A 288,358-nucleotide genomic window follows, 5' to 3' on the forward strand; every position below is an offset into this window, starting at 1 on the left:
AATAGAGGGAAAGAAAGGAAGGGTGAACATTGTTTCAACCCTATTCTCCTTAGATTTGATTCAAAGAGGGAATGACATTTACTTTCATTGGAATAAAGAAACTTAACTCACTCTTTAGGGAAGCAAAAGGGGAAGGGAAATGCGGGAGGGGAGACTGATAGAAGGGAGGACAAAAGCAAGGGAGAAAAGGGTAATGAAAATAGAGGGGGGGTGAAAAAACGGGAGGGCAGATCGGGGGAGGCAGGGGTAAGAAGTAAAATGTTAGTGAGGAGGAATAGGGTGAAAGAAGGGGGGGAAAAGTACAAAGGGGGTAAATAGAATGGGGGGGAACAGACAGTCAGTAATTACAACTGTGAACGTGAATGGGATGAACTCTGCTATAAAACAGAAGCGAATTGCAGAGTGGATTAAAAACCAGAATCCTACAATATGCTGTTTACAAGAAACACATTTGAAGGCAGAGAGATACACACAGAGTAAAGGTAAAAGGCTAGAGCAGAATATATTTGCCTCAGCTAAAGTAAAAAAAGCAGGGGTAGCAATCCTTATCTCAGACAAAGTGCAGGCAAAAATAGATCTCATTAAAAGAGATAAGGAAGGAAATTACATCTTGCTTAAAGGGACTATAGATAAAGAAGTAATATCAATATTGAATATGTATGCGCCAAGTGGTATAGCATCCAAGTTCTTAGAGGAGAAGTTAAATGAGTTACAAGAGGAATTAGACAGTAATACTATACTAGTGGGGGATCTGAATCTCACCCTCTCAGAATTAGATAAATCTAGCCAAAAAATAAATAAGAAAGAAGTGAAAGAGGTGAATAGATTATTAGAAAAGTTAGACATGTTAGATATCTGGAGAAAATTGAATGGGGATAGAAAGGAATATACCTGTTTCTCAGCAGTACATGGCACATTTCAAAAATTGACCATGTATTAGGCACAAAAACATCATAGTCAAATGTAGAAAGGCAGAAATAGTAAATGCATCCTTCTCAGATCATGATGCAATAAAAATTACATGTAAGAAGAGCCAGGGAAAAGTAGAATGAAAATCAATTGGAACTAAATAATTTCATTCTAAAGAATGGGCCAAACAAGAAATCATAGAAACAATCAATAACTATATCCAAGAGAATAACATTATTGAGACAACATACCAAAAGCTATGGGATGCAGCCAAAGCAGTGCTTAGGGGAAAATTTATAACTCTAAATGCTTACATGAATAAAAAGAGAAGAAGAGGGTTAATGAATTGGGCATGCAACTTAAAAAGCTAGAAAAAAAACAAATTAGAAATCTCCAATTAGATACTAAACTAGAGATCCTGAAAATCAAAGGAGAAATAAATAAGATTAAAAGCAAAAGAACTATAGAATTAATCAATAAAACTAAGAGCTGGGGGGCAGCTAGATGGCGCAGTGGATAGAGCACTGGCCCTGGAGTCAGGAGTACCTGAGTCAAATCCAGCCTCAGACACTTAACACTTACTGGCTGTGTGACCCTGGGCAAGTCACTTATACCCCAATTGCCTCACCAAAAACAAAACAAAACAAAAAAACAAAACAAAAAAAACCTAAGAGCTGATTTAGAAAAAAACAATAAAATAGATAAAATATTGGTTAATTTGATTAAAAAAAAGAAAGAAGAAAACCAAATTACCAATATCAAAAATTGAAAAAGGGGATGGTTACCAGCAATGAAGTGGAAATTAATCAATAATTAGGAAGTTATTTCGCCCAACTGGGATGCCAATTAAAGTTGACAATATAAATTAAATGGATGAATATTTACAAAATACAAACTGCCCAGGGTAACTGAAGAGGAAATAAAATCCGTAAATAAACCCTTATTAAGAAAAAGAAATTGAACAAGTCATTAATGAACTCCCTAAGAAAAGATCCACAGGGCCAGATGGGTTTACAGGTTAAGTTTACCAATCAGTTAAAGACAATTATGTCAAGAGTAATCAAATTAGTTGGGAAATAATAGGGGAAGGAGGTTCTACCAAAGGCGTGTTATGACAAAAATATGGTGGTGATACCAAAAACAGACCAAAGCAAAAACAGAGAAAGAAAATTATTGACCTAGTGCCCTAATGATATTGATGCTACAATCTTAAATAAGATAGTAGCAAAGGGGGGGGGTTATCAGGCTAGTGATCACCAGGATAATTACTCTAGGACCAGGGGGTTTTATCCCTGGAATGCAGGGCTGGTTCAATATTAGGAAAACTATTAACATAATCAACCACATCAATAAGAAAACCAACCAAAATCATATTATTATCTCAATAGATACAGAGAAAGCTTTTGACAAGGTACAACACCCATTCCTAATAAAAACACTGGAGATTTTAGGAATGGGGGAGCTTTCCTTAAAATAATAAAAAGCATCTACCTAAAGCCATCAGCAAGTATTATATGCAATGGAGATAAATTAGAGGCCTTCCCAATAAGATCAGGGGTGAAACAGGGATGTCCATTATCACACCTCTTATTTAATATTGTACTAGAAATGTTAGCTTTAGCAATCAGAAAAGAGAAAGGAATTAAAGGAATTAGAATAGGCAAGGAGGAAACAAAACTATCACTCTTTGCAGATGATATGATGGTATACTTAAGGAATTCTCAAGAATCAAGTCAAAAATTACTTGAAACAATTAACAACTTTAGCAAAGTAGCAGGATATCAAATAAATCCACATAAATCATCAGCATTTCTATACATGACCAACAAAGTCCAGCAGCAAGAGATAGAAAGAGAAATTCCATTTAAAGTAACAGTAGATAATATAAAATACTTGGGAGTCTACTTGCCAAGACAAACTCAGGAACTCTATGAATACAACTACCACTCTTCACACAAATCAAATCAGAACTAAATAATTGGAAAGATATCAATTGCTCATGGATAGGCAGAGCTAATATAGTAAAAATGGACAATACTGTCTAAATTAATTTACTTATCAGTGCCATACCAATCAGAATACCTAAAGATTATTTTATAGAGCTAGAAAAAATAATAACAAAATTCATAGTGGAAAAACAAAAAATCAAGAATATCCAGGGAAATAATGAAAAAAAAATTCACAGGAAGGTGGGTTAGTGGTACCAAACCTGGAGCTTTACTATAAAGTGGCAGTCATCAAAACTATCTGTACTGGCTAAAAAAATAGGGTGGTAGATCAATGGAAGAGGCTAGGTTCAGGAAATGCAGTAGTAAATAAGACTAGTATTGTAGTGTTTGATAAACCCAAAGACTCCAGCTTCTGGGATAGGAACTCAGTATTTGACAAAAACTACTGGGAAAACTGGAAGATAGTAGGCAGAAATTAGGCATAGACCAAACATCTGACACCTTATACTAAAATAAGGTCAAAATGGATACATGATTTAGACATAAGAGGTGATACCATAGGTAAATTAGAGTGAGAAAGGATAGTCTACCTATCAGATCTTTGGAAAGGAAAACAGTTTTTTGACTAAACAAGAGAGAGAGTATATTATAATGGCAAAATGGATGATTTTGATTACCTTAAATTTAAAAATTCTGTACAAACAGAAGCAATGCATCCAAAATTAGAAGGGAAGCAGAAAGCTGGGAACAATTTTGTGGCCAGTACTTCTGATAAAGGGCCTCATTCTAAAATATTAGGGAACTAAATCAAATTATAAGAACCCAAGTCATTCCCCAATTGAGAAATGGTCAAAGGCTATGAACAGGCAGGTTTTCTGATGAAGAAACCAAAGCTATCTATTCCCATATGAAAAAATGCTCTAAATCTCTAATGATTAGAGAGATGCAAATTAAAACAACTCTGAGGTACCACCTGACACCTATCAGATTGGCTAAAATGACAAAAAAGGAAAATACTAAATGTTGGGAGAAGCTGTGGGAAATTTGGGAACACTAAGCATTGTTGGTGAAGATGTGAACTGATCCAACCATTCTGGAGAGCAATTTGGAATTATGCCCAAAGGGTGATAAAGCTGTGCATACCCTTTGACCCAGCAATACCACTTTTGGGTCCTTTTTCCCAAAGAAATCATGGAAAGGGGAAAGGGACCCACATTGTCCAAAAATATTTATAGCTGCGTCTTTACGGGGCGCAAGGAATGGAAGTTGAGGTGGTGCCCATCATTGGGGAATGGCTGGACAAGTTGTGGTATATGAATACAATGGAATACTATTGTGCTGTAAGAAATGACGAGCAGGAGGAGTTCAGAGAAACCTGGAGGGTCTTGTGTGAGCTGATGATGAGTGAGATGAGCAGAACCAGAAGAACATTGTACACAGTGTCATCAACATTGATTGTTGATTTACTGTGATGGACTATATTCTTCTCACCAATGCAGTGGCACAGAAGAATTCCAGGGAACTTGTGACGGAAGAGGATCTCCAAATCCAAGAAAAAAAAACAACAACTGCGGAGTATAGATGCTGAATGAACCATACTATTTCTTTTGTTTTTGATGGTGTTGTTTTTTTCTATATTGAGGTTTTTCGTCATTGCTCTGGTTTTTTCTCTTGTAACATGACTTATGCAGAAATATGTTTAATGTTATTTTGTGTGTATATACATATATATATACATATATGTGTGTGTGTGTATATATACATATATATACACATATATATACATATATACATATATATATATATATATATATATATATATATATATATATATATATATATATATATATATATATATATATATATATATAACCTATATCAGATTACCTGCTGTCTAAGGGAGAGGGAGGGAGGGAGGGGAGGAGGAAATCTGAAATTGTAAAGCTTGTATAAACAAAAGTTCAGAACTATAGTTTACATGTAACAGAAATACAAAATAAAATACTTTATTAATTAAAAAAAACAAAGAAATGATGAGCAGGAGGAGTTCAGAGAAACCTGGAAGGACTTGCCATGAAACTAATGATGAGTGAGATGAGCAGAACCAGAAGAACATTGTACACAGTTTCATCAACATTATGTTTTGATCAACTGTGATAGACTAGATTCTTTTCACCAATGCAACACAATGTACAAGAAAGTTCCAAAGGAATCTCCAAATCAAACCAAAAAATAAAAAAAAAAGGAATAAAAAAGAACTGTGAAATATGGATGCAGATTGAACCATACTAGTTCGTTTGTTTTTGGTGATGTTGTTTTCTTTTTGAAGTTTTTCCTTTTTGCTCTGATTCTTCTCTTATATATGACTAATACAGAATTATATTTAATGTTATTGTACATATACAACCTGTATCAGATTACTTGCTGGCTTGGGGGATGGGAGAGGAAGAGGAGGGAGGGAAAAATTGTGAAACTAGAAATCTTATAAAACAAATGTTGAAAACTATCTCTACATGTAACTACAAAAGAATTAAATTACTATAAAAAGATATAAGCTTCGTATTGTCAGGGATTCTCTCTCATTTAAAATATCTGTATCCCCCATAGATATACTGTTTGGCCTATAGCAAGCATTATTTTTCCCATTAATTCACATCTATATGCATTTTTAAGGTGCCTCCTCTGGTTGTTGCTAGTGATGGAAAAATTCGTAATTTAATGACAGAATTCCAGTAAAGTCCCTGAATTACTACTGTTATGATTTTATTTTCCATTAGGTTACATGAGCCACTCCCGAAGTCCCAACTTTGGGACCATGTTACTTGGAAACAAAGCCTGCTTGAGCCAGACCAGCTTCCAAAGTATCTTCTGATGTTCCTAATCCCTCCACTGGGATTCATGGCAAGGCAAAATAGCCAGAATGTAGTGGTTTTCCTTGCCTGCATTACTGAGGGCATCTGCTGTCTCATGACCAGGCTTCACTACCTAACATGGCTTCCTCACCCTTTTCTCTTAAAAGTATAAGAACATTTACTGTAAGTCACCTGGTGGGATATCCCCCAGGGGGGTAATTTTACTACCCTATTATCCTTCCACTTTATTTTCCACCATGGATTTCCAACCTGAAATGCTATCAATGCTGAGTAACTAGAAATTTTGAAATTATAATATCACAAAAATATATTGAGATTATGAGTTTTATTTATTTCAGGACTCAACACCAGGAACAGTGTATACTAAATCAAAAATTAAATAGTCCCTGCCTTCAAAAATCTTAACTCTGCTCAGGGAAATAAATGAATATAAAAGATATACATAATAAATAAAATATGGATATAAAGTTAATTGAAGAAAAGCAAAATTAAAAAATGGGAGAGGCAAAAAAATCCGCTTATAGGAAAGCACTCTTCACATGAGGCCTTGTAAAGAGCTTAGGGTATCTAGAGGGTGAAGGTCAGAAAGAAAAGTATTCATGGGACTTAAGCTGAGGGCAGTCACAGAGGTGAAAATAGTACCGAGGTAGTGGTTGTCTCTGGTAAAAGGTGTAGGTAGTTTAATGAAATGCTGTGTGCATAATTTCCTGATGGAGAAGTGGAAGGGAACAAGACATTTCTTTAAATAAATGACCTGGGAAGATAGGTGGCAGAGTGGAGAAATCAAACTGGAGTCAGGAGGACCTGGAGGGCAAATGCGAGCGTCAGACAGTTGCTAGCTAGATGACCACTGAGTAAGGTCAGTCAATCGGATTGTCTCAAAAAAAAAAAGTACTTGATTAAGGGATAGGCACTGCACTGTTTCTTAAATATTAGCTCTTTGATTCGTATATCAAGCAGGGAGATAGATGCTATCATTATTCCTATATTATAGTTAAAGAAACTGAGGCAAAGAGGGTTAGCTATATGTCTGGGATAACATGAGCTAGTGAGTGTCTGAATCCACATTTGAACTCAAGTCTTCTTGACTCCAGGCACAAAGCTCTCTTCACTGAGCCAGCTAGATGCCTGAGATGAAAGATTACATGCATCAAGAATGTGTAGTTTAATTTGAATGCAATGCAGAATGTGTCAAGTAAGTAATATATTCATAGAGGAGTGCTTTAGCACCTGGATACAGAGGATTAACTATCATTCCTTCGGAATTTCTGATTTACTATTATTAATTCTTGTGTCATTTCAAGTTATCTGCTCTAAGTTGTCTATTAACAAATACAAATATATTTATGGGGCATTGAAAATGGAAAAAAAAGTTGACAAAAATCATCTTCTCATGGAAAATGAAAGAAATTCACTTAAAATGAATAAACTGGTTTGTGAAGGGGGAGTAGACTAGCTACGACCTAGGTGTCACAAACGGCATAATGTGTTTGTATGTCCTAACTCATTATGACCTTGACCAAATTAGAAACTGTTTTCAGTAAATCTGTCCATGTACAAATTAGAGGAGAGCACCAGAGAAATGTGGGGTTTGAGACATAGAATGAGAAATGGTCAGAGCCAATGGGAAATAAGTAAAATACTGACATCATGTCTGAAATGAATTAGGAGTAATTCATTTACAATGTAATTTGGAGAAATGTAAAATAGGAGAATAATTATCTTTCCACCCTATTTGCCACCATGAAATTTCCAACCTGAAATGCTATCAATATTGAATAAGCAGAAATTTTGAAATTATAATATCACAGAAATATATTGAAATGATAAAGTTGAATGTAATGAAATGTAATTACCAACAGAAGGATGATGTCAAATCATGGAGCCTATTTAAAAAAAATAAAGTATTGGAGGGTAAAAACTCCTATCTTTTATTCCTTTACTCTTCTAGAAGAACTACTTCAAACCCTTCATTTGAGAGTGTGAGGAAATTTTAGAGGAGAGTAGAAAAATCCAGAATAGTCTTCAAAGGCAGAGACTTGAAAAATAAAGTGTTATGTATTTACAACCAGCAAATAGGGGTCAGTTTGGCTAGATTCTGGATCATGTAATATAAGAGAATATGAAAACCAATGTGGAAAGATGGACTGAACTTTGATTATAAAATGCAGTGAATGTGAGGAGATTATGTATTATATCCTAGAAGCAATATGGAACCAGGAAAATTCTTGAGCTGAGGAGAAAAGGTTAGATCTGTCCTTTAAGTATTTCACTTGATCAGCTATGTGGGCAATCGATTGGAAAGGGGAGAGACAGAGGCAAAAAAGCAAATTAGGAAATTACTGCAATAGAACACAGAAAGTGATGTTATAAACTAGATTGGCTGGCTGTGTGAGTAGCAAAACATGACTAGATGCAAACGAAGAGATACAGAATCAATAATAGTTGGAAACTGCCTGGATGTGAAAGATAAGTGAGAGCAAAACGTGAAGAATAACAACACCATTACACACTTGGTGACGTGAAAGAAAGAAAAGGAAAATGAGGTGTAGTACTGATTAAATGGGAAAAATAAGGAGTTCCAAAATCATCTGGATATTTTAAAGATTTGGGGAGATCCAGGTAGAGATGTCTAGGAGGAAGTAAGTGTCTAGAGACTGGTGTTCAGGAGAGACTTGAGGGCTTCTTAGTAATAGATGGTACACATATACAAAGGCATCAATCAAGAAGCTGAACAGATCATTAAGAAAGGCAATGGAGAAAAGAGGAAAAGAGGACCATGATAGTCCCCTGTAATATCTGTATAAGATAGGGTTGGGCCATGGATGATAATCATCTAAAAGATACAGGTAGAGGTTAAATAAGATAACTAAGTAGTAAAAATAAACACAAGATTAGCTTTGCCAAGATTTGGATCATCTAAGGGTTCAAGTAAAATAAGTGTGAATTTTTAGTTTCATGCTAAAAAACTGAGCTAGCAGTGATTGGAAGAAAGGAAATGAGGAGCTAGACAGGTTATAATAGAGCACACCTCTCATAAATTAACTAAAAAAAAGTAAAATAGAGGGAAAAAGTGCTACTTTGACCGCTCTTGTTTCAGGAGGACAAATGAGTATGAGTATTCATCTAAATCAACTAGAAGGGGAACAGGGTATTGTGAACCATTTCTTTCTATCCTTCATGAAGAATGAAAGAATAATGAATGAATGAATTGGTTAAATAAATGTAATTAATTAAGCACTAATATGTGCAAAATATGATGTCAAGCCCTGGGGATACAAAGAGAAAAAACAGACCCCACGCCAACTTTTGAGAAAACTCATATTTCACTAGGACTCTAGACTATACTATGTAATATAGGATCATTAGAATATTGTTCATATACTTAATTTCAATATGAGAGGTAATAGAGACAAACATGGTCCATCAAGGCATGTGAGACAATTAAAAACAATCATTGAATTAGATGTTACGTTAATGTTTGCAATTAAAAATACACTCTTATTTCCATATGAATTAATTTGATGTGTTAAGAAAACATAGCTTGCATAAAATCAAAATATTATTTGGACTATGTTTGTCTTAAGAATTATATAAAGGAACCATTGGGAATTTTGCTAACATTTGTCCCAATCTCCACAGAAGAGAGAGGAATGAGAGTTTCTTATTTTTGTAGTCAATATATTTAGAGATTAGATTTAGTACCTATTTAAATTTAATAAATTCTTCATAAATAATGCCCTATACTTATTTTCTTTTAATTGGTCCATCAGCATCAAACAGCATTGGCATAATTATGCTGACTGATGGTGAAGATAACCTAGGCTGAAGAAATAATACTTTGCTATTCAGAAATCACCCTCACCATGTACATCCCCAGAAAACAGCCTGACCTAGAACTTAATTGTTGTTTTAAATGCTTTGTGAAGTGTTTGAATAAGTGTAATTTATTTACTTGGAAATTACCAACACAGATGCTCTCACCCATCACAAACATCCTTTGTATTCAACTATGATTTAATGGTTTTCTGTATACAACCAGTCCAAGCCAATTAAAAAACAAATAAATAGTCACAGTGGAGGGTAAATTGCCTGCTCTGCCTTAGAGAAGCATGTGTGCAGTAGTAAGATAAGATGTTGTCAATCTGTTAAAAGCCCAGCATAATTCATCCTTGTCTGGTAGTAGAAAAAACCAAACAAAACAAAACTTCAACACTCTACTGAATCCATGAGGGGTCATTTCTCCAGATTTTATCAAAACCTGAAAAGTAGATTCTGATTTGTATTTCTTTTAATACATCATTCTTGTATCTAAAATGCTAGAAAATTTTCTAAATAGCTCACTACCAAATATATGTGAACATCATGGTGATGGTCATATTTCAACATGATCTTTTTATGTATATTTGTATGTGCATAGATATAAACAAGCAGGATATTCCAAAAGTCTCAGTCTAAGACTTGTAGATGGTATCCCCCAAAGTCTAGATTTATAGATATGTATGAAAGGTATTATAGAAAAGGAAAAAAAAACTGACCCTAGAAGCAAGAAGACAAATTCAAATTCACTCTTTAATACATGGTGGTATATTCCTAGGCAAGTCACGAACTCAGGGGTCTCAGACAAATCTTTAAGATTCTAAATTGCACAGGGAGTTGTAGATCTTTATTGTTAGAGAGATTTCCTCACTATAAGGTCACTATACAAAATGAGATTATTGTTCTGGATCAAATTATGTAATACCTACCTCTGTTTCTTAAATAGTGAAATTAGAATGGATATCAGGTAATGGTGAATATGGATAAAGTTGAGAGCAGAACAACTCAATTTATTCAGTGAAATCTGATCACATAGACATCCCATATTCGATAAATCTTATTTCTTATATTTTTACCTAGTTCTCTTCAATGGATCTCCTCTCCCAATGAACTTTCCTTCAATCCTGGTACCCCCTCAAGCAAAAATATTCATCTACTCTAATCTTCATTGTCAAAGCTTTAAGGTAGAATATTATACATCTGATACTTTTATGTCCTCATAATACATTCATTTCTCAACTTCTAATTATTTTCTGTCTCCATCACTGTAGTAAATCTTCTTTCTCAAGTCACTAATGATCAATGAATCATTACCTAATCCAGTGACCTTTAAACATTTTGTATTCTTCTTGACCTCTCTTTGACATGTGGCATGAATGATCACCCATTCTTCAGTGTTCCTTCTTTCCTTGGATTTTGGAACATTGTTCTCTCTTCATTTTCTTTCTATTTTTTTCTGAAATATTCTCATTTTTCACTGCCACATTTTTATACCCTTAACTAAAAGGTAGGAATTCATGAGTCTCTATTATCAGTACTTTTCCTTTCTTTTCAATTACTTGGTGATCTCATCCATTCTCATGGCTTTGCATTTTATTATGAAGTACTGTAGTATAAAGGATAGAGTGTTGGATATGTAATATGAGAAAACTATGCTCAATTTCTGTTCTTGATATGACTATCTCTCTGACCATGGACAAACAAGTTGGTTTCTCTCAGAGTACTGAGAAAGTCTAATAAGCATAGGTACCTTCCCCTAGAAAGAACAAGGAAGATATCTAGATAGTAGGAGTCAGAGAGTCTGACGAATCAAAAGAGTTAAGCACTGGACAACCAAATAATTATACCAATCCATATGCAAATATATTCTTGACTTAATTGCTGTATTCAAAAGTTCCTGGGATTTTCATATCTTTAATAAAATGCATTAAAAAGACTAGCTCCAGTTTATTACTGAGTATAAATGGAATCTTTAATGTTTAGGAATCACTAATTATTCTGCAGTAATGACAAACTATTTCATCCTCTAACTGGACCTAAAATATGCAGTGGAAATTACAAGAATCAAGGCATAAGGTCACACAATGGTACAATAGTGGTAATTTCTATGCATTTAAACAATTAAGAGAGTATGTTCCCCATAAGCATACATTTAATTGAATTACAAAACCACATATGATAAAGTGGCTAAAGGCATTTAATAAACCATAAAGCAATGCAGTGCCAGAAATTGTCGTGTATGCCAATGACTGCCTATTTATGTTTACCACCATTTCATCTACTTTCTACTTAATATCCATATTTCAAAATGATAAAATTCTCCCATTTATATTGCTTTTGTTTCCTCAAAGGAACCTCAACATACCCCATATTGATGGGATATTCTTTGCCATGAAACCTGTCTCTTTTCCTTATCTCACTGTTCTCCCTGTCTCTCATGCTTTAAATCTCAATCAAACTGGAGCTTTTGTTTACTCTAATTGCCTATATCTAGGCAGTCCCTACAGGAAGTATTTATTATTTGAAATTTAGGCATCCTTTTTAATTTTGTGAATGTGACCTTGAAAATCAGGACTGGATAGATTTGGAAAGATAGTAATAGTAATTAGGGAGTAAAGCCTTAGTTGTAGGATTGCATTTTTTTTATGTCTCCAGTTTTCTTTTCTGTAGCTAAATCATTATGTGTGTGAGAATAGGCCTACATTCAATTTGTTTATGGTAAACAGGGCTTAGAAAAAATCAGGGATGATTTGTCATTTTTAATGATAGAAAAGTACATGCCTAACAAGGAAAAAAAAATAAAGATCATTTATTTGTGTCTTAAAATCCTGGATTTGGCATGCAAAATGTATCTAAATGAAAATGTAACTCCCCTGAACTTCTTTCCAGGCTACAAATTAACAGTTATGCAATTATTCATCGTTTCAAGACAATTAGCATTTCGCCTGTGTCATGAATAGTTTGCCTAATTTTAAATACCATAACCTAAAGTAGGAAATATTGAATCTTAGTAAACACATAAATGTATTGTCAACATTGTGTTTTCTATATCCGTGCCACTATAGTCCCTATGTAGAGTATTATGCATAGGGTAGATAAGCAAAGAATCATTGCTTAGGCACCTAGGTAAAAATGGACATATAGTTATACATTCTATTAAGTTCATTCCTTTGGAACATTTTTCCCTTATTCAATTCAATTCATTAATATTAACTTTCTCCAATATGCAAGGTACAATATTACATGTTGTAGAAACACCACATTCCTTAAATTATTAGATTCTAGTGACAAGACCAACAAAGAGGAACCAATTTGTAAAGCATATATATTGATTGAAATGTTTCAGGAGATTGGTTCTTCCTTTAGATGCTAAATCCTTCAGAGCATGGTTACCTAGTTTAGGTTATATAACTGCCTATCCACTTCATTAACTGTTAACAATAACAATAGAACATATACAGACATTTAATTCTTGGAAAATATCTATATTCCTAGCATTTTTCATATGAACATGGAGGATTGAACTTTGCGAATGGGGAAATCCATTTCAAGTCATTGAATACGGAATTCATAACATCAAAGTCACTTACAAGTAATTGGTGTAACCTATGTCCTACTTAAACCCATTCTACTAAACCAAAGCTCAAAAACTGTTACAAATGATTGAAATTTATCCAAAACTAGAATGAGAAGACCAGAGTTCTGCCACAGGGTAACATATTCACAAACCCAGGTGCAATCATATTTACTGTTGTTCCTCTATGGCTGTCTTAAATACAGTCTTTGCTTATTTCTCAGAGGTTATTAAATACTATTCTGATTAACATTCAAAAGGCAGAACCTCTTCATTTTTGGGGGAAAAAATCTAAAATCAGAGCCCATCTGTTTAATCTAGCATTTTTTCCACTAACTGTTATTTGTAATTTTATTTTATATGTTTGATCTGGAATTTTAGCACTAACCATTAATTGTGATTTTATTTGATTATGCATCACTCCCTGTGCTGCTTGCCTACAAAGAGCTTGTAAATGCAGATTGTACTGTACTATATTGCAAAGGTCAGATATACTGATTGCTCGAAAATTGGCATCAACTGATTGGGAGTTATGGAACAGTAACCCAGCTGTGCAAGCATGTATAACTCTTACATAATGCATTGTCTGCATGAAACAGATTTTGGATCTTTTTCAAATTACTTGACAAGAAAATACATATTGGTATATTTTCAAAAAGAAGACAAATGTCATTAAAATTTGCTTCTTATTTTCATTCTTTTAAAAAGCAGAAAAATATAATTTCACCTCTATTTTTACCTCCTACTGAATTATGAACTACTATAGTAGTAAGAGTAATGGTCAAGAAAAAATTCATACTTTGTCCCAAAGACATAGGTATGATACTAAATTTTCTATTATATCTTGTGAAAGAATAAAAGATATAGATATAGATATATACACATGTGTGTATACAGGAGGTAAATTTTAAATGAAAACTAGGTAAGACAACTGATTACAAGAAAAGCACACACACATACTACACACTATATGTGGCTGTTACTTAACTTCAAGTTATTTTAAATTATTTTTTAAACCTGTGACTTCACATTATTGGAACTTCCTCTACCAGTATAAATAAACTATGTTATATTAATTGGTACTTTTATGGGAATTCTGTAAGACGTTGATGGGATACATAATTACCTAACATAACACAGCCAGTATGAGGCCCAGGTTAGTCTCTATTACGTTAATTATCTCTTAAACTGATTAATATTGTTAAAAATACAATGGTAAAATATTTATCACAGAATGATACCTTTAGAAGTAAAGTGACCGTCAAGTTATTTATTCCACACCCACAATTTTTGCAGAATAGTTACTGAGGCAGAGAGATGGTAAATGACTTTCACAAAATCACACAAAAATTGGGAAGGGGGCAAAATCTGACTGAGGTCTATCCTCTTTTCACTGTACCATGATAAAGAATACTTTATCTAATTCGATTTTAAGTTGATTATTTATTAAAAGGAAGGAGATAGGTTCCTTAGGTCTAGAAATCAACATGGAAATCATCTCTAATTCTTTCATTTCACAAATGAGGAGACTGTTGTCTAGGGAAGAAAAACAATTTGTCATGGTCATGCAAAAAAAATTTAGTGACCTATGTATCTAAATCCTTGGTCAGTCCTCTCTTTCAACTATACTGATGCTTTTATTTGGGAAATGTTTTGTTAGCTTGGATTGCTTAACAACACAGGCAGGTCATGTTATTTTGCTATATTTGAAAATCATATATCAAAAGGAGAGGCAGTATTTCATGGTATTTGAGAAATGTCCGCAAAGTCTCTAAGGAGGGGGTTGAAATCCTGCCTCTCATATCATGAATAGCCATGTGCCCTGGAAAATCATTGAACCTTTTGATGTCCCAGATAACTCTATAAGACCAGAATTCTTATAGAAAACAACCATCAGTAGCAAAGGAAGGTTCCTTACCTAGCACATCCTACAGATATGAAAAGCAAGAAGCCTGTTAGTTGATAGACAGATAGATACAGCATAATGATATTTGAAAGTAATATAATTTTATTTCTTTTAGAAATGTTACAAGCCAAACTAATTTATATAAACTCTTCTTTTTCCTAATTTTTTTGAATTAGTAAATTTCTATAAAGTACTAAGAATCAGAGATAGGCCACAAATCTACAAATGCGCAAAAATTAGAGAAATTATCACTAATCAAAAAGAGTGCATTATGTTTTAATAACCACTGCAAAAATATTCCTTTACATTAGAGGGATTGTTACTTTAAAGTATATTCATTATAAGTTCATATGGTCATTAATAATACAAAGTAAAGATATATTAAAATATATACCAAATTTTACATATCTATTACAATAATGATAATTTAACTTTAATTCATTTAATCATATCCCTTAGGCGCCAAATCTATAGCCTAATTATATTTCCTTATGGGAAATACAATAGTGCAAATATGATTTACATTATGTTACTCATAAATGAAGTAAAGAATCATTTAGCCCATATTATTTTCTTTACATTTGTTCACTAGTCATATTTTTCTTGCAAAGAAGTATCATATATTTCCAGTGTCTTTTAATTCTACTCTAGGCAGAATGGTCCTAATTATATGGGTACATTCCATATTCATTACCTTTATGGTTTAAAAATATTTTGTGAGGTACTGTCTTCTCTTTAAAATGAATCCCTTAATTCTATAATATAAAATTCTTTAAGTGTTTCTGAGCTCTAAATCTATGACTACATGAAATTCTATAGACCTCAGTTTCCCAATTTTATTAAAAAATAGGATAGGTCAAGATCAGTTGGCTATGGAGATCTCTAAGAGTACTATTCCCATTAGTACAAAGTTTCAAAAGAAAATTATAGCAATAATCATTCACATTTGAATATGATCATAAGCTTGTCAAAATGTTTCCTTGTAAAGGACTCTAAAAGATAGGATAATCCTCTTTTTATATTTTTAGGAAACTAAAGTTAGAGAATTAAGATGTCTTGTTCATGGCCACATAGCTTGAAAGAAAGAGAATGAGGATTTAATCCAAAAATTCATTCCCTAAATTCTGAATTCTTTTCTCTTTTTTTTCTGTTTTTTTTCTTTGAATAGAATTGTATTTTCCAAAATATATGTAAAAACAAATTTTAACATCAATTTTTTTTTAAACTTTCTGTTCCAATTTCTATTCCTCCCTCCATTCCCACCCCCCCACACACAATAACTCAAGGATTTCAAAATAAGTTATACATGAGTAGTCATGGAAAAATTCCCATATTAGCTTGTTGTGAGAGAAAACAGTCAACCACCCCCCTCCCCCCAAAAAAACCTTCAGATTAAGGAATTGTCACTGAGGAAAAGAAAAAAAAAATTAAAAATATGTTTCCATCTGTTTTCAGATACTATCAGTTCTTTCTCTGCAGATGGGCTGCAATCTTCATAAGTCGTTCAGGGTTATATTGGATCATTGCCTTGCTGAAAATAACCACATGCTTCCCAGCAGATCATCTTACACTAATTCTGTTATTTTCTATACTGTACATTTCATTTTGCTTCAGTTCATGTAGGTCTTTCCAGGTTTTTCTGATAGTATCCTGTTCATCATAACCTGTATATAGTACCTTACGTTTGACAGAGAATTTTCTTCATAAAAGCCCAGCAAAGTAGGTACCATATATTTTGCCATTATAATCTATCATCATAACTATTTCCCTCCATCCCACTCCATTCCCATGACATTTACTTTATCTTCTTTTTACCTATTCCTCCTCAAAAGTGTTTTACTTCTTACTATCAGCTCCCCGGCTCTGCACTCCCTTTTTTCACCCTTCCTTCCTCATCCTTTTACCCTCCTACTTTCCTGCAGGGTTAAATAGATCACACTTCCCAATTGGGTATGAATGTTATTCCCTCCATGAGCCCACTCTGATGAGATCAAGGTCCCTGAGCTAATTCTGTGTTCTAAACGTTTCTTCCCCCCTCCCTACTCAAACTTCCCTATGAGATCAAGCAATTCAATATGTCATACTTGTGTAGTAATGCAGAACATCTTCATCTTCCTTGAAAGTGTTTGGCTTTTTACTGCTCTCTTCCCCAATCTGCCCTTCCGTCCTTCCCTTCCCCACCCCATCTCCATCCCTTCATTATAACACACTGCTTTATAATCAACCTTTTCCCACTGAAATCTATATAATCTTTCTAGTCACTATGTCTAAAATTTAAATGCATGTTCAATTCTTCCATTTCTATTACCTCTTACAAGTTATCAACTGAAAAAATCTTCCCTGATTCTACCTCCACAATACATCATACATTGGTCATCTTTTTTTCAGCAACAAATAAAATTTTAAAAATGCTTCTTTCAGGAGACTAATAAAATTGGCTAATTTAGAAAACTCTCAGAATGTCTAATAGTGGTTTTATAGTATCCATCATCAGAAAAGAAAATATATCTATCTCTATGGGAACTATGAAGCGGGAAGTGGAAAGTGCTAATCCCCTGGTGCTGATAATCCATAGAACAATACTATCAAACTTTTAAAGAATATATACTACAAATGCTTCAAAAATATTATCAAAAACAGAGAAAGAAAACACTTTTTCAGAATATATTATGAAGCACATTTGTCTGTAATACCAAAACTATGGAAAGACAAAACAAACAAGGAAAACTATAGCCCAATGTCATTAATGAACATTGCCTCAAAACATTTAAATAGAATCCTGTCAAACAGAAAACATTTGTCTGTACAAGAAATATTTTAGTATGACCAAGTGGGATTTGTATCTGAGATACAAGGATGGTTCATTATCATGAAAACATCAATATAATTGATTCAAAACAAATGCATTGCAAATAAAATCATCATATCAAAAGTAGCACAGAAAAACTCTGACAATATACAGCAATCATTTATGCTAAAAACTGTTTAATGTATAGCCTTATGGTGACCTTTTTAATATAAAAATCTATCTAAAATCAAAAGGAAGCCTCATAACCAATGGAGATGTAGTAGAACTTTTGCCAATACATATGGAAGTGAAGCAAGGATCACCCCTTAGTACATTGTTATTTGTTATAGTTCTGTAAATACTAGGAACAGAAATAAGACAAGAGAAATAAATTATAATAATGAATTTAGTTAAAACAAGATAAAACTCTATTTTTCTGATGATAATATAGTATGCTTGAAAAGTCCTAGGAAATCAACAACTAATTGAAGGAAGGAAGGTCAAGGCTCTTTACCTACTCCCTTCATTCAGAATGCTTTCTCTTGGTGAATTCTCTTCATCTTAGGACAATGTAGGTACAAAAGCCTGAGACTATGAGAAGTTAGGGAGACACAAGGTCAATACATTAATGATATATAATATTAATTAATTATAAATGCCAAAACTGGTATAATAGCAATTAACATATAAATAGCAATCAATTAATTTATAAGGAACAGTAGTAGCAATAATTTTAGCCAACAGTTAAATAATGTTAAATAAATTTTGAGAGATAATTTCTAATTGGTTTTCAAAATGGCTAGATCCAATCATAACTCCATCACAAAATGTGACAATTTGCTGCCTTCCTGCTGATGCTCCATCATTTATTATTTTTTCCTCAGTTTTTCTAGTCTCAAGAATGTTAGGTCCTAACTCAGAATTACTTTGCTTTGTATTTCTCTAGCTGTTAGTAGTTTTGTGTATTTATATTCATTTATATATTTTTATATAGCCTGATTTCCTTCCTTTAAAAACATCTTGTTCATGTCCTTTGACAATTTATCAGCTGGTACCTATAAATTGGGAATGACTAAAGAAATTGGAGTATATGGATGTAATAAAATGCTATTATATTATAATCAGTGAATTTCAAAACAACCTGCAAAAGATTACATAAACTGATTCAGAGTTGAATGAACCAAACTGGAAGAACAATTAAAATCATAGAATCAATATTGTTAAAAAGACAATATTCATGAAAGTCTTAATATTAAACAATTAAGTGAGCAACCATGAATTAAGAAAATTGATTGGAAGACACTTTCCCATTCATAACAGTGATATAGTTTTTTTAATATTCAGAATAAGTAATGTATTTTTGGATGTAGTCAATGTGGAAATGTACACATGTATATTCTAGCCATGATTACATGCTACAAAAAGCCCTCCCTTATCCCTTAGTCTTGCCTTCTCTTCTTTCCTTGCTTCTTTTCTGTCTTCTTTTCTGGGTAGGGAGGGGGGCAGAAAGAAAAGATAAATGCTTGATAATTTTTTTTTTTTAGCAACAAACATTTCTTTTATTTTTTCTAGTTACATGTAAGGGTAGTTTTCAACATTCATTTTCATAAGATTCAGAGTTCCAAATTTTTCTCCTTCCCTCCCTTTCCTCCCCCCTCCACAAGATAGCAACCAGGTTATATATGTACAATCCACAAGTATTCGTTTTATCAGTTCTTCCTATGGGGGTGCATAGTAAGCTTCCTCATTAGTTCCTTGGGATTGTCATGGATCATTGAATTGCTGAGAGTAGTTAAGTCATTCACAATTGCTCATTGAACAATACTGCTGTCACTATTCACAATGTCCTCCCAGCTCTGCTCACTTCACTATACATCGATGTTCATTAGCCTTTCTAGGTTTTGGGGGGATCATCCTGTTTGTCATTTCCTGTAGCACAAGGCCATTCCACTAAAATCATATAGCATAACTTTTTCCATCATTCCTCAATTGATGGACATTCCCTTGATTCTCAATTCTTAGCCTCCACCAAGAGTTGCTATAAATACTTTTTTCTACAATTTTTCCCCCTTTTCTCTTTTTCATGATTACCATGATTAACTGTTTCCCTTCCATCCTATTCCCTTCTCCATGATATTTATTCTATTATCCATCTCCTTTCACCCTATCACTCTTCAAAAGGATTTGCTTCTGTCTGTCACCTCCACCATTCAGCCCTTCCTTCTTTTGCCCCTCTGTCTTTATCCCCTTCCCCTCCTATTTTCCTACAGGGTTAGAGAGATTACTCCACCCAATTGAGCCAATTCTCATGAGATTGAGGTCTTTGAACCTCAATCTTTGATATAGTTTAGGCTCATTTACTGCCTACATTAAAGAGATTACTCCATCTAGTTGGGAGTGTGTGTGTTAGTCCCTCTTTGAGGCAGCTTTGATGAGTTTAAGACCTTTGAGCCTTTTCATTTACTGCCCTGTTTCTCTCCCATCTTTCCCCCCACTCCATAAGCCTTTTCCTGTTTCTTTCATGTAGGATTTCACCTCTGCCCTTCCCCCTCCCCCAGTGCATTCCCTTCACCCCTCAATTTTTTTTTTAGTGAGGCAATTGGGGTTAAGTGACTTGCCCAGGATCACACAGCTAGTAAGTGTTAAGTGTCTGAGGCCAGATTTGAACTCAGGTACTCCTGACTCCAGGGTCAGTGCTCTATCCACTGTGCCACCTAGCTGGTCCCTTCACCCCTCAATGTAACCCTAAAGATGTCATGACCCAGCTAGGTGACACAGTGGACAAAGCATCCACTCTGGACTCAGGGGGATCCCATCCAATATCTGGCCTCAGAAACAAGACAGCCAACCACTGTATGACCCCAGGTATGTCCCCCAGCTACATTTTTTCATTGTTCTCTAGGGTCTTGTATTTGAAAGTCAAATTTGCCATGTTCAGGTCTTTTCAGCACAAACATCTGAAAGTCTTCTTTTTCATTAAAGTCCCATTTTTTCTGCTGAAAGATTATGCTGAGTTTTTCTGCGTCGGTGATTCTGGGTTGTAATCCCATTTCCTTTGCCCTGTGGAATATCATAGCCCATGCCCTCCAGTCCTTAAATGTAGAAGCTGCTAGTTCTTGTGCTATCCTGACTGTGGCTCCACATTACTTGAATTCTTTCTTTTTGGCAGCTTGCAATACTTTCTTTCTCCTTGACCTGAGAGCTCTGGAATTTGGCTATAATATTCTTAGGAGTTTTCCTTTTGGGATCTCTTTCTGGAGGTGATTGGTGGATTCTTTCAATTTCTATTTTAGTTTCTTCTTCTAGAATTTCAGGGCAATTTTCCCTGAGAATATCTTGGAAGATCCTTTATCATGGTTTTCAGGTAGACCAATAATTTTCAAATTATCTCTCCTGGACACATTTTCCAGGTCAGCAGGTTTTCCCAGAAGATATTTCACATTGCCCTCTATTTTTTTATTCATTTGGATTTGGTCTCATAAAGTCATTGACTTCCATTTGTTCAATCCTCATTCTTAGGCAATTGTTTTCGTCAGAAAGCTTTTGTACCTCCTTTTCCCTTTGGCAAATTTGGCTTTTCAAGCTGTTGACTTTTTTCTCATGTCTTTCCTGCATCACCCTCATTTCTCTTTCCATTTTTTCCTCTACCTCTCTAACTTTATCTTCAAAGTCCTTTTTGAGTCCCTTTATGGCCTCTCAGGCCATATTTTTCTTGGAAGCTTTTCATATAGGGGCCCTGATGTTGACATCTTCCTTTGAGGGTGCACCTCGGTCTTCCTTGTTACTGAAGAAATTTTCTATGGTCCTCACCTTTCTCTGTTTGTTCATCTTGCCTTTCTTTTACTTGACTTTTAGCTCCTTAAAGTGGGGCACTGTTTCCTGGCTTAAGTTTCCCATGCTTAAGAATTCCCAGGTGGTATGATTTAGGGAGGATCAGGTTCTAAACTCACCTGGCCTGTTCCCATAGATGACCCCAGACCAACTTGCTAATCAACCAGCTTTGTGTTGTGGTTGTTATCTCTGATGAGCCTGTGCCCTTCCCCCACCTGGGCCACTGCTACTCAAGCCTACCTCCCTATTCTAAGCAGGAGTGAAAAATCCAAGTTCTGCCTCAGCACCAGCATAGACCCCTGTAGTCTCCCCCCTGCCCAGGGCTCACCCCCTCGCCATACACTGAGTTTAGTTCCAGATGACACTGGCGCGTCACCTGATTTAGACGCTCTGGCGGTCTCCTTCTCTGGTGAGGCCTTCCTGGGACTGGATCTGTGTCAGAGTGACTGTGGGGTTGGGCTCCACTCCTGTATCAGCACAGCAGCTCCCTCCTTCTAACCTTCCAAGCCATTCTTGGTTAGAAGATGATTTCAGCACATTCTTCTGTGAGTTTTGCTGCCTTGATAATTTTTTTAAATGTCATTTGAGCTTATATTTTCCATTATATTGTGTCAAAAATTCAGTAAAAAATGTAAAAATAGGAATGTTTGCATATTTGGCATGGACCTATTATGCTTAGAAAGAGAATTTATTGCTTACTTATCCATTTTAATGCAACTAACTCTAATAATTAATAACAATTATTTTTAAAAGTCATCTTCTGAATTGTATCTCTATTTATAAAAAGTCTTTTTCAAATATATTGAGGTTCCTACAATTCAGGATACTTTTACCCAAGAGCACTTTCCATCTGTTCCTTTTGTCAGATGAATTTAAAATTAGACCTAACTAGGAGAAATGATTTGTGACTGCAGGTAATGAAGCAATAGATTTCTTTCAAGTATCTAATACAACAAACACTTGGATAGAAATTTAAATACATATCCAATATCAGTTTATAAATATAAGCATGTTTGTATTGTCAGAAAAAATATCTAGAGTTTTAATTATATATTTTCACTTCCATTGATGTATTTGATATCGTGCGGAATTTTTTCTTTTTCAAAATCAAAACATTTAAACATAAAAGAAATCAAAACTAAAAAAAATAACAGCCAATATAAGATCATTTTAAGCTTCAGTATGCCAAGCAACCAATTTTATTTTATTTTACATTTAAGTCAATGTGTGTGTGTGTGTGTGTTTGTTTCATCAGGGAGACAAATTCTGGTCATGAAGAACATGATAAACTTGGGTTTGGAGTTGTGGAGAAGCTAGCTTCTAAAAGAATCCATAACAATGCTTTCATTATATACAAACTTAATTTTCATTACCCTATGGGCACAGGATTTTCTAGTCCAACTGTGTCATTTTATATTTGAGGAAAGGGAGGATAGAAAAGGTTAAATGTTTTCCCAAGGTAATTCCAAGTCAGGTTATAATCAAGTCAGGATTTAGGTGTTCAAATATAGTTTTTTTTTTTAAATCATTATGCTGTGCCAAATTCCAAACCATTAGTAATTGCAAAACATATTTTGTCCACAATGACCTATAACAATAGATGATTATTTAAAATATTAAGCTATATATTCAGGGGTTAGACAGTTACATTTCAGGTGACTAGATAAGAGTAACAAAACTAAAGAAATGCTAGGTACTCTTCTTGTTATACTTGAAATCCAGGACTCTATTACCTCACTGTCCATGTTTTATGTAAAACAGTTGATACATACATGCACAATTTTTGTAGATGGAAAATGATGGTATAAAGGAAACAAGAAGAGTTTGATTAAACTAACGCATCATTATGAATATTTGAGAGAAGGTGTTTTTGATCCAAATAGCTCAAAAGTATTGGGAAGCTATATCCTTGATCAAAAACTCAACTGGAGATTTAAAAAGCAATCTTTTTTTCTTGACAGAGAAATCCTTAATAACATGAAGAATACATCTGTATGTTCGGATAGCAGGAAAGCAATCTAATTAATTCAAAGAGAGGCTTTGATATAGCTCAGGAGGAAAAGATATTTCTTTTAAAATAATTTTTCTTACACTGAGCAAACTTAAAAGAGATTGGGTAGAAAAAGTATATAATCATTTTTGCCTGTATTACTTATCTTTTTATTCAGGTACTGAGCCATTTTGGGGGGAAAAATCATAGGAAAGTTTTAATTCAATATTTATTTACCCAGTTAAAAAATCCCCAGAATATAGCTCAGTGACTTGTACTTAGTAGGTACTATATAAATATTTCTTGTTCTGAAATGGAATGAAATGAATTGAAGTTTAATAATGTGTAGTAAAATATGGATAAGCCAGAAAGGAATTTATTTGCATGAACAGTTCATGCAGTAAGGAAAATTATAAAGTATGGTCTCATGGAGGACAAAACTGTTCCAAAAGAAGCATGACCCTCCAAATGTATATGTGGACAAATTATAGGCCAGATATATAACTGTTAAATTTTGTTTATATATTTGTCATGAAGTTGAAAGAACATAGCCCTGCTTAAGAAAGCTTAGACAAGGGTTCAAATGATTTAAGATAGAAGACGGTATAAAATTAAATGATATTATTAATTAAAATAGTTACGATTGGGCTGGTAGAAGAGTAAAGTCAGGGTAACAGTGAAGACCTGGAAATATTTTGAAGGGTGAAAGGACTAGCTTGTATGATGACAGAAATAATAGATTTAGTATTTCGGAGACATAGAAAGATAAAATTGAAGATATTTATTTATGAAAAGGAATTTCAGGATTCTTAGTAATTCAAATGGAAGACTTGTGGGTAATGATAATGTCATTGTTATGACCATCCTTATATTTGGCTGAAGTGCAATGAAGGACTATGTCATGGGAGTTGTATACATTGTAGAACTGAGAACCCAGTTTCTTTGAAGGAACATGTCTTGATATGTATACGCACATGTTTTCTCATGTTTCCATATGTATGTATGAATGCATGCATATGAATACACATCTATATATACACACATAAATATGAGAGAGAGCGAAGACAGATAGACAGATAGCTGCAATCAGTAAATGACTACCAGAAAGATCTGTATTGAATAATATATCTACATAGAATGAGTCTCAAAAGAAGAAAGGCTGTGTAATTCTGATAGCAGAGATGGACACTTAAAGTGGCAATGGGGAAAAAATAAGTAAAGAGTCTCCTAGGACAAATGTGTTAGAGTTGAATGGGCATAAAAAAGTATTGAAGAAGATGATCAGGAATGCAGTGTATTATTCGGAGAACCTGGCCAACATTACTATCAAAAGAGGAAAAGAACAGAAGAGGAACAGGTTTAAATGACAGGTGATTTTTTTCATATAGATGGGATTTTATTATTTTAGTACATAAACCAAAATTTATACAACCAGAGCAGAAGCTGTGGATGATTCATTTTCCCAGTTGGGTGGGAGCACTCTCTTGGTCTTCTAGTAACAAGCCAGCCGGTAAATCCGGCTGTCATTGAGAATCAGGTGTAATTTAATATCCTTAACCTTTCTATTTCTATCAAGATGCTTTTGAACAGTAACAGCTATGTTTATCAAGTGATAAAGCTCTTCAGGAAGATCAGGGGCCAATCCCTTGGATTTGAAAATTCTCAAAATTTTGTTACCAGTAACAAAGTAAACTTGTGCCACACCATGAGAATCCCTCAGGATCACACCAATCTGGGAGGGTGTCAGGCCCTTCTTGGCCAGCTTGGAGATTTGTTCCTTCACATCATCCAAGGTTATCTTCAGCCATGTGGGCATGCTGCAGTGGTACAGTAAAGCCAATTGGGACAGGTCCTGAACATGCATGTGACCCATGATGGCAACCAACAGGTGATGTTTTAAGTATAGGATGTAGATTCCAGAGTGCATAATGGAAGGAATTAGCTTCAATAAGGCTGATGTGTAAGAGGATGAGAAAACTTAAAGTGATGACAGGGGAGGTCAGTGATTTTCTGTAACACAGAAATTCAATATCACCTCAATTGCCAAAGAAAGAGGTGTGAGTTTACTAGCAAAGGGTTAGCAATGTAATTTGCCAGAATTGGGAATTTGACAAGCAACAATCCAGTGGGTTTATTGTAGTTACCCTTTCCAGAGATATGGTCCTGGCAAGAACATATCTGGGATCTGAGCTTTTGGCTCTGGGATGACATTCATGAATTAAGAGTCTAGTGTTGGAAATTTGAGTAATGTGAAGATGATTGACATAATTGCCCATGTATGACTTATATTGAATTGCTTGAGTCCATAGGGAGGGTTGAGGAGGGAGGGAGGAAGAAAATTTAGAACACAAAGTTTAAAAAAAATTGTGAAGAAATGATGAGCAGGTCGATTTGAGAGAAACCTGGAAAGACTTATATGAATTGATGCTGAGTGAGATGAGCAGAACGAGGAAAACATTGTCCACAGTAATAGCAACACTGTGTTTTGATCAACTGTGACAGTCTTCACTCTTCTCAGCAACACAATGGTTCAAGATAGTTTCAAAGAACTCATGAGGGAAAATGGTCTCCAAATCCAGAAAAAAAAGATATATGGAATCTAGATACAGATTGCACTATACTATTTCTACTTTTTTATTTTCTTTTATGAAGTTTTTCCCTTTTGCTCTGATTCTTCTTTCACAACATGACTAATGCAGAAATAAGTTTAATGTGATTGTACATATATAACCTATATCAGATTGCTTGCTGTCTTGGGAAGGGGAGAGAGAGTGGAGGGAGGGAGAAAGATTTGAAACTAGAAATCTTATAGAAACAAATGTTGAAAACTATCTCTACATGTAACTAGAAAATTAAAAAAATATATTATGTTATATTTTTAAAAAAGAAGACTTCTGGGGTAGAGCCAAGATAGCAGAGGTAAGGCAGTGAGCTCTCCAGCTCATGACATGATCGATCCAAAATAAAATCCAAATAATGCCATAGGACAATACCTGGAGCAGCAAAACCCACAGAACAATGTGCTGAAATCATCTTCTAACCAAGAACTGCTTGGAAGGTCAGAAGGAGGGAGCTGCTGTGTAGATACAGGAGTAGAGCCCAACTTCACAGTCACCCTAACACAGATCCAGTCTCAGGAAGGCCTCACCAGAGAAAGAGACCGCCAGAGCCTCTGAATCAGCTGAAGCGCCAGTGTTGTCTGGAACTAAATGCACAGTCTGGTGAGAGGGGTGAGCCCTTGGGAGGGGGGAAAGTACAGGGGTCTATGCTGGTGCTGAGGCATAACTTGGATTTTTCACCCCTGCTGGGAACCAGGAGGTAGGCTTGAGTAGCAGTGGCCCAGGTGGGGAAGGGGCTTACAACCACAACACACAATGATGGTTGATTAACAAGTTGGTCTGGGGTCATCTATGGACCAGGGAACAGGTCAGGCGAGTGAAGAACCTGATCCTCCTTAAATCATACCACCTGGGACTTCTGAAGTTTTGAATACTGCAGCCTGGAAACAGGGCCACACTTTAAGGAGCTAAAAGCCAAGTAAAAGAAAGGAAAGATGAGCAGACAGAGAAAGGACCATAGAAAGCTTCTTTAGTGACAAGGAAGACTGAGGTGCACCCTCAGAGGAAGATGTCAACATCAGGCCCCTATATGTAAAGCTTCCAAAAAATGATAATTGGTCTCAGGACATAGAGGCACTCAAAAAGGACTTTGAGGATAACATTAGATAGGTAGAGGGAAAAATGGAAAGGGAAATGAGGGTGATGCAGGAAAGACATGAGAAAAATGTCAACAGCTTGAAAAGCCAAATGGAAAAGCTCTCTGATGAAAATAATTGCCTAAGAATTAGGATTGAACAAATGGAAGCCATTGAATTTATGAGAAACCAAGACACAATAAGGCAAATCCAAATGAATAAAAAAAGAGGGCAATTTGAAATATCTTCTGGGAAAATCTGCTGACCTGGAAAATGTGTCCAGGAGAGATAATTTGAAAATTATTGGTCTACCTGAAAACCATGATAAAGGAAAGAGCTTAGGCATCATCTTCCAAGATATTCTCAGGGAAAATTGCCCTGAAATTCTAGAAGAAGAAACTAAAATAGAAATTGAAAAAATCTACTGTTCACCCCCAGAAAGAGATCCCAAAAGGAAAACTCCTAAGAATATTATAACCAAATTCCAGAGCTCTCAGGTCAAGGAGAAAATATTGCAAGCTGCCAAAAAGAAAGAATTCAAGTACTGTGGAGCCCCAGTTAGGATAGCACAAGATCTAGCAGCTTCAACATTTAAGGACTGGAGGGCATGGGCAAAAGGAATTGTGATTACAAGCCATAATCACCTACCCAGCAAAACTCAGCATAATCTTTCAGCAGAAAAAATGGGACTTTAATGAAAAAGAGGACTTTCAGGTATTTGTGATGAAAAGACCTGAACTGAATGGCAAATTTTACTTCTAAATACAAGACCCTAGAGAACCATTAAAAATTGGAGTTGTAAGGCCATACCTGGGGTCATGCAGTGGGTGACTGTCTTGTGTCTGAGGACAGGTTTTGGTTGAGATCCCCCTGGGTCCAGGGTGGATGCTTTGTCCACTGTGTTACCTAGCTGTCCTATGTTGATATTTTAGGGTAAAATTGAGTGGTAAGGGGAATGCACTGGGGAAGGGGGAAGGACAGAGGTGAAATCCCACATGAAAGAAATAGGAAAAGGCTTATGGAATGGGGGAAGAGATGGGGGAGGAGCAGGGAAGTCAATGAATTTTACCCTCATCAGAATAGGTTGAAAGACCTTAAACTCATCAGCGTTGCCTCAAGGAGGAACTAACATACACAGCCAACTGGGTTGACTTATCTACTTAATCTTGGGAGTAAATGAGCCTAACGCTCATCAGAATTGGCTCAAGGAAGGAATAACATACACACTCAATTGGGTGGAGTAATCTCTCTAACCCTGCAGGAAAATAGGAGGGGAAGGGGATAAAGAGATAGGGGCAAAAGAAGGAAGGGCGGAACAGTGGTGATTATTTTTCTTTATATATACTCCATCACCAAGTTATTTTTTTTTTTACAAGATTTGACATACATCTTCTAGCTTGGCTTTTAACTGTTGGCATTGGCATCTGCTTGGCAAAGAAAAAAAATTCTGACTTCCAGGGAGAATAATTTGTGTTCTTTGTAGTAAGAGTCTATTTGGACATTATGTAAATATAAAAGAGTCATCTTGGTGCAAAAGTCATTGAAATAATAAAACTTTAATGTTCATAAATAGTACCAAGAAAGATAAGAATGTTGGTTCTTTTAACCTAAAGGAAAAATATGCAAGAGAATGGGAGAAGATTGTATGGCATTATATATGGAAAGCATCAGAAATAAACAGGAATCCAAAACATATGCAGCATGGTGATATTTTAGGTGTGTCTTTCCTATTTTTCCCTTCCATAATTTAAACATAACTGTAATTGTTTTTTTTAACATATATTAATTCAATGACATTTATTTAAAAAATAAAAACTACTGTCTGTCGGGAATTTTTAGGCTGAGATGTTTAATTTATAAGGCAGAAAAGTAGGGAAACCTAACCTATATCATTGCAATTATAAAATAAAAAATATCAGTATAAAGAAATATTATTTCTTCACATTAGAAAATGTATGCAATACCTAGGAATAAAAAGACACGCAAAATAACATCTAATGAAGGAAGAAAAATCATACTACTTATATTCTATTTTCTTTTATTTATTTGTTCTGAATCTGTGCTTTCATTGGTCCTTTTACTATGGAAACTCTTTCCACTGGTTCATTCATTCAACAAACATTTTTTGAATATTGAACATTTTCCAGGCTGTGTTAGGTACTAGGATTATAGGACCAAAATAAAAACAGTCCCTATTCTCAAGGACATCCCCTTTTATTAAAAAGAAAGGAAAACAAAATGCCAAAAAATAAAAAAAAACTTACATTGTTATTTTGAAAATCCACATTCTGTTATTCATGGACCTAGACCTGGGGCAGAAAAAAAGTTTTCATTTCTGGTCATAAGGACAGAATGTGTCAGAGATAGGATTTGATCCTAATTTTTCCCAAATCCAAGGCAGGTCTGCAATTAATCATATATACCATGCTATCTCTCACATGCATTGAGCCGTGACTATATTGATAATAATAAAAATAATAATGATAACAATTTTGTAGTTTACTGGGAATATAACAAAAAGGGGCAAGGAAAAAAGCATATTTCAAGATTAATTTGGATGGTTAATGTATACATTGCAAAAAGAAAATATAAATTACCTAAAGACATGTGAGCACTACAACTTGATCAAAGAGCTGTCAGAAGCTACCTCCTCCCCTAATCCATCACCTCTATATTTCTTTTGTAAGGTAACTAACTGGCAAAAAGCTGAACAGATATAAAACTGTGTAAATTTTGTCCCTATCAGTAGAGCATCAAAATTATCTAAAAGGCAGAATTCAGAATAATATACCAATCTGTCCTAGAGATATGTAGATTGAGTACTTTATAGTTCACCTTCATACTCCTCATTGAAGTCCTAATACCTTATTAATGGGTTTTAAGAATGTCTTGTTGATTAATGAAATGCTAATTAACCTGGAGGCCTTTAGTGTCATCCTTCAAGTATCTGTCCTTGGTATTATTTTGCTTAATATATGATTAATGAATTTATGTATCAAACATCATAGAATTTTGCAGATAATCTAAGTCTAATATTGATAGAGGATGCAACTTTGTATGACAGAATTGATGTTACAAATGAAAGTTATTCTAATTTTATAACATTTTGCATCGAGCATCAAACAATTGTATAAGTGCAGTGCAGTAATAAAGGAGACTACTTTGACATGTTCTGTTAAAAGCTTAGAGATTTTTGTTTACTACAACCTTAATATGTTTTGAAGGTAATTTTTAAAAGTATAAGAATCTTAGGCAAAAATGGATGAAATTATAATGTCCAAATCAACAAGCATTGAGTTCCCTTGTACTCTTCTTTGGTCAACTACTATTGAATATTCTCTTTAGTTTGGAGTACAATTTCATATAATCAATGAAACAGAGATGGAAGTTGTCTCAAACATCACTGAACACAACAGCCTCACATAACAAATGAGGGAAAAGAGGCCCAGAATATTTAAATGACTTAATGGAAGTCAAACAGGTAGTAATTTATATAATAAAGTTTTGAATCTAGGTCCTTGAACTACAATGTTTTCTTCCTACTCCACCACACTTCCTCTTAAGGAGAACAATGAATGATAATAATTTGTATAGTGTTTTGAGATTGCAAAGTACCATACATTATTATCTCATTTGGTCTTCACAATCCTGGGTGTAAAATGTTATTATTATGCCATTGTGAAATTAATGAAACTGAGGCAGATTTGGGTTAAACAACTTGCTTAGGGTAACAAAATCAAAAAGTGTCTGAATATAAATTTGAGCATGTATTCTTTACTCCACCTTCAGTTCTCTTTATACAGTGACAAATTATATTGTGTCTACAGGAATATAAGCTGGAAAGTGATAGCTCTAAAAATCATGCCATTTGAAGCAATGATAAAATTTTAGGGTTTTGTTTGCCTCTGCAAAAAGCAGGCTAAAAGTAATAGAAACAAGGAGGAAAGCATGATAGTCATCTTCAAAATATAAAAAAAATGAGTGTTGTTGCTCTAAGAATAGGAGAAGTAATGATGGGCAGAATATACAAAAAAAAGGGCATACTTTGATTCAATAAAAACAAAACAAAAACCATTTTTCAAATGTGAAGATGTGTCACAAGAATAAATATCAAAAAATACTTAAGACTTGTCTCCTATGTACAAACTATTATACTGGGTGATGGATGGTAATGCAAATATGAAAAGTTGTAGTAGCCTCTTCTCCCAGGGAGCTTACAGTCTAAAAGGTGAAAGTTTTAAGGATAAGGCTAAATGATCATTTAATATGTTGCAAAGGAGATTTCCATACTTGGTACTGTGATAACCTAGGTGAGATCTAATATCCTTTCAACTTTTAAGAATCTTTGATGGGGCAGCTAGGTGGTACAATGGATAAAGCCCTGGCCCTGGATTCAGGAGTACCTGAGTTCAAATCTGGCCTCAGACACTTGACACTCACTAGCTGTGTGACCCTGGGCAAATCACTTAACCCTCATTGCCCTGGAAAATAAAAAAATAAAAAACAAACAAAAAAATAAAAACAAGAATCTTTGATTCTGTGAAGCCCTCCCTTTAAAAATGGGAGGGCAAGGGGGACAGCTAGGTGGTGCAGTGGATAAGGCACTGGCCCTGGATTCAGGAAGACCTGAGTTCAAATCTGACCTCAGACATTTGACACAGATTAGTTGTGTGACCCTGGGCAAGTCACTTAACCCTCATTGCCCCTCCAAAAAGAAAAATGGGAAGGCAAAACAAAGCCATTAACATTAATATGGACAAATAGTGGTTCCTCATAATGTATCAGTTAAATTTTCAATAATCTTTTACATGAATAATAAGAAATATTTTAGAAGGAAAATAAACCATAATGCTTTTTTAAAAATTTCCCCTTTATAAAAGTCTTAACTGATATCAGTCATCTTTTAAACCTCATTTCTTTTTTTATTTAGTTATTTGTTGTTTATTCAGTATTTGCACTAGTGGGCCACTTGAGGAATTGGTTTCATTGTTTTACATAGATTTTTAAAAATATTATATGAAAAATCACAACTATATAGATATAGATATAGATATAGGTATAGGTATAGGTATAGGTATAGGTATAGGTATAGGTATAGGTATAGGTATAGGTATAGGTATAGGTATAGGTATAGGTATAGGTATAGGTATAGGTATAGATATATAATAGTTTACAACTATAGATGTATGTTTGTTTGGGGGGGGCGGGGCAATGAGGGTTAAGTGACTTGACCAGTGTCACACAGCTAGTAAGTATCAAGTGTCTGAGGCCAGATTTTAATTCAGGTCCTCCTGAATCCAGGGCCAGTGCTTTATCCACTTTACCACCTAGCTGCTCCCGGTATGTATGTTTACAGACCAAAAAAGTCAGGTCTTCTTGAAAGGTGATACATGGGGCCATGCAAGAAAGCCCTAATAGAGGGGAAGACAAAGGTAATCAATGCATCAAAAAAGTGTTACTACTGTGTGGTGTTTTATGCCCAGGAATGTTGTCTTCTGGATCCATGTGAAACTGTAGCACCTATAAGGCAGGCAGTTTTATACTTGGGGTATTGGCACTGCTTAACAGCAACTACTTCATGACTGTACAAGTCATATCCAGCACCACTAGGCAAACAACAAGGTTTAATAAATAGTAGTCACAATGTGCTATTCCCCCATTTCTAAGTTTAGGAAGAGACTAGATTTTGTTCATAGGGGTTTTTGTTTTTGTTTTTGCTTTTCTTTTTATTTCAGGTGTTCAATCACTAATCAGAGGAAAGTTTTGACCTACTTGAAAAGCACATCAAACATGGTCCCTTAACCACTGTCATGTTCAATAGACAGTAAACAGGCAGGACATTAATAGGCTTTAAACTAGCAGCTCCTTCTGTATTCCCCAAAGAGTATTTGTACTCTTCTTTAAATGGGCCTCCTCCTCTGTATTAAGGGTTACCTTCACCACATCTGAAATGCCATTCTGCACCAAGACACATGGTACACTAAGGAAGACATGTTAATTAATGCCATATAGGCCCTTAACCATGGTGAAAATTATATGCACTCTCCTAAGATTCTTTAAAATGCTTTCTTCTAGATCTGCCACAGACAAGTCAATGGCCCTGGAAATATAACCCTTCAGTTTAATCACCTCATAACCACTTTCAACCACCTGTTTCTGAACATCCTTCCAATTCTCTGAATCAGCATCAGTTCCCAAAGCAGGATAAAGATTCTTCAGAAAGTCACCAGCAACATTCATAATACTACCCACAGGAAAACTGGAGTCCCCATGTTCCCCAGGGACCCATCCATAACAACTTGAAGAATGGACATCAAGTGTCTCCCCCATTAAGTAATAGAAATGCAGAGAATCCAGATTCAACTACTTTTGATAACATAGTTTTGAGGAAAGATACTTAGCTTCCAGGACACATATGTCAAAATATCCACTGCACTGGGAAAAATAAGCAGCATGCAATCAGGGCTGTATTCAACAATATTGAGAATGATGAATTTAAAGATATTAACATTAAAATGGATCAAATTAAGATGGCTTTCTCCCTCTTTTTGACATGCCCAGCAGTAACAACAACCAGCTTCAAGTTTGTACTCACGCTGTGGTCTTTGCCAGCAACAATCTTTGGTCTTTTGAGGAAAAGGCTGCCGTGTTGGAAATGCATTATCTCTCCCTTTAGTTTATCTTCTATGACAATAACTATGGTAAGTTCTTCAGCCAAATCCTTCATTAAGATACTAATAGCATATGTCATACCAACTGTACCAAACCCAACTACATTGATCTTGTTATGGGGGAAACTGGTCTTCCATTAGAACATTAACAATCAGCTGATCCTTGACAGCAGCTGCTATTTGGGGGGAAATCTTGGTGGCTGGTCAGGCTGTGAGGAGTTCTGAGTTATCTGTGTGAGATTGCTGCTTTCAGACTCTCATGAAAAGTCATTTTTTTAGTCCATTTTCAAACATTCAAGTTCATAAAAAATGAAAAATAATTATGCAATATTAATATCCTTAAAAGCAGCAGAAAAACAGTATATTTATCTGCATTTACTGAAGCACTTGAAATGGACTATGTAGTCTAGTACTATACTAAGTCATACTGAAATTATCGAGTCTGAGTCTTGATTGGGTTTAGGAATTCCAGGGGTCCTTTATCTAATTAATGAAAATACATCCCTGAAATTCATGTGAACTGTTTTTAGTCAAGGAGGATCATAGGAAGGATTCTTTTTGTTTGTTTGTTTGTTTTTGTGGGGCAATGATAGTTAAGTGACTTGCCCTGGGTCACACAGCTAGTAAGTGTCAAGTGTCTGAGGTCAGATTTGAACTCAGGTCCTCCTGAATCCAGGGCCAGTGCTTTATCCACTGCACCACCTAGCTGCCCCAGGAAGTATTCTTAATAATCAAAAATCATTGCGTGGAAAAATTGACTATTGGGAATTAATGTTTACTATAGCTTTTTAGTTGAAATATTTCTATGGTGAACAGCTGTAAAACTAATGTATCAGGTAAATCTTTAAGTAGAATGTATGGTATTACTTACAGGTAAAACAGAGTTTGTTCACTGAATTTGTCGTTTTAGCATTTGGATGCTTCTCATATGCTGATGACAGGTTAAATTTTTCTCCTTGTAACTTTAGGAAAACAAAAGCCACAACAACAACCCAATATTCTCTGAAAAAACATCTATAAAAAGCCAGAAAATTGACTTAATCTACAGTATACCTCTGATTTCTAATATCTTTCTTCTATACCCACTTTCTAAAGGTACCCTACAAAACAATATGGGCATATATCAGTGATATTTCTATAAAATGTCTAATAAATGAATTGTTAGAATGCCCTTTGATCTATCTATACACACAGAGAGAACATTATTATGAAATCTTTAACTACTAATGAAATATCCATTATGATCCTGAGCTGTAAAACACTATAAAAGAGTGTTATTATAGTCCTCCTAATATGAAGGTAAATTTTACATAATATACATAACATTTACATATTCACATTATTTCATTTATTTTTCAATTAACCCATTCAGGTCTTCTAATGAACCAGACAGAAGTGATTGCTCCTTCCTCTGAATACTCTTCCAACTATTTTTAGGAAAACCATGATACATAATATAATTTTAAGTGTGTATCTTCCTCTGTATGCATTGTGTTTACTCCAGTAGTTTCTGAAAGAACAAGAGTTATTTCCTACAAATTTCTGCATCCTCAAACCTACTTAAAATAATGTTTTGTACATAGTGATTACATTATAGAGCAAAAGGAAGGAAGGAAAGAAAAAAGAAGGAAGGAGGGAAAGAAGGGAGGGAGGGAGGAAAGAAAAAAGCAAAGATGAAAAGGTAAATGAAAGAAGTAAGGAAGGAGGAAAGAAAAGAAGGGAGAGAAAAACAGTGAAATACAAAGAACAATACGCATAGGATCTCAGCTACGTTTTTTTGTAATGGATTGAGTGCTTCATTATATTCAGTAAAGCAAATCATCTATGAAGATATGGCTCTGCTAGATAGTTACCACTGAAGACTATCTATAGAGCAATTTCTAATCCAATGCCTAACATTTTAAGGGTCATCCATAGCACAGCCTCTGTACTGTATGCCTTCTATATAGTAACATTCCTAGAAGTGAGGGGGGCGGGCAGGATGAGAGGATTATATTGTAGGACTATGAATTATAAGGATAATTTTTCAGTAGTTCCTTCTCTAAGAGATATTTATTTAAATACATTAAATATATCCCTGTCATGATGACCAGAGATGGGAAGGTGTCATCCAACAAAAACTGTGAAAAATTAATACAAGACATTTTGAATGTGGTCATACTATTTAATTCTCTTGATCAGTGGAATGTAATTTTGCAAGGTGATTTTATTTCCCATGGTAAAAAGAGACAAACCACCTAACCTGAATTAATAAATCCTGAGGAATTAAATAGGTCACATTAGCTAAACTGTTACACAGCTAGCAACATTACAGTAGAATATATAGAAACTTGACAGCAGTTAGGCCTTATTTGACAAAGGTAATTTATCAATGAAAAACTACTTATATATGACATCATTAGTGAAATTCAGTATGGAGCCCAGATAGACCATAAGCAATGATTATATGCATACAAATAGACTGCCAGATTTTACATGCCCCTGGAATCACAAAGGATAAACATAACTTGCAGAGAAAAAAAATAAAACCATTTCCCTGTCAGGCCATATTTTATCAGTACTTTCTCTGACATTTCCCTATTACCCGAACCTTATCTATTGAAGCCTAAAGCAGATCTCTTTCAACAAAGTTGCTGTACTGACATGCATATGAGTGACTCTAACCAGAATCAAAGGACATAGAGACAGAGGACATAGAGTTGTACCCAAATTAATAGATTACCTGACTAACATATGTCATCTTCCCCCATCCAAATACTTCAAACTTTGAAAGGATTAGTGGATCTTCTGTAAAATTGTTTAGATATCAAGTGTATGTTGACAAAAGTTATTGAAATGAATAGATTACCATTATTTCCTGCCACAAAGTATTTATTACTATCATTTTGTGGGACATTTTGCTACAATGGAAAAGGCCCTGGCTTTGCAGTTACATGCATATACCACTTACTACCATTTACCTTGAGTAAGTTACTTCTGCTATTTATGACTCAATTACCTCATGCAAGATGAAAGAAATAGATAACTTAAAAAGTCATGTTAACTTCTAGATCTATTATTCTATAATTATGTCTAGAGGCAACTTGGTGGCAAAATAATAAAATGATATGCCTGGAGTCAAGTAAGAGCTGAATTCAAATCCAGGTGCAAACACCAACATATAACCTTGGACAAGTTAATTAACCTCATTCTGCCTCATTTTTTTGTGGGTCAGTGAGGGTTAAGTGAATTGCCCAGGGTCAACCAGTAGTAAGTGTCAAGTATCTGAGGTCAGATTTGAACTATGATCCTCCTGAATCCATGGTCGATACTTTATCCTCATTTTTGTCAATTGTAAAACAAGATAAAAATAGCACCTATCTCTCAAGGTTTTTATAAGTATCAAATTATACAATATTTATAAAATTCTTAGTGCAATGTCAGGCACATAGTAGGTGCTTAATAAATAAATATACATTTCCTTCTTTGCTTTCTTATTCCTCAGCAATTCCCTATTTCATTGCAACTCTGCTAATTATTTAAAGTAAATATTAATAGAAGAAAAGAAATTTAGACAAATTATAAAATTAAAGTGGTTTAAGTATTTGAATTAAATTTTTTATCATTGAAATTTAGACTGTAAAACTTGGGCATGGTATGACAGGGTCATACTTAGGCAAAAAGTTAAAGAAGGTGAAATTTGTTTTTAACATTCAACTTTCTCCTTTCCATGTTCCCTGCTCAATTCACTTGCTCTATACTGCTATTTAAAGTAGTAATTATAATTTAAAAGAAATAAATATTCAATATATACATGCATATGTGTATAGTATAATTTTCAAAGTACATGTGTATTTTTTTAAGTATTGTTTTTTTCAGGGAAAGCTGGATGGTTCATTGAATAGAGCACTGGGCCTGGAGTCAAGAAGACCTGAGTTCAAATCTGGCCTCAGACATCTGCTAGCTGTGTGACCTTGGGAAAGTCATTTAATGCTGTTTTCCTCCATTTTCTCATCTACAAAATGAGCTAGAGGAAAAAAAAAAGGCAAACCACTACTCTATCTTTGCTAAGAAAACTGCAAAGAGAATCACAAAGAGTTAGATTCAACTATTCCAAGAAAGGTTTCCAGTAAAAACTATGCAGTCTATTTCTCTGGTTTCAAATGTGAAAGTTGGTGATGGGGCAAAAGAGAGAATCAGAGGGGAGCCAAAAAAAAAAGGAAAAAAATTAATAATGGGGAAAGGATGACTATAGAATAGAGAGTTTTTATTATTTCTTATCCATTCATGCCAACTTGCCTTCCCATGGAACCTACCATATACCGAACCATGTATTTCTTGTAATTCTAGACTAAATCTCTCTATCCTTATCCTTTCAGAGGATTACTCATGTTCAAAGTCTTATGTATCACTCTGCCTGGTTGGGTATCTATAATATAGCCCCCATCCTTCTGAATTATCCCCCAAAGCATGAACTACACATTCTTTTTCATAAATTATCATGCTACAAGGCAAAAGCTAATAAATATAATAATTTCTTGAGAAAAATTCTGTTTTTACAAAAAAGCCATAATTTTTATTTCCCAGATTTCCTTTTAAACCCTTTACGAATTTAGGAGTGCTATTCTCTTTGCTAAGGCAAGTCCCATGATAATTTGTACAAGCCACTACAGGAATATCTTTATGTTGTGCTATTTCCATCCTTAGAGGATTATGTGACAGGGTGGTAGAAGTTATAAAGTAAAATCTAGCCATGCTACTTCAAGGTTAAAAATAAATTATGAAACATGCATACTATATGAAAATGAACCATTGAATCCAAAAGTATTTAAAGTTTTAGAAATACTGAGTTTACTCCAAGATCCAAATCATTTACCCAAAAGATATGATCTTAAATAATTTCTAAAAAGTATTTGTGATTATTTGAACATATATTTCTATTTAACAATTTTGTATTTGATGGTTAGTGTGTTGACTCTACAGTCCCTAGTTATAAGGCATGGCAAAATGTGTGCCTTCAATTTTACTGAACATCTAACTCAATGTGTTAAAGTTTGCCTTGTTGAATTCTGGCTGATACATAAAGCAGCCACTGACCATAATAATCTTTGGAAATAGAAATATTCATAATGTGATAAAATAATGGCATTTTGCATACACCCAGAGCCCCCACATGAAGTATGATTTAGAATTGATTGAACAGGCTGAGACTGAGAAACTGACTGAGAACCTACTTAAGAATGATTAAATCAAGACCACTCCTGGCTGGCCCTGAGTAGGGTGTTGTTCTCAGAGGCTGTGCATTACACCATCAACAGGAGACCACTCTCAACCAATTAACTTGAAGGATCTCCCCTTTTAGGGAGGGAGACAGGAAGTAGGAAGCAGAGGCTGTCTCGCTGGTCCTCTCTCTTTTCATTCAGGAAGCAGCATGTGGTGGGAGACAAAGAAAAGGAGGGTCCCTTTTGTCGTTCAGGACTTTGGCTTGGTGGGAGACAGAGAAAGAGAGGAAAGTAGATAGAAAGTAGATAGACTTTTCCAGTGTTCTGGGATCCCATGTGTTGTCTTTACTCTTTAATAAATGCTTAAAAGCCTAAACTCTTGCTGAATTTATCAGTAAATCTTAGCCAATTTCCCCCCAAAAGTGCTGGAGGGGGCAGGGTAGAACCCACATTTAGATTTTAAACATCACAATATCTGTCACACTATGCCTTAACAGGAACCTGATCCATAGAATATCTGTTTCTAATGTCACTAAGGATTCTTAGAATACTCATGGGTGAGAAAATGACTCACCCCAAGGAAGATATCCTATAATTTTCATTAAAAAATCAAATTTAAGGTTCAAAAGCTTGATGAAAAGAACATTTTATAGAATAAGATTATTGACTGATAGCAAATGTAGCCTAGTCTTTTTAGTACTTATATTTTTAGCTTCTCCCCTTCCATACTGAAAGGTATAGTTCACTTTAGTCACAGAACAGGAAAAAAAGTTGTCTTCCAGATATTCTAGCAAACAATGATTTTAGCCATATCCAGTTTCAGAATATTAGAATGTCAGTGTTAAACAATGGGGCCTATTAAAGGACTATGGAACTTACTGCCAACCTCCAAACATGACTGTACATCTTCATCATCATCATTACTGTGTCAAGTAAAAAAGCATCAATTAAGCATTTGCTATGTAGAAAGCCTTGTGTTAAGTGATAGGAATAGAAATACAAGCAAAAAGAAAGATTGTCTTTACCTTCAAAGAGCTTACATTATATTGAGGGAAGACAAGAGGTAAATGAAAGCTGAAGGTAGATGTAGAGAAGAAAATGGAAAAAAATCCAGAGTTAGGAATGAATGGCATAGTAGATTAGGCCCTGGTTCTAAAGTCAGGAAGACCTTAGTTTAAAGCTGGCTTATGAAAACTTACTAGTTGGGTGACTGTGGAAAATTCATTTGACTTTTCTTTGCCTCAAATTTCCCATATGTAAAATGGGGAAACAATAGTACATATCTTCCAGGCATTTCTTATCCATTGATGACACCTTGCCTTCCCTAGGAACCTACCATATGCCATTATGCATTTCTTATAATTCTGGACTGTCTCTCCCTAGCCTGATCCTTTCAGAGGATTCCTTATATCCAAAGCATAAAGTATCACTTGGCCTCGTTGGGGTCTACAAGTTAGCTCCTATCCTTTTTTTTTTTTGTGTGAGGCAATTGGGGTTAAGTGACTTGCCCAGGGTCACACAGCTAGTAAGTGTTAAGTGTCTGAGGCCGGATTTGAACTCAGGTACTCCTGACTCCAGGGCCGGTGCTTTATCCACTGCGCCACCTAGCTGCCCCAGCGCCTATCATTTTGAACTACCCCAAAGCATGCTCTATATATTCCTTTTCACAAATTATTACCAAGGTTATTCTGAGCATCAAATGAGATAATATAGTATAGTGCTTGAAACAAAGTAAGCACCATATAAATATTAGTTATCATTATTGTTATTATTGTTAATGAATACATGGGTGCCTTGGGCAATTTCCTTGAAATTGAAATTTAGGGAGTAACCAATCAATCAGAGAAAAGGCTTTAGGGGAAGAGTTAAATTCCAGGTTATTTATTAGGTTAACATGATATGGTGGAGAAAATTTGGAGAGTTATGGGTAGAGCCTTATTTTCACCTTTTTTTTTTTTTTAGTGAGGCAATGGGGGTTAAGTGATTTGTCCAGGGTCACACAGCTAGTAAGTATTAAGTGTCTGAGGCCCAATTTGAACTCAGGTATTCCTGACTCCAGGGCCAGTGCTCTATCTACTATGCCACCTAGCTGCCCCTATTTTCACCTTTTTCACAAGATAAGAGGAAGTACAAGAAAAAACATCCGGGAGGAGACTTTGAATGTATGTGTCCCATCTTTCCAGCACATAGTGGCTACCTAGCTGTGTGATTCTGGGCAAAGTCACAATTTCTGTCTCAATTTCTTCATTTGTAAAATGGGGCTGATAATAGTATTTCACAGAGTTTTGAACTGGTTCATATGAGATACTGTATGTTAAAGCACTTTGCAAAAATAAAAGTGCTATACGTATCTTAGCTTTCATTTTTTTTAGGATAATACAGCTGTTAGATTAACTTCTATAAAAACATGAGTATACTAGTAAAGAATATGGATGCCTTTTTCTTCCTTGACAGTCAACCTCTTTCAGGCAAATTAATATTGGAGAATACCTTATGACTCAGGTAAAGCTGAAAGTTTCCTGAAGCAGCAGAGGTACTCATATGACTGATCAATACCCTGAAAAGGTCTTCTTTTCAATTTTGAATTTACAACACCACACAGAAACACAGAGCAGTGGGCCAATATCCTACTAAATGTATTTGTATCAGTTATTAGGGTAAAAGACCTCAGAGGCCAATTATCCTCACTTTATAGATGAGGAAACTGAGGTACAGGAGGATTCTGTGGTTTGCTTATGGTCTTACATGTTGCCTGAGAGGGCATTGGAACCAGGATCTCTGAGTCTAAGCTACTGGTCTTTCTACTTCCTCTACTCTCCCTCCTCTACTCACCACTCTTTTCATTTCTCAATGAATACCCTGATCAAAAGTAGTTTGGAGAGTGGATTGTAAAACAAGAAAAACTACAAGAGAGTTTCCATGGCCTGAGAGTCTACAAGGAGTATTGAATAAAAGATAGGAAAGTTATTAAGAATGACATTCCTATGACATAAGTGCAAAGTATCTCAATAGTTAATAAAAGCGAGAATCTGTCAAAAGGGAGAGGGGAAAGGAAATAAGCATTTATATTGTGCCTATTATGTGCCAGGCATTTTTACTAAGTGCTTTTTACAAATATTATCTCACTTGCTCAAAATGAAGAAATATGGTTTCACAGAGAAATCAATAGACAAAACAACAACAACAACAAAACGTTAAAATGGCAATTGTATCACAGTAAAAAAGATCATTGTGCTTAGTTATTTTCATTATTTTATCTTAAGGCATTAGTTTCCTTATCAGTAAAAAAAAATGGCTAGATTAAATTATCATCAAATTTCCTTCCAATTCTATTTCGAAGAATTATTATGGATGCCAATCTGAATGGAAATCTCTCCTAAAATACTACAAGGCTTTGTTCTTGGCTTATTTTGTTCAATATTTTAATAAATTAGCTGGATGAAGGTATGTATTACAAGCTTAACATGTTTTTAGATGATATGTAGCTGGAAGAGATAATGAATATATTTCATGCAACATAGATAAATATATATAAAGATACATATATATGTTATATATATAAACAGTTTTTAATAGAAAACATTCTTGAAAATTCAAAGTACAAATCAGTTCTAATGAAATGAAAATTGATAATAAATGTAAAATTTTGCACTAAGGTTCAAAAAATCAATTTTATTCATACAAGATTGGGTAAACACCACTAGATAAGAGTTCTCATAAGGGAATATAAATTCAAATTGAGCCAAGTATTATAGAGAGAAAGTAATGAAGGTATTAATCTATGAGAAGTAAAACACAGAAAATAGGAAATAATTCTTAAATACAAACACATACTATCTCTCTATCTAGACTTTTACTCATGTTATTCCCTTTGCTTTGAATTTATTCTGCTTTTACCAATTGAAGTACTACTCATATTTAAAGACCTAATTAAGACTCCATCTCCTCCATGAAACATTCCTTTATCTCTGTACCCAGTACTCCCAACTGTGTTAACATCTTAATATTTTATAAGTATTTGCCATATTCTAGTCTGTATTAATTCCATAGATATCTATTTTACTATAACATAAACTCTTTGAGGACCAGGACTGCTTTTTATTCACTGCAGAAAACCTAGGTCATTGTCTTACTTGGAGTAGCCAAACCAATATAAAGGCAAAATATTCAGCTGTACTTCCATAAGGAGGTAATAACATTAACCATTACACCAAACAATATCATAAACTTCATACAATCTCTGTTGCAGCCAAACTAGTTTATTAGCTTTTTCTATAAATCAGAATTAAATCTGGCCTTCCTAACATTTGCAAATACTGTTTTCCATATTTGGAATATACTTCTGCCTAAACTTGTCCTCCTAAAATCACTTACTTCATTCAAGTTCTAGTTTAGGTTAATGGATTTGTAGCTGGAAGGGATCTTAGAAGTCAATGAATCTAATTTCCTCATTTTAGATAGAGTAGAAAAGACTGAGTCACAGAGAGGTTCAGAGATTTGTTCATCACATAGCTCAGAGGATTTGAACTAAGGTTTTTCTTAACTCCAAATCCTATTCCCAATCCATTATGCCTTGCTCTTCTGCTGGGAATGTTGTCTGATTGCCCTAGTTATTTTATTTCTATATACCCCCTAAGTAGAAAATAAAGTCAATGAGGGTAGTGTCTTTTTGTTTGTTTCATTTGTGTAACCCAGGATCTAGCATAATGTATTGCACTCAGAAAGAAGGAGAGAAAAAAGGCAACAGGCATTTATTAAATGCCTATGATGGTCACTGTGTGTATTTTTTAAATATTTCATTTGTTCTTCACAACAACCTTGGCAGATGGATGGAGTGTCTGAGGCTGGATTTGAACTTGTCTTACTTACTTCACACCCACTAAACCATCAAGTTACCACAGATTGGGTGGTTAGTTAATAAACATCTGTTGAAATTAGGATGATGTCACATATAGAAATGACATTTTTTACAGATATTGAGTTATCCACATAACTCTATTCCTAAATAATTCTAGCCCTTCCTATATTTCATGTTTCTTAGGAAGTTAAGAAGAGGACACTGCATGTGTTGTCCATCAAAAGAATATCACCTAAGGCAGAGGCTCTTAACTTTTTATGGGTCATGAACTCATTTGGCAACCATGTAAAGCCTATGTTCCCTTTCTCAGAATCAACTTTTTAAATATGCAAATTAAAATACTAAGAATTACAAAGGAAGCAGAGGTTACTGATAATAAAGACATATGGGTTTTTTCCCCCTAATTTCATAGGCCTCCTGAAATCCATACACAACCCCATATTAACAAACCCTGGTTTAAGAATTGGTGGGAATAAGCTAAGGACCTTGTCTGACACTGTTGTGTATGGTGTGCTGTAAAGAATATAAACCCAGGCATACCAAGGTTCATTTTAGGTTATGGTTTTGTCACTTATGAGCCATATGCCCTTGGGGAATCTCTCTGGGCCACACAGCTTCTTTTATCTTTAAAATGAGAAGTTTAGACAATATTTTCCCTGTGAGCTCTGACATTCTATGATTCTTAGATACATATGCCAGTTACCTCAGATATAGATGACTGTTGTCAAAATCAGATCCACTTGTGTATGTGAAAGAGCTTAAAAAACTGTATAACAAGTAATCTGCACTTGTGTCTAAGAATATAATCCTCCTTTGGCCTAAGGATAAACCTCTTTTGCCCCAGGCCAGCTGGTGATTGATTTACCAAGACCATGCATTTCAAATTGCTATTATAGTTCCACTAGGCTAGGCAGAACAAATAATAGTCCATATAATATTGACTTTTATGGCTCATACCACAGCAAATATTCTGCCCCGCCCCCCCTCCCCCCCAAAAAACAAACACACACACAAATGTTTTGTTGTTATTTTGTTTTTTGATATGCATCAGATGCTGGTCTATGCTTTTTTTCCCCTCCTATGACTGACCTAGGGTCAATACCTGATTGGTTATGACAGTTTTCCTTCCATGATTCACCCAAGATTTGAAGCAGGTTATTTTCAAAAGCTCAAAATACAGATGGGATGGGTATCCTCTAGGGTAAGCCAACTATCTAGAGATTTTTTTTTCTGACTACTATTTTCATCACTTTTACTGACTGCTTAAACTTTCAAATTCCTTCTCTTTCCACTGCAACTTGGTATCCTCCTGTGGTTTCTCATTTTCCCGCCAGATATTTTATCCTATTCTTTATGCTCTCTAGCTTCTCTAAAGCATATTCAGGTTGTCAGCAATCTAATCTCTTCAGAACTAAATTGCTAAAATTTGGGAGTCAAGAGTCTGTGTCACAGCAGCATTTATTTTTAGCTCTAAAGGACTCATCACTCCATCTGAAATTGTCTTTGCAAAGATTTCTTTTCTGACCTTTCTTTCTACCCTTTTGTCTGCTGCAATTTGTTGTTGTTTATTGTTTCTCTTCCTTCCTAGAGAAATAAAAGGATTTTATTTTTTAACCAATTTACTCATTGTTCCTTAAGCATATATGTAATGTGAAGGGTAATATGGTTTTAGGGGAAAGGGAAGAAAAAGGGATTTATTAAGTGCTTACTGTGTGCCATAAAATGTGCTAAGCACTTTTATAGATATTATCACATATGGTCCCAATGACAACCCAGTGATGGGGATGCTATTATTAGCTCCACTTTACATTTGATAAAACTGAAGAAGGCAGAGTTTATGGGAATTGCCCACAATCATACAACTTTTAAAGGTCTGAGGCCAAATTTGAACTCAGGTCTTCCTAATAAGGCCTACCTAGCAGGCCCAGGAGTGATGAAGATTCAAAATCAACTTCTACTTCTGACAATATACTCTCTCATGACTCTGGAAAAGTAATTTAATATCCTTATGTCCCAGATTACTCTCTAAGATTATAAACTGGAGAAGAGTCCAGGAGTCCTTATACTGTTACATATAGCCTTTCCATAAGAGAATTTTGAAGAAATTTCTTGACACATGCAGAAGAAAACACCTAAAAACATTCATCTTTTTCATGTAAAGTAAAGGAGAAAGTACACTTTGAATATAATGGTACAACTTTGATAAGACTGAAAATGTCAACTGAATCTTAGGTTTTTGTTTTTGTGGGTTTTCTGGTTTTTTGGTTTTTTGTTTGTTTTTATAGAAAAGGCCTCCAACACATAATGAATATGACACTGTCATTTTGAAAGAATCATTAACTATGTAGAACTCTATCACGTATTAGTTGTTTGTTTGTTTTTTGCCCGGCAATGAGGTTAAGTGACTGCCCAGGGTCCACACAGCTAGTAAGTGTCAAGTGTCTGAGGCCGGGATTTGAACTCAGGTCCCTCCTGAATCCAGGGCTGGTGCTTTATCCACTGTGCCACCTAGCTGCCCCCACTATTAGTTTTGATAGGTAATTCATTTGAAAATTATCAAGTCTCAATCTTTATGGAAACTTTAAAAAGGGAACAATTCCATAGCCATCATATACATTTCTGATTTATTAAAAGGGCTTTTTTGGTTTTGTTTTTAATTTTTATCTAAAGATATTATAGTTCTTCTCCATCAATTAAAAAAAAAAGAGTAATATATACTTTTCTTTCCAGAAATATATTTGTTAAGAGTCAGGGAAATATAAAAAAAAAACATAACTACATTTCAGAAATGGTATCCAATATATTTTCCTTCAGATATGTGGATATTAGAGAGTTCTTTTATTTTCTTTGGTTTATATTTTTTAAAGAAACATCTGAGAAACTGTACTGGCCCAGAACTCTATACTTAGATTGCTATAAATAAAACTATTGAACATGACTTGTTTTGCTTTTGTTTTGATTTGATAGCCATTTTGAAGTTCTGAATAAAACTACTCATTCCCTTAAGTAGAAGGGGCATCGAAATTTATGTTTATAACCGCCCACAATGCCATCCTCACTCTAAGAATATAAACATAATTCTTTACTAGGTTAAAATGTACCACTAAACCAGGACTTTTTTGCTCCTAGTGTATTTGGATAGATAGATACATAGATACATAGATAGATACATAGATAGACTTGTAGATATAGATACTTTATATATAATTATCTATTCATACACACATTCGTGTATATGCATACCTGTATAAAAGTACATTTATAAAATATTTTTCTAGTCATGCATATACACAGGTATGTGTGTGTGTGTGTTTCTGTGCATACAAACTCTTCATTTGTGTGGATGTGATTGCTGCCAGGAAGGTGGAGAACAATGTGCCAATGGTTATTTTTGTTCCATTGACTCTTGTTCTAAGATTAGTCATCATAATATCTCAGGCATTTTGGAAGAATTTCTGACTGTAAATCAGATAGTTTTTCTATGGATAAAAGACAGTTATCCCACTCTAAACAGTATTGTTAATAAAAGAAAAAATAGCCTAGGGTACTCTTCATGACTTTTATTAAATACATATGATCTTTAAAACTGAAATACTGTCAGTCTGTCCTGATCAGAGAAAGACTTGCTAGTAATTTCATTCTTGCAAGACTGAAGTTGTAATTCTGGGCAAGTGGTGCAGAATAGACAATAACAAGAGAAAGAAATATCTGGGGTCAGTAGAGCAACCCTGAATTGAAGCTATGCAGCCACCAATCACTGCAACTCCAGAGAAGCAATGTGATCATCAATTAGACAAAAATGAACAGAGCAACATGTTTGTTTTGTTTTGTTTTGTTTTGTTTTGTTTTGTTTTGTTTTTTCAAGGGAATACCCTAGTTAGAACAATGTCTACAACACTGGGAGTATAAATTGCTCTTCCATATACAAAACCTGGTTATATGTGTTTCCTGTAAATGTGCTTATCACGCATGATCCCTAAATGTACGTTATTCCTCCTACTAGTAGTGTATAGATATTTAACTCAGATGATATCCCAGGTGAATTATGCTGGTGGTGGTGGGAGGGGCGGAATGCTGCTTTCCTTATTTGGCTATTTTATTAAATGTCTCTACTTAGAACTAACTGTGTATGTACTCTGCAGTGACTAGAAAAAAAATTAAGTATAATATATAAAGAGCTCAATTATAATAGGTGGATTTGAATAGCAGTATATTTATAGATTATATTGAAATTTTAGTAGATATTTGGGGAATTAGGGTAAGTGACAAATATTAAAGAAGGGAGAGATAGATAGCTAGCTAGATGGAAGATAGATGATAGATGATAGTGCATAGGTGGAAAAATAGATATTTATGTATGTAAACCCATTTTGTATTTGTGTATGCTTATATATGTATCTCTTATAGTTACATGTTGCTTTTCTTTGAGAGAAGGCAAGCTCTTTTAGGGCCAGTGGTTATTTCAGATAGAGACAGAGAATAAAAATGCGTATGGAGATACAGATGGAAATGGAGATGGAGACAGAGATGAAGATATTGATATAGAAATATAGGGATAGAGATGATAAAGATATAGATAGATCACCTATATAACTGTAGATCACACACATATAGATCTATATATCATATATAAAAAATGTCACATATATTTCATATACATTATATATATATTCATTCACTTATTCATTTATTCTGTATTCTTAGCACCTAGTATTGTGCTTTATACTTGATACACCTAATTAGTACTTGAAAAATGCTTTTTACTTAAATGGTTAATTGATCATACTCTAAATTTGTCCTTTAACTTATATTTCTGATGATGGCTTCATCATATTTTCACTTAATTACACTCAGAACTTTAAATTCGTTTTCTCTCCTCTCCTTTTCCACATAAATTCAATCATCTAACATTTTTATCTACAAAATACTTCCCATGCATGAGTCCTCCTCTTAATTCCTACTGGACTCAATTTTGTTTATATTTTTTGGATCTCCTAAATGGTCTTCTGTCTTTTAATCCATTGATTCTCTTGCTGGATCTACCTTATTACTGCTTGAGAAAACTTTCTGACAAAACCATATGAATATGTCATGCCTCTTGTAAAAATACCTGTAGTTACTCACATTCCCTATTAAATGAAGAATAATCTCCTCAACCTAGCATTCAAGGCCCTTCACAATTTGTTCCCAGGATTCTCTCTACTTAAGAATCTATATTGAATTAGGTCATAGAGAAATACATACATACTAAAGGTGCAGTTTTTAAACTTTGTAAAACATCTAATGAAAGGGGGAAAATGAATGAGGGGGAAAGCTGATGAATAAAAGATAATCTCTCATGTGAAAATGATCTCTGTCTCCTACTAATTTTTAAAAATTGTCTCTGGACTGGTACTTTGCATTTATACCACATTTATGTGTTTTTTTAGATTTTTATTTACCTGTTCTTTCCCTGATTAAATTACAAAATTTCTTCTGAGATGGGTCTAAATCATGTTTCTTTTGTTTTCTTTAATTCCAAGCTTACTCTCATATAGAAACAGAGAATTAATACAGGTTTGTTGACCTGAAAATATTTTTTGCCTTTTATTCCAGATGGACATTGAAGTATTATTGAAATTTTACTATAAACTATGTCATAGCAAATGGAGGAATGTGGATGGGAGTTAAATGAAGGGTAGGTTTGATTGTCCTCTTCATAACCTCAGTTTGAAATGTAACAAACTCATTCAAACCAATGGGCAAAAGCTTCCTTTAAAACCTTAGGAAAGTCAATACAGATTAAGTTTTTGGCTTCTTGCTGATCTACTAAGTTTGTCAGCATGTACTGTCTGCTATATATGGGAAAGGAGAATGCAAACAGCAGTTTAATGTAATTTTGTGATAATGGAAAAGTTCTTTTCAACCTGCAAGAGCTATTTTTGTAACAAGGCAATGATGGTGCTATAAAATAATTGTAGGGACATTTTCCTAATAAGAATGACTCAATTTACAGACTAGCTAATTGAGTCAATTACTAAAGAACCCCACTGTTATGGGATGGGATTGTAATAGGTTTTAGATTACACACAAATATTCTCAAACTGAATGATATAGTATAAAAGAAATAAAAATGTAAAATGTAAAAAATGTAAAAATATAAAAAAAAATTATATGCCTAGGATGAAGAGGATCAAGGGAGCATAGCCATGAAAAAGGAAGAAAATGTGTATGGGTACAGATAGATATTGTTAACATTCAAACAAAAATATGGGACAGTGTGTGGTGAGTGAGATAAGAGGTTAACTGTTTGACATTCCTTGAGTGGCAATGAAACTATGTGGATGACAAAGGGAGAGAAAAAACAACTAATGTGTACAGAGCATGTTAAAATTTACAAAATAGAAAGCCAACAAGGTGCCCAAGACATGTAATGAAACCATCTTTCATAAACTTATAGGAGAACATGGACAAGAGCCCCACGATATGAATAGGCAAATGGGGGGCTAAAATTTTTACTATTGGAGGGAATCACCATATCACTGAGATATTTGTGTGTGGTGGCATATTAAAAAGCTCATCTTCTAATTCAAATAAAATTTTGAGAAATATTTTTTTTTTTCTGTTTTAAAGTACTTTCCCAGACTGTTCCCTTTAGGGAAATATAAAGAAAGCCAAGAACAAAAGTAGGGAATCAGGCTAAAGGGTACCAAACAAACAGAATAAAAATGATCTATTGTCTAGTCTAGATCATTGGCTTCTTAAACCCTTAAGGGCATTATCAATATATTAAGACCCTTTCAAGTATAGTGCCATCCACTGATTATTGGGGTTGGGGATAGTTCTTTCAATCCTTGATAGGAGATATCAAGGGAGGGATCCAATAATTTGATTATTTTTAGCAGATGATTAAGAGAAAATTCCTCAAGAATATTGATTTCCCAACAAGAAAACCTTTATTTTAGCATATTGTAACCTTTTCTTTGTTCAAAAATTCTATAGAATATTGCCTCAAATAGACTTCAGCAGAGAAAATGATGCCCAAAGTTAAGGTGGAAAGGAATATATGCCAGTTTGAGCAATTCTCTCCTTTTTCAAATGCTTTGATTCAGATAAATGAAAAAATATTAAAAATATTTCTAGCAGACTTGTGCCTAAAATCTTCAGAATTAATATTTTTCTTCTATCTTTGTGTGTATGTGTATATAACAATTTTTCCTTTTCAAAGGAAATAATAACTGTAACACAGATGGATGAACAAAAACAACATAAGAAATTAAAATGGCATTAAATCACATCAAAATGGAATATACAATTTAAAGAACTATGGTTCTTTTTAGTTCTAACACCAATTTAAGACTTGAAGAATTCAGTGTAATTGGTATCAAAAGGTCAGAGAAAGGGCCATCATTTTAAAAGCTTTCATATTAAAAGATTAGAAAATTATTATAGGAAAAATTAATATAAACAGAAAAATGGTTAACAACTAAGAAGTTTCAATTGTGTGCTCACTTCAGCAGCACATATACTAAAACTGGAACAATACAGAGAAGATTAGCGTGGCCCCTGTGCAAGGATGACACGCAAATTCATGAAGAAGTTTCAATTGCTAGAGTATATTGGAGGTCTCAGAGGTTTATATTGAAATATGGATCTATTTATATCAATGCATATTCATTAAACCTATTATATCTATTATATCATTTATATCTATTATATCAATAGGAATAAACTGGACCTAAGATTTGATCTATAAAGGGAATTTCTGGATGAAGCAACCCCCTTTACAAATGCTATCATATAGTCTTACAAAGTAGTTTAGAATAATGACAAGCTAAATAAATTGCCCTGGGTTACACAGCCAAAGGCAAAAAGGACTTTATCTCAGGTCTTTACAACTCCAAGGCTAGCTATCTATGCAATCTTCTACTGCTATCTATCTTCCTATTTCTCTCTGTCCTAATTTCTCTTTCTCTTTCTCTCTCTTTTGGTCTCCATGTCTGTCTCTGTTTCTCTCTCTCTGTTTTTTCTGTCTGGCTCTTCTCACACAAAAACACATTCACCTGGAACCTACCTGAGCTACTATGTCTGTATAAAATATTATATGTATGGATACAGATAGATATACATATATGTAGAAATATATGATTTGTTTTATATATGTATTTATTTTTATCGATTAATAGTATTTGAATTATATGTTGTATTAAACTTTACTATATACCTATTTATCAATATATATGGATTATGTTGCTATAGATATAGGTATACTTATTTCTCTAGATCTAGAGCTATTCACATAGATTAATTTTAATATAATTATAATATTATAGTTCTTCTTCCCTTATTTTTTAAACAGATGATAATGGAGTTCATGTAGTACAATCAAATGTTTTGCACATAAGGTCACAGAATATCTTTATTACTGAACCACTTTCAGAAAAAAAATCTGACTAGAAACCATCAAAATAGCTATGTATTAATTTCATGGAAACTTATATGACTATTAAGTAAGAGAATTGAGAAGACAAAAAAAATTGTGGAAATTCTATTACCATCTATATCATTCATTTTTAAGGCTATAGAAGGATCACATAATGCCCTATAATGGTGAAAGCCATGAATAATGGATTAGAAAGAAAAAGGAAATTCACCAAGTGAGGAGACATTACACCATGATTCCCCACACAAGTATTTTAAGAAGCACATCCCCCTCTTGTCATTTGAAACTTTCAACTATTTTGCTTCCTCAGGGCAACTCCTACAGATGATGAATAATTCAGTCATAATCCTAATTAAAAAGAGAGTAGGAGCTCCACAGCCAGTGAGAGTTACAGGGCAATGTTACTAATTAACTGTTACTTCAAATTGCCATCTGAAATAGTAAAAGGCAGAGTGCAGGAAATATGTAGAGGATTTTTATTCCAGATCAAGCCAGGAAAAGAAAAGAATGTTTGATGACTGAAAATTTAAAACCCAATAAACATCATATACTCTGTTGCTTCTAGTCTCTCCTATCTACTTTTTTTCAGTTAATATCAAATATACATATGTGTGTGATCAGTTTATTTTTAAATAAATTAAGATGGTTTACTGAGTAACTAAGACATATGCAGACACCTTGAAAGCAATCTGTAATAAATCAAACAGTACTTTTCTCCATGTCTAATTTTATACCTCAAAAATACTTCATTTCAGTTTAATTCTCATAAACTCACACATGTAGTAATTTCTTCATTAATTATGCTAACAAAACAGAACAGGAGAAAAACACATCATTCATAATACCATTAAGACTCTTTTATTTGGTTTTGATAATCCAAACACATTTGGGTTGATAGTCACAGACTTCCATGCTGTGTAGGGTTCCCAGGAATTAGGAACCAGACAATTTTTCAGGATTGCACTCATAAGAACATAATGAGGTAATTTAAAATAACTTCTCTGAATTGATTACATGGATTATCAGCCCACAAATTTATTCTTTGCATCATCAGTCAACTGACCACTTTTTTCAATCAATAAGAATTTACTGAATACCTACTAATCCACCAGGAACTGTGTTAGGCACTGAGGATACAAAGACAAAATCAAAATGACCTAATATTTGGCTGTTTCTTTTTTTTCCCCCAAGACTAAGCTTGGTATTCAATTTAATTTGATTTCATCTACATGTTGGATAGCATTTAACCAGTAATTTCTAAGCTGAGACCCAGAGATTGAATGCATTCACTGGTTGCAATTACCTGCCTTCATGTTACACCCTGAGTTTATTACAAAAGGATTGTCTGTTTTCTCAAGAAACTAGAGTTTCCAAAGCTTCAATTACACACTTAACTCAGATTTCTGAAGGATAATTTTCATTTTGTCCCCCAATCACAGGGATCTTCCCTAGTGGAGGGTGGGGGCAAGGACAGAAAAAATGATATATAGAATAAAAACATGTATCTGCTATGCAACTTGATGGAAATGACAATGGCACATATTCCATGATGAAGGAAAGTAAAGGGTTGGGGGGCGGCATTTATATAAACATATAGGAAGGAAAGAAAGAGCCAATCAATATAATTTGTCCTAGGTTCTATATTAACAAAAGATGGCACTGAACTCTTAATTTTTGAGTTGAAAGGGATTTAGTGGTCATCTACTCCAAGTCATACCTGAAAAAGTATCTCTTCTAAAATATATATAACATATAATCATCTAGGCTTTGGGATGAATCAATCCACTGTTGACAGAGATAAACTATTCCACATTTCGATAATTCTGATCGCTAATAATGACAACATGAATAACAAATAGAGTAATAGCAATAGCAACAACAACAACAATAATCTCTCTCTCTATCTCAGCTTCTGGTCTATGGAATACCTGTTTGTCAGGTGGTGGTGTAAAGATGTCTAACTCTAAGAACCATAACACCCACAACAAATCACAAAAATGGCATAGAAATGCCATTAAAAAAACTATATCAAAGAGATAGGAGTCTCTGAAAGGGTTGACCCCAAGTTTCTGAGAAACATACGATTTGCCAAGAAACCAAACAAGAAGGGGCTAAAGATGATGCAAACCCCAAACACCAGACAATAAGACCTGAGCAGAGTCTATCAAGGCCCTGAGCACCAAAAGCTCCAAGGCCAAGGTCTATATACTTTCAGGAAAATTTTTAAGTCTGACGGAAGAACAAAAACAACAAAGTTTCCAGGCTGAAGCAAATAAGTTTATTGAGAGAGGGTTAGTCCCCCAACAAAGCCAATAGGTTTATTGAGAGAGTTTTAGTTTCCCAATAAAGCCGGTCATACAGGCGTTGGACCTGAGAGACCCAGAGTTACAAAATCCATGGGTTTATATACCCTTCCAAAAGTTATACAACATTTTATTAATCTTTATTAGTTGCACTTCTAAAATTAAAACATATTCTTAGGAAATATGAGGAACTACCTAAATGACCATAAATGTCAGCATTATGATGACAATATGGTGGGTCATTGTCAGGCCACTGGTCAGCAGTGTGAACTCTTTAAGAAAAGTATGTCACTCGTGGTTACTAAAATATAGCATTGATGACTAGTATATCTTGTGATATTACTTAATGCTTGACATTGGAAAGTTAGACAGAAGAGAGACTTAGCCTTTTAACCTTATGTAACTGTAACAAAATAATATCTAAATATAATAAATCACAATTTTTCAGTTAATATATTGATTATTATCTTAATCAAATCACTTATACCTATGGTGAATCTCTTATAACTAAGGGATGGGGAAAATCTCACTCACAAGACCAAGGTCCTCAATGCCATTGCCTACCACACTGGCTTAGGGTTGACATAAAATGTCCAGGCCAAAGGCTCATGAAAGCCACCTCTAAAGACTGACAGAACTACTGACACGAAAGTTGTCAAACACACTGTTTCAAAAGCTGACAACTTATTGTCCCCCAAGGCTGTCAAGATCATTAATACAAAGGTCACCTAGTCTGACACTAGAGTCACTACATCTGACACCACGATTTACAAGGCCACAAAGTTTGACACCAAGGTCACCAAGTTTTGTCCCAATGCTGCCAAGTATGATTCTAAGATCATGAAGTTCAGTGATTCCAAGGCTACTGATCCAAACCGTGCTGAGACCAGCAACCCTAAGGCTAGAAAACCCAAAGATGTTGAGGCTAAAGCTACTAGTCCCAAGCCTTTAAAAAAGATGTGTCAGTACAGAAGGACATTTTTTTTTAAACACAAAACTGCTTTCCCCCCTTAGCCTAGGTATTAATAATCACTATTTTGGACAAAAAAGGAAATGAAGATTCATAAGAGTAAAAATAATCTTGTTTAAAATAATAGTATTTATATAGAGTTTCAATTATTTCAAAGTCCTCTACAAATATTTTCACATCAATCCTGATAGAAAGGTGTTATTATTATCCCCATTTTAAAGATGAGGAAACTGAGTTAGACTGATGTTAAGTGACTTATTCATGGTCACATATTTATTATCTGAGACTACATTGGAACTCAGGTCTTCCTAAATGTTAGGAGTTTATTTTTTTCTTCATCTAACACTGAGACTTTGAAATTTTCACAAAACCATCAGCTGATCATGTTGCATGAACTTGGGCCTGCATCATCCTTCTTGCTGTCCTTACGATGTTATACAGGTGAGTATTGTCTTTCCTAAAATGTACTGTCCAAAGCTGAGAACTCTATTTCAAATTTGGTCTGTCCATAGGAAACACAGTAATATGATATAACCTCCCTCATTCTAGAAACTGTTTATCTTAGAATCTAAGATTAGATTAGTCTTCTTGGATGTCATATCTACCCTGTTGACTTATGGAAATATTTTTAAAGGATCTTTTAGTCACATAATTCCCATCTTTAGCTTTTGAAAATTATTTTTTAAACTGAGTAAAAGAGATTATGTTTATAGTCATTATATATTATTATTAGAGTTAACACAACATTTCTGTGTTTCTTTTTAATCCAGACTCCTATTACAAAATATATAAACTATCCCTTTGGGCTCAGTGATCCCTACATAGTGCTCTACTCATTCTCAAATTGTTGATCACATGGAATCTAATTTAGGAAGCTAAGTGGCAGAGATAGTATCGAGCTTTGAGTCAGGAAGACCTAAATTCAAAATCCTGCCTAAGAAATGTATCAGTTCTGTGATGCTGAGTAACTTCTCTCTGACTCAGTTTTTTTTTTTTGGTAACATATGAGGCTTATACTGAATGACTGTTAAGGTCCCATAAAGCTTGGATTTCTCATAATCCACTAAAGAGATGCCCGACTTAAAGAAAACTAAAAATCTACACTCTCACAATCATAACTTTTTGATATTTTGGTAAAAATGGCTTGCTAATTCAAAAATCATATCATCCATGCCTTCCTCTGAGCCATTAATAAAACATTTTCTGATGGTATAAAACCAAATGCATAAACCTAGGACATTCTTCTGTAGTGTTTATTACAAATTAACATAAACCATTGATGACAACTTTTGGCCAAGACTTTGAGCCATATTTATCCATTGGTGTGCTAAACTCTTGTCCATATTATTTTATTTTCCCCCATAAGTATCACATGGATGATTTTACCAAAATTTTAGTTTAAATCAAGGTAAACAAAATCTAAAAAAGAAAGGCCCTTTTTATGCCCTCCAGTTGTTAATGATTATACTCATTTTGCTACTGGCATTCATTTTGTATATATTTTGAATTTATTTGTAAATGTATATATAATTAAACAAATCTCCTCTAACCTAAAACTTAAGCTGCTTCAAGAAGTGACTACTTTATTTCTAACTTTATGCCCCAAGCACCTTATCCAGTGTCTAAAGCAGAGAGGAAACTTTCAGGTAATAAAACTCCTTCCAATAATAGATTTGAACCCCCTTTACAAATTACTATCTTCCAGAGTTACCTATTTACTTTTATCAGTGCTTTCCTCATAAACTACCTTATATTTAGTTTGTATATTTTGTGTTTATGTACTTTATATTCATGAAATATTTGACATATAACATACATATACATAATACTCACACACCTATATATACACAAATACATACACATTCAAATATACACACATACAAATACACAGGCATATACATATATACGTACATATCCAGATCCATATAAATATACCTCTTGCTTCACCCCACTAGAATGTAAACTACATGCAAATACTGGGTATTTAATTTTTTGTACTTGTATCTCTAGCAATTTTGTGCTCAATAAATATTTCTTGATTTATCAATTAGATTAATGTTTATAACAGTAGTTTAAGTATTACACAATGAAAATGTTGTTACTCTCATTAAAATATTTAGAACAATGAGTATAAAATGTTTAGAAATGTAAATGAATGGGGCAGCTAGGTGGCCCAGTGGATAAAACACCGGCCTTGAAATCAGGAGGACCTGAATTCAAATCCGGCCTCAGACACTTGACACTTACTAGCTGTGTGATCCTGGGCAAGTCACTTAACCCCAATTTCCCAACAACAAAGAATTAAAGAAATATAAATGAAAATTATTCTTAAAATTATGCACATTATTTTTTTTTCTATTTAAGTTAAGAGCTATATAACTGGATGAAGGGCAAACAATATCTGTAAAATAAAATGGGAGATAGAGGAGGCTTGTCTTTGTTCTTTGTTTGTTGTTATTTTTTTTAATATACAATCTGTTAGAGGAAGCCATTACTTGTTTTATTAATATTGCTCTGTTGTGATCTTAAGAAAGGGCTACACCTTGGCTTGTCATCATAATCTAGAAAGGCTAGAAAGGCAGCAAGTACTGCTGAAAAGGCATGTGATAATGTTCCTAACCTTATGGAAATGTACTATAGAATCCTAGGGACATTCAGAAAGTTCACTGTCTTGTTGGCCTAAATAGTAAATGTAAAGGAGAGTGACTTCAGATAAATTAATTTTCCCAAGTATGAGCTATATATTGAAATATATCTTTTTTTTTTTTTTTAGTGAAGCAATTGGGGTTAAGTGACTTGCCTATGGTCACACAGCTAGCAAGTGTTAAGTTTCTGAGGCCGGATTTGAACTCAGGTACTCCTGACTCCAGGGCCAGTGCTCTATCCACTGTGCCACCTAGCTGCCCCCAAATATATCTTAAAATGATGATAGTACAAGTACCAAATCAGAGATGGTTTACTGTGAATTTGCTTAAAAGGTTTTTGAGTTTCCACTTGGAAAAACCACAAGTAAACAGGACTGTGTTTAAAATGGGAAACTAAATATGGTAAAGAAAAATTCCATGTGTTTAATTTTTATGAATTTCTATCATACCTGAAATTAGGACTGATACTTTGGAGAACTTATGGATATGGTGAATAGCTAAAATCCATCAAATTCAATTAATGCATTAATTCTAAGAATGGAATAACATGACCTGGATTTGAATCCTAGCTCTTCTGTTTTTTACTTAGGTAATTATAGACAAGTCACTGAATTTCTCAGAGTCCCATTTTTTACATCTATAAAATGGAATCAGACTACATGATTTTGAAGTTTGTTCCACTACTTAAATTTGTGATTTTGGGAGGTGGGGTGTTTTTGTTTTTTAATTAAATTTGAGTAGGGGTATATAGCACTGGATTTAAAAGGTATCAGTGTTGATATAAATGCATACTCTTCTGTCTTGGTAACCACATCTGAAGGACTACACTGAATTTTGGCTTCCATATTTTAAAAACGTAAATGAGAAAACATAGCCTATGCAGGAAAGGAGGAAACGAGTGTTGCAAGCTCTGGAAATGGCTATATGAAATCAGTTGCTGATTTCAAATATGTCAAGAGCCATTCAGGTTTAAATTAGAGTAGCCTTATTGTTGTTACCATGTAAAACAGAAGATGGCAAAAAAAGAAGAAATTAAAAGGAAGCAGATTTAACTAGTAAGAGGTAGAACATTAAAAATAATTAGATTTTCTCAATGAGAATGTCCATATCTGAGTGTTTGTATACATGCATTCATGTAGAGACATAGGTTGTTCTATAGCCATAGGTTGTCTGTGATTCCCTCAATTTGGAATTCTCACACATTAATCACAATCCTAGATATTTGTCTAGAGAACTGAAAGATAAAGACACATCAAAAGCTAATATATGATAGAAATAGTACTAGAAAGATTTTTTTGACTTCTAGACCTCTATCTGCTAGGCAGCTAGCTTGTACAGTGAACAGAGGCCTGGACTTGGACCAAAGTTGAAATTTGTCTTGAAAACTTTACTAGCTCTGTGATCCTGGGCAAGTCATTGACTATCCTCAGCCTCAGTTTCTTTATCTGTAAATGGGTAAAAATGGTATGTCTTAGAATTGTTGTAAACATAAAATGTGATAAATTGCTATGTGTGAGCTATTATTTTTATTATACTAGCACACTGTCTTCCTGTTCAATAACAGATATTTTCTTTTAAAAGGAATTCCTTTTACAGAAAGTATTTGAGAAAAAAAATACTATAATTTAATATATGGCTTGGGAATAGATAACCTCTCAGGTCCTATCCCAAATATAAGATTATATGTTTCTTTGTCCTGTGACTCCTACATATTTTATTTTGCTTCATTCTTTTAAAGATATCAAAACATAGCCTGTCTTCTGTCTTTTGGCTTATGTCTTATGAAAGAATTATTGTTACTAGATCTTCTCATGTCTGACTATAATAAAATCTTAATCAAATATGAATGAGACTAGGGAAACTTTACCTTCTACTCTATAAATCCAGGATCATCTCCAAAATATAAATCAGAACAATAGGGCATAAATTTAGTTGGAATGGATATTTTACCATACCCAGTGCTGTTTACTACTGCACACTAATATGTCTATATGTCTTCCTTGAGATTTGCTATTGATTTTACAATCATTAAAACATAATTAATATTTGGGAATACAACTTTATGTGACAATACATTCCAAACACAAAACAATTATTGGAGAAGAGATCTGAGAGGAATTGAGAGAGAGTGAGAGTGAGGCAGAAAGAAAGAGAGAAATAGATATTATAGGTTTCCTTTGATTTTTCATTATTTCTAGAATATTATAAGTCAATGTATACTTAATTGACAAATCCATCAATTTTCTATTATCTCCAAGATCAAATTTAAATCATCTGTCATTCAAAACCTGTCAAAAACTAATTCCAACCCTTACCTTATTTCCTGCCACATATCTTTTTTTTGGGGGGGGAGTGGGGGAATGATGATGGTTAAGTGATTTGTCCAGGGTCACACAGCTAGTAAAGGTCAAGTGTCTTAGGCCAGATTTTAACTCATGTACTCCTGAATCCAGGGCTTGTGCTCAAATTCTTTGATCTAGTGACACTGACCAACCTGCTGTCCCACAAGCAAGTCGCCGTATCTCTCAGCTTTGGGAATTTTCTCTGGAAGAATCCAATGACTAAAATGCTTGTCCTCCTCAGTGACACCTCCTAGCTTCCCTGGCTTCTTTTGAATCTCAGCTAAATCTTATCTTCTATAGGAAGCCTTTGCCAAATCCCTCTTAATTCCAGTTCCTCACTTCTTTTAGTTATTTCCTATTTATCCCTCATAGAGCTTGTTTGTATGTATTTCTTTGTTTGTTATCTCCTTCATTAGATTGTGATCTCCTTGAGGTTAGATATTATAGTTTACTTCCTTTTGTATCCCTAATGTGTATGGTGCTATCTGTTAATTAATAAATGCTTATTGACTGACTAGATGAACCACCTAAATTTTTAATGTATTTTATAATTGCCAATATTTCTCTATCATTGGATTTATCACTGCAGCAGTAATTTAATATGATATTGCTAATTGCTAAGTTGAGGAATTCATATACAGGAAGACAATAAAATTCAGGTATAAATCCATGTAGTTGACATTATTAAGGCTAAAATTCTAGCTAGTCTGTCTAAAATATATGAGTAGTCACCAATAAAATATAAGCTTTAGCAAGAGTTAGACTTTTAAGCATTTAAGGAGAATAAGAATTTGGTAAAGAGAGAAGGAAAGGCCTGATTCATCTACCTATTAAAGGGTGAGAGCATTCCCAGCTCCACTCTCCGCCAGCGTCCACATGAAAGAGCGAGTCAGAGCACCAAGCTCCCCCTTCCTCCTCCCACAAGCTATCATCACTTCCTGACGCCCAAGAAAAAACATGGTCAGCCCTCAGAGACCTTCACCTCATGGCGGAGCTTTTCTACAATAAGTCTCCAGCAGGTGGCATCATTCCAATCATTACAACATGATGAAGTCTTAATATTATGACTAATATAGAGGTGAAAATAACCAATTCCCAGGAAGAGTAACACAAATTTTATTTTATTTTATTGAAACAATAATCTATATGAGGTGGTGAGAGCTATTCCTATGTAACACCCAAAACCCACTGCAACTTAGTTCAGTTATAACAATTAAAAGGTACTTGAATATTTGAAATATACTTTCAAGTTCCTCTCTTTCCCTTTCTTGTGCTATAGTTTAACATAAAAATATGGTAGAATGATCTGTTAGGTGGAGGTTCTATAAGCAACTAGAAGTTAACTCAAAGGAGAGCTAGATAGAAGTCCCTAAGTGCCAGGCTTCAGACAACTCTATCACCATTCACTCAGTCACCACCTTCCTTGAGTTCTTGGTAGAGACAGCCACCAACCTTAAGCTACAAATCCCTGAAAATATTAGCAACCCCAAGAATAATAGTTTTGCTTCCAACATAACCTCAGTGGACATGGGAAAAATGTCTATACATGAAAGCTCAATGAAAGATATAGAAGTGACTAAAATTTGAGACAACATTATTATACTTCTAATTTAGCATATGACAACATGTTATAACTGAGTTAGTCAGGAAGACATCTTCAAATTCTACTTCTCACTTTTGAGCTTCAACTAACTCCCTAAGACTTGACTAAACTCCAAACACACACACACACACACACACACACACACACACACACACACACACACACCATACAACAAAATGCATCTAAAACAAAATGGATTTTGAAGCCTACTTCAAGATGGTATACATACTCTCAAGAATATAGAATGACTTTATAAAATTAATTGTTATTGGGTCAGAGTGAGTAGATATGGTATAGTGAAAATACTAAACTTGGGTTCTGACACCTACTAGTCATGCAAACTTGGGCAAATACTGTCATTTTGAATCTTGCTTTCTCTGTCTGTAAAGTAAGTAGGATAAATATTTAGTACTCCCCTCACATGGTTATTGTAAGGGTTAAATGAAGTAGTTGATATAAAATGCTATAAGAATACTAAGTCATAAAGTGAGAACTGGAACCAAGGTTTCTTCTTCCTATGTTCCTAGAATGATAAGATTTATAACTGAAATGACTCTAAGAACATCAAATCTGATCTATTACATTTTACAAAACAAACAAAAAACTCCTCATATCTAGAGAAGTCAAATTGAAAACTTAACATTGCATAATTCTTTAATGGCTTTGGTGAGATCCAGAGCAGGCCTTTTGTCTCTATGTCCACTAAAATTAATAAATCCATCATTTTAAGATCTTTGCAATGGTTACAGGCCAAGGCATTTTTTTGTTTCAACAACTTGAAAGAACAAAGAAAAAACTGAACTATTTGTTACCTATTTTCCCATTTCTTTAGTCAGTTATTTAAAGCATCAGAACCCAAAGGAAGGGATTAACAACCAACTGTGATAGTCAATGACAGTATAGAGAGAGAAGGTTCCTTTTTAAATATTAGTGCAAGCTAAATGTTAGGAAATTTGGAAAGAAGTATGAGTGAGAAACCAGGAAGAAAGTCCAATTCTTATTTCCCATCCTGCTTTTGTTTGTTTCTTTTTGTTTGTTTTGCTTTTCTTCTTGTCCTTAGCATATAGTCCACTTCCTTGCAAATAGCAGGTGCTTAATACATGTTTATTGAGTGAATGACCAATGGAATTTATCAATCCAGAAGTCACAAGAATAGAGCAAACAGGATTTTTCTGATCAATCCAACTGGAAATAATCTTATTTAACTCATATAGGAGTCTATTCTTTTGCCCTCATAACCACTGATCACATACTGTTTTGTATCATATTTGTATAAACATAAACAAACAAAAATGCAATGGCCTCAGCTACTTTGATTTAAATCTTCAAAGGAGAGTAATAGTTTTGTTGTTAGTGTTGTTTAGTCATTTTCAGTCATGTCTGCTTATTTGTGATCCTCTTTGGGGTTTCCTTGTTAGAGATCCTGAAGTGGTTTGTCATTTCCTTCTCCAGCAAGGATAGTAGTACCAGATCCAAAGGTGATGAAGTAGAAAGAATGTTTAATCTAGATTCAGAGGAAGGGGTTTCATTATGGTTTTATACATTACTTCCTCTATCACCTTGGGCAAGCTTTGGGAAATCACACTCTTGCTCTCTTCCTTCCTGATGATAAGCTAGTCAAGGATGGGTAGCATATCTCATTCAATTTTGCATTTCTTTTCATCCTAGTATAATTCTTGGCACATTACAGTCATTTGACTAATACCTATTTATTTTGTCTATTGCATCAGAAAAGATTGCAAAGTTTAGAAGAGATTGAGTTGTAGCTAATACCCATGGAGAGAATAACCACATTTCTGAGATTACAAATTCACTGAAATATCAAAGATTTATAGGAAGAATTCCAGTTTCCTGGAGCATAATGCAGAGATGCAACATTTAGATAACACAATTGCTCTGTCCTTCATGGAGTTTATGAAAAGCAATATCATATGATAAACTCATTATGCAGTTGCAAGATATGGTGCTATGTAGTTTATAAGGGGGGAGTGGACTTTCAGCTAGGCTTCAAAGGATAATAGGAATTCAATATGTAAAGAACATAACCATGTCAAATACTAATAACTACAATATTAATACTAAACAAATACTTACTAATACTAAGCAACATGTACCTCATATTTTCCAGGAACATGAGAATAATAGGTGCTTTCTCATTTTGGGCCAAGCTTGGTCATTATGCATATGTGTATGTGTACATCTACATCTTTATCTACTTCTACATCTACATATATGTCTTCATTTAATTGTAGCATTCTCTAGGATGGGGGAGAGGGAAGGAATGGAGAAAGATAAAGTAAAAAGTACACAACAGAGAACAAAAGAAAACCTGGAAGCAAGCAAAAAAAAACTGGGCAGCTTTGGAAATAATGTGCTGTGTTTATTATATAGGTTTTCTTGAAATGGAAATTTATTTTTACATTGAATTCTTATGTTTTTCTGTGTACATGGAAATGATCTTTTCATTTTCTAATTTTGTATTTAAGTTCATAATCAATAAAATATTTACACACACAATAAAGAAGAAAAACATATAAGACATGTATAAACTAACAGAATCAAGTAAGCAGAACTGGGAAGACACAATAATGGCAAAAATGTAAATGGAAAGAGAAAATAGCAACAAAATCAAAGTAAATTATATGAAATAATAATGAACAATGTTGGCCTCAAATTAGAAAGCACCTTTCTCTGTTCTTTGCAGAGGATTAGGTTATGTGTATAAAACAATTCATATAATAATGAGTTCAATTTAATTGTTTGCCAGTTCTGCTCAAGTCCCTCATTTTCTCCTTCTCCCTCCCTCATTCCTTCTCTTTTTTACCTCCTTTATTCCCTTTCTATTAAGGAATGGGGAGAAGGATGATATACTAACAGATAAAGCTGATAGAAACCTAAAAGGTTTCAAGTCTTTTTTTTTTTCTGATGGAATGTATATGGGTACAGAAAAGGAGTCAAAAATAACAAAGAAGACTAAAGTATATTTGGTCCAGACTATGGTTAGAAAATTAATTGAAATAGGAATCAACAAAGGGACTCGGTTTCAAATGTGCATGCAACTTGAAAATACGGTGGGATATCCAGGTGGCTATATCCAGCAGTCAATTGAGCCCCCATAGCCCTGCAAAAAAAGGCAGAAGCTCTCACTACTATGAAAAGGAAACTGGATTTGCTACAAAGGAGACCATTGGTCTTGTTTCAGGTAATAATTTCTATAGTTCTGAGTTTAGTAATGAGGTTGAAAGGGATTGAAAAGTGACAAAATGGATACAATGAGCACAGATTACTCAGAAGTAGCATAATGGTTAATTACTCAGAATAAATAGTTGAGGAAATTACAAGTTAGGGTCTTGGCAAGATGTATATATAGCAGACACGGGGTACCTATATTAAAAGATTCATTGATCCTGAGCCATGGTTTTATATGGAATATTTCTCTTCTAAGAGTTATTTTAAACATATATTTAAAAAAAATATTTTCTCAATTACATGTATTTTTTAAAAAAATTCATCTTTTAAAATTTTTCAATTCCAAATTATCTCCCTCCTTCCCCCATATATCCCTTTTTGTTTGTTTTTGTTTTTAATTTGTTTTTAGTGAGACAATTGGGGTTAAGTGACTTGCCCAGGGTCACATAGCTAGTAAGTGGTAAGTGTCTGAGTCCAGATTTGAACTCAGGTCCTCCTGACTCCAGGGCCGGTGCTCTATCCACTGCACCACCTAGATGCTCCCATATGTCCCTTTTAAAGGCAAAAAATATAATATCAGATATACATGGGAAGCCATGAAAAATATATTTCCATATTAGTACAAGGCATATTTCCTTATAAATTTGCAATGGGCCAAAACTGGAGTCAGTGTGCAAATAGATCTGAGCTCAGAGATGGAGATACATATGGACTGATAGGAATAAAGAAGTGAAGAAGGCAAGATACAAGGTAGTACTTGACTCTTGGAAAAAGTTTCCACACTATTTTTTTCCCTCAAGGTCTGATTCCACTGGCAAAATGCCTATATGCCAACTCTGATCTTCACATTAAACCTCTTGAAAAATGAAATTATGGAGAGGGATTTGAAATCTAATGACCGTATTTCAAATCCCAACTGGTATTTTCTACATATTTAACTTTATACTTACAAAGAACCTCTCTGGGAAACATTTTTCTCATCCATAAAACTAGGGGGTCTGACTAGAAGACCTCTCACATTCCTTCCAACTCTATTTCTATGATTCTCAAAAGTTTTCTGGAAACTTTTTTCTAAAACACCATGATACACTAGTATTCCTATTAATATTCTCCACAAAATACTTAGCTTTAATATTCTCAAAGCACTGCTTGCCTGGAAAATGCATCTTAGAGAAGGCCAATTTAGGTCCATGCACTATTTCAAATTTATACCAGATTGAAGCAAAAGTTTGATTTACAGATCTAAATAATCATGTCTCCTCTGCCTTCTTTTATTTTATTGATTTCTTTGACTCCCATAATAGTAGGAGCTTTTTATCAAATGAGCTTGATTTCAGCTCTGTCTCTTGATTCTAGCCTGGGCTTGAAAGCTATCAGAAATTTGAGCTACCTTATTAGCCGTCAATTCAATACACTACTAAACAAGCTCCTAGAAGTGATATCAAGAAAGCCAGCACAAATATTTGAAGCTTAGCAGGTAGAATATGACAACTGTGTGACATCAAGCCCTCAACCAACCTGACAAACTTATTATACAAGTGTCAGACTTGGACTTTATATAGACAGACTTCACATTCAACAGTGATCAGTCACGCTTAACATGAAATAGCCAGGACATTTCTTCGGCACTGAAATTATAGCATTATAGAGTATTAGATCTAGAAGAAGGTGTAAAGCTAACCTATTCTCAGACCCTTATTTTATACATATGGGAGATGCTGCCCAGAGAGGTTGCAACTTGATCAAGGTCATAGAGGTAGGAATTCATATATTTTGAAAACCTATGCTATTTAAATGAAGCATTATACTATCTGCTGCTAAAATGTCTAGTTTCTCCTTTTTTTTCTGATTCTACATCATTATCCTCACCTGTCCCATCAACACCCTATGAAAACTTTGCCCTGGGCTTTCATCTCCTCACTGTGGTTTCCTTCCTGTGGACCTACATTTTGGCCCCAGCCAAGACAATTACTCTGGCTAAGATTCTATCTCCTTTCTTTAATGTGATCTTGAGAACAAGGATAAAGATTTTCTCTGTCTTTATATATCTGGCATTTAAGACAGTTACTAACTTAAGTAAGTGCTTAAAAATTGTTTCTGTCTCTCTCTTTCTATCTCTCTGTCTCTGTGTTGCTATCTCTGCATCTCTGTTGCTCTCTCTTTGTCTCTCTGTCTCTGTTGCACTTTCTCTGTATGTCTCTCTGTGTCTGTCTGTCTCTATCTGTCTGTCTCTGTCTCTCCCCTCCAATTAGCACCTCAGTATCATTCCATACTCTTGAGCCTTGAGCCAATTTTAGTACTTCTCATTACAAAGAATTTAAGGCAACAAATACCTTATTGTGACATGCTTAAGTAGGAGAAGCCCTAGGAAAAATTGTTAAGTAGAAAAATGTTTTCTGATGTTGCTCCATCCTTAAAATTTCCAAAGACTTTACCTGGGAGCAATACAAAGCTCTGTCTTAGTCCCTCTTCTTAATCCTATTTCTCTTCTCTATATACTATTTTGCTAAATGATCTCATAAGCTCCTGTGGATTTAATTATCATCTCTAATGCACATGATATTCCAATTTATTTATTAAGCACTAACCTCTTTTCTGACCTCTATTCTCACACTTACAACTGTTTATTGAACATCTAAAGGTGGATTTCCATTTAAGACATTTTAATTTCAACTTGTTCAAAACCGAAATCATTCTCACTTTCCTTGAAATCTTATCCCTTTTTAATTTCTCTATTTCAGTTGAAGGTATGATTATCCTTAGGTTCTAGACCTAAATGGCATCCTCAACTCTTCACTTTCTCTCAACATTCATATACAATCTCTTTCCAAGACCTGAAAATTCTCCCTTAATAATAAGCTCTTTTCTTTCCTTTGACATCACCACCACTCTGGTGGTATAGGTTGTTATCACCTCTGTTATCGTGAAAATCTAACTGTTATGACTAACAATCTAATGTGTGGTCACCTTAAATGGAAGCTTATAGCACCAGTCTTGGACATTAAGCATTTATTAAAATGTATTCAAAGTCAGCAAAAGGGAGAGGAAGAACACAGGGAGTTCAAAAAGAAAAAGCCTAGCTGCCCTGGCCCTGCTGCCGCAACCAAGACCTCCAACTGGAAAAAAAAAAAAAAAACTGACCCTCAGTCTCCTCGAGCAAAAAGCCCCTTGTGGGACCACCAGAGGGGCAGTCCCCACACACAGCTCGAAGCTAATTGGATGGTAGCATTGATTGACATGACTTACAGGTTGTTCTATGAATAGATGAATACATGTAACTTCTGAATGCTAGTCACATTCTTTCTCCTCAGGAGGGCATTATCCTGATTCTCACAATGTCTTTATCAGCAGCAGGGTGGCATCCTGATTCTCTCAACTCACACCTGAATTATTTCATCTTCCTGTTGGTCTCTGTGCCTCAATCCTCTTCCCATTCTGGTCTATCTTCCACTGAATTGTAAAGTTTATCTTCCTAAAGAGAACATTTGATCATGTCAACTCCATCTATTCAATATACTCCAGTGGCTTCCTAGCACCTATAGGATGGACTATGGAATCCTCAGTTTCTCTTTTAAAGTACTTAATAAACTCCCCTCTTCCTAATTATTTACTCTTGTTACACCTTACTCCTTTCCACATACTTTAAGACCCCGTTTGTATTTCCTTCCTATTATGCTTTCTAGTTTCCTTTAAGTATCAGCTATAAACCTATCTTCTTAAACAGAGCTTTCCTGGTCTCCCTTAATGCTAGTGTTTTACCCAAGAAAGTATCTCTAATTTATTTTGCATAAATCTTATGTGTCCATAGTTGCTTGCATGTTGTTTCCACCATTAGATTGTAAGTGCCTTGAGAGAAGGAATTGTTTTTTTTTTTTCTTTTTATTTGTATCCTTAGTGATTAGCACCTAAAAAATTTAAATACTTAAATACAAAGCAGGAGACAAAAGGATTGTGTTGGCCCTGAGGGACTGATTCACAAATTATCTGGAGAGGGAAATCCCAAATGTATGGAAAATAATCTCAAAACGTATGAATATTATATAAAGCTGGGGCAGCTAGGTGGTGCAGTGCACTGTGCCACCTAGCTGCCCCATAAACTCTTTTCACCCAAGAAATTTTTATGCAATCCCTAGTATAAAGGTATACAAAATAGATATGCATAGCCTTTCCTGTTGTCAAAATTTTTACACCCTTCACATTCAGTTACATGACCACATATTTAGTTGTGACCCACATTTTAAGAAGCTAGGTTCTAGAGGCATGTTTTATCATTGCTTTTTTTTTTTTTTCAGGGCAATGAGGGTTAAGTGATTTGCCCAGGGTCACACAGCTAATAAGTGTCAAGTGTCTGAGGCCAGATTTGAACTCAGGTCATCCTGAATTCAGGGTCAATGCTTTATCCACTGTGCCACCTAGCTGCCTCCTTATCATTGCTTTAATTAGAGCTCTTAAATCTTTCTAAGTATTTCTCTTTTTTAACCCCCCCCCCCATATCCCTTTGCTTCCTTATATAAATTATTATGTTGGTTCTGGTCACTTTACTTTTTCATTCATACTATCTAGGATTTCTTATGATTCAGTAATAATCCATGGTATTCATGTACCTCAATTTATTTAATGATTCCCTGATTGTCTAAGTGACAGCCTAAAGCACTCTTTTTAAATGCAGTACTTTGTTTTCACATACATACATAAGAAGTTTGTCTTGATAATGACTATTCCCTCCCAGTATTATTCTTCTTAATTACCTTCCCCTTATCCTTGCTTGTTTTGCTGTTAACTGTGATGCATCTCCATACCCAATAATTTGTATGTTCATGTTTCAGCCTCCCTTGTCCATTTCCAATAATAGTGAGGTACAACTGATCATCATTCTCCTTCAACCCCTTTTTTTATGTTTTTAAATTGTTCTCCCACTCCAATTGTCAGAAATAATACATTCCTGCTCCTTTTTCCTTCTTTCTACATTATTGATTTTATCCTACCTTTTCTTTCTCCTTTTTTATACCTCAGGACAGAATGAATTCACCTTTAGGACCATTGTTTTTGTTTTGTTTTGTTTCTTCTCATTTAACTCTCTCAATTTTCTTTGTAAAAATTAAGATTCTGAGGGGACAATTGTTTCCTCTATCTTTTAAAAAGTTAATGCTGTATCATGTAGTTTCTTCCAATTGAACATATTAATTTATTTTTCTAAATTTTCTCTGGAGTCTTTTGTTTGTATTTCAAAATTCTTACCTGGCTCTATTTTTTCATTGGAAATTCTTGAAGCACTCTAACCATTAAAAAAATACTTTCTTTCCTTATTGAATTATACTCAGCTTTGCCAATTAAGTTATTCTTGGTTGTAGGTGTATCTATTATGCCTTTGGAAATATAATTCAGTTTGTTTATTTTAAGAATGATATTTACTTCAAATGATAATCATAAACATACAAATTTATTCTTTCCAACATGTGAGAGGCAGGAAATTTCTAAGAGGGAGAATATGGTATATGTTCATAAGTCAGCTAAGTTCTCATAATTTCTCTAGTTCCAAGTCCAGACTTTTCTGGAGCTCAAGTCACAAGCACCCTGGGTTCCCAGGTATTGCAAACTGAGATAGTTGACCATATTCTGCCAGCAAGTGCCTTCTCCCTCTCAGCTGTTCAATTCATTGCATCTATACTGGGGACAGTAGCTAGAAGCATATTCAAGCAGATGGAGGAAAGAATGTGAACATCTCTGTTTCATCACTTTTAAAGATGCATACAATGAAGGAGGCTCCTCCTTTGACAAACTAGACATACTCAAAAGCCATGTTACAGAAGTATTTTTCCAATGGTCTCTCTATGTTTATCCTTGAAACTGTCAGGTTTTGTGTAATCTTGACTGAAGTTCTTTGGCACTTGAATTACCTACTTCTGGGTGCTTCCTGTATTTTCTTTTTTCTTTTTTTTTTACTTTTATGTTTGGGATCTCTGAATTTTTACTTTGATTTTGTTGAGAATCTTTCTATTTCGAGCTTCCTTTCATGAGGTGATTTTTCTATCTTGACTTTTCCTTCTAGTTATATCTGCAGAATTCTAATTTTTTTTTAATTTGAAGTTTTTTGTTTTTGTTTTTGTTTTTTGTGGGGCAATGGGGGTTAAGTGACTTGCCCAGGGTCACACAGCTAGTAAGTGTCAAGTGTCTGAGGTCAGATTTGAACTCAGGTACTCCTGACAGGGCTGGTGCTTTATGCACTGTGCCACCTAGCTGCCCCTGAAGTTTTTTTTTTTTTAAATCTTGGCTTTTCAGGAGTCTAAAGATTCTTAAATTTTATTGCTATGATGTGGTTTCCAGGTCAATATTTTTTTAAAAAAAGCTTTCAACTTCTGCATTTTCAACCTTTTGATTTTGTTCTATTTTGTGTTGTATTATGGAATCATTAACTTCTGTTCCATCTATTCTTTTCAAGACATTAATTTCTTGGGTCAAGTTTAATAACTTCACATCTAAGGTACTGATTCTAATTCTAGTTCTTTCATATAGAGCTTTATTTCAATTTGTATTTCTTGTTTCATTTCTTCTAAATAGGTAAATCTTTTTGAAAGCCTCATTTTTTGTTTAAGTCTCTGCTTATAATTGTCATGGAGCTATATTTGAGGTAACTCTAAAATGTGTTATAGAAGAAATATCACATCTCTGAATTTATGTAACTCCTGCCAATTTTTTACCACAATGATGAAATTATAGATGTAAAAACTTAGGTTTTATTAATATACTCAAGCATAAGTTCAGGCCTCAGAGCAAAGAATAAACCTGAACAAACATTGATTGTAAGAAGTCCTCTTTTGAGCAAAATATATCAGTGACAGAGAAATAATTCTTTTAATATTATAATCTTTTCATTCTCTTTAGGTTATAACAGAAGGAAAATACAGTTCAATAATTCCATGTTGCTTTCAATTTCATAAAAGTTGACCAAATTAAATAGTCATAATCTCATATATAAACACATGTAGTTATATAGTTTTTATAGGGAATCTAAGTCAGGTTGCAGATTAAACTACATTTAGAGCTTTCATAAATAGGTTTATTGAAGAATAAGGTTTACATGTCATCAAAGAGTAAGGAACAGGTAAGATAATTCTTCTGGCTTCTTATCTAAGAAATATTTCAAGCTTTATGTAAAATTTCACATCCCATGAAACAGAGTTTGGTTAGGTGAGGTTCATATTAATAGAAGATAAGATTTCATTTAAACAAAAGTTTTAGGAGGAATAAGACGAAATAAAAAAATCCCCATTAAATATTCTATATAGATACATATATGTCATATTTATTATACTTACATATAACATAATATCTATCTATATATTTATCTGTATAGGAAAAGTGTAATAGATGATAAATTTATAGACAGATCAATAGATAGATCAATAGATTGATAGATAGATAGATAGATAGATAGATAGATAGATAGATAGATAGATAGATAGATAGATAGATAGATAGATAGAATGATAGACAGATGGATAGAGAGATAGAAAGGTAGATCACATACATCCTATGTTTTGGGGTAGTATAGGTCATTCTGCTTGTTTCCTCTGGAGCTCCACTGTTCCTGAACAGACTTCTACCTCTTATAGTTTGTTCCCTTCCCTGATCTTTGAGATTCAGAATACTGGGTCTTATGCGATCTCTCTCGCATTTCAGGAGAGTGTATAAAATTTCACAGAACCCTTGAGTCTGCCTTGTCCATGATAGTACCGTGGGTTCTCACTGTTGTGCTGCTACAGACATTCCCAGAAATGCTCCCTGGAGCTGTATGACCATTCTGGAGCTTCCTCAGAAGATCTTTATTACTCTAGATGCATTTAGTCATGGTAGGCTACATATTTGTGATCTTTTTGTCAGTACACGAACCTATGATGACTGGGCACTAATTTTGCTTGGTGTTCTGCCTTGCCTATTAAGCTCTAGCTTCTGTCTGACCTCTTAACCAGGTGGAAATAAATCCCCTACTGAAGTTTCTCAATTATTTTCTTGATCATTTTTTTGTCTAATAAAAATTTTCAGGATTTGATGGAATGGGTATAGTTGAGCTAGTCAATCTGCTTCCTGTTCAGGAAAGTATCTTGGCCCTATATCTGAATAAATGTGATTTCCAGCAAACAAATCAGTCTCTTATGAGTTTTATTGATATAAAATAATTTTTTCTGAAACTTGATCACCTCTAAGTAAATTATCAAAATTAAATTCATTATGATGTGAAACAGAGAACCATGCACTTGTTAAGGGCTAAAATTCTAGCTAAACTGTCTAAAATATCTAATGAATGGTTGCCAATAAATTATAAGCTTTAGCAAGAGTTAGGCTTTTAAGCATTTATTACGGAAAATAAGAATTTGGTAAAGAGAGAGAGAAAGGCCTTCATTCATCTATCTATTAAAGGGAGAGCACATTTCTAGCTCTGTTCTCCAACAGAGTCCAAAGAGGGCAAGACAGAGCGCTAGCCCCTTCCTTCTTCCTCCCACTAGGCAATGTCACTTCCTGATGCTAAAGAAAAGACTCCTGGTCTTGCCCTCAAAGACCTTCGCTTCATGGGCAGAACTCTTATACAGTAAGTCTCCAGCAGGTGGCATCATTCCAATTGTTACACACTAGAAGATGAGAGTCATACTTTCCTTAAATTCTCCAAAATTATTTTTACAAAAATATATTATTGATTATATTGGAGCAATTCTACTATTTCATTCAAATTAATTTTTACTTAAATGATATGGATGGAAAAACAAACAGAGCCTTAAAACCAAAAAGTCCATAAAAATTCCACCTTAAAATATATTATTAAAAATATTGACTACTCTAAACATATACTTTCTTAAATTCTTAATTTACAACTTTTTTGGTATAAAAATAACAAAGGCTTATAAAAAATTAAGTAAAAAATAAAAGAAACAGAAAATAATTAAATCAGAGTTTGTGATGTAGTTAGAAATTTTATATTAGTAAACTTAGCAATGATAATATTTTTGAAGGAACATAGGGCTATTTCTCTAACAGCATAGAATGGATAAAGTTAAACTGCCTTAAGTTTACAATAAGAAACATTGTACAGATTCCAATACATTTAAGAATAGATATACAATGGGGCAGCTAGGTTGTGCCTTGGATAAAGTACCAGCCTTGGATTCAGGAAGACCTGAGTTCAAATCTGGCCCTAGATACTTGACACTAGCTATGTGACCCTGGGCAAGTCACTTAACCCTCATTGCCCTGAAAAGAGGAAAAAAGAAAAAAAAAGAATAGATATATAACATTCCATTGTATCCATAGCCCATAGTTTATTTAGCCATTTATTTGTTCTATTACCAATTTTCTATTATTAAAAAGTTCTGCTGCTTTGAGGGATGGCAATGGTTAATTCCTAAGGGCATATTCACCACAGTGGGTTTCTTTTTTCCATTTATCTAAAAAATATTTATTTGAAAATAATGCTGGGTAATTCACTTAACCTTGTTTGCCTCCATTTCTTTATCTATAAAATGAGCTGGAGAAGGAAATGACAAAGTAGTCCAGTATCTTTAACAAGAAAACCCCAAATAGGGTCAAAAAGAGTTGGACAAGCCTGAGAAATATCATGTCATAGTACATAGAAAGCCAGCATTGGAATAAGGAAGATGTGGGTCTCTGTCTTGCCTAGGATATATACTAGTTGCATGACCATGCACAAATTTATTTATCCTCTCATAGCCAGATTTTTTTTCTAAAGTTAGAAATTTCAAATGGCTTTTTTATCCTCAATCATGGAGAATGTTTCCAAACTGGCAATTCCATAGGGATTAACTCATAAATTCTTGATGACCAATAATGGTGAGGATAATAATAACATTAATAGGAGATTAATGTACTATGTCTACAGAGAATGATGATATAATCAGTCAATTTTTTCTGTACATCATCTCAAATAAATTGATGGCCTATTGATGGAAATTTTATTCAATGAAAAATAAAAATTATGTAACTCTAAAGAAATGAAGAGACACAAGGTAGGCACAATAAAATAAAGATTGTTGTTGTGGAAATTATAAAAACAGAAAAGTAGGTGGCTAGTCTTGTGGAAATACTAAGGGAGACAAAAAATAAATTAATGTGGGCTCAAATTAAAGTAATTTTAAAAGACTTCTAACATGTCAACTAGATCCTTTATTGAGGATCAACAAGAAGTAGAGGAAGGGTTATGCCAAGCTAACAATGCTGAAATCAGTGAGATTACAGATGCCTTGACCTATTTATATATGAAACATTAATCAATGATATATGTTTTGTGGTCAGAGGAGTAATAAGGAATAACAATGCATGGTGCACAGATAGAGAACAGGAATTATTTTGGGGATGATTTATGCATTGGATCTTCAAATATGACAAGCATGAAAAGGCTTATGTTTAAGGCTAGCCCTTGAATACATCATTTCCCCCACTAAAATAAACAGTAAGACAATTCTACTTTGGAATGTTTACATTGATCAAGGTGGCGAAGTTAATGCTTCTCCAAATTTGAACAAGAAAATGAATACAGATGGACATAGTAGGCCATATTATATATATATTAAAAACAAAGTATTAACTATATAGGATTATAGGAATCAGACTTTTCATTCATATTTGAATAAAAATGATCACAGACTGCTTCATAGAAATATGTAGACAAAATAAAATACCTAGGAAGTTATTTACAAGTATCTTTTTTTTAATCTGAAGAACTAAGTATAAAATAATCAATAATATTTACTTATATTTTAAAAATAAAACTTTAAATAGCTTTAATAGGAAAATTAAATAACCTCTTGATAAAGGAAGAAAATGCAGTAAATTTAGAACTACATTAGTATTTGAAAACATGACCATCAGTATTTCCTGAAAGAGAGAAATAATATTAATTGGGTTTCCCCAAGGATCAATATTTAATATAATCTTGAGACAGAAGAATGAAAACAAAACAAGTTAGAAACCTGAAGTTTTCTGCAGTGATAAAAACTCATCTGGATTATTAAATGTCACAAAGAATTAGAGAACACAAATGACAGATGAAGTTCAATTTAGATAAATAGGAAAATTTCCAAAATAAAATATGGAAAGGATGGAAGTAGCCACTAAGCTCTAAGCTTCTTTATAATGCACAGCAGTCCTAATGGGGGATTTGTGTCACTTTGGAATAAAAAGAAGAGGTAAATGACTTAATAAATGGATTACTGATTCATGTTATCAAGGAAGATGTGATAACATATAGTGGAATTGAAGAAATCTATTGAATCATTAGTAGGCATTTTACCTACCAATTTACTAGGTAATGTAGAAACTCTAGTCTGTAGCATTTATTTCAAAATTTCTTAAATGTATAGTTTTTATTTTATAAATTAATATCACAGAATTCCCTAATAATTTCAAAATATATAGTTAGCTCCTTCAATAAAATGAAGTATTTCATTAATTTTTTCCTATATTATGGGATTTTGCTATATTTTTTACCTATAATGAAAAACTCAAGAGCACAAGTTCCAACATTAATAGCAGTAGTAATAGTAGTAGTAGTAGTAGTAGTAGTAGTAGTAGTAGTAGTAGTAGTAGTAGTAGTTGTAGAAGTAGTAATACTTGACATGTCTCATATTCTGCCTAAGACTAGACAAAAATCTTAGAATGTGTTTTCACATATTTTGTCCAATTTGATCATCACAACAATTCTAATAATACTAGAAAGGACCTTAAAGGTCATTCATATAAAACCTTCATTTCACTGATTAGGAAACAGAAGCCCAACATAGTTATTATATAACTTTTCCAAAGTCATGATGGTTGCAGAATCCAGGCTGATAGACCCAGGTTTTCTTGACAGCAAATCCAATACTCTTCACACTGTAACCACAGGTTTGCCCAAAGTTTCACTGTCACAGTGTTGAGTTATAACCTTCATAAGACTTTGGGAAAGAACATTAGAGTTCTCTCATTTTATAGATAAAGAAACAGAGAGGCCCAGATAGATATAGTTTTTTACTAACAATCACATAGATAGTATGCTGCATACCTAGGTATTAAACACAGGTGTAGAATCAGGTTCTTTGACTTCATACCCATTGTTTAATGCTACTCCATGTGGGCAAGAAGGCCTAGAGATATAGCAACTTGCCCAAGATAATATAAACAATATGTAACATAAGTTAAGAACCCAGGTCTTTTAATTTCTAATCTAATGCTCTGTCCCTCACATCATATTACTTTTTTTGTTCTTATTCCTTTCATGGTTACTTAACCTCTGTCTATCTCAGTAAAACGGGGACAAAGATAGCCCCTACTTTCATAAGTGGTTGTAAAGAGGGAGATATTATTTGTGAAGTGCTTTAAAAACCATAAAGCACAATATATATTCTAGTTATTAGTAAATGCTGGCTATTTCAGAGACAGGATTGTTTATGGTGAAAATCAGATTGTAATAATTTCATTTATAAACAGAAGGTTAAAAATATTTTGTGGTGAATACTGATATCAAAAGTTCAAATGACTTTACTATGTATCAGAATAAACAATGATGATGATGATGATAACAACCTGAACATGGTGCCTCAGGAAATACAAATTAAACTACATATACAGGCCATGGGATAACTCCAGGTTTGGGGGTTCCATTAAATTCCTTGCTGGGCTGTCTAAGTATGTTGTTAGAGTCCAAAGATACCATCCAGGAAATAAAGGCATAAGAATTCATTCTACTCTAAATGAATTATAATTATAATTTCACCTGTGTGAGGCTAGAGGACCTAGCCATATAAGCCAATATTTTTCCCCAGCCATAGGTTTATAAGCACTGAACACCCTTCACTCTCTACTAAAGGAGCCTCAATACTGTTGGGTTTGAGGTAAAAAGGAAATTACCAGTACTTTCAGAAGACAGTGTATAGATACAGCCAGGAACAAATACTTCCACTTGGTTCACAATAATACCAAAGAACTAGGTAGAATGCAGAGCCAGATAGGCTAATGTCATTTATTTTTTATTTTTATTTTTTGCCAGAGCACAACTTATCATGGGTAGTACGAATACAACTAAGCCCAGTGGAGCACAATTTCAAAAATACAAATGTCATCAAAGTCATCATCAGTGCAAATCACAATAGCTAAAGAAAGAAATGGTTTGCTATCATGATGGTATTTTTTTATTGAAAACTCCAATAGCCATATATGTATAAAGGAATTTTGTCTTTGTTTTCATCCCTTACACTGGTTTCTATAGCACTGAAACTGCTATTTTAGCAATATTGCTTGATCACCATCTTACAGTATTTTTCTCCAAACTGAAAAATTATAAAACCACATTTAATTTCCAAATTATAATATAATTTTTTTTAGATAAATGAGAATTAACTTTTACAAGAGCTGGGATGGGAAGGAAAAGCTTCATGAAGGAGATGACAGTTGAATAGTCCCTTGAAGACAGAAAAAAAAACCCCTTCAGTGGTTACAGATAGGTAGGAAAAATGTGGACAGATCAATTTATATGGGGAATAATTGGAAAAAAAGGCATAGGAAAAAAGATAAAAAGATTATTAGGAGAATTTTTCTAAAATAGAAAGTATATGAAGGGGAGTGAAATGAGATAATAGTGAATAGCTCATTAAAACTAAAATGTAGAAAACTTTGAAAGTCAAGATCACAAATTCTTATTTGATTATATAGGCAATGGGAAAATCATGCGATATTTTTGAATAGAGAAGCATCATTGAAGAGAATTGTATTTTAGAAAGATTCCTAAAATATGAATATGAAGGATAGATTGGGAAAGGGAAAGACTAACAGAAAGGAATAGTTAGAAAGCTATTATATTTGTCCAAATTAGTATAGATGTCAGAAGAGAAGAAGGGAGATTACATTTAGATAAAAACAGGGGAAGGCTTTGAGGCACACTGAAGAAATGGAAATAATGGGAATTGACAAATATTATAAGGGAGAGAAAAGAATCAAAGATGATGCCAAGGTCATAAAACTATTTGACTTGGATGATGGTGGTGATGTGAAACAAAATAGTTATGTTACTAAGATGAATATTTATTGGAAAATGATGATGAATTGAGATTCTAATACATTAACTTTGAGGTGACAGCACGGCAATCAGGATCCAACAGGCTTTTGGAAATATGGGACTGGAACTATGGGAAAAGTTGCCCTTATATTCGGTATTCTAAAAGCTATCTACATTCATGTCAAGAATTCTTTCATTCAGAGTATGAATACTTCATAAGTCCTAAAATCTTCCCCTAATCACACTTTACAAGATGACTATCTTTAAGCTAAAAGGAACATATTAAAACCTCATGCTTTAATTTTTAAATGTCACACAATTGCTTGGTATACTATAGTTCCAAAGGTTTGTCATGCCAGGGTGGGAGTAGGGATAAGCTCCCACTCTCTATAAAATGCTCCAATAGCGTGCTTCTTAAATAGCCTCTGACAACCGAAGCCCAGCTCCTGGCCTTCTCCTGGGGGAACTGTTTCCACTAAAAGGAGAAGGGGCGAAGGCGAGTCACTGGCGCCTTAAAAATCAGTCACTTTGGGCAGGTGGGGCTGGTTAGCCTTGGCAGGCAACCTGCCTATGAGAAGGAAACCCTGATTTTAAACCTCTGCTGCCTGAGGAAAAATCAGGAGTCGGAGTCCTTTAGGCAGTTGGATGTTGGACATCACATCCCTCTGGCAATTCCTGCAGTGGCAGTGGTCCCAAACTGTATTGGCTCTGCCTCTCCTTTGGATCCACCATTGTCGCAGAGAGGGAAAACCTGCTGCATGGGCAACAGCTTGTTTTCCAATTGTTCCGCCCAGGCCAGCGCCCTGGAGAGGACACTCCAACTACTCCTCATGGGGTAGATACAACATGGGATGCAGCAGTTACTGGTTACAAGTCACTCAGGAACTGCAACTCCCCTATCGGACTGCACAGCCACACTACTGTGGCCTGTGACTCTTCAAGGAGCTGATTTATGGTCGTCTGCGACTGATGGAGGCCTACACACCCTGGTATACTATATATTTCATTCATTTTCAGTAATGAATTTATTGTTACAAAAATGGAACTTATATAGCAATTAAAATTTTAAAAAGCACATTACATGCATTATTTCTTTTGAATCTAAATAGCTATGAAAGACAGCCTGGCATAGTGCATATTGAGTTAGCCTCAAATTCAAGAAAACAAGTCCTGGGGGCAGCTAGGTGGCACAGTGGATAAAGCACTGACCTTGGACTCAGTTCAAATCCAGCCTCAGACACTTGACACTAGCTGTGTGACCCTGGGCATGTCACTTAACCCTCATTGCCCTGCCCCCCCCCCCAAAAAAAAGAATACAAGTGCTCCTGGCATATTTTAGCACTGTGATGCTGTATAAGTCACAATCTCACAGTGCCCCCAGACAACTCTCTCAGATTATGTTAAAGAACAGCTGACTATCTTCATTGATGGAGGATATTTTCTTACCAGGAGTATCTTACACCAATAAAATAATTTAAAATTTTGTAGTTGATTAAATAATGAAAAAAACACCTATAAGGTTGGAACTATTGTATTGTCACTCTACAGATAAACAAGGTGAGATTTAGAGAAGATACATGATTTACCTATGGCCATATATCTGGGAAGTTCAGTTGAGAGGTAGGACTTGAACCTAGGCCTCTTCTAAAACTAAAATCAGAGAGAGAGAGAGAGAAAGAGAGAGAGAGAGAGACAGAGAGACAGAGAAACACACATACCTATAAATATATATGTATATATACATATACAAAAATGCATATAGATAAATATATATTTTACTACATCACATTGCCTCATGCTATATGTTTCCTATTATTCTTCAGTTCTTTTATTTCTTACATAGACTAAATTCCTGGAAAACCAAACTAATGCTAATTTACAAATTATTTGATAAATCTACTTATTTACACTTTAGGTATTCCTTACTGTATAATTCAAGTAGTACCCTTGTGGTCGTTTGTGTTTGTTTGCCTTCTGATGTATTCAAAATCTCCCTTAGAACTCCCAAGTTGTTTTTTTGAAAATCATAAATTCTTCAACTTAAAAAAACTCTTTAGCTTTGAAATTTATTTAAACTGTTTCTATCACATCTTCTGTAAAAGCCTTTCTTGTTCTTTTCACCTCAGGCTGCTAGTGTCTTCCCCACTGAGAGTATTTTTCATATATGCCATAAATATTTTATGTGCCTACCTATTTACAGATTGCCTCTGCCATCAAAATGTGAGTTTCTACAGGATAGGGCTTCTTTTTGCCCTTATTTGTAACCCTAATGCTTAGCACAATGTCTGGTACAAAGTAACTGCTTAATAAATAAATAAATATTTTATATATATTGTTTCACTAACTGGACTTGGAACTGAGGCTACCAAAGGAAAAAAAAAAAGAGGAATGAAATGATATGGTAAAGAGATAGGGAAAGAAGAATGGAACTAAAAGGATAAGTGTCAGAGAAAGGGGAAAATAGAAAAAAAAACCCTCTGCATTTGAGAAACTTACATTTTAGTGGGAAAATATTCTAAATAAATCAATATATTAATACACAATAATTTAAGGAGAGAGACAACATCAAGAACCAGGATAATTAGTTAAATTTGTTAGAAGGAATACTTTTTTTGAAGAGCTTTTGATAGCTCTTCAAATACTTCAGAATTTCATAGTAACAGTAGATTTAGAGTCCAAACCCATCATTTTCTTGATGAGGAAACAGAGACCCAGAGAGGTTAAATGAGTTGCCTAGAATCATACAGTTGATGATAGATCCAAGTTTCAAAGTAAGGTTCTGATTCCAAATCTAAGCCACTCTTTCTATAGTACAGGTTCTGCACTATTAAATGTGTATTTATTACACTGAATTTATGCTATGCCTTTTATTAAACCTCAAACAATTCAAGGTGTTAATTGTTGTAGGTCCTTTTGTAATGGTGGGAATATGTTACCTGTTTTCCCAATTATAAAAAGAAAAACAACCAAACAACAATAATAAGCACCACCACCACCACCTCCTCCATTCATTTGCTAGATAGATATTTAAGGAAACTTAATCAATATGTTTTCTTTAAAATTTTCCTTTCAGGTTCTTATTCAGTGAACTGATTAGAATGCTTTTCTGTACAATATTTAGGGAAATTTGAAATAATCAATACCTCTAAATAACCTACACTATGCTTTTAGGGTAACTGGTTCTGTGACTGCTGTTGTGCTCTCCTCTTTTCTGAGAGGAGAAGGTTCAGATCCTCCACTAGTATAGTTTTGCTGTCTATTTCCTCTTGTAGCTCATTTAACTTCTCCCTTAAGAATTTGGATGCTATGTCACTTGACTTTACTCTGTGTTTATCTCTTACCTTTTACTCTGTGTTTATCTCTCAGTTTCAAATGTGTTTCTTGTAAACAACAGATTGTAGGATTCTGATTTTTTTGGGGGGTGGGGCAGGAAAAAGTGGGTTAAGTGACTTGCCCAGAGTCACACAGCTAGTAAATGCCAATTGTCTGAGGTTGGATTTAAACTCAGATCCTCCTGAATCCAGGGCCAGTTCTTTACCCACTGTGCCACCTAGATGCCCCTAGGATTCTGATTTTTAATCCACTCTGATATTCACTAGAGTTTTATGAGAGAATTCATCCCATTCACATTCACAGTTAAGATTATCAACTGTTTATTTCCCTCCATCCTCTTCTCCCCTTTGTTTGTACTTTTTTCCCTTCTTTCACCCTATTCCTCCTGACCACTGTTTTGCTTCTGATCACTGCCTCCCTCAATCTGCCCTCCCTTCTATCAATATCACCCTTTCCCCCTTCCCCTTTTGTTTCCTTAAAGAGTAACCTAAGTTTCTTTATATAAATGGGAGTGTATTTTATTCCCTCCCTGAACCAAATCTGATGAGAATAAGGTTGAAACAATGCTCACCCATCCCTTCTTCTCTCTGTTCTAAAGGGTTCTTTTTCTGCCTCTTTATATGATTTAATTAATCCCATTCTACCTCCCCCTTCCTCTCCTACCCTAGTCTCCTTTTATTCTGCACCTTAAGTTTCTTTATATAATCACATCAAAATAAATTTAATAACAATACCTTAATAGAGATACAGATCCCAAGGGTGAAAAGTATTATCCTCCCTCATAGGGATGGAAGCAGTTTCTCATTGACCAACCTCACTCCCCTCCCCCCTTGTTTATCTCTTTATACTTCTCTTGAGTCTTGTATTTTGAGACCAAATTTTCTGTTCAGTTCTGGTCTTTTTCTCAGGAAACCTTGGAAGTCCCCTATTTTATTGAATGTCCATCTTTTTCCCTGAAAGAGAATGATTCGCTTTGCAGGGTAGGTAATTATGCATTGTAATCCAAGTTCCTTTGCCTTCCTGAATATCATATTCCAAGCCCTGCAGTCCTTTAATGTTGAAGCTGCCAGGTCCTGTGCAATCCTCCCTGTGGCTCCATGATATTTAAATTGTTTCTTTCAGGCTGCTTGGAGTATTTTCTCCTTCACCTAACAAATTTGGAGTTTGGCTACAATATTCCTTGAAGTTTTCCTTTTGGTGTCACTTTCAGGAGGTTATTGATGGATTCTTTCAATGATTTTATCGTCTGATTCTATAATTTCAGGACAGTTCTCCTTGATAGTTTGCCAGAATATGTTATCTAAACTCTCTTCTTGATCATGGCTTTCAGGTAGTCCAACAATTCTTAGGTTATCTCTCTTGGATGTATTTTTCAGGTCAGCTGTTTGTCCAATGATGTATTTCTCATTTTCTTCTATTTTTTCAGTCGTTTGATTGTGCTTGACAGATTCTTGCTGTTTCATGGAGTTATTAGCTTCCTTCTGCCCAATTTTAATTTTTAAGGCATTATTTTTCCTCAGTAAGCTTTTGCACCTCTTTTTTCCACTTGGCCATTCTTTTCTCCCATTTGGCCAATTTTTCTCTCATTTGGCCAATTGTATTTTTTTAAGGAATTGTTTTCCTCAATCGATTGTTGTACTTCTTTTCCCAGTATAGCTCTCATTTCTCTCATTTCTTTTTCCATTTTTTCTTCTACCTCTTTCTTTTTTTTTTTTTTTTTAGTGAGGCAATTGGGGTTAAGTGACTTGCCCAGGGTCACACAGCCAGTAAGTGTTAAGTGTCTGAGGCCAGATTTGAACTAAAGTACTCCTGACCTCAGGGCCGGTACTCTATCCACTGTGCCACCTAGCTGCCCCTCATTTGGTTTTTGAAAGCTCTTCAAAGAAGGCGATTTGGTCTTGAGACAAGATCTTCTTCCCACTTGAGTCTTCACTTGTAGCCATTTTGACAAATTCATCTGAGTTTGAGTTTTGGTCTTCCCTTTCACCATAGAAGCTATCAGGTAAGGGTCCTTTTTTTTTCTTATTCATGCTGTAGCCTATTTTTTTTTTGTTACATATAAGGTATTTTATTTTTTCTGTTACATGTAAAGATAGTTCTCAACTTTTGTTTATACAAGCTTTACAATTTCAGATTTTTCTCCCTTCCCTCCCTCCCCCCTTCCCTAGACAGCAGGTAATCTGATATATGTTATATCTATATATCTGTATATCTATATACATATACATATATATATGTATATATACACACATATATACACATAATAACATTAATCCTCTTTCTGCATTAATCCTGTTATAAGAGAAAAAATCAGAGCAGTAATGCAAAATCTCAAAATAGAAAAAAAAAAAAAACAATAGCACCCAAAACAAAAGAAATAGTATGGTTCAATCAGCATCTATACTCCATAGTTTTTTTTTTTCTTGGATTTGGAGATCCTCTTCTATCATGAGTTCCCTGGAACTCTTCTGTACCATTGCATTGGTGAGAAGAATATAGTCCATCACAGTAGGTCAACACTCAACGTTGATAATACTGTGTACAATGTTCTTCTGGTTCTGCTCATCTCACTTATCATCAGCTCACGTAAGACCCTCCAGGTTTCTCTGAACTCCTCCTGCTCATCATTTCTTACAGCAAAACAGTATTCCATTGTATTCATATACCACAACTTGTCCAGCCATTCCCCAATTGATGGGCACCCCCTCAACTTCCAATTCCTTGCTACCACGTAAAGAGCAGCTATAAATATTTTTGTACATGTGGGTCCCTCTGCCCTTTCCATGATCTCTTTGGGAAAAAGACCCAAAAGTGGTATTGCTGGGTCAAAGGGTATGCACAGCTTTATTGCCCTTTGGGCATAATTCCAAATTGCTCTCCAGAATGGTTGGATCAGTTCACAGCTCCACCAACAATGAATTAGTGTTCCAATTCTCCCACAGCTTCTCCAACATTTATTATCTTCTTTTTTGTCATTTTAGCCAATCTGATAGGTGTCAGGTGGTACCTTAGAGTTGTTTTAATTTGCATCTCTCTAATCATTAGAGATTTAGAGCATTTTTTCATATGGGAATAGATAGCTTTGGTTTCTTCATCATAAAACTGCCTGTTCATAGCCTTTGACCATTTCTCAATTGGGGAATGACTTGGGTTCTTATAAATTTGATTTAGTTACCTATATATTTTAGAGATGAGGCCTTTATCAGAAGTACTGGCCTCAAAAATTGTTTCCCAGCTTTCTGTCTCCCTTCTAATTTTGGATGCATTGCTTCTGTTTGTACAGAAATTTTTTAATTTAATATAATCAAAATCATCCATTTTGCATTTTATAATATACTCTATCTCTTGTTTGGTCATAAACTGTTTTCCTTTCCAAAGATCTGATAGGTAGACTATTCCTTTCTCTCCTAATTTACCTATGGTATCACCTCTTATGTCTAAATCACTTATCCATTTTGACCTTATTTTAGTATAAGGTGTCAGATGTTGGTCTATGCCTAATTTCTGCCATACTATCTTCCAGTTTTCCCAGCAGTTTTTGTCAAATACTGAGTTCCTATCCCAGAAGCTGGAGTCTTTGGGTTTATCAAACACTACATTACTAGTGTCATTTACTACTGCATTTCCTGAGCCTAGCCTATTCCATGAATTTACCACTCTATTTTTTAGCCAGTACCAGATAGTTTTGATGACTGCTGCTTTATAGTAAAGATCCAGGTTTGGTACCGCTAACCCACCTTCCTGTGAATTTTTTTTTCATTATTTCCCTGGATATTCTTGATTTTTTGTTTTTCCAGATGAATTTTGTTGTTATTTTTTCTAGCTGTATAAAATAATTTTTAGGTAGTCTGATTGGTATGGCACTGAATAAGTAAATTAATTTAGGTAGTAGTGTCATTTTTACTATATTAGCTCTGCCTATCCATGAGCAATTGATATCTTTCCAATTATTTACATCTGATTTGATTTGTGTGAAGAGTGTTTGGTAGTTGTATTCATAGAGTTCCTGGGTTTGTCTTGGCAAGTAGACTCCCAAGTATTTTATATTATCTACTGTTACTTTAAATGGAATTTCTCTATCTCTTGTTGCTGGACTTTGTTGGTCATGTATAGAAATGCTGATGATTTATGTGGATTTATTTTATATCCTGCTACTTTGCTAAAGTTGTTAATTGTTTCAAGTAATTTTTGAGTTGATTGTCTAGGATTCTTTAATTATACCATCATATTATCTGCAAAGAGCGATAGTTTTGTTTCCTCCTTGCCTATTCTAATTCCTTTAATTCCTTTCTCTTCTCTGATTGCTAAAGCTAACATTTCTAGGACAATATTAAATAATAGGGGTGATAATGGACATGCCTCTTTCACCCGTGATCTTATTGGGAAGGCCTCTAATTTATCTCCATTGCATATAATACTTACTGATGGCTTTAGGTAGATACTGTTTATTATTCTAAGGAAAGCTCCACCTATTCCTAAACTCTCTAGTGTTTTTATTAGGAATGGGTGCTGTACTTTGTCAAAAGCTTTCTCTGCATCCATTGAGATAATCATATGATTTTGGTTGGTTTTCTTATTGATGTGGTTGATTATGTTAATAGTTTTCCTAATGTTGAACCAGCCCTGCATTCCTGGTATAAATCCCACCTGGTCATAATGTATTATCCTGGTGATCACTTGCTGTAATCTCCTTGCTAATATCTTATTTAAGATTTTAGCATCAATATTCATTAGGGAAATTGGTCTATAATTTTCTTTCTCTGTTTTTGCTTTGCCTGGTTTTGCTATCACCACCATATTTGTGTCATAAAACGAATTTGGTAGAACTCCTTCTTCACCTATTTTTCCAAATAATTTGTATAATATTGGAATTAATTGTTCTTTAAATGTTTGGTAAAATTCACCAGTAAACCCATCTGGCCCTGGGGGTTTTTTCTTAGGGAGTTTATTAATGGCTTGTTCAATTTCTTTTTCTAATATGGGTTTATTTAGGGATTTTATTTCTTCTTCAGTTAACCTGGGCAGTTTGTATTTTTGTAAATATTCATCCATTTCATTTAGATTGTCAAACTTATTGGCATACAGTTGGGCAAAATAATTTCCACTTCATTGGTGGTAACATCATCCTTTTCATTTTTGATACTGGTAATTTGGTTTTCTTCTTTCTTTTTTTTTAATCAAATTAACCAATATTTTATCTATTTTATTGGTTTTTTTCATAAACCAGCTCTTAGTTTTATTGATTAATTCTATAGTTTGTTTGCTTTCAATCTTATTAATTTCTCCTTTAATTTTCAGGATCTCTAATTTAGTGTCTAATTGGGGATTTCTAATTTGTTCTTTTTCTAGCTTTTTAAGGTGCATGCCCAATTCATTAATCTCCTCTTTCTCTTTTTTATTCATGTAAGCATTTAGAGCTATAAATTTTTCCCTAAGCACTGCTTTGGCTGCATCCCATAGATTTTGGTATGTTGTCTCATTATTGTCATTCTCTTGGATATAGTTATTGATTGTTTCTATGATTTCTTGTTTGGCCCATTCATTCTTTAGAATGAAATTATTTAGTTTCCAATTGATTTTCATTCTACTTTTCCCTGGCTCTTTCTTACATGTAATTTTTATTGCATCATGATCTGAGAAGGGTGCATATACTATTTCTGCCTTTCTACATTTGACTATGATGTTTTTGTGCCCTAATACATGGTCAATTTTTGAAAATGTACTGCTGAGAAAAAGGTATATTCCTTTCTATCCCCATTCAATTTTCTCCAGACATCTATCATGTCTAACTTTTGTAGTAATCTATTCACCTCTTTCACTGCTTTCTTATTTATTTTTCAGCTAGATTTATCTAATTCTGAGAGGGCGAGATTCAGATCCCCCACTAGTATAGTATTACTGTCTAATTCCTCTTGTAACTCATTTAACTTCTCCTCTAAGAACTTGGATGCTATACCACTTGGTGCATACAAATTTAATATTGATATTACTTCATTATCTATAGTACCTTTAAGCAAGATGTAATTTCCTTCCTTATCTCTTTTAATGAGATCTATTTTTGCCTGCGCTTTGTCTGAGATAAGGATTGCTACCCATGCTTTTTTTACTTTAGCTGAGGCATAATATATTCTGCTCCAGGCTTTTACCTTTACTCTGTGTGTATCTCTGCTTCAAATGCATTTCTTGTAAACAGCATATTGTAGGGTTCTGGTTTTTAATCCACTCTGCAATTCCCTTCTGTTTTATAGCAGAGTTTATCCCATTCACATTCACAGTTATTATTACTGACTGTCTATTCCCCTCCATTCTATTTAACCCCTTTGTACTTTTCCCCCCTTCTTTCACCCTATTCATCCTCATCGATGTTTTACTTTTTACCCCTGCCTCCCCAGATCTGCCCTTCCTTTTTATCACCCCCCTCTCTTTTCTTTACCCTTTTCTCCCTTGCTTTTGTCCTCCCTTCTATAAGTCCCCCCCTTTCCCTTCCCCTTTTGTTTCCCTAAAGAATGAGTTAAGTTTCTTTATCCCAATGAACGTATATGTTATTCCCTCTTTGCGTCAAATCTAATGAGAATAGGGTTGAAACAATGTTCCCCCCTCCTTTCTTTCCCTCTATTGTAATAGGTGGTTTTTTTTCCACCTCTTCATATGATATAATTCATCCCATTCCTCCTCCCCTTTCCTCTCCTCCCCATAGACTCCCTTTTTAACCCCTTAATTCTTTTTTGTATCATCACATCAAAGACAATTTATATTTATACCCTCTATGTAAAGTCCTTCTCTCTGCCCAAATACATTTACAATTCTTAAGAGTTATGAGTATTCTCTTCCTGTGTAGGGATATAAACAGTTTAACCTAATAGGGTAACCTTTTTTATTCCCCCTCTGTTTACCTTTTTAAACTTCTCTTGAGTCTTGTATGTTGAGATCAAATTTTCTATTCAGTTCTGGTCTTTTCACCAGGAAGGATTGAAAGTCCCCAATGTCATTAAATGTCCATCTTTTCCCCTGAAAGAAAATGCACATTTTTGCTGGGTAATAGATTCTGGGCTGCAATCCAAGCTCCTTTGCCTTCCGGAATATCATATTCCAAGCCTTGCGGTCCTTTAATGTTGAAGCTGCCAGGTCCTGAGCAATCCTGACTGTGACTGCATAATATTTAAATTGCTTCTTTCTGGCTGCTTGGAGTATTTTCTCCTTCAACTGATAATTCTGGAATTGGGCTACAATATTCCTTGGAGTTTTCCTTTTGGGGTCTCTTTCAGGAGGTGATCGGTGGATTCTTTCAATGATGATTTTATCCTCTGATTCTATGATATCAGGGCAGTTCTCCTTAATAATTTCCTGGAATATGGTGTCTAGATTCTTTTTCTGGTCATGTCTTTCAGGCAGTTCAATGATTCCCAAATTGTCTCTCCTTGATCTGTTTTCCAGATCAGTTGTCTTTCCAATGAGGTATTTCACATTTTCTTCAATTTTTTCATTTTTTTGATTCTGCTTGACTGATTCCTGGTGTCTCATGGATTCCTTATCTTCCAACTGTCCCACTTTAATTTTTAAGGCATTGTTTTCTTCAGTGAGATTATGCACCCTTTTTTCCATTTGGCCAAATGAATTTTTTATGGCATTGTTTTCTTCAGTAAAAATTTGTGCTTCCTTTTCCAGGCTGCTGATTCTTTTTTCATAGTTTTCTTGTTTTGCTTTCATTTCTCTCCCCATTTTTTCTTCTACCTTTCGCAATTGATTTTTAAAATCCTTTTTGAGTTCTTCCATGAAGGCTTTTTGTTCTTGAGACCAATTCACCTTCCCTTGTGAGGCTTCACATGTAGGCAATTTGAGGCTATTGTCCCCATCTGTGTTTGTGTTGGCTTCTTCCCTATTGATACAGAAGCTCTCAATGAAGAGGGCTCTTTTTTGCTTCTTACTCATTATTGCAGCTTATTTATTTATTTTTTAAGTTGAGGTCTGCTCTGGGGGCATCAGGGTCCCTGTTTTGGGCTTCTTGTGCAGGGGTATAGGTGCTGGGTGACCGGGTTTTTACTCTGAGGCCTTTATGGTGTATGGAGATCCCCTGCCCTGCACTTCCTGTCTGATTGTGCTCGGCCAGCCAGGTGCCGGACCCCGGCGTCTGATCCCGCCTGACCCGTTCGTGGCCCTCTTGGCTGGTGCAGGTAGGTTTTTCCACTGTCCTTCTTGGCCACCAGATTTTTGAACCAGGTTCCAGGGGCCTCAGTTTTTTGGCTGTGGCCCGCAGCTCCTGCTGATTTGCCCCGACCCCCTCAGCACTGGGTTGCTGCCCTGCGCTGGGCCTCCCTTTTGCCCGAGTCAGACTGACCTTTTCCTGAAGTCTTCTAAATTATCTCTGGTTGGAGGTCTGTGTCTCTCTGTCTCTTTGCAGGTTCTGTAGTTTCAGAATCAGTCCAGAGGCTTGATTTAATGTTCTTTTTGAGGGAACAGAAGGAGAGCTCAGGCAGCTTGCTGCTTCTTCTCCGCCATCTTGGTCCTTACTGTAGCCTATTTTTAAACTTATAAAGTTGCAGTCTTCTGCTGGGGCACAGGGGTCAGTATTGCTAGCTTCTTACAGCTCTGAGCTTCTCCACTCTCAGCTTTGTTGAGCTTCCCACTGAGCTGAGCAGGCCTGAGCTGTGTTGAGCTGTGCTGGGCCACCCTCACCTTTCACCCAGGTGGGAAAGACCTTTCCTGAAGTCCTCTAAATTATCTCAATTAGGATGGTTGTGTCTCTCTGTCTTTATGTATGTTTTGTAGTTCCAGAATCTGTTTAAAGGCTTGATTTAATGTTATTTTTGAGGGAAACACAGGGAAGCTCAGGTAACTTCCTGGTTTATCTCCTCCATCTTGGCTCAACCCCCATAAACCCATGTTTTCTTCTTTTAGTGATCCATAAAGAGAGGGGTAAGTTTCGCTTCTTTTTATTGGCATCTTAAACTATCCTCACACTCTCTCTCTTTTTTCAGTTTAGAAAACTATTGTTTTACTTAAGTTAGCCAGTCAATTAGCATTTATTAAACACATATTATGATCCAAGGGTAGTTGGAAAACAAACCTTGCACTCAAGAAATTCATAATCTAATGAGAGTAACAACATGCAAACAACTATATATAAAAAAGATACATTCAGGGTAAAGGGGGTGAGGGATAATCTCAGAGGGACAGCATTTTGATTAAGTGGGACTAGCAAAGGCTACTTGAATAAAGTGGGCTGTAGCTGAGATTTGATGGAAGCTAGAGGCTGAAAGCATTCTGGGTGAGGAAAAAGTGAGCAAAACCACTAGCAGGTAGGAGACTGAGCAAGGAAGCCAGTGACACTTGGTAGCAGAGTAGGTGGAGGAAAGTAAGTTATATTAATATAATGATAGGAGGGAGTTAGGTAATGAAGATAGAGGATTTTATATTTGATATTAGATATAATAAGGAAACATTGAAGTTTATTGAATAGCAGGGGGTGATATGTTCAGGCCTTAATTTCAGTAAGATTAGTGAGTGACTTTAAATTCTCAAGGAAATATCCTTTTGTTTAGTATGTGATCAAGTATATTTTACTATATTCAAATTCTTTTAAGGATCAGTGCTTCAGTGTGTTGCATTCAACTAGTAGCCAGAATAATTGATTCATCAGAATAACCCCTTCCTTAATCTGTCCATTTAACAGGGTGTTGGAAGAATACAGGAATAGAAAATAATATCTCCTCTTCCCTCCCATTAATCCTCAGAAAGCTTCCTTTCTTAGAGAGAAAAAGAATAGGCACGAAAATAATTATATTGAGAGAAAAATTGTTTGTTCATTCTAAACCTATTTTTAAAATATCAAAATCTTAAGTAGCTGACTAAGGAGATTTCATGTGAATGCCATTGTTTTTGTTTTTATTTTTCTGTTTTAAAAGAGTTAGAACCTCATGACATTATAAAAAGATGATATAACTAATTTAGAATTATGTTTAACATGATTGTAAAGTATAATGTATATCAGATTGCTTTCTGACTTCAGAAGGGGAGAAGGAGAAAAATTTGGAACTCAAAATCTTACAAAAATGAATGTTGAATACTATCTTTACATGTAATTGAAAAATACCACAAAAAGAATATGATAAAGCAGTAAAGTTAATTAATGTAGGAATAGATTCATGTCAACTCTAGAATTTTTATTTTCCCTCTAACAGTAGATAAAAATAGTTCCACTCCAATCTTGTTCTAATGGCACCTACCATGAAGAAATCATTCCAAATGATCATTTGGAAACTGTGGAAAGGAGGCATGACTGATTCTGCAGCCATACTAACAGATATTTTTTTTTTGCTGTCATATGAATAATTTCTACTTTTCCTTTCTGTTTTCAGTTTTCTCTTTGAGGGTGAGAGGGCTTATTCAGTCTCCTGCTTTGTGCTGTTACATTTCATCACCACTTATATTTATGGATGTATTTTATACAATGTTGTCAGTTCGGTGAGCAGGATAAATGTTGCCTCCCAAACAATGGAGACAGTATAGGGAATGTCAAGAAAATTCAGCTACACAGGAAAAGTTTCAGTGTTAGGAAGTCAGGAATCATGACAAGAAACAAGTTCTCTATTCTTTAACATCTATTTCTGTTATGGAAAGGTCATTTTTTTCTTTGTAAACTTGTTAAAAATTAGTTTATTTAATTTTTTATCAGTTGAAAAGACACTTTTTTCTATCTCATTTTTGTTTCTGACATTTATAGAATAATGTCTTTACTACCACACTTTGGAAAAGAGATAGAGCAAATATCAATTCTTTCCTTTCTAGCTTGATCTAGGTTCTTTTTGGTAGAACACTAAATTGAGAGAAAACATACATATTCAACTCTTTGAAAGACAAGGGTATTTAATGAGTTGTTGGATTTGTGAGCATATGGACTTCTGCATAAATAACTAGCTTATTTAAAATGGTTAAATCTATTGAGAAAATAATACCTATACAATGAGAATATAACTTTTATCCTCATAACATGAAATAATCACACATGCCTTCACACAAGACAGGATTATAATAGATTTTTTCTTCTGTAAATCCCAATCCCAGATGCCAAACCAGTTCTAGAAATTGAATCATTAATTAGGGAAGGAAGGAGGTGGGGGAGGGAGAAAGACAGATAGAGATGGGAAGAGAGATGGAGAGACAAAACGATAGAAAGAGAGGGAGAGAGATGGAGAAACATAGTCCCAATTCTTATGCTCCCAACAAAAAAATAATCATTTATTAAATTACTATTATGAAGCAGTATGAAAAAGAGGGAAATATTTAATGAACTTTGCTTCATAAAATATGAATGGAGAACAATCATTCTGTAATAATGAGGGAATAAAAAATTTCAAAGAGACATACCCAAATTTATATTGAATTTACATATGTTCATTTGCAGAATGAAGCAAACAAAATCAAACATGAAAGTTTTAAAAAATATCATCAACACAATGACTATCTTTGGTTCCAAAGATTTTATGAGGAAATATGCCAACCCCCCACTGAAACAGATTTGGAATTCATTTAGACATATAATTTTGCATACAGATAGTAAAGGAATTTAATTTGCCTGACTGTGTATATGTTACAAGGAATTTGTGTTAAAATTTATTTTTTTTCTCCAATGTGGTGGTAGGGGGAGGAAGAGAAAATACATGTTTCATAACAGGATAAAACAAAACAAAAACATGAAAATAGAGATGTGCAAGTTCTATAGATATGGAATGTTCCATTAGTTTTACTTAATTGTCTTATTTTGATACAAGGAGACTTTTCATCAAATCTTTGATGTAAAAACAAAATATTTTTAAATGAATGGATAAATTTGATTTCCAGACCCTTACTAGATATATAACCATTAACAAGCTAATTAACCTCATTTTTACAGTATACTTAAAATTTAGGTAATTTGATGAATGGGTGAGCATTTATACGATGTGTATTATGAGGTAAGAACTATACTGGTAATTCATACATCACAAGGTAGCTGTAAACCATAAATCACTAAGGAAATGGAAATTATTCTTATTGTGTGTACATGTGATGGCTATTTGTGAAGCATTATACTAAAAGCTACAGATAAAAGATGAAAAATATATATTTTTTTAAATTCTGTGTCATTGTGGAATTTGCACACAGCCCAGAGATCAAAGGTCTATGTTTTGGGGCTTTCTCCCACAGACTCCATTGTGTTTTGATTTCTTCAATAACAGGTGACAAGTTTTTGCAAATTTTGGAAAGATCTCAGCATTAATAGCTTCTTTTACAAAAGTTTATATAAAACTCTTTCCAGGTAAAAGTCATTTTGCCTTATTGATTTTCAGATACAAATTTGGAATTCACTATTTATCTGTTTTATCTTAGACATATGTCATTTGAATAGATCAGCAGGAAATTTTTAAAATATTATCTTTGGGAGCATTTTCATTAAAAATATTTTGGAAGATTCTAACCCATGGATGCATGGCATCCACAGTGTTTGATGCAATATATGTAATGTATGCTCAAGCCCTGGAAGACTTCTTGCAAGTCATAGATACATAATAAGAGTGGAGATTTGGAACAATGAAGTTGTTTTTTTTTTTTTTAATTACCTCTATCCTCTAATTTGTTTCTGGAGAAGAACATATGATCTTGTAATGTTAAAAAAACATTTTAAGTATTTTCAAACACAGGTATCACTCAGTGATTCACTGGGGGAAAATATCCCCTAAATGTGATTTTGGATTTCTGAATAGTAGATGTATTGGATGAGGAAGATAAATTTATTTATGAATATATTTTTGTGATATTTTGTTTTTTCATCACCTACATTTCTCAATGAATACTATCCTCTTCTCAAAGATCCAGTTCTTACAAAAGGGAATGAAAAAGCAAAATTCAAAAAATGAACATAGCAAAAAACCTTACATTTTATTTGGTGTTCTGCATCTTTAGTTCTCCTACTCACCAAAGATGGCAGGGGAGGAATTAGGTTTTGTTATTCTCATATCCAAGCTCGATCATTGGGTCCAAGTTTAGTCCTTATAATTTTCTATCATTCAGTTTGTTTTGCTGTTGTTCTTTAAATATTGTGTATATTGTTTTCCTAGTTTTGCTCCTCACTTTGTTTCAGTTCATATAAATCTTCCCATTTTTCTACATTAATTTGTTGATCAAATATAGTATAGTAATATCCCATCAAATTCATGTGCCACAACTTACTTAGCCATTAACAAATTGGCAACAAGCATCTCTTTTTCCACCCAGTGTTTTGCTTCTATGAAACCAAACTAAACCAAAAGAATATCTAGTTAACATAGGACATTGCTTTCTATCTTGAACCTCTGAGGCATATAGATATAGAGAGATAGATGGAGATAGTTGAAATTATACTCCAATGATAAGACAATATGGATAATTTAGTCTATTTATTAGTATAATTCTAAATTCATTTCCAGAATGGACCATTTTAAAGGACTACAAACAGCATACTAATCAAATGATCATTCTGCCCTTTCAATTTTTTTTCTATGTTTTGCAATGTTCTCAGTTTCCCAAATGGGAGGTGAAATCTCAAAAAAATATTTCCTCTTATTTCTTTCATAATATTTTCCTTATTATTCAGAATATTATTTCAAAAGACTATGAATAATTTTAAGTTTTTCTTGAGAAAATGTTGTTAATATTCTCTCTGTAAACACATGCACATATATACATAGTCACACATGTGTGCATATATACAGATACACATGTGCATGTATGACTCTGGTTATGCACCTGGAATCCATGTGTGTATATATGTGTATATACATATATGTATATATAATCATACATTATATACATACATTAGTTGTCTAAATCCCATATTTTATTAGAGAATACTCTATTAATGTTGAATTTGATATAGTATATATCTATTGATGAAAACCTAATTTCTACCAGAGTGATTTTGAATTTTGCCTCTACAATCTTGTCAGATGAGTTCTTTGCTAGTTAATATTTTAGGGCATATAAAATTCTGAATTTTTCATTTTAATCATTTCTGCCTCTTATGTAGTACTTTTGTACCTTTCTAGTACTACTATACTTTTCAAATTTTTAATCAGTTCCAAATAAGGTAAATGTATATTCCTTTAAAGTATAATTTGAAATCAAGGTATGCTATGCCAGGAAGGGAATTCTAATCAAGACATGGAGCAAAGACATTGTTTCTGGGGTGTCTCAGGAAATTCATAGAGATATTAAGTATCTGAATGGTAAACTTACATAATTTACCAATCTATCTTCTAAAAGACCATGACCAATAATTTTGAAGATTGTTCTTCTACTGAAAAAGTCAAATACAGGGGGCGGCTAGGTGGCACAGTGGATAAAGCACCGGCCCTGGATTCACGAGTACCTGAGTTCAAATCCGGCCTCAGACACTTAACACTTACTAGCTGTGTGACCCTGGGCAAGTCACTTAACCCCAATTGCCTCACTAAAAAAAAAAAAAAAAAAAAAAAAAAAAAAAAAAGTCAAATACAGCTCAAGATCTCATAAGTGAAAGATAAGTCTCCTTAATAAGCCAAATAAGCTGAGAATATTTCCTTTGAATGAGAATTGAGTGAATGAAAGACTTTTATTCATTACAAAAGAATCTGAAATGTAAACCTATTGTCTCTAAATTGAAAGAATGATGTCAAAATATACCTCCATTACTTCAGTTGAATAGTTCAGCTAAAGCCCAGAAGCTGTAACCATAAGCTCATTGCAACATTACCCACCAGCAGCCATAAACACAATAAAGCACTTAAGAGTTTAAGACAATAACAGAGGATAACCTATCAAAAGACACACTATAGGGGGCAGCTAGTTGGTGCAGTGGATAAAGCACTGGCCCTGGATTCATGAGGACCTGAGTTCAAATCCGGCATCAAACACTTGACACTAGCTGTATGACCATAGGCAAGCCACTTAACCCTCATTGCCCCACAAAAACAAACAAACAAACAAACAAAACCAAAAAAAAAAAAAAAGAGACAATATGCCAAAAGGAACTATGATCCCAAAAGAATGGTATAATTCATTAATAGACCTGTAATATCACAGCTGTGAGTTTTCCTTCCATGGTTGTGCCCTGGACATAAATGTTGCTCATGATCTTTCTCATATGTGCTCTGACCATACTCTCATTTCTTTCTCTATTTGTATTCCGTCTTACATAAATGAGTTTATATGTTTGCTATGGCTACAGGTTATTTCCTACATGCATAACCCTCCACACATAGCCATTATTGAAAGAGATATTCTTCTGATGATGTGTTTATTTGTGGGGATTATGCATGCCAGATTTATGATTTTTTCTATGATTTCTTTTATATTACTTTAAATCTCTTTACCTTTAACTGTGAGCTCTATCTCTTTAGTAAAACAAACAGAATGCTACAGACTCATGAATATGTATTTGCCTGGATGTGGACCATACTTTGGAGAAGGATATGCTATAGATTCTAACTGAAATAGATTTACATCTATCATTGAGCTTATAATTTAGTTGGAAAGTAAACTACACCCAAACACACAATTAAAGAGTAACAAAAATAAATAACAGTAAATTATGATGAAAAATGCATGTCAGAGAAATTCAATATCAAATGCTTAGCTTATAATACTTTGATTTCAGATATCAAGAAATCTTCATGCACTGTGATTAATCAACCCATCAGCATCCATAGCTGATACTGAGATAAACTAACTGGACCCTAAAAAATACTGGAAGTATCTCCATAGGTGAAATTTTGTAATTATAAGCAGACCTCAGCTTTTTTCATGGAAATGTTTACATGAATTATTTATACATTCATATGTGTATATAAATATACAAATGACTCAAGGGATATTTGATTTTGTCAGTTCCAGAGACTCTTTGTGTACAAATTCCTTTTATTTATGCAGATGATAACATGTATATGACTTAGCGGACAAATCTTTTGATGTTGGTTGACAGAGTTTAAGTGACACACAAGACCACAAAGTGAATAAGAGCCAGCGGATATTCAAACCTGCATTTTCCTAGCTCAGTGCTCTGAATTTTAGTCAATATACCGTGCTCCTTCATAGATAGATAGAGTTAGAGATATAGAAAGTACATATAGACACAAGAGAAGCATGCAATTTGTGGCTCATATGTAGGGGGAAATTATGACTAGATTGTATGCAACAACATATAAAAATAAATGTATCAGTACATCTTATAGCTATATATGAAATTAGCAGAAATCACATGGGAATGGGATGCTGGGCTTTATATCTTAAATAATATCATAATATTTTTTAATAGAAAAAAAATAATTGTAATGATTCTATTCTCTTTGAAAAAAATTTTTTTCACCCTATATGAAGTACAAGTGAATTCTAGGATGTAGGTACTGCTCATTCATAGGTATATAAATAAGGAGAAGGAGAGGGAGAGGAAAAGGGGAATATGGCTGTGTGTATTTGTATCTGTGTCACAGTATGAAGCAGTAGGTAAAATAAAATCCAGATGATCTGTATTCATAGGAAATTGCAAAGTCCTAGTGACATAGGCAACTCTTTCAGACTGTCAAGTTACAGATGAGTTTCTTTTTTTTTTCTTTTTTTTTCTTTTTTTTTTTGGTGAGGCAGTTGGGGTTAAGTGACTTGCCCAGGGTCACATAGTAAGTGTTAAGTGTCTGAGGCCAGATTTGAACTCAGGTCCTCCTGAATCCAGGGCCAGTGCTCTATCCACTGCACCACCTAGCTGCCCCCTACAGATGAGTTTCTAATTTGCATCATGGGTTTTGCCATGTACTTTTCAATAGTAATGAAATCACAGTTCTATAACAATGACTAAAGCAACAACAAAAAATCTGTGGTTCATATGAAACTTAGATATAAATAAACTATAAAGTGTTAATGAATTTCCTATTACATTGTGTTTTTAGTGGACTCATTTTCATGTGTGTAGGTATATACCATAAATTAGCTTTGTCTTGTTAAGTACAAATATTTCTGAATAAATGAAAATAATCCCATGAAGTAGTCACATGTATTTAAATTTATAGTTTTCAAAATTATATTGATAAGATGTGGTCACTGAATGTAAAACAAAGGACAAGTGCAATGTAAATTTAAATAAGGAGATGAACACATGTGGCTTCAGTAATCACATTAATAATAATCTTGCTGTAATTTCTCAATTTCATTCATGCAATTTTTTTTGAGACTGAGTTTCCTATCTTTCCCAGTTTGGAAGTACAGTGGTCCAATCCCACTGATGATTAGCATGATAAACATGGAACATTTGACCTGCTATATTTCAGGTCTGGACTGGTTTGCCCCTATTGAAATAGTCATTCAGGCCCCCATGCCTGGGATCTCATTATATTCATGCCAGACTTAGTATGGATATCCTACTTCAGCTCAGAATTTCTAAGTTCAAGTGTTCCTCCTGGCTCAGGCTCCCCAGTATCATGGCCTCTAGGCACTCCCCACTATTTACAGCCCCTATTTCTTTCTAGTATATTCATTCTATATGAATTTTTTAAACATTCCAGAATAGCTATTATCTGGAAATTGAACTTACTAAAAAGAATAAGATATCAGTTCTATAATCCAATAAAATTTCTGAAGAATTTGAACTTGTAGGCTTTTACTGCCCATTTTGCAATCAAATTCAAATTGCTTTTACCAGTTCCTGTGGAATAGGCTTGATTCAGGTCAGTTTGATTCTTCAGATCTGGAATTTGAATGAAAATGAAACATGTATAGACTAACAGTTGACAAAAGAAAATTAGTCAAAGACATTTAAAGAATATTCAGTAAGTATAGAGTATTGAATAAGTTGGGCTCACCCTTTAAGCTTTCTTGCACATGCTGGTGTGTGTCAACTTTGCAGAGGTCAATTCTTGCTTCCTCCTAGGCTTACTTTCATATATAAAGCACAAGGAACTTACTGAACTAATTAGGGACACTTTCAATATCTTTAAGGAAACACTAACCCAGCTTGTGTGGCAGATATTCTTCCTACCACACCAGTTCACAGGTGATCACATTCATATTAAATGAACAGCAGGAACCTCTTTTTATTGTTCCTTCCATGAAATTGAAAGCTAATGATCTTCATTAGGAAAGATGTTAATAATGATACCCCAAATATATTAGCTATAAAATTTAATGAAAGTGAAAAACACAATTCATAACATTTTCATGGAGGTGATATTTAATATTTGTTTAAATATTAGGATGTGTATTGATTCCTCTCCTTTAGATATTTCTCCAAACTTTATTATCATGAAAATTAATTTTGAATGGTAGATTTGGGTCATGAGGCCCACATTGGAAACAAAATGAGGAAGGTCTCCACATATGTTGACCTGATTGATGATGAAAAATTTCAATTTAAATTACATAGTCCAAGATGGAGCCAAGATGATAGAGAAAAGGCATCAAATCCCCTCAGCTTTCCCCCAAACCCCTTTAAATAATGCCATAAAATAATTCCTGGAGGGGCAGAACCTACAAAAAGACAGGATTAAATTATTTCCGAGCCAAAAATAACTTAGCAGTATGGCAAGAAAGTAAGTCTATCAGACCCAGGTGAGAGTGGAGCTCAATCTAGTACAAGCTTGTTAGCTCAGACCAAGCCCCAGCAAAATAGGAGCAAGCCTCATGAATCACAACCTCATCAGTAGTCCTGGGTACTTCTCGAACTCTCATCCAATAGATGATAAGGGGGGCGGAACAACTGATCAGAAAGAAATCACAGGAGTCTCTATACTGGCACTAGGAGCAGGATTCTGTTGCTCTGCTCATACTCAGATCCAGGAAACACTGCTGGATGGCAATTCCAGGGCAGGAAAGAACACTAGAACACCATAGCTTGTGGGCACAGTGGAGTTGGGATGCGCTCATCATAATTCTAGGGCAGAAAAGAGTACTTATGATCATTCATGGACAAGGCCACAAGCTAGAATAATAAACACACCTCCCCTTAGATCACACTACCTTGGAAGTTCTGAAAACTTACAGATATCTAGAAGCATCTCTCAAAACAATTGCAAAAAAACCCTGAAGCTTGGAACAGTGTTGCCTCCACTCGAGAAGCAAAGTCCCACTTTAACAAGGGGGCAAAAGGCAAGAAACACTATGGGAAAAGGAGCAAACACCAAAAAAAAAAAATGACCACAGAAAGTTACTATGATGACAAGAGAGATCAAAACACAGACAGAATAAAATAGCAAAGTCAAAGTCCCTATATCCAAAGCCTCCAAGAAAAATAATTGGTCTTGGGCCATGGAAGGTCTAAAAATTATTTTGAAAACCAAGTAAGAAATGTAAAGGAAAATTGGGAAGAGAAATAAGAATGAAGCAAGAAAAATATGAAAAATGAGCACACACACACACAGACACACACAAGTGCTAAAGAAAATAACACCTTAAAAAAAGATTAGTCCAAATAGTAAAAGAGGTATGAAAAGCCAATAATAAGAAGAATGTCATGAAAAGCAGAATTGGCCAAATGGAGAGGAAAAGGCACAAAAATCCACTGATAGAAAAAAAATTCTTAAAAAGTAGAATGGGCTAAATAGAAAAGCAGGTCCAAAAAACTCAAGGAAGAAAATAATTCCTTTAAAATGAGAATTGAGAAAATGGAAGCTAATGAGTTTTTGAGAAATCAAGAAACAATAAAAGAAAACCAAAAGAATGAAAAAGATACAAGACAATGTAAAATATCTCAATAAAAAATGACTAATCTGGAAAATAGATACAGGAGAGAATATTTTTAAAAAATGGAATACCTGAAAGCCATGATTTAAAAAACAGCCTAGATTTGATCTTTCAAGAAACTATCAAGAGGAAACTGCCCTGATAGACTAGAAATAGGGGTAAAATAGAAACTGAAAGAACCCACCAAACACCTCCTGAAAGAGATCCCCAAATGAAAACTCCCAGGAGTATTACAGAAAAATTCCAGAGTTACCAGGTCAAGAAAATATTATAAGCAGTCAGAAAGAAATCATTCAGCCCTCTTGGGAGGGACCTTTTCAGGTATTATTGACAACTCCTACTGCTATTAAAATTGGAGAAAAAGAATCTTGGATTTATTGTTCTCATGTAAGGCCTGCACCATTTATAGGTAAAGAGCAAAAACCCATAACAATAGCACCTGTTAAAGAACAAAGTACCCAAACAGAACCCAGGGACAATAGACAGTTCCCATTTGATAAACCTACTAATCAGTTAAATGCCTTGGGACTCAGTCTTTGTAAAGTATTGGGAGATGGAAATTGACTTTTTAGGGCTCTGGGGGATCAGCTAGAAGGCCACCCTATGAATCATCTCAGACACAGACAAGAATCTGCTTCTTATAAGCTTAAGCATAGAACTGATTTTGAGTCTTTTAGGTTGAATGACCCTCTTTTTGAAGAATATGTTGTTGAATTGAAACAACTGGGTACATGGGGTGGCAATGATATGATTGTAGCTTTTGCTAAACATAACCAGCTGAATGTAATCATTCATCAGTTGAATATGGCCCTATGGCAAACCCGTGGAACAGACAAAGCCAATGCTAAAGAATTCCACATTTTCTACCATAGCGAAAATTATGACAGCATTAGAAAAATCAATGACAATTTGGGAAACCCCTGCAATTATGGCATGCAGAGAATTGGGGAACCAGTTAAAACAATGTGGTGTACCCCAAATTCTAGCAGCTTAAATACTTTAATTTTGACAAGCTTTTCCTTCTGCAAAAATTGCTGAAGCACATGGCCTTATTTTCTGGCCTACCTCAATCTCCCCCACCCTTTCCCCTCCCCCTACTTAACCTTTGTTCCTTGAAATCCTTTTTGTTTGTTTGTTTGTTTTTTGAAAGGCATTGAAAAGGCCTGGAATTTATGACATAGTTAAGTTTCCTCATAAGCACAAAAGGATACTTAGCAAACCTTTTGGGTTTTTGTTTTTGTTTTGTGTTCTGGTTTTGTTTTGCTTTTGACTTTTGTTTCTTTTGTTTTCTTTTTAACTCAATCTTGTAAACTGAGTGAATTTCAAAGACATTTTAAGTATATGCATGGAGCCATTGGGCCTCAGAAGCTATCACAATTGTTTTTGAAAGAACCATGAGTTTGTTTGTGGGATTATGTTTTAAAAAAATAAATAAAAAATAAAAATGGGGTTATTGAAACCTATTGCTTGATTTATCAATGGACATATTGAATAATGAGTCATATTTGTTTTGATAAATTGTTTATCACCTTAAGTATCTGTTATTGTCATACTATATAGAAACTTCATGTATAAGATAATGTGTTTACTTGCTCAAAGAAGATTGTGTAATTATGTCTAATATTATCAGCTTTTACATTTATTTATCATTTATATGTCAGTATACTCTGGGTATAGTTTGGAATCATTGTATATATAACAAGTATATCCGCAGTTATGCAACATGACATACTTTTTTACCATCATACTGTCTTTGGTGAAATTATTATAAGATTCATGAATTATGGAAACATCATTTTGAAGACTAACTGCTCTTACTGTGAGCTTTAATGCAGGCCCTGGAGAGAATATATGTACAACAAGAGGAGAGACAGGTACAAGTCAGTCCATGGTTTGCTTATGATGGCGACTATGTAGACCACAATTGCTGGACACAGTACAGTTTCTTCCTCTCTCCCTCCTAAAATAACCTCATCTAACTTAACTTGTTTTCTTTTTTCTTTCACTCAGTCTGATGGCATCGTCAGGATCCATCCACCTGTGGCCTAGCACAATTGCTGGATGTCTTGGAACCATGAGATGCAATATGATAACCTTTCCATAACATTTTCAGGTGTCATGAACACATTACTAAATTTGGATTTGATCCAGACACATGGTGGTAAGAAGTGTTATAGATTACATAACTACCTCAATTCTGTATTATATAAAGGAGGGGAATGTAATGGAATGTATTAATTTGATCATTGACAATGCTATGCTAAGGTTTAGTAAAAATCCAGCTTTCCAAACCAGAGTCCAGACCAGAGTCCTGTTTTCTCCTGGTGACATCTTACCACTCCAAGAAGACAAGAGCTCAGAGACTTTATATGAACAGTTTTGCTTTTTTGTTGTTGTTTTCTCCTTCTGTTATAATATATACCATCTATAACATGTACTCTCTGCAGAGGCCTTCCCTTTGCAAGACCAATGTCAAAGTGTTCATGAAGGACCACCCCTCTGGACAAGACTTTTCTCTCTCCCTTTTCTATATTGTTATTTACATATTGTTAGCATAGGGTGTGTTTCATCAAGGAACACCCTGTTCCTAGAAGAAACAAAGTGGGGGGGGGGAATGTTTCAAGATAATGGAATGTGATAAATGAGATTTAGCAGATATTCAGGGGCCCACCTGGAGACTGAGTTAAAGTGTTTGAATAGGATAAGGCAATTGATTGTTGACTGCTTACTAGATGGTAAGCATATCTGGCTGGTACTTAAGAAAGTAATTGTCCTCGGAAGCTAACAACTTTGAGCTTTGACCACCTTCAGGCCCAATGAACCAATCAGTTTAAAGAACCTCCCATTTCTAGGAGGGTAAGAGGAAGGAGGAAGCAGACACTGTGAGAGAGCTGGGCCTTTTTGGCTGTGAGAGATCAGCATGGTGGCTGTTGACTTCAGAAGTGGGAACTTAGGAAGTTTGGGATTGCAAGGTTATAGGAAATCTGTTCTCAATCTTTCTCTTTCTTTTACTATCTTTCAATAAACCCTTAAAAACCTAAACTCATTTATCAGTGATTTTAGTCAGTTTCCCCCCAAAACTGGTGGGGACAAATTAGAACCCACATTTATAAATTTAAATGACATATATCCTACAGCCACAGTCAGTTTAACACAAAAATTTATCAGCTTCTAAATTAAAGGATCAGAGGGCTTGGGAATCCATTCTTGATGAAAAGATCATTGCTGAATAGAAAATCTGACTTTCAAATACAAAACTCAATAGAAGCACAAAAAGGGTAAACAGAAAAGAGAAATCATAAAGAACTTAATAAGGGTAAACTTTACATTCCTACATACAAAGATGGTACCTGTAACTCCTAAGAACTTTCTCATTATTAGTGCAATTAGAAGGAATATAGAAAGCAAGCACCTATATAGTGCTCAGAAAAATTAATATGAGGACACTCTCAAGGTCTCTCTTAACAGCTTTGGATTTGATTGCATGATGTGGGAGACAGTCAGAAGATTGCCCTGAATGTTGTGCCATCATGAGAAAAGATGTTGTGATCAATGAGCAAAATACAATTGAAGTAGCTCAAAAGACATGTGAGATACACAAATTTAGAGAATCCAACCAAAATGTTCACATGGACTATTTGTGCCCAATCTGTGGTAGAGCATTTTGATTTCATATTAGTCTGATTAGCTACAATCAAACACACTGTAACTAGAATCTAACATAGTGATGTCATGTTGATCCTCTTCAAGAACGAAGGACAACAACCAAACAACATATATGCTTATGTATGTATGTATATACAGATACAGATACACTTATGTGTAGTATATATATATATTGTATGTATATGTTCATACATACATAATACATTCATGCATGCACCCATGCATATATACATTCTGTGAGATTTAAAATTGGATATACGAGCATTAAACTACCCCTTTTAACTTTTCCTTCATATATATATATATATATATATATATATATATATATATATATATATCTCCTAGACCACTAAGGAAAAGAAACCTTTGAGCTTAAATCTGTGAGGGATTAGTTTTTATTGCTTGGGAATTAATTAGACAACAAAGGGTGATACCAATTAGGGAAATAGGGAAGTAGAAATACAAATGAAAAATCTTAGATCTAAGCTTAGTCTATTTTCCTTTATAAAACTCACCAAATCCCAAACTGCCTGCCAGGCCAAGAACCAGCACACCCCAAAGCCGAACACAAACGCCTGCATTGCCATGGCTAAGTCAAAAAGCCAGAGAGAGAACGAACTTCCATTCCTCCCTCAGTTTTAAGCTGGTGTCCCGGAAGTTGGTGCCCTCGGACATGGCATGCTTGGCTAGCTCTCCAGGCAGCAGTAGGCACGTGGCCATTCATCACAGTCTCCTCCCCAAAAGGGAGGTCCTTCAAAAGCCGCTTCAGTAGCATGTGCTCAACTCAAATGATTCAGCTAAAACTTCCATTTTTCACCACATTTCATACATATATACTCAGAGGATACAGGTATGAGTTGAACATGAAGAAATTATATTTTTTTAAAAATAAAAATTAGGGGTGAGCAAGGAATGCACTGGGTAAAAGTAAAAGGTAGAATGTGGCAAATAAGCTCATATATAAAAGGTAAGGTAAAGATTTTATAGTGTATGAAAAAATGGGGGAGGTAAGGGAGGGTGAGTGAAACTTATTCTCTTCAGAATTGACTCAAAGAGGAAATAACATGCATGCTTAATTGGGTATAGAAATTCATCTTACCCTACAGGAAAATAGTAGGGAAAGAGGATAAGAAGAAGGGTGTGATAGAAGGGAGGGCAGATTGGAGGAGGGGATAGTCAGAAACAAAACACTTTTAAGGAGAGATAGGGTGAAAGGAGAGAGAGCATAGAATTAGGGGGGAAAGAGGATGGAGGGAAATACAATTAGTGATTTTAACTATGAAAATGGTGGTGGGAAATATAGTTTGCAATTATAGCTGTGAAAAAAATGTGAAGCAAGTTTCTAAGAAAAAAGGCATCATTTCTCAAACATATAGAGAACCAAGTCAAATTTATAGAAATAAGAGACATCCCCCAATTGATAAATGTTTTCAGATGAAGTAATCAAAATATCTATAGCCATATTAAAAATGCTCTAAATCACTACTGATTGGAGAAATGCAAACTAAAACAATTCTAACAATTCTGAGATAGTACCTCATACCTATTGAATCAGCAAATAGGATAGATTTTGGAGATGTGGGAAAAATTTAATGCACTGTTGGAGAAATTGTAAATTGATTCAACCATTTGGAACTATGGCCAAAGGGGTATAAAACTACGTATACCCTTTGACCTAGCAGTAATATCACTACTAGGACTATATCCCAAATATGATACAAAAAAAAAAAAAAAAGGAAAAGGACCTGTATGTATAGTACTATTTCTATCTCCTCTTTTCTGGTGACAAAGAATTGGAAATTGGCGAATGACTGAAAATTATGTTATGTGATTGTGATAGCATACTATTGTATTATAAGAAATGTGGAGAAGGATGGTCTCAGAAAAACTTGGAAAGACATATACGCTGATGCAAAGTGAAATGTACTGTGTACAAAGTAACAATAATATTGTAAGATCATCAGCTGTGAAAGAATTATTTTCAGCAATACTATGATTCAGGACAACTCTGAAGGACTTATGATGAAAAATGCTATCCATTCCCAGAGAAAGAACTGATGTTATCCAAAGGCAGATTGAAGTATTTTTACTGTATTTATTTTTCCTGAAGTTTTATTTTTGTCTGTTTTCTTTCACAACATGACTAATATAGAAGTATGTTTTGTATGACCACACATGTATAACCTATAGTGAACTGTTTCCCTTCCCAATGAGAGAAGTTGGGAGGGAAGAAGGGAGACAATTTGGAACTCGAACTTTTAAAAACAAATGTAAAGCAGCTAGGTAGCACAGTGGATAAAGCGCCGGCCCTGGATTCAGGAGTACCTGATTTCAAATCCAGCCTCAGACACTTGACACACTAGCTCTGTGACCCTGGGCAAGTCACTTAACTCTCATTGCCTTGAAAAAAAAATCTGTGTCATAGAGTTAATGAATGAAACCCATCATGTAGATTAGATTAGATGATCTAGCACTCTCTTCAATCTCTAAATATAAAGAATCTCAAAGATAGAGGCTGTTTTTGAGTGTGCATATGTGCGTGTCTGTATAAACATTACAGAATGAGGTGGTAAAGGGAAGTAAGTTATTAATAACTGAAAAAAATCAATTCACTGGTTGGAGTGAGTGGTTAAAGTTCGAATTCAGTATATTGCAACAATGAGAAAAATCAACATAATTCTTATGGGAAATTTTATGGGAAGGTCACTCCAGTTTTTATGGATCAAAATAGCAAGGTAATTTCAATTGGTGAAAAAATTGTTCTTAATTGTCTTATGATTACAGTTTCCAAGAAAATAATATTGTGCTTCCAATAAAACACACACACACACACACACACACACACACACCATGTATACATGCACTAACAACCAGCATGTGCATAATACTAAAGTCTTGATTTTCTTGGATAAATTCTACCATAAATTTTCTTACAGTGGCACTTTCAAGTTACTTTTTAAAAATACTATTAAAAAGGAAGACATGATGGCAGAGTATAGGCAGCAATCTAGCTGGACTCTCCCAACATTCCCTTCTAAATCACTTTAAAACAACTACTTAAATCATACTTTGGAGTGACAGAGACAATAAAAGATCAGAGTGAGAGGTTTTTCAAGCCTAAGACAGCCCAGCAAGTTGCAAAGAGAAATTTCTGACAGTGGGTCGAAGCTGATCCAGAGTACAACAGTACCGAGAGTGGCAGACACTAGAGAGAGCTATAATGACATCAGAAGTAGCAGCAGCACATATGAGAGCTCTTAGCTCAGGGATGGTAAGAGGGTTGAACAATTTGTCAGAAAGAGATTACAGGAGCCCCTTTGTGGGAACTGGGTGCAACTGGTGCTGATTGACAATTCTATTGCCCCTACACAGTTCTGGGTTGTAGTTGCAGAACAGAGAAGAATGCTTGTGATCAGTCACAAGGGAGTAGGGGCCCTTGTTCTTGTTGCAAGACAAGGAGAAACCCTAGTATCTGTGGCTATAAGAGAGAAGGGGACCAGGTCACAGTTGCAAGGCCAAGAGGTACATTAGTGCTTTCAGCTGCAGGAGAGCAGGGCCCCTTCCTATGTAAAGCCAGAGCTCAGAACAGAAGAGAAGTGCCCATATTTCTTTCCAGATGATATTGCTTTGGAAGCATGAAGAACTTGCAGACTACGAGAACTAGCTTTGGAAACAGCAGCATAAAAAGAGGCCTGAAGCTTAGAATAGTGCCTTCCTAACTCCAAAGTGAGTGGAGCCAAACTTTATCATAAAATTCAAAGAAAAAAAATGATTGGGATAATAAGTAATCAACAACAACAACAACAACAACAACAACAAAAATAAAACCTTGTCCATCAAAAAGTACTACAGTGGCAGGCCAACTAAAATGCAAACTCACATAAAAACAGAATTGGCCAAATGGAAAAAGAGGTAACCTTGTATTCAGCAAGTGTAAAGATTTAAACTTCTGAGAAAAGAATTCTGTACTGGGTGAAAATTATTAGGAAACCTGGAAAGCATTCTGGAAGAAATTGGACATATATTAATATCAAATGTCATTTACCACATAAAAAGGCTTTTAAGGAAGAACTTTTATGATGGAGGAGAAATGGGGAGGGGGAGCTAGTGAGCAATGCTTGAACCTCCCTCTCATGAGAATTTGTTCAAAAAGGAAAGAATGTTTATATAAATTTTATGTGCTCAGCTGGATATACAAATCTATCTTACTCAATAGGGAAATAAAAGGGGAAGGGGATATTAGATATGTGGAAGGGAGTGATAAAATGGAAGGCAGATTAAAGGAGGCAGTGGACAGAAGCAAAACAGATTTTTGAGGAGTCACAGTGAAGGATAAACAGAAGCAAATAGGATGGAGGAAAATACACAGTTAGTAATAATAACTGTGAATGTAAATGAGCTGATCACCCATAAAATAGAAGCAGAGAGCAGAAAAGATGAGAAAAAAGAATACAACAACATATCTTTTACAAGAGTTAAACTTGAAACAGAAAGACACACTGGAGCAGAATCTACTTTGCTTCAGTGCAAATTTTTTTTTTTAAAGTAGGGTTAACAATCAGGATCTTATACAAAGCAACATTAAGAATAGATGTAATCAAAGCAGATAGGGAAATACATTTTGCTAAAATGTACAATAGACAATGGATATACACACACACATATATATACATGTTTACACACATGCATGCAAATATATACATATACACACACACAGAAACAGAGAGAGAGAGAGAGAGAGAGAGGGAGGGAGAGAGAGAGAGCAAGTTTCTCTGATAAAGAACTAACTCATTTCTCAAATATATAGGGAACTGAAACAAATTTATAAAAATAGGATCCATTCCCCAACTGCCCAAGTGTCAAGGGATATGAACAGGTACTTTTCAGAAGATGACATCAAAACTATTTATAGTTATATGAGAAAAAATTTCTAAGTCACCATTGATTAGAGAACTGCAAAATTAAACAGCTCTTAGGTATGATGTCCCATGTATCAAAAATGACAAATGCTGGAGGACATGAGGGAAAATTAGTGCATTAATAAATAGTTGGTGGAGTTGAGAACTAGTCCAACCGTTCTGGAAAACAATTTAGAACTTTGCCGAAAGTTCTATAAAACTGTGAATACCCTATCAATCACCAAATCCAATAGTAGGTCTTTATCCCAAACAGAGCAAGGAAAAAGCATGCATATATGTATACAAATACAGCAGCTCATTTTATGGTGGCAAAGTATTAGAAATTGAAGGAATAGTCATTAATTAATGAATGCCTGGATAATTTATAGCATATGGTTGTTATGGAGTACTGTTGTGCCATTAGAAAAGATGAGGTAAGTGAATGCAAGGGAAAAATGGGAAGACCTACATGGACTGATACAAGATGAAGTGATTTAAAGTGAGAAGAATTGGGAGATCAGTTTGTACAGTAACAGCAATGATGTAATGATGATAAACTGTGAAAGACTTGACTGTTCTGATCAATCAATACAATGATCTGAGGCAATTCCAAATGACTCATGATGCACAAAAAAAAGAAATTCACCTCCAGAATGAAAATTGGTGAAGTCTGAGTCCAAATTGAGGGTGCGGCTAGGTGGCACAGTGGATAAAGCACCAGCCCTGGATTCAAGAGTACCTGAGCTCAAATCCATACTCAGACACTTGGCACTTACTAGCTGTGTGACCCTGGGCAAGTCACTTAAACCCCATTGCCCCACAAAAAAATTGAAGTATAATTTTCTCGTTTTCTTTATTTTGCCCCTTTTTATAATATATAAATATATTTTGCATAATTTAAAATATATAATAAATTTATACTTTTCTTTCATTCTCAATGGGGGTAGGAGTGGGAGGGAATGGTAAAAATCTAGAACTGAACATTTTAAAAAATAAAAAGAATTACAAAAATAAATAATTGAAACAAATTTATGGATAAAATAATAAAAGGTTAATGAAAATCATCCTATTAAAAACAGAAAATCAACAAAAGAAAATCATCACAAACAAAGTCATTAATATTGTCTCAGTTATTGAATTTTTATATTAAAGAAGCTTTAAAATGACAGATGTATAGAGTAGTGATGATTCATGATCTACTTATCCTAAGGTGTTTTCCTACTTTAAACATGGTCTGTAGGTTATCATTATCACATAATTGCAAAGTGCTCAAAAATGAACAGTCTCACTCAATGCTATGCCACAGTGGCAATAACAAAGAGATTTTATGAGGAAAGAACTTGCTAATGCTCTCCTATCTTCTTCAATCTAAATATAGGAATTGCCCTTTACAGAGATTGAATATGCGTGGAATCCATAAATAAATTGGCAACAAATTTAATATTTTGTCAGTTTTATATGCAAAGAAACAAAACCAGAAAATGTGGTTCTTTATTATCCCTCCTTTTCTTCCCAATCCCATCAGCCAGCCTATTCTGCCATTGTTAAGCAAACTCTACTGGAGAAGAGTTAAGAGCATGTGCTGAGCCTGATCTTCACAGTCAGGCTGTGGATGTTTTGACATCTGGCTACTAGTAAGTGCCCTAGTGCTGATGGACCTGGATTACCATTCAGGGGCAAGAGGATGTGCTTGTTCACAAAGCTTATCAGGGAGACTTTGACAGTAAGAGGGTATCAGGAACAAGGATACTAATACCTTTCCTTCTAAAACTAAGGGATAGTTGGCCACCTACCATTCTGGAAGGTCATCATACAACTAATCCTTAAAATAACAGAAATTTATTTAGATAGTAAAAAAAAATTGTTTTTTTTTATTTTTTATGGGACTTAAAAATTTGTCCTCTGTAGGGGGCATCCTATTGAGAACTTTCTCTACCAATGCAGAATAGCATCTGTTCCACTATGTATAATCACAGAAAGATCCCCAAGGCACTGAGAAGTTAAATTATTGGCCTAGTCAAATGGGCTTTAAGTGTCAGAGGCAGGATTTGAACCTAGGTCCATCTTAGTCAAAGGAGAGTTCTTTACTATGTAAACACAATATGAATATTCTACATGTGGTATTTTATGGATCTAGATCATGGAACAGAGTAACATACAGTTTTTAAAATGTGTATTATTCACAGAACTATATAGAGACACATGGTCCAAATGACAAAGCTGCCACATATCACAGACAAGGAGACACATAGTAAAGCATGTCATCAATGAATTGAATGATTTTAAAAGATTTTTTTTATGTTAAGAGTAAGATGGACATGAGGACCCATTCCATATGCTACACTGTTATACTGTACATGTAAAAAGAAATCAAGGGAGGCATTTGTATTCTTTGTGGCAAATCTGAGGTTGCAGACTAATACCACACAAGATCCTCACTAGAGTATGTAAGAAAAAGTGAAGTAAGAATGGAGAGGGTAATTCTTGGTACTCAAAATAGTAGCAGGCCAGCCCAGTGTAGTAGCAGGGAATATTGTCTTGATCAGATGACTGCTCTTTTGTAGGAAATCTCAGAGATTATAATTTTTGCTGAAGTTAGAAAGTATCACTGCCTTTGCATCCAATAATACATCGCTATAGAGCTGATCTGCTTGGTAGAGGTTCAAAGAATGATGGGAAATTAGTTCAATGTTAACATATACATGTACAGTACTTTTCCCATCAATTCCCAACATTTTTCATAAATAGAAAAACAACAATTACAGGCACTCAAAAAAGACACCTATGTATGTGTATGAGCATGTGTTTTTTTTTTGGGGGGGCGGGGTCTATTGGAGTATCTGCTTGTGATTGCAGATAATGGGAAGGTCAACAAAATGACATTTATTCAGGTTAACAATAACTCCCTTTCATATAGTACACTGCATCCCTTTGAGATAAGTATTATTTATCCCCACATAATAGATGAAGAAACTGAATATCATTGAGTTGAAATGGTTTATTTAGGCACATAAAGCAACTGTGTCCAACTGAAGCTAGGATTCAAGAGTTGAACACAGAATTTTTGATTCTAAATTCAATACTCTTTCTACAATTGTGCCTCCAGCAAATTCCTTAAGTGTGATAATTAAGTCTTAATTTGTGGAGATTTATCTTTGCACTATCAACTATGGAGAGTTGAATAAGCAATTAATAAAATGAATGAGGAAATATTTAGCCCGAGTAAAGATGAAGGCTGCCACATTGTTTTTAAGCATTCCTTTAGGAGAAGATTTGCATTACAACACAACAACAAAAAGCATTTGTTACAAATTCTTTTATTCTATTTTCTAAACCACTTATGAGATTCTTCAAAATATAAGGGCTAGGAACCAATTCCCTTTTGCCTGGTGGCAGTGTTTCTATGTGTTTTTGAAAGAAATAATAATGTAAGGATTAAAGCTGTGTGGGAAGTTGTAGTCATATTACATGTCCTCTCATGTCCAAGTTAAATGTGAAGAAGGCTAAGGAGTTAAATATTACTGCTAGAGAAGTTAGGTTGTGTAGAACAAGCTTTTGAAATAGTGGGCTGTAACCCCATATGGGGTGACATAACTGAATTTGGGGGTTATGAAAAATTTGAGGCAGTTGATGTTTGATTTGTATATCTATTTTATATACCTATATACCCAGGTTCATATAAAATTTTCTTGAGTAAAATGGGGTCCCAAGTGGAAAAAGTTTAAGAAGCCTTGATGTAGTAAAGAAGACCTGAATTCAGATACAACCTCAGATGCTCAATAGCTGTATGACCCTGGGCAAGTCATTTAACCCTGTTTCCCTCCATATTCTTATCCATAAACTCTTCTGGTATCTTTGCCAAGAAAATCTTCAAATAGAACCATGAAGAGTTAGAAATGACTGAAATGACTGAACAGTAACAAATGTGTATCTGTCAAAAAAATGAGGAACAACTGCCTCAAAAAATAATAAGGTTAGTTAGACCAGGATATAGAGATATTTTGTTTTTGTTTTTTTGGTGAGGCAAATGGGGTTAAGTGACTTGCCCAAGGTCACACAGCTAGTAAGTGTCAAGTATCTGAGGCTGGATTTGAACTCAGGTCCTCCTGACTGCAGGGCTGGTGCTCTATCCACTTTGCCACCTAGCTGCCCCAAGTTATGGAGAGACTTAATGAAAACTGTTAATATAGGTCAACTGCAAAAGTAGTAATGTCAGAAGGAGGCATGCTTCACTCCTAGAAACATCAGGTTTACCTACTGTTGTTGTTGTTGGCGGTGGTGCTTCTAAATAAATAAAAGGAAAAATGGAGACAAGCAAGATATCAAATATGAGCAACAGCCTACCAGTATCCACCATTTTGAAAATGAAAAAACAAATGATTCCTAAAGCACAAGTCTGACCATGTCAAGTCCCTTCAAGATTGTCACAAAAAAAAAAAATCAATGGCTCCCATTACCTTTAAGGTAAAACACAAATTGTCCTTGTGTTTAGAGCCCTTCACAATCCCATTCTTACCTGTTCTTCAAGCATGCCTGAATATTACTTTACCTCAAACTTTAACTTTCCAGTCAACTTGGCCATTTGCCATCCTTCACCCATGATAGTGGACCTCTAGTCTTCATGAATTTGCATGGGTTGTCTCCCATGCTTGAGATGGATTCTCTTTCAAATCCACCTCACAAATTATCTGACCTCCTTCAATACTCAGCTCAATTTCAATTTTCCACATTAAATCTTCCCTCACTGTTAGAGCTTATCTCCCTGGTCTAACATGTCATATACCATATACAAAAGTATAACATATATTATGTTAAATGTATATGTAAATTGTGAACACTGCCATTCCCATCTCTACTTTCTATAGAATATAAGTTTCTTATGGGAAAGAATTATTTTGTATTTATGTTCATTTCTGTAGTCCTAAGGATAGTGAATGGTAAATAGAGGTACTTTATAATTGCTGATTATTTGTATGCATTCCACATTTACTTATTAGTGAACATGTATATCCTTAGTAAAATAAAATCCCCTTAAGGTCATATACCAACTTTTGTCTTAGTATCCTTAGTACCAAGCAAAATTCCTGGCACATTTTGTTGGAAACAAATACATGATAATTAATTGATTGGTAATTAATCAAGGAAAGGAGAAGGAAAAGAAACCTAGAAATCTAATAAAGTAATGAAAAAAAATTTATTAAATACTTACTTTGGACCAGAAACTGTGCAAGGTCCTATAATTATCAAAAACAAAACAAACAAAAACAAGGAAGAAAGATAATCCCTGCTATTAAATTAAAATGAGGGATAACAACACATGGGTCTGGGCTTCCCCCTTGTTGAGTCATAATAGAGAAATATCACATTGCAGCCTAGAGAAGAAGAAAAAAATTGTGAGCATGGATGAACTCTTTAAGTGGAGGCCTGTGAGGAGGTATCCAATGAAAGTAAAAGCTCCATATACAAAGGGTATTTCCAGTGTGAGAACTCCAGCAATGAAGTTGAGATTACAGCAGGAAGGTATTTCTGGAGGGTGAAAGAGTGCAGCCTCTAGAAGAAGGTGAGTCATCTGGTTTTTAAAAAAATGTTAATTGTGTTGGTAGGTGATTGTCAAAATTAGTTGTCAGGTGGTTCCAAATCTCCATATGATGATGATAATATGAATCCTAACACCCAGATGCAGCTATAATGGGATCAATATAAAACTTGGCAATACCCACCGAGGGAATGACATCTGCACCAACAAATGAGGTTATGATAGAGTCATGATTCTCAACAAAAACCTTTGGTACAGGATTTGTGGACGAAGTGGGTATACTAAGTAATGCATTGAATGAGGTCTCATTGTGGGAAATCAATTAGGCCAGGGAGCCCCAGGCATGGAGTGTTTGTTTTTCCTGCATTCTTTGATAATCAAGGTCTATTGTATAGCGCTCTTTCTCTGTAGGGTGGATTTTTATAATAATTATTTGTAAAATTTATCTGGAATGTTACTGGCCAGAGTAACTTTTCAATTTGTGTTCACACTGGGCAAAGCCAAAGTCAGTTGAGAAGTATTTAGTATGAGCTGACTATGTGCCAGGCCTTGTATTAAATTCTCTGAAAAGAAATGGTAAAATGCTTTTACTAACTTCAAGGAGCTCACATTTTAATGTAATGAGGGTTGTAACTTGAAAGAACAATGTACAAGATATATGTATTGTAAAAGGAAGATAATCTCTTATGGAAAGTACTGGTGAGGTTAAGTGAAGAATAGGGAAAGGGATGGGTATTTTCTATGTCTAAAGATAACAAGTATGAGGAATTCCAGGATCCTAAAATTCAAACTATGGCTTATTGTGTAATATCCTAATCATGCTAATGCCATTTCTTTTAAAATTATAAATAAGATGTTTGCATAACTGGTAGTGATGTGTTACTGTAAGCACCATTGTCTTCTAACTCAGGGGGAATGATTCTTATTATTTTTCACAGCTTCACCAATAGTGTTACCCTACACTGTGCCAAAAGGTCATATGGCAGATAGTCTGAGATCAAACCCCAACACAAGCAACCTGGTGAAACCTAGCTGTTCTTGTCCTTCTATGTGACAAAAAAGATACTTAAATAAAAGCAAATAGATTCCTGTGCCTTTGAGTGGTTATCATTTCTATACATCACAAAATTATAGAAATAAGCAATTCTTATTATGACAAGGTACCATAGTATTTACCTCATAAAATTCTATTGAAAGAAAATATGTACATAAATAAGTCTAATAAAGTCTATGAGTGTGTGTGTGTGTGTGTGTGTGTGTGAGAGAGAGAGAGAGAGAGAGAGACAGACAGACAGAAACATGCAAAAACAGACAAAAACAAAGAGGCATAGAAAATTATTTTGTTTATGTGAGGGAAGAGAGCATTTAATACTGGGAAGATAAGGATAGGCTTCATATAGGATATGGCACATAAACTGAGTTTTGAAGAGAAGGAAGTGGGGGGGAGTGGAGGTGGTTATTCAAATCATTGGGAATGGCTTGTTCAAAGTCAGAGATGCTGGAGATTAAATGTGTTTGGGGCATAATAAGTAGCACAGGATATTGGCAACAGAGAACCAATAATGGGAGAGAGGAGAATATGAGATAATTCTTGAATTCTAAGTTAAGTCACATAGCTGGATATATAGATTTGGGAATAATCTGCATAAAGATAATAATAGAACAGATTAGATTATTATCTGCAGGAGTTGATGAAATCGATGAGTGGTATTGAAAGATAAAGAAAACCCAGGACAGAGCAATACAGGATTCTCCTAGCTAGGGGTTAGAATCCTAATGGCATTAATGAAGGTAAGAAGTCTGAGAAAATAATTGCTGTTTTATAGGACAATATGTTACAACTCAGTGTTTTGATATGCTATCTGAAGGTAGGATATCTCAGACAAGAATTTTTACAAGTAGATAGGAAGTAAAAGGCTGAGTTTGTGTATTGACACAAGGTTTTTATCACAGTCTATGTGAGCTAATCCTCAGATAAAATGAATTAAGGAAATTTCACTAAATTTGTGCAATCATGTTTGATAAAAATAATAGCAATTCACTAACTCATAAGTTTGTATAACTGTTCTGTAATAAATTGAGTATCAAAGAAATGATGGGCATGCCTTATCTCATAGAATTTATCACTATTTAGAAGTAGTGAGGGGCAGCTAGATGGTGCAGTGGATAGTGCACCAGCCCTGGAGTCAGAAGTACCTGAGTTCAAATCTGGCCTCAGACACTTAACACTTACTGGCTGTGTGACCCTGGGTAAGTCACTTAACCCCCAATTGCCTCACAAAAAACCAAAACAAAACAAAAAAAAACAAAAAACAAACAAACAAACAAACAATAAAAGAAGTAGTGAATGTTTATAAATTGCATACCAGCATGCTTCCTTTCTTTCAAGGAACTAAGGAAAATATGTTCATGCATCACCTGTACAAAGTAGGAACACTTTCTGCTTCTTCAATTGTGAACACCAATCACAGCATATATATTTGTAAATTTACATGAGATTGAAAACAATTTCAAGGCAATCATTATATTGCAATAAACATTGCACATGCATCCCAGCATTGGGAAAGATATAAAATATATGACTTGCCAACAGAAAATCAGTTTGTACACAACACTTGGAAGACCAGTGTGAGTGCTTTGAACTGTAAAGAGCTATCTTTAGGACAAAATGACAGAGTGGATTGATGTGCTGACTCTGAGCCCACAGAAGGGCCCTTAAGTGCACAGGGATGCATTGCTATAAAGGGTATTATCTGACCCAATGGACACTGGTTGGCTATGTGCTATATTGGGCCAATTTATCATCACTACCTAGGAATAATTTGGTTCATTTTCAGATGTTGAGAGTTTAATTGAAGGGTCACAAAATGCTCCCCTGCCAAACAAGTAATAATAATAATTTGCATGAGCATTTTGATTGGATTTTTTAGATCATAATGTTTAACAGCAAGCACAATCCAATTTTTAAAATTAAAAAGGAGTATATAAAAGTAGGAAGAAAAACTTCAACTACAACAACATTAATTTTTATATTATCCATGTTAATTGTCAGACCACTTAATTCAGTGGCAGAAAGTCAATAATATTCTTATTGCTCAATTGAACACACACACATACATATAGATGCATATGCATGTATATAGAGATATCAATGTATATATATATATATACATGATACATGAATATATATATACACATGATACATGAATATATATATATATATAGATACACATGTTAGATTATAATATTTGATAGGACAGTGCCATGTATAAAATTAATATTGTAATGCATTTATCTGCTAATAAAGTCACAATCCTACTAGATTTCATAATCCAACAAATGTGCCTTTTGAATGAAAAATTATGTTGTGGGAGATTAGCAAAAAGCCCAGTAGTAGTAGTGTAGATTTAATTTGTGGAACTTTCATTGTTATCCTGTACCTTAAAAGGGGCCTTTTTATAACTCTATATGTAACTATTACGACAACTGCTATAGACAAATACTATTCAATAAATCAATTAGAAGTGTGTTAGAAAGAAATAGGGAAAACATGGGGGCAAAGAAGAAAAATAATGGAGTAATGGCAGTTAGGCTGAAGGTAAAACAGGTAAGGCCTCTTTCTTGAAAACCAATTTAAAGAGTAACAATGATGGAAAATACAATTTCTGTGATTCAGGATAAAAGAATTAAGTTAAAGGTTTGTGACGAAATAGCACTTGCCATTATTATTTTTTCCTATAAGGTAAATAGAATACAACTGTATCTTAATTAAATTGTTCCTTGAGAAAGAAAAAAATGTGTCTGGACACCTATTTATTACATTACTCTAAATATATAATTACTACTGAGATTAAAAGGAAAAGGGAGGAACATATTAAAGAATTTATGGGGTTGACGTTTGGTTCAATGAACATTTCACTCATTCTTTTAAATTAAAGGCCAAATATTTTTAAAGTTCAATTGATGCATTTGAAGTCAATGTCAATATCTCACAATGAAGCCTGCTTTAGATGATAGAATCCAGATGAGCAAAAGCAACAAAATGGACCTGACTGGGAAAATATGCAAACACTCTGCTCCCAAATTGACCATAGCATACTATTTAAATGAAATAAATAAATTTCATTTTTGTTCTCTAAGACCAAGATTACTCCCTGTAATTAATCTGACTTTACATTTTGTTTTCATTTGCATTATTGTAACTATTGCCTCTATGGTCTCCTAGACAGTGTTTTATTTCATAAAAGTCTTCCCATATTTCTCTGGACTCCTAATATTCATCTTTTTTGTTAAAGCACAAATGCATTTCATCATAGACATATCATTTTCGAGTCATTCCCAAGATGAAAGACATCTACTTTCTTTTTATTTTTTTGCCATCATGTAAATTATTGCTACAGAATTATTTGTACCATATTTTTTTTCCCTTAGGATATGAAGCAGAAAAAAGGTTTGCTGATTCAAAGGGTATAAACAGTTTAGTGAGTTTACTTAGAAAATTCTAGATGGTTTTACAGAATGGTTATACCACTTTATAGCTCCACCAACAGTTCATCAATTGGCGTCTCTTATAGCCCTTCCAACATTAACATGGTTTATCATCATTTGCAAATAGAACCATGGGAGATGAAACAACAAATTTAATTTGTTTCTCTTAATCATTTGGTGCATTTTTTACCATCATTTTTGATAGTTTTCATCTATTCCTTTGAAAACTATTCTTATCTATATATTGATGATCTATTGGGAAATGGCTATTTTGTCTTAAGCATAGGATCATAAATTTAGAGCTAGAAGGGACTTTAGGGGCCATTCATTCCCACTTCATTTCCCAGATGGCTACTGAAGACCAGAAAGATTGTCAGTCAATGAGCATTTAAGTGCCTAATATGTGCTGGGCCTGTGTTCATCCTTCCACTGTTGTTTGGTTTATGTGTTTTATGAATATATATTTTATATATTTATATATTACATATTATCTTTCACAACATAGTACAAAATTTTGGGGAGGCTTAAACATTTAGGTATGATGTGAATTCTTACTTTATCCAATCTAGAAATTAGAAAGGAGAAGACAAAAACATAAATGACATTAAGATGAAACATTTTCTAATAAATATAAGAAGGGTGAAACAAAATAATATGGGACATATAAAGGAGAAGATTATTACTGACCAAAGTACTTAAGGAAAATTTCCTACTGAATTTGTAATTAGAAGATTTGAGTTTGAATCCCAACTCTTCTACTTTCTATGTGTAAACTCTGACAATCATTTAAGTTAATTGTTCTCTAGTTTCTTCATCTATAAGATGGTGTGGTTGATCAGGATTTTAAAGCCCTTTTGAATGCTAAATGCTAATGTACCAAGTTAGCATATAGTTGATCAGAATTCAACAGGGCCTTCATTGTTAAGGGGTCTGGGTGAAGAAGGCTATAGTGAATGGTCTGAGCAAAGGAAGGTAGATGGGAAAACTTAAGATATGCTGCAAAAAAAAAAAATTAGTGCAATTTGATGCTAATGCAGTCTATTTTGACAAGTAATGGCATGATAATTACATAATAAAGTAGGAATTTACTGGATCCCATTCATAGCAGTTGAGAAATGCTTGCAGATTTTTCAGTGTGAGTATTTATAATTTAGAAACTGGCAAAGGTTTTAAATCAGGGCTTCACATATTTTTTCTTGATTCAAAGACTTAAGAAAATGATGGAGAAAATGTTAATAATTTTTTTTCCTGTGGAGTTAGATCCTCCAAAGACCTCATGGACTTAACTGGTTTTCAGGCTTCATGACTGCTAATTCTTACTTTGAATCTCCTCAAAAAGCTTATTTACTTTATTTTCTCTATGCTAGATCCTTTCTTTCTGATAGAACCCCAAGTACTATGCTTTTCATTGTGAAGCTCTGCCTACAAGTCATGACAGTTTTCTCCTTTTTATTGAGTCCTGGTACTAGTGATCTCAGTCTAAAGCAGATTTAGGTAACACACAAAAACTACATCTGGATGGTATTATCTATATCTCTCCTCTTCTTCTTGAACTCAGAGCTGACCATTTGCCATCTAGGCTCTTCTCTTTCCCTTGGCAGTAGAAATGGCTTATAAGGGAGATTGCCACTTCTCTTTGATTTGGCAAGGAATGGTAGCAATCCCTGGAATCCTCAATCTCACTGAAATTCTATGAAAACTAGTGATCCAAAGAGAGTTATAAGTTTTGAGGTTAGCCACTAAAGTTGTCCAAGTAGAACTAGCGCTTAGAATGCTGGACCATAGTCAAGGCTACTTACAGAAAGCATAGGCTTATATCTAGTAATTTAAAAGTTAAAGTTTATTTATTAAATATTCTAAAACAAAATATGGATATTTCATATATTTTAAATTATTAATAGTTTCCCTTTTTCATGAGAGAAAAAGATTGTTATATGAGTATAATAGCTAAGAGCTAGAATTTATATAGTGGTTTAAAGTTTGCAAAGCATGTTATGCATCTTATTTTGTGAATAGACTCATTTGTTCCTTAAATTTAATACCATGTAATCATATGGCTGGATGCACTGATTATAACTTACTGGATATTTTTAATCTCTGATACTTTACTCAAGATATTTAATAATAACACTTCTTTCAATTTTATCTCTATTTCTATTTAATTACTCTGACATTTTATTTTTTAATTATTTATTTTATTTTTATTCCATTTTATTCATGGAATAAAACAAGGATTTCCATAACATAGTATGATAAACAATATTGAACATGAAACTACAAATCCATTATGTACAACTTGCTATTCCATTTAAATATAATATAAAGTTGTCATGTATTTTTTTCCCTTTTTTTCTTCCCTTCTCCCCCACAGATGGCTAACATTAGGCACAAATATGTGTGTATGCATATACATACATACATATATATATATATATATATATATATATATATATATATATATATATATATACAGACACACACATATACACATACAATAATATATATACATATATATATATTTCTATTTTTTACAAGTTTTCTAGTAGTAAACAAAATATTATAGCTTTTCTTAATATTGATTAAGATTTCCAAAAGCTGGTCTAATGACTACAGTCAAAATTCTCCCATTGAATGTGATAAACAAAATCGAGGCAAGATTGAAATTTTAAAAGAGTTTAGTATACTTTATTCATTTATTATCTTTTCCAAATGAAAAATCTGGTTAAAAATACATATGTCTAATTTATTTTGAAGGTTCATCATAGCTCATATTTTTTTGTAGAATAGAAATCTAGACCCAGAAGGGACCTTAGAAACCATCAATTATAATTTCTGAGTTACGTTTGCAGTAGATCTGAGATTAAAACCGAAGAGTCTTCTGTCCATATGCAGTGGTACTTTGGATTTTAAAATTACATATTCTGTTTAAAAACTGCAGATTTATTCAAGAGCTTTGGTGATTACTGCTGATATATTCCTCATTCCCACCCATTGAGGATGGGTCTAAGTCTGACCAAAGTGTCTTGATGTCACTTGGCTTTAATTTAAATAGGAATGCATTCATTTCTCAGTGTTCTTTCAGCTATGAAAGCAAAGAGAGTAAGCATGTAATGGAGTTGTTTACTCACCCTAAAGTTTTCTCCATCTTCCCTTCCATGAATTCTTTTTTTTTTTTTTCCCATCAGTGCAGCTGCCCAGGTTGAGAGTGCTAAATTAAAGGTGACTAAGAGTTTTGGTAGAGAACAAAAGGAGCATTTATGAATTTTTCTTAAGTGGGTGGATAAAGTTTTATGAGGATAGATTGCATTTATTTAATGCTTTTCTTAGAATAGTTAAGTATCAGTGTTTAAATTGTAAGCCAATTGTATCAGTGTTTCAAGAAAGAATTTAGCAAAATGTATCTGTTTTCATACTTATATAGTCATATATAGCAAATGAATGAATTTTGACAAGAGAAAAAAAAACTTCCTTATACAAGAAAACACTCACTCTCCATAGCAAAAAGAACTGTGAATAATAAATTATGCAACTTCAGTAACTGCATACATAGATGTGTGGAATAAAAATCACCAGTCTTAGAGGGCAGCTCTAAGCAATATGAATTGGCAACTCATCTACCTAGAATGCAGTGGAAAGGACATCATTTCAAGCTACATTGGATATTGCATGCTATAATATAATCTATTTTGAAAGATAATGAGAAGCCTAATTTATTTTAAGGCATAAATACAAAACCAATCAAAGGCAATTTGTCATTCCACTGTCACATTTTTTGCTAACCTTAATATGAATATGCTATCATTTCCCCACCCACTGTGCTATTATTTTCTTCATAAAGTATTATCAGGCTTCAGATATTTTCTGTATAAGTCAAAATACTTGAAAAATGATCTTGACTTTCCATTTCTAGAAGTGCTTTATTCACACATAAGGAATATAGAGAAATTGAAATTTACTAAAGCTTAACTAATCTTGATTACTGCCAAATAATGCTTCTTATGTATTATTGTTTATTGTGATATATTAGGTACTGTAACAAGTGGAGAAATTGAAAATTCTGTAAATAATAAATGTCATTTGATCAAAGGCATTCGGTGTCCTATCAGAGGTAGGACACCCACCTAAATATGAGAATTTAAATCAGAGAAATATGCAAGTCTATTGGTTATGAATGTAATACATTTGCATTTGGAAAAAAAAATCTCCTCAATTCCCATATTTAACATATGATTTGAAGAAAGTGTATTGGTCAACATTCCTTTGTTCCATTAGTCCTTATAACCTGACTGATGTACCTCCATTTTTTTCTTCCTCAGAGGCTTTACTTGAAACTAACTATCTCTAGGTATATTATCATACATTTTATGGAAATGAGGAAACTGAGACTAAGGGAGATTAAATGACTTGATCAAGGAATCAGTATCAATAATACATAGAGTTAGCGAGTAATCCTATTTTGATTAGTGAAAATATGTGAATTTTGTTTTTCCCTGTATCTTGGAAGTTAATATCTCTTTGGAAAAGCTAATTGATGTTAAGTTTTTAAATGGGACTGGTATCCCACTTAACAATGGGGAATATTGATAGTAAAATTTCAATGCTATTGGCAAAGTGTACTAAATCCCTCTGCATATTCTAGAACTCTAAGGTAGATGTAGACTGCTTGTTTCTGAGTGATCTAGAGTTACGTGACAACAGCAACAATGTCTACCTTGTACACTAACTGCCTAAAAGACGTAAACATTACATTTAAGTCCTTCAGGGTTATCTAATACACTAAAAGTTGGGGATAAGGATAAGGCATGTCTAATCTCAGTTATTTGCTCAAACTCTCATCAAGTATACTCTCCCAGTTTAAGTATCCCTACATCACAGTTCTATTTAACCACTTAGTGAGATTGACTCATATAATTTATTTTAAAGGTATAGTAAGAACAAAACCACAATCATCATCCCTCAATATCTAGGGATATAATACCATCTTGCCCTATCTCAGTCTCTGTGGAAAGAAGGGGATTAGGTTAATAGCTTAACTAAATTCCTATATACTGTACCTGCAACAAATTATAAATTTAAAGGTGCACCACCAACTCTGCTCAATCCTAGGTACTCTCTCAGGCTCTGTGTTTTGCTGGCAAGAATATTTATCCTTTAATTCTGCTTCCAAGTTTCTGAGGGTTTAAGGTTCTAGGCCCAGGGAATACACCATTTGTACATAGAACTGAAAAACACAAACAGGCCAAAATACAAGCCTATTTTTTGAGTCCACAGGAGTGGTGGAGAGTATTCCTTTCCTCCACAAAGCTTAATGCATGGTAACAATTCTCTGAGTGAACAACAACTTCCAAGATATTCACGACTTGCATGCTGAGAGAGGGAGAGAGGAAGAAAGACAGACAGAAACAGAGACATAGACAGAGAGAAGCAGAAAGGAAAGGAAAGAAGAGGGAAAGGAAACTGTTCCAATCTGATACTTTTAAAATTATTACATGTTCTGAATATGTAGTCAATGAGAAGAGGATTTTCCCACCCACAACTTCAGAGGAAGACAGCATTTCTTCTCCCATTAACAATTCTTTGGCATCTCCCACATGGGTGCCTTAATCTTAGGTGATCTGGGAACTCATAGCAAAACCCTGTTACAAATGTAGTTGGCAAAGTAGAAAAGTCTCTTATAGTCATTCTGAGGCACAAAAATAAGATCAAAAGAGAATGGGTTAGCGATTTCACAAGATGGAACATATTTTTGATGTAGCCTTTGTTTTTATATGAATAAATTATAACTATGTTCCCAGGTGGCAAGATATGTTTCTCTCTTCCTTAAATCTAAAACGTATTAGCAAAGTAATTTTTAAATTTCCTACTTATCTATTTAAATATTGGCCAGATTACTTAACTAAGGATTATAGCATTGACATAATAATGGAGACATTAGTGTTTCTTTCTACCTTTTACCTATTGCTTGGTTCTATATTTTGTAATTTAAAATTCTAAATGTGGATTCTAATCTGTACCCCCAGTTTTTGGGGGAAACTGACTAAAATCACTGATAAATGAGTTTAGGTTTTTGAAGGGTTTATTGAAAGACAGTAAAAGAAAGAGAAAGATTGAGAACAGATTTCTTATAGCCTGAAATCCTCCCCTTCCTAAAATCCCCTGTAAAGTTCACTGCCACCACACCACCACAGTGTCAGCTTCCTCCTTCCTGTTCCCCTCCCAGAAATGGGAGGTTCTTCAAGCTGATTGGCTAGTGTCATTCAAATTCATTGGTTCGCTGGGCCCGAAGGTGGTAAAAGTTCAAAGTTGTTAGCTTCTGAGAAGAATTACTTTCTTAAGTACCCTTAAGTACCAGCCAGATGTGCTTAACTAGAAGTCAGACAGTAATCCATATAGCAGTCAGTCACCTTATCCAATTCAATAAGTTTAAATTAATCTCCAGGTGGGCCCCTAGTATCTGCTAAATCTCATCTATCACATTCCATTATCTTGACACAATATATAGACAGCCAAAAAATGAATGCAATTGAATGTATATTATACTACTTATTCAATTTTTCTTCTGAACTTTAAAAAGGCAGAAATTCAGAAAACAGGAAACATTCCTGGTAGCAGTCCTCTAGGCTAAAGATCACTGGATTTGTAATTTTACCTAGGTTTGAATGCCATCTCTGCTTCTTGCTACTTGTGGGACAATAAGAAAGTCATTTCACTTCTCTGGGCCTTAGTTTGCTCTCTGTACAATAAATAGGAGAGACAGGGATCACTAATTAAAAATAAGGTCACTTACACTTCTGAATATTATGATCCAATAAATCCATAGATTGTACTCCAAAAGTATTTGGTACTTCTCCACCTCTTCTCCAGAAACCTTGTCTAACTTGAGGTACCTTAGAACCCTGATACCTGCTTTCCTGGTTGGTGCATCCTTGAACCCATATTCAGTTTATGTCCAGTTCAACTCACTATCTGGATTGCTTCATGTCCTCACCAGCAAATTTGCCCATATATCAATGGGAACCTTTTCCCTCTTCAGTACCCCTTCCAGTTTTCCTTAATGTTTTATTTTCACTTGTTTGAATATAAGCTCCTTGAGACTAGGATTCAAAATGTTTTATTTCTTCTATCTATTAATTCTGTTGTTTAGTTATTAATCCATTTATTTATTTTGCATGTTTTTTACTATCCCAAGCATTTAGAACATTGCCTGAAACATAGTAAGTGTTGCATCACTGTTTTATCTAATCTACATTTCAAAGTGGAAAGACAAAAAATGATGGAGTCTGAAGCATATGTAATTAATGTGATTATATTCTGATTTATCCTATATTTACAATGGTCTTTTTTGCTAGTGAAACTGGTTGGCAGCTGCTGAATTTCAAAGACCAGTGGGGAGAAAGAAAGGATAAGATGGGTGGATCAGACTAAACAACATGAAAAATAATGTGTTACTAAGCAAAGAGTATTAATAGTGCATCTAGTTTCATAATAATATTCAATAGAATAAAGATGTTTGTTTTAAAAGATTATCTTGTGCTGTTCCCACTGGAAAACCATTTATCTCTTTTCCTTGAAGGATTTTAAATAATGAGAGGATAAGGGGAAGGGCCTGCATAAAGTAGATTAGGCTCCCTGCCTTCACATGTGGATGAAATATTTATTATAATTGATTTTGCTTAATGATCCTTTTTAATAATTTCATTTAAGATCTAGAAGATAATTTTCAGATAATATAAGACTTGGAGAGGCAGAAGTTACTAAGCACACTGGAGGACAGACTGAGATTATGGAATCAATTGGCATGATTTCAAATATGGGAAAATTGGAAGGGCAAGGCAACTTGGTGAAATTTAGCCTAGGGGAAAATAGAAAATAGCATAAAATGGGATCCAACAACATGAAAGGAAACATGAATAAAAAGATAATAGATGATAAAAATGGAGATGTGGGTCCTAAGTGACAGCTGCAAAAATGTCAAATGGCTTGCATCATGAAGGAGATCTCTGTATCTGCAAAGTATCTTACATCTTTGGAAGCAACTTTGAACATGCAAGAAGAAAGTTATAATTCAAATGTTAACACATAAATAAAGAAGTAAATGAGGGCAGAAAGAATATTAAAAGTGTTTTTGAAAGCAAATTTTGAAGTGGAAAAAGATCCCTTGGCTTGGCACAGGACAAAGCAAACCAGCAGAATGGGTCTCCAAAACTCCAGCAAATCTGCAACAAAATTACCCCTCCAGGTCCTGTTAGCAGTGACTGTTTAATTTTTATTTTCTAAATTAGTTTTCATCATTTATTTTCATTAGATTTAGAGTTCCAAACTTTTCCTCCTCCCTCCCTTTCTCCCCCCTTCCACTAGACATCAATGAATCTGATATAGGTTATATATGTATAATCCACATGTGGGTTATGGGGATGGATCATATGCTTAGTCATTAGTACCTTGGGATTGTCTTGGATCACTTTATTGAGGAGAATAGGTAAGTCATTCACAATTTCTCATTGAACACCATGCACAATATCTTCCCAGTTCTGCTCACTTCACTATATATCAGTTCAGGAGTCTTTCCAGGTTTTTCTGGGATTATCCTGTTTGTCATTTCTTATAGCACAGTACCACTTCACTATAATCATATACCACAGCTTCTTCAGCCATTCCTCAATTGATGGACATTCCCTTGATTCCCAATTCTTAACCACCACAAAGAGTTTCTATAAATATTTTCATTCAATTTCCCTCCTTTTCTCTTTTTCGTTATTACTATTGTTAACTGTTTCCCTCCATCCTATTCCCTTCCCCATGATATTTACTCTATTATCTATCTTCTTTTACCCTTATCCCTCTTTAAAAAGTATTTGCTTCTGTCTGTCCTCTTCCCCAATCTGCCCTCCCTTCTTTTGCCTCTCTCTATCCCCTTCCCCTCCTATTTTCCTGCAGAATTAGATAGATGACTCCACCCAATTCAGTGTGTATGTTATTCCTTGAGCCAATTCTGATGAGATTAAGGTCTTTGAGCCAATTCTGATGAGTGTTAGGCTCATTTACTCCCCAGATCAAATGGATGACTCCACCCAATTGGGTGTGTGTGTTAATCCCTCCTTGATGCAACTCTGATGAGATTAAGGTCTTTGAGCCTATTCTGATGAGGGTAAAATTCATTTACTACCCTGCTCCTCCCCAATATCTTCCCCTATTCCATAAGCCCTTTCCTGTTTCTTTCATGTGGTATTACACGCCATGCTACCTCTGCCCTTCCCCCTACTCCTGTGCATTAAACTCACCCTTCAATTTTACCCTAAAGATGTCATCATTGGGCAGCTAATTGACACAGTGGACAAAGCATCCACCCTAGACCCAGGGGGATCCCAACCAAAACCCAGCCTCAGACACAAGGCAGTCACCCACTGCATGACCCTGGGGATGTCTCCCAACTCCATTTTTTTATGATTGGAATGATTGGAATGATGCCACCTACTAGAGACTTGCTGTGGAAAAGCTCCACCATGAGGAAAATGCCTCAGAGGCATTGTGGCTTTTCCTTGGGGTCAGGAAATGACGTTTGCTCGTGGGTGCTGTCTATCAAGGCTACCAACCAATCAACTTGAGGAGCCTCCTATGGTCTGGGAGGAGACAGGAAGGAGGAAAGGGAGCCTATGCAGAGAGCGCTGGCTTTTTGGCTTCCAGACTTGATGGTGGTGGCGGCAGAGGACTTGACAGGAAATTTGAGGAAAGATAGGAATGCCAGGCTGTTAGAATTCTGTTCTCAATCTTTTTCTTTCTATTTTCCAATAAACCCTTAAAAACCTAAACTCGTTTTATCAGTGATTTTTAGTCAGTTTCCCCCAAACTGGGGGAACAGATTAGAATCCACATTTAGAATCTTAAATTACACATGATTCTCTAGGGTCTTCTATTTGAAAGTCAAATTTACCATTCAGTCCAGGTCTTTTCATCACAAATACCTGAAAGTCCTCTTTTTTATTGAAGTCCCATTTTTTCCTCTGAAATATTATACATAGTTTTGCTGGATACCTGATTCTGAATTGTAATCCCAATTCCTTTGCCCTCTGGAATATCATAGTCCATGCCAGCCAGTCTTTTAACATAGAAGCTGCTAAATCTTGTGCTATCCTGACTGGACCTCCACAGTACTTGAATTCTTTCTTTTTGGCAGCTTGCAATATTAGCTCCTTGACCTGAGAGCTTTGGAATTTGGCTATAATATTCCTGGGAGTTTTCATTTTGGGATCTCTTTCTGGAGGTGATCAGTGTATTCTTTAAACTTCTATTTTACCTTCTGCTTCTAGAATATCAGGGCAATTTTCCCTGACAATTTCTTGGAAGATGTTGTATAAACTCTTTCCTTGATCAAGATTTTCAGGTAGACCAATAATTTTCAAGTTATCTCTCCTGTACCTATTTTCAATGTCAGCAGTTTTTCCAAGAAGATATTTCACATTGCCCTCTATTTTTTTTTTATTCAATTGTATTTGATTTACTGTCTTGGATTGTCATAAAGACACTAGCTTCCATTTGTTCAACTCTACTTTTTAGGCAACCATTTTTTTTCAGAGAGTTTTTGTATCTCCTTTTCCATTTGTCTTTTCAAGCTGTTGACTTTTTTCTCATAGCTCTCCTGCATTGCTCTGATTTCTCTTTCCATTCTTTCCTCTACCTCTCTAAATCTTCCTTCCATCTCTCCTACTTTCTTTTCAAAGTCCCTTTTGAGTGCTTCCATGGCCTGAGACCAATTCTTATTTTTCTTGGAAGCTTTGGTCCTGAGGATGCTATCTACTTCTGAGGGTGCACCTCAATCTTCCTTGTTGCTAAAGAAACTTTCTATAGTTCTCAATTATCTTTGCTTGTTCATCTTGCTGTCTTTTACTTGACTTTTAACTCCCTCTTACAGTAGGGCCCTCCTTCTAAACTACACTGTCCCAAGCTTCAGAGGGTCCCAGGTGTTTTGGTTTTAGAAAGGGGAGGTTTTTTTTCCTGCCTGGCCTGTTCTCTAGTCTGAAGATAACCTCAACCGAACTTGCTACTTAACCAGAAAGCAAAACTTTTGTTCCATGTTTCTTAGCTCCAAAGAGCCTGTGCTCCTCCCCCACCTGGGCCTCTCACTGCTCAAGATTTCTTCCCAACTATTCAACCCCCTTACTATCTGTGGACTGAGTTATGCTGCTGGTTTAGAGGCTCCCAAGGACTGCTCCTGGTTCAGTGGGGTTAGATCTGCACTGGGGTTGGATCTGTGCTGGTTCAGCCTGTGCTGGGCTATATTCCAATCTCACTCAGATACAAAAGATATCAATGGATTCTTCCAATTTCTCATTTATCTTCTGGTTCTAGAATATCAGGACAATTTTCCCTCACAATTTCTTGGAAGATAATGTCTAGGCTCTTTTTTTCATCATATCTTTCAGGTAGTCCAATAATTTTCAAATTATCTCTCCTGGATATATGTTTCAAGTCAGTTGTTTTTCCAATGAGATATTTCATATTGCCCTCTATGTTTTCATTCTTATGGTTTTGCTTAATTGTTTCTTGCTTTCTCATAAAGTCATTAGCTTTCATTTGCTCAATCATCATGCTTAAAGAATAATTTTCTTAAGAGAGCTTTTGGGGGGCAGCTAGGTGGTGCAGTGGATAAAGAACCAGCCTTGGATTCAGGAGGACCTGAATTCAAATCTGACCTCAGACACTTGATACTTACTAGCTGTGTGACTCTGGGCAAATCACTTAACCCCAACTGCCTCACCAAAAAAAAAACTAGCTTTTGTATCTCCTTTTACATTTGGCCAATTTGGCTTTTTATGGTATTCTTTTCCTCATTGGCTTTTTCTACCTCTTTTACCATTTGTCCCAGTCTGTTTTTAAGGTGTTATTTTCTTTGGTATTTTTTTTTTGCATATGTGTGTCCCTTTTACCAAGCTGTTGATTTTTTTTCATTATTTTCTTGTATCATTCTCATTTCTCTTTCCATTTTGTCCTCTACCTCTTTTACTTTATTTTCAAAGTCCATTTTGAGCTTTTCCGTGGCCTGAAACCAATTCATATTTTTCTTGGAAGCTTTGGATGTAGGAGATTTGACTTTGTTATCATCTTCTAAGGGTGTATTTTGATCATCCTTGTCACCATAGAAACTTTCTAGGGTCAGCATTTTTGTTTGCTCATTTTCTCAAACGACTTCTTGACTTCTACCTCTTTGTTAAAGTAGGGCACTGCTTCCAGGGAGGAGAGCTCACTGTCCCAGGCTTCAAGGAGTTTGAGCAGCTATACTCCCAGATACTTCTAGGACTTTCTAAGTCCTTAGTTCTTCCAAGGTGCTATGATTTAAGGAGAGGTATGTTTACTACTCTACTGTCCTATGCCCCGGTCTGCAAGCAACCACAGGTCTGCTTTGTTACCCTGGAACTATGAAGCCTGCTCCACTGTGGCTGCAAAGTTTTGTGTCAGTAGAGTAGTAAACATCCTGCTCTGTTTTGAGGGAGGCTGTCAGTCTCCTTCCTTGGCCCAACATTGTGGCAAGCTGCTTAGCTAACACTCACCAATTAAAATTGGTCCCCACACTCACGGCCATCTAAGTTGTATTTGGCTGGAAAATAATTTCACCCTGTCCTTTTGTGTTTTCTGCTACTACAAGAATTGTCTTATGTTATTATTTGAAGGTATTTAGAGGGTTCATTGGGAGAACTCAGGCAAGTCACTACCCTACCTCTGTCATCTTGGCTCTGCCTCTCTATGGTGCCTATTAGCACAAGGTAATTTCCCTGCTTATCTCTTTTAATTCAGTCTAATTTTGATTTTACTTTGTCTTAGATTATGGTTGCTATCCCAATTTTTATTACATCAGCTGAAGTATAACAGTTTCTTTTCCATCCCCTTATTTTGACGCTATGTCTTTATATTACAAGGATATTTCTTTTAGACACCATATTGTAGAATTGCACTTTCTATTCTATTCTGCTTCCCACTTCTCTTTTATTGGTGAATCTATCTTTTTATTCCTCCTCCACTTTTTATTCTATCTTCTTTCTCCTCCTCCTCTTCCTTATCTTCTTTCTTTTTTGTGTGTTTCTCTTTCTCTGTTTCTTTATCTCTATCTTTGTTTCTCTCATTTTCTTCCTTTAATGTCAGTTTTTCTTCATATTACTCCTTTCATTTATATGTCCTTTTTATTGCCCCTCCTTTCCATTATTCTCTTCCCCTCTTACTTTCTCACTGGGAAAGATAGAGTTCTATACCCAATTGAGAGCTGGTATGTATACACACATACATATATATATGCATGCACATACACAAAAAGACACAGATAAACACACATTTTACTTCTTTGACCAAATTTAGAAGAGAATTAGTTTCAACTGTTTCACATCCTGCCTGACGTGGCTCTGGGCCAGCCCCAATCTTTGTCACTGATTTTTCCTTCTCTGTCACTATTTCCCTGTCCATTATAATGCTTTTCCTTTTGTGACTCTTTTATATAAAATACATTTCCCATTTTTTTCTCCTTTCCCCTTCTCCCAGATCAACCCTCTTTCTTGTCTAACAATTTTGTTTTGATTATCCCACTATAACTGACTCACTCCTATTCCATCTGTCTATTTAGAGCCCTTTCAATTGGCCTAAAAATGATAAAATTATTAGGAATTATGTATAGCATTTTCCCATGTAGAAATGTAAAGTTGATACTTATTGAGTCCTTTATAATTTCTTTCATGTTTAGCTTTTAAACTTCTTTTTCTTAAATTTTACATTTTCAAGTTAAGTTTTCTATTTTGCCCTGATCTTTTTATGGGAAATGATCGAAAGTTCTCTATTTCATTAAGTAATTTTATATTTTCCTTGAAGAATTACACTCAGTTTTTCTGTGTAGGTTATTCTTGGTTAAAATCCTAGCTCTTTTGGTTTCTGGAATAAGATATCCCAGGCCCCCTGCTCCTTTAATGTGGTATCTACTAAATCCTATGTAATCCTGACTATGTTTCCATGATACTTGAATTGTTTTTTTCTGACTGTTTGAAGTATTTTACCTTTGATCCTGGGAACTCTAAAATTTGGCTATAATATTCCTTGGTGACTTCCTTTGGGGATCTTGTTCAGTTGGTGTTCAGTAGATTCTTTGAATTTCTATTTCCCCTTCTCATAAACCCTTGGGAATGCAAGTAATATTGTGCCTTAGACTCCCTGATCCCTTGTGACCAAAACAACTCTTCTCTGCCCTTGCACTTTGACCTATTGCTACATGTGATGGAATTGTAAATACCATCCTATTATGTGTCCATTGCTATCACAAGAGTACCCTGTAATCCCTTTCTGACCAGTTGTCTCATTTACTTCCTGTGTCTGGCTTGAGAGCTCCCAAAACACTTATTACTAGTGTTGTATTCATGTGGGTCCAATGTCAGCCCCCAACTTTGTCAGATCATTCTTTCTTACTTGCCTTGTGCTGGAATAATTCTCAGACTGATTTTGTGGTGGCTCTGCCACTCCATAATTGAATTTGAGACATTATTTTAAAAATATTTGCAGAAAATGTTGGGAGACTTGACTGCTGTGCTTCTATTCTGCCACTGTGGATCTAATAGTTTTCTATAACCATGTTTGATCCTGACATTTATCAGAGTTATTAAGATGATTTTAGTTTGGAGCCAAGATGGTGGAGAAAAGACATTAAACGCACAGAGGTCCTGATATAATCACCCCTAAAACAGCAATAAAAAAAACTCTGGAGCAGAAAACCACACAAAAATATGGGCTGAGAGTATTCTCCAGCTATAGATAGATTTCAGCAGGTCATTCTGGACCATGAGTAAAGTCTAACCCTGCAATAATACTGACAGACACATCAGACATGCCACCAGGATTATTTACCTTGGATCCTCTGAATCGGCTACAGTGCTGGCATCTTCTGGAGCTGAATGTAAGAGGGCAGATTGGCTGGATGGGGGGCGGGTAGAAAATTAAGGGGTAGCAGCAGGACAGGGAAGAGTTTGGCTGTCCCACCCCAGCAGGGAACCAGGAAGAAATCCTGAGGGGCAGGAAGCTCAGGTGGGGGAGGTTCCCAGGCTTGTCGAAACTAAGAACCATACCACAGAAAGCTTTTCTGGTTGGTTGTTTAGTAAGTAGGCTTGAGGTTATCTTTGGACCAGAGAACAGGCCAGGCAAGAGCAAAACTGGCCCTCACTCAAACCAAAACACCTGGGACCCTCTGAAGGTGGGAACAGGAGTAGAGCCAAGAAGCAGCCCCCCAACAGAGAGTTTAAAATCAATAAAAGATGAGTAAACAAAAAAAGTTCAAAAATATAGAAAACTTTTTCAGCAACAAGGAAGATGAAGGTGCAGCCTCACATGAGGAAATCAACCACAGGGCCCCTACATCCAAAGCTTCCAAGAAAAATATGAACTGGTCTCAGCCCATGGAAGCTCTCTAAAGGGACTTTGAAGAGAAAATAGGAGAGATAGAAGGAAGATATCTATCTATCTATCTATCTATCTATGGAGAGAGAGAGAAAGAGAGAGAGAGAGGAAAGAATGGAAAGAGAAATGAGAGTGATGCAGCAGAGTCATGAGAAAAAAGTCAACAACTTGAAAAACCAAATGGAAAAGGAGATTAAAAAACTGTCTGATGAAAATAAGGGCCTATGAATTAGGATTGAACAAATGGAAGCTAGTGACCTTATGAGAAACCAAGACACAGTAGAGCAAATCCAATTGAATGAGAAAATAGAGGGCAATTTGAAATATCTCCTTGGAAAAACAGCTGACCTAGAAAATAAATCTAGGAGAGAGAATTAGAAAATCATTGGACTACCTGAAAACCATGACCAAGACAAAAGCTTAGACACCATCCTCCAAGAGATTGTGAGGGAAAATTGCCCGGATATTCTAGAAGCAGAAGCTAAAATAGAAATTGAAAGAATCCACTGATCACCTCCTGAAAGAGATCCCAAAAGGAAAACCTCCAGGAATATTATAGCCAAACTCCACAACTCCCAGGCCAAGGAGACAATATTGCAAGCAGCTAGAAAAAAGCAGTTCAGATACTGTGGAGCTCCAATAAGGATAAATCAAGATCTAGCAGCTTCTACATTAAAGAACCAGAGGGCATGGAATATGATATTCCAGAGGGCAAAGGAACTAGGACTACAGCCAAAAAATCATGTACCCAGGAAAACAGCATAATTTTTCAGGGGAAAACATGGAATTTCCATGAAAAAGAGGACTTTCAGGCATTTGTGATGAAAAGATCTGAACTGAATAGAAAATATGACTTTCAAATACAAGACCCTAGAGAAGCATAATAAGGTAAACAGGAAAAAGAAATGAGGGACATTAAAAGATTAAACTGTTTACATTCATACATGAGAAAATAATACTTCCAACTCATAAGAACTTTTTCAGCAAGGATGATACAGAGGACATAGGTCTTAAATGAATATGAAGGGATGGTATTTGTAAAGCATTTATTTTTTGTATATCCTTGTTTGTGGAGCAAACAAGGTGGGTTCTCTGGTGTCTGGGGCCGGATTTGGACTCTGGGCCTCCTGGGCTCAGGGATGGTGCTTTGTCCACTGTACCATCTAGCTAACCCAAGACGACATCTTTAAAATAAGGGTGAGGACTAGGAGCAATACACAGGGGGAGGGGGGAGGGGAGAAGTGGAATGGGGAGAAGTAGCTCATAGGAAGGAAATAAGAAAAGAGCCTATGGAGGTGATGGGCAGAGGGGGGGGTGAGTGAATTTCACTATCATCAGAATTGGCTCAAAGAGGGAATAACATACATACTCATGCTAGTATAGTAATATATTTTTGCCCTGAGGAAATGTGGGAGAGAAGGAGATGGGGGTGGGGAGAAGAGGAGAAGGAGGGAAGGGAAGTTTGGGGGAGGGAGCTGTAAAAAGCAAAACACTTTAGAGGAAGGTGAAGATGTTCCGCATAACACCACATGTATGACATATATTGAATTGCTTGATTTCATGGGGAGAGTTGAGGAGGGAAGGAGGAAGAATAATTTAGAAAACAGAAGTAACTCAAAGGACATAACCTCATCAGAATGGGCTCAAGGAGGAAATAACACACACATCCAATAGGGAAGAGTAATCTATTTAACCCTTCAGGAAAGTAGGAACAGAAGAGGATAAGGAGGGAAGTGTGAATAAAGGGAGGGTAGAGCAGAGGAGGGGGCAGTCAGTAGCAAAATGCTTATGAGGAGGATTAGGGCAAAATAAGGTAAACAATGGAATAAATATCATTGGAAGGGAATGGGATGGAGGGAAATAGTTACATTGATTGAGTACAATGTCAGAATGTATGGTACCTACACTGCTGGGCTATTATGAAGAAAATTCTCTGTCAAGTTCAAGGAACTATATAGAAATTGTGATGAACAGGATGCTATCAGAAAAACCTGGAAAGACACACATGAACTGAAGTAGAGAGAAATGTACTGTATACAAAATAACAGCATTGGTATAAGATGATCTGCTGGGAAGCATGTGGTTATTTTCAGCAAGACAATGATCCAATATAACTCTGAAGAACCTAGAGATAAAAAACTGATGGTATCTGAAAACATACTGAAACACTTTTTTTTTTTTGACAATTCCTTAATCTGAAGGGGTTTTTTATCTGTTTGCATTCACAACCTAGATAAGGTAGAACTGTTTGCCATGCATAGTCATGTATAATTTTTGTTGAATTGTTTGAGATCTTGGTGTGGGGGTGGGAGGAGAGGGAGGAAGAGAAGTTGGAATACAAAGTTTGTTTTTTTTAAACTGATGTCAAAATTTGCTTTTACATGTAATTTGGAAAATAAAAGTCTAAAATAAAAAAAAAATTTAAAGATGATTTTAGAGAAATCATCAAAAAGTTATATGAATTGGGGCAGTTAGTTGGCACAGTGGATAAAGCACCAGCCCTGGATTCAGGAGGTTCTGAGTTCAAATCCGGCCTCAGACACTTGACACTTACTAGCTATATGAACCTGGCAAGTAACTTAACCCCCATTGCCCTGCAAAAAGAAAGAAAAGGAAGAAAGGAAGGAAGGAAGGAAGGAAGGAAGGAAGGAAGGAAGGAAGGAAGGAAGGAAGGAAGGAAGGAAGGAAGGAAGGAAGGAAGGGAAAGAAAGAAAGAAAGAAAGAAAGAAAGAAAGAAAGAAAGAAAGAAAGAAAGAAAGAAAGAAAGAAAGAAAGAAAGAAAGAAAGAAAGAAAGAAAGAAAGAAAGAAAGAAAAGAAAAAAGGAAAAAAAAAGAAAGGCAAAAATACAGTTGCTGACCTCAACAAGTTTACATTATAAAGGGAGAAGTCATAAGTAAATATTGTACATAGAAGATATATGCACTGCAACTAGAAGAAAAAAACAAACTCTGGGAAAACATTATAAAGGCAATAGCCATAATCTCTCTCAAAGTGCCAACTGTATTTCCCACAATTATTTCAAACTCAGAATAAGGGCAGCTAGGTGGTGTAGTGGATAAAGCACCGGCCCTGGAGTCAGGAGGACCTGAGTTCAAACCTGACGTCAGACACTTTACACTTACTAGCTGTGTGACCCTGGGCAAGTCACTTAACCCCAATTGCCTCACCAAAAAAACCCAAAAACAAAACAAAAAAACAATCTCAGAATATACAAAATTGAACTCCTTGTCTTTACCCAATCTCAACTCCCTTTCCTAACTTTTCTATTTCTAAGTTTTCTATTAAGCTTGAGTTTATCATCATCCTCCCAGGTGCCCAGGCTCACAAGTTCAGTACTATTTTATGCTTCTTACTCACATTTGTCCCATATTTTGAATATGTTTCTAAACTATGTTTCTACCTTCATTCTATATCTCATAATCATATTTATTTCCTCTAATATAGCCATCACCTCAATACATATCCTCCTCATTTCTCACATCTCACAACCATCCTCCATTCTTCTCCCAAATTTTCCTAAAGTGCAAGCCCAATCACATCAGTCCCTTAATTACACTAGGTGCTTCTATCTTACCTCTGTGATTAAATATAGAATCATTTATTTGATCTTTTATACTTTCTCACCTTCTCAACCCTGTCCTTTTCCTACCTTTGCAGGTTGTTTTTTTTTTTTTTTAACACTTTGCTTCCCTCCACTCATTCTATAATCAGGCTACATTGGCCTTGCTGTTCCTCACTAATAACACTCTTATCTCTTTATTCTTTCCATTTACAGTAGCTATCTGTAATGATTGAAATGACACCACTTGCTGGAGACTTACTATAGGAAAGCTCCACCATGAGGAGAAGGCCTCTGAGGGCAAGGCCATGCGGCTTTTCCTTGGCGTCAGGAAGTGTCATTTGCTCATGGGTACTATCTATCAAGGCTACCAGCCAATCAACTTGATGAGGGACACACAAAGTAGGAAGCAGATTATGGGGGAGGAATTCTCTCTCTTTGAGTTCCTGACTTCACCGTGGTGGCGGCAGAGGATGAGACAGAGGAGTTGAGGATTGCCAGGTTGTAGGAATTCTGTTCTCAATCTTTCTCTTCTTTTACTATCTTTCAATAAACCCTTAAAAACCTAAACTCATTTTATCAGTGATTTTAGTCAGTTTCTCCCAAAACTGGGGGAACAGATTAGGACCCACATTTAGAATTTTAAATTACACAGTTTGGCTGACCACAAAGAGAAAAACTTAACATTCATCTTCTGATCTTCCAGTTGGGTAAGATTTCCCCTCCCCTGTCCCCTTAAATTGGAAAGTACTGCCAAGTATCGGCTGCTTTAAATTTCAAATGAATCTTTTAAACCTTCTAAGTATCTCTTTTTTACCTTTACCTTCACTAATCAGAGATGTTGGCCAGTTTGAATTTAATGAATATTTTTTATTCCTCTTTTTGGTTTTGTGGGGCTTTGTGGTGTGGTATGGAGAATTTGGCATGCCCTGGATAATATTAGGATAAAGATGATTCCCCTTGTTTCCCCATTAGGAAAGCTACTTATGGATTGGAATAAGGAAAATCTTAGACTAGATACAACCATGACCAGAAGAGAGCTAATCAGACTGTATTTTATGTGGCATGAGGAATTACAGGAAGAATGGCCCAAACATGGGTCATTTGATCCCCAAACATTGAGGCATTTGCAAAAAACCCTAAGTGGATGTCCACCTGAACATTCACTTTATTGGGAAATCTGGGCCAGAGCAAGGGAAAATTATCATACTAAAAATGCAAGATGAAGAAAATCCAGGCCCCAGCTTACATCTGAGTCTGCCTCTCAAACTGAAATAATAAATGATCTGACTCAATCCAGATCCCAACTTGTAGCAAGGGCCCTCAAACTGAAACAATAAACTGGCAGAAATTTCTAAGCCTACTTCAGGAGGCTAACAAAAGACCAAATAGATTTTACAATAGATTTTGTGAGGCTGTGAGACAGTATACCAGATTGGATCCAGTAGACCTAAGAGATTCCGATATTGTTCTAAACACATTTGTTTATAATTCACTACCAGAAATCTGTAGATACTTTTTACAATGCCCAGACTGGAGGACTCTCACAGTAGATATGATTAAGGAACTTGCAAATTATGTCTTTGACTCATGTGAGAAAAGACCAGATGGCCCTAAACAGAGTATTCTGGCACCTGCACTTCCTGGTCATGATTTGAATCATTCCAAGCCTAAGCTTGAAGACATGGCCTCCCAAACCAAAATGCCTAATAATACAACTCAATCCAAACCTGAGATTGAATGTAAGGCTGTTCAGACTGAAATTCCAAATGACCCAACTCCTCTTCCCTTTCCCTCTATTTCCTCCATGCCAATCAAACAAATAAATAAAGAAATAAATGATTCCCCTGTAGAGGAGACAGAGAAGGTAAAAATTTTTCCCCTTCAAGAGATCCTCACCCATGGTCAAAAAGGTACTATATGTAAGCTCAGAAAATACACACCTTTTACACCCAATGATTTGGTTTTATGGGGACAAAGTACTCCTAAACTTGATAAGGATCCCACAGCAGTGATCAGGCAGTTTAGCGCAATTTTTAGAGCATATCAGCCCACTTGGAATGATGTCACTGACCTTATGGAAATAATACCTATGGCCTAGCACAATCACTGGTTGTCTTGAAACCATGAGATATGGTATGATAATCTTTCCATAACATTTTTCAGGTGTCATGAACACATACTAAATTTGGCTTTGATCCAGACACATGGTGGTAAGAAGTGTTATAGATTGCATAACTACCTCTTGTAATTGAATGTATTAATTTGATCATTGACAACGCTATGCTAAGGTTTAGTAAAAATCTAGGAATTCAAACAGTTAAAGAAGAGAATCCAGCTTTCCAGACCAGAGTCTGGAATCCAGTTTTCCTGATCAGAGTCCAGAGCCCAGTTTTCCAGACCAGAGTGCAGTTTCCTCCTGATGACATCTTAACACTCCAAGAAGACAAGAGAACTCAGAGACTTTATATGAACAGTTTTGTTTTGTTGGTTTTGATTTCTCCTTCTGTTATAATATATACCATCTGTACCATGTACTCTCTGCAGAGGCCCTCCCTTTGCAAGACCAATGTCAAAGCACCAGTTCATGAGGGACTACCCCTATGAACAAAACTTTCCTCTCTCCCTTTTCTATGTTGTTATTAACATATTGTTAGTTAGCATAGGATATTATTTTTGGTTGTTTCATTGAGCAAACTCATTCATTTTTCTAATGGAACAAAAGGGGGGACTGTAATTGAAATGAAGCCACCTGCTGGAGACTTACGATGGGAAAGCTCCACCATGAGGAGAAGGCCTGAGAGGGCAAGGCCATGTGGTTTTTCCTTGGTGTCAGGAAGTGACGTTTGCTCATGTGTACTGTCTATCAAGGCTACCAGCCAATCAACTTGAGGAGCTTCCCATTTCTGGGAGGGACACACAAAGTAGGAAGCAGATGCTGGGGGAGGAATTCTCTCTCTTTGAGTTCCTGACTTCACTGTGGTGGCAGCAGAGGACAAGACAGAGGAATTGAGGAAACATAGGATTGCCAGGTTGTAGGAATTCTGTTCTCAGTCTTTCTCTTCTTTTACTATCTTTCAATAAACCCTTAAAAACCTAAACTTGTTTTATCAGTGATTTTAGTCAGTTTCCCCCAAAACTGGGGGAACAGATTAGGACCCACATTTAGAATTTTAAATTACACATATCCTAGAATGTTATTCATGCTAATTTTTGACTCCAAAGTCCCCCAGCTTCCCTTAAGACACAGTTCAAATCCTACCTGACACAAGAAACATGTTTTTCCCCTACCACACCATCCTTGTATATATGTATGTGTGGATACACACACACATATAATATAGCATTATACCATTATTTAGATGCCCACACCCCACTATTAGAACGTAAGTCCTTTACAATCACAGGATATATTTTTTGCCTTTATTCATATCCTCAGTTCTTTGCACAAAGCTTATCATATAAAAAGAGTTTAACAAATGATTACTGATTGACTGGAGTTTATCACCTACTTAGTGTGTGTCTTTGTACTACTAGTCATGTAATTTTTATTGTAGTGATAATTACTAGACCTGTCCAAATTGATTGTCATGATTAAATGAGCTAACGTACTGAAGGAATTTTTAAAAAGAACCATACTATCAAAATCCAAATTAATATTTCCATTATTAACTGGGATAAAAATTATAGAACACAAGAAAATAGTGATTCATAAATATAGGGAACAAATGATATGGGAAACAAATTAAATGATTACTCAATTGAAATTACCTAAAAAGCAAAGCCTTCAATATAGAATCATCATAAAGACTAATACTGATTGTTTGACATGAAGAACTCCATTTTAGAAACTAATAGTGACTATGAAACCATGACTTTCCCTCCTAACAATTTCCATTTTTACCACCTTCTAGAAATCCTGAACAAATTGTTCATTACAAAAATTTTATGTTTACTTATCTGCATTCTGCTCTACTAAGGTTTGGGGTTTTTTCCCCCTTGGCATCATATTATCTCATTTTATTTGTTGTAATACCCACACTATTAAACCCATTTGTATATTATTTATATCTATGATCTGTAGTTAATACAATTTTAACCAAAAGTATATATTCTCATTATATAAGGACTTGAGCAATTAGGTTTTTACATTTTTTATAACTGATGCAAAAATTACTTCTCCAACAAAATAATAATGTTTATTTGATCAAATTATTGGAAACAAAATGTAAGTAAAGAAAATGTTCATTTAAAAAGAATCCCTATGTATTTCCCAGTGTTCTTTAAAAAGACATACCTGTAAAATGAGATGATTTAGAAGTAACCTCACCAGGAGGCAGAGGTATAGACCTCCATGGCCTTTTATTTCTATTAGCCTATATAAAGTCACCTGCATTTTATACCTATAACCCTCGGTTTTGAGTGTTTTCTAAAATGTATTTTCTCAAAAAAGAGTTCTACAATCTTGTCAGGGAAAATTGAAATGAAGTTAAACAAAGAAGGGGGGAAAGTGCATCAAATGACTCAAAAGGGCACATTTCCACAAATGTTCAAAAATCATCAAAATGTTCTTCCTCTGTGTGTTTTGGTGCCAGCATTTTGAGAAACTATGAAGTCAGAATAAGGTTTTTCTTCAGTTTTCACTTACCATATCATTGCCTCCCTTTTTTTTTTTAACATACCTTGCACTTTCCCCACCTCTGTGCTTATGTTAACAATTTGCCCTAAGCCTAGAATGCCTGTCTTTCCTTTCTTTTTTGAACAACCACAAATACTTGAAACACCAACTCAAATACCACCTTAATAAACCTTTCTTGGAGCTCTGTTAGTAGTGATGATTTCTCTGATTTACCTTGTACCTCATATAGTGCTTCACTTGTGCCCACCCCCTATATTCATTATGAATTATATTGTAACAGTATAATTTGTAGATATTCCATAAATTTCTCTTAGACTAGGAACTCCAGAAGGACAATAGCATGTTTTATCTGAATTTCCCTTACTGCCTTGTAAAGTGTTCCATTCACAGTTGGTATACAATGAATGTTTTAAATTACCAGGGTGAACCCCTCTAAATGCACAAATGACTGAATTCCATTCCTTCCACTTTAGTAGACTCAAAAATTTATCATCTGCACTCACTCACTTATCTTTCTGATTTTCTGTCTTCATGGATCATTGACCACTGGCTATAATAATGCTTATTTCTCTCCATTTTCAAAACAAAATGAAAATCCCTTGTTCCATCCTTCCTCACTAGCTATCTTCCCGTATCTCTCTTCTCTTTTGTGGTGAAATTCCTTAAAGGCTGTCTATAATACTTTCCTTCAATTCTTTCTTTCTCAATCTCATCTTAACTTTCTACAGTTTGGCTTCTCACCTCATCACTGAAGCAAAATACACTCTCCAAAGTGACTAATAATCTCTCTCTTTTTTTCTTTTATTTTGGTGAGGCAATTGGGGTTAAGTGACTTGCCCAGGGTCACACAGCTAGTAAGTATCAAGTGTGTGAGGCTGGATTTGAACTCAGGTCTTCCTGAATCCAGGGCCAGTGCTCTATCCACTGGGCCACTTAGCTGCCCCTTAAGTGCTTTGCATTTATTTATTTATTTATTTTATTTATTTTATTTATTTATCTATTTAATTTAATTTATTTATTTTATTTTATTTATTTATTTGTCTGTCTGTTTGTTTGTTTATTTAGGTGGGGCAATGAACGTTAAGTGACTTGCCCAGGGTCACATAGCTAATAAGTGTCAAGTGTCTAAGGCAAGATTTGAACTCAGGTCCTCCTGAATCCAGGGCCGGTGCTTTATCCACTGCTCCACCTAGCTGCCCCACTAATAATCTCTTAATTGTCAAATATAATGGAATTTTCTCAATCCTCATTCTTCTCCATATCTTTGCAGCCTTTAAAACTATAGATCATTCTCTTATTCATCATATTCTCTTCTCACTAGGTTTTAGAGAAATTATCGTCTCCTTGTTCTCCTCCTACCTAACTGGCCACTTCTCAGTCTCCCTTGCTGGATATTCATCTGCTTCAAGACCATTAACTGTGCGTATTCCACAGGGCTTCATCCTGGTCCTTCTTCTCTTATACTATTTCACTTGGCCATCTCATCAGCTCCAAAGGATATCAATGACATGATGATTATTCTCAAAACTACTTGTCCAGCCTTAAGCTTTCTGCTAATCTCATCTTTCATCCAAAACTACCTAATTGACTTTTAGAACTGCATATCTTACAGAAATCTTAAAATCAACATGCCCAACACTGAATTCATTATCTATTCCCCAAACTTTATCTTCTTTCTAACTTTCTTATTACAGTTGAGGGTACTGTCATCCTCCCAGTCTCCAAGGCTAATACAGGTGTTATCTTCTTCTCCTTCTCATCTCCTATTGTTAAAGCCTATTGATTTTGCCTTTATAATATAACTCAAGTTATATTACATATTATATTTTCCCCTCTCCTTTGACACTGCCAACAACCTGGTGAAGGGACTTATTTCTTCACTCCAGGGCTATTACCATAGCCTTATGATTGGCTTCCCTATATTTTCCCACGCTACTCCATCTTCCACTTTACAGTCAAATCAATCATTATAAAGCACAGGTTTCACCATGTCACTTTCCCTATTCAACAATCTACTGTGATTCCTTCTCATCTCAAGATTCAAACATATAATCCTGTATTTGGCATTCAAAGCCTTTCAGAATGAGGCTAGCTCCTCTATCCCCAACACACTTTGTGACATTTTACTGTTCCTCTAATAACATTTTCCATATTACCACTGTGGACATTTTCACTGGCAGTCCTCCATGTATGGAATGTTCTTTCTTCTAATCTCTGACATTTGGCTTCTTTCAAATTTGAATTCCTTCTAAAGGAAGCCTTTCACAATTGCCCTTAATTTTAGTGCTTTCTCTTAACTATTTTAAATTTATCCTGTCTTACTTTTTTATACATAGTTGTTTACATTTTCTCTCCTTGACTAAACTATAAACTCCTTGAAATCAAAGATTATTTCTCTGCCTTTCTTTGGCTCTCTAGCCTGGTATGTTGTCAGAATTTAATAAATGTTTCTTGAGTGACTGAAATTGATTTGAAATGCTTTGTGCACCTATGTCCAGATATCCATTACCATGATATTTTAGTTACTTACCCACATGGTTTCAGCTAACTTCTATCAGACTATTTATCATTGTATCTTGACTATAACACTATATATCCATTTAAAATTCCAGTTATAACATGCAACATTCCTTTCCTCTTCTATGCTCTCAAATATCAATGAAAGTCAAAATTTTGTCTTATACTTATCTTCTAAGAAGCAAGCTTTCGAGCAGAGCCAAGATGGCATAGGAATGGTAGCCACTCACCTGAATTTTACCCCAAATCCTACAAAATAAATTTAAATAATGCTCAAAGACAATTCCTGTAGCAATACAACCCACAAAAGGACAGGGGGAAATAATTTTCCAGCCAAAGACAATGAGAAAGTTGGCAGGAAAGGTTTACTGTACCACTGTAAGAGTGTAACACAGTCCATCTCAGGCCACACCAGCACAGACCTGACACCAGCAAACCAGATGCAGGTTTTTGGTACCATTTGAATCAGCAGCTTCAGAGGTTACATCTGGAACTCTTACCCCACAGACAGTAAAGGGGTTGAAGAACTAGTCAGATAGAAATGACAGGGGTCTCTTTGCTGGTACTGAGACAGCATTCTATTGCTTTGTCCATACTATGATCCAGGTTGTGGTCCTGGGAGGCAATCCCAGGATAGGGAGCAACACTAGCAAACCACTGCTTGCAGCCCAAATTGATCAGGGACACTTCAAATAAAGACTCAATAGAAGCATAAAAAGTAAAATGGGTACAAGATTTAGACATAGGCAAATTAGGAGAGAAAGGAATGGTTTACCTGTCAGATTCATGAATAGAGGAAGAATTTATGATTGAACAGGAGTTAGAGAACATTACAAAATGCAAGACAGATCATTTTGATTACATTATGATTACATGATTACAAAATGTTTTTGTGCAAACAAAAACAACACAACCAAGATTTGAAGGAAACAGGAAGCTAAGAAACAATTTTTATAGTCAGTGTTTCTGATAAATATCTCATTTCTCAAATATATAGAGAACTGAGTCAAATTTATAGAAATGTGAGTCATTCCCCAATTGAAAACTGTTCAAAGGATATGAACAGACAGTTTTCACAGGAAGAACCCAAAAACTATCTATAGTCATATGAATGAATGCTCTAAATCACTACTGATTAGGAAAATGTAAATAAAAAAAAGCTCTGTGCTAGTTCTTCACACCTACCAGATTTGCTAATATGACAGAAAAGGAAAATGATAAATGTAGATGATGTGGGAAAATTGGACCATTAATGCATTGCTGGTAGAGTTGAGAACTGATCCAACCATTCTGAAGAACAATTTGAAACTATGCCCAAAGGGCAATCAAACTATGCATACCCTTTTACCCAGCAATACCAGTACTAGTTCTATATCACAAAGAGATCACAAAAAAGAGAAAAGCACCCACATATACAAAAAATATTTCTAGCTCTTTTTGTGGTGGCAAAGAATTGGAAATTGATGGAATGCCCATCAATTTGGGAATGCCTGAACAATTTGTGGTATATGAATGTAATGGAACAATATTGTGCTATAAGAAATGATGAGCAGGCAAATCTCAGAAAAGAAAACCTGGAAAGACTTCCACAAACTGATGTTGAGTGGAGTGAGCAAAACCAGGTGACCATTTCACAAATTAATAGCACACTGTGTGATGATCATCTATGATGGACTTAGCTCTTCTCAGAAAGACAGAGATCCAAGACAATTCCAAAGAGTCATTATGGAAAATGCTATCCACGTTCAGAGAAAGATCTATGGAGTCTTAATGCAGATAGAGGCATACTATTTTCACTTTTTTTTCTTTCTCATTCTTTTTCTTTTTGTTCCAATTCTCCTTTCACAAAATGACTTATGTGGAAATTTATTTAATATTATTCTACATGTATAACCTATATAGGATTGCTTGCTATCTTTTTTTTTAATTTTTTAAAATTTTTTTGATGTATTGATTAGTTTTATTGATTATATTTCTTTTCTTCCTCTAAGAAAAAGAGTTCTAAAAATGTCTCTTGTTATATCAGATGGCTCCCTGGGAGGAGGGATACAGAAGGAATTCTCTGCTACCTCAAAAAGTACCAGTATGATTCTGTGTGTGTGTATAAATATCTATCAATGTGTATATATAGGTGTGTGTGTCTGTGTGTGTGTGTGTGTGTGTGTGTGTGTGTGTGTGTGTGTGTGTATATATATATATATGAAAATAAAAACACCTTTTTGCCTTTAACTTCCTTAGGGACATGTGGATAATAGTGTTAATTCTCTTCTTAGGCAGCTCTAGTCAACATAAAATCTTTCCTTTGAGTATATAAAGTCAAAACATCAAATCAATTTTGTTTTTAAAGAGGTCTTTTTTTTTTTTTTGCTTAGTGGTACCAGACAGAGCTTGTGCTCCACTGGCATCACATTGTAGGACCCCTAGTCACCTCCACATCCCAATGAGAAATAAATAATAGGATCACACTGTGAAAGACCAAAGAAGTCACTGCCTTCTGATAGCTGTTGGCAATTCTTGCAATAGGGCTTGAAGTTACAAGTCAGAATTGTGCAAGCTTTTCCCTTGTAGACCTATACTTCAGATGCAAAAGGAGATTATGGGTACTCTAACATTATTGCTGATGCTGACTTCAGCCTCATAGGCACCAGGGCTGCAGGAAAATGACCAACACCTTCTGTTAGACAGACCAAGACAATAGGCGAGGAGCTTGAAAAAAAATTTTGGGGGTGGTATAAGTATCTTCAAACTACACTTGCAATTTCATTATATAATTTTGTAAGGAATGGTGGGAGAGAGAATATGGAGGGAAAGGCTATGGAAGCATATAGAAAGAGGAATTACACAATTCAAGCTGACAACATCTTAATATTTAGTCTTTTAGTCATATTTTCAGTTTGAGGAATTTTTTTCTTTCAACTAAATAATCTTTTCTCAGCTTACAATCTAAAACAAAAAGGATTAGCTATCTATTTTTTAAAGAGGTAACATTTTAAGTAGGATGGAATTTAATATGTGGAAGCCCAAATAAATACCGGAATTATATTTTAGGTTTTCTACTGTGAAAACAAAAGACGTTATTCTAGATGTTCTACAAATGGACACATACATACCTGCCAAAAGAAAAAGATGTTTTTCCTCTTTACAATTGCTAACAGTAATGAAAACCAACTTATTGCTTGACTAGAAACTACAGACATGAAGAAAAATAAATCTTTGAACAAGTTGTGGTGGGTTTTTTTGTTTTGTTTTGCCCAGGATCACACAGCTAGTGTCAAGTGTCTGAGGCCAGATTTGAACTCAGGTACTCCTGAATCCAGGGCTGGCCAAGATGGTGGAGGAGAGGCTGTGACTCCCACAAGCTCCAGATAAACCCATCCATTCACGCCCAAATAATGCCGTAAAAATCAAAACCCAGAACAGCCTAATTCACATAAGAACAGAGTGAGACTATTTCTCCGCAAAAGAGGGCAATTCTGATCACCTACTGATCAGGCTGAACAGTTCAGCGTTTGGTCCGGACCCAGCCAGGCACACTGCTTCCAGAGCATGTCAGAGTGTTCAGCACCAGCAGCTTCTGAGGCTCCGATCACGGACTGGTGAGGGGGTTCAGCAGTAGGCCGGGGTGAAGTGGAGACAGTATCTACTGGAGTTGGGGCAAAGCGCCCTGGGTCTGAACCAGTGGGCTGAATCAAGTGGTGGTGCCCCAGTGGGGGAGGGGTAAAAGCACGCCAAGCTTCCGACCATAGAGAATCAGAGTTCAATCAGACTTCTGTTTCCGGGTCAAAGAGAAAGCGGCTGTGATTACTCACAAGCCAGGCAGGCTGAGAAGAAGCCCAATCACCCCCTGGGCCATGCTGTAGCATGAACAGTGTGTCCTGGAAGCAGTGCTACACTTTAAGGAGTAAAAAGCCAAGAAAAAGTAAGCCAGCATGAGTAGGCAGAGAAAGCAGAAGACCATCGAAAACTTCTTTGGGGGAAAGGTAGACTACAATACATCCTCAGAAGAAGAAGATAATAATAGGATTGCTTGCTATCTTAAGGATGGGAGAAGATAGGAAAAGAGGGAGAAAAATTTAGAACTCAAAATCCTACAAAATTGAATGTTGCAAATTAAAGTTTCATTTAACTGGGGAAAAATAAAAACTGTTAAAAAATAAACTCTTCCAAAGGACACAATCAGAACACACTGGCATATTGCTTACTTGTAGAGCTTTAGCTTGGAATTATTTCAGTTGGGGAAAAATTGTATGGTTATTAGTGGGACAAGGAGGAAGTAACAGTATTTCCAAGGATAGTGGTGAGGCACTGGGATATGACTGTTGCACAACACTGAGACGTCATGGGTGGAAGATCTGGTTTTGGCACAGTGAGGTAAAACACACAGGGGTGTATCTGATATCTTTGTATCTTGATGCCCATGGACGAATCCCCATTTTTGCCATGCTAGCTGTGGTTTTGAAAATTTGGATGGCAAATTATTGCAGTGGGAGAATGGTAAAAATAAACAAGCATTGCCAGTTATGCTACTAGCTTCACAGTAAGAGCTCCTATTCCAAAGTCCACACAGATTATAAAGTACACTTGAAAAAATATTTAAAAAAAAATTAACCAAGAAGACAAATGGTCCCAGAAGAATGATTCTTAACTTCTAGAGTACATAGATATAAACAAAGAAACAAATGAAGGAATTGTCTATCTTGTTTTTATATATATAATATATATTGTATATATACATTATATATTGTCTATCTTGTTATAATATATATTGTCTTCTGTTGTATTGAAATAACATCTACAATGGTAAGATGGTAGAAATAGCATGACATCTTTAAGAAATATTTTAGTAATATAAAATCTATTCCTCAATATTCCATACATAGAAAAGCCTAGTTAAAATATAATCACTCAGTTTCTGTGAAAATTAGCTCTCAATCAAGTTTAGTGTTATAAAAGATAAGGAAAAAAATAACTGTGAGTAGTTGCTAAATTAACCCCTTTATTGGAGGAAAGATAGTGAATGGATTTGACCCAAACCCAGGATATTATCCTGTTCAGTGGATTATTTTTTCTTTATCAATGAGAATAAATGAAAGTAAAAAAGGCTGAAGTGTCAATTCTGGTAAGAAATAGCAGAGAAAATAATGTAATATTCTGGATTTCTCCTCATAGTCACAGGGTTGGTAATTAGAGTTGGCAGGAGGCAAATCAATGACTTCTCTGTGAAACCCTAAACAATCTTTGATGATGATCTGAAACTCAAAGTGGTTGAAGCAAACAGAACAAGGCTTTAGATATCAAAGCTGTTTGAAAATCTAACAAAAGTGGCAAATGGAACTGTTAATAGGTCCAAAGCAAGGCCCAAGAGAATGTAAAGGTATCTTTCCTAAAACTCCCCAGGAAATTCAAGGTTTTCATCAGTTATTGGAGGAAAAACACTGAAAGCATTTAGAAGCACAGTACAACATTATGCTTAGTTTCCTATCTATCTTGATTAGTTTTTCCATAGAATATATGAATAAATAGAAAATAGATAATAAATTCAATTTAATTTAATGATCATTTATTAAGTGTTTTTTCATTGCCAAGGAATATGCTAGGCTCCAAAGCTACAAAGACAAAACTGAAATAGCCTCTGTGCTCAAAGAAATTATCTTTTAGTGGACTGGAAAATAACATGTTCAATTGTAAGTAAAATGTATTCAAAGACTATAAGCAGCATGTTTGCATAAAAATATATTTATATAACTTCCATCAAAGTTCTATACTGAAATGCCAAACTACTTCAGTCTCTTTGCCAAGAATAACCAACTGAGGTCAGGAAGAGTTGAAAATAAGTGAGGACCACAACAAAGGACTGTTTAGGTACTGGGAATACCAAGGAAAGAATAGTCCTTATCCTAAAGGAGCTTATATTTTGAGCTCCTTTAGGACAGGGATTATCTTTTGTCTTTCATTGTATCAGTAGTGCTTAGTTCAGAGCCCAGAAAATTTTAAGTATTTAATAAATACTTACTGATTGACATTTAAAATATATTTTTCATTGTGTATTTAATAAGCCAGAAAGTCAAATATTGTCATATATTCTATTGAGTTCTACTACATTCTATTAATCAGCTCTAATTTTTATGTTACATTACTTCAAAGATATCATTAGAAGTAAAACTTCAAACATCCTCAAAATTAGCTCTCTATTTTTCCTCTATTAGTGTCCTATTGAAGTAATCATTTATGTATAAAATATTTCTAATCATCCTGTATGTCATTTGTAGTACACATGTAAAAAATACCTTTTTTTTTCTTTTTTTGGTGAGGCAATTGAGGTTAAGTGACTTGCCTAGGGTCACAGAGCTAGTAAGTGTAAAGTGTCTGAGGCCGCATTTGAACTCAGGTCCTCCTGGAACAGGGCTGGTGCTCTATCCACTGCACCACCAAGCTGCCCCAAAAGAATGACTTTTTGTTGCCTTAAAGATAGATAATTCCAAGACCTCCTTGGCATAGGGCAATACAATTCTGCAAGAATCACAAATAGATAAAAACCTAGTAATTACCAATCTATGATATATCATAATAAAATAAATGAAAGATTATTTTATTTAGGCCTTAAAAGTTCATCATTCTTCTCAACTCATCCATATATAGTTACATGTGTGTATACATATATGTATATATGATTATGTGTGTATGTATATGTATGATTATGTATATATATGTGTCTGTGTGTGTATATATATGTATGAATGTATGTATCTATAGAGAATTTCCTTTTTATAGGATCTGTACAAAACCTTTTCTTTATAAATATATAATTGTTTATATACTTCCTGACATAACTAGATAACCCTAGCATAAACTAAGCTTGTCTTTGAAAAAGTCTTTCATCTGGAATCCATAGCCATGAATCAAATCTTAGTCATAACTTACTACCATTGTGACTGCATATAAGTAACATAACCTTGCTCGTTGTTGGTTGCCTTATAAAAGAAATGAGGATGCTGGGATACACTGTATATAATTTTGGTTCTAGAGTCAGAGAACCTGGGCTTGAATTCCTCTTCTGACATTTATTAACTTTGTGACTTGGAACAAATCACAGGTCCCTCATTCCCTGTTTTCTTTATGAAAAATCAGTTTGTAGGAGTATACTCTGAGGTAATTTCTTGTTTTATAAAGAGTTTTAGGATGCCATAAGTAAATAACTTCCTATATCACTTCTAATACTTTCTATGAGTACAAATACTATATGTCTTTTTGTTCCAAGTACCTAGCAAGCAGTGACATACACAATAGGTGCTTAGTGATGAATGACTGACAGAATACTACATCATCCCTTTATCCTTTATAATAATACCTCCTAAGATGTTTTTATTTTTTAAACCAGGTTAGCTATCTTCTTACTATAGTATTTTCTTGTGTTACTTGGCAACTAGGTGACTCAGTAAAAAGTGGACAAGAATGCTGTACTTCTAGTGAGAAAAACTTAAGTTCAAATTCTGCCTAAGATTCTTAGCAGCTGTAAGTCTCTGGGCAAGCTAATTAACCCCTAATAGTTTCAATGCTGTATTGTTTTTTGTTTTTTATTTTGTTTTGAATGTGTATGATGGGGATAATGGTGCTGACTGGTACAGAATCTGTGTTTTCTTGGTTTTAATTGTTAGGAAAAAATTAGCACAAGCATCAGAGCATCAATCCATACTTTGCTGCAACTCAGCTTCAGAGACTGCATTAAGTGAACAATCATTTGCAAAGAAGAAATAATGTACCAACACTCCCTCCACATTATTCTTTATTTGTTACCTTTTCAAGTTGAATAATTTACCATTAGTACAGTAGATGATCTTGACACCGTATTTGTCCTCATTGAAGGCATCTGACAACATGGCTGAAATCATCATGCCAATAAGCATGGGGACAAACATACATCCTTGTTTCATTCTATTGATGACTGGGAAAGCACAAGAGTATCATCCTTACTTTATATTAGTAATAATAGTTTTATTTAATAAATTTATCTCTGCATCAATTAAGAAAATGTTTATAGTTTTAACATATACATAGGAGACACATAATAAAAAAAATTCTCTCAGGTTGCACATCACTGTTAAAGGCATGTATTTGTTTTCTTTGTTTCTTTGTTTTGTTTTCCTGTTATAACAAACAGTAAACACAGTGGGATCTTGTATTCTTTATACCAAAATGTGTGACTGTAAAAATCTCTTTTGTTTTAGAAAACCATTTGGAAATATAGTTAATGATCAGACTATATAAACTTATTTAGAAATTACTCCCAACTCTGTAACCACTAATTTCATATGAGTGAAGACTTGGTACATTTATTTTTTTTTAAATATTGTTTAGGGCTTAGCATGTCTAGTAATCTTTTCTCTTATTGAATGAAAAATCTCTCTCTCTCACACACACACACACACACACACGTGCACACACACACTGAACCTGAAATTTTGCATATTACGTATGTTGAGTTTTATTTTTTAAAATGGCCACCTAAATTATCTGTAAATTGTAATATGTATTTCTCACTACATTACATGCAGTTTATACTCTTAGAGAGGTGCCTAAATCATTGAGAAACTGGGACTTGCCCAGGATTACACAATCAGTATGAATCAATGATAGACCTTGCACCTAAATCTTCTTACCTTCAAAAATGGATCTTTAACCATTACACCATCTCTTTTAATATTACCTCGTTGTCATTATATGTCCATTTATATGGAAATAATATTTTATTTTAAAACTAAGCTTAAGTCTAATTTGCTTTTAAAGGCTTCAAAAATTGTATTTAACATGTATACACACACACACACACACACACACACACACACACACATATATATATACACACACACATTAAGCTTTATAACAAATATTCTGGGGGCAGCTAGGTGGTGCAGTGGAAAAAGCTCCATTTCCATGGAGCTTTGGATTCAGGAGGACATGATTTCAAATCCAACCTCAGACGCTTGCCATTTACTAGCTGTGTGACCTTGGGTAAGTCACTTAACCCTCACTGCCCCACAAAACAAAAACAAAAACAAACAAAAATGCTAACTTAATCTATTTGAAAAGTGCTTTGTTCTTTTTTTGGTGTGTGTGGTAGTGTATAAGATACAAATAAAATAATCAATGATTTTCGTTTGTGTTCATTATTTTTTAAAGTAACATTAGCAGGGATATATCTGTCTGTCTGTCTGTCTTTCTGCTTGTCTGTCTGTCTGTCTATCTATCTATCTATCTGTCTGTCTGTCTATCTTCAAAAGGGAGAAAGACCACCTATAAAGTCACAGAAGCCAATTGTATGTTATACATAGCCTGTGAAATATTACAAGTTGACATGACTCAGGAATGTAATGGCAAAGACCCAGCAGTAGAGCTTGGATGCTGTTTCTGTTCAGAAGCTGTGCTTCTAGGAGCCTCTACTCAAGGCAAATGGATAGGGTATAGTAACAGACCAAGCATTCTTCAAAGCTCTCAATGTTTGAGAACAGAGAGTTGGAGGAATTCTGGGCAGTTCAAGTGAAATTATACAGCTACTACACAGCTGTGGGTAGAGAAAGAATGGAGCATAGAACAAAGGAGGTCATGGGTAGAAGTAAATGGTAATCAGCAGGCATAAACTCAAGTATTGTGTCCTTTGAAGTGGTTCCTCTGCAATATATATTCTCACAATTTTCATTAAAGATGTGCTGTCATGAGTAATTGAGAAAGTCATACAAATACACACAGATATATAGGTGATAGATATATAAATATAGATACATAATATGATAAAAATGAAGTTTTGAGACTAAGAAAGAGACTGATAAAATCTTTCTTGTTAGTATAATTTAATTTTAAAATATCAATAAAATATTTTAATTATATTAAATATAAACATATTTACATGCATAAATGTATATATGTACATGTATGTATATGAATATGTTTCAGTCTATATTGGTTTTCCACTTAATTTATGTACCCTCCATGGAAATGGAGTGCTATGATGTTATAAATTTTTCTTGATTTTATTTTGAGAATTTAGTAACATCACCAAATAAGTAAGTGTATTGCTTTCACTATTTCACACAAAGGAAAATCTTAGATTCTACCATGTGAATAAAGTATGTAGGTATTTCTAAATTGGATAGATAAATTGGTTTCCATGTTTATAACATTAATTTGAGTGGACTATCATAAGACTAGATATTTTGAGCTGGAAAGGATGCTAGAAGCCAACGAAGTTAATTCTTTTATCCTATACATTGAGGAACTGAGGCAGAGAGAGGTTAAATTACTTTTCCAGGGTCACAGAGGTAGCAAATTTTTGCCTAAATTATATCCATCCATCCATCTATCTATCTATCTATCTATGTCTATCTCTCTTTATATATATACTTACAGAAAGACATAAATATGTCTATACTATATATATAATATATGTATGTATAATTAAACACACATTTATATACTTGATAATTATTTTTAATATTCTGATTCTTATATTTATATGTATATACAGAAGCCATTTATATACATCATATTATCTCTATATATAAAATAGATATCACCATACATAGTTAATTATTTCTTTTGTAGCTTGATAAATTATCAGAATTCAAAATGTATTACTGCATATAAGATAAAAGATAGGGGAGAGAAATTGAGAAATTACTGTTTGTCTTAGTCATTTTCACAGTGACTTTGTAAGTAATATTCATTCTTCATAGTTCAATTGCCCCAGAGATTTGACTTCATCATGGCCTATAAAACCTGCTCTGTTCCTTATTTCCTACTGTACTAAGCCTAAGCTTCATGTCCTGACTTTTAAGGGTACCTACAATCTAGCTAAATCCTATCTCTACAAACTTATTAATATGAGAATTTCATAAGTCAGAGAAAGAAAAGTCTTAGAGCAAATTACAAACAAGAGTATTGCTGTCATCAGAAATACATAAATAATAAAGCAGATATAGAGGTCAATAGATAATTAGACACACTGATAGAAAGATAGCTATCTCATACTGAGTTGAGATAGATAAAAATTTAAAATAAGTAGAAACAAATGCATACTTAATTTAAGGATAACTGGATAAATTGTTAATGCAACACATAAAACCCTGTGCCATAAGAAATGATTAAGAAAAAAATTAAATACAGAGTGTTTGAACCAGATGATCACATATTGAGAACAGAAATACATTTTAAAGTTCATCTTGTTCATTCCTTTCCTCTTATTGAGAAGGGTAATGAAGTATTGAGAATTCAGTGACATGCCCAAGGTCACCCAGGTAGTAAGAGCCCAATATAGAGCCCAGATTTGAAATATTGAAATATCAACTTCTTTGTTTGTTTGTTTGTTTGTTGTTGTTTTTTAGTGAGGCAATTAGGGTTAAGTGACTTGCCCAGGGTCACACAGCTAGTAAGTATCAAGTGACTGAGGCTGGATTTGAATTCAGATCCTCCTGACTCCAGGGCTGGTGCTCTATCCACTGTGCCACCTAGCTGCCCCAGTTGGTTTTTTTTTTTTTTTTGGTGAGGCAATTGGGATTAAGTGACTTGCTCAGAGTCACACAGCTAGTAAGTGTTAAGCATCTGCAGTCGGATTTGAACTCAGGTCCTCCTGAATCCAGGGCTGGTGCTCTATCAACTGCGCCACCTAGCTGCCCCTGAAATATCAACTTCTAACTCAAAATCCACTGCAATTTTCAATTGCATGAAAATGAATTTCAGAAATAAAATGTATTTTTTTTTGACAGGGCAATGAGGGTTAAGTGACTTGCCTATGGTCACACAGCTAATAAGTGTCAAGTGTCTGAGGTCGGTTTAGAACTCAGGTCTTCCTGAATTCAGGGTTGATGCTTTATCCACTCCACTTCCTATCTGCCCCCAAGAAATAAAATGAAATAACTTGGGTGAACCAAAAGAAAGAAAACATTCTACTAACAGAGCAATAAAGGAGATTAAAATTGTATGTGATAATACAGAAATATAGTTCGACACTAATGAATTGCAACGAATGATTTCTTAAAGAAACTTAATATGTAAATGAGGCTTTTTTTTTCTTTTAATGGGAGAGATGGGAATTATGTATGTGTAAAATAGCATATACTTTTGGAATGTGTTATCTTGACTTTGCTTATATGATTTTGTTTTGATTTTTTGCTTGTTAAAAGAAAGTATTCAGTAAGGAAAATGTTAAAGGGAAAGAACTGTAGAAAAACAGAAGGTAAAAGTAACAATTAAGCAAAAATGCATAAAAACTCAGCCATATAAATTTTAAAATATGCTTATAATAATTTTACTTGAAACATCACAATGGGGAACACAAATTGGTACCCTAAAACAAAAGTTCATCATGAAGTACTTCTGAAAAATATTCAAATAGCTACTGCTTTAATTTTTCTCTACCTATTTATATTGGTGGACAATATTTTTTTTTACATTTTTAAAAATGAGAAACACTACATTAAAATGAAAAACAAAGAAAAAATGTTGTATTCAGATCTCAATTACACATCTTTTCAATTTTCTTATATTATCAATGCTAGGCTTTAGAGGGAGAATAATATTAAACATAGAAATGAAAAACAGACCAATAGCCTTTAGAAAGAGAGGCCAAGTACTCAACAAGAGATGCTATATTTCAATATATGAGGTTAAGTATAATGTTGTTGATAAAGAAAAAAGCAAATCAGTGTTATAGGCTTCTCATGTTTTGATAGGAAAAGTGGTATATATTATCATAAACAGTAAACTTACCTTCGCAGATTAAGAAATTTCATGGACCAGTAAGGTCTTTTTTCCAATACTTGAAAATAGGTGAACTTAAATGCAATATATTTCTGAGCCTTATGTGGCATGTAACTATCAGAAAACCCTTTAAAGATATTAAAAGATTTGATTTGTAATGTTATAAATCAAATATTTACAAATAAAAAGTAATGTTAATAATCAAATTAAAATGAAGATTTTGTTTTCTTTCTGAATGCCCACAATTTAAAAATATCAAATTAAAAAGGAAAAAAGTATGTGTATTTGTATATACAATTATTTATATATATATACACATATATATGTTTAATGTATAGAATTAAATAGAATCAGTTTTTATACAAGACAGTATTTATAGGAAGTTAAAAGAGGCCTTGTTGTCACATGATCAGTAAGATGGAGAACCAGATGTTTTCTCTCATGTCTCCTCAAACTTCTTTAAAATAAGAATTATACACAAGTAATAAGAAAGTTTTCATATCATCACAATATAAGACTCTGACAATCAATAAGAAGAAAAAGCCTGATGAACTAACAAATTTTTTACTCCTAATGCACTCACTCATCACCTACTACATCACCTCCTACCATGCTGCAGTAGCAGTGCTACAAAAGCCTACCCATTTATATCAGAACTCAACTCTACAAGCCTGTCCTTCCTCTCAGTTCAACAGGAATCAAAATCACAGAAGTTTGCTCAGACGGAAATAAGAGTACAGTAGTACTCTGTGACACCACAGAGCTCTGCAATAGAGCTGAGGAACAGAAAGAATTAGAGCAAGAAATTTTTGTGTAGTCATGTGTGTACTCCACTAAACCTGAGGGGAAAAAGCCTAACATCTACCTGGGGCTAGTTCCATATCCGCAGATAGAGTACAAGGTCCTGAATCAGGAAGATGTGAAAACTGGCTGTATATGCCTGGGAAAGTCATGTAATATCTGTTTAACCTTCCTCAACTGTAAAATTCAGATTATAATAGCACCTAGTTCACTGGTTTGTTATGAGAACTAAATAAGATATTTGTAAAGGACTTAACATTGTGTTAGTCACATATTAGGTTCCTGATAAATGTTACCTCTCCCAAGTCATGTGTGAGAGAGACAAAGTCTGGTGAACCACAAATGGTTCAGAATGAGAAGCTAAGACAACAGTGAGTTTGAATACATAAGGAAGGTGACTTTAAATGGTCAAGTGTCAGAAAATAAACAATGAGGGACAATAAAGAGGAAGCTGGAAGGATTTCAGCAGAAGGAAAATTCAGATAAAGACCATGAGTATAATTAGATAATTAACATGTAAGATACTAATTATATAAAGGAATACAACCTTCAGATCACTTAAAAGAGTTCAGGGATCTGTGAATAAATATTGAAGACAAAGGAAAATGTATCAATAATTCAAAAGGCAGATATGAACTTATAGATTCCCAAGAAAACATAGAACCATATCAGCATGTTCCTGAATGGTTGAAGAGAGAGATAAAAAAATGTGAAAGTAGAAATTATGACCTGTAGAGGAGAAATAATTGGTGGCATATAAAATATGACTCAGCTTTGGAAAATTTTATTAAAATAAAACAAATAGAAAATAATTGATTAGCAATACAAATGTATAGAAGTTAAGGATAATGTTAAAGAATGAAGAAAAAACAATAGCATGAAAAGCAAGCACAATATTCATATAAACACAATGTATTGATCTTAAAGGCATTATGTATGGAGGTAACTTAAGGATACTAGGTCTCCCAAAAGAATAGGAGAAGTAAAGTCCTGAACACCATAATTCAAGAAACTTTAAAAAAAAAAACTACCCAGATCTCTGGAACACAGAAAACAAAGTGGAATTTTGGGGATATATATATATATATATATATAAAATAGTGTTTATTAATTTTTTATTTTAACTAATGTTAATAAATATTGAGGATACTACTATCTTCAGTATTTGGGAAAAATAGACCTCATTAATTCCCCCCAATTTTTCAAAGTAAGGACTTATTCCGTATTTTTTTTTCATTTCATTTACATATCTGAAAACAATAAGGAAGGTGTTAAAGGCTAAAATTCTAGCTAGTCTGTCTAAAATATCTAACGAGTGGTCACCAATAAATTATAAGCCTTAGCAAGAGTTAGACTTTTAAGCATTTATTAAGGAGAATAAGAATTTGGTAAAGAGAGAGAGAAAGGCCTACATTCATCTATCTATTAAAGGGAGAGCTCATTTCTAGCTCCCTTCTCCACTGGAGTCCTCAGGAAAAAGCCCCAGTCAGAGCATCAGGCTCCCTCCTTCTTCCTCCCACAAGCCAACATCACTTCCTGAAGCCAAAGAAAAGACTCCTGGTCTTGCCCTCAAAGACCTTCACTTCATGGCGGAGCTTTTCTACAGTAAGTCTCCAGCAGGTGGAGTCATTCTAATCATTACAGTCCCCACTTTGTTTCCTCAAGAAACGGGGAGTTTCCTTGATGAAACAACAAAAATAACAGAATATGATAACCTATGCTAACTAACAATATGTTAATAACAATATAGAAAAGGGAGAGAGGAAAGTTTTGTCCAGAAAGGCAATTTTTTGTCCTCATGAACTGGCACTTTGACATTGTTCTTGCAAAGGGAGGGCCTTTGCAGAGACTACATGTTACAGATGGTGTATATTATAAGAGAAAGAGAAAAAGAATAAAAACAACAACAACAAAATGAAACTGTTCACTTAAAGTCTCTGAAAGTCTTTTCTCAGATGTCCTCTAGGTGTAGTCATGGAATCGAAATCTTTTCAGGGGTTGATGTGTGGATGCTGGTAATCAGCCAGGAACATTTCCTACAAAATTGTGCTGAAGACAACTTTAAAATAGCTTTGTCAATAATCAATCTGTTAAGGCTAAAATTCTAGCTAGTCTGTCCAAAATATCTAATGAATGGTCACCAATAAATTATAAGCTTTAGCAAGAGCTAGACTTTTAAGCATTTATTAAGGAGAATAAGAATTTGGTAAAGAGAGAGAGAGAGGCCTACATTCATCTATTAAAGGGAGAGCACATTTCTAGCTTCCTTCTCTGCCGGAGTCCTCAGGAAAAAAAAGTGAGTCAGAGTGCTAGGATTCCCCTTCTTCCTCCCACAAGCAAATGTCACTTCCTGATGCCTAAGAAAAGATGCATGGTCTTGCCCTCAAGGGCTTTCACTTCATGGTGGAGCTTTCCTATAGTAAGTCTCCAGTAGGTGGAGTCATTACAGCCCCCCCTTTTGTTGCATTTGAAAAATGTTTGTTCAATGAAATGCGTTTGTTCGATGAAACAACCAAAAATAATATCCTATGCTAACTAACAATATATAAATAACAATATAAAAAAGGGAGAGAGGAAAGTTTTGTCCAGAGGGGCAGTCATTCACAAACCGTGCTTTGACATAGATCTTGCAAAGGGAGGGCCTCTGTAGAGAGTACATGTTACAGATGGTATATATTATAACAGAAAGAGAAAAAGAAAAACAACAACAACAACGACAAAACAAAACTGTTCATTTAAAGTCTCTGAAAGTTTTTTCTCAGATGGCCTCTAGGTGTAGGCATGGCATGGAAGTCTTTTCAGGGGTTGATGTGTGGATGCTAATAATAAGCCAGGAATCTTTCCTACAAAATTGAGCTTAACACAACTTTAAAACAGCTTTGTCAATAATCAAATCAAACAATGAAAGTTCTCAAAAACATGTCTAAGTGAATTCAGAATTTTAGTTGTTACACATGAAACATATAATAAAACAAAAATTGAAACATTCTTTAAAATTAATATTACCATAGTTTCCCATTATGGAGGGTAATTAAGAAGACAATTGCTGAGATATTAATTTTTTAAAAATAATTTTTATCTTTGTTTCATCATTTTTTGCATCATCTGACTAATTATCCTCATGCCATTATGAGAAATTAAAAATCTAATATAAATGGTAACAGGTGTCATGGCCAAATTCAACACTGTATTTATCATGATAACTAAGATAATTATGGGAGTTACCATAAAAGAACAGAGAAATGATGGGATATTAGCATTCCCACACTTGAGCAATATATACTGCCTATGCAGTATGCCAGGCTTAAAATAGGTGGATGGAATATATGTCCATGCCACCGAACATATTGGAGGAAACTAAGTCAGACTTAATCAGATGCATGGGATTGAGATGTCCATGGCATCAGGCATATAGGAGGGGTCATAGAAGCCAGGTGAAGAATGAGATGGGTGGGATAAAAACTTCCAGCCATCTGTACAGTATTGTGGGGAAAAATAAAATAAAATTTTAAACCAAGAGAATCCAACCTCAACATTTGTCAAAAGCCATTCCCTCGGCCATACCTTGACTTCATGCATGTCTCCCCTCATGTAACAGTTCAATGTCTGCTCTTGCATGTATTCCTCTTGTGATTGCATGGCATCTTGGCCAACTGGCATCTGATAACTCAGAATAAAGGCAATTAACGTCTCAAATGATAAATTCCCATAATCCAAGTCTCATATGGATTTAAAAATTGAGAATAATAAATGATCACAAAAGATGTGAATGTACCTTGACTCAGAATATAATATACAATTATGCAACAATTTCAAATAATACCTTTTTTTAATAAGTATATAATTACTTTTGTGAAAAATCAGAACCTATTTAAATACTAGTTAAAGCACAACACAATCTCAAAGAAAACTTTTTTTTTTAAAAGAAAACTTACAGGGGCAGCTAGGTGGCTCAGTGGATAGAGCACCGGCCCTGGATTCATGAGTACCTGAGTTCAAATCCAGACTCAGACACTTAACACTTACTAGCTGTGTGACTCTGGGCAAGTCACTTAACCCCAATTGCCTCACTAAAAAAAAAGAAAGAAAGAAAGAAAACTTACAAATGTTCCCCTCTTTTTTTTTTGGAAAAGGCTTATGAAAAATAATACTTCTAGAATCAATTTACACTTGCCATGGCAAACAATTTGCCAGGGAAATGCTCTATACAGTTCGATCAAATAATCATTTGAGAGAAAAAAAACAAACATCTCAGAATATGGGAGCACAATACTCCCAGAATTAACATTGTATTATGAAATCAAAACCATCTTGCAATGTTTCAAAATTAGATAGATGAATGACTAGAAGAAAATACACATGGAACAATAAAAGACAATGAAATTCAAACTCGGGAAATCTAAATGAATATGAACTTAATATTAATAAGAATATTATAAAATATAAACTTGATCACATGACTATTACAAGCTTTTACAAATGTTTTTATTTTAAAGACTGAGTATAAAACACAATCTCAAAAGCATGAAAATCTTTATGAAAATAAACCCATACCATTAATTTCAAAATGTAGGTGTAATAGCATAGAAATCCTATGTAATCTCTGAACTGATACTATTACTCTGAGTGAATTCAGAACACTTTTGATTCTGGTATCTAAAATCCCCAATACTCATATCAATACCTTGCTGCTTACTTCTACATTTCTGTAAAATATGTACCCTTCCATGGCAAAAGAAGTGGAGTCTTGAACTATAATTGTCATTCTTATCAGCTTAAGTTTTTCTTCTTTAGCCCCTCTATATCATCTGTCAGTCCTTTCACCATACAAATGCTTTATAAGGTTACTAATTAAAGACAAAAGCAGATTAGCAAAATGATGAACAAAACGAGCATATCTGGAATTTAAAGGGTTTTCTAAGGTCGAGTCAGAAGCACAGCCAGGCTGGGGAAGGACTGAGCCTGAAGCTGCAAATGTAGGACGAGAAAGCTGCACATGGGCATTAGATCTCTGGACTTCCCGGGCAGGGGAAGCAATGGGCTTGGCCATGGGAGGAGTAGAAGGTGGGGTCTGTAGAGGATGGGAGGGACCAGGGCAATTTAAATCAGACTTGATTTTGAACTGAGGCCTGAATTCCCCTTCCCCCACTTCCTCCACTGCTTCTAGAGGTTGGGTCGTTGCCTCCAGGCATACAAAATTAGAGAATCTCTCAGCATTGGAATTTGAAAAAAATGCAGGAGTACAAGGTTTCTCTGAAAAAGCATGGCTGGGAGAGGGGGAGATATTCCCTTGTGTGAGCACCTTGCTGGCTCCTCCAACAAAAATAAAAATAAAAATAGAAAATCCACAAAAACAAAGCATTAACATGATCTTATTTCCCATTTGTCTGGTTAAACAGTCTAAAATAAAAAATAGGGTAATTAGGAAGTTTAAAAGGTCCATTTGAAAAAATTTAAAGGTAAAACACCCAGCAATTCAGCAGTACTTCGGATTTAAAGGGACAGGGTAGGGGAAATTTCTTATCCAATAAAGATCAGAAGAGTGAGGTTCAGCTATCCTTTCATGGTCGCCATCTGTTAAAGGCTAAAATTCTAGGTAGTCTGTCTAAAATATCTAACGAGTGGTCACCAATAAATTATAAGCTTTAGAAGGAGTTAGACTTTTAAGCATTTATTAAGGAGAATAAGAATTTGGTAAAGAGAAAGAGAAAGGCCTACATTCATCTATCTATTAAAGGGAGAGCTCATTTCTAGCTCCCTTCTCCACTGGAGTCCTCAGGAAAAAGCCCCAGTCAGAGCACCAGGCTCCCTGCTTCTTCCTCCCACAAGCCAACGTCACTTCCTGACGCCAAAGAAAAGACTCCTGGTCTTGCCCTCAAAGACCTTCACTTCATGGCGGAGCTTTTCTACAGTAAGTCTCCAGCAGGTAGCATCATTCCAATCATTACAAAGGACAATAGTAAAGAGTGAATATTTTTTTGTGATAGGATTATACATAATATTTCAGTTTTCTGTAAATATAATAATAATTCTATAACATAAAGAAGAATGTTTATGATGTCAGATTTCTATAATAATGTATGAAATAACTTTTGAGTCAATACATCATGAAAAAAACTAAATTTCTTGCAGGTAGCTGAATGATTTTCTCTTTTTTAAAAATACCACCAATATTCTTTTTCCTCTTTACTCACTATTATTGTTTTCTAAATATGTAAAAATATATTTAAATTAATAATATTTACAAAGACTTGAATCATTAATATTTCAACACTAGAAAACTATTGATCATTATTGGGTCATATGTGAATTCAGTTCTAGCAAGATTAACAGAACAACTCAGAAACACCTATTAAAATTGCCTAATAAATAAATAAATATTTTTTTTTACTCCTGAAATCTGTTATGTTGAGGAACACTAGCCATAATGTATATAAATTATATTATGCCTATTAACAATTGTTTTTCTAAAAATGATTCATTATTAGGAGCAAATGGAGCCATAAACACACTCATATAAGTTGGTAACATACATGATAATAAGATCATGAAAGTTTCTCTTCATACCTGCTCCTGTCTTAGTTTCCAGAAATGCTGACCTTAATCTTTTCCTCATCAGCACTTTCTACCTTTGTTTTTAACTTTACATCTATGATAATATGTATACATCAGCCCTTTCCTTTATGCAGTTGAATTGTGATACTCATTCTCAATTTCTCAACTAATTTGAGAATGCTAGGAAGGAATTTCCCCATAGAAACAATAAAATCTATAGATCACATCTAGAAAAAAAGTATAATTCCAACTTCAACTCTCTGTTTATAGTTATCAATTTCAGTAAAAACAACACATTTGACAAGTAAATAGTAAAAAGAGCTTTAACTATAAAGGAAAGGAAATTAGAAAAAAAAACCTGAAGATTATTCACCAGAATACAAAAGTAAAGAATGAAATAGAATTTTCCAAAGATCAAGAAATAACCCAATGCCATCTACCCAGCAAATATGAGCCTCAGTACAAATGGGGAAAAAAGATAGACAGGTATTTTAAACATTTCTATCAAATAAATCAGACAAATCTGAATAAATTGTTTGCTTTTCAAACATGTCAGATAACAGAAATATACAAATGGTTTAAAATACAAGCATAACAAGAACGACAACAACAGAGAACACAAAGTGAAATTTCTTTATAAATGCATAAGTAGACAATAATGAAAACAGTAGTCAAATAAAATTAATTGTGAAGAAACAATCTCATAACTTCATGGACTAAATTTTACCACATTCTACCAAAAAGTAAATTGATAATTTTTAGCTAAATTGCAGAATGAGAGAGTACATGAAAGGAAAAAAGTAAGGAATCATATAGAGGGGAATTTATTATATGCCCTAGTCAAAGCAAAGGCATATAATAAAGGCAAGTCAGCTCATGAGGTTTCTTGGAAGAAGAGACACTACAGTAAATAAGGAAGGGATGAAAGCAAGGGATTTTTAAAAAGGAGAAAAAGGGTTAAGTAGAGCTTCATGGTGGGAGAGGGCACCACTGGGGATGTTCTGAAGGTAGAAGAGTGATAGTCTATAAAAGGAAATAAGGACCTTAAAATGGATCTAATCTGCAGGGATTTGTTTCTTAAAGAGAACACACATTGACTAAGAGAAGAGGAATTAGATCTTCTAGGGAGAATTGACATGTAAAAGGGCAGACTCAGGGAAGAGCTTTTGAGGCAAATGGAAAAGAAAATGTACAAAGAGAGGATATATGTGAAAAATGAACTACGTTAAGAAGGAACATAGAAAAATTCCTATGATAGGACAATATCCTCTCTATTCCCAGCAAAAAAAAAAAAATTAAAGACTGAGACAAAACAGGAAAATAAACAGGAGGCATAGGGCAATATCTGCAAGGCAATAACCTAGAAAATGTTTTGAAGGAACCAAAAATAAAATATAACAAGTAAAATACAGTATATATAGCATTTAATATATAAATAAAATACATAAGAAAACAAAATATTTTAAAAATAATTCAAAGTTTTAATTTAATAAGGAATAGAATGAAGTAGGATTAAATAAATATTAGGATCATGAAACAAAAATGAATAGGAGAAACCAATTAAAATGAGGGAAATTAACCCTTTAAAATAGAAATTATTTTTAATGAACAAAACTAGTTGAGAGGAAGAAAAGGAAGTACAATTTTACTTGACTACTTAACTTGGGGATGAGGAGAAGAGGGTGTGAATAAATTTACTATATAAAATTAAGAAAAAAGTATCTAATAAGCAAAAATTAAAGAGAAGGAAAATAATAAATGGTAAAGTACGGCTTGACTCTGATTATACATAATCTTAGCAGTCTAATTCAGAAGGTTATTTAGCTTACGTAAGGCATACTCCAACTGGCTTTCTTCCCCTCATGTATGTATGCATGTTTATATGCATATATGTATAAACATACATACCATAATATGTGATTAGTTTTTGTAACAGTTCTATATTCTGCATATAAAAATATAGATATAGATAAATATGCAAATATATTTCATTTATGTATGTATATCATGTAGAACTATTACAAAAATTATCACATATTAGGACAGAGATTTATTGAATTTAAATGAGTCTATCTAAAACAAAATGCAAGCATGATATGCAATGGGGATAAATGAGAACTTTTCCCTTTAAAAGTGAGTAAAGCAAGGAGGCCCACTCTCTCTACCATTATTTAATGTAACTGAAATGATGAAAATACAAAGAGAATAAATTAAATAGGCAAAAAAAAAATAGAAATTATCCCTATTTTATGATGATATAATGCTTGGAAAATCCCAGGGGATCAGTAGATATACTATTTGAGAAAATAGGTCAGAAAAGTTGCAGATTATAAAATAAAACCTCCAATACCATCAGCTTTTTATAACTGTAATAATAAATTCCAAGAATTAATCAAAGAAATGGAAATTTGATTCCACATAACTACAAAGTTCATTAAACAAATGAATCAACTTACCAAAGAACCAAAAATTACATTAATAGATTCAGTTACAAGGTAGTCTATTAAAAAATAAAATTAAAACTCTTATAATTGACAAAAATGGTTATAGTCTATGTTGGAAGGATTGTGAAAAGATGCAGACACCATTGTTGATGTAACTATTAGTGAATAAAACATTTTTGGAAAGCAATTTGGAAATATGTAAATAAATTGATGAAAAAGTCCAAGATATTCTTTGAGTCAAACATTCCATTATTACTTTTATATTTTTAGGGGTTAATGATAAAAATAATAAATATATAAAATATATATAAAAAATAAATACCAGCACTTTTGTGACAGCAAATAATTAAATAAAAAACAACAAAAAACTTGATGCATATTAACTGGGCAATGGTTAAACATTTTTGATATGTGAATGTAATGGAATATTACTGTGCTATAGAAAATGATGCATAAGATAAATACAGAAAGATCTATATGAACCAATGAAGAGTGAAGTAATTGGAGCCAAGAAAGGAACACTGTGATGACAACATTATAATACTGTACACAAACTATTAAAAAAAAAAAAAGAAAACTCGATGCAAAATTACAAAGATTAGAACAATGGCTTAAAAGCAGATTTGAGAAGTTATTCCCATGTTCCTTTTCCCTTTTAACATAGGTGAAAAATTCACAAATATTTGCATATTGCATATATTTTTCAGATTTTTTGTAGTATTGTTTGTTTATGCTGATTTTTTTCTGTTTTTCCTTTATTGTCTTTTAAATAATAGTAATTGTTATGTGGGAGGTAAATTACGTTTATTAAATATTATATTTAAAGAACAATTTTTTGTGTGTTTTGTTTTCTATTTTGATTTTTATAATAATGGACATGGGGACATGGGATTCTCAACTAAAATACTTACAAGGCCCTTCATCATATTTATAGCATGCTGTCCAATCAGTACTATGCAGATAACCAAATTTTAAAATGAAAGAATCTTAGGGAGACAATGTAAGATAATAGAAATACTGCAGACCTTAGTGTCAGGAGATAGTGTTTGACTCTGATTTTATACTTTCTATTTCTGTGCTTTGAGACAAGTCACAACCTCTCTTAGACTTAATTTCCTCACACATAGAATGAGCTTAATAATTCTCTCTATATATCTCTGTGCATATATAATATTGTTTTGCACAGTGTAAATATATGTTTTTATAAATGTGGATTACTTCTGTTTTATCAGTCTTAAGGAGCATAAATCTGAGTTAGTAAAGCCAGTCAACAACTTTTCTATAGGTTATATTCCTAGAGAATATCAATTAGGCAGTTTGTATGTTTTAGGAGCAGGACTTCAACCAGGATCTTCCATATTCCATTGCCAGCTCTCCCTCAGATCCCTAATTTCTACTGACCTTATCCTGCCATCAGGCCATTAAAATTTTCATCATTTTTTTTACTTGTGTTTTTTCTGCCAATATTGCTTTATGCTATTTCCCTTGTTGGGAAGAAAAAAAATATCCTCCTTACCTCCTTTTCTCTGTTTACATCAAAACTCTGTTTTGGTGACAACTACTAGGTGAAGCTTTTCCTGGTCACACAAAATTCTAGCTCCCCCAATAAAACTTGGCTTATCTTAATATATATATATATATATATATATATATATATATATATATATATATATATATATATGTGTGTGTGTGTGTGTGTGTGTGTGTGTGTGTATGTATGTATGTGTGTATGTATGTATGTATGTATATACATACATATATATAAATATAAATATTCATGTACATCTTACCTTCTTCTATAGAATGTAAGTTCTTTGAGGACAGGGACTTTGCATATTTGTGTTCCTAGAACCTAGCCTGGTACAAAGTGTTTATTAATAAGTACTTTCTAACTGACTGATTCAATTATGGTGCTCCTTTACTATGAGATGGCATCTTCTTGTAGATGACAGAGAGATTTTTCTAGGTGAGTTTCATCTGCTAAGGCAAATGTAGTGGTTGTCTCAGATCATATATATATGTATGTATTATATGTGTGTATGTATGTGTGTGTATGTATATGTGTCTATATGTCTATCTATCTATCTATCTATATATACATATTTACTTCAATAAAACTCTAATAAATCTCAAGAGTGGGCTTTCACTACGTTTGCCAAGGAGTTGATAGTAATTCTGAGCCATGACAAATTACCACAAAGTTTTCCTTTAGTGTTTCATTTCCCAGCATAGCTTTCTTAAAATCAGTGCATTGATCTAATTTACTGCAACTGCAGCAAAGTCTAAGGCATATGAATTGCAATATGTGTTATTTGGCCAATAAGCATTTTCTAGTAATACGTTAAAACAGCTGATTTTGAAGCTAAGCATTCACTTAGAATTATAGCCTTTTAAAGACTGATATATTAACTAATGACATTTTAATGACTATAACAGTGTAAAGCACCAAGTGTGAAAATGCTTTTGATAGGAATGAGACATGAGTGCTTTTAAAAAATAGTCCTTGTTGATTTAGTCCTTGTGGAATCTTAGAGAAAACAAACCAAGGGTATGACTCCCTATACTTTATTTCTACTTGAAATATTGGATATACACAGTAAGTTTTGCGTAGGGGGATAAATGAAAAGATAATGGATTCTGCTAAATAAGAAGCCTGGAAACATTTCAAATGCTAGCAAGACTTGACTAAAATGAATAAAATAAAGTCATTAATATAGTCTTGAAACAAAGATTTATCACTAAGCTTCTTTCCAGTGGCAAATCAAAGAGGATAGGAATTTTAACAACTTTTATATCCCCAGAAGTTAAATGAAAAGAAAATGTGACCTTTCTTGTTTATTAGAAAGTTCTCTAAACCCAATTCTTTGGCTATGACATGAGACCAAGTATGTTACAATAAGCAGAAACTCCAGGAACTGCTACCCTCTCTCACTGTTCCCTTTAACATAGGTTCTTTCTCAGCACTTTTATTTGAATCAGCTTTCCTCCATACTCTTTTGAGTTAGGGTACCTCAAAATGAAGCTTCTTACTGAGGATGTTCTAAAACTCTTTCACAAACCTTGAAATTTCCACATCTCCTAGGTTCCTACCCCAGATACAATTTTCTAACCTCTTTTCAACTTGGAATTAAGTTAACAAAAACAATTCTTTCCCAAAGTCAGACTCAAAGCCCCCTATTCACCTAGAATTCCCAGGTAATTTGAGAGAGAAGGTGAATGGGTAGTAAGGAAAGAGAAGTAGAGAAATTCCAAGGCCTGGGTAATGAGTGTGGAGACATGATTGCCTGGAAACACTTAGTGTGTATGTGTGTAATGGGGAGGGGAGTGGGGGGTAAAATTAAAGTTCCCTATTGCAAAGAAAATAAACAAAGATATATTCTGAGTTCTGAAGGTTAAAAAAAGGTTCAAATTCACTGATCCAGAGTGTGTGCTTGAAGCACTTTTGCCCTTTCTGGATTTGTAGTGTTGGCCAGCTATTCACAGATATGCTCCAAATGATCCCATTAATCCAGCAACCAAAAGTCAGCTAGATTTTTCCTCCTTAACTTAAGATCTACAATATAGGACAAAAAGTGCTGCTGAAGCACATACTCTGGGCTACATTTTAAGGAGGTTTGGTGGTTCAATGAACTTAGGTTTGTTTATCCTCACCTGTATAAAAAAATAGTCAGGGAGCTCAGGGTGAAAGTTTCAGAGACACAGATAGGATGCTGCCATGAAGGTTCATAAAATACCTAAGGGGCTCATGAGCTGAAGCAGCTCAAGGATAAGCCCATTTTTTAAAAAGAAATTGAACAAGCCATCAATAAACTTCCTAAGAAAAATCTCCAGGGCCAGATGGATTCACAAATGAATTTTCCCAAACAAGTAAAGAACAATTAATTTCAATACTACATAAACTATTTGGGAAAAATAGGCAAAGAATGATTCCTACCATATTCCTTTTATGAGACAAATATGGTACTGATAACTAAACCAGAAAGAGCCAAAAGACAGAAATAAAATTATACACCAATTTCCCTAATGAATATCTTTGCAAGAATTTTAAGTAAAATATTAGCAGAGATTACAACAATTTATAACCAGGATAATATACCATGACCTGGTAGGAATGACACAAGGATTGCAGGACTGGTTCAATATCAGGAAAACTATCGACATAATTGACCACATCAATAATAAAACTAATGAAAATCATATGATTATCCTAAATGGTTATAAAACTGCATACACTTTAACCCAATATAACGATTAGTTTTATATCCCAAAGAGATCATAAAAAAATGGAAAATGACCCATATGTACAAAAATATTTATAACAGCTCTTTTTATGGTGGGAAAGAATTGGAAATTGAGTGGATGCCCATCAGCTGGGTAATGGATGAAGAAGTTGTGGTATATGATTTAATGGAATGCTATTGTTCCATAAGAAATGATGATTAGCTGTATTTCAGAAAAACCTGGAATGGCATATGAATTGATACTGAATGAAGTGAGCAGAACCAGGAAAACCTTGTAGACAGTAACAACAATAATGCATGATGGTCAATTGTGATAGAAGTTCTTAGAAATACAGTGATATAAGGCAATTTCCAAGGACTCATGATAGAAAGAACTTTCCATTTCCAAAAAAATATCTATGGATTCTGAATGTTGATTGAAGCATACTGCTATTATTTTGGGGACGTTTTTGGTTTGTTTCTTCTTTTTTGTGTTTTTTTTTCCTTTACAACATGACTAATGTTTAACATGACCGTACTGTATAATCTATATGAGATTGCTTGCTCTCTTGGGGTGGGGGAGCTTAGAGATGGAGGGAGAAAAATTTGGAATTCAAAATATTACAAAAAATGAATGTTGAAACCTATCTTTACATGTAATTGGAAAAAAATAAAAGACTCTAAGAATACTTATCTCTAATTTTCCTTTCTTCTGATTGGATGAATTCTTCAGCTACTTCCCACACTGCCTTTCAGCTTATTTTGCATGTTTTCTTGCCCTCATTAGAATGTGATTTCATTGAAGGTAGGGACTGTCTTTCTTTCTTTCTTTCTCTTTCTTTCTTTCTTTCTTTCTTTCTTTCTTTCTTTCTTTCTTTCTTTCTTTCTTTTGCTTTTATCTGTATTTTTTGAGGGTCATAGTAAGTGATTAAAATGTTTCTTGACTGGCTGATATTGGCTTATCAAAATTACAGTGAGGAAATTATAAACAGTCACTGGTGCTTATTCCGCAATTAATAGTCTTAGATATTTGTCTGGGGGCATGGAAATTTTAGGAGACGTGTTCAATTTCACAAATTCTGTATATAACAAATCAAGCATTTGAACAAAATTCTATCTGGTTCTGAGGTTAGTTCTTGATTTTCTTCACCACATGGCCTTGGGAAAAAAGTTACATCCTATTGTAACAAACTATACAAATACACATGCATAAATATATATGTATACATGCATACACATACATGAATCCATATATATTTAAATATATGTACAATATGTACATATAAATATATTCATATGTGTATATGTGTACTGTATATATAGATAGATGTGGATAGGATAGAGGTAGAAGTAGAGATAGAGATAGAGATAGAGATAGAGATAGAAGTAGAGATAGAGAGAGATATGATAGAGATAGAGATGGATATTATATATATTATATATAGAGAGATGGATATTATAATATATATGTGTATGTATTATGGTAAAAATTATTTGTGATATAGGTAACTTTTGAAGGACCTCCCCTTTTGGAGGAGAAAAGATTGAATGCTTCCTGAAGGGAGGGTAAAGGGCACTTCTGGAACACTAAGCTCTCGAGTCACTTCTGGAATGCCAACTCTAGAGTGACTTCCGGAATGCAAGTTTGCTCTCTCTGCTGGTGACTGAGGTCCTGGTCGCGTGCTGGCAACCTTAGATGGGCGGGCTGTTCAGGTTGGTGAGTTACTTACTGAAAACCCTAAATTCCTTTGAACCAGCTTAAGCTAAGTTTAGAGTTAAGAGCATTTCTCTGTATTTCTATTTTCCAATTTCCTTATCTTTGATTTTTATTAGTTTCACCTTTGTTGTTTAATTAATTCCCAAGTAATAAAATTTGATCCTTTGCTTAGAGGCTCCTTTCTTATTGGCCTAGGAGAAATACCCACACAAACAATAGATGGACAATAGAAAAATAGAGAGGAAAAGTTACATGGGTAAAAGAGGTGGGTCTGAACTGGATCAATATCTAAGTGGAAGAATGAATGATGGACAGGAATAGGAATTTGATGATAGTCATTCTATAACTCAGAATTATGTTTGGAATTTTTAGTGAGACCATAAAACAATGGATTGTCATGAATTTATGAATAAAAAAGTTAATTTTGACTTATCAATCTATGAGCAAGAGTTTGAATGTGAAGGGAAAAGGAATGAGCTTGTTTATGGCTATTCAACAGAGGACAAATTCCTGGTTCTGTCTAAATGTCATGGGAAAGGTTACTGTTGTCTTATAACTCTCCCTGGTATAGAAGGGTGGGAATATTTGACTCACCCATCCTTTAGTTCTCAACCTAGTAGAGATATAAGAAACTTGAAAACTCTAATTTAGAATATAAATTCATTTATGCAATCTTATTGAGAAGTATGAAGGAAGAATATTAGTAGCATTACTAGTGAACCAGTGGAAGGTAAAACCAGTGTAAAGAAGGCCTAGAAAGAAAGCCACTTATACAAATCCACTCTGAGAACAGTAAAGGATGAAAATACTGTAACAAAAGACAAATAGGAAAGACTTTCAATGTTTTTGGTTTTTATTATATACCTTAGACACAGCCCTTACAACCTATAGCTGTCAAAATAATTTTTCTTAAGCACAGAAATGATTGTATCATTCCCCAACTCAATAAACTATGGTGACTCCTTAATATATTAAGAATAAAATACAATATCTTCTGTTCAGCTTTTAAAGCCCATTACAATTTGGCCCCAAACTCACTTTCCAATCTCATTATATGCTACTCTCTCCTACACTCAGCAATCCAGCAAACTCTTTCTCACACACAGTAAAAATATCTTTTCTCCAGATCTTTATACCAGCTGTATCCCATACTTGGAATATAAACCACTGCTCACCTTTACCTAAGAGAATCAGTTTCTTCATTCAAGGTTTATCTCATAAAGTACTTTTTATATCATCTTTACTTATCTCTCCAATGGCTAGTATACTTTCCCACTATTTTATTTAATTACCTTGAATTTGTTTATGCATATTCTCTTTGTATGTAATATATTAAATGGAATTAAACTCCTTGAGATTGTTTCATTCTTTTTGTGTGCAATAGGAGATCCCTAGTGTATACTAGGTAGTTAAATGCCCCTTGATTGACTGATTTATTGAACCAATACCCTTGAACCCTAACACTGTAGTACAACTAAAGCTTATATGGGAGGTAGAAATGGTCTAATGAGAAAAAAAACAAACAAAACAGGGGCATGTTGAAGCAGCTATATTAGGCCTAGGTTATCTAGAGAAAATCTGTGCGGGAAGTGACTCAAATGTTAAGTTGTTGAGGGCCTAAAAATCTTGGACATCATTAATTCCAAATAAGAATTAACCAAGAATAAAACACATTATTATCAGCTTTTATGATTACATATATATATATATACACATACATAATTAATGAGAATCATCTATAAATGTATGGAAGGCATCTTTGATGAGCATATACATATAGGACATAAATATTTTATACAAAACCACATTTCAATGATTACATAAAAGTCAGAAGTATCTTGTGAGAAAATAATTATTAAGAAAGAATTTCTTGGAGGGACCTGGAAATCACTTTCAATCCTTTCACCTCTCCCACTCCAGAAAGTCCAGTTCTTCTGAAAGTTCAAATATTGTCTAGGACAAGCCCAGGGGAACAAAAGAAATGGAGATTGATTCTTTTGTCTACCTCAGTGACTTGATGGGATTAAGCCATACCTAGATACTGGATTTCACCTTTGCCTTTCAGCAAGGGTGTCTTCCCCTTATGTCATTTTAGAGTTCATTTTAATTTGGGCCACCTTCAAGACATGTCAACCAATGGAATTGAAAAATGCTAAACAATTAGTTTTGTCTACGTACCCATCTCTTTCAAAAGAGGATAAAACCTCTGACTAAGTGGGTTCCTCTCTCTTGGCTCCCTAGACCTGCTCCCTGGATTCAGAAAGCTGTCTCTTGGAGCACTCTTCCTCTTTGGACAGTGTAGGTTTTTTAGGCCTTCTGAACTCTTCTTGAGACTATGTGCTATCTCTTTGAGAGACAACATGGGTCTGGGGCTTTTTTCCTGCTTGTGCTGTCACCTGTTCAATTCTTTGCTAGTATATATGACATTATTAATAAATTCTTACTGACAAAATAAGTGCAACATCCATTAATATATAAATAGAAATTAATTTATAAAATACAGTAGCAACAATAATAATAAAAAATCACAATCTAGAGAATGGAAGATTCAAATATACTCATTGATTTTTTTTAATGGCTACAACAAAATGCTACTTTAAAGACTATCTTCCATCATGGTAGCTCTATACTACACCAAAATTATTCAGTGTTCTTTGGAAAGAAAAATGCTAGATATAACCTTGTTTGATGACCCTCTGATCATAAAATCCAGGTGAGGCATAAAACAGGAAGAAATATGTTTCCAAAGAGATTTTTCATTCTCCTGGAGGAAATACAAAGCAGAATTCAAGTTGAAAAGTGAGTCCCTGTGGATGGTGATTTGCCTCATGTATGACATTGTTCTGCTTATATCAATACCTGGAATACTGAAAAGCTTCTTCCTAAAAGAGATCTGTGACCACTTAAAAAAGCTTGTCATAATCACTCACATTGGAAAAATTCAAGAGAATGAAGAATATCTATTGATAAGATTATTACATTCAGTTTGGTAAATAACCTATTTCATTTTCTTACATATATATCATCTATATGTTTATTTGTTTCTCTCTCTGGAAAAGAAAACAAATACAAAATGATTACTGATAATTACTGGACAGCCGTTGTACTCTATTTCTATTTTCTTTATTTCAAGAGAATTTGAGATAAGTACCCACCCAAGACTTAGAATCTCTTCTGTGCTTGAATTAGAGTCAAGCAGGATAGATGAAAATGGATGGATTGTAATCTTCATCACAGAAATGTTCATTCATCTTAAAGATATCTCAGTCATATTTGAGTATGCAAAGACTACTTCAAAATACACACTTGCTTGATCCTTGCCTGGTGGTTCAAGATGAAGAATATGTACATTCAAATGAGATAGTTCAACTATGTATATACTTGGGCAAGAAAAAATTTTATTTCTACATATTTAGGATCTTGATTTTTAAAAAATATATTAATCTAATTAAGAATCCTATAAAATGGTGTCCATATGATTCAATGTCTGCATTAATTGTAGAAAAATGCTACAGAAGCATGAATGATAGAGAGAGAGATAGATGGATGGGTGGATGGATGGATGGATGGATGGATGGATACATGAATACATACATATATACATCAACCCATAGATAAGAAAGTACTTTCATGAAAAGCAGACAGTGAATATCTTCTGCAATACTACTCAAAGTCTGAGTGCACCAAGAGCTTAAACAATATTTTCTATTTTTAACCCAATTTAAATGCAATTTAATTTACTTAAGAGTTTGTGAAATGATTCTACCGTGAAAATCCTTTTAAAAGTGAGAAATTTTTCCCGGAAAGGGGGTGGGTTAACATTTAAAGCAATGATAATTTGGAAGAAGAAAGGAAAATAAACAATAAAAATTATATATGGGAAGATCAAAATTTGAATGGCATGAAATATTTTCCTATAATAGGTTTTGTAATGTTATAATTCAGCCTTATTCATTAGGAGGTTAAAATAATTTTAATGTATCCTCAGGAAGAAAAACAAACAAACAAACATGGATTTATAAAATATACAAAGCAAACACTGCTTTACTGCTGGCATTCCCTGAAAATATGATCATTGCAACAGCTATTCAAGAATGAACATAATCAATTCAGTTATGAAAAAATAAAGAAATTAATAAATTTAAATATTGACAAAAATGGCAAAAAATAAGCCCAGTTTTCAAGAGACCCAACAGAGGTTGAAGAAGGCCTACTTCCAAATTTCCTTTAGAGGAAATTATAGGAAAAGTTTTCTTTCCTCATTTCTGTGAAGGTGAAAGTTCTTTTCATTTATTCTATCAATTTAGAATCTCAAGTATAAGGACATTTGAAGTTACCTTTTTAAAAATCTAAATCTTTGAATCCTAATAAATCTACTTTTCATATTCACTGAGAATTAAATTCTTCTTTAAAGTGACATTACTTTGGATAATTATATTTTACTGATGTATGAAGCTAAATAAGAAATAAAAGTTTATGATGACCTAGACATGATTACAAAGTGAAAATAATTTCTATTAGGTTCAGAAACTCTATCAGGACTATGTCAATTGTTTAATGAAAATTCACATTCCAATGATGGGAAACATGTAAATTCATGACATCAACTCTGTTTTTTTCTTTTCCTTTTGAAAGTCATTTAAAATTAAAATATCAATTTTTTCTGTATATATATATATATATATATATATATATTAAAGGTATTAAAGTAATTTCTATTTATAGTGTTATAGGTCATCAACAGGTTTTTTATACATAAATATTTCTCATTTTTAGAAAAGCATTTGTGATAATTACAATTATACAGTATTTATCAATTAAGCCACAATTTTTTAAGCAAGTGTATCTTTCAAATTGATAGAATTACATTGTCTTTTGCTAACATCTCATCTATGATATCAGCTTGTTTCATTATATCTACTCTATATGATAAAGTTTATTTTAGCAATCAATTAATGTCTAAGAAAATAGAAACTTTGCAATATTTGATGACCTATTTATATGCAAAAGTAAATTAAATAAACAACTGAGAAGAGAATAATTAACAAACACCACCTACTAACTCGTTAATTATTTTTTATTTTTTATTTTTGCAGGGCAATGAGGGTTAAGTGACTTGCCCAGGGTCACACAGCTAGTAAGTGTCAAGTGTCTAAAGCTGGATTTGAACTCAGGTCCTCCTGAATTCAGGGCCAGTGCCTTTTCCACTGTGCCACTTAGCTTCCCCTTGCTAATTATTTTATACAGTCATTTCTTGGACAGTTCTGCATCCTATCAGATACTGAGGCAAATAAACATCATTAAGCAAACATTAAGCATGTACTTCAATACCAGTTCAAATGCCAGTTCAAGTCAAGAATTATTTCCAAAATATTTAATATTACCAAAATATTTTAGCACACAGTGAGAATAACAAGCTCTTTTCTTTAAGAAATATATTATTCTCTTTTGGAAAGGAACCACAATAGTCATGAAAGAACAAAACAGGAAGCAATATAATATAAAATTAAATTCAGTAATAACTGTTTAAAGTGCAAGGTAATTCAACAAAGACTTGTCTATGAAAAGGTCCCGTGGCAAAGTTGATAGACACACTTCCTAGAAATAATTCAGCTTTTTGATATATTAATGACTAAGTTCCCACGGGCAAATCATTTAACCCCTCAGTGCCCTAGGACCTAGCTTCTTAAATCCCTAACAGAATGTGGGGATCAGGAAAATTTGGCAAAAGTAAAAGCTTATGTATCCCTATTTTATACACCTATATACCCAGCACTGCATAAAAATTTCCTTGTGGGAGGGGGAGGGGGGAACAGGGCGGGGCATGAGTAGAATAAAAGTTTAAGAAGCCCTGTCCTAGGCTACTCTTCAAGCGTAAATTGAAGAACAGTTGATGATCTGGCCTGTTAGGAGCGGCTTTATTATAACCTATAATATCCCAACAATGCAAGATACTGTGAAAACAATCCAAGTGCCACAGGGACATTAACAGCTAAAAGACTACTAAGGGAATACTGTGTACAAAATGCTTTTTATAGGTGCTGATTGAAATATACATTTAAGTCAGAAATGTTATTTTCCTAGAGAATCTTTCAATCTAATACAAGACACAAAGCCTCATACAGTATATGATTTTTAAAAAAGGGGGGGTGAGGGGGAAATATTTACAAAAGAGAGGAAAATGTTCTCCACATCCAGGAAAAGAACTATGGATTCTAAGTGCAAATCAAAGAATACAATTTTCACTGTACTTTTTTTCTTTCTTGTGTTTTTTCCCTTTAGTTCTGATTCTTCTTTTACAATATGACTAATATGGAAATATGTATAACATGATTGAATATAGATATGGATACATAGATATAGACACACAGACACAGAGATATAGATATAGATATAGATATAGATATAGGAAGGGGGGAAAGGGAAAGGAGAGAGGGAGAAAAATTTAGAACTCAACATCTTATAAAAATGACTGGGGGAAGCTAGATGGCACAGTTGATAAAGCACTGGCCCTGAATTCAGGAGTAACTGAGTTCAAATTCAGCCTCAAACACTTGACACTTACTTATTAGCTGTGTGACCCTGGGCAAGTCACTTAAACCCCATTGCCCCACCAAAAAAAAAAAATGACTATTGAAAATTGTCTTTAAATGTAATTGGGAAAAATAAAATATTATCAACTGAATGAAATAAAAAAAGAAAAAAGATATTAAAAAATAAAATGAAGGAAAAACAGTATATTTTCTCCAATCTAAGCTTCTGACTCTCTGACTTTAATTTTGCTAATATGATATAATTATGCTACTTGGGCCTGGGGTTTCTCTCTCTCTCTCTCTCTATACACACACACACATATATGTATATGTATACATGTAAATACATATATGTATATTTATGTATATGTATTATGTATTGTGTGTAATAATTGGAATGACGCCACCTACTGGAGACTTACTATAGGAAAGTTCTGCCATTAAGTGAAGGTCTTTGAGGGCAAGACCAGGAGTCTTTTCTTTGGCGTTAGGAATTGATGTTTGCTTGTGAGAGGAAGAAGAGGGGACCCTGGCGCTCTGATTCTCTCTTTTTCCTTTGGACTGTGGTGGAGAGCCTAGCTAGAAATGTGCTCTCCCTTTAATAAATAGATGAATGTAGGCCTTTCTCTCTCTCTTTACCAAATTCTTATTCTCCTTAATAAATGCTTAAAAGTCTAACTCTTGCTAAAGCTTATAATTTATTGGCGACCACTCATTAGACATTTTAGACAGACTAGCTAGAATTTTAGCCCTTACCATGTATATATGTATAATCTTTTCTAATTAGAATGAAAGCTTCTTGAATGCATTGAATAATTTGATAAAAAAAGAAAAGGAAACCAAATTGCCATTATCAAAAATGAAAAGGTTGAATGCAATACCATGAATATGAAATTAAAGCATTACGAGTTATTTTATCCAATTATATGTCAGAAAAACTGACAAATTTGTGAAAAGAATGAATATCTAAAATATATAAATTCCCCAGATTAAGAGAAGAGGAAATTGAATATTTAAATAACCCAATTTTAGAAAAGGAAATTGAAAAACCCATAAATGAGCTCCCTAAGAAAAACCCTAATACCAGATGGATTTACGAGTGAAACATATCAAACATTTAATAATATGAATACAATATAAAGGATTTGAAAAAGTAGTATAGGATTCCTACCTAATTCCTTTTAGGACACAAATATGGCATATGTTGTAGCCAAAGTGGGGATGTGAACTATGACTCCATGGAAAAATATAAACTATCTTGAATAAATGTAAATAGTAAAAGAAGCTCCAACTATCCCATGGGAAAACTTGCACATGACACGGAGCCATCCATGGCACTACATCTACTTTGTTCTGCTTCTGTATAATGTCTGATTTGGCCTGGGGTTGGCATGGGGATCTACAATATTATTTTGACCAGCTGCCACCCAGGATGACTGACTTCTTATGAGTAAACTCCCCCAATTAACCTAATAAACAATAATAAAACCTATTAATAATCAAACTGGTATCAGCTCCTCTCTCTCTTCCTTATCTCAGTATATTCTCAGAGATTATGCTACCCTTCAATTGGCATAATCAGACTGGAACAGATCTACACCCTTAGCATTTGGAATAGTCAGCAGGATACCATAGAAATGGGCTTGGGCAGGGTGAAATCCTGGCCATTCTCATCCCAAGGGAGAGGTAGCATATATACCAGGTAAGAAACAATCCCAGTTTTTGCTATCTATATCCAACTTGATGTGGGAGAGGTAGCCTGAGTTGCACAAGGATGGAGATAGCTGGAAAATTGAATCTTTTACAACAAACTATGTAATGTTTTTACACTGTAAAAGAATTTGTACTAAAATGTAAGTTCTTTACTGTGAATGACTAATTGTGGTTTAAATGTCATATAAATGCTCAATATTTCCTTATAATTTGGTTTGAGAGACCTAAGAGCATCCCCTCCTGGCTCCAGTCCTAAGACTGACAGATTTAATGTTTTACAGCTATGAGATGACGTTTATCCCACTGACTGTAGAGAGATAAGTTTGAGGGCAGTCCAATGAAGTTTCAGGTCAAAAAAAAAAAAGTGATAGAAGTAGCACTTAGAAACTGCCTACCTATTAACCCTTCCATGGCTCACAAAAAGAAAAGAAAAAAGGTTTATGAATGGTGAAACAACCAAAAAGTAATTGAGTTTGATTGGAACATCTGATTAGATACTTAGAGAAACTTATAAAGTTAAATATTGATCTATTTTAAAATACCTTTTAAATTTTGGGGTGTGTATCTTGAAATTAGAAAGTTTGCCATAAATTATATAAAATTTATATCCATTTTTGTCATATATTATGTTCAATTTGAATTTTAAGAACTGCCTTGCTTTCTGTATACAAAAAGCAAAATATTTAAGGGGGCAGGAGTAACAAGCCTTGAAAACTCCCTGATAAATAAGCTGCAATAGCTTGGAGAAAATCCTGCTAGTCAGTTCCATTACCTAGTGATAAGATTTGGTAAGGACTAGAAAAAAATATGAAAACAAGAAGCAAAAATGAAAAGAATTACTAATTATTGTGTGAGAAAAGGCATAAAGAAAAGCCCTTGTAAAATAACCTTTATCTATAAATTGAAACCATCTCTTTGAGCAAGGCCTTCAACTCTGTGAAAAGAACCAGTTATGGGTTATGGAATTCCCAAATAAGGAAATTGGTTACTGAAAAGTTTGTTTATAACATAGAGTGATCTCTAATAATTGATCTTTACACCAGAATGAGTTTAAAATTAAGGATTAGAAAAAAAAAAAAAGGTAAGTGAAAGATATTAAGCAAAATCTTGTGTGTGTGTGTGTGTGTGTGTGTGTGTGTGTGTGTGTGTGTGTGTGTGTACTGGTAAACATTTATTACTTTAATGAAAGATCATGAGAATGAAAATAACTTTATATAGCCTGATAAACACAAGTGATTGAGAACTGACAGACTTCATCTAGTCTCATTCCAGTCCAATGAATTGCCTGAGGCTGACCAGACTTTGTCAATTCTACCTGCTGATGATTTTGCAAATCTCCCAAAACTCTCCCCTCCAAAGAACCTCAAGCTTTCTTTTTGTGTATATGCTTGTTATGTAAAACAGGTTACCTTAAGAACTTATGAGATAATTAATCCTCATAAAGATAATATCATCACTCCCAAGTTTTTATTTACAAGAACCTAGCTGGTAAAGTTATGAGGTAAATTAACCCAGAGACAATTTCTTTCCACTCTCTGTTTTGTTATCTCACATAAATACTGTCCATAGCCCTCATCTTTGGGTATTCATAGTACTTACTATGGTGGTATCCCGAGTTATAAGTCCTCTGCTGTGATTAAAGACCATAATTAAATAACATTGATTGTTTCATTAATTTTCTGGTTGACAAGACCTAAATTTTGATTAGTGAAATTTTCCTTTTAAGGTAAAAGCTCTTGGTGTCGGAAGGACTTGCAACGTAGGTTGCAGGTCTAGCTCATAGCAATAATTGGAGGCTGACCACAAATTTTGTAAAATGAAAAGAGATTTATTAGGAGAGAGGAAAATATGGCTGGGGGGGTGAGGGACAGATCACTAAGGTGACTGTCCCTCTGGAGTAAGAGAAGATCTGGTCTTTTGTTTCTTTATAAAATAAAGGGGAGGGAAAGGAAAGATAATTGTGAGGATATATTTGAATAATGGGTTATCAGCAGGATATGCAGCATCCATCTATATCCTTTAAAATTTGATATTGTTTACCATATACGAGGGTCATTCTTGGCCCCTCCTTATTTCCTGAGGTGCTTTTCCCTTGGCCTAGGGTGTTTGAATCTTTTTGATTTCTTGGTGTCCCACTACATTGGGACTGTAACCAATACCGTTTTGTTTTAAATTTTGAATTCAGTTTAGATTTATCTGATGGATCATTCATTAAGTCAGTAATTCACCATGAGCAAGAAATGCCAGAAGATATTCTGAAGGGAAAGTAATCCTGAACTCTTACCAGTGAAGGTCTGTATCTGGTCATGACCAAAGCTAGAAACTTCTTGACTTAGTTTCCCCTTTGTATTAATTCCTTTAGGACAGGAACAACTACATTTGCACTTGGGCTTGACATCTGCCTGCAAATACTTACAAAGTCACACATAAGATTAAGTACCTCCAGTATTTCATTCCTTCAGAATGATGGGAATAATTGGACATAGATGTGAATCTATTAATCTGAGGTTAAAGTCAGAATCTTCTTCTGTTTTACTTTAATGCATAGAATTTCAGTATCATCAGTCATCTTAAGTGGAGAGTAGTGTGTGTGTGTGTGTGTGTGTGTAATAATATCTATTCTATTGAATATGTTAACAACAGAACATATTCTACTATAGATAATGAATTTGATATATACTATTCACTATATACAATTCAAAATTAATTACTTAATTCCCAATTTACACATACCATTTACATATCCCATGCAAGGTCTTTTGTTGCAATTGAAGTAAATTCAGACTCTCACAAGTAAATTCATTTACTTAACCATTGAACCCAGGGGTGGAGAGCCTCTGCCTATAAAGAGTTTGTTACCTATGTTTTTACATATGGGATTAAATCCTTAATAGCATCTGATCATCCTAAAGCAATTTAAATGAATTGGAATGGAAAAAAATTTGAGAAAACAACAAGATCAGAGAATCATCTATGTCAAATGTTAATGACTCTAATGGGACATGTAAAAACCTAAAATCTCTAAAGTTTCAAGTGAAATACAGGCCTTTAATTTGATGTTCTTATAGCTCTGTTGTCAATAAGATCAGAACCACAACTTCTGAGCTGGTTTTCACCACATGAACTAGTTACTGGAGAAGTAAAATCTAAGAAGCTATACTAACTTGTATTGAGATCTGTTTTGTCAAAGAATTTAGCAGGAACTCTAAGGAGATTCTACAAATAACTTGGAACCAGAGAAGCAAATCTACTTAAAAGAACTATCCAAGGATGTCCAAGAAGAGAGGTTTCCAGAAACCATACAATTCCATAGGATATTTGAGATCCAAGATAAAATTTGTTGATTATACAGACATTCAGAATATATTACTGAAATGCAAAAAACACTTGATTTTAGTTAATACTGATCATTATTGTATTACTTTGACTTTTTGCCTCATTGTATCTGTATGCTGAATTTTCTCATTTACCTTGGTATGATGTGAATTCCCCCTCTAAAATGAGTCAATGGTCTTAGACACTGTGAGAAACCCCATTTAAAAATTTCTGGGACGCAGTATTGGAGAAGTATCAAAGGTCTTTATTTACATTCTTATGAGAATGGGCCTGTTCCCTAGTGGAATGGTGAAAAAATGGCAGTTTGTGAGGCTTTTTATTTCTTAACATGACTGGCCCCTCCCTTCTTCCTCAGTTACAATCTGCATGCCAAAGACTGGCACCCAAAACTAGCAAATCAGAATGCAGTATAGTCAATGGGGGAGGCAAAGCAGGGACAGCCCTCTAAACTCCTCCCCCATGTGACCAGCATTGGTTCTCCCTCTTCATGGGATCCTGCTCCCTGGGGACAGAGAGGAGAGGCAGCCCCTTCTTAGACTGGGAGAAGCCCAACCCTCTTTTGTGGATATTAGCATTTTAAGCACCCAATTCCATTATCCCAGCTGAATCTGAATTCACCTCCCAGACATTAATTGTTCCCCATATAACTTCAATCAGCTTTTGGGGGGGGGGATTTAGTTTTCCCACTAATGACCAAATGCCAATAATTCTTCCTTCATCTTCCTAGTGTTGGGATGAAAGAAAAATAACAATTGTGAAAATTCTCTTATTGGTCATGTTGTTTTCCTATTTGTTTTTCTATTAAAATTATGGGTTGTGCCATCAATGTGGTTCACTAATAGACTCTTCTGATTTCCCCACATTAAGGAAACCAGACACCAGGAGAATTTTATAATGGATAAATGATTTAGACATAAAGAGTGATAGAATAAGTAAATTAGGGAAGCACGGAAAATATTACATGTAAGATTTTTGGATCAGGGAAGAGTTTATGCTCAAATAAGATACAATTATGGGAAGTAAAATGAATAATTCTGATTCCATGAAATTAAAAAGTTTTTTTTTTATGAACAAAACTAATGTAGTCAAAATTAAAATAAAATCAGGAAACTAGGGAAAATTACAGCAATTTTCTCTAAAAAAAAAAAAATCCTCATTTCTCACATATATAGGGACCTTAGAAAAATTTCTAAAAAAAAAAAAAAAGGATCAATTCCCCAATTGATAAATGGCCCAAGAATGTGAACATGAGTTTTTCAGAAGAAATCAAAGCTATAGTCACATAAAAATGATCTATGTCACTATTCATTAGAGAAATGCAAATCAAAGAACTCCAAAGTACTTCCTCACACCTACTAGATTGGCTAGCATGATTAAAATGGGAAAAAATAAATTAAAATTAAATGGGAAAAATTGTGGATAAATGGAAAAATAAATACAATAATATCCTGTAGGTGGAGTATATAAAATAGTCTAATAACCATTTTGAAGAAAAATTTGGAAGTATACTCAAAGAGCTACAAAATTGTGCTTACCCTTTGACCCAACAATACTACTACTAGGGATGTATACCAAATAGATTAAAGAAAAAGGAAAAGCAACAACTTGAACAAACATTTATAGTTATTCTTATTGTAGTGGCAAAGAGTTAGAAATTTAGGGAATGCCCATCAATTGGGGAGTAGCTATAAAAGTTGTGTCATATGATTATGATAGAATATTATTATCCTATAATAAATAACAATCAGTAAGGATTCAGAAAAACCTGGGACGTCTTATATGAACTGATACAAAATTAAGTGAGCAGAAATAGAACACTGTACATAATAACAATATTGTAAAGATGAAAAACTATGACTTTGATACTCTGATCAAGACAGTGATCAAAAACAATTCCAAAGTACCCATGATCTAAAATAATATCCTCCTCCAGATAGACAACAGATGAACTGTGAGTGCACATTTTATTTTGACTGTGTACATATTTTCTTGTGTAACATGTCTGGGGCAGCAAGGTGGCACAGTGGATAGAGCACTGACCCTGGAGTCAGGAGGACCTGAATTTAAATTAGGGCTCAGACACTTTACACTTACTAGCTGTGTAACCCTGTGCAAGTAACTCAACCTTGATCACCTCAAACATCTGGGCCTATTTCCTGTCATCCTGATGTATAACTTGCCACTCAACCCAGATGGCTCTGGAGGAAAGAGTGAGGCTGGTGATTTTACACAGCCCTCCCTCCCTAAAATCCAATTCACTATAACTCATGACATTATCTTCTGATGTTATGATTTTCTTTGAGAACAAAGGAAAAACATCAAAAAAGCAACATGGCTAATATGAAAAAAATACACAATATTAAAAGAGCTACTCAAGGTGGTAGGAAGGGAACTTTAGATCTTTCTATCTCTATATTTATCAAATTATCTATCTGGTAATCTATCTATAGCAATGTACCTAAAGAACAGAAATCTAGGAAACAATGTAAGAGTTAATTATCATGAAAAAATAGAAAGAAATAGTATTTTGCTAGCTAAAATGCTTTGAATCTTATCACTCTTTCCCTCTAACTCTGAGTCTCTCTTTTCCTTTGAATAGTATTTCAAACATTAAGTTCAGTATGAGACTTTTTTCCTGATCTCTCAATTGCTAGTGCTTTCCTTCCCAAATTGCTTTATAGTTTGCTTATATGTATATATCAATAATTATTCAGCTTGTATTGGCAATGTATATATTTTCATATAATAATGTTGTTGTATCCCTATTAAAAAGTATGCCTCTTGTGATTAGGGATATTTTCGATCTTTGTACTTTTATCACCTTGCATAATATCAATGAATAAGTATTCGTTGATTAATTCATTGGTATTCCATGAAATCATGAGAAAAAGTGCCTTGAGATACTTGAAGAAACTGGAAAAACTGCAGATTAAATCCAAAAGAGAGGACATTAAAAGTTTAAATTATTCAGATATTAGTTTTAAACCTCATGTAAAAAAACAAAAATAAACAAAAACCAGAACAAAACTACAACATAGAATCAAGAATCATGCAGAAAGAAACAATATATCAGTGTACCCCTCCAACTCCCATCCAACACACACACACAATTTCTCAAAGAACATGAAAAATAGAAGACTAATTTCATATGCCAGATTGGAAGTGAATTCTCCCTGCTCTTAAAAATTGTCTATCCAGAAAAAAAAAAATAAGCACATGCCTTCATAAGAACAGGTGATGATTCAATATTATCAAATTTTCCATTCCTTTCTACAGAAATATACAGAGTTTGGTAAGTTTTTGATGTTTAAATAATCCCCATAACAAAACCATATATATTTTTTTAAAATTTTATTTTACATGTGTTTAAATCAAGAACAAATTGGCATGCACAGATCACCATTCTCTAAAAATGAAGGCTCTTTCAGCTTCAAGGTACCACTTCATTCAATTAAATTTAAAAAATTATTTATCAACTATCTGCTATGTCAAGACACTATGATATACACTGGAGATAAAATGATCTCCCCCGCCACTCTACCCCAAACACACACAATAGCCTTTTACCTCCAGGAGTTTTAATTGTATTCAGAGATGCAACACTTAAGCAATAATTGATTGCCAGATAATATGAGAAGTGAGAAAGATCTCAATAATTTCCCAAAGGAAATGTAACATTAGTTAAGTCTTGAAGAAAGCAAGTGGGAGACTGCTTTAGACATAGTAGGTAACCTGTGCAAAAGCTTGAAAATAATAAATAGAAAGGCAAATATTCGGAACTGCAAGTAGACCAGTTAAATGGCAATAGAGAGTGCAACTATCAAACTGATCTCAGGTCTGACAATGCCATCTCCACCTATTCAAAAAAATAATTAGAACTCTGTGATTTTATGCCTACCAACATAAATAAGGAATTTTGTAACTTATGGTTTGAAGACAGAAAGGGATAGTTTGATAATAAAATACCAATCTACACAACTTCTTGCTCTTTAATGAAAATTTCTTCCTTATAAGATTAATGTCAATTTATTCTGGATATATCTTGTTTGTATATAGTTGTTTGCATGTTTCCTCCTCCATTAGATTCTGGAAAGGTCCCTCAGGACAGGGATTACTTTTCCCCATTAATTTTTGTTCTTCAAGAATCAGCACAATGCTTTTCACATGCTTGTCACTTAATAGATGGTTGTTGGCTGGACCTGATTTTAAAGAATGGGAAATGTGAATAATGAAATGACATTATCATAGAAAAAAAGGGTGGTGGGTGTTCTTAGGCATTCCTCCAAAAAGAATTACACTCACACAGAATACAATTGGAATTTAAATGGTTCTTTATTGGGTGCTAATGAAAGTCACCAAGAGGGAAGACAAAGATTTAGCCTCAAGGGGAGAAGATGGGTTAGAAACATCTCTCCCCCCCTCCCAACAGAAGGAAGGCCAAGGATTTTTAAGGAGGATAAATGAAGTGACCATGTGAAAATGGAAAGTTCCTTTTGGAGAAATATTCCTGAGAATCAGGAGGATTTTATTTCTTTCTTTCTTTCTTCCTTTCTTCTTTCCTTCCTTTCTTTCTTTTTCTGAGTGATAATCCTTATATCTGTCTCCTGGCTCCAATCAGGTGGTAGTGGCACCTAATTGACTTTCCTGCTATAGAATTTGATCTCCCTTTAGTTTTTAGATGTGTCCATCCTGATATCTGGTTGACCAAGTGAAACTTTAATAGTCCCTTGACTCCTTGATATGTCTATCCTGTTATCTGATCATCTTAACATTAAGTCAATATTAAGAAACATTTCTTGAAGTGATATGGCAATGAAGAAAGCAGAAGTATAAAAACAAAGATAACAAAATTCAGAACAAATTCAATTTACAAAATTAATATTAACATTTTTGGTTTTGTTTTGTCTTGTTTTGGTTTATTTTGGTGGGGCAACTGGGGTTAAATGACTTGCCCAGGGTCACACAGCCAGTAGGTGTCAAGTGTCTGAGGCAGGACCTGAACTCAGGTCTCCCTGAATCCAGAGCCAGTGCTTTATCCATTGCATCACCTAGCTTCACCCATTAGCATGTTAAAGTTAAAAAAGAAAAAAAAAAACCTCCTTCCTTTTCAACAGAAAGTAAACTATGAAATTCTAAGGTGGTAATTATTATGTTACAATAACTATTTTGCATTGCTTTACTCAATTGTTTTCAGAGAAAGCCATTTGTCATTGCTTTTTGAATGTCTGCATAGCTATCAATGAATTTATTTGGATTTATCTGCTGCATAAAAACAAGTAAATCATGGTATGTTTGGCAGCGGTATCAGTGTTTTGAAGAATATAGCATAGAAGTATACCATAGGCTTTAGTTACTGAGTAATTGAGAGAAGGTCATTCATCAGTGGCTTGGAAATACTTCCCAGTTGTGAGGGAATAAGAGACAGTGAGATCTCCAAAAAAAGTTTGACATGTTCAGCAGTCTCATTTTTCTGTTAATTGGAAGAGGTGAAAGGAAGAGGTTTCAGATAATGAAGTATTTGGTCCCCTAACATAACAGGCAATATTTTCAAAGTGTGGTTACTATGGATAACTTTCATTAAACTTGATAAAGCTCAGAAAGTTTAAGTTTCAGGAAAAATGAACAGTAGGAAGGGGTTGACTGAAAAGTTAGAAAGGCTAAAGTCAAAATCAGCAAAAACAAGTATTGAAATTTTTAGTGTACTATGAATTGAACATCTGGAGATTCAATAATGTTTATGTTATTATGGTGAAAATTTTTGCTGCGATACACTACAAAACAAAACAAAAACCTCTGGTTCATGGATCCAACATGTGTGGTTTAAAATGTAGACAGTGGGTTCTGGCTTCCTTCTACATCTTCACCATCTACCCTGGATTATTGCTATGACTATTGCTGAATGCTTTAATAAAAAAAAAGGAACAAAAAGGAAAGTGCACAGTTGCCAAGATATTTTATTTTGGAAAAAAATACTCTAGGATTTCTTGATTTGCACAGCACTTGAAATTCATTTCTTTAAAATATAAATGTTATTTTTATATGTTAATTTTCCTTTTACCATAACATATTATTACAAAAATGGCTTAGCATATTATCAGAAAATACAGTATTTTGTTCAAATGTGAAATTTTTAAATGGTTTATTTATTCATTTTTGGGATGGGGGATTAATAGTAGAAGTCAATAAGACCATAGAATTCGCTTTGCAATGTTCAATTCATGGAAAATATCTTTCCCAGAATATGTAAAGTAAGTTTACAATCCATTACAAAAAATTTATTCCAATCTTGATTTTGCTGATATTAATTATATACCAAAAATTCAAGATTAGCAGAAAGGAAAAAATCTCATTTTCTTAAATTGCTTGAAAAAATTCACATCATTTAATAATTTGGGGTTTTTTTTAACTGTTTTTCATTATATCAACAAGAATAAAATCTGATCTTTTACTTCCGAATATGAAGGATGCCTGCTAAACGTCTTGGGCAAAAGGAAATTCTGTGTTACACTTTACAATATTTCTGCAATGATGAATCTATGTTAGCAGGCTTCAGCTGTAATAAATTACTACTTTATCTTTTCTGATTTTCCACAGTCTGCACTGATGCAGCAGGGTTTCATACTGTTAAAGATTCCAGAAAAAAATGCAAGAAAGAAATTAGTATGTTCAATTAAATTCCCTTTCCAAAGGAATATACTTTTTTTTCTTTCCTGCATTCCCCATGTTATACAATCTATTGGTTTATAACAGTACAATTGGCATTGAGTATGCACTACGAAAAATACTTGTACATATTTTTCACATCAGCCAAGTAAATGAACATTTATTCAAGACTGACATCTCAGAATTCAAACATAATAATCTTCAAAATTATGCAACTACCTAACTTTATACACAAACTATATATAGAAACTATGGAAATCACTATTATTAAATGTTTAATATTCTATGATTAATCAAGTGACTTTTTACATTCTGCTTTATAAAGAATTCAGAGAGTTCTAAACTAGAGGAATAATTTACTTGTTCACTGGCTAAAGAAAAAATCACTTCAAAAAATTAAAGAAATAAATCATTCTAAACTTAATTTAACTAATCAAAGGTAAAAATATTATTTCAAGCACTATTAAGTACAATGAGTATTATATGAATTAAATTAATCTAAACCTTTTTCCTATGCATCACTTTCTAAAAGAAAATTATTTGATACATATTCAAAAAGTTAAGGAGATAAAAAGATCCTAAGTCAATATGGAATCATTGCTGAACATAGTTAGTCACAAATAATGACAAAATAGATAAAGATTTGGAAATGACTTCAGAGGTCTTCTAATCCATTCCCCTCATTTTATAATTGTAGCAAAAAAAAAATAGCAAAGAGTTTAAATAACTGGTTCAAGTTGACAAAAGTACTTAATAACAGAGGCAGAATTTGTGTAATATGAGCAAATGCATCTTCAAAATCAAATCAATTCTATTGATAGAAAAGTTTTCAAAGGCTCATAGCTTTATAAATGAATCATCTAGTATTTTTTTCAATCTAATCATATTCTTTTAAAGGGATTTATTTTTATTTTTATTTTTTTGGCAGGGCAATGCTGGGTTAAGTGACTTGGCCAGGATAACACAGCTAGCAAGTGTCAAGTATCTGAGGCCAGATTTGAACTCAGTTCCTCCTGAATCCAGGGCCGGTGCTTTATCCACTTCACCACCTAGCTGCCCCCTAATCTTATTCTTTTGAGAAGGAAATGTATACTTGGAAATTTTCTAGGGTAAATCAATTATCAAAAAATGGGCATAGAATTTGAAATTGGTCATAGCTATAAACATAATGCTATTTCTACTGTTAAGACAGTACTTCAATTATTTGATCGACTATTTGAATCAGTTTTTTCCTAACAAAATCACAGCATTTTATTTAAGTAAGAAACATAGCAGGTCCATGGTATATCTATGATAAATGTTTGTCTATTTTCCATTTACTGATGAAAACTCATTATTTCCTAGTTGCTAATTCCATTTGCAGAGAGCTATTTTCAGTTTGGAAAATATTAAGTATATTGAGTCAAAAGCCATATCCCTTAAAATTCTATCCATTGATTATGCTTCTCTCCTTGAGAGACAGTTAGAATATACTCCATTTCTCCACTGTGTGAAATTATCTATCATGTTTAACCAATGATATTTTCACCATTTCTTATTTTATGATTTTAATACTACTACCACTAGCCTTACCACTATCACTATTGCTACTAACCATAATTACCTCTACTACTACTACTTACAATAATAATAATCACAATAACAATCAAAATATTAATAACCTCCTTAGTGTCTAGCCCATAGTCCGAGCCCGGTAGACTTTGTCCTGAAAAAAAGGAATTATGCCCCAACCTCCCTGTCAGTAAATTCCATTGTATCCATATTACCTCTAATATACAATATAAATTACTATTTTTCTAATAATCCATTTCTTTCTTTTCTTTCCAATATTTTATTTCATGTTTCTTTCTGTTGTAAACCTGATCTAACTTTCCTTAATGAAAAGTCACAAACCTATTGCCAAAAAATAAGTATGGTAGTGACTCCTTGCAACAACAAGATACTGATTGAGGAATATAAAAAGTATGCTAAAAATTTCAAGGGTTTAGATTGGAATTTATTATAAATTTGACAATTATTGGATAAGCCTTCTTATGGTTTCATAACATTTACACTGTCTTTATTGACTATGACAAAGCCTTTGGCTCAGTTTAATGCTCATGGTTAATTTATATACTACAGATATAAAAAAAAAAGAGAGAGAGACCAAAGTATAACAGAAAACAACAACAGCAACAATTTATAGTATTTGATATTCCATAAAAACTGTTCTGCATTTAAAAGGTAATATAAACATAAGGATGTTAAGAACAGTTTATACAAAACACGGCAACATTCAAGCAGGCAATGTATGCTTTCTCTGTGGCCTTAAACTCTTAATCAACTCTTCAAAATAGAACAAAAATGGTTTACAAGTCAAAGAGATAGTAGTTGCAAAATATCTTAATAATCACTTGTGATGCATTTGTGATATCACTAGATGGCTACAATAAAATACTGAACAATTTCTTCATGCTAACTTTTTTTTCTCCAATGATAGCTAATGTCATTTGGCCTTGATTGACATAAAGTTATTAATATATGTTAGAAAAAGATAGAAACTGAAAGCCTCCGGCTTAACTATCTAGGCTAAATTGAATGAACAGACAATGGCATTACTTGAATATACTTGGGTTTCCTCAAGGGAAAACATATCAAGGAGAATTCTATGAAGAAGAAAACTTTGGCTGGCTACAAAGAGAATAACTGGCATACTGCAATTAAAGTTCAATATGAGTCAACATATGCTTTAAGGATTGTAAAGGAAACTAACTAATTTATAAATCTTAACAAAAATATAAACGAACATTAGTGAAATGCAAGACCTATGTCCCAAACATAAGCTATAGAGAAATCAACATTTCCTTACAAAAAAGAATGAAGAGGTCTAATGTTATCACAACACATGATAACCAAGTTCAGAACAGACAGAACTATTGCTCCTAATCATCCAGGCATAAAATCAACACATAAAATATTTAGAAACAAGGTTTTTAATAGTTTCCTTTACCAGATACTCACAATATTTAAGCTACATGAAATAAAATTTTCAAAACAGAGACTTTGCAAAAATAAATCAAAATATATGGTAACACTATGAGACACATACCATCTCCTTTATTGAGTTTGTTTCTGGAGCTGTCCTATGAGATGTTTCATTCAGCCCATAGATGATGAAACTGAAGATGAAGAGACAGATAGCTTTCCTATTGTCATAAAGCCTTAATTTGGACACACATATGCATGCATAAGCAATTTCCTTCTTAATCATCTTAAACAAAATTCATATAAATAAACATATACACACATATGTATGTTTTTATATATATAAAGATTACATTTAAACATAACTATTTCTCCTCAGAAAATTAACCATTCCTCATAGTAAAAAAATTATACAATAATTATTAAACATACCTTCTAATTTAATTTTTCTTTATTTAAATTAAAGAGCTTTATTTATTTTTAGTTAATCTTTAGAATTCAAATCAATTTTGTCACATTTATTCTAATACTTTAAGTCCTTGCCTCCCACCAGCTTCCTATTTAAATTGATACTATGATTTGAAAGAATAAAAATAGAAAGAAATGACTACTGTTGAGATTTCAGTTGATTCTATATATCTCTGTGTATCTGTATCTATATTTATGTATATATATATGTGTATACACATATACATATATGTGTTCCCAAATATACATACATACACATATATAGAATATATATATACTATATGTATATATGTATGTGTTTAGTCATTTGTGTTTAGTGTATATGTCTCATGTCACATGTGTTTAGTGTATATATGTGTTGTTGTTTAGTCATTTTTTTCAGTCATGCCCAACTCTTCATGACCCGATTTGGCAAAGACACCAAGGATACTTATTCATAAGAATATATATTTAGCACATGCATATATACATGCACATATATACATACACATCACATATATACTGTTAGAACCCATATTACCTCTGGGATGGATAGATAGATAGATAGATAGATAGATAGATAGATAGATAGATAGATAGATAGATAGATAGAGATAGATATACATGAATATTTGAATATATATGTTGAATGTGTATGTGTATATATGTATTCTAGATATAGTATGAGCCACAGGGTCATTTATTTATCTCCATTTTTCTAGCACATTATCAATTCAGATAGGAATCTGTGAGCCTTTAAGGTATAAAAGTAAATGTGACCAAACTGGTTTATATGCTATAACAACTTAAAAAAATGGTGCTATTCGATATATACAAGGGGTGGGGGGAACCTGAAATGGAAGACTTATTTAATAATTAAAGCTTAATAACTATTCCCCTGCATGGAAGAGGATTAATTCTGTGGTAAGAGACAAAAGGGATAGTTATATTTTAGATGTGTTTTTTATCACTATGTGATATCAGTTTGGAAATGCCAATAGAGTTTTAGTGTTGCCTGACTAGAACTCTTAAGCGAAAAGTGAACTGGAAATAGAAATCGGGGAGTCACTTATAAAAAGTAAATGATTAAAACCATGGAACTGATTAGGACACTAAGTATGAAAACATAGAGAAAGAAGTGAAAAGTTTCTGTGAAAGAGTATATGAAAACACCACATTTATTGTTTCATAAAATAGATAAATTGACGAAGAAAAGAAAGTAAAAGGAGAACAAGAAAAGGATTAGTACTTCAAAAACCCAGGGAAGAGACAGGAGACAGTAACCACGAAGATAGGAAGGTGAATATTGTCAAATATATCATGAAGGTCCAAAAGGATGAAGTAAAAAGAGGAAGCAGTGAGGATAAATACATAGCTTCATAGTATAAATGCTCCTGTGTCCCTGAGCATGTGGTCTAATCCTAATCCCTTCATTCCCCCATGAACATCTTTACCATTTGCTAAAGAAATTCCTCTCTGGGAACATGCTGTCCCATCCTACTGTATTCTGCTTTATCTAAGGAGATCTAATTCCCCATCACCTAACACAAGATATTTTCCAAATAGGTAGAACACTTTTTTAACCTGAAGTGGTATCACTAAGCACAAAATTCCTGCAAGTTATATACGTTGTAAGGTCCCCTCTCCCAATTACAGAATATACTTCATGGGTGTGTTTTCTAGAGTGATTGTCTCCCACATAAGAGTTTAATTCTTCCTCTTTCTTCCTACTTCCAATCCTGACCTTTGCATCTTACCCATTCTTTTATAGACCTTCTATTTACTAAGAGACTAATATCTATTTTGTTCTTTATTATTGACTTGATACATCCTAAATCTCCAATATTTTCTACTACTCTTCTTTCTTTTTATACATTTTTACATTCTGCAATTAAGTCCTACAATATATATTCATTCCTCCCCATCTGAGTGTGATACTTATAAGCTCTTCTTCCATTATAATTTGTTATCATTTCTCTTCATTGTTATTTGAATTCCCTTTCCTTTTGCTTGAAGGAATTTCCTTTAATATTTTGCAGAAATTACTGCTCATAATCAAAACCATTAAATTTAGCCAATATGAATATTGAGATTTCTTTTTGTGTGTTTTATTTTCCTTTTTCTGTAGGCTACTTCTTTCTCTTTATTTTCTATATTTTGAAGTTCTGAATGATATACTTGCAGTATTTTTTGCATTATATCAATCAGTTTGATATTTCTTTGACTTTGTTGCAAAGAATTCAATTTTAAGACATATCTAACATGAATTCAAAGGGATTGTCTCATTTATCATTACTATTATTTATACTGATTATTTCAGTTGTACAGGCAATACAATTCTGGAACATCTTTTTGCACTCTCATACTGCTTGGGCAATCCATGAAATTGTCTGTTTGATCAAATATCGATTAAATTTCTGTTATCTTGCATAATATGCCTGCACTTGTCTAGGCATCTTGGTGACTATCTTCACATTTATTTTACTGTCTTCTTTGTTGATATATCTGTTTTTGATTTATGGTTCTTTCTTTTAGGAGAATTTCCTTCCTCCTGAAACTTTTGTTTGTTTTTGTCTTCCTTGCTTTCATATTCCATGATATCTAACTGACTGACTCCTTTCCTTAAATGGTAATTCTCCTAGGAGCCAGACATCAAAGCTTCATCAGCCTCCTCTCACAATGGGGAATTCATTTTTCACCAGCCACCCTCTCTGCCCCTAAATGAATTCTGAAAGGTAAGCACTGGTCCTAAGTGACTTTCAATCTCCTTTCTTTAAACCTCACATGTACTTTAATGGCCTGTCCCATTTATTCCTGTTCTTTAGTTCTTGATCTTCATTCTGTTACCTTGCCTCAGACACAGTGGCACTTTTACCTTCCAACCTGCTCCTTCACAGGTGAAAAAAATTAGCATTAGAGGATAAGTATCCTGCTAATTCATTATGCTATCATATTTGGATTCCTGTGTTTTCTTGGGAAAGCTGTAATTACCCAGATTCTACTACATAGTATTTCTTTTGGGAAGTTATAAGAGTTAGTGAGGAGTGGAGAAAATATTTACTCTTGTTAGGAGAATGATCTGGAAATCTTAGCTTTCCTATGAAGGCATGAGCCCTAAGGGCAAATAATACAGAGTATGTATAATGTCCATCTCCTAGAAATACCCAATCACTGTATGCCATTCTAATGAAATCATCTTGTGCAGTCACTATTGTTAATGTAAAGAAGTATTTAAATTATGATTTTTGTTTGCAAAGGATGTATTGTTTGTATTATATTTTGGTTATATATTGTTTTATGAATATTTCATATTATTTGTCCTTGTTATTAGAATTTCTGTAAAACCATAGTAATTCAAAAGAATGGGCAATTAAAATATTAAATTCATTTATATGTATATTTCCCCAAAAGCTATAAATATGATGATGTGATTGAAGTTTTAAAAATATTCTCTTGATTGAAATATTATTCTGAGAGTAAATGAATAAAAAACTATTTGAATAGTTTCCAACAGCACTGATACATTTTTGTCTTATTCTACAAATAAAGTAAACCACATATTTATGGTTAGTTTATCCCACTATTTTATGTGTTTCACAATTCTTTAAGAATGTTATAAATTTAAAAGTTTCTTCTTAGTTTCTGAAAATAATCAGATAAATTCCCCCATTACAGCTAATGCTCAATATCTTCCTTTTATATATTGACCTGTTTTCCATTCCGATTGAAGAATAATTAATGTCTTTGCCTAGTTTATAGAATTTATAATATGAAATTAAGTATCAGAAAATTGGAAATTTGGTCCAGGATGTTATTATATTTTCTTATACTTCAGGAAGATTCAGCTCAATAGAACTCTGTAAATGCCAGCAACTACAGAAATTTGAAATATCACACCATATCTATATCTATATCTATATCCTACTCCATTTATTTGAACTTACATGAAATAAAGGAAAGGTTCTCATGATCTCTCATATCACCATTAAGAAAATGATTGACCACCAACAAATGCACCCCATTTAAAAGGAGTAGCTATTACTTTTGGGCAAATGCCATTGCATTCTTTGCCATTTCATTTCAATTATTTGGATGCTACAGGAAATAAATAAGGCCATTCATTAATTTTGATGACTCCAGATTATAGATTCATAGATCTAGAACTGGAAAGGAGCTTAGAAGTCATATAGTTCAAGTAAATTATGAGGAATATGAAAACCAAAAATGACTCTCGTGTGCATGATGACTCCATTTTATAACCAACTTCTATTTTCTTGTTTTCCTATAAATCACCTGATTTTTAGGGAGTTCCACTTACTTATGTTCCCCATTCCATCTTAGAAAGCCCCCAATCTTTCCTCCAAAAAGAAATGATTATCTAATCCAACGCATTATTTTCTATTTTATTCTTTCTTTTAATGGATAAAAATCTTAGCAAAATCTATATTCAGAGTCCTTCTGCTGGTGGGGAGAGTTCAAGGTGCTATTATCAGCCTTGACCTTTCTGTATAGTGCTTGGTACTGCTGTTCTACTTCTCCTACATACTCTCTCTTATCTAACATTTCAGGATTGTTCTACAACTTCACTTACCTATTTGACTGTCTCTTCTCAGTCTCTTTTGCTCCTACATCCATTTCTGTCCTACTAATTGTAGGATACTTGAGTGATACACTTAGAGTTCTAGCCTGTGCTCTCTTGTCTTTTCTTCCTTTACTCAATTCTAATTATCTCTATGCAAATGACTGCATCTCTCCTAAGCTCTAGTTCTGCATCTTCTATTCACTATTAGATATTTAAAACTGGATATTTATAAATATTTACAAGTGAGAAAAGAAATTATTATTTTCTCCCTTAATACCCATCTCACTTTTGAACTTTATTCAGTTAAAGGAACTACAAAATGACAGCTATCATGTCATCCTCCACTATCATTTCTTGATCATCCTATATTCAGTGGCCAAATCTCACAAGTACTTTATCTATATCTATTTTACATATTCCCTTGTCCTTATTTACATGGCAAACAACAAGCCCTCATCACTTTTTAGATTGACTGCTAAGATCTTATAAATTATATAAATTACCATTTATAAATAATAGCCCTTTTAAAGTATTTTTCACTCCAATCAATAAATTACACATATTTCCAAATGATTTTCTTAAAGTATCATTGACTGTGCTACCCTCTTGCTCATTAATCTCTTTACTTGTCATCACTTTGTAGAAGTTTTCAGTCTCTCTAAATTCTTACATTTTCTGCTCTTTGTAAAGCAATATTATTTGATTTGTTTTATTGAAAAATTAATTCATTTATTCTTCAATTACTGGAAACAATAATCTGTCTCCAATTTTTTTTTGATATTTCAGATAGTACTATGAATATTTTGATGTTAGGGACTTTCTTTTTTATCATTGTTCTCTTTTTGGCATAACAATAATCATATCATTAGAATAGAGAGTGTGGCCAGTTTAGGAAACTTTCATTTATAATTCCAAATTGGAAATTTTAATTTAAAATTCCAAATTGTTTTCCAAGATATTTGGAACAATTTATAGTCCATCTTCATGCTTGTCTTCCCAAAGCCACTTCAAAACTGTATTTTTACTTATTTGATATCTTTAGCAAATTTATGGACATAAAGGGAAATTTTAGAGTTGGTTTAATGAGCAGAATTGGTTTGAAATTACTGTTGATTTAGAAAACTTCTATTTTATGTTTATTTACATTTTTCTTAGAAAACAGTTAAAAGTGAATTATTTTATGATAGGATGGCTTATTTTAAAGATTTCTGTAATTTCAATCTAGAGTTTACCTGTTATTATTTTATTAATATTGTTTATTGAAATCTCATCATTATTTTCTTTTCTTTTTTCTTTTCTTTTCTTTCTTTCTTTTTTTTTTTTTTTTTGGTGAGGTGATTGGGGTTAAGGGACTTGTGCTGGGTCACACAGCTAGTAAGTGTTAAGTGTCTGAGGCCAGATTTGAACTCAGGTCTTCCTGACTCCAGGGCCAGTGCTCTATCCACTGTGCCAACTAGCTGCCTCCTCCTCATTTTTTTTTCTTATTTTAGTTTTGTATTGAATTCATTCGTGCTAAGATTGTTAAAAATTTATTCTTAGGAAATTCATTTGCTTTTTTTATTATCTCTCCTCTTTTTCATGAGGAAATGAATTCTCCTATCCAGATATATGAAACACATAGCCTTCCACTTTTTAAAATTTATAATGGTATCACTTTTATACTTATATCAATTTTACATTTGAAATGTATTCTAATATTTTGCAAGTGATGCTGATTTTCATCTATTCCCATAATTATTTACCATTTTCCTAGATATACCCATTGGATAAAATATACTCTTGCTAGGATTTTGTAACTAAATTGGAGTTGGTAGTGTTTAGTTTTGGCTTCATCAGCCAAAAGACTCCTAGATAGCTTTATTTGTAGATCATCTTTACCTAGTCTTTCCCATAGATCTACTTTTCAATTTTTAATAAGTACGTGGTCATTTTTATAATATCTGCAATTTTTCCAACAAATTTTCTTATATATTATTTTCTTCACTTTTTATTATTTTGAATAATCTTAATAGTTATTTAAAATAGTATTAACTATTTAAATTAAATTACATAATGAAATTTTTGTCCAGGCATGAACATTAAATATATTCCAAATCATTAGGTTCTTCTTTAATTTCTATAAAAGTTGTTTTGTATTTTTAAATTTATACAATTTCTGTGTATTTTTATCAGTTCTTCAGAAGTATTTTGTACATGTTTTCATTATAAAAATGAGATTTTTATTAAGATTTTTATATAGAATTTTTATAATGTTGTTCACTTTAGGCTAATATGCAACCTAAACATGGGTACCTTAGGTTACAAATACTTTAGGTTCAAGGTATTCTATAAGTTCAAATTTCTTAATTATAGTTCATGCTATTTCTCTATTTCAGTAGTAATCCTAAGGGCAAAATTAACTTAAAGCAAAGTTACATACTGAAATAGAATAGGGAGAAAATTTAAAATAGAATACTCTACCCTATAAAGAAATGATATAGTCTACTTTAGACATACACATCATCACTGGGAAGAATGAGAAATTATGGAGTTCAATTATGATGGTTTCATTCAAGAATGCAATATACTGTTACATCACATTTTTGATGCTATCGGGTCTTTAATGTAATCTTATTATATCTCCACATGATCTCAAGAAGATATGATAATGAGGAGTCTCTTTCAGATTTACTAGGCCTGCTTTTTTCAGTCTATATTGTTCTCAGTTTATTATAATCTTTGAAAGCTCCAGCACTGGGATGTATTGAAATCCTTACACATATTATGATTAGTCTCTTTTTAAAGGAATCAGAATCCTTTCTGTAAAATCAGTGGGATGTCCCATGAGTACTAGGACCACAGAGTCTTGGCTGTCAGATTGGCCATCTCTTGAGCAACATAATCCCTACTCCAGTCAATAAGGTCTCTCTCCTCAAATCTCTTCCTATGGGTTCATTTCCCCACTTTAAAACTTTTGGTACGGCTATCTATCCTCTATTAGAAATTCATTCCCTTAGCCAAATCCCATATACTTTTCTTGTCTTATTTATATTCAAATGGACCATTCGACATTCACTTTCTTACATTAGTGAGATACAAAAATTAATGGGGATATATATGGATTTATTTTATATCACTTAAAAATGTTTCCTATTAATCCTATGGAATGGTTTGCCACTACTGCCACTAATGATATTTTCCTACAGCAATGCATAGAACAAAAGGAAATATAAAATGATCCTCAGTTGTATGTGGACCTCTGATCTTATGCAAAGCTTATTTTATAGATATTCATTGTTGATGTTAAAATGTGGGATCCTTCTCCAATGCTCATTGAGAAGAATAAACTGCTGGAACTGAATCATATGAATACTGACTTCTTTCTAAAAATGAAAGGAAAGAAACATATCAACCTATAAATGAAAAAAAGAAAGGAACTTGCACCTCTCCTGATGATACCAAATTTTGGTCAATAAAGGAACAGAACTATTTTAAATAAAAAAAAATATCATTCAAAATCATATCGAAAAGCATATGATGCATATAAATGGGATATAGCATGTAATTCACAATTGTGCATATTCAAAAGTAGTATAAAAATAATGATAATGATAAGTATAATAACTAACAGTTTTAGTATCTATTATGTGCCAGGCACTGTACTTACTGTCTTACAAGTATCTCAGGTGAGCCATACAACAATCTGGTAGTTAGGTCCTATTATTGTCCCCTTTTACTGAAAAGGAAACTAAGGCAAAAAAGAACTTAAGTGATTTGTCCAAGATCTTATAGCTAGTAAATGTCTGAGGCTGAATGTGAACTAATTTTTTCTTTAATTGTGGACCATTATGCAATGTGCCGTCTCCCTGCCCTTTAGCTAAAATAACTAAGGACATTTTTTTTGCTGAGTATAAGAGTGATATTCAACATATGGCTAAGCAGAGAGGTACTTTGGAACTCCTAAGTTATTAAAGCAGAGGAAGGCCTTGAGTGCATAATATGGACTCTTTAAGTAAGATTTATATAGAATCTTAAATTGGAATCCTTTAAAATAAGAAGGTGAAGAAGTGTTATGATATTGGAGCAGCTATGATAAGAGTCATTGGTAGTTCAAATGTGCTTTTCAAGTTGGAAAAAAAGGTAAATATAACATTCTTTGTATGAACTTCAAAAAATGAAAATACATTGCTTCTTGGAAAGATGGTCATCTATAATCATTATTATTAATAAAGGTGTTGAGGGGCAGCTACGTGGCACAGTGGATAGAGCACTGGCCCTGGAGTCAGGAGTACCTGAGTTCAAATCCGGCCTCAGACACTTAACATTTACTAGCTGTGTGACCCTGGGAAAGTCACTTAACCCCAATTGCCTCACTAAAAAAAATAAAATAAAATAAAGGTGTTGAATTCCTCTAGTCACTGGGAAGAACAGAACAATATACTTCTTAATAATAGAACAATAAATGTATAGCAGTCAATGATAAAAGGATTTTTAAACAATACCCTTTTTAAAAGGCATGCTCACTTTAAGATGTCCTAGCACTCAATAAAGGTTTGTTAACAATACACTGAAGAGACAAGTATTCATATCTGTAATTGCTTATTCACATGTTTTGGGAGAAAAGGGTACTTATAACTGTCACCACAGTAATATGCTCTTGGTTCTTTGTTTTTGTTTTTGGCATTTTTGTTATTCTTAAGTGAATTGGTTTGACTATCTTATCAAAATGTGAATTGCTTTTCTGATTAAGCTTTTTAAAGAATTTAGTTCCTTTCATTTTAATTTAATTCATTTCACTACTAAAATGTACCCAAAGACATTTGAGGGGAAATGAATAATTAATCAAACACATTTACACTTTAAAATGCATTTAGAAACATTCACATTAAGGATAATTTCAACCATCTGAAACAGAAAAAGGTCTTTGAAAAAAAAAATGTTATTCTAGCTTTAGATGATGAAAAAAGGTGACCTAGTAGGTTGGTGTAGAAAATATAAAATAAATTAATGATATTTGAATGACCTGCTCTGGCAAGTAAAATATTTTTTTCCTGATATTCTTTCCTTATCCATAGTATATACCTATCCTTGAATCTTTCTGGCTCTCTTGGCAGAAGTCACTATAGGTTTTTAAGCAAAAGCTTGTCCACTTACTAGATATTTTATTGAAGGAATTCTTATTCAGATAAGGAAGGCAGATCTCTGGGGTCTATGTCAATTCCAAGATTTTGTGATTTCTAGAGGACAAATATGCCTATCTTTGTTACATAAGTCTTGAACTTATTCTTTCCATATTAAAATTAAAATTCCTCAAAGTTCAAGTATAGTTGTTCTAATTGCTTTGCACATTTGCATCATCCTTGGTACTGCACAATTAACTCAGTGGTTATTCAGTTTTAAGTGTTGTGCACAGTATATCTACCATCTTTGACATTCTGTATTTTCTACCTTTTCTATAAGTAAGAAACATGAAAAAATATATTTTGAATTGACAATAAAGAAGTATTATAATCAGGAAATTCTGTTCCAGAAAATAGGATCCAAATATAAATATTGTTCAAAAGATATAAGCAGTTCAAAAAACACATTTCAAATAGTATTTAATGAAAAAAGATCCAAAAAATCAAGAATTAGTCACAGATATAAGATTTTACTTTTAATGGCCTTTATAACCAATTGAAATTAGTCTTAATTTCTCCAAATTTGTGAAAAGTATACATTTTGGATGATTAACATATTAATTTTTGAATGCATTCGTATATTTAGCTCAATCTTGTTTATCTAGCTTCTGTACCACTTTAAGAATTATTTTAAATGATTCCAATTAATTTGAAAACCTTTTAACTTATAAGTATATTATAATTGAGATGGAATATGAAATAATATTTAAGGTGAAATACTTGCAAAATCTGCATTTTGTTTTAATAAACAATTTTTAGAGTGCTTGGTAAAAATACATCATCAATGACATGTATAGCCAGTAATGATGTAGTATGGATAAAGGTCAAGAGTTAAGACAAAACCTAAGTTGGTGAAGTCTTGCCGTGTTATTGAAAAGATGAAAATCACAATGAAAAGTCTGGAATAGATCAGGTAAATTCACTATGAAGGACTTTAGAAGGACATAGATAGTAATTGCACACTATTATAAGGCATTGGTTGATTCCCAGTCACACATGCAGAGCATCATTGAATGATTTGGAAGTATTAAAATAGTTCACATAATTCATTCTCCACTGGGGTTTTACCAGATAAATGAATTATCACATAAATTTCCAGATAAATGAATGACGCATTCTAAATAGAACTTACAAATAACCTTTAAAAAAGAAAATAACTGTCAATTGGTTAAAATTCGAGTCTCAAAATTTTTCTAATGTTTGATCTTGGTTATACTGCTAAATCTTATCTAGTAACAAGAAAAGGTAAAAAGATATTTGGTTTCATATGACCAACAAATGCAATATACCCTTGAACCTAGAACCATTGGAATTATTTGAATGCATGGGGGGAAAACAAAAACATAAACAAAACAAACAACCAAAGAAAAAACAATCAAGAAACACAAAAAGACAAAAACCTTGCCTCAGACACTTAGACCTGGGACAAGTCACTTAACTCTTGCTTCAATTTCTTCACTATAAAATGAGCTGGAGAAGGAAATGGGAAGTTACTCTAGTATCTTTGCCAAGAAATATAGATACTATATAGATACTATAGATACTATATACTATACTAATTTGCCAAGAAAACCTCAAATTAGGAGGGGGTGTCACAAAATTTCAGACACGAATGACTGAAAAATAATAACAATGGGGGAGAAAGAAGAAAATGCTTCATCGGAGATGGCAAAATTTTAACTTAGTTTCCGTATAACCTCCTATATGCCAATTTTTTTAATACCCCAAAGCAAACAGATATCATCAAAAGTAATCACCATCTACTGTATGGCTATACTATAGTTCATGCAAAGGAATTTTTAAAAATCATGGCCACATAACTTGTTCTAAGCAACTTTGCTACCTTATGTGTGCATAATTCTATATAAACCAGTAAGTAACCTCCATATTAAAGTTAACAGATAAGCAAAATAATTATCTCTTTCATTTAAATTTGCCAGCTATCATAAACTGAAAAGAAAATGATCACTATTACAATGTGACTGTTTTTAATATTGGGTCCTTAAAATACATGAAATTATCAGTAATTAGCTTATATAAAGGACTTAAGGTATACCTAGATGTAAAATATTATAAAATAAAGTATTCTGACAAATAAATATAATTTATTCAGACACCTAGAAAAAGCATCTTGGTCTTTTTACCCTTATTCCACACATAAATTAAAATAACCACCTGGTTGTTTTCAGTGGATACAATGAAATTTAGGGGTGGATGATGGAGTGAAATCATTTCAAATATTTCATCAGTTTGTTTTTTTATAATATGAAATAAAACAATATGGAATCAATAAGACTAATTTTTCCCCATTTTCTCCTTTTAAATATTTCAAAATGTTGATGTCATTTTCTTTCTTTAAAGTGAAATGTGCATTAAAAGTAATAATTGGAATATAATGTGTCAGAATAGAGGATTATGTGAAGTTCTCATGGATAGTATGAAATTCAGCTGCCCTCTTAGTAAGTATAAGCTGATCAATCAATTAACAATTATTTATCAAGCAACTACTAGGTATCAAGCCCTATGCTAAGTGCTCTAGATAAAAAAAAAAAGTGGAATCATGGAGAGGTTATTTGTTGCTCTCAAGATGTTTAAATGTCCTATTTTAATCGGAAGCTATTTTTAATTTAAACATTTTTACATTGAGAAAATGTTACCAACAATGTTCTTTCTCATTTAAAGATTAGATGTACATATTATTTCATGGGATTGTTGTTGTCATCATTTTTTCACCCATCACAAGCTTTACCTTGAAATGAATCTAAGGGTGACAAAATACATCAAAATAATAAAGGAAAATTTAAGTTGATTAAGGTTATAACTAACTATGAAAGTACATAATTGTTGCTCTTTGGTTTGGGGTTTCTGTGTGTGCATGTGTGTGTGTATGTGTGTGTGTGTGTGTGTGTGTGTGTGTGTGTGTGTGTGTACATTTATTGATGGATCAAATTTTCTCGTGGTTTTAATGGAAAAAAAACACACCACAGATAGTCTTTAAATGAAGTAAAGGTAATTTGAGAATCCTTTTAAATTAAATATGATAATGTCAATATATCTGTCCTTCAACAAATGCATTAATATCATGTTAAATATAAAATCGGGGTAATTTAGAGATAAAGTGATATTGGATGTCATTTATCTTTTTCTAGCTTTTTAATTTGCATGCCCAATGTATTGATCTGTTTTTTCTCTATTTTTCATGTAAGTACTTAGAGTTTTATGTCTTCCCCTTAGTACTGCTTTGACTGCATTCTACAAATTTTGGTGTGCTGTCTCATTATTGTACCAACTAGCTGCCCCCTATGGTCATCTGCTTTGATACAATTATTGGTTATTTATATGATTTGTTGTTTAATCTCCCCTTATTCTTCAGGATAAGATTATTTAATTTCCAATTAATTTTTGTTCTGTCTTTTCATGACCCTTTATTTCATGTAATTTTTATTGCATCATGTTCTGAAAACGATGCATTTGCTATTTCTCGCTTTTTGCATTTTAATGGGAGGTTTTATGCTCTAATACATGTACCACTGAGGAAAAAAAAAGGTATAATTTTTTTATATCCCCATTGAGTTTTCTCAGAGGTCTATCATATTTAATTTTTTTTCTGAAATTTTATTCAGCTCAATAATATTTTTCTTATTTATTTTTGCTTAGATTTATCTAATTCTGAGAGGGAGAGTTTGGGGTTCCCCACCATTACAATTTTGCTGTCTATTTTTTCCTGAAACTCACTTAAATTCTGTAAAAATTTGGATGCTAAAACACTCAGTGAATAAATGTTTAGTATTGATATCACTTTATTGCTTATAGTAACTATTAGTAAGATATAGTTTTCTTCTTATCTCTTTTAATTACATCATTTTTTTTACTTTTGCTTTGTCTGAGACAAGGATTACAATCCCTGTCCCTTTTTTTCTTCATTTGAAGCATAATATATTCTACTCCAATCTTTTACCTTTTACTCTGTGTGTACCTCTCAGCTTCAAATGTGTTTCTTGTAAACAACATTTTGTAAGATTCTGTTTTTTAATCCACTCTCCCATCTGCTACAGTTTTATGGGAAATTTACATTCACAGTTATGATTACTAACTGAATTTCCCTCAATCTTATTTCCTCTTTTTACTACTTTTCTCTCTCCTTTTACCCTTTCATTAATCACCAGTATTTTGCTTCTAACCATCCCCCACCATCAAACTGTCCTCCTTTCTATTAGCTACTCCTCCTTTTCTTTGTCCTTTCCCTTCCTACTTTTGCCCTCATTTCAGCCCTCTCTTTTATCATTTCTCCCCTTTCTCCCTTTAACTTCCCCTTTTATACCCTAACTCCTTAAAGATAAGAAAAAGTTCTCTACCCAAATGATTGTCTATGTTATTCTTTCTTTGAGCCAAATCCAAAAAGTAAATTATGAATGATGCTCACCCCCTGCCTTTTTTTCCTCTAATATAATAGGTCTTTTGTGCCTCTTCATGAGATGTAATTTATCCTATTCTGCTCCCCCCTTTTCCTCTTCTCCCAGGACAATTCTTGCCCCCCCCCCTGTTTTTTCTGGTGTGGCAATTGGGGTTAAGTGACTTGCCCAGGGTCACACGGCTAGTAAGTGTTAAGTGTCTGAGGCCAGATTTGAACTCAGGTACTCCTGACTCCAGGAGTGGTGCTCTATCCACTGTGCCACCTAGCTGCCCCTCCCCTTATTTTTATATCATCATATCAAAGTCAACTTATACCATACCCTCTGCTTATGAATATTCCTTTTAATTCTCCTAATAGAGATATAGTTCTCAAAAGTTACAAATATCATTTTATCATATATGGATGCAAGCAGGTTCACATTATTGAGTAACATATTTTTTTCTTTCTTGTTTATTTTTATACTTCTTGAGTCTTCTATTTGAAGATCAAATTTTCTGGTTAGCTCTGGTCTTTTTATCAGGAATGTTTGAGTCTCCTATTTTTTTGGGGGGGGGGGGTCAATGAGGGTTAAGTGACTTGTCCAGAGTCACACAGCTAGTAAGTGTCAAATGTCTGAGGCCAGATTTGAACTCAGGTCCACCTGAATCCAAGGCCAGTGCTCTAACCACTGCGCCACCTAGCTGCCCCCTTGCGTCTCCTATTTCATTGAAAGATTATGCTTAATTTTGGTGGGTAGTTGATTCTTGGTAGTAATTTAAGCTCTTTTGCCTTCTGGAATATATTCTAAGCCCTTCAGTCCTTTAATATAAAAGGTACTAAGTCCTGTGTATTTCTGACAGTGCCTCTTTTATATATGAATTGTTGGTTTTGTTTTTTGCTTTTTGTTGTTTTCTGGTGGCTTGCAGTATTTTACCTTGAACTGGTAATTCTTTAATTTGGCTACTATTTTGCTTGGAGTTTTCATTTTGGGATCTCTTTCAGGAGGTAATCAACGGATTTACAGGAACTGGTAAAGTGACCAAAGGAAAAGTTAGAAAAAAAAGAAAAAGGGTCCTGAAGAAACATAGGGAATATTCGTGCTTATGGAACAGAAATTAATAGGTAACTATTCAGGGAGAATGAGAGTGATCAGGCAGGCAGGTAAAAGAAGAATCAGGAGAAAGCAATGAGAAGGAAAACTCAGAGAAGAACAACACATGAGAAGGGGGTTGGCAACAGCATCAAATGATGCCAAAAGGTTAAAGTGTATAAAGCCTGAGAAGTGACCAGAAAATTAAATACTTAAGAGATAATTAATTAAATATGCAAGGGCTGGGCATCTAGGTGGCACATTGGATAGAGCAGAGGCCCTGGAGTCAGGAGGACCTAAGCTCAAATCTGGCCTCAGACACTTAACACTTAATATCTGTGTGATGCTAGGCAAGTCACTTAACCCTCATTGCCCCAGCAATCAATCAACCAATCAATCAATCAATCAATCAACCAACCAATGAATGAATGAATAAATGAATGAATAAACAAATAAATAAATAAATAGAATTTGCAAGGGCAATCTCAGAACAGAAGTAGGATAAGTAGTAATATTTCAATAAATTTATAAATGACTGAAAGGTTAGATAAGGCAAGAAGAAGCCAATTATTCCTAGAAGTGAATGAAAAGAGATATAAAGGAAAATAGATCAAAATAAATTAGAGTCAAATGATGTTTTTTTTTTTTGTTTGCTTTTTGTTTCTTACTTGGAATAACTTAGGCTGTTCATAATAAGTGAGGGAAGAATAAGGAGGGAGAGATTGAAGATGAAAGGTGAGGTAGATAATAATGAATAGGTTATTTTTCTTAAGGATAATAAGATGCTTGGATTAAAAGCAAAATAAAGAAATAATGGCAAGGAATAATGTCAAGAAAAAAAAACTGCTGGGAAAATTGGAAGATAGTATTGGAGAAACTAGGCATAGACCAACATTTTACACCCTATACAAAAATAAGGCCAAAATAGGTACATGACTTACACATGAAGGGTGACACCATAGGTAAATTAGGAGAGGATGGAATAGTTTACTTCTCAGATCTATGGAGAGGAAAACAATTTATAACAAAACAAGAGATAGATAATATTATGAAATGCAAAATGGGTGATTTTGATTACATTAAAATAAAAAAAATGGTTTTTGTATAAGCAGAAGCAATGCAGCCAAAATTAGAAGGGAAGCAGAAAGCTGGGAAACAATTTTTATAGCCAGTGTTTCTGATAAAGGCTTCATTTCTAAAATAGATAGAGAAATAAATCAAATTTATAAGAATGCAAACCATTCCTCAATTGTGAAATGGTAAAAGGATATGTACACGTAGTTTTCAGATGAAAAATCAAAGTTATCTATTACCATATGAAAAAAATGCTCTAAATCACTATTGATTAGAGAAATTCAAATTAAAACAACTCTGTGGTGCCACCTCGCATCTATCAGATTGGCTAATATGACAAAAAAGAAAAATAATTAATGTTGGAGAAGCTGTGAAAAAATTGGAACACTGATGCATTATTGATGGAACTGTGAACTGATCCAACCATTCTGGAGAACAATTTGGAAGTATGCCCAAAGGGCTATGGTACTGTGCATACCCTTTGTCCCAGTAATACCACTACTTGGTCTGTATCCCAAAGAGATCAATAAAAAATAGAAAAAGGATCCACATGTACAAAAATATTTATAGCAGCTCTCTTTGTGGTGGCAAAGAATTGGACATTGAGGGACTGGCCAGCATTTGGGGAATGGCTGAACAAGTTGTGGTACATGAAAATAATGGAATACTATTTATCTGTAAGAAGTGATGAGTAGGGGGGCAGCTAGGCAGCACAGTGGATAGAGCACTGGCCCTGGATTCAGGAGGACCCAAGTTCAAATCCGGCCTCAGGCACTTGACACTTACCAGCTGTCTGACCCTGGGCAATTCACTTAACCCCAATTGCCTCACCCACCGCCCCCCCCCCCAAAAAAAAGTGATGATGAGCAGGCAGATTTCAGAAAAGAACCCTCAAAGACTTAACTGGACTGATGCTGAGTGAAGTGAGCAGAACTTGGAGAACATTGTACACAGTAACAGCAACACTGTGTGATGATTAACTGTGATAGACTTGGCTCTTCTCAGCAGTGCAAGGATCCAAGACAATTCCAAAGAACTTAAGTTAGAAAATGTTCTCCACATCCATTAAAAAATAACTGTGGATTCTGAATACAGATTGAACTATACTGTTTGTACTTTTTGCCTGTTTTTTTTTCTTTTTTGAGGTTTTTCCCTTGTTATCTGATTGTTCTTTCACAATATCACTTAATGCAGAAATATGTTTAATGTGATTACATGTATATAACCTATATTACATTACTTTCTGTCTTGGGGAGAGTGGAGAGAAGGGAGAGAGGGAGAAGAATTTGGAATTTAAAATCTTGTGAAAACAAATGTTGAAAACTATCATGTTGTAAACATGTAATGAAAATAATAAAATATGTTTATAATAAAAAAAGAAATAATATCAAGAAGAGCCAGCTTATGCTCACAGACTATAGCAAAAGAGCAGAAAATAGGCAAAGACATGGTATGGTGCTGAAGTAGGGAAAGGTGAAGCAACTCACAACATTCACCTATAAATTTCTCTATTAAATAGAAATCAATGTTTTAGGAGTAAAATTAGAAGATTAAATACCTTTTTAAAATGTATACACATATACATATTTATTTATTTATCCCCCAATAGTTAAATTAACTAATGAAGAGTGAAGTTAGCAGAAACTGGAGATTAATATTACAGAGGTAAAAAATGAAAAAGACTTGGGAACTTTGATTAGTATGATGAGCAACCCTGATTTCAAAGTACTGATGGTAAAACATGTTAATACACTCTAGATTGGGGTTATAGATTCAAGATGAATACTCTGACTTACATTTTTCTGGATATGCCCAGTATCTGAATATCTTTTACCTGTATCTGAATATTTATTAGAAAGTCCTTTTTTTTTAATGTAAGAATAGGGAAAAGGGAGGGTGAAACAGTAGAAGGAAAAAGGGAAGGAAGGAAAAAGGGAAGGAAGGAAGGAAGGAAGGAAGGAAGGAAGGAAGGAAGGAAGGAAGGAAGGAAGGAAGGAAGGAAGGAAGGAAGGAAGGAAGGAAGGAAGGAAGGAAGGAAGGAAGGAAGGAAGGAAGGAAGGAAGGAAGCTAGAGAGGAAGGAATGTTGGTTTCAAAAAATGCAGGAGCAGAAAACAAAATCCAAAATATAGGATAAAATCAGAGCAGGTTTAAAATATACAGAATGAATGTATTATATGTTTAAAACTAAAGAAAGTTACATGGCATAAAGATTTGGACTTTCATGGAAATGACTATTTTCTGTTCTAGGTATCTGGAAAATTCCATTTTATTTAGCTTGTTAAGCTGAGAATAAAAATTATTAAATGTTAAAACATATTCCCATATATCTAACTTTTCATTCCTATATTTTTAATCAAACTGATCTAAATAGTTATGAAGTAAAATTTTATGAAGGTATACATAGGTAACAGGTAGGCTTTTGCAAATTATATCTTCAAATGTTTTAATAGTTGTCATATGGAGGAGAAATTCAATTTTTATTATTATTAACATTGGCTTCAAGGAAAATAAGTAGAAAGGTGAGTATTTTTTTCAGATAGAGAGATTTAGCATAAATGTAATGAAAAAATTCTTAAAAATTAGAAGTATGCAAGAGGGAAGGAGCATTAATGAGTTCTCTTTCACCATTGTTCTTTAGGGAAACGATGTACATACTTTCAGATAGAATACAGAATGAATTCTTATTAAGTTATTCATTAGATTTGCTTGAGTTTTAGGTCCTTTTTAACTGTTACTCTATGGATCTATAATTTAATTCAGTTTGCCTGGGATTCAGTTACAGCTTGGACACTTACTTTCTATGTGACCACAAAAATGCCATTTAATGTCTCTAAGTTCTGTTACCCCATCTATAATTTTTGGATCATTCTATATGTTATATCTGTTAAACTTATGAGAACTGTATAAATTTGTGGTAATAAATTTGTGGTAGTTGTAGTAGTACAAGTAGTACAATTATAGTAGTGCAGAATATTCAAAGAAGCAAAGAAACAGACTTACCAAAGTTGTATATAGTTCCTCTGTACCTGCTCTCAGTACTTGGTCTTCATTGACCAGTCTGCTTTAAATATTTATTAAAAGGTATAGACAAAATGCAAACAAAATTATCATTAAACCCATTCTAGTGTTCTTCCACTATATTAAGCACACTTTTTTTTTTTAATACCAAGCACTCTTAACCTGGTGAATGTGTGTGTGTGTGAGACTGTGTATGTGTGTAACTGTGTGTGTGTGTGTGTTTGTGTAATAGGACCCTTTGGCAGAGTGGTAAAGCCTATGAAGCCCTTCTCAGTATAATGTTTTTAAATACATAAGATATTATGCCCAGAATTACAATGAAAACCAATTACATAAATGTTCAGTTATCAAAATTAAAAATATATATATATTCACAGATGCTAGGCTAAGAACCATCACTACCATCCCCCTGTAGGTCAAGTTGCCTATATGTTTGTCTGACTCAATCATGTATGTATGTATGCTTGCATGTATGTATCTATGTATCTGTTTATCACCTACATACCTATATACTTATGTTTATGCACACATCACATCCTTCAACATTTTAAGGACACATAATTCTATTAATATTTGTACTTCATCCAGCAACTCAGTTTGTAATTTCTCTACAACATTGCAAATAATCTTCATTTATTCCTATGAGAAGAGAGCAAAGCACAACAAAAATATCAAAATATTCACCTATTAATCAGCTTAATCAGTATATATATAGATATTTACACATATACACATGCAAATATATGTACACATATGTATTTGTGTATGTATACTTTTGTCTTTGTAGACTCAATTCCTACCATAGTGCTCAGAAAAATATTAGTGCGTGTATATGTGTGTGTGTGTGTGTGTGTATTTGAAGATGGCTATCTCTACATTCCCCCCAAGTCCTTTATTCTCCATGTCAAATGTTCTGAATTTCTTCATTTATTAAGCATTCCTTGAAGCTTGAGGACTGGCATTATTTTACTTTTGTCTATGTAGACCCAATTCCTAACCATAGTGCTTAGAAAATATTAGATGGTTATTAAATGCTTTTAGGCAGACTGATTTGATTCATTATAGTGATGTTTATCTGTTTTCCAGTTCACAGTAGTTAAACTTACAGGGCCAAAACTCTAATTAAAGTGTAACCTACACTTCAGGGAATGTTGATTTTAAAATTCTTCTAATGCTATATATTCAGATAGTGTTAAATTATAAAATCATTTCAGATATCAAGATATTATTTTAAAATCATACGGTATTCATAAATTCTATAAGGAAAATTGAAATATTGAATCCAATTTAAGGATTACTTGCCAAAAGACTTAAATCACTAAGAAATGGTCACATAGGGAGAAAACCTAAATTTGCTGCCATTGTGTGGTTCATTTTTCCACCTCTTCCATGTTTGCAATTAAATTGAAATTTTAAATTATCAGTTACTTGCATATGAAAATAGTGTTATTTTTAACTTTTTAGGAAACATTACCTTTCATAAATACTTTAAGTTGTCCAATTACAGTGAATGTTTTCCTTAAATGGTGATAGAGTGTAATATTTCTACAGGAACTTGAAAATTACATTTTTTCCCAAGTTGTAATTTGATCAACTATATTTGAAATTCTTTCAAGACTTTGGTCAGCATTCTGAGAGTCTGTGAAGATTCTCAATCTCTTATGACATTCTCTGGCAGTAAGAAAATCCATGTTATCTTTTACTCATAAAAATAATTTTGCAGAGAAACTTACTGAAGTAGCTTTAGGGAACCAGTTTGTATATGACAGGGGCAAAATGAAAAGCTCAGAGAAAGAAAAAAATATATATATATGGAGAAAAAAAGAAAATATGTCCTAAATGAGTATTCCTAACATTTCCAACCTTTAAAATTAAATATCAGTGTGTGTGTTTTTAAACTTTGAAAGGAAGACTTAATCAATATATATACCATAAGCAGAATAGCTCGCTCAGTTAAATAAAGGAATGAATTTGAATTTTTTGTACATTTAGAAATTTTTAATATAAGGACAGAAGGCGAACCTTGCAATTTCCAATAGAGTTCAGTTTCCTTGGAATCTTAAGGAATCTATAATCCTTCTCTCTGACTTCATGCTAAGAAAGACTAAGGGTTCAAACAACTTTACCTCCATATTCAACAGAATGCATACTCCCTGACTTCAGTATTGCTGATAAATACATCTGCATTGAATTGAATGGCAAAGACTTTTTTTTTTGTTCACTCATTTTTCAGGCATGTCTGAATCTTTGTGGATCTATTTGGGGTTTTCTTGGCAGAGATACTAGAGCAATTTGCCATTTCCTTCACTAGCCCATTTTATAGATGAGTAAACTGGGGCAAACAGGATTGTGAGTTCGCCAGGGTCACATAGCTAGTATTTGAGGTCACATTATGAGATCAAGAAGAGAAGTCTTCCTGATTCCAGGACCGATGCCTAATTTCCCAGAAGAAATTTTTATTATATGAATGAATGACTAAACTAAAGTTGAACTAAAGTTTAAAAAATCCCACAGGGGGCAGCTAGGAGGTGAAATGGATAAAGCACTGGCCCTGGATTCAGGAGGACCTGAGTTCAAATCTAACCTCAGACACTTGATATTTACTAATTTTGTGACCCTGGGCAAATCATGTAACCCTCATTCTCTGCAAAAAAAGCAAAAAAACAAAAACAAAAAAATAATCCCACAGAGATATACCAGGGTATTTGTTGCAGTTTTTCTATACTTCAAATGGAAAATGTATTAAAAGGAAAAAAGGAAAGAAAAGAAAAGAAAGCAAAACTTACCTCATGAAGATATAGCAAGCCAATGAGATTTTATATGAACAATCTGGTGCCATAGATTAAAAATGTCTTATAAACAAAGCATCATATCTTACCAAACATGTTTTTAAAATGCAATATTACAAAAAGGTGATAATGAAATTACACAAGGTATTTTAAAGTTACTTATACTTTAAATTTACATATACCTTAAAAAGAGATGAATTAATATTAGTAATGTGATTTCACAGTTGCACACAGAAAATGCATTTATTTAATTTTTTAAACTTCTCCAGTTTTCAAAACTGCACTTGACAATAACCAGCATATACTTGCCTATTTTACCATTACCTACAAACCTGAGAATTACAATGGACAACACCCTATTTGTCATGGATTAATACTATTACCTAGTAGATAAGATTAGGAATTGCCTATTGGAGTGTCTCCAACAATGAGGAACAAAGGAACAAGCATTTATAAAGCACCTAAGAAGTGACAACTACTGTATAAGTACTTTACAGGTCTTAACTCATCTAATTCTCATAACAAATCTGTGAGGAAGCTGCCATTATTATTCTTATTCTGTAGTTGAAACAACTCAGGAGAAATTGACTGACTTGCCTCTATCTACTGCACAACCAAGCTATCACTACATTCTTTCTTCTCCTTCAGCACATAGTACACATACATGTTCCTTCTTTCTCCTGTTTTTCTATCAGGGGAAAACATATTCACATATAAATATGTATAAAATAAATACAAGGTAATTTGGTGAAGTCAGTTGTCAAAGATGGAGGAGCCATGAGTGAAATCAATAATGGCCTCATGTTGGGGGTGGCATTTTAGCAGTTTGGGAAGAAAGCAGCTATTTTAAAATTTGTAGGTGATAAGGGCATAATTTAAGGTAGGAGGACATGAAAGGTACAGAGAGAGGAGATGGAGATTCATATGCACAGAAATAGAAGGTAGTTTTTCCAAACTGCATACTTCTCTTTGAGCCTGGGGAGTCAACAAGTTCCAAAACTAATTGCAATGCTATCTAATTTGTATTTTTTACTTTCTTCTAAGAACATCATGAGGAACTTTATCACTTCCTTTTTAAAAATCCAAGTGGGAGCAGCTAGGTGGCACAGTGGATAGAGCACTGGCCCTGGATTCAGGAGGACCCGAGTTCAAATCCGGCCTCAGACATTTAACACTTACTAGCTGTTTGACTCTGGGCAAGTCACTTAACCCCAATTGCCTCACAAAAGAACAAATCCAAGTAAATTATATATTAATACCTACACCTAAGATTTTTATAAATTGGTCAAAAAGGAAATAAAATTACTCTAGCATGACCTAAATTTTATGTAGTCTGCATGATTTTTATAATGATTAATTTCATATATATATATATATATATATATATATATATATATATATATATATATATATATATGTATATATATACATATATATAAAACATATCTAAAATGGAGGTTTATTTCCAGTAATCAATGTGAAGATTATTGACTTATATTTTGCAGATGGTATTGTCCCCCCTTCCTGTTAAAATAAAAATAACATTTAATCTTCTAAAAACTGATTATAGTGACTCAGAAAGTCACAACTTTCAATTCTCTCACTATGTGAATTTGTTTGGGTCAGTTGACAATTTCATAAGTCAACTAGGTGTTCATTTATACTCCCATTGGTAGGGAAAATAAGATATATGACAGTTTTACATTTTACTCTTGACGTGATATTCTCATAGAATAAAATGGTAATTATGAGAGTTGAAATGAATTATTCTAACCACAAGTCAAATCATAGACCCTGTCTAGGAGTGATAGCTCAGGGAAAAGTAAAGGATTTCCAGGGATAGAATTAATATGTAATGATTTCTCCATCTGTCTATAGCCAGTGTCTGAATTATAAAGGAATTGTGGTCGACTGTGAAAACACAAACTAAAATAGCCAATAGATTTCTACTTTTGGGGAAAGAGGATATACAGAAGCTAAAAATTGGCAGATGACAGAATAAAGAAGCAAAAGGCCATGAAAAAAATCTCCCAATCACAGAATACTAGTTGGTGACAACAAATGGCATTATCAGATCTATTGGGAACAACACAAGTGAGGAGACTGAACAGAGGGCAATAAAACCAAGAGAATGGCTGAGCAATTCATCCTTGATTTCAAACACAGAGGTCTTTAGTTGCTTGACACTAAGTGACCAGCAACTGTCATTAAAATTGAAAGAAATAGTATCTATAAAAGGAGAAATAAACATTTATATAATGCCTACTGTGTCAGACAGTGTGATAATTGCTTTACAAATATCATTATATTTAATCCTTACCCTAGGGACATAGACATAGGATGGTATATTGCCCTTGTTCTATATGCTTCCTGTGTGTGTGCCATCCTCCCAATATAAGCAGGAGAATCACTTGGAAAGTTTATCCCTCTATGAATTGGGTAAACTTTATATTGTCATTTATTTTTTACACTATTTTACTGTTGGTTTTTTTTGTTTGAACTGATATGTCTCCTGGTTGGAGAGGTAAAAAGAATGCCAATATAGCCATAATTCCTTTCTTCCACTATATTTTCAAGTAAATATTTTTAATATTACTTTTGATTTTTTAAATGTTTCAATAAAAATATCTTTTTAATTACTGAACTTTTTCAAGATTTCCCTACTTTTTAAATGGGAAACAAGGAGTTAGTACACTATGCTAAATGGCCAATAAGATCACTGTACATAAATCAGCCTTAGATTTGTCCCTGTTTGTAGATTCCACATTATGTACATGCATATTTCTTCTTAGGAGTTCTTCAAGATTGGATTTAACTAGCATTTGAATGAATTGAGGCTACAATGGTTGAATTTGCATTTTGTTTCTAAGTCCTTTCAATAGTGTCTGAGGTTTTGCTACCCCACTTGAAGTTTTCTTAGGGAAGTGCTAGAATGGTTTGCCATTTCCTTCTCAAGCTCATTTTACAGAGGAGGAAACTGAGGCAAACAGGGTTAAGTGACTTGGCCAGGGTCACACAGTTATTCAGTGTCAGGAGTTACTTACTGCCTTGCTAATTTTTTTATAGGTTCACAGAATGGGCTTTCTTCAATTAAATTAATTAGAGTAGGGATGGAAACCTCCAACAAGCACACCCTTCATCCAGAAAGAACAAGTGCCAATGCCAACAAATCACAATATGAAACTCAAAATCTTTAGCCATTAATATTTTTATGAAACCCATGAATTAACTATATTCTTTTCTGACCAATGAAATTGGCACATCTCTGAAATACAATAAGATTTGGTACAAAAAAAAAAACCTAAACAATATTCTCTTTATATCCTTATGGCATTCATTTTTTTTTACTATGCTTAAATTAAATTGTTCATTTTACCTGAAATTCAAATTATAGGTATTATGATTAGGTTTAAGCACTGTACTAATTTCAGAAAGGAAAAATTCTCATGATTGCTGAAGCTACCTACTTAACAAATTAGCCCTGACTCTGCCACTATTTGCGTCATTTTTAGTCAACTTATTAAACTTTTCTCTTCCTCAAATCCTTCATTTGTAAAATGAGGGTATTAAACTACATAAACTCCAAGTTCCCTAGTAATTCACATTTTGTGATTTTGAGACTTTCCTTTTCCATTTTGTCACAAATAATTGGGATTTTCATTAGCATATTTATTGTTAATAATATTATAAATTATCACTGAATAACTAGAATAAATTAAGTTATGTGGATGATAATGCATTCATTATCAATAACACACTGTTGTAGATTGAACATAAACATACATTAGAATTATAGCCATCATGCTTTATCTTCATCTTGTGATTAGATCTAATAGAGCATATCCCTAAATCTTAGGACAATTTCAGTCTATTAAATTTTAAAGGATTCAAGATGCCTATATGACATAAAGAGGAAATTAGAAATGGGGGCTTAGGATTAAAGAGAGACTAAAGACAAATATAGAGACCTGCATGTCATCTACACATAGAAGCTAGTGGAACCCATGAAAGCTGCTGAAATCCTTTGAGGGAAAGTAATTGAGGAAGTAATTTAAATTATCATACCTTAAAGCTGTACTATGGATTGGGGTTTCACTTTAGTATCCCCCAATTCTTTTTATTATAAAAAGTAAACAGTTAGCTTCTCCATGAATATATGCTATTCTAATTCTTTCAAATAATATCGGTACTGTGATGTTTAAAATCTAAATTGTGGTTGCCTTAAATTAGAAAGCTTCAGTACCAGTCTTTGGGCATTAAACATTTATTAAAGCATACAGATATTTACAAGGAGTTCAGAAAGTTAAGAAAAAGAAATCCTACCTAGCCTAGAGTTCCAGCCTGGTTGGGTTCTTCCTAAAGTCTTCCTCCATGAGCCTGCTTTAATCAGGAACTCTCTAGCAAGCTGATTATGGAAGCTTTTTATATATCTGGAACAGAGGTGGTCCTTACACACTGCTTCAAGGTGATTGGTTGCTGTCCTCCAAATCCATTGGCTTAGAAGGTGTTCTCAGGTTGAGTTCACAGTCTGGTTTCTGAGAACAATACCTTCTTAAGGGCTAGCCAGGTGTGATTACAATCCAGTTAACTTGAAGTAGGCTTAATCAGCAGTCAATCACTCTCACCTGATTCAATCAGTATAGATTAATCTCCAGGTGGGTCTTTGAGTATCTGCTAAATCCCATTATTTCATTACAGTACTATGGGAAATCCTACATGGCACTCAAATGACCACCCTTGAACTACTTTACCATTATTTCTTTGATCTTTACAACAACAACAACAAAAAAAAAAAAGAAAAGAAAAAGAAATGTAGACCCTCACAAAAAGCTACCCAAGGTTCAAAACATGTGTGGCTTCAACATTCACTTTAAAATGGCATCTTATACATACGCATAAATGTTTTTTTTGGTTTTTTTTTTGTTATTTTACCAGGCCAAGTAGGGGAAAATCAGTTCAAAGCAAAATATATTTCATTTGACAGAATAGTCAAATCAATAGAAAGGAAAATTCCCTGACCACCCTCCCTCTACACAAGGATACACATATTTCCCACATAACTGTTAAGGGAGAGAATAGCCAGGATAGCATATACTCCTAGGATGATGACATCATCTTCCTCCTCCTCCTCCTCCTCCTCCTCCTCCTCTTCTTCTTCTTCCTCCTCTTCTTCTTCCTCTTCCTCTTCCTCCTCTTCCTCTTCCTCCTCTTCTTCTTCCTCTTCCTCTTCCTCCTCTTCCTCTTCCTCTTCCTCTTCCTCTTCCTCCTCTTCCTCCTCTTCCTCCTCTTCCTCCTCTTCTACTACTACTACTACTACTACTACTACTACTACTACTACTACTACTACTACTACTACTACTACTACTACTACTACTTTACCATCACCATCACTATCACCATCATCATTACCACCATGACCACCACCAACATCATCACAGCTAACATTTTTATAGCACCTAATCTATTCCAGGCATTGGGCAAGCATATTACAATTATTACCTTATTTGATACTCACGATGATCCTGGGAGATAGATGTTACTATTATACCCATTTTAAGATGAGGAAACTGAGGGGAAAAGAGGCTAGGTGACTTTCTCAGAATCATACAGTAAATACCTAAAACCAAATTTGAACTCAGGTCTTCCTGACTCTATGTCTGGATCTCTATCCTTTTGACCATTTAAAGTCCCTCTCTGTATCTGACACTGCTACTTCCTACTCTTCTGAAGTCAGTAACTGGTATATGCTTGAAATGATTGACCTTTTTAAATAACTTTAATTGACTTATTTTATAACTTCAGCTTCTCATACAATTTAACTCATTTCTTATTGTTTCTTTTTGGGGGGTATTTTTTTTGGCAAAGGTACTGGAGTGATTTGCCATTTTCTCCTCCAGTTTCATTTTATAGATGAGGAAACAGGGTTAAGTGACTTGGGCAAGGTCACACAACTAGTGTTTGAGACCAGATTTGAACTCATGTCTTCCTGACTCCAGGCTCAGCACTCTATTCAATGCATCTCCTGGTTGACTCATCTTATTTAACCCATTCCAAAAGTTCACTTCCTTGTGAATGTTATTCAGTGACCTACCTTTACCCTCAGACATTTTATTATATTTAATTCCCAAGCCACTTTAGACTGAACAGATTATTTAATGGCTTACTATATCCAATAGCACTGTTGAAATGGTAATATAAGCACATTTTTAAGGTCTGTATCTGCTACTCTCCTATTCATCCATTTGCCAATGTTTTCACAACATTATTTCAAGCTCTCTTTATGTAATGAAACCCAAATGATCACAAAACGTTACATTCATTCATTCTTTCATATACTATTTAATGTGTGTTAAGAAGTAACTTACAAATGGAATTTACATTGTGAAAGGACATCTAGAAAAGATCAGATTTTAAAAATACACAATATTGAGCCAGTTCACTGAGAATCATTGTAGCATAAGGGATTATGTAATACACTTAGCATCAGGAAGATCTAGGTTCTATGTACTGCCCTGTACACTTATAGGTTGGGTAACACTTGGAGAATCATTTAACTTCTCTATTTCTCAGGTACCTCATCTATAAATACTCAAATACCCATGTGGATATGTTATCTCAACAATACAGAGTTCATTCTAATAACATACATCAAAATTGAATAACATCGAAGGTGGAGCGAAGATGGCAGAGTGGAAGCAGCAAGCTGCCTGAGCTCTCCTTCTGTTCCCTAAAAAAGAACATTAAATCAAGCCTCTGGTCAGATTCTGAAACTACAGAACCTGCAAAGAGACAGAGAGACACAGTCCTCCAACCAGAGATAATTTAGAAGACTTCAGGAAAAGGTCGGTCTGACTCAGGCAAAAGGGACGCCCAGCGCAGGGCAGCAACCCAGCACCGAGGGGGTTGGGGCAAATCAGCAGGAGCTGCAGGCCACAGCTGAACAACTGAGGCCCCTGGAACCTGGTTCAAAAATCTGGTAGCCAAGAAAGACAGTGGAAAAACCTACCTGCACCGGCCGAGAGGGCCACGAATGAGTCAGGCGGGATCAGACGCCGAGATCGGGCGCCTGGCTGGCCAAATGCAATCAGACAGGAAGTGCAGGGTGGGGGATCAACACACCATAAAGGCCTCAGAGTAAAAAGCCAGTCACAGAGCACCTATACCCCTGCACAAGAAGCCCAAAACAGGGACCCTGGTGCCCCCAGAGCAGACCTCAAATTAAAAAATAAATAAATAAGCTGCAATAATGAGTAAGAGGCAAAAAAGAGCCCTCTCCATTAAGAGCTTCTATATCAATAGGGAAGAAGCCAACACAAACACAGATGGGGACAATAGCCTCAAATTGCCTACATGTGAAGCCTCACAAGGGAAGGTGAATTGGTCTCAAGAACAAAAAGCTTTACTGGAATAGTTCCAAAAGGATTTTAAAAATCAATTGAGAGAGGTAGAAGAAAAAATGGGGAGAGAAATGAAAGCAAAACAAGAAAACTATGAAAAAAGAATCAGCAGCTTGGAAAAGGAAGCACATAATTTTACTGAAGAAAACAAAGCCTTAAAAAATTCATTTGGCCAAATGGAAAAAAAGGTGCATAATCTCACTGAAGAAAATAATGCCTTAAAAATTAAAATGGGAGAGTTGGAAGATAAGGAATCCATGAGACACCAGGAATCAGTCAAGCAGAAGCAAAAAAAATGAAAAAATAGAAGAAAATGTGAAATACCTCATTGGAAAGACAACTGATCTGGAAAACAGATCGAGGAGAGACAATCTGAGACTCATTGGACTGCCTGAAAGCCATGACCAGAAAAAGAATCTAGACACCATATTCCAGGAAATTATTAAGGAGAACTGCCCTGATATCATAGAATCAGAGGATAAAATCATCATTGAAAGAATCCACCGATCACCTCCTGAAAGAGACCCCAAAAGGAAAACTCCAAGGAATATTGTAGCCAAATTCCAGAATTATCAGGTGAAGGAGAAAATACTCCAAGCAGCCAGAAAGAAGCAATTTAAATATAATGGAGCCACAGTCAGGATTGATCAGGACCTGGCAGCTTCAAAATTAAAGGACCGCAAGGCTTGGAATAAGATTCTGGAAGGCAAAGGAGCTTGGATTGCAGCCAAGAATCTATTACCCAGCAAAAATGTGCATTTTCTTTCAGGGGAAAAGATGGACATTTAATGACATTGGGGATTTTCGATCTTTCCTGGTGAAAAGACCAGAACTGAATAGAAAATTCAATCTCAACATACAAGACTCAAGAGAAGTTTAAAAAGGTAAACAGAGGGGGAAAAAAAAAGGTTACCCTATTAGGTTAAACTGTTTATATCCCTACACAGGAAGAGAATACTCATAACTCTTAAGAACTGTAAATGTATTTGGACAGAGAGAAGGACTTTACATAGAGGGTATAAATATAAATTGTCTTTGATGTGATGATACAAAAAAGAATTAAGGGGTTAAAAAGGGAGTCTATGGGGAGCAGAGGAAAGGGGAGGAGGAATGGGATGAATTATATCATATGAACAGGTGAAAAAAAACCCTATTACAATAGAGGGAAAGAAAGGAGGGGGGAACATCGTTTCAACCCTATTCTCATTAGATTTGATTCAAAGAGGGAATAACATATACATTCATTGGGATAAAGAAACTTAACTCATTCTTTAGGGAAGCAAAAGGGGAAGGGAAAGGGAGGGGCACTGATAGAAGGGAGGACAAAAGAAAGGGAGAAAAGGGTAAAGAAAAGAGAGGGGGTGATAAAAAGGGAGGGCAGATTGGGGGAGGCAGGGGTAAGAAGTAAAACGTTGGTGAGGAGGAATAGGGTGAAAGAAGGGGGGAAAAGTACAAAGGGGGTAAATAGAATGGAGGGGAATAGACAGTCAGTAATAATAACTGTGAATGTGAATGGGATGAACTCTGCTATAAAACGGAAGCGAATTGCAGAGTGGATTAAAAACCAGAACCCTACAATATGCTGTTTACAAGAAACACATTTGAAGCAGAGAGATACACACAGAGTAAAGGTAAAAGGCTGGAGCAGAATATATTATGCCTCAGCTAAAGTAAAAAAAGCATGGGTAGCAATCCTTATCTCAGACAAAGCGCAGGCAAAAATAGATCTCATTAAAAGAGATAAGGAAGGAAATTACATCTTGCTTAAAGGTACTATAGATAATGAAGTAATATCAATATTAAATATGTATGCGCCAAGTGGTATAGCATCCAAGTTCTTAGAGGAGAAGTTAAATGAGTTACAAGAGGAATTAGACAGTAATACTATACTAGTGGGGGATCTGAATCTCCCCCTCTCAGAATTAGATAAATCTAGCCAAAAAATAAATAAGAAAGAAGTGAAAGAGGTGAATTGATTACTAGAAAAGTTAGACATGATAGATGTTTGGAGAAAATTGAATGGGGATAGAAAGGAATATACCTTTTTCTCAGCAGTACATGGCACATTTTCAAAAATTGACCATGCATTAGGGCACAAAAACATCATAGTCAAATGTAGAAAGGCAGAAATAGTAAATGCATCCTTCTCAGATCATGATGCAATAAAAATTACATGTAAGAAAGAGCCAGGGAAAAGTAGAGTGAAAATCAATTGGAAACTAAATAATTTCATTCTAAAGAATGAATGGGCAAAACAAGAAATCATAGAAACAATCAATAACTATATCCAAGAGAATGACACTAACGAGACAACATACCAAAATCTATGGGATGCAGCCAAAGCAGTGCTGAGGGGAAAATTCATAGCTCTAAACGCTTACATGAATAAAAAAGAGAAAGAGGAGATTAATGAATTGGGCATGCAACTTAAAAAGCTAGAAAAAGAACATATTAGAAATCCCCAATTAGACACTAAATTAGAGATCCTGAAAATTAAAGGACAAATTAATAAGATTGAAAGCAAAAAAACTATAGAATTAATCAATAAAACTAAGAGCTGGTTTTATGAAAAAACCAATAAAATAGATAAAATATTGGTTAATTTGATTAAAAAAACGAAAGAAGAAAACCAAATTACCAGTATCAAAAATGAAAAGGGTGATGCTATCACCAATGAAGTGGAAATTAAATCAATAATTAGGAATTATTTTGCCCAACTGTATGCCAATAAATTTGACAATCTAAATGAAATGGATGAATATTTACAAAAATACAAACTGCCCAGGTTAACTGAAGAAGAAATAAAATCCTTAAATAAACCCATATTAGAAAAATAAATTGAACAAGCCATTAATAAACTCCCTAAGAAAAAATCCCCAGGGCCAGATGGGTTTACAGGTGAATTTTACCAAACATTTAAAGAACAATTAATTCCAATATTATACAAATTATTTGGAAAAATAGGTGAAGAAGGAGTTCTAGCAAATTCGTTTTATGACACAAATATGGTGGTGATAGCAAAACCAGGCAAAGCAAAAATGGAGAACGAAAATTATAGACCAATTTCCCGAATGAATATTGATGCTAAAATCTTAAATAAGATATTAGCAAGGAGATTACAGCAAGTGATCACCAGGATAATACACTATGACCAGGTGGGATTTATACCAGGAATGCAGGGCTGGTTCAACATTAGGAAAACTATTAACATAATCAACCACATCAATAAGAAAACCAACCAAAATCATATGATTATCTCAATAGATGCAGAGAAAGCTTTTGACAAAGTACAACACCCATTCCTAATAAAAAACACTAGAGAGTTTAGGAATAGGGGGAGCTTTCCTTAGAATAATAAACAGTTTCTACCTAAAGCCATCAGCAAGTTCTATATGCAATGGAGATAAATTAGAGGCCTTCCCAATAAGATCAGGGGTGAAACAGGGATGTCCATTATCACCCCTATTATTTAATATTGTCCTATAAATGTTAGCTTTAGCAATCTGAGAAGAGAAAGGAATTAAAGGAAGTAGAATAGGCAAGGAGGACACAAAACTATCACTCTTTTCAGATGATATGGTATACTTAAAGAATCCCAGAGAATCAACTCAAAAATTACTTGAAACAATTAACAACTTTAGCAAAGTAGCAGGATATAAAATAAATCCGCATAAATCATCAGCATTTCTATACATTACCAACAAAGTCCAGCAGCAAGAAATAGAAAGAGAAATTCCATTTAAAGTAACAGTAGATAATATAAAATACTTGGGAGTCTACTTGCCAAGACAAACCCAGGAACTCTATGAACACAACTACCAAACACTCTTCACACAAATCAAATCAGATCTAAATAATTGGAAAGATATCAATTGCTCATGGATAGGCAGAGCTAATATAGTAAAAATGACAATACTGCCTAAATTAATTTACTTATTCAGTGCCATACCAATCAGACTACCTAAAAATTATTTTATACAGCTAGAAAAAATAATAACAAAATTCATCTAGAAAAACAAAAAATCAAGAATATCCAGGGAAATAATGAAAAAAAAAATTCACAGGAAGGTGGGTTAGCGGTACCAAACCTGGAGCTTTACTATAAAGCGGCAGTCATCAAAACTATCTGGTACTGGCTAAAAAATAGAGTGGTAGATCCATGGAATAGGCTAGGCTCAGGAAATGCAGTAGTAAATGACACTAGTAATGTAGTGTTTGATAAACCCAAAGACTCCAGCTTCTGGGATAGGAACTCAGTATTTGACAAAAACTGCTGGGAAACCTTGAAAATAGTATGGCAGAAATTAGGCATAGACCAGGATCTGACACCTTATACTAAAATAAGGTCAAAATGGATACATGATTTAGACATAAGGGGTGATACCATAGGTAGATTAGGAGAGAAAGGAATAGTCTACCTATCAGATCTTTGGAAAGGAAAACAGGTTATGACTAAACAAGAGATAGAGTATATTATAAAATGCAAAATGGATGATTTTGATTATATTAAATTAAAATTTTTTTGTACAAACAGAAGCAATGCATCCAAAATTAGAAGGGAGGCAGAAAGCTGGGAAACAATTTTTGAGGCTAGTATTTCTGATAAAGGCCTCATCTCTAAAATATATAGGGAACTAAATAAAATTTATAAGAATCCAAGTCATTCCCCAATTGAGAAATGGTCAAAGGCTATGAACAGGCAGTTTTCTGATGAAGAAACCAAAGCTATCTATTCCCATATGAAAAAATGCTCTAAATCTCTAATGATTAGAGAGATGCAAATTAAAACAACTCTAAGGTACCACCTGACACCTATCAGATTGGCTAAAATGACAAAAAAAGAAGATAATAAATGTTGGAGATGCTGTGGGAAATTTGGAACACTAATTCATTGTTGGTGGAGCTGTGAACTGATCCAACCATTCTGGAGAGCAAATTAGAATTATGCCCAAAGGGCGATAAAGCTGTGCATACCCTTTGACCCAGCAATGCCACTTTTAGGTCTTTTTCCCAAAGAAAACATGGAAAGGTGAAAGGGACCCTCACGTACAAAAATATTTATAGCTGCTATTTACATGGTAGCAAGGAATTGGAAGTTGAGGTGGTGCTCATCAATTGGGGAATGGCTGGACAAGTTGTGGTATATGAATACAATGCAATACTATTGTGCTGTAAGAAATGATGAGGAGTTCAGAGAAACCTGGAGGGTCTTACGTGAGCTGATGATGAGTGAGATGAGCAGAACCAGAAGAACATTGTACACAGTATCATCAACACTGAGTGTTGATCTACTGTGATGGACTATATTCTTCTCACCAATGCAATGGTACAGAAGAGTTCCAGGGAACTCATGATAGAAGAGGATCTCCAAATCCAAGAAAAAAAAAAAGAACTGTGGAGTATAGATGCTGAATGAACCATACTATTTCTTTTGTTTTTGGTGCTGGTTTTTTTTTTTTTCTATTTTGAGGTTTTTCATCATTGCTCTGATTTTTTCTCTTATAAGAGGACTAATGCAGAAATAGGATTAATGTTATTATGTGTATATATATATGTGTGTATATATATATATATATGTATATACATATATAGATATATAGATATAACCTATATCAGATTACCTGCTGTCTAGGGGAGGGGCGAGGGAGGGGAGGGAGGGAGAAAAATCTGAAATTGTAAAGCTTGTATAAACAAAAGTTGAGAACTATATTTACATGTAACAGAGAAAACTGAATACCTTATATGTAAAATAAAAAAAAAATCGAATAACTCCAACTATTACTAAGAAATTCTTTTTGTTCATACCTTCCTTTAAGTTTATCATAGGGGGCACAATATATCAGAGGGATTTCTCTCTGCTAAAATTCTATGGATACATGTGAAATACTATTTATCTCCCTGTTATCCTTCACCCTTAATATGTGACTAGCCTAACTTTTTTCCTATTATATGTCATAGATGATATCTTTTTTATGTTTTCAATTGTTAATATGTTGCACACCAAATCTGTATTTTCATTCATAATCATCATTTGTCTCCAGATTGCTATCTGTGTGGTATTTATTTTTCAATCTTCAAAGACTTATATTTCATGCAAAGTAACAGAGTTCAGAGAACACATCATATGGGTTATTATTTCACATAACTCACAAGATGGTTCTAAGGATTAAATGAGACAAAGGATGCAAAGCACTTTGCAAACTATAAAGTTCTATAAAAATCAAAATAGTGTTATTAATTATTAATGCTGCAAATTTGTATGTCCTCACCATCATGGAAATATAAGTATGACAATTTTTAAAAGTCTTTCATTATATTTTAAGTTAAATATGAGGATATAATCAACATCATAGATGATTATTATCTTACAACACATACACCAATTTATTTCTATGATAATTATGCTAGTCAGTCTATCCCATATGTTTAGCATTCATAGTTGAAAAATAGGAAGGAACTTTATAAAATGCCACAGGAAAAATAGAATTTGGGATCCCAATCTAAGCAAACTTATTAATATAGTAGTATTTGTTTAGGTATAGCTAGATATGTTAATTAAACCATTTATCATTTAATTTGTAAGTTAGAATGTTTCATTTTTTTTACCTTTTGGTTGAAAAAAAGACAATCAAAGAAATATAACCAAACTCAAAATGGTGAGAAAAGTATAATTTAATAATTTAATAATTCTCTTCATTTCTATGATGTGACATTATCTTAATTTTGTATTATGATTTAAGGTTTTCTCACATTGTTTTAGGTGTCATACTATTTCTTTGCTTGCACTTCTCAACTGGTGAAAAATAATTTTCATTCAATAAATTTTTATTTATTGAGAGACCATTATGAATAATTCAACAGGATTTCAGTAAAATTAACATATGAGGTTGTACTTATCCATGAGACTGACTAAAATGACAACCTTTGTATAGGGTAATATAAACCAATATTTTCTAAATCTTCAGGAATCTTTAATATTTTCAGGAATGAAGAACAATAGATGTTTAAATTTGTAGCAAGCAAATAAGGGACAGATGCTATGGATCATAGTGAATACAGGTCCTGGATATGTAGACATAATTATGAAGGTCAGAAATGTGAGATGAAAGAATAGGTATAGGTATCAAAGAAGTATTGTTTCATGGGTTGCAAGAAAATTATCTCCATGAATGATGATGTGTTCACATTAAATTTAAAATAACATTTCTGAACTGAATTTGAAGTGCTGAACTTGGAATCAAGGTGCCTGGATTTGGAACCCACTCCACTACCTACTTCCTTTGTGACCTTAGATAAGTAATTTAAACTCCCTGGGCCTCAATCTGCTCACCTATAAAATGAGTTATTTCAACTGGCTATCTCATAATTTGTTGTTCTATTTTGATCTATAATCCCATGAATCACACAAAAATCCCAAAAGTAAAATCACCCTAATTTTATATATGAGGGAATTGAGGCTCACATAGGTTAAGAAATTTATTCAGGATCAAACACCTAAGTTGCTGAAACAGGATTCAAACTAAGCATTGGATGCAGTATGACATATTGACAAGTGGGTAAAGGGAAAAAAACCCAACAACTGTATCCTTATCTTTCTGATCAGGAAATTGAAAAATATTTCTTGATTTGGAGTCAAGAATAGCTGAGTTCATATCCTTGGAAAGTCAGTTAATCTTCCTCAGACTCACTTGCCTCATCTAAAAATTGAGGCTAATAATAGCATTTTCTTTACAGGGTTGTTGAAAGGATCAAATGAGATAACTCACGTAATGCATGTTGGAAACCTTAAGGTACCATTCCAATGCTAGCTATTATTGTTGTTGAAGACTATATAGTCAATAGTTGAGAAATTAATACACATTTTTCTTACCCTCAGCGCTGTGTACTTTTTCCACAGTGACCTAACCTTCCTCATTATGACATTACTGCCATTAATTTTGGAATATGTGCTAAAATCTTTGAGTAGAATCAGCTTCAAGTTTTTTTCTTCATTCAATGATGACAAGTTTCTTTTCAATACAAAAGTTCATCAATGTGACCAATGATAAAACAAAAACAACAACAACACAACTCAATCTACTCTTTGTGCCTTTTGTTGTGCCAGTTTAATTAATACACTTGTACTTCAGGAAGATCACTTTGGTAGCTAAGTGGAGGATGTACTGGAATAGTGAGAGATGTGAAGCAAGGAGACAAACCAGAATCCTAATGTAATGATCAAGACATCAAATGACAAGTACCTGGGACAGAGTAGTGGGTAAGTGAATAAAGACAAGGAGATTTATTTGAGACATATTGTGAAGGTAGAAATAATAAGACATGGCTAAAGATTGGACATGTCATGGTGAGTAGGAGTGAGAATTTGTGGATGATACTAGGTAACTGCGATAATATTTAATGTTAAAAATGAGATAGGATTATAATAATGAGAAAGGGTTTCTTTTGTGACTTCTGTATTATTCTGAGGCTTCACCAAATGAGGAACTGGAAAAGTTAGAATCAGTATTATTAATTATATAGTCAGTATTATTTTAAAAAATCATGTCTCATGCTGACCACTAAGAGAATAGAAATATTTATTTAGATGGATATTTTGATAATTATTGTTTTTGAAAATTAAGTTCTTTATTTTATTGACTAGCTTCATAATTTACTAACTATAAATTATTAGATGACTAACTTTGCTGCCATTCCTCCCTTCTCCACCGCCCTCCCTTTTTTTTTTCCATGTAAGGGCATCATAATACCTAGAAAATGGAAAGTACCCACATTCTTTTTTTTTTTTTTTTTAGTAAGGCAATTGGGGTTAAGTGACTTGCCCAGGGTCACACAGCTAGTAAGTGTTAAGTGTCTGAGGCCGGATTTGAACTCAGGTACTCCTGAATCCAGGGCCGGTGCTCTATCCACTGCGCCATCTAGCTGCCCCCACATTCTATTTTTAAGCCAAGAAATAGTGTATCAGATTATGTGCCTAGCAGGCAAGGCCAGATCTATAACGTAGGACTTGTAGAATGCTACTGTGGTGAAATGACTGCTTGTTGTTCTGTGGAATCCTTTGCTATCTCCTATTCTGGTTTCGATAGTGCTGACCAGAAATCTGAGTCTCATTTGCATGAGCAGTACAAGTATTTTAATTGCCTATTTAGAGAAGCAAAATAACTTCCAAATGAAGGTATCTGCTTTTACAAATGATAAAGCCACAATTATACCGAAAAATTAGCTTGATTTGTGATATGTCAAAGAAATACTTCAAAAGCCTTTCTAGAGAAGATTGGGATATCTAGGAAACACTTGCCTGTAAATCCAGGGCAACACTGGCAGAAGAAATGATCACTTAAATCCATGCAGGTAGCTCCATTTTTGCAGGGCTCAGCTATGCATTCATTAGTCTCTACTTCACTGAAGACTCCTTTGTATCTTTGAAGACAGATACAGCTGTAATGGTACAAATGGTCCAGACATTGGTTTTCTAAGCAGTGATCAATGTCAACTTCAGAGAACCTGCCACTATAAGCAGGAGGAGTTCTACAGCTAAAATGTATAAAGTGGAAAAATTTTTAAATTGTTTTAATGTTTAGCTTCTGCCTTTGCCTAAATCAAAAAATGTCTCACTGAAAAAAAGTTTATTTTTAAATGTAACTAACTAATCCAGTATGATTAATTCACAGCAAAGTTATAATGAAGTGACAAAAATATAAGCATTAAATAAGGAATTTATTCATTCATTTAAGAAATTAGGGCTGTTTAACTCCAGGTGAAATCACAGGACAATAGATACAAAGGTATTATGGGCCTAAGGCCCATTCATTTTACATGTGAGGAAAATGAGGCTTTCAGATGAAGAAAATGAGGTTAAAGGATTCATGAAAAATCAAAACAGGTATTATATAGCAGTGCTGGGATTTGATTCCAGGCCCTCTATCCCAAAATCCATTGGTATTTCCATTATGCAACTGCCATTGGAGTAGATGCAGGCAGCATCTCATAAATTTTACCTAGGCAAGACAATACCTACTCACTCTTTAGGTTGGCTTCTTCAATCTTAACTGTTCTCACACTGGCATTTCTAGAGTCCCAGAATGGGCTACCACTGCAGAGTTACAGTCAAATCCTGGGCCCTAGCATCAATGATTTAGAGAGGGAATATAGTTTACCCTCCTCACTACTGTAGCTCTTGAGCATGCTATCAATTCATTTGTATTTACACATACCAAGAAATCATAATGAAAGATTTAGGTCTTCCATATAAGCATTTGCTTAACAATAAATCAAAATAAATAATTATATTTAAGTTTTACTACATTACAGCAAATGTATAAATAAGAAAATACAACAGAATCCTTACATGGAGTTTGGTTACACCCACCTACCATTATACCCAATCCCATTGGGGAAGAATGAACACATTTAAAGAAATGTGGCAGGGAAGTACAAGACAAAGGTCACCTTCATGCTTGGCCTAACTCACAATTTAGGATTACAGAATTTGCTGACATTGATCCCTTTAGGAATATCTCTACCACAACAAACCATTTGCTGGTAGTTTTTCCTGTTAGTTAGGGTAAATGTTCTTCTTTCTATACTTGAAAGAAAGAATTACAGGCTTTTTCAGTTTATAATTACACTTAAAAGGGCATTTTAGCATGTGCTATTTCTGAATTTGAATTGTGGTTCTTTTTGAGCAAGAAAACTTCAAAATTCACCAGGCACAAACTAACTTCACTTACTAGGATGAAGGATTCTCCTATTAGAAGAGAGTTCAAGGCAAATAACTCACATTGGTTATCTGAGCAAGATACACCATCAAAATAGATATTCATACACTCAAAAGTAGCAGAAGAAAGTGTCTTTTCCTTTCGCTGTTTTTCTTTTTCAAATCAGAGAATGTGAAAAAGGCAATGTGAATTTCTGAAAATCTTGGCCTCCTTTTAGTTTTATGTAGCTCTAGCTTTGAAGGATTATAGCTGGTCCATTTAATTCCCAACTAAAATCTGACCTAAAGCAGCTAGCTGATGTAATAGATAGAGAACTAGGCTTGGAGTCAGAAAGATTTATCTTCATGAATTCCAATCTAGGCTCATATACTATCTCTGTGACCGTGGATAAGTCATTTAAACCCTATTTATCTGTTTCCTCCTTTGTAAAATGAGCTGGAAAAGGAAATGTCAAACCACTCCAGTATCTTTGCCAAGAAAACTTCAAGTGGGGTCACAGAGCTGGACACAATTGGAATAACTCAACAAAAACAAAAACCACACCTACTCCAGGAATCCTCCCATGACCCCTCTTAATTCCAGTGCCTTCACTTTGTCAATTATTTCCTATTCATTCTTTACATATCTTGCTTCATGTTATTTTTTTGAATGCTGTCTATCCCATTATATTGTATGTCCTTTGACATCTGGGACTTTCTTTTACATTTATTTTTATCCCTAGAGCTTAGCAAAATGTCTAACATTTTGTAAGAGATTGATAAATGTTTAATGTTTGATTGGCCAATCATTACTTAGTCAAAACCTTCTTTTCAGCTGACTGATAATGCTGTTGATCTTGTTGAGTATTAAGCATAGTTTTTATTTTCCTGTCTCCTACAAACAGAATTAATAAACGGATCAGAGAAAATGATCTTATAATATCTCCTAAAATTTGTTTTCATACCTATCCTCCTACAAAAACAAAAACCAGATCAGAGAACATGGCTAAAAAATAGATCAGAGAACATAATGTGTCCTGTAAGATAAACCAGATAAGAGACAGACAGAAAAGAATATACCAATTTAATTTTGTCCCAAGAAGAAAGAACCATGATCATGTAGAGACCCTTCCAAAAGGGTTCAGAGACCCCTTTTTCTAAGGGTTATAATTTATAAAATTACTTCATTAGCATGAAACAAATCAGCCCAAAGCAACTACAAATGGCAATCAGTACAAATCAGTTTATAAGCTCAACTTAAAGCAGATGTTATAGTTATATTATGTGGAGACAGGAAGAATATCATCAATGATAAGGAGGTCTATATAAAGTTGATCAGGAAAACATAAGATCTATTCACTTTCTTGGAAAAGAAGATAGTGAATAAGAATTTCAAAGGAGAATTTAAATTTGTTTGTAGAAAGTAAATAGGGACCATTTGATTTCATTTTGAAGTCTTTGAGCAATGGGCATTTTGCTCCTATTAATCCAGGGTCTCATAAAATCCATCTGGATAATAAGGTACCTCCATCAAATCCAGGTGATCCACATATTCATATCAACAGTCTTTATAAATAAATAGCTTTGTCCCAATATTATTTCTTATTCTGTCACATTCTTTAGACTTTAGTCTCAGTAGTCACTCACATCTCCTATACTTAATAATATAAGCATCTGGAACTTATATCAAGGTTTCTCAGTTTTCGACTTTCACTTAAAGGTAACAATGTAGACAATTTTCTCCCATAAATGCAACAGTTCTCTTAAAATCATTTAAGTCTTCAAATATTAATATCATCTATAATTATGTACTATACCATCTTTTTCATAAAATATATACCAATGAGTTAATGGACCAAAAAGCTCTGCCCAACATCCTATTTTGTGACCTTGAAACTGCTTTATATTAATATATTTTCCAATTTTTTAAAGAAATAAAATGCCTTTCAAATCTGTGAGAAAATCATTACTAATAATGAAATTCTAAGAGAAACCCAGACACTGCTCTCTTCCCCCCCCCCCCAGCCTAGGAAGGACCTAAAGCTTAACAAAAGGAATGCAAATTGATTTTCCTAATTAGCTAGGGGGAAGAAACACACCTTGACCACCCCCCAAGTCATGTCAATCAGTGGAGCTGAATGATGCTAACCAATTAGCTTAGATCAATGCATGGTGACCCCTGGGGACAGGAGGGTTGAGCTTTTACACTCTTACCTACTTCTCTTACTCTCTTACCCTGGGATCACTCTCACTGACCCCCTTCCTGGGACTTTTATTCCTTTCTGGGTATGTACTTACTTAGGCCTGTAACTAATGGGGAAGTTAGTCACACATGTGGTCAATACTTTAGCAATATGTGATTTTAATTAATAATCAATGCTTACTGCCAAACTGGTGCAATAGCCATTAATTTATAAATAATTATATTTTAGAAAATTCCAGCCATTTCCCAATAATTTAGACAGAAAAAGGCTAGCCCCAAATATTTTAAATGATACACTTCTCATTTAAAGGATTATTGATACATAAATGGAATATTACCCTATATTTTGACAAGGTGATTTGAATCTTTAAATTTATGCCACAGTTCATTTTCTGCCCAAAACAGCTAAAATTTCACCTGGAATGTGTGCTTTATATGCAAATTTTAGCAGTTTTATTTATTAAACCAGAGTTCTTTTATAACTTCTTCCAGGAATCAAAATATTATTCAGTATCAACAGCAATACTTTAAATCATGTATGTGAAAAATGGGTAATTGTCTCCTCTCAATCTTGATATAACAGTCAGTCATACTCCCATGACCTGTTTGTAGGACAAAGGTCTCAGATCCCCTCCTCCCCCTCAGGTTAGCAAGGTCACATGTGAGAACTACAAATTTTAGTGAGAACTGATTCCCCACCCAGTCCCCTCTTTCCCAGGCAGGTGAATTGCCTGGGGCTGACTGTCTTTGTCATTTCCAGACTCTTGATGGACTTGTGGACCTTCCGGAAGCAACTTATCCCCTCCCAGCTCCCAATGTTCCCCACCTTACTCCCTGCACTTTATGTTATTATGTAAAAAGGGTCCACCTGCATTAAGTAGTTTCTATTCAGAGTCAGTTACGCCTATACTTAAATTAGGAGCTGTTCTATTATTTCTTTTGTCAAAGGTTCATTTACATTAATTAGCTATATGTCACTCTGGAGCAATCTTTTTGTTCTGTTACCCCATTAAAATCCTGTCCTCTGTCCCCATCTTTGGGTATTCCTAGCTTCTGAGCTTTGCAATACCACAAACTATAGTTCCTCTGCCCTGATTAAAGACCTTATTTCTCCTATATTGATTGTTTCCTTAAATTCCAGGTTAACACATGGTTCAAGGAGCCCTGGCCTCAATAAGGTCCACTCCAGAGTTGTGTCCATATAAGCAAGTATAAGGTCCACTCCTGAGTCATGCCCATACAAGGAAGAGGAGTGTGAATACTGCATTCCGATTAGCTAGTTTTTGCATGTAGATTGTAACCCCACCAGTGATGAAAAAGGGGAAGGTCCATTCGAGTTAGGGACTAGGGTATAAAACAGGGCCTGCAAGCCCCCATTCTGGGCACCCACTAGCTGCACACTAGGGTGCCTCCTTCTCATGAGAAGGAAAATAAAGCCTTTGTCACTTTGCTGCTGAGTTCCTGAGAATTATTGAGAAGAGGATTGATTTTTTCCCTCACAATTGGAGGTTCCACTGAGATGTAAGGAGCTGCGGGGCCCTCCAGGTTCCAGCACTCCCAGCTCCCTTCACCAGCAATGGTCGGAGCCTGGAGGGGGCCACCCCCAACTCCTGAGTTCAAGGAACTCAGCAGAGAAGTCTCAAAGGCAGGGTGGAGCATGCTCACCTAGGGGGTAAGAATTTATCAAAACAGGGATTGTGGTGGGGAGGAAGGAAAAGCCAGTGCGTTGTTAGGCTCATGGTGGGGAGTCACTGCTATAGGTCTTTTGCAGGGGTATTGGGTGAATTTATGAATGAAAGCTTACCTCCCAGGATTGTGAGGACAGAGCAAAATGTTATCGGGGTTTAGTATAATGTTTTGTTTGGGAGGGGGGGGGAAAGCCAGGAGAGAGGTCACTGAATTTCATCTCGGAAGAGAGCATGGTGCGGAGGCGTGGCTCTCTGGGATGCCTTTCTCCCTGAGTAGGAGATGAACAGGCGTGTGTGTGTGTGTGTGTGTGTGTGTGTGTGTGTGTGTGTGTGTGTGTGGTGGTCCTGGTCCTGGTCCAGTGGGGTCATTATCTGACTGAAGGAGTACCTTGTTGGGGGAGGGCCATCTCCCACTGGTGGTGGCTGAGGGAATTTGGGTGAGGGGCAGTTCCAGATCCCTCAGGTCATCTCTCTCTCTCCCCCTCACACCACAGGGACAGCAACCACACCTAATCTTGTCTTCCCTGTGGGTGGAGGAGACTTGGAGTGAAGGGTGGTGGTCCTGGAGTTACTCAGAATGTCTGTCCTTTGGTTTGGTTTTGTGGAGAGGGGGTTCTTTTAATTTGCCCCAAGGAACTTCTCTGGTAAACTAGGCCCATTAGAAAAACAAAAGGGTTTGCTTGGGAAAGGTGGGCCCCCCCCCCATGGGTCCTTCAGGAGTCTAGGATTAACAAAGATTGGTTAGCCCCAGGCAATTCATTTGCTTGGGAAAGGGGAGTGTGAATTCAGTGCCTTTTCTTAGAAAAGAAAAAAGTTAAAAATAAAAAAGTTTGAGAATTCTGCTTTAAAATCCTGAGAAAACTGATTCCATGTTTTAATTGGTAAATTGTTGACAGATGGAAATTATGGTAATATTTAGCAATTGTTGCATGCTATTGTAAGTTGGTTTTATGATTTTGCTAAGGGTTAAATACTGTTTGAGTTTATTGATTAACTGAAAGCTTTCACTGCAGCTTTTGTGTAAGAAATTGTACCTATATAGCCTTCCTCCTCATTGATTCAGATAAAAGTTTTCTTTTACACTAATTGCCTTTATTCTGCATTATCAGATCTGAGCAAACAAGGTGCCAACTATCCACGGGGAGAGAGGACTCGGTTTCCCCTGCACTGTATTCCATGAGGCTTGGCAACTTCTGTTCTTTTATGGTAACCCCCACGATCAACCCAGGTGGCATGATAAACACAATGTTGAATTTGGCCACGGCATCTGGTACCAATGGTATTAGATTCTTTATGAAACAAAGATAAATTCTATCTTTAATTGTTTTATATTAAATTAGAAGGGTAAAGATGAGGATAACTTTATGGACTCTTGCAGGTGGCTTGGGGAAGTTTTTAACATCTCAAGTTTGTTTCAAGAGAAGTAGAGAAGGGTCACTTATAGAATGTTTTGTTATGTTAAATAATTTGTTAGATAAAGCTTTGAACAAAATGGAGCATTCTTGGCATCTCTCACTGGAACAGCTTTTCACTCCTGATGCAGGATCCTGGGGTTTCTGGATTGTCTTTCTTGGTTTTGGGTGTGCCATGGTTCCAGGCGGTTAAAGTCCGTGGGTGCCAGGTGTGCCAAGGTGCCAGGCATGTCAACCAGGGTGCCAGGCGGTTAAAGTCCATAGGTACCTGGGGTGGCAAGGTGCCAGGTATGCCAACCAGGGTGCCAGGTGGTTAAAGTCTGTAGGTACCAGGGATGCCGAGGTGCCAGGAGGTTAAAGTCCATAGGTGCCAGATGTGCCAAGCAGGCCAAGCAGTGTGCCAGGCGATTGGAGTCTGTAAGCACCAGGTGTGCCAAGCAATGTGGCAGGAGATGCCAAGCAGTGTGCCAGGCAGGGGTGTTCCCCAAGAATTCAAAGGGCTCATTAAAGATGAGGAATGCCATGTCTAGTGATACAGAAAAGGAAGAAAGTACACCTCCCTAAAACTACCAAAGACAGCCCTTTGGGAGACAAATTAGAAATGTGGGATAAACTTGAGAAGTATAGAGGAAAATGCAAGAAGAGAATGATAAAATATTGTTGCCTAATGTGGGCTGGGGTTCCCCTTAAGGGAGGTTCAGTCCTTTTGCCTAAATTCAGGTCTAATGAAAATTGGGTATGCCAAGCCTTAAATGTATATGTGATCCTTAATTTGGAAGAGAAACAGTTCCCAATAATAGAAATGAAAAGCATGTTTCTTGGATATTTCTGGCTTCTCTGCCTCTGTTTCTTTACTCCGACAGAAGGGACTTCTGGCCCAGACTCCTCAAGTTTCCAGCTCACCAATTTAAGCCTGGAGACTGGGTATTGATAAGAGCCTGGAAGAGCAACAAGTTGGAACCTGATTGGGAAGGGCCGTTGCTACTGTTATTTTTCTTTTCTTTTTTTTTTTTTTAAAGGCTGCTCAAAGTTTATTAGTTTCTGTTGAGTACAAAGTAAACAAAGTTACTGAGGCAGCTGGAAAGCACACAGGTGATTTGGATAGTAAAAAAAAAAACGATAAGTGTGGTTTCTTTTACTTGTTTTTTGGTGTTTTGCTTTTGTTTTCCTTTTTTAAAAAACCACACACACAACACAACTATTTCTACACTTAAGCAGCCTATCTATTCTAAGGGAATAGGTGGGAGAAGGAAGGGAAGGGAAGGGGGAGGGGGGGACGGGGAAATGGGCTCTGATGCCCAGCACACTTCAGAAGCAGGGGAGCAGCACAGAGGGTGCTGCTGCTCATGCAGAAGGCCCAGTGTTGGTTTTGCTGGGTTCGCTGACATGCCGCTTCCTCATGGCCTCCTGAGCCAGGTCACAGGTGATCGTGCCATGAGCAACCTGGAAAGTTTTTGAGTGCTCTGGGGATTCCAATACAGTTGTCATGAATGGATGACTCGATTTCCCGAAGAAGAAGCTCGCCCACCAGTGGCCTGGGTCTGATTTGGGAAGACCAGGATGGTGGGGGATCACTTCCCCAGAGTACTCAGCACTTCCACAGGAGCTGTTGCTGGAAGTGGAACCCAGACGTCTTCGGTAGTAGTCATGGGTTGCTACGAGTGAACCGCTGGACGGGATTGCTGCCATGTTGCTTGTTTCTTCTTGTGCTGATGTAAACCTTAGTGGCGGCTCCCGAGCAGCCCCTGTAAGGCAGTGGGCTGCGGCGGATGATCACGGGTGACCTGGCTCAGGGGAAGGGGGCGCTAGGCCACAGAGCCCATTTGTAAAGGAGATAACGGGAGGATACTCTACGGCAACGGAAAATGCGAGAGTTCTTTGGGTTTGCTACTGTTACTTTTCACTGACATTGCAGTGAGAACTGAGGAGCAAAACTGGACTCATTACTCTCAAGTAAAAGGGGCACCTTTTCCAGAAGAAAAACCACAGCCAAAACACGAGCAGTGGACTGTTAATAAGGAATCTGATCAACCGAGGGTGAAGTTTAAAAAGACTTTGATGTACAATATACCGAGCCTGGTACAAAAAGGGGGAAGGGAGGTAACATTTTGGGGTAGTGGGAGCTGCTCAGGCAAACAAGTAGTGGAGGAGCAAAAAAGATTTGGTATATGGGCATCTGAAGGAGGAACTGATCCCGTAGGAAGAATAGGAATATCCTTTGAAAATCCCATGAATCCTACATCCCCCTATCCTTTTAAGACTCCAGAAATAACCTCTCCAAGTCCAGAAGGGAAATTAGGAAACCCTGAAACTCCTGAGTTATAGGCCAGTGAAATTAAAGATGTGAGACAGATAGTGGAGACAAAGACTGAGTTTGGAGATTCAAATGCTCAGATGGAATGGGTCAGTGCTTTGGGAAGACCAGCTGTCCATACTCTAGGTCCAGATTTTAGCCTGGAGGGGTTCTGGTGTCTCCTTCAATTATACCAGAACAGGTTGGCAAAGGGTGAGAGTTGCAAGGATTTGGAGCTACTCTTCCCTGTGATAAAAAGGACAGCAGAAAAGATCATACCCACTTTTGTTGGAGTCCCAGGAAACCATCCTGCCTGTCTCTCCAGATGCGTGAGAGGTTTTCTGGTCTTGAGTAATATGACTTGTGTCCAAACATGGGAAGTAACCGAGAACAACTTGGTAGATTTTTCATCCCTGATCCTCCCCTGAGCCGACCTATGGTGGTATTGTGGTGAAAGATCAACCTTACCCCCTAACTGGGCTGGGACTTGTGGGTTGGTGCGGCTGGCCACCCTCTTTACCATGGCATCTGAGCATTTCTCCAAATCTGAGTCTAAATCAAGGAAGAAACACAGCCCAGAGGGGCAAAAAGGGTCATCTGATGCTCTAATCTGCCTAGATAGCATAGGATTCACAGATTTAGACCAAAAGGCAGAGGAAATATTCAATAAATGGAATGAGAGGAGCCAAATAGTCAAAACTAAAGAGGAGGGATTATGAGAAATGGGTAATTGTCTCCTCTCAATGTGGATATAACAGTCAGTCATACTCCCCTGACCTGTTTATAGGACAAAGGTCTCAGATCTCCTCCTCCCCCTCAGGTTAGCAAGGAGCCCTGGCCTCAATAAGGTCCACTCCAGAGTTGTGTCCATTTAAGGCAGTATAAGGTCCACTCCTGAATCATGCCCATACAAGGAAGAGGGGTGGGAATACAGTATTCTGATTAGCTAGTTTTTGCGTGTAGATTGTAACCCCACCAGTGATGAAAAAGGGGAAGGTCCATTCGAGTTAGGGACTAGGGTATAAAACAGGGCCTGCAAGCCCCCATTCTGGGCACCCACTAGCTGCACACTAGGGTGCCTCCTTCTCATGAGAAAGAAAATAAAGCCTTTGTCACTTCGCTGCTGAGTTCCTGAGAATTATTGAGAAGAGGATGGATTTTTCCCTCACAATGTATAAGATTTAAACATTTTCCTTTACACAAAAGGATTTTTTCTGTGCCTTTTGCAGCATGATATGTGTGTGTGTGTGTGTGTGTGTGTATTTCAGATATAGATATAGATATATGTGAAAAAAGTATCTTATACCAAAGAGCTTAAGACAGCTAGGTGGTTCATAGGTTAATACTTTAATGAATCTGTGATTATAAATACATTGTATACACACACACATATTTGTGAGAATAGTATTATATAGTATAATAGTATATATACATATAATATGTATGTATACATACATATACACATATATGTGTATACACAGAGAGAAATAGAAAGAATGGTATTATAACTTTATAGTGATGACCTACATGTTTTCATATTCTCAAACCTCATTAGTATATATTTTTCTCTTTCTTTTTTCTTTTGTGGGCAATGAGGGTTAAATGACTTGCCCAGGTCACACAGCTAGTAAGTATCAAGTGTCTGAGGCTGGCTTTGAACTTGGGTCATCCTGAATCCAGGGCTGGTGCTTTATTCACTGTGCCACCTAGCTGTCCATTAGTATATATTTTTAAAATGAATTTTTAATATTCAAAGAGTTAAGGCAGTTCTATAAACAAAATATTAGGTTGAGTACAAAAGTGTCAACAATGTTGACTAACGCATAATCAAAATTGGCAAACTAATCAGTAAGCCTTGAATATGCAGACTCACAGAATATAACCACTTGGAGAGACTTCAAAAATAATGTCTTGAATTTTCCCCTTCCTGAATTTTTTTACACAAATTTATGTATTGAAGATCAACAAGTTGAAGTGATTAGTCCAAGTTCATTAAACTGCTTATGCATAGAATTGCTACTCCAACATTGAGTCTCCTACTTCTTTTTTTGTTTATTTGTTTGTTTTTGGTTTTTTTGGTTTTTGGTGAGGCAATTGGGGTTAAGTGACTTGCCCAGGGTCACACAGCTAGTAAGTGTTAAGTGTCTGAGGCAGGATTTGAATTCAGGTCCTCCTGAATCCAGGGCCAGTGCTCTATCTACTGCGCCACCTAGCTGCCCAAAGTGTCCTACTTCTAATGAAATATTGGTTCCATTATGCTTAATTTTAATAGTTTAGCTTTCTACATTGATATACCTTGTCTAAATCCCTTTAATTATAAAACAGGTCTTTATCTGAATAGAATTTTCCCATCTTATTCTTCATAACCTAATCCTTTGTTAATTGTTCTCTTTCCAACGATGATCTTACCTTTGTCCTCTATGTTAACTTACTAGATTTTTCTCTTATAACATTCGGTAATGAAATTATGTTTTACACTTAAAAAAAACTTTAAGGAATATTGAAACTGTGTGTTTCCTTCCATTTAATGATAGTTTTAACCACAAAGCTAACATGCTCACACACACACACACACACACACACACACACACACACACACACACACAGAAACCCTTTTTATGGCTATCTATCTAGAATGAGTGGCAAAATGTTCTTTTAATATTTGGTTCCTATCAATTCCTCTCTGCCCCAATAGATTATTATATCCACATTATTATTTATCATAAATTACAAATATATATAATTGTCAGACAATTCTATCCAAACTTATCAGATGCCAAGTTTAATAATTCTGTCTCTTCTATATTTCTTTCATCTACCCCCTCATTTCAACTATACTTGCTACTATATGTCCACACTCTGTTACTATGTACATTTTATTTTAGAAGTAAATATGATGCAATTTTAAAGTTTAAATAAAATACAAAAAACATTTATCAATTGGTTTTATTGGTGATTCATACTTAATTGTGTAAGGGGCTAAAATTCTAACTAGTCTGTCTAAAATCTCTAATTTGCCCATAAATTGTAAGCTTTTGCAAGAGTTTAGACTTTTATGTATTTATTAAGGAAAATAAGGATTTGGTGAAGGGAGAGAGAAAGGCCTAGATTCATCTATCTATCAAAGGGAGAGCTCTGCTCTCCACCAGAGTCCGGACTACTCACCCCTCTTCCTCCCACAAGCAAATGTCATTTCCTGACACCAAAGAAAAGCCACATGTCTTGCCCTCAGGTGCCTTCTCCTCATGGTGGAGCTTTCCTACAGTAAGTCTCTAGCAAAGGGCATCATTACAACTGTTACAATTGTAAAAATCAATAATCATGATGTAATTAAAAAGTATTATTTGTATTTCCTTATGCTTTGATTTCAAATTACAGACACAATCTATTGGTTGTATGCGAAAGTGGAAAAAGATAACTTTAGTTTGATTTAGATGATCTGGGTACAAAGTCTGGCCCTGCAAATTATTATTGGTATAATCTTAGGCAAGTTATATAAATTTCCAAGTTTCTTGATCTGCAAAATAATAGCGTGACTGGGTGATCTCTAAAGTTGCTTTTTCATATATAAATTCTTAAAAACAAATAAGCAATCAGAGTCATGTTAGGTATTTAATGTCTTGGAGACAAAAATAAAGAATTTCAACTGATTTTACCATATTTGAACAGATTTCAAATATTCTTTTCTTGGCAGACTATCAATATAATTTATATATCTTCTATTATAAAAATTACCATGCCTTATTGATAATCTCATGTATACTGACATGGGACTTGTATCATATTGAGGAACTAAAGGACTCTTAAACTTTAAACTGGCTGACTAGATATCAGGAGGCAGACACCTAAGAAGAAAGGGGAGACTGAATTTTATAGCAGTGTTAAGGGCTAAAATTCTAGCTAGTCTGTCTAAAATATCTAATGAGTGGTCGCCAATAAATTATAAGCTTTAGCAAGAGTTAGACCTTTAAGCGTTTATTAAGGAAAACAAGAATTTGGTAAAGAGAGAGAGAAAGGCCTAGATTCCTATCTATTAAAGGGAGAGCACATTTCTAGCTCCGCTCTCCACCAGAGTCCAAAGGAAAGAGCCCGAGACTGAGCGCCAGTCTCTTCCTTCCTCCTCCCACTAGTCCGCGTCACTTCCTGACTCCTGAAGAAAAGACTCCTGGTCTTGCCCTCAAAGACCTTCGCTTCATGGGCAGAACTCTTCTACAGTTAGTATCCAGCAGGTGGCGTTATTCCAATCGTTACAGTCCCCCCTGTTGTTCCTCAAGAAACAAAATGTTTCCTTGACGGAACAGTAAAAAGAATATAATAACTATTGCTAACTAATAATATGTGAACAACAATATAGAAAAGGAAGAGAGGAAAGTTTTGTCCAGAGGGGCGATTTTTTTTTTTGTCCTCATGAACCGACGCTTTGACATTAGTCTTGCAAAGGGAGGGCCTCTGCAGAGAGTACATGTTACAGATGGTGTATATTATAACAGAAAGAGAAAAAAACAACAAAAACAACAAATCAAAACTGTTCATTTAAAGTCTCTGAAAGTCTTTTCTCAGATGTCCTCTAGGTGTAGTCGTGGAATGGAAGTCTTTTCAGGGGTTGATGTGTGGATGCTGGTAATCAGCCAGGAAAATTTCCTACAAAATTGAGCTTAACACAACTTTAAAATAGCTTTGTCAATAATCAAATCAAACAATGAAAGTTCTCAAAAACATGTCTAAGGGAATTCAGAATCTTAGTTGTTACACATGAAACATATAATAAAACAAAAATTGAACCATTCTTTAAAATTATAATATTACTATAGTCCCCCCCTTATGGAGGGTAATTGAGAAGACAATTGCTGCGATATTAATTATTAAAAATAAATTTTTATCTTTGTTTCATCACTTTTTGCATCATCTGCCTAATTATCCTCATGCCATTATGAGAAATTAAAAAATCTAATATAATTGGTAACAGGTGTCAAGGCCAAATTCAACACTGTATTTATCATGACACCTGAGATAATTATGGGGGTTACCATAAAAGAACAGAGAAATGATGGGATATGAGCATTCCCACACTTGAGCAATATATACTGCCCATACAGTATGCCAGGCTTAAAATAGGTGGATGGAATATATGTCCATGCCACCAAACATATTGGAGGAAACTGAGTCAGACTTAATCAGATGCATGGGATTGAGATGTCCATGGCATCAGGCATATAGGAGGGGGCATAGAAGCCAGGTGTAGAAGTGAGATGGGTGGGATGAATACTTCCAGCCATCTGTACAATATTGTGGGGAAAAATAAAATAAAATATTAAACCAAGAGAATCCAACCTCAACATTAGTCAAAAGCCGTTCCCTCGGCCATACCTTGACTTCATGCATGTCTCCCCTCATGTGACAGTTCAGTGTCTGCTCTTGCATATATTTCTCTTGTGATTGGATGGCATCTTGGCCAACTGGCATCTGATAACTCAGAATAAAGGCAATTAATGTCTTAAATGATAAATTCCCATAATCCAAGTCTCATATGGATTTAAAAATTGAGGATAATAAATGATTGCAAAAAATGTGAATACATCTTGACTCAGAACACACTATATAATTATGCAACAATTTCAAATAATACCCCTTTTTTTTTTTACTTAGTATACAATTACTTTTGTGAAAAATCAGAACATACTTAAATACAAGTTAAAGCACAACAGAAACTCAAAGAATTTTTTTTTTGAAAAAAGAAAACTTTTACAAATGTTCCCCTCTTTTTTTTTTTTTTGGGAATATGCTTATCAAAAATAATACTTCTAGAATCAATTTACACTTGCCATGGCAACCAATTTGCCAGGGAAATGCTTTAAAGAGTTTGATCAAATAATCAGTTGAGGAAAAAAAAATAACAAAAACAAACAACTCAGAATATGGGAGCACAATACTCCTAGAATTAACATTGTATTATGAAATCAAAACCATCTTGCAATTTTTCAAAATTAGATAGATAAACGAATAGAAGAAAATACACATGGAACAATAAAAGACAATGAAATTCAAACTAAGGAAGTCTAAATGAATGTGAACTTAATATCAATAAGAGTATTATAAAATATAAACTTGATCACATGACTATAAAAAGCTTTTACAAATATTCTCCTTGTTTTAGAAACTAAGTATGACACAATCTCAAAAGCATGAAAATCTCTATGAAAATAAACCTATACCATTAATTTCAAAATGTATATGTAATAGCATAGAAATCCTATGTAACCTCTGAACTGACATTAATACTCTGAATGAATTCAGAACACTTTTGATTCCGATATCTAAAATCCCCAATACTCATATCAATACCTTGCTGCTTACTTCTACATTTCTGTAAAATATATACCCTTCCATGGCAAAAGAAGCGGAGTCTTGAACTATGGTGATGATTGTCATTCTTATTCAGTTTAAGTTTTTCTTCTTTAACCCCTTTATATTGTCTGTCAGTCTTTTCACCATACAAATGCTTTATAAGATTACTAATTAAAGACAAAAGCAGGTTAGCAAAATTATGAACAAAACAAGCATATCTGGAATTTAAAGGGCTTTCTAAGATTGTCTCAAAAGCACAGCCAGGCCGGGGAAGGGCTGAGCCTGAATCTGCAAATGCAGGTAGAAAAAGTTGAGCATGCGCATCAGATCTCTGGACTTCCCAGGCAGGGGAAGCAATGGGCTTGGCCATAGGAGGAGTAGAGGGTGGGGTCTGGAGAGGAGGGGAGGGACCAGAGCAATTTGAATCAGACTTGATTTTGAACTCAGGCCTGGATTCCTCTTCCCCCACTTTGCCTCCAGGTGCTAGGGGATTAAAAGCTTCTAGAGGGTGGGTCATTGCCTCCAGGCATGCAAAATTAGAGCAACAATTAGTGTTAGAACTGGGAAAAGCTGCGGGAATCTCTTCAGGTTTCTCTGAAAAAGCATGGTTGGGAGAGGGAGAGATATTTCCTTGTGTGAGTAAGTTGCTGGCTCTTTTAACAAAAATAAAAAGAAAAATAGAAAATCCACAAAAACAAAGCATTAACATGATCTTATCTCCCATTTGTCTGGTTAAACAGACTAAAATAAAAAATGGGGTAATTAGGGAGTTTAAAAGGTCCATTCGAAAAAATTTAAAGGAAAACACAGCCAGTGGGCCAGTACTTAGCAATTTAAAGGGAGAGGGAGGGGAAATTTCTTACCCAACCAGAACATCAGAAGACTGAGGGTTAGCTTTCCTCTTCGTGGTCAGCCATCTGTTAAGGGCTAAAATTCTAGCTAGTCTGTCTAAAATATCTAATGAGTGGTCGCCAATAAATTATAAGCTTTAGCAAGAGTTAGACCTTTAAGCGTTTATTAAGGAAAACAAGAATTTGGTAAAGAGAGAGAGAAAGGCCTAGATTCCTATCTATTAAAGGGAGAGCACATTTCTAGCTCCGCTCTCCACCAGAGTCCAAAGGAAAGAGCCCGAGACTGAGCGCCAGTCTCTTCCTTCCTCCTCCCACTAGTCCGCGTCACTTCCTGACTCCTGAAGAAAAGACTCCTGGTCTTGCCCTCAAAGACCTTCGCTTCATGGGCAGAACTCTTCTACAGTTAGTATCCAGCAGGTGGCGTTATTCCAATCGTTACAGTAGGAAAGTCAGCTGGACATGGCTAATGCCTGAGCTAAGAGACAGAGATAACTCCAGAGGTTGGGACTATCATTCCAAAAAAAAAAATCCCCCTGACTCTCAGGAATCTTTCATGACCCCATCCCCAAAAGGAACTTTTCCATTGTCAGGTGGTCACCCCATCCATAGTCTATAAAAGCTTTGGCCTCCCTTATGTTTGATGAGGAGAACGTTTTTAAGCCATTTCCTTCCTGTGAAGGAAAGTCTTGACTTCCCTCTTGGTTATTTTCTCTAGCACCCAAATAAAAGACCATCTTTATTCTAATTGTATTGTGTGAGAGAGTTGTGATTCTTTAAAGAAGAATACCTAAGGACCCCCCACCACTACTTCCCCCATGACATATACAAATAAATAAGGAAAGAGTTAAATTTGGAGCTCTTGACAATTATTTTATGCTTTAAATTGAAGATATGGCATACCGCAAACTCTAGCAGCTTAAATACCTTAAAATTTAACAAGCATTTCCTTCTACAGGCAAAAGCACTGAAGCACATGGCCTAGTTTTCTGGCCCACCTCAATTTCCCCCACCCTTTCCCTACCCTATACCTATTTTTTTTAATCCTTTTTGTTTTTTTTTGTTTTGACTTTTGAAAGGCACTGAAAAGACCTGGAATTCACCACACCTTTAAGTTCTTTAAGAGAACAAAAGGGTGTTTAGCGAATCTTTTGCCTTTTATTTTTGGTTTTTGGTTTTGCTTTGTTTTTTGACTTTTGTTTCTTTTGCTTTTCTTTAAAACTAAATTTTGTAAACTCAGTGACTTTTCAAAGACATTTTAAGTATATGCTGTGGGTGAGGCCATAGGGCCTCAGAAGCTACCAGAATTCTTTTTTTACTCTTTCTTTTTGAGAGAACCATGAGTTCTAATGAGTTTTTTTTTCTCTTTTCTTTTTATGTTGTTCTGTTTAACTAAAAAAGACCAGAAAGGGTTATTGAACCCTAATACTTGATACCTCACTGAAAACATTGAATATTGAATCTTGCTAATTGAAGTCTTATTTCTTTTTGATAAATTAATCACCACTTTAAGTATCTGCTACTGTTATACTAGAGAATTCATGTATAAGATGATGTGGTTTACTTGCTAAAAGAAGATTATGTAATAATGTCTAAAAGAAGATTATGTAATAATATCTAATATAATCAGCTATTTATATTCATTTATTATTTATATGTCATTATACTCTGGGAATGGTTTGGAATTATTGTATATATCACTAATATATTCTCAGTTATGCAGCATAGCACGCATTTTTACCATCATACTGTCTTTGGTGAAATTAATGAGATTTCGGAAGTATGGAAACTTATCATTTCAGAGACTAACTTGCTGTGAACTCTGATGCAGGCCCTGGAGAGAATATATGTGCAACAAAAGGAGAGACAGGTATACGTAAGTCCATGGTTTGCTTATGATGGTGACTGTGTAGAGCACAATTACTAGGCACAGTCCAGTATTCAACCTCTCTCCCTCCTAATTTAACCTAATTTAACTGAACTTATTTATTTTTTTATCTCACTCAGTTGAACTCACCTGTGGCCTAGCATAATCACTGGCTGTCTCGGAACCATGAGATATGGTATGATAACTTTCCATAACATTTTCAGGTGTCATGAACACATACTAAATTTGGCTTTGATCCAGATACATGGTGGTAAAAAGTTACAGATTGCATAACTACCTTAACCCTCTATTAGAAGAAGGGAATGTAATGGAATTTATTAATTTGATCATTAACAATGCTATGCTAAGGTTTAGTAAAAATACAGCAATTCAAACAGTTAAGGAAGAGAATCCAGTTTTCCAGACCAGAATCCAGTTTCCTTCTGATGACATCTTACCAGAGAACTCAGAGACTTTATATGAACTGTTTTGCTTTATTAGTTTTTACTATCTCCTTTCTGTTATAATATACACTATCTGTAACATGTAATCTCTGCAGAGGCTCTCCCTTTGCAAGACTAATGTCAAAGTGTCGGTTCATGAGGACAAAAAAAAATTGCCCCTCTGGACAAAACTTTCCTCTCTTCCTTTTCTATATTGTTGTTCACATATTATTAGTTAGCAATAGTTATTATATTCTTTTTACTGTTCCATCAAGGAAACATTCCATTTCTTGAGGAAGCAAAGGGGGGAAATGTGGTTAAAAAAAAAAAAAAAGAAAGTTTTTTAACAGTCTGTTAGGATAACTGAAAGACGCCAGCTTTTGAAGGACCACACTTTCGGGGAGGAGACCAATGGCTACACATGCCAGACTGCCTGCTAAGCACTCGACTTCCGGGGTGTGAGCTTAAAAGGCAAGGAGAGAACGGAAGTGGTTTCTTTTTCCTGCTCTGCTGGTCTCCTGACTGCGCTGCACAGACAGACGCTGACAGGAGTTTGACTCGGCCCAGCTCGCAGTTAGCAGCAGCATGCGCTTGACACGGTCTCTCTCTCTCTCCCCAAAGGTGGCCTTGGGCTTTTGGTGAGTTTTATACGGAATATAGACTAAGCTTAGACTTAAGATGATTTGTATTGTATTTCTACTTTCCTATCCGTCTAATCAACATCACCTTGTAACTACCATACAATAAAAGCTCTAACTAGAAAAGCAGAAGCTTCTTCCATTTACTAGTCTGGGAGATAAATTAAGGGAAAGGTTAAAGAGGGGAGACTTATGATCTAATATCCAATTTTAAATCTCACAGTTGTAATGATTTTCTAGCTCCAATACCTAATGGATTATTTCCCTATGGCTTCTATGTGAAACATGAATGATCATAATAATAGAAAAAAAGAATTTTTTCCAATTTTGAATCTGACATGATGCATATATATTTGAAACCATGGGTAACTGAAGTCTGTGATTTGCCCCATGAAATTGAAATTCCCAGGGTAACTCTTTTCTTGGCACACCAGAGGGAAGGAATTAACAATTTCATTCTTCCTTCCTACACTGAAACAAATGGAAACATTTTCTCTACATGTTCATGTTCGAACTATATACAAAGTTTATATCTCAGATTTTATGGTATTACCTGAATTCTCATTTCACTGTGTTACTGTTTTTTAATTAACTTACAGTTAATGTTTTAGAATACTTATTATTTAAATCTCTAGCTCTAATACTTTCTTCCTTCCTGATTTACTGCATGTAAACACAACACTAGAATCATAAAAGAACTGGGAACAATAGGATGCTCACAGAATAATTTTTTAATGAAATCTACATTTATTATCTTTTGAACAATACAGACCTGACCCACTAAATATTTTTTTTTCCTGTGTATCTTTTGTGTATTGAGCTCTAAGTACCTCTTTCCAAAGCAAGTTCAATACACACAACACCACATCAAATAACTGAAACTCCCTGGCACTAGTCAAAATATTAGGTACATGTTCTCCATTAATGAACATGACCGTACATGTATAACTAAACCATGACAATTCAACAACTTATCCAAAACTTTTTATTTCTAAAACATCAGTGATATCTAGAATATTTGAGAAACATTTAACCCTTTTAATTTTTTTAAATGCTGTATCAACCTTTTTATTTTATAATAAACATTACTTTCCCCAATCTTTCAGGGGATTATGATTAATTTTAATAGGATCTAATGTTTTGATTATTTAAAATATAGCTTATTTTGATGCTGCTAAATAAAAATTAGATTCCTCTATAATAGCTTTACATTTTTTAAAGGAAGTAAAACAACCATTATTATGGTCATGAAGAATATTAGATGCATTGCATTTTTTATAAATTATTATTTTTAATAGAAAGTGGTGAGTCCTACATTTAGGAAAAAAAAATAACCAACATTTTCCATTTCATTTAACTTGATTTTGGGGGAACATATTAAACTGTAGAGCAAATTAGATAATACATATTAAGTGTTTTGGACAACAAAAAATTATATTTAAATGCCAGCTTTTTTATTTTGCTATTTCAGATTGATTTTATTTATGTAAAGAATGCCAAATCAGGAATATGTATTTTACCAATGTGGAGTGGTTTATGGATTATAGTCTTATTAAAAATTATTTGGTATTTTGTTTCTTGAACTACATGTAAAAATAATTTTTAAAACTTTGATTTCAAAATTACCTTGCTTCCTCACTCCCACCCCACTCACCTTTGAGAAGGCAAGCAATTTTATCTAGCTAGCTAGCTAGCTAGATATACACATATATGTAGGTATGTATGCATGCACATATACACATATTATATAACAGATATAAAATTTAATATGTAAGAAATACATAAGCATACATATATGTAGTCATGCAAAACATTTCCATATTAGGTATTTGTGAAAGAAAACACACACAAAAACCTCAAAAAAAGAAAGAAAAAAGAAAGTATCATTCAATCTGCATTCAGAATCTATGAGTACTTTCTCTGGGGATGGAGAGCATAAGTCTTTCAGAGTTTTTTTGGATCATTGTATTGCTGAGAATAGCTAAGTTATTCACAGTTGATTATCAAATAATATTGCTATTTCTTTGTACATAGTACATTTCACTTTTCATCAGGTCATGTAAGTCTATCCAGGTTTTTTGTTTTTTCCTGACCATCCCACTCATAATTCTTCTAGCATATATATATATATATATATATATATATATATATATATATATAAACACACACACACACACACACACACAATAGTATTCCAACATAATTAAATACCACAATTTGTTCAGCCATTTGCCAATTGTTGGTCACCCATTTAATGTTCAATTTTTTGCAACCAGAATAGAGCTGAAAAACTATTTTGTATATACAGGTCCTTATCTTTTTTGTTTGTTGTTTTTTATTTTTTTATAAAGACCTAATAATGTCACTGCCAGTGAAAAGTTTTGCATGGTTTTATAGCCCATATGATACACATACTTAAGGAGTTGTGAAGAACATTGAGATGCTAAGAGATCACTTTCTCTCCAAAAGATATTTTAGGCTGCTCTTCAAACCTGGTCTTTCTAAACCTAAGTTAGTTTTCTGTCATCTGCCATGATGCTCTTCTACCAGTAATTTATCAGGGAGAAAATAAGAGAGAAGAAGAAGTGGGAGAAAAGATCTGTTTATAATTTTCAATTTGATGTAGTTAAAGAAAGTAAGAATGCAAATATTAAGTGTCTACTGTGAGCCACATGCTATCTTAAGACTTTATAAATATCCTATTAAATCCTCCCAACAATCTTGCAAGTGATGTGCCCCATATTATAGTAAAGGAAATTGAGGCAATAAGAGTTTAAATAACTTGTACAGGATTGAATAAATAAGGGAAGGGAAGGAAATATATATTTGTATTGAAGGGATGACCATGGTAGTGAAGTGATTCTTTTAGCAAAGGTGGGAAGTTTTGAGGAATTGAAAAGTAGAATTAAGGGAAATCCTCATTAGATGGTCCCACAATTCTCAGTGAAGTAGCCAAATATATTATATGAATTAAAAACTAATTGTATGCTTAGCTTCTTGAGAATAATAATATATTCAAAATTATTTTTAGAGTTAGAAAAAAATAGAATTCATTTGGAAGAACAAAAGACCATTCATATTAAAGGAATCAATTAAATAAAATTGAAAAAGAAAGTAGTCTAGCGATAAAAGATCTCAAACTGTATTTTAAAGGATAATTAGTAAAATAATCTGGTACTAGCTAAGAAATGGAATGGGGCATAAGGGGAATAGGTTAGGTAAAAATTATGTTATAGTAAATGAACATAATATTTAGTATATGATAAACTCAAAGATTTAAGCTTTTGCAACCAAAATTCATTATTAAAAAAAAAAACTACTGGGAATACTGGAAAACAGTATGGCAGAAACTAGGTTTGGAGCAATAGATTACATCATACACCAAGACAAGGTCAAAATAGGTACATGATTTCCACATAAAGGGTGATACCATAAGAAAATTAAGAGAGCATGGAATAATTTATCTGTCACATTTATGATTAAGGGGAAAATTTAGGACTAAAGAATATATAGATATTATTTAAAAATTTTTAAAAGATAATTTTGATTATATAAAATTAAAAAGTTGTTGCACAAACAAAACCAATAAAACCAAAATTATAAAGAAAGCAGAAAACTGTGAAATATATAGAGAACTTAGTCAAATTTATAAAAATACAAGTCATTCCCCAATTAATACATGGTCAAAGAATATGAACAGGCAGGTTTCAGATGAAGAAATCAAATTTATCTATAGTCATATAAAAATGTTCTAAGTCACTATTGATCAGAGAACTTCAAATGTAAAATAAACCTTAGCTACCACCTCATACCTATCAAAGTGGCTAATATGACAAAAAAGGAAAATCTTGGATGTTGGAGGGGATATGGGAAAAGTAGGACACTACTGCACCATTCATGGAATTGTGAAGTGGAGTGCTGTAAAAGTGCTACAGAACTGTGCAAATCCTTTCATTCAGCAATACCAGTGCTAGGGCTTGTAAAGAATTAATTGTTATTTGAGATTTTTATGCCTCAGTGCACACTGGCCTGGGGCTCCACAAACCGCGTGGTGCTCTACCCACTGGTTGTAGCTATTGCCATGGCACTGGCACCTCACGTCATCACCACTTGTAGACACCTACATGGGCCTGGTGAAATTATAATGATTGGAAGCTTAGTGAGGGGAGTCATGTGACTGTCAGAGTGGCCATCCAATTGGCTGTGGGCTTTGGGGTTTCTGGGACTGGGGGAGGAGAATTCGCCATTCCAGCTGGATGCTAGAAGGCGACAGGAGTTCTGAAGCGTATTCTCAGCTGAATCCTGGGCAGTGGTATTTTTTCAGGTTGTATAATTTCCCTTTCCCCACTTTATTTCCTTTCCCTTGATCCTACTGATCCTGTTTGTGTGTGTGTTTTTTTTAAGTTCGTTCTTGTTAAAATAAATTCTGTTCTGTTTTGAGGGAGGCTGCCGGTCTCCTTACTTGCCCCAATATTGCGACGAGCCACATAGCTAATACTCCCCAGTTAAAAATTGGTCCCCACAGTTTTAAGGACTTTAAATGGATATTTTTGTTTTTCCTTCTGTTACCATATACATCATCTGTAATATGTATTTTCCCTTTCTTATATTGTTATTAGTATATTGTTTGTCAGCATTCGTTATGATATACTGTTATTTTAAAAATTTATTTATTGTTTATTATTTATTGATTCATCAAGCAAACACCCTGCATTTCTTGATGAAACAAAGGGGGGAATGTAAAGAATTAATTGTTATTTGAGGTTTTAATGCCTCGGCACTCACTAGCCTGGGGCTCTGCAAACTGCACAGTGCTCCACCCACTGGTTGTAGCAGTTGCCATGGTGCTGGCACCTCACGTCATCACCACTCGCAGATGCCTACATGGGCCTGGCAAAGTTATAATGATTGGAAGCCTAGTGAAGGGAGTCATGTGACTGTCAGAGTGGCCATCCAATTGGCTGGGGGCTGGGGGGTTTCTGGGATTGGGGGAGGAGAGAATACGCCATTCTAGCTGGACACTGGAAGGTGACAGGAGTTCTGCTGTGTATTCTCAGCTGATTCCTGGGCAGTGGTATTTTTTCAGGTCCTATAATTTCCCTTTCCTCAATTTATTTCCTTTCCCTTGATCCTACTGATCCTGTTTGTGTTTGTTTGTTTGTTTGTTTTTTTTTACGTTTGTTCTTGTTAAAATAAATCCTGTTCTGTTTTGAGGGAAGATGCCAGTATCCTTCCTTGCTTCAATATTGAGGGAAGCCGCTTAGCTAACACTCCCCAATTAAAAATTGGTCCCCACAGGCTAAATCCCCAATATTTATAGTAGCCCTTTTTGGTGGTGAATAAGAATTAGAAATCAAAAGTATGCTCATCAATTCAGGAATGGCTAAACAAGCTATACTATATGATTGTGATGGGATATTATTGTGCTATAAAAATGACATGTAGGATAATTTTTTAAAACCTGGAGAGATTTACATGAACTGATGTATAGCGAAGTGAAAAGAATAAGGAGAATGTTGTACATTTTAAGAATCTTGTTCACTGAAGAACTGTGAAGGACTTAGTTATTATCAGCATTGTAATGATCCAAGATAATGCAAAATGACTAATGATGAAACATACTATCTGCCTCCAGAGAAAGAACTGATATTGGTTGAATGCAGATTGAAAAATGATATTTTTTACTTTATTTTGGTAATTTTTTTCTTTTATTCAAGTCTTCTTGTACAAAATGACTAATATGGAAATGTTTATATAATTGTAGTTTTATAACTGATGTTTTATTTCTTACCATCTCAGGGAGAGGGGAGTGGAGGGAGAAAGAGAAGGAGGAATAGAATTTGGAATTCAACACTTTAAATAAAAATGTTTTTAAAATGGGAAAAAAGAGCAAAAGAATAATAATAGATAATTCACTTTTTACTTAGAAAGTCTCCAATTGAGTACCCCTGGGATCTATGATTGAACTTAAATGTTGTTATCAATGATTTGGATGAAGGCATTTTTCAGTGGGGCAGGGAGACACAGACAAAGAAAGAGAGAGAGAGAGAGAGAGAGAGAGAGAGAGAGAGAGAGAGATCATAACAGTCCCTCTCGAGTTCTTTCTCTGTGCTTTCTTTCCTCCCTCCCTTTGCTTTTGGATTGTTTTCAGGGTAGGGGTGCCTATCTGTTCACCTCCTTATTTTATTTTGCCCTATTTACTTAATAATTTCTACAGGATTTTTGACCAAACTCTACTTTTTGTTCCTTACTTTATATTCAAAAAAATATAAACACTTGAGTATATTGATTGAACAAGGTTTTACTGTATAATGTAACTGAGCCATTATGGTGATTAATAATTTAATTATTTCCTGGTAACTGAATTCTTATTTTGCTTTAAAAATCTATAGTCATTTAGAATGTTAAAGCAAAGCAAAAAGAATCAATCTATATTTTCATATGGTTTCAAAGAATCACAAAAAATATACAAATCATGGAAGGTAACTATTTTACTTTCTTGTGACATGTTTATTTTGACTTTGCATTTAGTGAATAATCTCTATGTATTATAAAGTTATAAGTATAATATCTAGAAGATTCATTAATGATACTATTTAATACTAACTGCATATTTAGCAACACAACATTATTTTCTAGTGACATGAGGATATTATTTGTTCCCTGTATTTATTAGACCTCAAATAATCATTTAAAAATAAATGTTTAGGGGCAGCTAGGTGGTACAGTGGATAAATCACCGGCCCTGGATTCAGGAGGACCTGAATTTAAATCCAGCCTCAGACACTTTATACTAACTATCTATGTGACCCTGGTCAAGTCACTTAACCCTCATTGCCCCACAAAAATAAATAGATAGATATATTAAATAGATTAATTAATTAATGAACAAACAAATAAACAAATAAATAGATAAATAAGTGAATAAATGAATGAATGAATAAATAAATGTTTACTTTGTTAGAGATTCAGCAAAAAACCACACAATGAGTTTCTATGTAAATTCTGTATATATATATATATATTTTTAAATATATTAAAATATTGAAATATTAAAAATATATGTTAAAAATCCCAGTTGTATTGTAAAGTCCTCTGAACTTGCAATTGTGGAGAAAGTGGGAACAGAGGTAGGAACCTATAGAAAGACCTTGAGCCACCCATAAATTCAGGACTGTTTTTTAGTTACTTTTCAGTCATGTGTGGCTCTTTATAACCCCATTTGGGGTTTTCTGGGCAGAGAAACTAGAATGATTTAACATTTCCTCCTCCATCTCTTACAGATGAATGAACTGAGGCAAATAGGCTTAAGAGACTTGCCTTTGGTCACATAGCTAGTCAATGTCTGAGCCTAGATTTGAACTCAGGAAGTTGAGTCTTCTTGACTCCAAGCCTGGCACTCTATCTACTATGCCACTTAAATGCCCTTCAGCATTGGTTCTGCAGAGGAATAAACATGTGGTAACTAACAGCCTGGGTCAGAGACAAGCTCTTAATTGTCTAATACTCTAAGTGTGAAAACAGTTATTAAAGCATGAGTACCCAAAATCCATAGTAGAATTAGTTTAAGTTAATTAGCAGTTTCTATATATCTAGATACTTTCTCTAAAATTTAGACCATCTCATTTTACTTCACATTAGGAATGAAGCACATGAGATAATGCATTTCCAGCAATTACAGCTGTCTCCATAGAGTAACTTACTCAACTTTTATGAGGCAAAAAAATGAATGAGCTAAAAGACATGTTTAATTTCTAACCCCTAACTTGTTCACTTAGCTTTCCTTTCTCCAATGCCTACCAAACAGAGAGACAGCTGCACAAACCTACCAAGGAACTTGCAAGAGAACTCTGATATTTCCTCCAGGAACAACCATAAATCCTGTCTGGCATGTAAAATCCTTCATAATCTAGCTCCTTACTACTTCTCCAAAAATCCTTTCTCAATCCTTCTTAATGAATATAACGTTACTCTGTAATTATCACCAGCTTCTCCTTTAGAGTTATTTAGTACATAGTTATTTTCATGGTTTTTTCTTCCATTAGACTATGAGTTTTTTAAGAGCATGAACTGCTTTTTGCCTTTATTAGTATTTGCAGAACTGATGAGAGTATGAAGTCACCAATAGAAGCAAAAAAAAGTTTTTAAGTAATTGTTCCCCTGAAATAATGTAAGTTCCTAATTTGTTAAACAATTTTCATATTTCCATACATTTAAAAAATGAATACATTCTAATCTCACCCTTTCAAAATCTCTCCACAAAACCAGTTTCAGTGATGGTTGAATGCAAAATAGAGATAGAGATAGATGGATATAGATATAGATATCTATATATATTGCATATGTATATTGTATGTGTACATGTATAAGTATACATAAATATATGTGTATACATACATATGTATATAATACACATACCTGCATATACATAATCATCTCTCTATGTCTGTCTACTTATATATATTTATCTGCATCAATATATAGATATAAAATGATATTTGCAGATTAACATATAATAGTAACATCATCCAATTAGTTTGGAAAAGCATCTGGATGGCATCAGGGAAGGTGGACATTAGCAAGGTAAATTTCAACAGGGAAAAACCCTTTTATTCAAATGTTGGATGAGTCTGAAAAATTAGTCTCATTATTTAGTAAGCACTAAAGATAATGCATTTCTTAAATTTAGATCTCTTAGTTTCAGAGAAATAACCATTTTCACCTATTGTATCCATTAGACAATATAAAAATTATTTTAAATTAGAAGCAGACTTCGAATACCTATACCACAAAGTGATAAATTGATATTTCAAAAATAAAAAATCAATGCCATTGGAATTATTAAATAATTTATATTTATATTTTACATAAGATAAAAATGTATTTGTATCATTAATAAGTCTAATAAGAGTACTTTTAATATAATTTCTTTTTCTTTATCATACCCAACAAAATCTATTTTGAGTTTTGTATTTTAAAATGTCCATATCATATTAGTACAATAAAAAACTATAAAATTACTAAAGAAATGATCAAATACGTATGTATATGTGTGTATATGTGTGTGGGAGGTGGGTCGGTAGGTAATCTGCTTAAAAGATGAGCTTTATTAGGAGTGTATGAGAAAAAAACTTTGTAGATGACTGCCCTAGGAGACTGAAGCTGAAATGGCTTGACTGGTCCTAAAGAGAAATACAAAGAGAATAGTGTCAGTATCATGGAAAAGTCTAGGAGAAAAATTCTAGGAGCAGTAGATTGGGAGAAGAACTTATCAAAGATGCCATCAAAGACTATATGTAATGGTCGGCAGATTCCAGCATAGAAATGAGATTATGAAGGATCAGTCCTAGAGAAATTACCGAAGGCAGTTATGTCAATGAAAGAACAAGCCAAGTAGATGCACCAAAACCAACAACAATCTGTTTGAAAGCAACACAATAACATTGATAGAGGAATTAAGTTAATTCAGGGAGCATGGCTTCTGAATATATGTTCTCCATATATAAGAGACTCATATCTTATGGAGGGAAGGAAATAAACATTTATATAGTCCCTACTATATGACAGATACTGTGATAAGTACATTATCACTAAGTGCTTTAACTCCAGTTTATTGGTGAGGGAATTGAGGCAAATAGAGGGTAAGCAACTTGCATAGGGTCATCCAGCAAATAAGCATCTGAAGGATTATTTGAATGCCAGTCTTCCTGATTCCAAACCCAGTGTCCTATCCACTGAGCTACTAGTTATAAATATTTAATTTTCCAACTGGTATGTATGAGTGTGTGTGTGTGTGTGTGTGTGTGTGTGAAGTGGATAGGTAGATAGATGACAGATAGATAGATAGATATGTGCACCCCTCACAATTAATCGCCTTTGCCTATATTCAATTCCCCATGTTTTATTTTTTTGTTTTGTTTTTGTTTGTTTTGTTGTTGTTTTTGTTGGGCAATGAGGGTTAAGTGACTTGCCCAGGTCACACAGCTAGTAAGTGTCAAGGGTCTGAGGCCAGATCTGAACTCAGGTCCTCCTGAATCCAGGGCTGGTGCTTTATCCACTGTGCCACCTAGCTGTCCTCAATTCCCCATGTTTATTATTATTATTTTTTTTTAGTGAGGCAATTGGGGTTAAGTGACTTTCCCAGGGTCACACAGCTAGTAAGTGTTAAGTGTCTGAGGCTGGATTTGAACCCAGGTACTCCTGACTCCAGGGCCGGTGCTCTATCCACTGCGCCACCTAGCTGCCCCTCCCTCTGTTTCTTAAAAACAAACAATAATTTAATAATGGTAATGGTGATTATGCAAAAAATCTTAATAAGATGCCATCCAAAAAGTTATATAATTTGACTTGTTCAGGGTGATGTTTAAATAAATTTATAAACTATAAAAGCTTCATTTGTAGATGAGAATAATAAGGTTTTGATAAATTAGCAATGACTTTCCCAAAGTTACATATGTAGTAGATTTCAGAACTAGGATTCAAACTCGAGCATTCTGTCATTAAAGGAAGCTTTTATTTAAGTCCTCCATACTGCCGCCTAACAAATCGTTATACCATACCCTAAAAACAACAACAACAACAAAAAACCCTCTTAACTAGTTTGTCCTATATAAAATATGAGTGCCATATAGATAACTTGGCATACAGCCAATGGAATAAGACTACATCCAAACACATAGGTGGTATTCTCTTGGGTTGTCATTAAACCTCCATTATATATCTATTTTTAAAACACTATTATATTTTGGTATGTTATTATATGACTTGGTATGGTTTGGTAGAGTATGGTAGGGTATGGTATATTATGTTATATTGTGTATCATATATATTATATCATATATAATATTATAATAGTTGGATAATCAAGCATGAATCTTCAACTTCTGAGCCTAAAGAAGTTCTGGTCCAGAGAATAGAGGTATTAAATACTCTATACTCTCAGTAAGAGAGACAAGAACATGTCATTTTCATATACTTATCAGAGAAATGAAGGGAAGGAAAGGGAAAAAACATGGATCAGTTGAAATAAATAAGATTAGAAATTTGTAAAATCTTATAATGAAATTTCTTATATTAAGAAAAGGAGCCACAAACCTGTATTCACACATTCTATCTTCATAGGTAGAACTATGGTGGGATCCATTTTCTTCACAATTATTAATATTCACCAGGCATATTTTTATTTTCCATTCAGAAGTACATAGACAGTGGAAGCTACTGTTGCCTTCATCAGTGTAACAAGTACCTGTATTCGCACACTTCTAAAGATGCAAAAACAAATAATTATGCATTTCTATAAACTTTAGACTTTTCATGTTGCCCTTTGTCATGGCAACTTTGCATATTAAATACACACATACATATACAAATATATTAATAAAATATTGACTCAGACTTTGATTCCCATTTTCAAAACATTCTTTTAAAATTATATTAAAACCCTAAGTGGTTATAAAAATTATATGAATAAAAACATACTAAGACTTTATCAAAACTATGTAAAAATAATTTTTTATAGTCATTTAATTGAAATAAGCATAACATTATAGCTATTATATATGGTAAATATTTAAAACAAACCACAAAGGTCATTGTTTTGATTTCTCTTCACTTTAATTCATTTTTTTTTCTTTTCTTTTTTTTTTTTCAGTGATGCAATTGGGGTTAAGTGACTTGCCCAGGGTCACACAGCTTGTAAGTGTTAAGTTTCTGAGGCCGGATTTGAACCCAGGTCCTCCCGACTCCAGGGCCGGTGCTCTATCCACTGTGCCACCTAGCTGCCCCCACTTTAATTCATTTTAAAATTTAATTCCCTTCATTTTAATTCACATTAAAACAAAATTTAAGCACCAAACCCACCATATTTGAAATCCAAAGGTTGGTACTGTGAGAATAATAGATTTTAGATAATAAATAGCTCCTTGCCCTTATTGATATTTAATTTTACAATTGATACAGTCATATATGTAATAAGTACATGTAAATATAATAATATATGACAGGTGAACCATGGAGCCACAAATAAAATTTCCATATGATGTTTTATATCCTGGCTATGGCAAAATAGAAGTAAAAGGCTTCCTTTGGCATAGTCCTAAATAGTACCTAAATGAGAGCAGATCGATTACTGGTCTAAGAAAATATTTTACAAGCTTAAAAGTGTCACTGGATAGCTTAGAATAAACAAATAATTTCAACATATAATTTTGTAAATATAGAGTTTTTGATGGAGGATCACAGTGGTATGGTACATAGAGAACCACATTTAGAGTCAGAAAATTTTGGATTGACTTTAGATCTTTTATGATGTGGGGGAGGAAGATATCAATAAAAAAAACAAAGAAAAGAAAATTCATGTTTTATACGTATTAGTTGTAGGAACCTTTGCAAGTTACTTAAACTTTCATTGCCCTATATAATTCTCTATAACTCATGATGCAAAACATTTGTAGAACATTGATAGAAAGAGCTTCTTTGCTAAGAAATCCCTACATTGCCCCCCTTCCCCCCAAAAAAAAACCCTTTTCTATATATCAGAAACTGTTTCACAGTAGCTGATAACAAGCCAAGTACACATCAGAAATTTGTTTCCCTATGTAGTAGTAATCAATTCTGTGGCCAAGGTTCAGAAGGTAAAACACTGAGAATATAGGTGTATAGTCAGACTTTTATCTACTGGGAAATATTATTGATTAAGTCCTCTCTCTGCCACTGGAACTGAGATCAAGAATGTTGCAGTGTTTGCTAACTGTTTTGCTCTATCTTAATAGAGTGGCAAAAGCTGGGGGAGGAGATACAAGCCATACTGGAAGCAAAGTAGATTTTATTTACTAGCAAAATTGATGAGATAAAAATCCAACTTGACTACTTCAAAAATTGTTCAGTTGTTTTTTTTTTGTTTTGTTTTTCTTTTAATCATGCTAACCTGCTTATAGCATCTTATAGTTCTGAGACTCTAAGAACATACTGCAAAGGAAGAATTCTTTTTCCCTCCCATATAGAATTATTTATTTAGGAATTCTTATCTTTTCTGAGGCAGAAAATTTTCTAAATAAAATGCAAAAAAATTTTTTGTCAAAATGAATATTGGGCATCACATAAATAACAAAAAATTAATATAAAACAGTATTTTAAATACAAAAATATAGTTTAAAAGTCAGAATGTTTCATTCTTCCTCCCCCCAATCCTCCACCCCACTTCAGTATTATCAATGGTATTCTCAAGAAAAATAACAAGAAAGGTAGTTGTTCAAACTGTGCTAGAATAGAGATAGAAGGTTATATTTTAAGCAATTCCAAAATTATTTCTCTTCTAGGGGAATCCAAAACCTCATCGTAGTACCATAAATTTGCATATGTGTATTAATATCTGGAAAAAAGTGAGATTCACTAACATGTCATAGCATTAACCTTATTATTCCTATTTATATTTCTTGCCTGGGGGATTACAAACTCTCAGTTTATTACAGTATGGCCAGATGTCTACATAGGTCTCTGACATGGAAATTAGACAAATCAGAAATAAGTTGGAGGGTAGTTACCTCCCTAGCAACTTCACATTCATTTCCTTGGCAAAGGGGTCCAAACCACAAAGTGGTATTATGAGTATAAATATTTTTATAGGTCCTGAAGGAAAGCTAGGCCTCACTTGAAACGGCATAGGAATTTCATTGACTATTTGGGGCTATTTTAAGTCTATTATATTGAATCTTATGTGTGAATCTTACAAATTGTTACTTTGGAAGCCTCTATAAAATTATGGTCTCTTTTATATACTTTAAGAGTTATACTGAGACTTTCCATAACTCTGTTTAGGATTTTTATACAAGTTCAGAGATATGATTTTAAATGTTTTTTTTTCCAGGACTGGATCCTATATAAGATGAGACTTTGGCAGACTGGGCCATGAGTTATAAAATTATATGAAAAGTTGGTTCCAGGTTTTCATTGGAGGGGTCCTCTCCCCCTAAAAAAGGGGCACCTGACTTCATTGTTGTAAACATGTTAGCAAAAGTCATAAAAACTTCTTTTCATGGGAAATTTGGCCATCTTGTCTTACAGTGCTAGGGAAGATTCTAAACATAAGGAACTATAATGATAACTGAAGTATGTGTAACTACCTTCAATAAAACATGGAAAGGTAGAGATAGCTTGAGAAAAAGATAACAAGATCTTCTAGAACAAGTTCATATATATTTTGGTAGTTGGTGATTTTAAGTTGAAGGTAGCTAGAAGTAAAAGAAATGAAAAGTAGACTGGAAAACATATGTAGGGCAGAGTGATATTACTATGTTGTATGTTGTCCAGGTAGATTATATATTTTCACTTAGGTCTATCTAGATTTAGCTTGAAGTTAGGAGTAGATATCTCTAGAGTCTCTTCCTCACCATCTTTCTTTCAGGGAAATTTTGATTTCTTCCAGGAGAAGCAGAAGATTAGGGCTAGAGGTCAGCCACTTCACTCTCTTCAAAGAGAGGATGAATGGGCTATAATTATGTTTATCTTCTCTCTTAAATACTACAATATATTGTAAGCTTAAGTTCCTTCCCACCAAATTCCAGTTTCACAATGAAGACATATAGCAAATAAATCCATTTATCCTAATTGATAGCAAAATATAAATAAGAGAAAGTATACTTAACATGACATATACCAGATGATACAAAGAGTAAATAAGGTCTCCCACTGAGAGCAAGATAACTCAGTTGAACCAAGAGAGAGTGAGAGACCCTCAGATCTCACCTAAGGGCAATTTCTAGTATACTGAACTGAGAAAAGGGAACTGATTTAATTCCTGCCTTTTGTACATGTTAGCTTCTTTCCAGTCTTTTTCTCTATTCAGGGGCCTGAAGAATGACTTAAATAACTACTTTTTTCTCACAACACTGGAAGCCAAAAGACTAGGATTACTTTTCTCATAGCCTCTCACCAATTTCCCTTTTAAGACAGGCTCATGGCACTGAGCAATCCATTTCTGTCAATGAGGAAAGACTTCTGCAAATGGTCCTTTGAGCCAAGGGTTACATATAATTCACATTTTTAAAATAAAAGCTGTCAGAGTCTAGTGCTGTTGACTACGAAGGAGTCTCATAGCTCTGTGCTAATTAATACTTTCTTTAAGAGGAGAGTCCAAAACATTAGATGTAGAAAGCACCAAAGACCATCACAAAAAAAATCAAGTTTATTAAACTTTAACTGATAAGGAATGTAAGCCATCATGGCGAAGGGGTAAAGGTAATTGAGCAACTGTCCACACTAAATCTGTCACCCTAATAATGAGTATATGGGAGTAGGGAGCCACCAGACTACCTAAGGAATGGTTAAATTGACCTAGGAAGGAGCTAGAGCATAGCTAAGCTCCTGTAATGATTAGCAGTGAAATTAGTCCTACAAATGACCATGGTCCTTCTTTCCTGTATAAGTTAGGGAAATGCAATTTCAAAAAAATTAAAAGAACAAAAATAATAATGGCAACTGTCTGATATGGATGATCTATTAGTAGCACCTATGTATAATCAGATGACTGATATGTGAAAGTAAAAATTAGCATTTAATAAAAAGAAATAATAATGATGAAAATTTGCAAATAGTCATTACTACCATGTATGTACTGACCTGGAATTCATATCATAAAATTTAGAACTAGAAAGCAACTTGGTAAGGTTTCACCTAGTTCTACAATGAAGTCCCACAATTATTATTTATATGATTTATTTATTCTAGTTCACATAAGTTTCAAGTAGCTGAACCAGGATCCTACTCTAGGTCCTCTGACTCCAAATCCAGGAAACATTTTATGGTTCCATTTCAGATATGGTATCCACCATAGAGAGTAACAAGAGATACTTATTTCACTTGCACTAAAAGGCAGAAGACAATTTAGAGGTAATTTAATCTGACCTCCTCATTTTGCATATGAGATGTCTAAATCTCAGAAAGATTAAGTGATCTGCCAAAGTTTATTTAAGCGGCTTATCCTGAATTTGAAATCAGGTTCCCTGATTCCAAACCCAATGCTATCGCTGGTACTCTAATGTGTAATGTTGACTTCTATTTGATTCTATTTGAAGTAACATTGTGGACAGTACATATGTATTTATGCAGCCTAAGATTATATCAGTTCTTTAGATTGTAACTTCACATTATTGACTAATATTAAAGTTGTGGTTAAAAAGAAATTTGTTTTACAAAAATGCTTTTAAGTTGCATTCTGGCATTCCGTGCATTTTTTTTTTAAACTGGAAGACTTTATATTTATCCCCATCAGCTGAATTATCTTTTGTGCCAGTTCACTGTGCTATTCCATCCTGCCAAGATCTTTTTGGATCTTGATTCTGTTATACAATTAATTAGCTATGCATTCAAGGTCATGTCATCAAAAAGTTCACAAGGAACAGCATCTGTTTTTCATACAAGTTCTTGATCATTTTTTTAAACAGGAAGATATCAGGTGCAGGGAAATTCCTTGGACTTGACAACTGCATTAATCCATTAATCTTCTCTCAATAGTTTTTTTAAAGCTATCTATGTGTAAAGAATTAATTGTTATTTGACATTTTTATGCCTTGGCACACACTGGCCTGGGGCTTGGCAAACCACACGGTGCTCCACGCACTGGTTGTAGCCATTGCCAGGGCTCTGACACCTCATGTCATCACCACTTGCTGACACCTACATGGGCCTGGCAAAATTATAATGTTTGGAAGCCTAGTGAGGGCAGTCATGTGATTGTCAGAGCGGCCATCCCATTGGCTGGGGCTGTGTGGGGCATTTCTAGGTTTGGGGGAAGAGAATTGGGCATTCTAGGTGGAAGCTGGAAAGCGACAGGTGTTCTGCTGTGTATTTTCAGCTGATTCCTGGGCAGTGGTATTTTTTCAGGTATTATAATTTCCCTTTCCCCATTTCATTTCCTTTCCCTTAATCCTACTGATCCTGTTTGTGTTTTGTTTTTTTTAAGTTCGTTCTTGTTAAAATAAATCTTGTTCTGTTTTGAGGGAGGCTGCGGGTCTCCTTCCTTGCCCCAATATTGTGGTGAGCCACTTAGCTAGCACTCCCCAATTAAAAATTGGTCCACACATATGAACATACTTACGCATTCTGTCATCTACCCATCATTTTCCCATTGCATTCATAATGATCTTATCTGAGATGTCTCCAAATGCCTAGCAGAAGTAAAAGAGTACCCTTTGTACAGTATCTATCAGGTCTAGTCACCCTACCAAATAAAGTAACTATTGAGATGACTTCTTGTTAGGGAATATCTGTTGGCTTCCTGTGATCCCTATTTTGCTTGCAATTATTTCCAAATGTATGTTTGAGAAAATATTTAGAATTTACTGAGTATTTTTGTTTCAAGATCACAATATAGAGTTTGAACAATCCCCTCAAAGTTTCTGGTTTTTGATACTTACATTCTTTATGATTTCCTATGTTTTACTATCAGTGTATTACCAATCTCATTTTCATTTTTCTATTAAATGAATTTTATCTGGGTTGGGACACTTTGATCATCCTAGAAATCTCTCTTATTCCCTCCTTACCTATTTTGGACTTTGATTCCTTTTTAACCAGGTTTATTTTACCATTTTCAATTAGAAAATAGCTAATCTCAAGCAGAAAAAGTGGAATAAATGAGCTCAGTAGATGGTGCTTTTCACAATCTCCAAGTCCTCATTACATATGTCATGTCTTAACATATCACTATCCCAGCACAATTCAAACAACAGGCTTAACACTTAATTTTTCTTGTTTCCAAAATATTTTTATAGAAAAAAGTCCTTTTTAGTTGTTCAGAAGTCTAAGTATATTCTGGTCTCTAACTTTCCTGACAGTACTATAGTTAGTATTTGCTAGTCTTTTTTATTAATTTTTAGTTAGAAGTCACCCCTCCCATCTTTGTACATGTCCTTTTGTGAAAGTCATTCTGAAGAAGGTTTTCTCACATATTTGAAGGGATTAGGCAATGCAGACCCAGTTCGACTTTTCCTGTTCACCCATATACATTTATGTATTTGAAAGTTACTTTCCTTTGGCTGACATATTCTCTTCAGTAATAAGTTTAATAAAAAGAAAATTTATAGCATTTTTTTGAAAATTAAATGCTACTAGTTTCTCTACTACACTTAGAAAGCAAATCAAAAGTAACTATGAGGCAGCTAGGAGGTGCAGTGGATAAATCATGAGCCCTGGACTCAGGAGGACCTGAATTCAAATCAATCCTCAGACACTTGACACTTATTAGCTTGGGCAAGTCACTTAACCCTCATTGCCCTGCAACAACAACAACAACAAAAAAGAATAAGAATTTGGGTGCTTAACCATTTGGCACATATATGGTTAGCAGTGATATTATTTCATTGTCTATGGTACCTGTTTTCAAAATGTAGTTTCCCTTTTGGCTTTTGCTGTGTCTGAGATCATGATTGCTACTCTTCCAGATTTTTTTTTTTAAATTCAGCTGAAGCATAATAGACTTTGACCCTTATGACTCTGTGTGTGTCTCTCGATTTCAAGTATGTTGCTTGTAAACAAAACAATTTGGACTTTCAATCCATTTTGATACCTTCTGTTTTATGAAGGGGTTGATTCACAGTTATGATTATTAGCAGCATATTTCCCTCTGTAGTTTAAGACTGATATCTCTTCCAGCCTACTAAGGTTTCTTTGGCTGCAAAACTTTTTCACCCAGACCTTTTAGGTACTATTTTAAAATTGTTTGTATGGGAATTTTAGAGACTTTAATTGAATTTTTGTTACTTCATCTCAGCTATACTCTCCACCTATTATTCCTTGCTCTTATTTTCTTAAGACAATAGTTCTGACATATTCATGGAACATATGAGTCAGAAATTGGGAATTATAATAATATAATAAAGTGTTTTCCCCTACTTAATCAGTTCAACTTAATTTAATATGCATTTTACAAAATGTCAAACATATGTCAGGTTCTTAGTTAGACTGTACACAAAAATAATGCCTGCCCTCAAAGAATTTACATTCTGTTGTGGGTGAAACAATGTGTACACAGATAAATCAATCCAAAATAATTTTTAGGCAGGAGAACACTGAACTGAGACAACTAGAAAAGCTCTCTTATAGGAGATATTATTTTAGAAGTAGAAATTTGCAGGGACATCTTTTTTGCAAATTTGGGAAGTGGCTGGCAGGTTATGCGAAGACACAGAGATGGAAGACACAATACTATGTATAGGGGAGAAAAAAACAAGAAAATTACAGTTAATAATATGAAATCTTGCAAAATTTAGGGTATATGTGAATGCATTTCTATACACAGATTAAAGCACTAAATTCAAGACAACAATTTTGAATTCTAATTGTTATTCACCTATAAATGAAGTAATTGGAATAATGATTTCTTGCTTTCTTGTGTTATAAATCATGCTGTACCCCCATGTGTAGAATTGTTGGATTACTTTTCAGATCAAATTACATATTTCATCCACAGGAGGAAGCAAATTATAAAATTTGTAATTAAAAAAAAAAAAACCTTTTCCCTTTGCCAGGGCCTTTTTTTTTTTTTTTTTCATTTAATGAGGAGACGTAATGGATTTAGGAATAGATGTGACTTGTTGACCGAGCGGAACAAACTGATTGGACCAAAAGTTTTAAAGGTTATGTGCCTTCCCTTTACAAGTGAATTTTACCTCTAATTTATCTAAAATGAATTGTTTTCTTAAGGTTTTATCCACACACCACAGTACACACAGATAAATTAAGTTTCCTTAGAGTTCCTCACTCCCTTGGAGATCCAAGAAATATGCCTTGTACCACTTTCAGTTAATTCCTAAATGAGGAAACTGCTGAGAACTAAGAAAACCTCAGATAACTTAGAAAGGGGGAATTATATACAATTCAATCAAAAGATTATTTAGTTATGCTAAATCCATGATTCAAAGTACTGCCTATTAAATGAACCACAATGAAGCTATCACATTTTTAGCACACCTGAAAACATTGGATACAGTCTGGTAAACACCAGAAAGAGTAGTTTCTAACTGGCTGTTTATGAGTTTCTCCAATTGCCCCTGTGGAGAGATCAGTAGCCCTGTAACCCAGAGAATACTTATATGTAGTTCCCAACTATTAACAAAGACACCCCTCTTAAGTCTATTCTTTATTTCTTCCCCATTTCCACATGGAACAATTGCTTCTTAGTTGCTACATGGAAATGTGTCTCCTCAAGAATTGCCTCTACATGCCATCTATTTATTTATCAATACATGTAAAGAAACAAAAAAACAAACATTCCAGTATGCTGCATTAATTGCATATTATATATAGAATTACAGAAGCATAAATACAAACACAGATAACAAATTCTTGCTGGGGCCTTTAAAATGACTGTTCTGTTTTAAGGCAGTTTTAAAAATAAGAATGAATAGTTTTCTTCCTGCTTATCTACAGAATGATCAGAAATGTATGAATAAGTTAGCTATGACTGAGAGCTTTTAAGAAAATATTACATGAAAGCATTTTAGTAGCTTCTATCAGCAGCCTTAGCACATCATCACTTTCATCCTAACTAGCCATAATGATTATAGTGTCATTATATTGCTATGCCATGTATAGAATATTTGCACTTACTACAGCAGTTCAAATCATAAAAATGCTAAAATTTACCAGATGCTAAACAATTCAAGTTTAAACCTTTGAGGCTGTAAGTTTTCTCAGTAATATACATGACATTCATTGGAGAATGGTGTGCTCATGGAATTCAAGGTAAAATGAATTTTTAATGCTTCCTTGTAAAAATATTCACTGTTTGCTCTATGCTGTCTATTTTTATGGGCTTTTCAATAGACAAATTCATCATTAAAAAAGAGAAGCCATATCTGTGCAGTTTTTTAAAAGGAGTAGGTGATATCACACATGTCTTGCAAATATCAATGTAATGGAATAATTCTCTTTGTTGTGGATAAAAATCCTATTTCCTTAGTAAGCAGATTACAGAATTCATACAAACAGAACTCACAAAATTAGATAAAGTAAATGATCAGATGAAACAATAGATAAGTCAACACATGGAGAATTTGTATATTTTTTACAACATTTGGTTATAATGCTTCTAATTGTGTGATCAAGTGTGACAGACTTACATCTTCTCAACAATATAATAATCCAAGATGATTCCAAAAGACTCCTGATGGAAAATGCTATCAACATCCAGAAAAAGAACTATGAAATCTGAATGGAGATCAAAGAACACTATTTTCACTTTATTTGTTGTTTTTATTTCTTTCTTGTGGCTTTTCCCTTTTGTTCTGCTTCTCTCACAAAATTACTAATGTAGAAATATGTTTAAAATGATTGTACATAAATAACCTATATTGGATTGCTTTCCGTTCTGGGGTGAACAGAGGAAAGGGAGGGAGCTAGAAAATCTTGGAAATCAACATTTTATAAAAATGAATGTTGAATACATGTAATTAGAAAAAAATAATATTAAGTACTTAAAAATAAAATGCTATTAATCAAAAAAGAAAATACCAAAAAATGATAAAGTACAAATAATATTTGTCAAATTTTAGAAAAAATTATTTTAATAAACAGTCATCAACTTTATAAAAAGTAGGCCATGTCTACATAAATAAATTTTATTACTGTCTTTTTGGTACAATATTTTTTCCAGGGTCAAACTAACCAAAATTGTCATCTCAGTCAAAAGGATAGAAAGCTAGAAACTGAGCCGGCAAAACCTGGGTTCAAGTCCTACTTCTGATGTATACTAGCTGTGTTAAATACAGCAATTCATTTCACTTCTCAGTACTCATGCTTACTCTCTATGAGAAATGGTCCCAACTTTCAGTAGTAGAGGGATTCTTCTCACCAAGATTTCCCTATACCAATAAAATCAAAGATCTAATCCCTATCCATGTCCTAAAATAATCTCAGAAAAAAGTGTTAATCCAAGAATAAGCATTTAATATATATATATATATTTATTTATTTATCATAAAAATGTTTTAAATATTAATTTCAACTGAAATTCTAATGTGATGCTCCATTATTTTATGAGATTGATTCAAGTTTTTCTAAGGATATTCTAGTAAAAGACAAGTTTGGACAAATTGATATAGGTTCTTGCTATTAGAGTTCTGCCTGAAACAGTATAGTCAAATAAGTAGAAGTTCATCATCAAAAGGATGACCATCATTTGATTTCTTTTTCCCCTATTTTGTCTATATAAAAATATTGTAGAGGGCTCGTTAAATGAGTATGATTTTAGTATTTGTTCTGTTACAGACTCTTTTGACAATCTGGTAAAGCTTATGTGACCTACTCAGAATGTTATTTTTAAACACATATATCAAATATTACTTTGATTCACACTCTGAGAGTGCTACAACTTCCCCATTGAGGATAATAGGGCACACTGAGTGTTTTGTGTGTGTATTGTCTATTCTGCCATCAATTCAAGCCATACCATCAGTGATTTTTCCCTACTTAAGGACAATAACCAGAATTCCAGTTCAATTTAACCACTTAACATAACTTTTTTACCAAGAGATTTTTACTTCAAAGTCACTGCAAGAGCAAAGTATGGACATAACCCTCAATACCTCCAATTAATACTCTGTACTTCATCATCTTGGCCTGGGGAGAGTAGGCCTAATTTGGTTCAGTTCTTACATAGAATTGATCTCACTAAGTTTAAGTAAAAATGTGGCCTCATTGCAAATTTGACCACTGGAATATGGGATAAAAAGGTATGCTTCACTTCCATTTTATACCTATGGGCCTTAATATCATAACAAGTGGATGTGTTTGGTTGCTAAATAGCACTCTGGAGTGCTTAATATTGAGATACCCTCCGCACATTTTGAGCTCACAAGATAGCCCTTTTTTAGGGACCATGAGAAAAGAAGCCATGAAGAACCCCAAGACCACTGAGGCAAAGGAAAAATGAGTGAGGGTTGGGGTTTTTTTTTTAATTATTTGTAGCTACTACTGTATTTTCTAAAATTATTGTTACTTATATGTTAATGGCTATTGCATTCATTTTGGTAGTACACGTTTATTATGAATATTAAATATCAGTAAAGAATTGACCATATGGTGGTTATCACAAGTAGGAGAATGAACAAATCTAATTTAAAAAACAGCAACAGAAACAACAAAACTTTCACAGAGATCTCTCATTTAAATTGAATTAGTGAGTAACCCTAATTTTAAACCCACGAAATCATCTACTAATGCATGGCTGGGCCACAATCTGCTGGCAAAAGAAATACTCACACCACTGAAATTTCTAATCTTTTAAGGTATTACAGTATTAAATGTTTAAACATTTTGAACTGTTTCAAAGATGTAGGATTTTTAAATTTATATCTGAACAAAGAAATTAGCCATTTCCAAATGTGCTCATTTCCACTGACCATGCTCATCTAGTTTCCAGGTTCATTTTTATTGTTTCTATTGAGACATAACGCTAGGCATGGCCAGGATCCTCTAGCTTCTAGAAAAAAAGACAATGTTAAAGAATTCTTGCCATGTGGAAATTTATCTTCATAATCTTTGGATAGAAAAGAATGCTTCTTGGGTAGATTTCAACTATTGTTCCTACCACTTTAGTTTTGTATGTCTCTCCTGACAAAGAATATGTTGAGACCCATCATGTAAATGGTTTCTTCTAGTGGCTGCTACTTTGGCCTTAATATTTTAGATCCTTCCCTGCCTCACCATTCCAGTTAGAAGATAGGAAATGTATTGGTTTTCCTGAGCTTCCAACTCTAGGTCTTGATTGTTAACTTCATGACTCTCATTTTACAATGGTAAGGTTTTTAATCTTTTCAACTTAACTTCCTGAGTTGTTTTCTAAATAGACTTGTGAACTTGATTTGATTTCATAATTGGACCCAACATCATAATCATTTTTACATTTATTAGAGATAGCTAATCTTCCACATTAACTGGTTATTAATGTCAAGCCTACTGACCTCTCAAGTATATGAAACAAATAGGAGAAGCCGGTAATTGGGCTTAAAATGTTTTACACATTTTTTAAAACTTCTCAAATTTGAATATTTTTTTGTTCTCATGAAATCAGGATCCCCTTCATCCTAGGTGCCTTTAATTGGCTTTTCAAAACATTTCAATCTTTTCAATAGAAATGGGTCAGCCTTTGCTATAGAGGAGATTAATAGGTTTTAACAAGGCTAATAAAAAAACCCCAAATAAATAAATGAATGAATGAATGAATGAATAAAGCCTGAATAAATAAATAGGGGATTGGATAAATGAATGAGCACATAAATAAATAAACACATAAACAAAAGAATGAATAAATAAATAAATAGATAAATGAGTAAATAAATAATGAATAAATTAATAAACAAATAAGTAGATAAACAAATGAGTAGATGAATGAATGAGTGAATGAACAAGCAAAATAAGAATGAAGAGATAGATGATAGATAAATGGATGAATGAGTGAATGACCAAATAAATAAATAAATAATGGATTGATAAATATGCATATAAACATGCAATACATGTATATATATATTTACTAATATATGTGTGTATATATATGTTATTGGCTACTACTGATGAAGCTAATTGATTGTACACTTATATGATAATGTAGAGAAATTTATCCCAAGATTTTTCATTTGACTCAAATGTTCATTTTTATGTTTTCTATTTACTTTTGTACTCTGATTCTTCTCCATGTCTTTTTCAGCTTTTATGATCTAAGATATTTTTAGCTAATAGTACTTTAGGAGAAAATTATCTTTGCATTTTCTTACCTCAATATTCTCTGAACATGGGAGCCAACATGTGTAATCAAACCCATGTGGTTTCTCTACACACAGACATCTTTCCAAACTGCTTGCCTTATATAATGAACAGGCATCAATATCCACTTGACATTTTCCATTTTCAAGTCCTAGAAATACCAAGAGATGACAAATTGAATAAACATTCAAAAGCCTCATTTTGAAATTTGAATGACAGTGCCAAATACTCAATCTAATACATTACACAAAGACCTTTTCAGTTTAACAAATTAAGTCAGTTCAATAAATAAATGCATTATGTGCATGGCAGAGGCAGCTAGTTGGCTGAGTGAATAGAGTGATGGGCCTAGAAGCAGTAATACTTGAGTTCAAATCTGACCTCAGGCACTTTCTAATTGTGTCACCCTAGGCATGTCATTTAACCTTTCTTTGCCTTAATCTGCCAGAGAAGGAAATGGCTACCTAGTCTTTGACAAGAATACCCCATAGACATTATTCACATGATATAGTAGATAGGGTCATAAAGAGCTAAACAAAACTAAACAATTCTACAACAATATGTGTGCTATTGTATTAGACTCAAAGAATATAAAAATGATTCAGTTACAAACCCCAATACCAAGAACTTTAAAACCCCATCAAAGTAAAGACATGCATACACATATCAGTGTTATGAAAGAGAGAATACTAAGTGAACAGGAAACATATAGGTAAGTGCTATGCAGAGTCTGAAAAGGGGAAGACTTTTTTCATCAAGAGGGATGTGAGAAGGCAGGCAACTAGAAGAAAATACTTGGGTTGGGGCTTGAAACAATGGAAGAACATTAATAAATTTAGATAAGGGCTATTTATTCTAGGAGTAGAAAATTGTGTAAGCTAAGAGATGGGAATGGAATATTCATAGATGCATAGCACCTATGAATGGGGATTGACATGAAATGAGGTTAGCGAGATAATTAGAAGTGAAATCTTAGAAATATTGGAATATCATATGTAGGATTTTATATCAATTTGCTAGTCACTGGGAATCCTTTGAAGTTTTTTGAATAGAGAAGTAACAGGATTAGATTCCTTAGAACAATGATTGGATTGATATGGGGATAGAACAAAAGAAGCACAACTAACTAGGTAAATACTTTAATAGTCTCAATGAGATACCACTTTTCATCAGCAGCCCTGAAAGTTTTGAACTCCACTAAACAAGAGGTCAATGCAAGGATAAGCTGTTCATTTGAATTATCATAATGATGTTCTTTAACTCATCCTTGGCTATTCAACACTTTCCTAACCTCTTCAAAATCCTTTCTGTGGATGATAAAGGGTAAAACCCTCACCCCCCACAAAAAATACCTTTATGCTAGGCAGAATCTGAAATTTCTAGCTCACTCTCCCTGTTTCTATCTGCAGCTGTGCTTAGATTGAAAAACCATAGAACAAGAGGGGCCTAAGTGTCCCGGTGTCCTCCATCCCTTGTGTGTTTTCATTCATTAGATTGTAAATTCTATGAGGGCAAGGTGTGTCTTTCTTTTTCTTATCTGTATTACTAGTACATAGTACAGTGTCTGCTAAATATTAGACAGGACAGATAAAAGATAAACATCTACATATTGAATGTAAGTGAACTCAAATGGACAGGAATGGGTGAATTTAATTTAGGTGATAATTACATATATTGCTATGTACAGGAATACCTTAGAAGAATTGCCTCATGGTCAATAAAAGGGTGAGAAAAGCAGTACTGAGGTATGATCTTAAAAATGATAGAATAATATCTGTTTGAATTCTAGACAAACCATTCAACATCACAATAATACAAGTTTATGCTCTAACCACTGCATCGAATGAGGCCAAAGTTGATCAATTCTATAAAGACCAATGTCTTCTAGAAATAAAACTAAGATTTCACATTTATCATAGTGTATTGCAATGCTAAATTAGGAAATCAAATGATAAGTGAAATAATAGGTAAATTTAGCCTTAGAGCCCTGGAGTAAAAAATGGAACAGTGCACAGGCTAACAGAGTTTTGTCCGGATAACTTAATGGCCATAGTAAACACTCCTTTTCAACAATCCCACAAGGTGACTCTTCACATGGATATCACCAGATGATTATGTACTTTGTAGTCAAAGGTGGATAAGATGTATATGGTCAAGTAAAAGAACAGGAGCTGAGTATGGCTCAGACTGTGGACTTCTTATTCCAAAATTCAGACTTAAATTGAAATAGGAAAAAAAAAACATTAGATTGTATAAGCAACACCTAATAACATCCTTTATGAATATGAGAGATGAAATTATATACAATCTTATTATAAGCAGAAAACTAGTTGTTCTTGTTGTTGAGTTGTTCTCTCCAACACTCTTTATGCATCTCACTTTGTGTTATCCCTTTTTCCTTTTTCCTTCAGTCTTTCCCAACATGAGGGTCGTTTCCAAAGAGTCCCATCTTCTCATTATGTGACTAATATTGATTCAGCATTAGTTTTTGAACTTAGAGTGAAAAGTCTGAATCCATTTAAATATTGACTGATTTTATCTTCTTGCCATCCAAGGGATTCACAAAATTCTTCTTCAACACCACAATTTGAAGCATGAATTCTGTGGTGCTCAGCTTTCCTTATAGTCCAACTTTCACACCCATACATTGCTGCTGGAAAAATCATAGCTTTGCCTATAGGAACCTTTTGTCAGCGGTGGGGTATCACTGTTTTTTATTATGCTTTGCAGATTTCCATAGCTTTCCTTCTAAGGAACATGACTATAGTCATTATCTGCATTGTTCTTTGAGCTGAAAAATATAACATCTGAAACTGCTTTCATTTCTTCTTCCTCTATTTGCCAGAAGTGATGGGACTAATTTCCATGAACTTAGTTTTTTTAATGTTAAGTTTCAAGCCAGCTTTTACACTCTACTCTTTCACTCTTATCAAGAGACTTCTTAATTCTTCAAATTTTGCATTCAGAGTTGTATTGTCTGCATATCTGCATACTAATCAACAACTCAAAAGGTGAGGAGGGTAAATAGAGATATTCTTTACTAACATCTTTTGGCAATCTTTTTTTTTTTATCATGATTTGTATTGTCTTATTTTACCTTGCAACTCATTATCCACTCTAACAGTGGCTTCTTATCTCAAACTTAATAATACATATAATGAACATAGATGATGACATTGAGAAGAAACAGAGCATGTCAGCTCTTTATCAAGTTGTGCATAGTAGACCAATTGTCCTTGAATGAGTTTCTTCTAATTAATTACTACCCTGCCTTTGTGTAGAGCAATCACATTGGCAGGAATTGATTGGGCGTGTAAGACACTTCATTTACTTGGTAGAAAAATCCCTTAATTAAAATAATTTTACTGCTGGTAAAGTTAATGGAACCCAGCAAACTTGCCAGCTTGATTTAAAAGTTCATATACTGTGATTTTTTTTTTTAATTATGGAAAAAGGTTACACATTTTCAAAGCCTGGAAAAAACTAAGTTAAAAGGAACATTTTATTCTTATGATACTTAAAATTTGTTACTTAATTTATTTGGACCTTTTTGTTGTTTGTAAATTCTACCTTTATTAGATATTAAGTTAAATATTAATAAAATATTCATTTTATAAATATATTTCAAAATGTAATTTTATGTCATAGATTTGGTTGTATCTGCTTACCCTATCTTCTCAAGTCTCCCATTTCTTTTACTCTCTAAATATTTTTTCACTGCCTGTTATTATGTCATCAAGTCATTCTTGAGGGAGAAGATTCCTTTCTCATGACTGAAAACACCTTTATATCAAACAGTGCGGAAACAAACAAAAAATTATGACATTTTATAATGTATATATTTCACCCTAATAGCTTTCCTCCTCCATCTCTTGAAGATGGAGATGCTTAATTAACTGCTCTCCGGTATCATCACTGTTTGGTTGTTTTGTTTTGTTTTGTCTTTGTTTTTGTTTGTTTTATTTTTCTTTGTATCAATTAACTAGTTTGGTTTCCTTTTAGTGTTCTTTTCATTGACATTGTTATTGCCATAGTGTACATTTATATTCTAGTCCTACTTATATTACTCCACATTGATTTATCTACCACTGAAATCCTTCTATTTATCATATCCTATTATATATCATTATATTAATATACCTCTTGACAGCAACAACTGGACACAATAAGAAGTGCTACTTGGCAACCATTCCTGTTTCTTGATATGTCTCTTATCTTTTTTACATTTTGATGCTAGGCCATCCTTCCTTTAAACCCTCCAGCTTCCCAACCAATTTCCCCCCAAGTGGAAGTTACTAAGAAGTACAATCATATCTTGGAGAAAATATTCTCCTGAAATGTTCAAATTTCTTCAACAGCTTGTTTGTAAACTCCTATCATATCTGCTCCTATTTCTGTCATATTTTTTCAAAGTGATGCATTTTTTTGCGTGTGTATGTATGCTGTTAGGATTCAACTCCAACTACTGTCTGTGATATAACCCCTAAATTATAACATCAAAAGAAATTAAATTGCTCTTATGCAACTCTCAAGTTCTGACCAGCATTTTATTATATGGCTACTATGTGCTAGGCACCATGCTATATACCAGTGATTCAGAGACAAAGACAAAGAAGTAACTGCCTTCAAGGAGCTTACATATAATTGGATTACAGAAAAAGTACACATATGTTATTCCCCTCTGATCTTATTCTCCCTTCTCCCACTTGCAACAACAGGAAGGGTCTCCAGAGGTATGCTGACTTCTTATTCTCAAGGTTCTAGTGTTGACTGTGAGAGTTGGGTGATGGATTATTTCTCCTGGAATAGCAAAGAAAGCATACTGGAGGAGTATAGGTGACAGTGTTGGCATTGGTATTGGTGCTAGTGTTGGGCAGGGATTATGGGAATTAAAAGTGTTGAGCTAAGAAGTGACAAGAAACTGACTAATGAGAAGAGCATTGCTCTGCCCTACAACATAAAAGAAGGGCAGCTATTAATGATACAAAAATTACTCTGGGCCAAGAAAGTTCTGGTAGGTGCTACCACGATGAATGATAAGAGGAAGATAAAGAGATAGACAAGTGAACTCTGTAAAGTTACATTGGCCCCCTTCCTCAAACAATCCTCTTTGTCTTTGGCTTAGAAAAATTATCTGAAAGGGTTATTCCCTACAATGCACAAACATTCAGCCAGTACTTATCTAGCATCTTATACATGCCAGATGCTATACTAGATGATGGCAACATAAACACAAAGAATGAAATGATCGTTAGTCATAATGAGCTTATATTTTAATAGAAGAGACAAGAAACATATATAAAATGTGTAAATATAAACTAATGTAATATAACATGGTTAATTTAAATATGTATATATATTATATACCTATTATGCACTGACACACACATTATGTGTATACATAGACAGATATGTGAAAATTTTTGTGTGTCTATACACAAACAAAATGCAGGAAAATACAAGGTACTATGGGAGAGAGGGCACTATCATTTAGGGAGATAGGGAAAAGTTTTATGAGGAATGTGTCAGAGCTATATCTTAATTAGAAAGAAAGAATCTATGAGTCAGAGACTGGAAAGGAGGACATTGAAGGCATCATGGTGGATAGCTAGTACAAAGAAAGGCATGGAGGCTGGATATAAAGGATCATAAGCAAAAATAGAGAGAAAGCTTGGTATGATATACATGGCAAGGGACTGATGGTGGTAGGCAGAGTTAATATTCAATGAATTAGGAAAAGTAGGTTGGGGTCAGATTTAATAGTGCTTTAAAAGCCAAATAGAGCAGTTTATATTTTATTCTATCATCAAAAAGTAACCACTAGACATTAGGGAATAAGAGAGTTAGATGGTTAGATCTAAACATACAAAACTTACTGCAACTTCATGATTGCTACGAGAGAGAGAGAGAGATTGATTGGAAGGAACAGTGTAGAATAGAACCCTGTAGAGGCAACTAGATAATTATCCAGCAACCCATGAGAAACAACAAGGAAATAGGCTTACCCGTTTCTTCAGAACAAATTAAAAGAAAATAGGTAAAAGCATAGTACAGGAGAGGATCTCTCCAGGACACACTTCCATTCACCTACAGAGAGAGAAAGAGAGAGAGAGAAAGAGAGAGAGAGAAAGAGAGAGAGAGAGAGAGAGAGAGAGAGAGAGAGAGAGAGAGAGAGAGAGAATGTGCATGTGGTAAGGAATGGGGACAGGGGTATGCTGAGAACAACTTGTGTCAATAATACTTCCAAGAATTCTGGCTGGAGCTTCAAGTCAAAAATATTGGGCTTTTAAACTTTCTGCAAACTTCAAATGCCAGAGATGGTTGTGCGCCTGAAGAGAGGGTTTAAAAAGGGCCCAGACATTAACAACAAGAACAAAAACAAAAACAAAACAAAAAACTAATGCTTGCAGTAGGAAAAGTAGATTTATTTCTATTAACACTTAACTGAAATTTATTTATTTCCTTTAATTTTTTTAAAAAGCATTATTCTAAAAATAGAGTGATAGACTTCACCAAAGATATTGATGACATAAATATATATATATATATATGTTCAGTGCCATGGATGTATATCCCATCCACCTATTTTAAGTCTGGCATACTGCATGGGCAGTATATATTGCTCAAGTGTGGGAATACTCATATCCCATCATTTCTCTGTTCTTTTATGGTCACCCCCATAATTATCTCAGGTGCTATGATAAATGCAATGTTGAATCTGGCCTTGACATCTGTTACCAATTATAGTAGATTTTTTAATTTCTCATAATGGCATGAGGATAATTACACAGAAGATGCAAAAAGTAATGAAAAAAGGTAAAAACTATTTTTTGAAATTAATATTGAAATTATCTTCTTAATTTACTCTCAACAGGGGGGACTATAGTAATATTAAGTTTTAGAGAATGTTTCAATTTTTTTTTTATGTTTCATGTGTAACAACTAAGATTAGGAATTCCCCTAGACATGTTTTTGAGAACTCTCATAGTTTGATTTGATTATTGACAAAGCTATTTTAAAGTTATGTTAAGCTCAATTTTGAAGGAAATTTTATGGGCTTATTACCAGCGTCCACACATCAACCCCTGAAAAGACTTCCATTCCATGACTACACCCAGAGTACGTCCCAAGAATCATCCGAGAAAAGACTTCCAAAGACTCAAATGGACATTTCCCTGTTTTTCTTTTCCACGTTGTATACACTGTTTATAATGCCCACTTACTAAGGGGGAGTGCCCCCTCTAGTTTTTATACTTATGTTATCCACTTGCTAATAGGGGAGTGCCTCCTTTAGCCTTTGTCAATGCAATGCTCAATTTCTTTTTCTCTTTTTTCATTCCCTTTATTTAGTTAGTTATAAGCATCTATAATGTTATTGCTTCATGTGAGGAAACCATGTTTCTTCACTTGAAGCACAGGGGGGACTGTAACAATTGGACTGATGCCACCTGCTGGAGAGTTACTGTAGGAAAGCTCTACCATGAGGAAAAGGTGTCTGAGGGCAAGCCATGTGGTTTGGGAGGTCAGTTTCTTGGCGTCAGGAAGTGATGTTTGCTCGTGGGTACTGTCTATCAAAACTACCAGTCAATTTAGCTTGAAGCTGTGTGTGTTTGTGTGTGTGTGGATAGGCTGTTTCAGTTTTCAAGAAGAGGCTTCCAGGAGGAAGAAGGAAGCATTGAGTCCTTTTTGTTCCTGACCTCGCCATGGCAGGTCAGATGATAGGGTCTCTTAGAAATAGTTAGATTTTTACCTTTTTCTCTGATCATTAGATCCTAATGCTCTTTAATAAATACTTAAATACTCTTGCTAAAGGTTCTAATTTATTGGCGACCACTCATTAGATATTTTAGACAGTATAGCTAAATAGCAACTTTACACTTCCCAGGGTTCCAAGCTTCATGATGGATTCTAATGCCTGTATCTTCACATGATATTCTTCTCCAGTGGTTTAAAAGTCATTATTGGAAGAAAGCAACCTCTAATTACCAGTTTCTTCCTGATATTCAGACTCACACCTTCCTTACCTCCAGATGTTTGATAAGGAGAACAATAAGGTCTATTTACTCTCTTTGGGAAAGAAATCTCTCCTAATAAACAGATCAGAGAAATTATAACAACTTATAATATCTTCTATAATTTGTTTCTACAGCTGTCCTCCTACAAAAACCCAGATCAGAG

The 288,358-nt window shown here is 34.3% G+C and overlaps 3 protein-coding genes, 1 non-coding gene and 1 pseudogene across 4 annotated transcripts; 1 reads left to right on the top strand and 4 right to left on the bottom strand.

Annotated features, from left to right (window-relative positions):
* Nucleotides 1–25,131: 25,131 nt before the first annotated feature.
* LOC122753831 (40S ribosomal protein S13-like) lies at nucleotides 25,132–25,512 on the bottom strand. Its single transcript, XM_044001559.1, has one exon. It carries the CDS (start codon nucleotides 25,510–25,512, stop codon nucleotides 25,132–25,134), a length of 381 nt encoding a protein of 126 aa, XP_043857494.1.
* A 7,671-nt stretch (nucleotides 25,513–33,183) lies between these two features.
* On the bottom strand, nucleotides 33,184–160,976 carry LOC122753470 (annotated as a pseudogene).
* LOC122726936 lies at nucleotides 51,547–51,653 on the top strand. Its single transcript, XR_006352927.1, has one exon. It is a non-coding gene; the product is annotated as a U6 spliceosomal RNA (small nuclear RNA).
* An 83,288-nt stretch (nucleotides 160,977–244,264) lies between the features above and the next one.
* LOC122753833 (pancreatic progenitor cell differentiation and proliferation factor-like) lies at nucleotides 244,265–244,775 on the bottom strand. The gene has a single exon (XM_044001560.1). It carries the CDS (start codon nucleotides 244,674–244,676, stop codon nucleotides 244,332–244,334), a length of 345 nt encoding a protein of 114 aa, XP_043857495.1. The 5' UTR covers nucleotides 244,677–244,775; the 3' UTR covers nucleotides 244,265–244,331.
* Nucleotides 244,332–244,676, bottom strand: LOC122755033 (pancreatic progenitor cell differentiation and proliferation factor-like). Its single transcript, XM_044003430.1, has one exon. It carries the CDS (start codon nucleotides 244,674–244,676, stop codon nucleotides 244,332–244,334), a length of 345 nt encoding a protein of 114 aa, XP_043859365.1.
* Nucleotides 244,776–288,358: the final 43,583 nt, after the last annotated feature.

Source organism: Dromiciops gliroides, chromosome 4 (assembly GCF_019393635.1).
Source record: "Dromiciops gliroides isolate mDroGli1 chromosome 4, mDroGli1.pri, whole genome shotgun sequence".
NCBI lineage: Eukaryota > Metazoa > Chordata > Mammalia > Microbiotheria > Microbiotheriidae > Dromiciops > Dromiciops gliroides.

What these genes read in the sequence shown, in the direction of transcription:
- LOC122753831 (XM_044001559.1), bottom strand. Translation starts at nt 25,512, where the DNA reads ATGGGTCACATGCATGTTCAGGACCTGTCCCAATTGGCTTTACTGTAC.
- LOC122755033 (XM_044003430.1), bottom strand. Translation starts at nt 244,676, where the DNA reads ATGGCAGCAATCCCGTCCAGCGGTTCACTCGTAGCAACCCATGACTAC.
- LOC122753833 (XM_044001560.1), bottom strand. Translation starts at nt 244,676, where the DNA reads ATGGCAGCAATCCCGTCCAGCGGTTCACTCGTAGCAACCCATGACTAC.